We start from the raw sequence: 288,358 nt of genomic DNA, 5'->3' as shown, positions 1-288,358 counted from the left end.
GATTACAACCAACCTCCCTCCCTCCCGTACCCACTACACATCCACTGAGGATTACAACCAACCTCCCTCCCATACCCACTGCACATCCACTGAGGAGGATTACAACCAACCTCCCTCCGTACCCACTACACATCTACTGAGGAGGATTACAACCAACCTCCCTCCCGTACCCACTACACATCCACTGAGGAGGATTACAACCAACCTCCCTCCCGTACCCACTACACATCCACTGAGGAGGATTACAACCAACCTCCCTCCCGTACCCACTACACATCCACTGAGGAGGATTACAACCAACCTCCCTCCCGTACCCACTACACATCCACTGAGGAGGATTACAACCAACCTCCCTCCCGTACCCACTACACATCCACTGAGGAGGATTACAACCAACGTCCCTCCCTCCCGTACCCACTACACATCCACTGAGGAGGATTACAACCACCTCCCCCCTCCCGTACCCACTACACATCCACTGAGGAGGATTACAACCAAATTCCCTCCCTCCCGTACCCACTACTCATCCACTAAGGAGGATTACAACCAACCTCCCTCCCGTACCCACTACACATCCACTGAGGAGGATTATAACCAACCTCCCTCCCGTACCCACTACACATCTACTGAGGAGGATTATAACCAACCTCCCTCCCGTACCCACTACACATCTACTGAGGAGGATTACAACCAACCTCCCTCCCGTACCCACTACACATCCACTGAGGAGGATTACAACCATCCTCCCTCCCTCCCGTACCCACTACACATCCACTGAGGAGGATTACAACCAACCTCCCTCCCGTACCCACTACACATCCACTGAGGAGGATTACAACCAACCTCCCTCCCGTACCCACTACACATCCACTGAGGAGGATTACAACCAACCTCCCTCCCGTACCCACTACACATCCACTGAGGAGGATTACAACCAACCTCCCTCCCGTACCCACTACACATCCACTGAGGAGGATTACAACCAACCTCCCTCCGTACCCACTACACATCCACTGAGGAGGATTACAACCAACCTCCCTCCGTACCCACTACACATCCACTGAGGAGGATTACAACCAACCTCCCTCCGTACCCACTACACATTCACTGAGGAGGATTACAACCAACCTCCCTCCCGTACCCACTACACATCCACTGAGGAGGATTACAACCAACCTTCCTCCCGTACACACACACAGAGGAGAGGATGTTTGGGCGGGGGCGGAGGGGGCAGAAAGCTCTCTCCATCCATGGGTTGGATGCTGATTGGCACCTTGCAAATGTTTAATATCCCCTCTTTTCACAGTTCACATTCACACACCCCCTCCTTCACCAACTCGCTGATTTCTTGATTTATATTCCCGTTTTAATTGCCCCCCCTCCCTCATTGATCTCTCGTCCCCCCTCTCCCCCTCTCTCTCTTTCTTTCTGGGAGCTAATGGGAGAGAGATTTCAGTGGCAGTGTTATTGAAATGTGCAGAACACTGCCTGTGGATGATGTAACCAGGCTCTGGAGAACAGATAGACAGAGGGACAGAAGTAATAGGAGAGAACAACAGAGAGAGATTTGAGAGATCAGACCCAGATGTCCAGGTCTGATCTGGCTCTAGTAGTGGCTGACTGGCTGGCTTGCTGGATAGCTGGCTGGCTGGATAACTGACTGACTGGCTCGCTTTCTGGATGGCTGGCTGGATGACTGACTGGTTCGCTGGCTGGATGACTGACTAGCTGGCTGACTGGCTGGCTGACTGGATGACTGGCTGGATGACTGGCTGGCTGGCTGGATGACTGGCTGGATGACTGGCTGGATGACTGGCTGGATGACTGGCTGGATGACTGGCTGGATGACTGGCTGGGGCTTGGATCTGGCTGCACTGACTGGTGGTGTTTTTTCTCTGTTTTTAATACAAGATGAGGTCATTGACAGTATGACAGTAGGCCGGTGCAGCATGCAGTATGTTTAAAGACATGCGGTATGTTTAAAGACATGCGGTATGTTTAAAGACATTCGGTATGTTTAAAGACATTCGGTATGTTTAAAGACATTCGGTATGTTTAAAGACATGCGGTATGTTTAAAGACATGCGGTATGTTTAAAGACATTCGGTATGTTTAAAGACATTCGGTATGTTTAAAGACATGCGATATGTTTAAAGACATTCGGTATGTTTAAAGACATTCGGTATGTTTAAAGACATTCGGTATGTTTAAAGACATGCGGTATGTTTAAAGACATTCGGTATGTTTAAAGACATGCAGTGAATACAATACAAATTAATTTGCATAAGATGACCATATGATAGTCTTGTACCGTGTGGTGGAGATGACAGATTGTGACAAACAGTAATGTGTATTAGTAGAGCAACTGCAGGGGTATAGATGTTCTCCATTGTGCGGCCTCATTACTCACAGTAGGGATGTTTCTCTCTGTTTTCGCTGTGTCTGTTTGTGTGTGTCTGTTTATGTGTGTCTGTTTGTGTGTGTGTGTGTGTGTGTGTGTGTGTGTGTGTGTGTGTGTGTGTGTGTGTGTGTGTGTGTGTGTGTGTGTGTGTGTGTGTGTGTTTCTGTCTCTGTGTGTATGTGTGTGTGAGAGACGGGTAAAACCCCTATCACCTCAGTCATCATTAGGAGCATCATTAGGAGCAGCATTCCACAACCCCAGAAGTCATTACACAACAGGTCAGCTGCGTGTAGTGGGCGTGTCGCAGGGTTCTCCTCCACCTCACCTTTACGCCCCTACCCCTACCTCTACCCACCCCGCCTGGCCCTCAGTGCCTCAGTCCTACAGCCTCAGAGTCAGGCTCTGTGTCCCAAATGGCACCCTATTCCCTATGTTGCCCTATGTAGGGCCCTATGTAGGGAACAATTTTTTAATATTTTTTTTAATTTAACCAGGTAGGCCAGTTGAGAACAAGTTCTCATTTACAACTGCGACCTGACCAAGATAAAGCAAAGCAGTTCGACACAAACAACAACACAGAGTTACACATGGAAAAAACAAACATACAGTCAATAACAAAATAGAAAAAAAGTCTATATACAGTGTGTGCAAATGAGGTAAGATAAGGGAGGTAAGGCAATAAATAGGCCATAGTGGCGAAATAATTACAATTTAGCAATTAAACACTGGAGTGACAGATGTGCAGAAGATGAATGTGCAAGTAGAGATACTGGGGTGCAAAGGAGAAAAAAGATATATAACAGTATGGGGATGAGGTAGTTGGATGGGGTATTTACAGATGGGGTATGTACAGGTGCAGTGATCTGTGAGCTGCTCTGACAGCTGGTGCTTAAAGTTAGTGAGGGAGATATGAGTCTCCAGCTTCAGTGATTTTCGCAATTCATTCCAGTCATTTGCGAGCAGAGAACTGGAAGGAAAGGCGACCAAAGGAGGAATTGGCTTTGGGGGTGACCAGTGAAATATACCTGCTGGAGCGCGTGCTACGGGTGGGTGCTGCTATGGTGACCAGTGAGCTGAGATAAGGCGGGGCTTTACCTAGCAAAGACTTGTAGATGACCTGGAGCCAGTGGGTTTGGCGACGAATATGAAGCGAGTGCCAGCCAACGAGAGCATATAGGTCATTGTGGTGGGTAGTATATGGGGCTTTGGTGACAAAACGGATGGCACTGTGATAGACTGCATCCAATTTGCTGAGTAGATTGTTGGAGGCTATTTTGTAAATGACATTGCCGAAGTCAAGGATTGGTAGGATAGTCAGTTTTACGAGGGCATGTTTGGCAGCATGTGTGAAGGATGCTTTGTTGCGAAATAGGAAGCCGATTCTAGATTTAATTTTGGATTGGAGATGCTTAATGTGAGTCTGGAAGGAGAGTTTACAGTCTAACCAGACACATAGGTATTTGTAGATGTCCACATATTCTAAGTCAGAACCGTCCAGAGTAGTGATGCTGGACGGGCAGGCAGGTGCGGGCAGGCAGGTGCGGGCAGTGATTGGTTGAAGAGCATGCATTTAGTTTTACTTGCATTTAAGAGCAGTTGGAGGCCACGGAAGGAGAGTTGTATGGCATTGAAGCTCGTCTGGAGGGTTAGTTAACACAGTGTCCAAAGAAGAGCCAGAAGTATTCAGAATGGTATCGTCTGCGTAGAGGTGGATCAGAGAATCACCAGCAGCAAGAGCGACATCATTGATGTATCCAGAGAGTTTGCCCGAGAATTGAACCCTGTGGCACCCCCATAGAGACTGCCAGAGGTCCGGACAATAGGCCCTCCGATTTGACACACTGAACTCTGTCTGAGAAGTAGTTGGTGAATCAGGCGAGGCAGTCATTTGAGAAACCAAGGCTGTTGAGTCTGCCGATAAGAATGTGGTGATTGACAGAGTCGAAGGCCTTGGCCAGGTCTATGAATACGGCTGCACAGTATTGTTTTTTATCGATGGAGGTTATGATATTGTTTAGGACCTTGAGCGTGGCTGAGGTGCACCCATGACCAGCTCGGAAACCAGATTGCATAGCGGAGAAGGTACAGTGGGATTCGAAATGGTCGGTGATCTGTTTAACTTGGCTTTCGAAGACTTTAGAAAGGCAGGGTAGGATAGATATAGGTTTGTAGCAGTTTGGGTCTAGAGTGTCTCCCCCTTTGAAGAGGGGGATGACCGCGGCAGCTTTCCAATCTTTGAGGATCTCAGACGATACGGAACAGAGGTTGAACAGGCTAGTAATAGGGATTGCAACAATTTCGGCTGATCATTTTAGAAAGAGAGGGTCCAGATTGTCTAGTCCTGCTGATTTGTAGGGGTCCAGATTTCGCAGCTCTTTCAGAACATCAGCTACCTGGATTTGGGTGAAGGAGAAATGGGGGAGGCTTCGGCAAGTTGCTGTGGTGGGGTGCAGGGCTGTTGACCAGGGTAGGGGTGGCCAGGTGGAAAGCATGGCCAGCTTATTGAAATTCTCAATTATCGTGGATTTATCGGTGGTGACAGTGTTTCCTAGCCTCAGTGCAGTGTGCAGCTGGGAGGAGGTGCTCTTATTCTCCATGGACTTTACAGTGTCCCTGAACTTTTTGGAATTTGTGCTGCAGGATGCAAATTTCTGTTAGAAAAAGCTAGCCTTTGCTTTCCTAACTGCCTGTGTATATTGGTTTCTAACTTCCCTGAAAAGTTGCATATCGCGGGGGCTATTCGATGCTAATGCAGTACGCCACAGGATGTTTTTGTGCTGGTCGGGGGTAGTCAGGTCTGGAGTGAACCATGGGCTATATCTGTTCCTGGTTCTACATTTTTTGCATGGAGCATGCTTATTTAAGATTGTGAGGAAAGCACTTTTAAAGAATAACCAGGCATCTTCTACTGACGGAATGAGGTCAATATCCTTCCAGGATACCCGGGCCAGGTCGATTAGAAAGGCCTGCTCGCTGAAGTGTTTTAGGGAGCGTTTGACAGTGATGAGGGGTGGTCGTTTGACCGCAGACCCATTATGGACGCAAGCAATGAGGCTGTGATCACTGAGATCCTGGTTGAAGACAGCAGAGGTGTATTTGGAGGGCAGGTTGGTTAGGATGATATCTATGAGGGTGCCTGTGTTTACGGATTTGGGGTTGTACCTGGTAGGTTCATTGATAATTTGTGTGAAATTGAGGGCATCAAGCTTAGATTGTAGGATGGCTGGGGTGTTAAGCATGTCCCAGTTTAGGTCACCTAACAGCACGAGCTCTGAAGATAGATGGGGGGCAACAATTCACATATGGTGTCCAGGGCATAGCTGGGGGCAGAAGTTGGTCTATAGCAAGCGGCAACGGTGAGAGACTTGTTTCTGGAAAAGTGGATTTTTAAAAGTAGAAGCTCAAATGGTTTGGACACAGACCTGGATAGTAAGACAGAACTCTGCAGGCTATCGCTGCAGTAGATTGCAACTCCGCCCTCTTTTGCAGTTCTATCTTGTCAGAAAATGTAAAAATGTAAAAGGCTTTTACGGTTACTGAAGTCAACAAATGAGAGCGCCTGGGGAATGGGAGTGGAGCTAGGCACTGCAGGGCCTGGATTAACCACTACATAACCAGAGGAGCAGAGGAGGAGTAGGATAAGGGTACGGCTAAAGGCTATAAGAACAGGTCGTCTAGTACGTTCGGAACAGAGAGTAAAAGGAGCAGGTTTCTGGGCATGGTAGAATAGATTCAAGGCATAATGTACTATACAGACAAAAGTATGGTAGGATGTGAGTACAGTGGAGGTAAACCTAGGCATTGAGTGACGATGAGAGAGGTATTGTCTCTGGAGACATCAATTAAACCAGGTGATGTCATCGCATATGTAGGAGGTGGAACAACATGGTTGGTTAAGGCATATTGAGCAGGGCTGGAGGCTCTACAGTGAAATAAGACAATAATCACTAACCAAAACAGCAATGGACAAGGCATATTGGCATTAGGAAGAGGCAAGCGTAGCCGAGTGATCATTGGGTCCAGTGAGGAGCTGGGCGGGCTGGAGACACGGCAATTCAGACAGCTAACGGGCCGGAGCTAGCAGGCTAGCAGAAGGGCTTTAGAGGGATGTCGTGACGGAAGAAGTCTGTTGCCCCCTCGTGCGGTTACGTCGGCAGACCAGTCGTGATGGATCAGCATGGCTCCGTGTAGTAAAAGGGTCCAGGCCAATTGGCAAAATAGTCATAGTAGCCCAAAAAAATTGGCTGATGGACCACTTCAGCTAACAGTCCGATATGCTCTAGACAGCTAACGGGCCGCGGTTAGCAGGCTAGCAGATTGGCATTCAGGGGACGCCGCGACGGAGGAGCCTGTTGAAAAAAACCCTCGGGCGGATTACGTCGGTAGTCCAGTCATGATGGATCGGCGGGGCTTCATATCGGCAATAAAAGGGGTCCAGGCCAATTGACAAAATAGGTATTGTGGCCCAAGGAGTGTTACCCTATTCCCTATGTAGGGAATAGCATAACATTTGGTATGTAATTAGGGCCCACACAGTGTGTAATGAGTCTGCCCAGCAGAGCAGCACCCCAGCAGTCTCATGCAGCAGCAAGGTACTCACCATGTCTGGCAATGTGGTAATAGCCCCCCAATCCAGCCTAGCCCCCCCCCAACACACACACACACACACTCACTCACTCACTCACTCACTCACTCACTCACTCACTCACTCACTCGCTCGCTCGCTCACTCACTCACTCACTCACTCACTCACTCACTCACTCACTCACACACTCACTCACACACACATACACACTCACACAGTCACACACCACCACCATGCACACACTAACAAAACATATTATTATGTTTTTCAGTGTTAAACAGTATACAGTTCGTCATTGGGTGGTGTTTATAGCAGTACTATACAGCCCTACAGTAAATGACCTCTCACTCACTCACTCACTCACTCACACCCCACTCTACACACATAAATCACCCTATAATGAAATGTAAAGACAAACTTTGTAGGGTGAAGAAACACTCTTCAGGCAAATAACATTACAGTTTTTTACAATCACTTTGGCACTATTTTCAGAACCTTGTGGTCATTTTTCAAAACTCTAGACACAAAACTCAAAACAGTCATCACTTGTAACACAGGCTGTCCAATGTTCAAAACATTGCATTGTGCATTCATATCTTTAAAGAAACTTTGCACTTGCAGAATCATTGGTTCAAATAACTAATTTATCATGAAATACCATAGGAACATTCATTTAGATCACCCACACACAAGATACCGATAGTTTCACGGTGTGGTTGTTCGTACAATCATTAAATATTGTAGTTCAAAATGTGATACATGTTTCATTATGGTACTACACGTAAATACATCACTGTAAAAGGACTAGTAGAGAGAATACTACAGACACAGTGGAATCATTGAACAAAATATTAAATTTATTGATGTAATACAATTAAATCACAACATAGGTTTCTTTGAATCAACGCAAAAATAATTAGCTACATTTTTTTTTTTTTAAATACAGTAAAACGTCAACTGCAGTGTTCCTCACCTGGCTTACTGTAAAAAGCAAAACAAAGGATTGATTACTGTACTTCTATATTTCCCTCAACCCTGTCTTGTGGATTTGGCCACAGGTTCTCATCCACATCACAATGGATGTTTTCATTAGCCAAACATCTTGGGAAGAATCTTCGGGCATGGCGAATCCAGGCCTGACACTGGTCTGCCGTGATGTCATTGCATCCATGGCCTGGAGAAGGGCGGCTTGTTCATGAGGGCGCCTATCATATACCTTCCACCTCCATGTGTAGACAAATTCCTCAATCGGGCTAAGGAAAGGAGAGTATGGGGGTAAGTACAGGGTGGTAAATTGTGGTTGGGCCTGAAACAATGCTTGCACCATTTGAACATGGTGGAAACTGACATTATCCCACACAATGACATAGGTCATGCCATCAGCTCTACAGACGTGATTTTGCTCATCAAGGAAGGTTACATTCGAACAGCAAATCATGTGGCTACCTGCAACTCAATATATAGAGTATATAGAGTAGAGAGCTTTAGATGTTGTTCGACCAAACATTACAACAGGCAAGATGAGTAATCTAAGCAACTTTGACTGTGGTATGATTGTTGATGCCACACATGGTGATTCCAGCATCTCAGAAACAGCTGCCCTCCTGGGATTTTTACGCACTACAGTCTCTAGAGTTTACAGAGAATGGTGCGATAAACAAAACACATTCAGTGAGCGGCATTTCTGTGGGCAAAAACACCTTGTTAATCCGAGAGGTCAGGGGAGAATGTCCACACTCATTCAAGCTAACAGAAAGGCCACAAATGCTCAAATAAATCAAATCAAATCAAATGTATTTATATAGCCCTTCTTACATCAGCTGATATCTCAAAGGGCTGTACAGAAACCCAGCCTAAAACCCCAAACAGCAAGCAATGCAGGTGTAGAAGCACGGTGGCTAGGAAAAACTCCCTAGAAAGGCCAAAACCTAGGAAGAAACCTAGAGAGGAACCAGGCTATGAGGGGTGGCCAGTCCTCTTCTGGCTGTGCCGGGTGGAGATTATAACAGTACATGGCCTAGATGTTCAAATGTTCATAAATGACCAGTATGGTCAAATAATAATAATCATAGTAGTTGTCGAGGGTGCAACAGTCAGTAACACAAGAGTAAGTGTCAGTTGGCTTTTTCATAGCCGATCTTTGAGAGTATCTCTACCGCTCCTGCTGTCTCTAGAGAGTTGAAAACAGCAGGTCTGGAACAGGTAGCACGTCCGGTGAATAGGTCAGGGTTCCAGCAGGTCTGGGACAGCAGGTCTGGGACAGGTAGCACGTCCGGTGAACAGGTCAGGTTTCCATAGCTGCAGGCAGAACAGCTGTTTAAAACAGCTGTTTAAAACAGTGGTGTGCAGAATGGCATCTCTTAACTTACAACACCATGAATAATTCAGGCTGTTGTGGAGGCAAAAGGGGGTCCTACCCAGTACTAGATAGGTGTACCTAATAAAGTGGCGTGAGTGTACAGTAATGTCAAATCTGAAAACATGGTCTGGAAAAGTGGTACATGGGACCATAGAAACAGTGTCTGATAAAGAATGATGATGAAATATTACATCCATAGATAATGTAGTCCAATTGGTTCATGATCCACAGTAATTGGTGTCAATGGATCTCGTTATCCTGAAACTTTCATGATCTAAACATGGAATATTGTTTGTCAGTTTCCATAAAACTATGCATTAAGAGTAATGCAACAGTTACTTATCATTTTGATCAGTTGTATCAGTTGATAGTTAGATCATTGTAATGAAATGAATAGACAGTCATCTCAGATATAATGTGTGAATTGCATTTTGAAATGGTAATACTTTGATGTTAAGTCATTTTGAACAGGTGATTTTAGTTCAATGAACAAATGATCTTAGTTTTTTGTGTATTGTATCCAACCAATTGGAAAAAGTGCTAAGAGTTTTGAAAAATGTGCATTTTGATCATCGTTTGTGAGTTTTGTGTCTAGAGTTTTGAAAAATGACATCAGGGTTCTGAAATGAGTGCCAAAGTGATTGTAAAAAATGGTATTACGTTTTTCAGTGTTAAACAGTATACAATTCGTCATTGGGTGGTATTTATAGCAGTACTATACAGCCCTACAGTAAATGACCTCTCACTTACACCCCACTCTACACACATAAATCACCCTATAATGAAATGTAAAGACGAACTTTGTAGTGTGGAGAAACACTCTTCAGGAAAATAACATTAACTCAAAAACATAGTGTACATGAATGGTGATGGCATTTATTTGCTTTGTAGGGTTTGTGATGATATATGAATTGGCCGTTTTGTTTGTGGAGAAAATGGAGTTGAATTAATTGATGTGTGGACAGCATAACTTAGTGTCATGGGGCCAATTGGGCCCCGTTATAGTTGACTGAGGACGTCCCACAGCAGTTCACTTATTAGCAGGAGAGTGGATCTCCATCACCACCACCCTGAGAGACAAAACACAGCAGAGAGAGAGAGAGAGAGAGAGAGAGAGTAGAGAGAGAGAGAGAGAGAGAGTAGAGAGAGAGAGAGAGAGAGAGAGAGAGAGATAGAGAGAGAGAGGACAGTGACACTGCAGACCCTTTTCAACCCTCTTCAAACTGCAATATAGGCGAGCGGCTCCTGTCTCTCGCTCTGTCTGTCCCTCTCTCTCTCCCTGGAAGGGATTGGTAATGCTAAGGAGAGTTCCAAGTGTGACACATCCACGCACCCCCCAGCTTCCAACCCCACCCCTTCCATCCCACTGGTCCCTTTGAGGGCTGGTTTGTTTTTGGCCAGCCATCTGTGCTGTGTGGTTTCAGCCATGATGGTGGCGGACCGTCTCATGCTTATTACCACATGCACTCTCAGATGAGTCATAGGGAGAGAGCGGAGAGAGAGAGAGAGAGAGAGAGAGAGAGAGAGAGAGAGAGAGAGAGAGAGCTCTCCCACACTATTTTTGGCCCCTTCTCATCGGCCCCAGAAGAGAGACCCCTCTCTCTGATCTTCTGGACCTCCTCAATAGATGCAACAAGGACTTTGGAGAGAGAGAGAGAGAGAGAGAGAGAGAGAGAGAGAGAGAGAGAGAGAGAGAGAGAGAGAGAGAGTAGGAAGGCTGTAGTCTGGACTTCATTCTGTCCTCCTCCTCCTGCGTAGTGCGAACAGCTGCCTGTTTGGGTTTGTGGGCCTGGTGTGTCTCTGTCTACTCTCAGAGCCTGTCGTCTCTCTCTCTCCATCCTTCCATCCATCCCTCACTCCACCAGCCCCTCTTGTCCCTTCCCTTCTCTCCCCTCCATCCCTCCCTCTCTCCCTCCCCCTATCCCTCTCAGCCGTGGGCCCTAGCAGCATCTTGTGAGTTATGACAAAGGTTATTATGCTCCCCTTCAGATTATTTTAGCACATACTGCCGGAGTAGATCTGCGTGTTTTCCTAAACCATGGGTCATTTAGCCAGCCGGTGTTTGAACAGCTGTAATGAACACTCAGCATTAATAACTTCTCTGGGCCGAGAGAGAGAGACAGAGAGAGAGAGAGACACAGACACAGACACAGAGAGAGAGAGAGAGAAACAGAGACAGAGAGAGAGAGAGAAACAGAGAGCGAGAGAGAGAGAGAGAGAGAGAGAAAGAGAGAGAAAGAGAGAGAGAGAGAGAGAGAGAGAGAGAAAGAGAGAGAGAGAGAGAGAGAGAGAGAGAAAGAGAGAGAGAGACAGCTGTTTTATGGAGAGAGAAGTGAAAGACTTGTTTTCTTAGATATTTGCTTTGCTGACGTGGGGCCTGCTCTTTGTTTTAGTTTTTTTCGATGATGACTTTAAGAGGTTGTCTTTGACATCATAATTTAGCTCTCTGCGTGACAGATTGAGTGCAGGCAGAGATGCTAGCTGCAGATGTAGGATATTAATTTGAGCCAATTTGCTACAGCAGGAAAATAATCCTACAGCAACAGGAAATCTGGATTATAATGAATTAACATTTTTGTAGGGGTTGATACATTTTTCTTTAGGACAAATCAAGTCTGAAATTTCAAAGTGGAAATTACAAACTTTAGAAGCCTTTTTAAAACTCAAATACACTACAAGTTTGCATTCCCTGCGGTGCAGGAACATTCTCAGTAACAAAAGAGGGATCAAATTAAGATCCTACATCTGTAGCTACCTTCCAGGAAGCAATTCAGATTGATGGAATACTTTTGTCTCTAGGTTTTTCAGACGGTCTGTGTATTGTTTCATGCCCTGTTCATATCCATTTCTTGTAAAGGAAAATATCCACAGACATCCAGCCCTCGAAGTCAGCTGACTGGGCGTTCTCCGTCCAAGCCTGTTTATTGGTGGGACAATAGAAAAACAACCCTGGGAGAGAATGTCTCTTCGCCTGTCCGCCTGTCACTCCAATTCTGATTGTCCACCATTGACAGAAATAAACACATTTGTTTCATTTCGTACAGTAATACGTCTGCTTAGATAGAGAGAGAGCAGCACAGACTCCATAGTCTATAGACTAACCACCCAGCCACCACGGCTGGACCCAAATTAGACTTTACACCACTTTGTAATGAGTAGCTACGGCCCAATTTTACCCTTGACATGCTTTAAATGTGGACCCAATTGCCCTGGCATGGTATTGCCGGTGTAGGTAGCCTCTGTGTACTCCGTCAGAGCAGCCATCTATCATTACCAGTGTAATAAGTAGGCCGGCTTATTGCTGAGTTACAATTGAGAACAAAAGGAATGCTTCCACACAGAGTGATAATCACAAGGGGAGGCCAGGAGAAGGAAGGAACTGCTGATTTCTTTTTCCATGTTTAGTAATAGCCTAGCCTGGAGGTTTAAGGGCATCAGTGAGCTGATTACTGTTTAATTTGCCGGTGACGTCGTCTACTCAGAGACCACGACTTGTACCTTAGGAGAAAATAGCTGCTCTTATATAGGTTTTAGGCACGATGCTATCACCGTGTCAGGAATCTATACATGCTGGTTGTTTTGTCTTCTGTCTGTTCTGCTTTTGTTAAGAAACTCAGTCAGGAGTCGACCCCCTCGACAGCTCTGGTTTGAAGTGGTAAAGTCATTTAAAATAATGTATGGGCAGCGTAGAGAGGACAGATCATATCTCTTTTTTTATACATTTCTCCAGGCCCACTGACATTAAGGATGTGTCCCAAATGGCAGCCTATTCCCTATAGGCTCCGGTCAAAAATGTGTGCACTATATAGGGAATAGGGTGCAATTTGGGACGCAACCAAAGGCTATGGTAGAGCACAGCGCAGCACCCAGTGTCTCAGGGCTGCCGAACAAACACATGCAAAGCTACTTTATACACTCCCTCTCTGTCCCAGCCTGTGTGTGTTGTCAGCAGCAGAGATTCAGGCAATCGAAGCAAAGCCTACCTAATGATATCTAAACAAGCTGAAGGCCAGGCTGTGACATGCCATGATTGCCGTCTGCTATGCGTTGTGGTCGGCTCTGTGTCACCCCACACTTCTCTCTCTCGCTCCTCTCTTTCTCTCTCCCTCTCTCTGCTTTCTCCCTCTCTCGCTCTCTTTATCTACCTCTCTCATTCCCCCTATCGCTCTGCTTTCTCTTTCTCTCTGCTCTCTCACTCTATCTCTCTCTTTCTCTCATTCCCCCCTCTCTGCTTTCTCTCTCTCCTTCTCTTTGCTCTCTCTATCGCTCTCTCTCATTCTCTTTCGCTCTATCTCTTTATCTCTACCCCTCTTTCTTTCAGTCTGTCTGTCTGTCTCAACAGGAGTAAGTGGCCCCGAACACCCGGACGACATATCCATCTTTCATCACCTCCATCCTGGGTCACTCTTATCTGTTATTAAATCAGCTCTCTGTCCTCCATATTGGATCTGTTTCAGCACCGCGGGCTGCCAGTGGCCATCTTCTCCCCTCATTATGTCTCATTACTGCATCTCTCAACGACCACTTGGCTCCAGCTCTCACCTCCTCCATGTTTTTGCTGCCATGGGCAGAAATCCATGTGTGTCTGACCGAAAGAGAGAGAGAGAGAGAGAGAGAAAGAGAGAGAGAGAGAGAGTGGTGGTGGTGGTAGTGGGAGATATCGTATTACACCCTACTTCATCATGCAATGGTATCTCACATTTTGACATGTCGGTCGCCCACCTCCTGAGATGTGTACTGTCACTCAAAAGAAGCTCAGTCGGTCAGTCTGTCAGTCGGTCTGTCAGTCGGTTAGTCGGTCAGTCGGTCAGTTGGTCAGTTGGTCAGTTAGTCAGTTGGTCAGTCGGTCAATCTGCCAGTCGGTCAGTTGCTCAGTTGATCAGTCAGTCAGTCAGTCAGTTGGTCGGTCGGTCGATCGGTTGATCGGTCAGTCGGTCAGTCAGTCAGTCGCTCAGTCAGTCAGTTGGTCAGTCAGTCAGTCGGTAGGTCGATCGGTTGATCGGTCAGTCGCTCAGTTGATCGGTCAGTCAGTTGGTCAGTCAGTCGGTCGGTAGGTCGATCGGTTGATCGGTCAGTCGGTCAGTTGGTCAGTCAGTCAGTCAGTTGATCAGTCAGTCAGTCAGTTGGTCGGTAGGTCGATCGGTTGATCGGTCAGTCGGTCAGTTAGTCAGTCAGTCAGTCGCTCAGTTGATCGGTCAGTCAGTTGGTCAGTCAGTCGGTCGGTAGGTCGATCGGTTGATCGGTCAGTCGGTCAGTTGGTCAGTCAGTCAGCCGGTCAGTTGGTGTATTAGAAACCGCTTACTGTTCCATTCCGTTCTGTTCTGTTGTGTGGGTGTGGTCCGTTCTCTGTTGGTTGTGTGGCCATGAGGAGTACAGTAAAGACATTATCCTGCTCTTATTCAACAGCGGGGCCTCGAAAAAAGGCAACAGGCATTTGAAGATGAGGTTTGCGGCTAGTTTCCATCCACAAAGCTGTCTCTGATTAGACAGACCAGTGATCTAATTTGAGGGGGGGGGGGGGGGGGCGTCCCCAGCCTCCCCAGCCTCCCAAAGGCCCTCTGGGGCGGCCTCGTGTGCTTGACTTTCTCTCCCAAACAGCATGAAATGTATCCTGATGGTACAAGACATACGCCGCGGAGAACAAAGTCCCTGTCGTTGTTGGATGTGGAGATGAATGGGATAAGCCTGAAACTCCATTCTAATAACTTCAGAAGGGTAGCCTGATCCAGAGCAGCACACACACACACACACACACACACACACACACACACACACACACACACACACACACACACCACACACACACACACACACACACACACACACACACACACACACACACACACACACACACACACACACACACACACACACACACACTCACAAACACACACACTTTGTAGAGAATGTGATCCATCAGCTCAGTGTGTAATCACGGTGCAGGGTCTTGTGTGGCTCTTTAACCCCACTGATGTATTTCTACACTGTGCGTCAGGTCCATGTCTGTTCAGGCTCTGGGCCTGATCATGCAGCCCACGGAATGTTGATGAAAAATGACAGGCCATTATTACACGCTGTCCTGGGTCCCCCTCCTCCCCTCGTCCCCCCCATCCCTGCGTCGTCAGTCGCCACTGACAGGAGAGGAGATGCTTTTGACTGTAGCAGGTCTGTATCAAATAAGTAACTCCAATTAAAATAGTCCTCCAGACTGGTGGGCTGGTGGTCTATATAAAGCCTGTGGGGGGCCACAGTGGAGGTTAAGAATGCATCATGAGGACTGCGATGCAGTTTGGCCTTTCTTGTTTTTACTCACCAGAATCATGTGTAGTGGGCCTCATGCGTACGAGCCCACCCTGTCCCACCCTGTCCCACCCTGTAAGATTTCATGGACTCAGGATTCTGTCCAAAAGGTTGTTGTAGCGATAATGTTCAGTAGGGCCCCGGAACAAAGCAGTGGGGTGTGTAAAAGAAGCCTGGGGTCGGTCCTGTGGGAGAGGAGGAGGAGAGGGGGAGGAGAGGAGGACAGGAGGACAGGAGGAGAGGAGGAGGCAGCTGCAGACAGGGGGAGTGAAGAGGGGTTAGGTTTCCCCCCTGAAAACGGCGATTAGGGCCCGTATTCACAAAGTCTATCAGATCACAATGAATAAGATTACATAAACAGGGAAGACCTGATCTTAGATCAGCACTCCTCCTCTGAGACACTTTCTGAGTATGGGACCAGGAGTCAGTCCTATGGCCATGCAGGCTTCACATAGTAGTACTGCAGTATCAGGGCCAGAGCATTGGGGTCTGGTGACCAGCACATTCAAATTTCCCCCTCTTTCTCTCTCAGGACTACCTGGCTTCCTGTTGTGGACAGTAGACACACACTGAGACACACACACACATACACATACACACACACACCAGTCATATCACTCAAGAGGATACCTCCCCCTCTGTTGAGAGTGCTATCTCGTGTCTCGGCTGACCCGTATCTAGTGTGGACAGGACAGGTCCTCAGGCCCCAGCAGCGTGGAGGGCCGACTGGGCCCAGGACGTCTGAGGTGTGATGGGGCTGACAGGGCGCTTGACCCTGCAGTGTGGTGGTTCTCTAGTGTCTGCAGTCACAGATCACTGCCTGGCCCCTGGGGAGGGAGGCTCATTCTTTACATGCCTGTCTCATCGCACTACTGCTGCCGATTCAGCCTCCAGGGGTTCAGCCACACACACACACACACACACACACAAAGAGGCACACATTATAGCCTAGAGTAGAGTTTCAGGGATGTTGTCAGTCGGCATTGTTTGTCCTGGATGGATACTAATGGTTAAACTGTAGTTAGACATTGCATTACAACGGTAGAACAAGGCTATATATGATGCAACATTTCAAATGACTAATCATTTTAGTGGTGGCAACATATTGGTTTGTTTATATTCCTTTTCAGAGGTGTAAATCTCAATTAGAATGTCTGAGGTTGTTACCCAGTGAGTAATGTTTAAAATAATGGCCTCAAAAACACGCTAAAAGTTAGTCGTAATAAAGAATAGAACAGGAAGCGGAGAGGAACTACACAAGGCCTCACACAGTAACAGCATCTCTCCATCCAGCCTTTACAGTATATATCCACTGTACATTATTCCATTTACAGCGTCATCATTTCCAATCCTCCAAAATGAGCGCAGCAGACTTTAAAAATATACATTTAATAATAGTATAGGCTGAAAGAAGTCCTTGGCATGGTATCTGGAAGCGTTTAGAAGTAGTTGTTCTTTCTTTAACTAACGCTACAAAAAGAGAGAAAGAGTGCTCGTGTCGACCGCAGAAGATCTCACAATAAGCGTGTTGTCTTTCCTAGTCGTGAAACGCTGCCGTAACCACGCTAGTTTCATGTACTGTATCGACCCTCCTCCTCCCCTCTTATCCTCATTGGTCTTTAGTGCTCCTTAGCCACTGGCTATAAGCACATGGAATATCAACTCAACAAAGCATTATTTAAACATGCAGAACAACGGCATGACCAAGTGAAATAGGATTTATGTAGCATTTACACAAGAGCTTTAGCTTACAGCTGGCAGACACGGTGTTGATCTACCATATGCTTTAGGCAACTTTGGTCTCTCCTCAGGCTCGTGATCTTTGTGTCACTGATGATTTCACAGCACGTTAGCAGTCACAGAGCATGGCTATACTTTGCATAATGCTTCATAAATTGTAAATGCCCCATAATAAAAACAGGGTAGTAGTATTATGTTCTGTGGTAGGCGGCTACATAGCCCCAACTCCATAATGTAGCTGGCGCTTCAGTTCAATCCTCCTCCCATCCTCTCTTCTACCTCTCCCTTTTCCTTCTCTCCCTCTCTCCGTCAGCCACTGGCCACCAGGGCTCAATCGCGCTCTGTGAGTCGCCTGCCAAACCCCAAATTGTGTTGCTCTTGACCACAGTCCAGTTGGAAAATGTGGCGGCTTGACATCCACTTGCACACAGGTCAGGATCATGATGTGAGTCCAGGATGAGTGGTGGCCTCTCTCTCGCTCTCTCGCCCTCTCTCTCTCTCGCTTTACCCCTCTTTCTCTCTCTTTCCCTCTCTCTTTCTATCTCTTTCTTTCTTTCTCTCTCTCTCTCTTTCTCCCTCTATCTGCCCCCTTTATCTCTCTCTCTTTATCTCTCTCATCTCTCTCCCCCTCTCTCTGTTGCAATGTAAACCACTGCAAGTGTATTTCTCTGGGTAGTTTCCTGAGACTCTGTGTGTGGGACAGTCTGCCTGTGTCAGATGATGAGGCATAAAGTGAATCTGTCTGGCTCCGCTGTAAATAACATAGACAGGGGATGGAAGTTGCTAACTAAACAAGGAGGCTTTTCACTCAAAATGGTAGATTGTGAAATGGAAAAGTCTAGTTGAAAACAATATTGGTGACATTTGGCTTGGCGTTTAGAAAAAGCATGTTCAGTTGCAGTAGTCTAATCTCTTTCTTGAACCTTTAGACATAAGTTGCAGATCTGAAAAGGTGAAATACTGCTGATAACGGTGAAGTTTGGCACGCTCTGATGCCTCAAGCATCCCCAGGCAGAAACAGAGGCTGCTCTTTCTCACACAACCACACACACACACACACACACACACACAGAGAGAGAGAGATAACAGAATCAATAGGAAATTACCTGGAATGTGTACCTTTGTCTGCACCAGTAAAACCTTCAGTCACAATGAAGGATTATGTGTGATATCTGATGCCGCGACACTAACGTCACACAACTGGATGCTATAATACTATAATTATGATTCATTTGACATCACCTCAACTCCCCTCCTGAAGGGACCTCTGGCTGGAAACCAAGTTATCGTTTTACATTGTCTAATGATACATTAGGAATCTGAGGACACTGTGCGGTGGTACGGGGACTTATTGGAAATGACCATCTAGGCCATGTGGAGCTCATGAAAAACAATGTTCATTTTCCCTTCATGAAGGACAAGCTATTCCAGTTGCTAGATCTATGGTATATATATTTTTCTTTTCTAAATGACTAGCTTTAGGGATTTCCGCCAAACTAGCATATTTAGCTAGTTGGAATTCCTATGCATCCAAACTGCAATGGCGACACAAAATTTGAAAAGAATGGGTGGACGGCTGCCTGTAACCGATGGTATCTTTGGTTCCGAGTCAGCAAAGCCTAAAAAGCCATTGAAGTGGCTCGGTGGAAGCAAAGACAAAGTGGCGGTAGAGAAAGTGGTGGGGAGGGGCATGTCGTGACCTGGAGGTCATTGGCAGTACATAATCTGAACTGAGAACAACTGATAGCCTGTCAATAATGATGAGGGGCTAATGTTGGAGGAGAAAAGAGAGAGAGGGAGGAAAGAAAGAAAGAAAGAGAAACCCACAGAGAGCTTCCTTATGTTTTGTGACATCTGTTAATTAAGCAGGAGGAAAAAGAGAGAGAGAGAGAGAGAGAGAGAGAGAGAGAGAGAGAGAGAGAGAGAGAGAGAGAGAGAGAGAGAGAGAGAGAGAGCAGATGGACCACAGTGACTGGACTAATACAGACGTTCTCTCCAGGGTCAGATATGTACTCTTAATTAGCCGGTGGAATGCGACCCATGAGAGCGGAACAGATACCGTACGTTACCATTTGGCTGGAATTTCCGTCCTCCGTGCTGGGGCATGCGCCGCTTTAACCTGATTAGGTATGGCACTTATCTGAAGATTAAAGGGAACTGTTGGGGGAGCGGTGACGCCCCCTCTCACTACCCCCCACCTATGGTCATTACTGGGAACGCCATGTCACATTACTGGGAAGTCTGGGTCCCTAACTGACTTACCGTAAGACACAACACCCTCCCACGTTGTCCTCGTTTTCGGGATCATGATTGTCGGGAATAAACAACCAAATAATTTCAACCAGGCTGGGAGACCTCATCCTATAAAACATGATTTTAATAGAAGGAAACTTATAACATGAGATAAACACGTTTTACAAGGTTTTGTGAGGGCTGTGGTGTGGTGGACTCATAGAAGGACTATAGCCATGGAGAGGAGAGGAGAGGAGAGGAGAGGAGAGGAGAGGAGAGGAGAGGAGAGGAGAGGAGAGGAGAGGAGAGGAGAGGAGAGGAGAGGAGAGAGGAAAGAAAAGGAGTGGAGGATAACAGAGAAGAAGAGGAGATGAGAGGAGGTGAAGAGAGGTGTGGAGAGGAGAGGAGATGGATAGAGGGGTGGAGAGGAGATGGAGAGGGAGAACAGCTTGCTGGCCTGGTGGGCAGCAGGGCAGAGACATGATGCCATAGTACCCTCATGGACCGAGCCCAAAAGCTGGTGGCAATATCATATGATAGCATGACATACGATGCATGATGGATGGATGAGATCACTTTGGGTGGTATGTTGGTCTGTTGGAACAAGCAAGCTCAATCCACTGGATGGACTATACTAGACTCCTGGGCCTCATGGTAATTGGAGCAGGGCCCACCATTGGCGATGGACCGGGAAAGTTTTTTGATTAGCGGCTGGGGTCCATTTTTTCATTTGAACTCGCTTTCAAGATATTTGGTTTAAATAATTATAAAATATTTTGGTTGAACACTGAATGACAAATGCATACACACAGAGACATATCACATGTTCATATAGTAGCTACATACTAACACAGAAAAAGCAATACATTACAGAACGTGAAGACATATTTAGATTGATCAGTCTGGTCAAGCGGGCGGTTTTTGTCTGGCTGTGGCACTGCCTTAAGAAGCAAGCATCAAAACAATATATGGATTTTCTTTTTTTCCCAATGCAAACAAAATCAATCACTCAGTGTCACATGAGAGGCAAACCACCCTGAATGTGGAACACATTGGATTACACGCCTCTCTTATCACAACTCACACACAGAGCCTTGAAGTCTTAAAGCAAAAAACAGAACTCGAATCATGAATATTCCTCTCTGTCCTTTCTGACAGAACGCCACTGCAAGCTGTCTCCCTTCTCCGTCCGCCCGACCGGCCACACATATTTCAGGATGGAAATGATGTCAGATTCACAGTATTACTGCCATATGCAGCAGGAGAACTATCGCGTTTTCAATCCAAGACCTACCTCTGTTGTAGCCTAAGGCACATCTGTGCACCTTCTGTGGTGGGCCGCTCAGTCTCTGTTTGTGTGTGTGTGTGTGTGTGTGTGTGTGTGTGTGTGTGCTGTCTGTCTGTCTGTCTGTCTGTCTGTCTGTCTGTCTGTCTGTCTGTCTGTCTGTCTGTCTGTCTGTCTGTCTGTCTGTCTGTCTGTCTGTCTGTGCCCCCCTCATATTTGTCCTGTGTTGTTGCTGTTTTTGTTGTTTGTCTCTTACTGTCTATGTACAGTGGGGGGAAAAAAGTATTTGATCCCCTGCTGATTTTGTACGTTTGCCCACTGATAAAGAAAGGATCAGCCTATAATTTTAATAGTAGGTTTATTTGAACAGTGAGAGACAGAATAACAACAAAAATATCCAGGAAAACGCATGTCAAAAATGTTATAAATTGATTTGCATTTTAATGAGGGAAATAAGTATTTGACCCCCTCTCAATCAGAAAGATTTCTGGCTCCCAGGTGTCTTTTATACAGGTAACGAGCTGAGATTAGGCGCACACTCTTAAAGGGAGTGCTCCTAACCGCAGCTTGTTACCTGTAAAAAAGACACCTGTCCACAGAAGCAATCAATCAATCAGATTCCAAACTCTCCACCATGGCCAAGACCAAAGAGCTCTCCAAGGATGTCAGGGACAAGATTGTAGACCTACACAAGGCTGGAATGGGCTACAAGACCATCGCCAAGCAGCTTGGTGAAAAGGTGACAACATTTGGTGCGATTATTCGCAAATGGAAGAAACACAAAAGAACTGTCAATGTCCCTCGGCCTGGGGCTCCATGCAAGATCTCACCTCGTGGAGTTGCAATGATCATGAGAACGGTGAGGAATCAGCCCAGAACTACGCGGGAGGATCTTGTCAATGATTTCAAGGCAGCTGGGACCATAGTCACCAAGAAAACAATTGGTAACACACTACGCCGTGAAGGACTGAAATCCTGCAGTGCCCGCAAGGTCCCCCTGGTCAAGAATACATATACATGCCTGTCTGAAGTTTGCCAATGAACATCTGAATGATTCAGAGGACAACTGGTGAAAGTGTTGTGGTCAGATGAGACCAAAATGGAGCTCTTTGGCATCAACTCAACTCGCCGTGTTTGGAGGAGGAGGAATGCTGCCTATGACCCCAAGAACACCATCTCCACCGTCAAACATGGAGGTGGAAACATTATGCTTTGGGGGTGTTTTTCTGCTAAGGGGACAGGACAACTTCACCGCATCAAAGGGACGATGGACGGGGCCATGTACTGTCAAATCTTGGGTGAGATCCTCCTTCCCTCAGCAGGGCATTGAAAATGGGTCGTGGATGGGTATTCCAGCATGACAATGACCCAAAACACACGGCCAAGGCAACAAAGGAGTGGCTCAAGAAGAAGCACATTAAGGTCCTGGAGTGGCCTAGCCAGTCTCCAGACCTTAATCCCATAGAAAATCTGTGGAGGGAGCTGAAGGTTTGAGTTGCCAAACGTCAGCCTCGAAACCTTAATGACTTGGAGAAGATCTGCAAAGAGGAGTGGGACAAAATCCCTCCTGAGATGTGTGCAAACCTGGTGGCCAACTACAAGAAACGTCTGACCTCTGTGATTGCCAACAAGGGTTTTGCCACCAAGTACTAAATCATGTTTTGCAGAGGGGTTAAATACTTATTTCCCCCATTAAAATGCAAATCATTTTATAACATTTTTGACATGCGTTTTTCTGTTTTTTTGTTGTTGTTATTCTGTCTCTCACTGTTCAAATAAACCTGCCATTAAAATTATAGACTGATCATTTCTTTGTAAGTGGGCAAACGTACAAAATCAGCAGGGGATCAAATACTTTTTTCCCCCTACTGTATGTATGTAAGTATGTGTGTGTGTGTGTGTGTGTCTGTCTGTCTGTCTGTCTGTCTGTCTGTCTGTCTGTCTGTCTGTCTGTCTGTCTGTCTGTCTGTCTGTCTGTCTGTCTGTCTGTCTGTCTGTCTGTCTGTCTGTCTGTCTGTCTGTCTGTCTGTCTGTCTGTCTGTCTGTCTGTCTGTCTGTGGCCCCCTCATATTTGTCCTGTGTTGTTGCTGTTTTTGTTGTTTGTCTCTTACAGTCTATGTACAGTGGGGGGAAAAAAGTATTTGATCCCCTGCTGATTTTGTACATTTGCCCACTGATAAAGAAAGGATCAGCCTATAATTTTAATAGTAGGTTTATTTGAACAGTGAGAGACAGAATAACAACAAAAATATCCAGAAAAACGCATGTCAAAAATGTTATAAATTGATTTGCATTTTAATGAGGGAAATAAGTATTTGACCCCCTCTCAATCAGAAAGATTTCTGGCTCCCAGGTGTCTTTTATACAGGTAACGAGCTGAGATTAGGCGCACACTCTTAAAGGGAGTGCTCCTAACCGCAGCTTGTTACCTGTAAAAAAAGACACCTGTCCACAGAAGCAATCAATCAATCAGATTCCAAACTCTCCACCATGGCCAAGACCAAAGAGCTCTCCAAGGATGTCAGGGACAAGATTGTAGACCTACACAAGGCTGGAATGGGCTACAAGACCATCGCCAAGCAGCTTGGTGAGAAGGTGACAACATTTGGTGCGATTATTCGCAAATGGAAGAAACACAAAAGAACTGTCAATGTCCCTCGGCCTGGGGCTCCATGCAAGATCTCACCTCATGGAGTTGCAATGATCATGAGAACGGTGAGGAATCAGCCCAGAACTACGCGGGAGGATCTTGTCAATGATTTCAAGGCAGCTGGGACCATAGTCACCAAGAAAACAATTGGTAACACACTACGCCGTGAAGGACTGAAATCCTGCAGTGCCCGCAAGGTCCCCCTGGTCAAGAATACATATACATGCCTGTCTGAAGTTTGCCAATGAACATCTGAATGATTCAGAGGACAACTGGTGAAAGTGTTGTGGTCAGATGAGACCAAAATGGAGCTCTTTGGCATCAACTCAACTCGCCGTGTTTGGAGGAGGAGGAATGCTGCCTATGACCCCAAGAACACCATCTCCACCGTCAAACATGGAGGTGGAAACATTATGCTTTGGGGGTGTTTTTCTGCTAAGGGGACAGGACAACTTCACCGCATCAAAGGGACGATGGACGGGGCCATGTACTGTCAAATCTTGGGTGAGATCCTCCTTCCCTCAGCAGGGCATTGAAAATGGGTCGTGGATGGGTATTCCAGCATGACAATGACCCAAAACACACGGCCAAGGCAACAAAGGAGTGGCTCAAGAAGAAGCACATTAAGGTCCTGGAGTGGCCTAGCCAGTCTCCAGACCTTAATCCCATAGAAAATCTGTGGAGGGAGCTGAAGGTTCGTGTTGCCAAACGTCAGCCTCGAAACCTTAATGACTTGGAGAAGATCTGCAAAGAGGAGTGGGACAAAATCCCTCCTGAGATGTGTGCAAACCTGGTGGCCAACTACAAGAAACGTCTGACCTCTGTGATTGCCAACAAGGGTTTTGCCACCAAGTACTAAATCATGTTTTGCAGAGGGGTTAAATACTTATTTCCCCCATTAAAATGCAAATCATTTTATAACATTTTTGACATGCGTTTTTCAGTTTTTTTGTTGTTGTTATTCTGTCTCTCACTGTTCAAATAAACCTGCCATTAAAATTAGACTGATCATTTCTTTGTAAGTGGGCAAACGTACAAAATCAGCAGGGGATCAAATACTTTTTTCCCCCACTGTATGTATGTATGTATGTATGTATGTATGTATGTATGTATGTATGTATGTATGTATGTATGTATGTATGTATGTATGTATGTATGTATGTATGTATGTATGTATGTATGTATGTATGTATGTATGTATGTATGTATGTGTGTGTGTGTGTGTGTGTGTGTGTGTGCAGAGGCGTCATGCCCATAGGGGGCACAGGGTCACGTGCCCTCCTCAGATTTGTCCTGTTGTTGTTGTTTCTCTGCAGGCTAATACTACTAGCCAGCTAGCAATTTTATGAAGTTGGCTTTAGCTAGTCCAGATAGGTTCCCCTATCTTCCAACCTCATAACTAGCTACCAAGAAGCTAGCTGCCTTTAGCAAAGCTAGTATTTACACACTAGCGGTGCTAGAAATTAGCTTGAAATCTTTTTGGAATAGTCCACAGAAGCCAGAACTTAAATTCAATTAAATTTCAACTTACTCTGCTGATTGTCCGTGGTGCTGGTCTTTATAGGGGGGTGGGGAAATTAAGAAAAAACATCTTAGAACAGAAATAAAAACAGACTTTCCAAACGTGGGTCTGTTGTAGACCCACTTCCTCTATGCTTACCTCATGTCAAAATAAAAGTCCTGCACGTGCGCCATACCTAATGGAGAAAAAAAGCAAGAACTTATACTTTTTTTTGACATGAGGTAAGCAGAGAGAAACTGACCTCGCTGAGGAATTGCAACAGACCTACGTTTAGAATTTCTGTTTAATTATATGTTCCATTAGGTGTTTATTTCCCAAGCCTACAGACAATCGACAGAGTTAGTTGAAATGTTATTTTATTTAACTTCTGGCGTCCGGTGGACTATTCAGTTTTTTTGCAAGCTAATACTCGCGTTGCTAAAAGCGGCTACCAAGAAGTAATTTCAGTCTTAGAAAAGCAAGCAATTACTAAATGCACTGAATAAGACTCACATTCATTTCAATCTTTTACCGAGATTTTAGCAGAGATGCAGAGAAGAATATTTAGTTTCTTTAAAAACACCACCAGTTAGGAGCTCAAGAGGTATGCTTAGATGTGCAGAAAAATATACATATTTTTTACATATAATTAAAGTGGAATTGACAGTGTTTTATTAACTATTTTGAAACAAACAGACAATCATATCAGTCAAAAAAATAGAATTCCCAGTCTATGCTTCAAAACCAACTTTATGAGAGGTTTTAAAAATAGGTTCTATTTCACTCAGAATTCCATGACGTACAGTAAGGCATTGTTGGCAGAATAGATAGATGCAGTTCAATGCATGATTCATATAATTCACCAATACATTTCTTGGTAGTCCCAAAAATATTGCTATCAGGTTGTAACACAGCTGGCCTGGTACGTTGTTTGCTGCCTCCACCCATTTGGGATGCACTGTTTCAGTTTCAATGACTCAATATTTTGAACAAAAACGGACGACTGTAACTAAGGCTGGGAATGTCAATACAATCAAACTAGCAATGGCAATGAACACAAGTCAGCCATAACGTGGCTAATAGGCTAGCTCACTTATATCCAACACAAGGCCCATGGGCCGAATAGGACACACAAGCAAGTATAAATGAGTCAACAGTTGAGTCATCTACTTTATGAAGTTACAGCCTGATGCGGCATCAGTGAATTCAACTTAAATTATGCTGCTGACACATGCCACAGTCCTAGCTAGGCTACTAAAATGTTGCAGTCTGGCTTCGGTTTTTAAAGCTTGACAATCACTAAAAAACATAACCTGCAACAAAGCACCATGCAAAGGACAAACATGTAGGCCTATTACAGCAACATTAGAGCTGTAGCCTAGGTGGCTACTCAACTACAATACATTTTGAGTGCACCATACAGCAATGCTGCATTCAATCGCACCGTTGATCCATGCAGTGCTAAATGTTTGCACATCTGCAAGCATATCAAATATTATTTATCTCTTCTTTTGTTTTAATATGTTAAAATGCTATATACAGCATCCTAAGTGGACATTATGTCTGGCCCGTGAATTCGTTGTGTTTTTTCAGTATGGCTCGTGCGCTTGATTGAGTTTGACACCCTTGGGCTAGCGTATCTATGTATATACCTACCTATTTATTTAGCAAGCTAAAAAAACGGAGCCTAACGTTTGTTAGCTAGTTAGTTGCTGGGAGGATGTCATGGAGGAAGTGAGTGAGTTACCGACTTTTCCCCCTCATAATTTTTCAGTGGCTACAGGTAGATATGCAGGTGTCATTTGGTTAGCTAGCAAGAAATGTGAATCGCTTTGCTAGCTAGCTAGCGATGCTGAACTTGAATGACTGTTATTCACAGTTAGCATATCTCTTAGTTGTCAACCAAATGTATTTGGCATTTATCAAATTGGCTGGGAGGCAGGCAAGTTCCCATTCAGTTGTCAAAACATGGGTTGGTACAAGCATGCATTAGCAGGCAAGCTGCAGAAGGACGAGCAGGCTACGATTGCCCATCGTTTATCAGTGCAATTTTGATGGCCAACTAGGTGAAAAGGTTTGAGAGGGTTTATCTAAAGTTACCTCGTTAGATTTTAGCTCATCTCGCTCTGGCTACCATTAGCTAGTTGGTGTGCATAGGCAACTGAGGGAAGAGAGAGTCTACCTTTTCATGGTTGTAGGACTGTGAAGTTCCCAAATGTAAGAGGACTTATTTGCAGAAATCCATTCAAGTGTATTTTGTGGTTTTTGGTAAATGTGTTCTAATGATCTAAAATTATATTATTCCTGGGGGTGTATATTAACAGATTATAATCAGATTTAATGTTACTAAAACAATGTCAGTTCCATTTTAAGCAGAATGATTATGGCTCTAGATTGCAGGGGAAAAAACTGTTTCAGGTGTTTAAGAAAAATTCAAAATTCTCCAATTTACGGTCGAGGGGCCTAGCCCCCCTCTGGACTACCCCCCAGCCATCCTCACATAATTTATTCCCCCTCAGATTTTGGTGTGTGTGTATATGTGTCCATGCACTGGTGTGGCACCCTGTGACACATACCACCCCCACCAGAACAGAACACTCTTTTCCTGTTCATAATGAATGAACTCAAGACCACTTCAGGCCACAATCAGTATCTGGATAACATGTGTGAAATGCTTGATAATGTATGTGATATCAACAGAGAGGCATATTTTCTGGGTGATTTAAATATTGACTGGCTTTCATCAAGCTGCCCACTCAAGAAAAAGCTTGAAACTGTAACCAGTGCCTGCAACTTTGTTCAACCTTGTTACAAACAGCACAGGAATGAAATCATCAACATGTATTGATCACATCTTTACTAAATTCCGTAAAGTTAGTGTGGAAGAGGTGAACAAATTATTGTTGTCTATCAACGATGACAAGCCACCGGGGTCTGACAACTTGGATGGAAAATTACTGAGGATAATAGCGGACGATATTGCCACTCCTACTTGCCACATCTTCAATTTAAGCCTACTAGAAAGTGTGTGCCCTCAGGCTTGGAGGGAAGCAAAAGTAATTCTGCTACCTAAGAATAGTAAAGCCCCCTTTACTGGCTCAAATAGCCAACCAATCAGCCTGTTACCAACCCTTAGTAAACTTTTGGAAGAAATGGTGTTTGACCAGATACAATGCTATTTTACAGTAAACAAATTGACAACAAACTTTCAGCATGCTTATAGAGAAGGACATTCAACAAGCACAGCACTTACACAAATGACTGATGATTGGCTGAGAGAAATTGATGATAAAAAGATTGTGGGGGCTGTTTTGTTAGACTTCAGTGCGGCCTTTGACATTCTCAATCATAGTCTGCTGCTGCAAAACTTGTGTTATGGTTTTACACCCCCTGCTAAATTGTGGATAAAGAGTTACCTGTCTAACAGAACACAGAGGGTGTTCTTTAATGGAAGCCTCTCCAACATAATCCAAGTAGAATCAGGAATTCCCCAAGGCAGCTGTCTAGGCCCATTTACTTTTTTCAATCTTTACTAATGAATTGCCACTGGCTTTGAGGAAAGCCTATGTATGCAGATGACTCAACACTATATATGTCAGCTACTACAGCGACTGAAATGACTGCAACATTTAACAAAGAGTTGAAGTTAGTTTTAGAGTGGGTGGCAAGGAATAAGTTAGTCCTAAATATTTTGAAAATTAAAAGCATTGCATTTGGGACAAATCATTCACTAAACCCTAAACCTCAACTAAATCTTGTAATAAATAATGTGGAAATTGAGCAAGTTGAGGTGACTAAACTGCTTGTAGTTACCCGGGATTATAAACTGTCATAGTCAGAACATGTTGATACAGTAGCTAACAGTAACTAAGATGGGGAGAAGTATGTCTATGATAAGGTGCTGCTCTACCTTCTTGACAGCACTGTCAACAAGGCAGGTCCTACAGGCTCTAGTTTTGACGCACCTGGACTACTGTTCAGTCGTGTGGTCAGGTGCCACAAAAAGGGACTTAGGAAAATTGCAATTGGTTCAGAACAGGGAAGCACGGCTGGCCCTTGGATGTACACAGAGAGGTAATATTAATAATATGCATGTCAATCTCTCTTGGCTCAAAGTGGAGGAGAGATTGACTTCATCACTGCTTGTATTTATGAGGTATTGACATGTTGAATGCACCGAGCTGTCTGTTTGAACTACTGGTGCGCAGCTCGGACACCCATGCCGAGACATGCCACAAGAGGTCTCTTCACAGTCCCCGAGTCCAGAACAGACTATGGAAGGCGCACAGTACTAAATCGAGCCATGTCTACATGGAACTCTATTCCACATCAAGTAACTCATGCAAGCAGTAAAATTAGATTTAAAAAACAGATAAAAAAACACCTTATGGAACAGCGGGGACTGTGAAGAAACACAAACATAGGCGCATACACACACACACACACGATAGCATACGCACTATACACACACGTACACATGGATTTTGTGCTGTATATACAGTGCCTTGCGAAAGTATTCACCCCCTTGGCAATTTTCCTATTTTGTTGCCTTACAACCTGGAATTAAAATAGATTTTTGGGGGGTTTGTATCATTTGATTTACACAACATGCCTACCACTTAGAAGATGCAAAATATATATTTTTATTGTGAAACAAACAAGAAATAAGACAAAAAAATCTGAAAACTTGAGTGTGCATAATTATTCACCCCCCAAAGTCAATACTTTGTAGAGCCGCCTTTTGCAGCAATTACAGCTGCAAGTCTCTTGGGATATGTCTCTGTAAACTTGGCACATCTAGCCACTGGGATTTTTGCCCATTCTTCAAGGCAAAACTGCTCCAGCTCCTTCAAGTTGGATGGGTTCCTGCTGGTGTATAGCAATCTTGAAGTCATACCACAGGTTCTCAATTGGATTGAGGTCTGGGCTTTAACTAGGCCATTCCAAGACATTTCAATGTTTCCTCTTAAACCACTCGAGTGTTGCTTTACCTGTATGCTTAGGGTCATTGTCCTGCTGGAAGGTGAACCTCCGTCCCAGTCTCAAATCTCTAGAAGACTGAAACAGGTTTCCCTGAAGAATTTCCCTGTATTTAGCGCACCCATCATTCCTTCAATGCTGACCAGTTTCCCAGTCCCAAACGATTAAAAATATCCCCACAGCATGATGCTGCCACCACCATGCTTCTCTGGGGTGATGGTGTTCTCGGGGTGATGAGAGGTGTTGGTTTGTGCCAGACATAGTGTTTTCCTTGATGGCCAAAAAGCTCAATTTTAGACTCATCTGATCAGAGTACCTTCTTCCATATGTTTGTGGAGTCTCTCACATGCCTTTTGGCGAACACCAAATGTGTTTGCTTATTCTTTTCTTTAAGCAATGGCTTTTTTTCTGGCCACTCTTCCGTAAAGCCCAGCTCAGTGGAGTGTATGGCTTAAAGTGTTCCTACGGACACTTGCTTGGTGGTGCCCCTTGCTTAGTGGTGTTGCAGACTCTGGGGTCTTTCAGAACAGGTGTATATATACTGAGATCATGGGACAGATCATGTGACACTTAGATTGCACACAGGTGGACTTTACTAATTATGTGACTTCTGGAGGTAATTGGTTGCACCAGATCTTATTTAGGGGCTTCATAGCAAAGGCGGTGAATACATATGCACGCACCACTTTTCTTTTCTTTTCTTTTTCTTTTTTTTAAGAAGTAGATTTTTTCATCTCACTTCACCAATTTGGACTATTTTGTGTATGTCCATTACATGAAATCCAAATAAAAATAAATTTAAATTACAGGTTGTAATGCAACAAAATAGGAAAAACGGCAAGTGTCACGTCCTGACCATAGTAAGAGGTTATTTTCTATGGTAGAATAGGTCAGGGCGTGACAGGGGGTGTTTTGTGTTTTTCTATGTTTTGTATTTCTATGTTTAAGTTCTAGTTTTTCTATTTCTATGTTTTTTTGGGGGGGGTTGATCTCCAATTGGAGGCAGCTGGTCCTCGTTGTCTCTAATTGGAGACACTTTGGTCTGCTCCTTTCGACAGCCGTGACACCAAGGGGGTGAAAACTTTTGCAAGGCACTGTATGTGGTAGTGGTGGCAGCAGCTAATGGGGATCCATAATAAATACAAATACATTCACCCACTGTGTCGCTCACAGTCATACGTGCAGTAAGCCAGACCTTCAGCGCCACTTCTAACCAGCTAAAGTGCTGCTGACGGCTGCTGGGCCTAATGACCTGGATGGGTCATGTCATATGTTACAGTAAACAGCAATGAAGTCGTTCCCCCTGTAGTACTCTATGTGGCCCACACACACAGACGCTCCTCTCCAGCTCTCCAGACACACACGCACGCGGGCATGGACACACACGCACGTCACGCACACACGCATATACACACACAAGTCACACACGCACACACACACACACGTCTCTCGGAGGTAGTCTGTATTTTCTCTGGGCTTACAGGAAAAGGCCACATGGAGTTGTAGTCCTATAGAGCCATGCTGCCTCCAGGCCTACAGGACCCCAGAATAATGTGATGAACACCCAAGGCTCTCTGTATTGTTCATAAACACACATGGGAACGTTTCATAGGCGGCTATATCACAGACATCTCAGTGTGCAGCCAGTGAGGACCCATAGAAGAGGAACTACTTTGAAGTCTATTGGACCAATGGCCATTTTGTATGAGAAGAGCAGCAGAGATCCCACCCTAATGCATCATGTGTACTCTCTGTCTGTAACAGTGATGTATAGAGACTAGTAGACTATAGTAGACTAGTACAATGAAGGAAGTGAATGTTTTATTTGACCTAGGAAAGAAGCTGTGCAAGTTGCCTCCTCCAACCAGAGATATGTGCAGGAGATTAGAACTGACAGTGTCGCTCCTTGCATCTCTAGAGTATGTCATTGACACTACAACACCAGTTGGATATGCTTTCTCTTTCTCTGTGTCTCCTAGGAAACAAGTGTGAATAGCTGAAGCATGGGTATGAACTACATCACTGGTTGAAATGCCAAAGTTCTTCAGATTTAGTCAGAGAAAGCTTAGTGGTTGAGTTATGGTACCGCAGCAGATGTGTGCTGCGTGCATGTGTGTGTGTGTGTTTAAACAGTACCAGTCAAAAGTACCAGTCAAAAAACAGTACTCATTCCAGGTTTTTTTTGGTTACTACATGATTACATATGTGTTATTTCATAGTTTTGATGTCTTCACTATTATTCTACAATGTAGAAAAAAGTAAAAAATAAAGAAAAACCATACATTTTGACTGGTACTGTATGTCTGTCTGTGTGTGTTTATGTGCACTGCCACCCAGCGCACTGTTTGTCAATCCGTCGTCAGAAGCTCAGAGCAGCTGAACTTGTTCAACAGTCTTGCATCGTCTTCATTCTCATGCCCATATGTACATACAATCCATCTCACTCTCTCTCTCTCCTTCCCCTCGCTCTCTCTCTCGCTCTGTCTCTCTCTATTGATCTCTCTATCTCTCTCTCTCTCTCTCTCTCTCTCTCTCTCTCTCTCTCTATCTATCTATCTATATAAATATATATAGATCTCTCTCTCCCTTGCTCTATCCCCTCTCTCTCTCCTTCCCATCTCTCTCTCTTGCTCTCTCTCTCTCTCTCTGTCTCTCTCTTTTGCTTTCACTGTCTCTCTCTCTCTCTCACACCTTCCTCTATCCACTTTCCCTCGCAGCAGTAATCACTAATGAATGTCATGGTGGTCCCTGAAGTGAGGCTGTCCGACCATGTGGAGATACTGCTAGGTGTTATCTGCTGGGTAGAATGGGATGGCTGTTGGTGGCGGCTGTATGTGTGTGATGGTGGATCACGTCAGTGTAAGTGAATTTAAACACAGCTGTCCACTATCTACATGGATACACAGACAGTGGCTGGTCCCCAAGGCCAGGGACAGAGACTATCACCAGGCAGCACTGTTTTTTCCAAGGGAACTCGCTCTCAGTGAAACTATGCAGCTATAGTGATCACTGCCATTTGTATCATAATATTATTGCCAAATTGAGTGAACAATAACATTTTCCTATTCTACTCTTTTATATTATATGGTTTTATATTACATTGTTCCATATTCCATTGTTTCAAATTATATTGTTTTATATTATACTGTTTCATATTCTATTGTTTCATATTCTATTGTTTTATATTATATCGTTTCCTATGCTATTGTTTTATATTCTTTTGTTTTATGTTCTATTGTTTTATATTATATCGTTTCCTATGCTATTGTTTTATATTCTATTGTTTTATGTTCTATTGTTTTATATTCTATTGTTTCCTATGCTATTGTTTTATATTCTTTTGTTGTATGTTCTATTGTTTTATATTATATTGTTTCATATTCTATTGTTTTATATTCTATTGTTTCATATCCTATTGTTTTATATTCTATTGTTTCCTATGCTATTGTTTTATATTCTTTTGTTGTATGTTCTATTGTTTTATATTCTATTGTTTCATATCCTATTGTTTTATATTATATTGTTTCATATTCTATTGTTTCATGTTCTATTATTTTCTATTCAATTGTTTCATAATATATTGTTTCATGTTCTATTGTTTCATATTCTATTGTTTCCTGTTCCATTATTTTCTATTCTATTGTTTCATAATATATTGTTTCATGTTCTATTGTTTTCTATTCTATTGTTTCATGTTCTATTATTTTCTATTCTATTGATTAATAATATATTGTTTCATGTTCTATTGTTTTCTATTCTATTGTTTCCTGTTCTATTATTTTGTATTCTATTGTTTCATAATATATTGTTTCATGTTCTATTGTTTTCTATTCTATTGTTTCATAATATATTGTTTCATGTTCTATTGTTTTATATTATATTGTTTCATATTCTATTGTTTCATGTTCTATTATTTTCTATTCTATTGTTTCATAATATATTGTTTCATGTTCTATTGTTTTCTATTCTATTGTTTCCTGTTCTATTATTTTCTATTCTATTGTTTCATAATATATTGTTTCATGTTCTATTGTTTTCTATTCTATTGTTTCATAATATATTGTTTCATGTTCTATTGTTTTATATTATATTGTTTCATATTCTATTGTTTCATGTTCTATTATTTTCTATTCTATTGTTTCATAATATATTGTTTCATGTTCTATTGTTTTCTATTCTATTGTTTCCTGTTCTATTATTTTCTATTCAATTGTTTCATAATATATTGTTTCATATTATATTGTTTTATATTATATTGTTTCCTATTCTATTATTTTCTATTCTATTGTTTCACATTCTATTGTTTCATATTCTATTCTATTATAGATTTTGTTTTATAATTTATGTTCAACTTTGTCTTTCTGTGACACATTGACTTCCCTTTCCTTATTGCTTTCAGGTTTGTACAATACAGTACCGCCACTCTGATTATAATACTTGTTGACATCACCTTTCCTCTTCCAATAGTTTATTATTTTTAGGTGGGTGTTTGTGATGTTTCACTTCCCTGTCTGAACGAGGCAACGATGCCAATATTGAAAGCAGCAGGTTTCTCTTATCAACTACACCAACAGGACTGTGTGTGTGTGTGTGTGTGTGTGTGTGTGTGTGTGTGTGTGTGTGTGTGTGTGTGTGTGTGTGTGTGTGTGTGTGTGTGTGTGTGTGTGTGTGTGTGTGTGTGTGTGTGTGTGTGTGTGTGTGCCATTCACTAGTATGTGGGTGGTATAGGGCTCATATCTTTTCTCTGGGTGGTCATATTTGGAGATCATGAAGTCCAAAAAAGGAAAGTGCATTTGCTGGGCGATGTGAGTATTTTCATCTGTATCTAAACTCTTGCCTGCAGTATAAATCTTCTTAATTCCTATTAACAATTTAATGAATCTTTCTCAGAATTTCTGTTTCTTAGAATGTCTATTTTGCTTTCGTAGAAAAAGGAAGTGGAGGAATTTTTGCAGGGTAATTTATTGTTTAGTGTTGGGAACACCATCATGTCAAGAAAACAGCAGAGAAAGTAGAGAGGTCCTGAAAGAACCGAGTTACGTAGGGCAGCCAGGTCCCCCGCCTGGGTGAGGGTGGGGGGTGGGGAGGGTTAGACGGGGTGAGGGGTGGGAGGTATGAATGCTCTAGCTTCTTGACCTCTTAGCATTAGAAGTGTTGTAAGGTCAAACCCCAGTGATGACAAGCTGAGCTGGTATTTAAAGTGGTCTCGCAGCAGCCCCTCCATTCCTCCCATCCCGGGTGTCTGTGTCGTATTATGTGTGACTTATGTGTGTGTGTGTTTGGGGGAGTCCTGCTCCTTGTGCGGAGTCGGTGGGCAGGGGTTTCCCAGTGGGGTTCTGGAGCCAGTAGGGCTTTCTTTCTCCATTGTTTAGAGGGCTGAGGAGCCGAAGGGGGCCGGAGGGTCGGTGGGCCAGCCAGTATTGATGCTGAAGGTATTGGTGGGCACAGCAGGGTCCACAGTGTGGAGGCTTATACCCCTGGAGGAACTGAGGTGACAGGGGGGTGGGTGAGGTGAAAGTAATTACAGATGATATAAGGACCAAGAGAGGAAATTGATTAAAGAAAATGGGTGACCAGGAAGTAGACAGGGGTCTTTGTTTTCTCTTCAGTTAAATCAAATGTCTTGGTGGTCCCTCTCTCTCTCTACTTCTCTCTCCTCTCTCTCTCTCTCTCTCTCTCTCTCTCTCTACTTCTCTCCTCTCTCTCTCTACTTCTCTCCTCTCTCTCTCTCTCTCTCTCTCTCTTTCTCTCTCTCTTTCTCAGCCCTGATCCATGGGGGTGAAACTCTGTCATCATATCCCAGCAGGACATTGGGGAACAGGGAGTATGGCTGAGGTAGAGGTACTGGGTTTGGTTGGGTGAGGTGAGGTGGTGTGGGGTGGAGGTTGGCGAATGGTGCGTGGTTTCTTGGAAGGTGGTCAGGTTTGGAGAGGTGATGTGACGATGATTGATTGCTGGACTAAAAGCTCTCCTGAGAGGCAGAGTGTGATAATGTGAGTTTATGCTACTGTACACTACAGATGTAGGATCTTAATTTGAGCCAGTTTGCTACAGTAGGAAAATAATCCTGCAGCAACAGGAAATGTGAACTATTATGTGGATTATAACTAATATAATTAACATTTTAAAGTGGAAATTACAAACTTTAAAAGCCTTTTTAAACCTCGAATACACTACCAGTTTGCATCAAATGACGATCCTACATCTGTAGAGAGACATGTTGAAAGGAGACCAGCAGGCTCCAACATACAGGAATGGTGCTAGAGTGAATATATAGAGTAGTATCAGTGCATACACAGTGCATATGATGGGGAAAAACTGTACACAATGTATTCTTGGTCGTTTTATTGTAAGGCATTTGCATTTCAAGCATTTAAAACATGTTTACTTTGAATGCTGCATTCAGTCTCCAGAATTTCTCTCTCAAAGGGATGTCCACCCAAAATATACATTAAAACTTTCCTGTAAAGCCAGTAAAACCGTACACGAGTTTCTAATATGTGTGAATTTATACGCATGTGGAAAAAATATGTATCCGCCTGCCAACTAGTCCCGCATCCCTCAACAAAACATTTAAAATCATGTCCCTCCCTCCCTCTCTCTGCCTCGTAAAACTATTCATATTGTATGCTCGCTTGCGTCTGCCAAGCAAGAAACGGAACGAAAGAAGAGAGGGGGGAAGAGAAAAGGGAACAACAGGTTGTCAGTGTGGCTCACAACAAAATAGCATTTCCCCCCTCCAGCATAGCCTCCACAGATGTTTCATTCAGCCTGATGGCAGCCAGGCAGGCCACTCTAACAAGTGCTCCAGCCCCTGACGGAATTCAGCCCCATTGTGCCGCTTAAGGAGGGCAGCCCGGCCCGCTGTTTACTGCTAGTCCCCCCTCCTCTCCCTCCTACCCCCTCCCTCTGCCCCTCTGCGTGTTAGCAGGGGAAACAATTGGGGAGGGCCCTGCCTTAGAGCAGGGCGGTGCGGCGGGTCACAGAATGGGCTGTGAATCTATGTGCCTCTGAATCCTCCAGGTGGGTGGTCCGGCCGGCTCTCTCCCCCTCCCTCCTCCTCCCCTCCTCCTATGCTCCCCTCCCCAACACCTCCGAGGAGAGCGATTAGCTCATCCACTCGGCCCAGGCCAGCCCCACCAGCTACAGAGCTCCAGATCCCCAGCCACACAGCCTGGGCTTGTGATGTGACGATAAGTGGCCCGGGGACCTGGCCATGGTGGGGTCTCTATTCAGGCCTAGATTAGCAGGCCCCAGTCGGCCCCCGTGCAGGCCGGGCCCCAATAGTCTGCTGGAGGGCCGCCGGTGGCTCTCTAAACCAGGCTGGAGACTGGGTGGCAGTTAACACTAATCCGGACTGCTGCTTACCTCTGGCATGGGGAAATAAACAGTCATAAATTAACCTTCACCCCTCTGCTTCTGACACACATGCAGGGACATACACACACGTACATACACACACGCACAGACACGTGTGCACAGGCACGCATGCACGCACACACACACATACACACACATTAATGCACGCATATGTGCGCGCACACACACACACACACTAAAACTCACACATTCTCTGTCCCATGAGAATAGAATAGCCATTCCTACTGTAGTAGAGGCCTAGAGAGAAAAGTGGAAACAGAAAAGTATTTCTCCAGTATAGAATTTCTAATTATTGTGAAATTAGAAAATAAATGTATGCATTATTCTTTATCTAGATGTATTAATCGTATTTCAGTGTTGAGTGTTCTTCGCTTATATTTGTCAAAATGGAGCTAAAAAAAGAGCTTACACAATAAGCACAAACCTCACTCCACAAAGACCTCCCAAACACCGCTACAATTTAACAATACCACATATGGTTTATTTCCATTCAACTGTTTTTCTGCCAGTTGTTTTTACATAGAAATCTGCTAAACAGACCTTGACTCTCTGGGTTTGGAATTTCCCCTCAGTCTGAGATATACTTTTAGATACAATATAGCAACTGAGTCATTTCAATGGACAATATAGAGACCCTTAGTTTGCAATTTCTCAACTAGAACACACAAGGGACATGGGATATTCAACAACAATTTGCAGTACTTTGAATAATAATTGAACTTCACCAACATAAAGAGCGTACCTGTAATGTATAATTCATTTTTGTCAAACTTATAGGAAAGACTATTCATCTTATCCAGTACCAAGCTGGCTGGTTTCCTTAGTGAATGATGACACCTAGTGAGAGGAAAGTAGTACTGCACTGTCCATGACTAGCACAAATGTTGGCAGTTTAGAGTTGGTGTCCTACAGGAAGTAAACTGTCAATGCTCAGCCTCTAATAACATTCCTAGTTTCATCTAATATGCAACATCATTACAAGGTTAGTCCAAAAAGTAATCAATCAACTACTGTTGTTTAGCTTGTAGCTCTACTGCTGACAGTGTAATGATGTCACACATAGCCCTGAGAGCATTCGGTTCAGAGGACCACTAGGGTGGTGTGTTTATTGTGTAGCACTTTGCTCTAAACACCAGGGATACAATGGAGTGGCTGTCACTCTCAATGTCCACGTGCCACATCTGGATGACTGAGGGCTAAATCATATTAGCTCAAAACTGTAGGCTACACAGTTCTCTATGCTCAGTATAGATCCATAGATAGATCCACGGATGATGCAATCGCCATCGTACTGCACACTGCCCTATCCCATCTGGACAAGAGGAGGTGAAAAGCTTCAAGTTCCTTGGCGTATACATCACTGACAATCTGAAATATCCAACCCACACAGACAGTGTGGTGAAGAAGGTGCAACAGAGCCTCTTCAACCTCAGGAGGCTGAAGTAATTTGGCTTGCCCCATAGACCCTCACAAATCTTTACAGATGCACCATTGAAAGCATCCTGTCGGGCTGTATCACCGCCTGGTACGGCAACTGCACCGTCACAACCTCAGGGCTCTCCAGAGGGTATTTGGTATTTTGTTAGGATCCCCAGTAGCTGTTGCAAAAGCAGCAGCTACTCTTCCTGGGGTCCACACAAAACATGAAACATGACGTAATACAGAACATTAATAGACAAGAACAGAACTACATAAAACATTTTTATAAAGGCACACGTAGCTTACATATCAACACATACACACAAACTATCTAGGTCATATAAGGGAGAGGCGTTGTCCTGTGAGGTGTTGCTTTATCTGTTTTTTTAAACCAGGTTTGCTGTTTATTTGAGCAATGTGAGATGGAACAGAGTTTGCTGTCTTGAATTTGGGGACTGTGAAAAGACCCCTGGTGGCATGTCTGGTGGGGTAAGTGTGTGTGTCAAAGCTGTGTGTAAGTTGACTATGCAAACAATTTGGGATTTTCAACACAATGTTTCTTATAAAAAGAAGAAGTGATGCAGTCAGTCTCTCCTCAACTCTTAGCCAAGAGTGACTGGCATGAATAGTATTTATATCAGCTCTCTTATTACAATGAAGAGCAAGACGTGCGGCTATGTTCTAGGCCAGCTGCAACTTAACTAGGTCTTTCCTTGCAGCACTCGACCCCACGACTGGACAATAATCAAGATAACACAAAACTAGAGCCTGCAGAACTTGCTTTTTGGAGTGTGGTGCCAAAAAAGCAGAGCATCTCTTTATTACGGACAGATCTCTCCTCATCTTTACCACCATTGAATCTATATGTTTTGACCATGACAGTTTACAATCTAAGGTAACGCCAAGTAAATTGGTCTCCTCAACTTGTTCAACAGCCACACTATTCATTACCAGATTCAGCTGAGGTGTAGAACTTAGGGAATGATTTGTACCAAATACAATGCTCTTAGTTTTAGAGATGTTCAGGACCAGTTTATTACTGGCCACCCATTCCAAAACAGACTGCAACTGTTTGTTAAGGGTTTCAGTGACTTCATTAGCAGTGTTTACTGATGCGTATATGGTTGAATCATTAGCATACATGGACACACATGCTTTGTTTAATGCCAGTGGCAGGTCATTGGTAAAAATAGAAAAGAGTAGAGGGCCTAAAGAGCTACCCTGCGGTACACCACACTTTACATGTTTGACGTTAGAGAAGCTTCCATTAAAGAAAACCATTTGAGTTCTATTAGATAGATAGCTCTGAATCCACTATATGGAAAAACTATAACACATACGTTTTTTCAACAACAGGTTATGGTCAATAATATCAAAGGCTGCACTGAAATTTAACAGTACAGCTCCCATAATATTCTTATTATCAATTTCTTTCAACCAATCAACAGTCATTTGTGTCAGCGCAGTACATGTTGAGTGCCCTTCTCTATAAGCATGCTGAAAGTCTATTGTTAATTTGTTTACAGAGAAATAGCATTGTATTTGGTCAAACACAATTTTTTCAAAAAGTTTGCTAAGCGTTGGCAGCAGGCTTATAGGTCTGCTGTTAGAACCAGAAAGGACACTCTTGGGTAGCGGAATTGCTTTGGCTTCCCTCCAGGCCTGAGGACAAACACTTTCCTCCAGGCTCAGATTAAAGATATGACAAATAGGAGTGGCTATAGAGTCAGCTACCATCCTCAGTAGCTTTCCAACTAATTTGTCAATGCCAGGAGATTTGTCATTATTGATTTTACCACCTTTCCCATACTAACTTTCCAAAATGCAATGCTTTTCTTTCATGAATTGTTTTTTTATGCAAGAATACAATGGCTCATTGTTCGTTGTTGGCATTTCCTGCCTAAGTTTGCCCACTTTGACAATTAAGTAATCATTAAAGTAATTGGCAACATCAAATGGTTTCGTGATCAATAAGCCATCTGATTCGATGAAAGATGGAGTTAAATTTGTCTTTCTGCCCATAATTTTATTTAAAGTACCCCAAAGTTTTTTTCCATCATTCTTTATATGTTTATTTATTTAACGAGTCCGACTGTAGGGATATACCGCTTTCCCGGGAACAGGCCCAAATCCCAGTCATTTGCGTGAAGAAAAGACGGAGAAAATGGGGGGGGGGGGGGGGGGGGGGGGGGGCTGCCTTCTGAGAATTCGTAGGTGAGCGGGTAAACTCCCACTATCATAAGTTCTATTGGCCAACGTGCAATCATTGGAAAATAAAATCGATGACCTACGATTAAGATTATCCTACCAACGGGACATTAAAAACTGTAATATCTTAAGTTTCACCGAGTCGTGGTTGAACGACGACACGGATAATATAGAGCTGGCGGGATTTTCCATGCACCAGCAGAACAGAGAAGCTACGTCTGGTAAGACGAGGGGTGGTGGTGTGGGTCTATTTGTCAATAACAGCTGGTGCGCGATGTCTAATATTAAAGAGATATCGAGGTATTGCTCGCCTGAGGTAGAGTACTGAGGTAGAGTTGTGATAAGCTTTAGACCACACTCTCTACCAAGAGAGTTCTCAAGTATGTTATTCATAGCCATCTATTTACCACCACAGACCGATGCTGGCACTAAGACTGCACTCAACCAACTCTATAAGGCCATAAGCAAACAAGAAAATGCTCATCCAGAAGCGGCGCTCCTAGTGGCCGGGGATTTTAATGCAGGCAAACTTAAATCAGTTTTACCTCATTTCTACCAGCATGTCACATGTGTAACCAGAGGAAAAAAACTCTCGACCACCTTTATTCCACACACAGAGATGCATACAAAGCTCTAGCCCGTCCTCCATTTGGCAAATCTGATCATAATTATATCCTCCTGATTCCTGCTTACAAGCTAAAACTAAAGCACGAAGTACAATGGCATTGAGGAGTATACCACCTCAGTCATCGGCTTCATCAATAAGTGCATTGACGACGTCGTCCCCACAGTGACCGTACGTACATATCCCAACCAGAAGCCATGGATTACAGGCAACATCCACATTGAGCCAAAGGCTAGAGCTGCCGCATTCAAGGAGCGGGACACTAATCTGGACTCCTTATAAGATATCCCGCTATGCTCTCAGACGAACCATCAAACAAACAAAGCGTCAATACAGGATTAAGATTGAATCCTTCTGCACCGGCTCTGACGCTCATCGGATCTGTCAGGGCTTGAAAACTATTACAGACTACAAAGGGAAACCGAGAAGTGAGCTGCCCAGTGACACAAGCCTACCAGATGAGCTAAATACCTTTTATGCTCGCTTCGAGGCAAGCAACACTGAACCATGCACGAGAGCAACAGCTGTTCTGGACGACTGTGTGATAATGCTCTCGGTAGCCGATGTGAGCAAGACCTTTAAACAGATCAACATTCACAAAGCCGTGGGGCCAGATGGATTACCAGGACGTGTACTCAAAGCATGCGCGGACCAACTGGCAACTGTCTTCATTGACATTTTCAACCTCTTTTAAGCAGACCACCATAGTCCCTGTGCCCAAGGAAGCAAAGGTAACCTGCCTAAATGATTACCGCCCCGTAGCACTCATGTCGGTAGCCATGAAGTGCTTTGAAAGGCTGGTCATGGCTAACATCAACAGCATCCTCCCGGGTACCCTAGACCCACTCCAATTCGCATACCGCCCCAATAGATCCACATATGACGCAATCTCAATCGCACTCCACACTGCCCTTCCCACCTGGACAAAAGGAATGTTAGAATGCTGTTCATGGACTACAGCTTAGCGTTCAACACCATAGTGCCCACGAAGCTCATCACTAAGCTAAGGACCCTGGGACTAAACACCTCCCTCTGCAACTGGATCCTGGACTTCTTGACGGGCTGCCCCCAGGTGGTAAGGGTAGGCAACAACACGTCTGCCACACTGATCCTCAACACTGGGGCCCCTCAGGGGTGTGTACTTAGTCCTCTACTGTACTCCCTGTTCACCCACAACTGCGTTGCCAAACACAACTCCAACACCATCATTAAGTTTGCTGATGACACAACAGGTCAGAGACCTGGCAGTGTGGTGCCAGGACAACAACCTCTCCCTCAATGTGAGCAAGACAAAGGAGCTGATCGTGGACTACAGGAAAAGGCGGGCCGAACAGGCCCCCATTAACATTGACGGGGCTGTAGTGGAGCGGGTCAAGAGTTTCAAGTTCCTTGGTATCCACAGCATTAACAAACTATCATGATCCAAACACACCAAGACAGTGGTGAAGAGGGCATGACAACACCTTTTCCCCCTCAGGAGACTGAAAAGATTTGCCATGGGTCCCCAGATCCTCAACATTTCTACACCTGCTCCATCGAGAGCATCCTGACCGGTTGCATCACTGCCTGGTATGGCAACTGCTTGGCATCTGACCGTAAGGCGCTATAGAGGGTAATGCGTACGGCCCAGTACATCACTGGGGCCAAGCTTCCTGCCATCCAGGACCTATATACTAGGCTGTGTCAGAGGAAAGCCCCAAAAATTGTCAGAGACTCCAGTCACCCAAGTCATAGACTGTTTTCTCTGCTACCGCACGGCAAGCGGTACCGGGGCACCAATTCTAGGACCAAAAGGCTCCTTAACAGCTTCTATCCCCAAATCATAAGGCTGCTGAACAGTTAATGAAATGGCCACCGGACTATTTACATTGACAGAAAAGATTTGGCATGGGTCCCCAGATCCTCAAAATTTCTACACCTGCTCCATCGAGAGCATCCTGACCGGTTGCATCACTGCCTGGTATGGCAACTGCTTGGCATCTGACCGTAAGGCGCTATAGAGGGTCAAATACTTATTTCCCTCATTAAAATGCAAATCAATTTATAACATTTTTGACATGCGTTTTTCTGGATTTTTTGTTGTTGTTATTCTGTCTCTCACTGTTCAAATAAACCTACCATTAAAATTATAGACTGATAATTTCTTTGTCAGTGGGCAAACGTACAAAATCAGCAGGGGATCAAATACTTTTTTGCCTCACTGTAAGAGTCACAGCAAAATCTTTTGTATGATCTCTTTACACTATTTTAGGCCCAGCTTTCAGAACTTTGACTTTCCTGGATATAGCCACTATATTGTTTATCCTGCATCCAATGGGTATGGATACAGCTTTAGAACCAAGTTCTACAGTATTAGTAAAAATGTGATCGATACATTATCTTGTTTCTGTAGTGTTTGTAAACACCCTGGTAGGTTGATTAATAACCTGAACCAGATTTCAGGCACTGGTAACAGTGAGAAGCTTCCTCTTGAGCGGACAGCTTGATGAAAACCTGTCAATATTCAGGTCTCCAAAAAAGTATACCTCTCTGTTTACATCACATACACTATCAAGCATTTCACACATATTATTTAGATACTGACTGTTAGCACTTGGTGGCCTAAAGCAAAACCCCAAAAGAAAAGGCTTTAGATGTGCCAGGTGAACCTGCAACCACAACACTTCAATAACACTTGACATAAGATTTTCTCTAAGCATTGCAGGGATATGGCTCTGAATAGATACAGCAACACCCCCCCCCCCCCCCCCCATAATCATTTCTGTCTCTTCTATAGATGTTATATCCTTGTATTGCAACTGCTGTATCATCAAATGAATTATCTAAGTGAGTCTCAGAAATGGCTCATATATGAATGTTATCTGATGTTAGCAAGTTATTGATTTCATTAACCTTATTTCTAAGGCCACATATATTTTAATATGGGTTATTTTCAGCACTTTCCTGTGTAGCTTATTAGAGATAGACATAATATGGAAAAGAGCAATCAAAGCAAGATACATTCAGCAGTCTATTAATCAATTGGTGTGTGTGTCTGTGTTGTGGGGTTGAAACTACGAACCCATAGGCTTGGCTCTCTCATCCCTTCCAGACTTCTGGTAGGGAGGGTGGACAATGAGCCTGTCATAGCAGATGTAAGCAATGTCCCCACGCGCTCTGGCAGCTTTCATGACTGGGAAAAGTTATTTCCTCTTCTGCGCACAGCTTCAGGATAGTCCTCGTTGAGAAAGATATACGTTCCGCTCAAGTTCTTGGCACTTTCCAGAACAGCTACCTTGTCCTTGAACCTCAGGAAACTATCGGCCTGGGCCTGTCACCGGGGCTGGTCGTGGGTTTTCCAGTCCTGTGGGCGCACTCCACTTCAATCTTCCGGTGGTCCATCTTCAATTTCTCAGAAATCATTTCGCTCACTTTGTCCTCAGACTCCGTCCAGGTCTCATGTGGAGATTCTGCAATTGCGTCCACAACCATGTTATTCCGCATTGATTGTCCCTTGAGATTTATCCGTCAATGTTATCATGGATTCAAGGATTTACACACAGAACTGCTGTCCTCGCTCAATGAATTACAGATTGCTGTCATCTTGCCCTTCTCCTGTTTCAACTCATCAAGCTGACCCTGGGAGAACTGCAAGCTGTTCTTCAGGTCCTGGACCTCTCTGGTCAGGTCGTCCATTCTTTTATTAGTTGAATAAGGCTAGTGCGGTCATCCCAATGTATCACCAGAGGCACACTGCCTGCCCTCCAGGACCCGGTGTCACAGGAAGGCCAAGAAGATCATCAGTGACCTCAGCCACCCGAGCCACTGACTGTTAACCCCGCTAGCATCCAGAAGGCGAGGTTAGTATAGGTGCATCAAAGCTGGAACGGAGAGACTGAAAACAGCTTTTATCTCAAGGCCATCAGACTGTTAAATAGCCATCACTAGCCGGCCTCCAGTACCCTTCCCTGAACTTAGTCACTGTTACTAGCCGGCTACCACCCGGTAACTCAATCCTGCACCTCAGAGGCTGCTGCCCTATGTACATAGACATGGTCACACTGGTCACTTCAATAATGTTTGCATACTGTTTTACCCATTTCATATGTATATACTGTATTCTAGTCAAGGCCATCCTATTTAACTATTGCTTTACATATTGTATTCTTCAGATTTACTAAATATTCTATCCACATACTGTCCAAAATGTCTATACATCCCATATACACTATATATACAAAAGTATGTGGACACCCCTTCAAGTTACTGGATTCGGCTATTTCAGCCAAACTCGTTGCTGACAGGTGTATAAAATCAAGCACACAGCCATGCAATCTCCATAGACACAAATTGGCAGTAAAATGGCCTTACTGAAGAGCTCAGTGACTTTCACCGTCATAGGATGCCACCTTTCCAACAAGTCAGTTAGTCAGATTTCTGCCCTGCTAGAGCTGCCCCGGTCAACTGTAAGTACTGTTATTGTAAGTGCTGTTAAGTGGAAACGTCTAGGAGCAACAATGGCTCAACCGCGAAGTGGTAGCCCACACAAGCTCACAGAACGGGACCGCGTAGCGCGTACAAATCATCTGTCCTCGTTTGCAACACTCTTTACCGAGTTCCAAACTGCCTCTGGAAGCAACATCAGCACAAGAACTGTTCGTCTGGAGCTTCATGAAATGGATTTCCATGGCCGAGCAGCCACACACAAGCCTAAGATCACCATGCGCAATGCCAAGCGCTGGCTGGAGTGGTGTAAAACTCGCCGCCATTGGACTCTGGAGAAGTGGAAACACGTTCTCTAGAGTTATAAAAATATATACGCTTCACCATCTGGCAGTCCGACGGACAAATCTGTATTTGGCGGATGCCAGGAGAACGCTACCTGCCACAATGCATAGTGCCAACTGTAAAGTTTGGTGGAGGAGGAATAATGGTCTGGGGCTGTTTTTAATGTTTTGGGCTAGGCCTCTTAGTTCCAGTGAAGGGAAATCTTAACTCTACAGCATACAATGACATTCTAAACCATGCTGTGCTTCCAACTTTGTGGCAACAGTTTGGAGAAGGCCCTTTCCTGTTTCACCATGACAATGCCCCTGTGCACGAAGCAAGGTCCATACATAAATGGTTTGTCAAGATTGGCGTGGAAGAATTTGACTGGCCTGCACAGAGCCCTGACCTTAACCACATCAAACACCTTTGGGATGAATTGGAATGCCTACTGCGAGCTAGGCCTAAACGTCCAACATCAGTGCCGACCTCACTAATGCTCTTGTGGTTGAATGGAGGCAGGTCCCCTGCCGCAATGTTCCAACATCTAGCAGCAGGTAGCCTAGGGGTTAGAGCATTGGGCCAGTAACCGAAAGGTTGCTGAATTGAATCCCTGAGCTGACAAGGTAAAACATCTGTTGTTCTGCCCCTGTTCCCTGGGTGCTGAAGACATGGATGTCGATTAAGGCAGCCCCCCGCACCTCTCTGATTCAGAGGGGTTGGGTTAAATACAGTAGACACGTTTCAGTTGAAGGCATTCAGTTGTACAACTCACTAGGTTCCCCCTTTCCTTCCCAGAAGAGTGGAGGCTGTTATAGCAGCAAAGGGGGGGGGGACCATGTCATTCCATGATTTTGGAATGAGATGTTCGGCTAGCAGGTGTCCACATACTTTTGGTCATATACTCTGGACTCTGACATTGCTCATCCTAATTTTTCTATATTTCTTAATTCCATTCATTTAGTTTTCGATTTGTGTGTATTGTTGTTTATTTTGAGATATTCTGCACTGTTGGAGCTAAGAACACAAACGTTTCGCTACACTCGCAATAACATCTGCTAAATATATGTATGTGACCAATTAAATTTGATTTGGTCTGATTTGAGTAGGCCTATGATGGTTTAAGGATACTCACTTTGTCTCATTCTGAATTTTGATACAGTATGTGCCACGACATTGAAGACACTAGTTGCACTGCAGCCAGAGATGCCTTCAAAATAGATTTTCCTATATGATAAATACATTATGATTCATATTTCTAAACATCTTAGCATCAATGGGCAAAATAGTTAAAATAACTTTTTTTCGATAAGTAACATATTTCCCTTTTATTAATTTGATGGCATGGTGAACCCATTGACACACTTTTTTTTATTAAGCCATTGTATCTTACAGAAGTAAAATTATACATCAGCTTGAGTTTACATTGAAGGCCTCACAAATTCAATTAAACATTTCTGATCATACACTTCAATTTCTTTTTAGGAATGTCTAACAGATGTTCTGCTTTGCCATCACCTCAAATAACCTACTCCCACTTTTTAGTCTCGTAGGATAACTACGTCATAGCGACGCATGGCTGGACGTCGCTAAACTTTACGCATGGGAGCGCCATTTTTCTCCCGGCGTTCTGTCCCCGTTGAGAACACGTTGTTTGAAACACCGTAGTACAACGACACTTTAAAACCAAAAGTATAATACCTGGAGGACAGAAACAACCGAAGAGTGTTTCTGGGTGAGTTGGATTGATATATAAATGATAATAATGACAAACTTGTCAAATAACATTTGAATGGGCTGCTTGTCCAGCTGGCTAGCTAACAGAGCTAGCACCAACGTCAGCACTGTTCGTTAGCCAATTAGCTGGCTAACGTTAGCTTGCTAGCTAGTGTATCATAGCCGCCTCTGTTAATTTCACATGACAGCTGTTCGTTCATTTGATATTTTATAACTGCCAATTAAATTACCACGTGTTTAATTATAGGTCACTGATACTAGTAAGCTGGCTAACTAGTTTGTATAGTCAACAGTGTCGCCTTCCAGCTGATTTGGATGAAGTGACCGTTAGGGTAACGTAGCTAGCTAGGGTAAACTACGTGTTAGTTGGCAAACTTGCTAATGTAGCTATCTAAACTGTCAATGGCATCAACACTGCTCAGCTAGTCTTCGTCTCTTTGCTGATAGCTATCATTGTTTCATATTTCAGTGTTACTCGTTATCTAGTTGTACCTACTACGTTATAACGTTATCCATCTTGCTTTCTTGTCTCGAAGTGGGAGATGGATACGAGATAGAAATAGCTAGATACATTCTTCTCTCTTGCCTCCCCCAGATTTGGGGCACACACTTATTAATGTGTTGTGAAATCTGTTGTGAATGTATTGTAATGTTTTTAAAATTGTATAACTGCTTTAATTTTGCTGGACCCCAGGAAGAGTAGCTACTGCCTTGGCAGCAGCTAATGAAAATCCATAATAAATACAAATAGTAATTTACAGGCCATTTCTGTATTCATTCATCCAAACTGTTATCAATCTGACTCACTGTCTCTGCAGATGCTACAGGCCTAACCCTTGTCTGATCTAAACTCCCATATCTCTGTGTCGCAGTACTCTGGGGAGGGATTCTGCTCCGCCAATAATTGACAAGAGGCAGGCAGAATGTCAGAGAAAAACACCAGAATCGCTATTGTGAACCATGACAAATGCAAGCCAAAGAAATGCCGGCAAGAGTGCAAGAAGAGTTGCCCTGTGGTTCGGATGGGTACGACTTGTGTTGCATCCTTTCCTACTGTGCTGAACCTCGTACTTGATAATCTAGGCCTATTATAAAATTCTCTGACACATACATGATAACTAATTCCTACGGGTCTTGAGGCAGTAGCCTAAACGATAATGCCTCAAGTTATGAACAGTTAAAATGGTCCATGTTGACTTTTTTCAAGACTCAATTGTAATTCATCTTTGTAATCTTTTTGTCTTGCAGGTAAACTGTGCATAGAAGTCACAGCTCAGAGCAAAATTGTGTGGATTTCCGAATCGCTCTGTATCGGATGTGGCATCTGTATCAAGGTAAAATTGTAACAAAATGACTGACCCTCTGTTGATAGAAGATGTGGACGAGTAGTTTTTTCTTTATGCATTTTCCTTCAGTCATGATTACATGGCACTTATCACTGACTTCTTTTTTTTATTCCAGAAATGTCCATTTGGGGCCTTGTCTATTGTCAACTTGCCAAGCAACCTCGAGAAAGAGACAACTCACAGATACTGTGCCAACTCCTTCAAGTTGCATAGGTGGGTTACTTTTCAAGGTAAAGAGAGCTGTGTTTGTCTCATAGACCTGTAGGCCTAATCTCAATGAATGTTTGTTTCTCTCTTGAATCCATGGACTGTACTTATGCAATATTCCATTCCAGACTACCCATTCCCAGACCTGGAGAGGTTCTGGGACTTGTGGGCACCAACGGAATCGGGAAATCCACAGCTCTGAAAATTCTGGCTGGAAAACAGAAGCCTAACTTGGGGAAGTACGATGTAAGTGTGTAACTATTAGTTTTATGACACAGCCCTGTAGAGAATGTAGCCAGATGTCTAATACGTTATTATCTGGCTTTAAAATGTTTAGAGGGTCACTTAAGTCCCTCTGCATAATTATAATGTCAGCAGAATGACTTTACAATGTCAGCTAAATGACTGAAATGCAACTAGTTACTAAAACACTGTGCTGTGTTACCATCACTCTTATCTCTTATAGTTTCAAAAGCTCAATTCTCTCCCGTTCCTCCACCAGGCTCCACCAGACTGGCAGGAGATCCTGACCTACTTCCGTGGCTCTGAGCTCCAGAACTACTTTACCAAGATTCTGGAGGATGACCTGAAAGCCATTGTCAAGCCCCAGTACGTCGACCAGATCCCCAAGACTGTCAAGGTCAGTCGAGCCTGTGGGTGTGGGTTCAGACCTGTAGAAATGAATGAGGGGATAGAATTGGTGCGTTCCAGATACACATATCTGTACAGAATTGTTGTCTGACGGGCTAACAGTAGTGCTGTGTTCTGCCACTAGGGGACTGTGGGCTCCATTCTGAGCAGGAAAGATGACTCCAAGACTGAGACCATCGTCTGTGAGCAGCTTGGTAAGTTTAGATTGGTTTCTCACCTTGTCTTTTCTCTTGTCTATAATTTGTGTATATGTAATCCTAACTCTTTCCATTTATGTTTTAAAAAATGTTCCTTTTGACTAGAGGTCGACCGATTATGATTTATTATTTTTTCAGCGCCAATACCGATTATTGGAGGACCAAAAAAGGCCGATCCCGATTAATTGGCTGCTCTTTTTTTTATATGTATGTATGTATGTATGTATGTATGTATGTATGTATGTATGTATGTGTATATGTATGTGTATATGTATGTGTGTATGTATGTATGTATATATATGTATGTGTGTGTGTATATGTATATGTATGTATATATGTATGTGTATATATATGTATATGTGTATATATATATATAAATCTGTAATAATGAAATTACAACAATACTCAATGAACACTATTTTAACTTAATATAATACATTTAAAAAATCAATTTAGTCTCAAATAAATAATGAAACCTGTTCAATTTGGTTTAAATAATGCAAAAACAAAGTGTTGGAGAAGAAAGTGAAAGTGCAATATGTGCCATGTAAAAAAAGCTAACGTTTAAGTTCCTTTTAACATGAGTCTTCAATATTCCCAGGTAAGAAGTTTTAGGTTGTTGTTACTATAGGACTATTTCTCTCTATACCATTTGTATTTAATATACCTTTGACTATTGGATGTTCTAATAGGTACTTTAATATTGCCAGCCTAATCTCGGGAGTTGATAGGTTTGAAGTCATAAACAGCGCAATGCTTGAAGCACAGCGACGAGCTGCTGGCAAATGCAGGAAAGTGCAGTTTGAATGAATGCTTACGAGCCTGCTGCTGCTTACCCCCGCTCATTCAGACTGCTCTATCAAATCATAGACTTAATTATAATATAATAACACACAGAAATACGAGCCTTAGGTCATTAATATGGTCAAATCAGGAAACTATCATTTCAAAAACAAAACGTTTATTCTTTCAGTGAAATACGGAACCATTCCGTATTTTATCTAACGGGTGGCATCCCTAAGTCTAAATATTGCTGTTACATTACACAACCTTCAATGTTATGTCATAATTATGTACAATTCTGGCAAATTAATTACGGTCTTTGTTAGGAAGAAATGGTCTTCACACAGTTCGCAACGAGCCAGGTGGCCCAAACTGCTGCAGATACCCTGACTCTGCTTTCACAGAATGCAAGAGAAGTGACACAATTTCCCTAGTTAAAATAAATGTATGTTAGCAGGCAATGTTAACAAAATATGCAGGTTTAAAAATATATACTTGTATATTGATTTTAAGAAAGGCATTGATGTTTATTGTTAGGTACACATTGGTGCAACGACAGTGCTTTTTTTTGCGAATGCGCTTGTTAAATCACCCGTTTGGCGAAGTAGGCTGTAATTTATCATTGAATCAACAGGCACCGCATTGATTATATGCAACGCAGGACAAGCTAGATAAACTAGTAATATCATCAACCATGTGTAGTTAACTAGTGATTATGTTAAGATTGATTGTTTTTTTATAAGATAAGTTTAATGCTAGCTAGCACCTTACCCTGGCTCCTTGCTGCTCTCGCGTAACAGGTAGTCTGCCTGCCACACAGTCTCCTCGTGGAGTGCAATGTAATCGGCCATAATCGGTGCCCAAAAATGCCAATTGCCGATTGTTATGAAAACTTGTAATTGGCCCTAATTAATCGGCCATCCCGATTAATAGGTCGACCTCTACTTTTGACCCACTTCTACAGTCAAGTTGTCAGTAAAATATACAATTTGGCCAGCAGATTATTTGATCTCTCTCCTGTCTCAGATCTGACTCATCTCAGGGAGAGGAATGTGGAGGACCTATCAGGAGGAGAGCTGCAGCGCTTTGCCATCGCTGTGGTCTGCATCCAGAGAGCAGACATGTAAGTCAACAGCACCAGCTTCAGCAGAAGCCGTCCAAGACTGAGTATGTTGTGGTTCTTAACGCGGCTCTTTGTGGTTCCTTCCAGCTTCATGTTTGACGAGCCATCCAGTTACCTGGATGTGAAGCAGCGTCTAAGAGCTGCTGTCACCATCCGCTCCCTCATCTCCCCAGACAGGTCTGTTACATTACATGATGCTCTCACTAGAGGGCTGGGTCCTGTTCAGAGCCTGTAGCAAAGCGTTTTGCAACGGAAAAAGTAAAACCATAGTTTCTCATTGGACAAATTCAGGTAGTACTGCCCTGGCAGTTTTTTTCTGCTTTATTCCTAGTAAACACCAACCTGGTAGTTCCTCCCTATTTCACTTGGTTTACTTTTGGTTTTATGCCTACTTGAACATTATCCACTATTCTTCCATCAGCTTTTTCTTGTCTTGTAGACTCTTGACTCTTACTTGGTCCACTCTCCCAGATACATCATAGTGGTGGAACACGACCTGAGTGTGCTGGACTACCTGTCTGACTTCATCTGCTGTCTGTACGGAGTGCCCAGCGCCTATGGAGTGGTCACTATGCCCTTTGGAGTTAGAGAAGGTAGGACCCTAAACACTTCATACTATACCATAAACACTACGCTGTCCGTACGGAGTGTCCAGCTCTTACGGAGCGGTCACTATGCCCTTTGGAGTCAGGGAAGGCCAAACTACCTCTACCACCCTCTTACTTCATTCACAATGACGCCGTGGCTGTTGGTATGTGTACTTTATTATTATTATTATTATTATTTGCATTGATATCAATGGATAAAGTATATCCTCAGTACATGGCAGGCTACACTCTAGTCTGTGAAGACAAATGAAGATCTGTCTCAACTTGATCTCTGCTACAGTAAACCCCCAATCTGACCCCACTAGGGACTAACTCTAATGGGTCTGCTGCAGAGCCAACTGGTACAGACATTTCAAAGCCTTAAGGCCCTAGCCTAGCGCAGCAGCCCATAGACCACCACTCTGTCACTTACCCTCAATGGTAACACAGCTTTTCACAATCTGTCCGTGGAGCATATCACCACAACCAATGGATATTTTCCCAATGCACAGCTGTCCTGTTCACTTGACTACTTCACCTCTAACCCCAGGCCTCCTCCGTTCCTTTCTCCAGGCATCAACATCTTCCTGGATGGCTATGTGCCCACGGAGAATCTGCGCTTCAGGGAGATATCGCTGGTGTTCAAGGTAATGTGATACAATTAAGCCTGAGGATATGTGGCATATGGCCAATATACCACGGCAAAGGACTGTTCTTATGCACACCGCAACGCAGTGCCACAAACCCCAGAGGTGCCGTATTGCTATTATAAACTGGTTACCAACGTAGTTAGAATAGTAAAAAGTACTTTTTTTTGTCTTACCCGTGGCAGGTGATCTTTCAGCCAATCAGCATTCAGGGCTCGAAACATCCAGTTCATAATAATGTCTAAAAACTAAAATAATGTAATAATACAACACTAGGTGGCGGAGACGGCCAACGAGGAGGAGATCAAGAGGATGTGCCACTACCAGTACCCCCACATGAAGAAGAACATGGGAGACTTTGCCCTGGAGATCCTGGAGGGAGAGTTCACCGACTCTGAGATCATGGTCATGCTGGGAGAGAACGGTGAGGAGGCGGGGGAGGAATGTGTCTCTTTATCAACCAAGTTCCATATAATGAGTCTTATTTCTAAATCCTCGCTCTTTCAGGGACGGGCAAAACCACGTTCATCAGAATGCTGGCTGGCCGTCTGAAACCAGATGAAGGGGGTAAATAACATTTTGACAACTTTTAGTTTCTCTTCACGTTGTCTAATTGCTGGAACCATGTACTCTAATATACAGTGTACAAAACATTAGGAACACCTGCTCTTTCCATGAGCTAGAATCCAGGTGAAATCTATGATCCCTTATTGATGTCACTTGTTAAATCCACTTCAATCAGTGTAGATGAAGGGGAGGAGACAGGTTAATTGAGGATGTTTAAGCCTTGAGACAATTGAGACATGGATTTTGTATGTGTGCCTTTCAGAGGGTGAATGGGCAAGACAAAAGATTGAAGTGGGACTGTGTTGATGGCTAAAGGGGGTGGTGCAACACAATATTAGGTAGGTGTTCTTATTGTTTTGTATACTCAGTCCATTTTCCCTAAACATGTTCTATTACTTCCAAAGGGGAAGTGCCTATCCTGAACGTCAGCTACAAACCCCAAAAGATCAGCCCCAAATTCAAAGTAGGTACCAACCAGTCACTGCCTTGACAACTACACACCTCTAACACAGACACCTGCGCCTCATCTCGTGACTAACTTCCTCTGTCTCTGTAGGGTAGCGTGCCCCTCATCTCCTGACTAACTTCCTCATGTCCTCTGTCTCTGTAAGGTAGCGTGCCCCTCAGCCCCTGACTAACTTCCTCTGTCTCTGTAGGGTAGTGTGCCCCTGACTAACTTCATGTCCTCTGTCTCTGTAGGGTAGCGTGCCCCTGACTAACTTCATGTCCTCTGTCTCTGTAAGGTAGCGTGCCCCTCAGCCCCTGACTAACTTCCTCTGTCTCTGTAGGGTAGCGTGCCCCTGACTAACTTCATGTCCTCTGTCTCTGTAGGGTAGTGTGCCCCTGACTAACTTCATGTCCTCTGTCTCTGTAGGGTAGTGTGCCCCTGACTAACTTCATGTCCTCTGTCTCTGTAGGGTAGTGTGCCCCTGACTAACTTCATGTCCTCTGTCTCTGTAAGGTAGCGTGCCCCTCAGCCCCTGACTAACTTCCTCTGTCTCTGTAGGGTAGCGTGCCCCTGACTAACTTCATGTCCTCTGTCTCTGTAGGGTAGTGTGCCCCTGACTAACTTCATGTCCTCTGTCTCTGTAGGGTAGTGTGCCCCTAACTAACTTCATGTCCTCTGTCTCTGTAAGGTAGCGTGCCCCTCAGCCCCTGACTAACTTCCTCTGTCTCTGTAGGGTAGTGTGCCCCTGACTAACTTCATGTCCTCTGTCTCTGTAGGGTAGCGTGCCCCTGACTAACTTCATGTCCTCTGTCTCTGTAGGGTAGTGTGCCCCTGACTAACTTCATGTCCTCTGTCTCTGTAGGGTAGTGTGCCCCTGACTAACTTCATGTCCTCTGTCTCTGTAGGGTAGCGTGCCCCTGACTAACTTCATGTCCTCTGTCTCTGTAGGGTAGCGTGCCCCTGACTAACTTCATGTCCTCTGTCTCTGTAAGGTAGCGTGCCCCTCAGCCCCTGACTAACTTCCTCTGTCTCTGTAGGGTAGCGTGCCCCTGACTAACTTCATGTCCTCTGTCTCTGTAGGGTAGTGTGCCCCTGACTAACTTCATGTCCTCTGTCTCTGTAGGGTAGTGTGCCCCTGACTAACTTCATGTCCTCTGTCTCTGTAGGGTAGTGTGCCCCTGACTAACTTCATGTCCTCTGTCTCTGTAAGGTAGCGTGCCCCTCAGCCCCTGACTAACTTCCTCTGTCTCTGTAGGGTAGCGTGCCCCTGACTAACTTCATGTCCTCTGTCTCTGTAGGGTAGTGTGCCCCTGACTAACTTCATGTCCTCTGTCTCTGTAGGGTAGTGTGCCCCTAACTAACTTCATGTCCTCTGTCTCTGTAAGGTAGCGTGCCCCTCAGCCCCTGACTAACTTCCTCTGTCTCTGTAGGGTAGTGTGCCCCTGACTAACTTCATGTCCTCTGTCTCTGTAGGGTAGCGTGCGGGCTCTGCTCCATGAGAAGATCCGAGACGCCTACACTCACCCCCAGTTTGTGACTGACGTCATGAAGCCTATGCAGATTGAGAGCATCATCGACCAGGACGTAAGTTGTGCTTTCTGGGTTGTGTTCAGTTCACATTGAATGTTTTGAAACGGGGTGGTACTACTACCTGAACTTGTCCATTTAACCTCTCTGGGCCAGTGGGACATTTGCGTCCCACCTAGTCAACAGCCAGTGGAATCGCGTGGCGCGAAATACAAATACCTCAAATGCTATAACTTCAATTTCTCAAACATATGACTATTTTACACCATTTTAAAGACAAGACTCTCATTAATCTAACCACATTGTCCGATTTCAAAAAGGCTTTACAGCGAAAGCAAAACATTAGATTATGTCAGGAGAGTACCCTGCCAAAAATAATCACACAGCCATTTTCAAAGCAAACATATGTCACAAAAACCAAAACCACAGCTAAATGCAGCATTAACCTTTGATCTTCATCAGATGACACTCCTAGGACATTATGTTATACAATACATGCATGTTTTGTTCAATCAAGTTCATATTTATATCAAAAACCAGCTTTTTACATTAGCATGTGATGTTCAGAACTAGCATACCCACCGCAAACTTCCGGGGAATTTACTTAATTACTCATGATTAACGTTCACAAAATACATAATTATTTTAAGAATTATAGATACAGAACTCCTTTATGCAATCGCGGTGTCAGATTTTAAAATAGCTTTTTGGCGAAAGCACATTTTGCAATATTCTGAGTACATAGCCCGGCCATCACGGCTAGCTAATTTGACACCCACCAAGTTTGGCCCTCACCAAACTCAGATTTACTATAAGAAAAATTGGATTACCTTTGCTGTCCTTCGTCAGAATGCACTCCCAGGACTTCTACTTCAACAACAAATGTTGTTTTGGTTCCAAATAATCCATAGTTATATTCAAATACCTCCGTTTTGTTCGTGCGTTCAGGTCAGTATCCGAAGGGTGACGTGCGAGTGCATTTCGTGACAAAAAAATGTCAAAATATTCCATTACTGTACTTCGAAGCATGTCAAACGCTGTTTAAAATCTATTTTTATGCTATTTTTCTCGTAAAATAGCGATAATATTCCAACCGGGCGACGTTGTATTCATTCAAAGGCTGAAAGAAAAAAATTGAGAATTCTCATGAACGCGCATCTCCAGTGTCACTGTTCCCAGCCTGACCACTCAGAAACAGAGCTCCTGTACTTCGCCCAGAGACACTTTCTGGCGCCTTCTGAGAGCCAATGGAAGCCTTAGAAAATGTCACATTACAGCAGAGATGCTGTATTTTCGATAGAGATGCCACAGGAGAACAAATTGTCAGACAGGTCACTTCCTGTATGGAACCTTCTCAGGTTTTGGCCTGCCATATGAGTTCTGTTATACTCACAGACACCATTCAAACAGTTTTAGAAACTTTAGAGTGTTTTCTATCCAAATCTACTAATTATATGCATATTCTCGTTTCTGGGCAAGAGTAGTAACCAGTTTAAATCGGGTACGTTTTTTATCCGGCCGTGCAAATACTGCCCCCTAGCCCCAACAGGTAAGAACAGAATAAAAACATTTCTGATGCACAACACTTTGCTATACGGTGCCCCAATGGACCATACACACTGGACCAGAAAATGAAAACAATCATTTCTTATTGGACATGTCTAGGTACTCCCTCCCTGTTTTGGTTCGTTTTCCTCCGTTTGGTGTCTAATGAACACCCCCCTGCTTGTCTCTGTAGGTCCAGAACCTGTCTGGAGGAGAGTTGCAGAGGGTGGCCATGGCCCTGTGTCTGGGGAAACCAGCTGATGTCTACCTGATAGACGAGCCCTCTGCCTACCTGGACTCTGAGCAGCGTCTCGTGTGCGCCAAGGTCATCAAAAGGTAACCACACACACTCTGATCCTAGATCTGTGGTTAGGGTGGGGTGAACTTCTACCTCAGCAAAGAGATCCACCTTGTGCTTTACATGGCTCACAGTAGTACCATTCACAAACCCTGGTCTGTTAATCTGTTGTTTGACAGGAAATACACAAACCCTAATGGCCTTAAATAGATGCCATTGATTTTGATACATTCATTATTTGTCTGTAGATTCATCCTCCACGCCAAGAAGACCGCATTCGTGGTGGAGCACGACTTCATCATGGCCACCTACCTGGCTGACCGCGTCATCGTGTTCGACGGTATTCCCTCGCGAAGCACCGCTGCCAACACGTACGTTAACCCTCCCCATCCATTTCACACGGTCTCATCCACTGATTTACCCAGCAGCATGACGTCTGCTGTTCTTATCTGTGGTGGCTTTTAATATCTGCTGTTCTTCAAGCTATTGTTTTCTTCCTCTCACTTTATGGAACTCTTAGCTCCTTCAAACTGCTTATTGGGTGATTTTCTAAGCAAACTGTCAAATCCTGACTGAAATTCATGTTCGTCTGACAAAGTGGTATTTTCGTGACAAGACAGACTGAAATCATGCTAAGATATGGGTTGTTAGGAACCCATGTTTAGCTCTTAAGCAACTATGTAACACGGCCCGTCATCTTTTGACCTCTCAGGCCACAGACCTTACTCGCTGGGATGAACAAGTTCCTATCACAGCTGGAGATCACGTTCAGGAGAGACCCCAACAACTTCCGACCAAGGATCAACAAGATGAATTCCATAAAGGTACAGGGAAATACTGAGTGTTTAAAACCAACATTTTTATTTACATCCCTTTTGTGCTTTTAGTAAACATGTTGACTTTCAGTCATTTCATTCCGCATCACTCCATTTGATTTCATTTGCTCTCTAACCTGTTGTACATCTAGGATTGTGTCTCCTCTGTAACCCAATCTATATGTTTGTATATCTAGGATTGTGAACAGAAAAAGAGTGGGAACTACTTCTTCCTGGACGACTAAAGGACCAAACCCTCCCTCCATCAGAGAGACCTCCATATCCATCCTCCTCAAGCCCTGACACCTGTATGGCTGTTCCAATACCCACACTAGCATTCCATGCTACATTGCTCCGTTCTAAGTGATGTTAGTGTGGGTATTTGGAACGTAGCCCTACCCTACTGGCCCCCCCTTGGGCCGAAGGCTTAGAGACCCAAGCTGGGTGGACCACCAGAGTCATACGTATGCGCGCACACACAGGGCGAGTTTGTTTTGCATTGCCTGGTGCCCTGGGGTTTACATATTAGACCATTGGTCCTAAAGTGAAATCTTCAACCACCCATGTGCACAAGGCTATGCAAAACGAACTTGCCCACACACACCTACCTTTGGGAGCCAAAGGAGTGTTTTATCAAAGAGTCATCCAATTCATGTAATTTTAAAATAGTATCTTATGAATAAACACCATTTCCTGAATATGGTGGTGTTTTTTGAAAGTGAAATTGTGGGTTTTGCCCACAAGAGGGCAGCAGACTACGGCGGTTCGTTGGTTCTCCATCAGAAAATGGACATTGAAGTAATACATAATCTATTTACTGGAATTAAAGGCATTGTACCTTCATTCTGCGGTTCAACAATTAAAAGTGTCTCTATACAGTTCTTGTCAATGTGTTATAGTTAATGACTATTGTTATTCCACAATTAAATTTGCCCTCCAGACCAAGAATCAAGCTTATGGCATTTAACAAAGCAATTCTTACGTTGCCATACAGCTTTATAGGAAAAATCCACCCAAAACCACAATTCCTTTTGTTTACAGTGTTAAATAACACTGTTAGAATATTTTTTTGTGAACAAGTATTTATTTTGTCGTTGCAAGGTTGGTAGCAGCATGTGGAAATCTGTTGCAGCTCAAGTCAACTACAAAACATGCAATGCTCTATGGGCTGGCTGGCGAGCTAGGTAGCAAGTTAGTCAACGTAGCTACATACAATAATACCAAAGTTTATATTAGCATGTGAAGTAGCTAGCTAGCTGTAAAATCGCCTAAACCAACTATCAATGTAGGAGTCTTAAAATCTCAACAGTGGCTCGCAGCGTGGCATTCGCAACGACACCCTGGACTAAAGAGGCAGACAAAATAAATTACACATTTCTCGGTGTAGGAATATCACAACCTCCCACGTTATGACATCGGCAGTTTTGGAGAGTAATGGATTACATGTAAGGGACTACAAAAAACCGACCTGTAATCGGTTACATTACCAGCAAAAATATTGTAATTAGATACTTTTGAAAAACTAGATGTTTACTTCGAGGATTACTTTTAAATTCCGAAATCATTTTTGCGAAAAATCTTTGACACTTCTGTTTTCTCAGTGACATTCAAATCAGCATCGAAAAAAAGGTTGAGTAAATTTGTTTCATGACACACCAAATGTGTTTGCTGGATTGTGGGAAAAGAGTAGGAATAGGCTTTTGTAGGCTACAGTCCAAGCTGTCTTCCAATTGTGCGACTGCTGTCGGCAATAATTTGAATAAACGTTTGGAGGTAAGGATGAGCGCAGTGGTGTAGTCTACCGCGATAAGGATATCACTTATTATTGATAGCTACGTAGCACATTGATGCTGATCACGCTGCTACTCTCATTTAGCGATTTGCGCCTTACGGGTTGTGGATGGCTGTTCAATAATCTAAATATTTTAACCCAATAAGGTTGAATTCAATAAATGTAAGCTGCCTATCAATCATTGTTTTTGAAACCAGTGGACAGCCAATGAAAAATGTGCTCTTGCAACAACTGCATAGTGCGGGTCCCAGCCTCTGGAATAAAAGTGGGGCTTTTATTGCTCAATGTAATTCATGTTGATAATTCAAAAAATATCCATAGTCCTAATGGACACATGCTTGAATTTGTACACCTTTGATAGGCTTAAAGGGGCAATCTGTAGTGGCTACATCAATTTTTGGATTTGTAAATTAGAATTATATAGCCATTGATTTTTTTTTTAAGAATATCATTTATAAATACCTCATGAGCTTAGAACCCAAAATATTAGCTTGTTTTATTCCAATGTTTATGAACATTGTAAATGTAAACAAACACTGTATATAGCCTCATAACATGGTTAAAACCATTTTTTATATCATGGATGGTCAGTCCTTGCATCCATAGCTCTGTCTATTAATCTGAGAGTGGTTACATTTCTCCAGGCCCATCCCTCAGCCTTTTACCAAAACAGAGGCTGAGTGTCCATTTTATTGTTTCGTCTGTGGATTTGCCCTTTAAACAGCTGCATATTATGAAGATATCAAAGTGTCACCAACAAAAAGGTAAACAATAGGCCTATAGCAAATGCAGCATATGGCATTAATTTTTCACATGTAAATAGCACTTTTCAGTAGTGCTCAAAGCACGCAATTCCATGAGCTCAACAACTCGAATCAATGAGCCAAATCAGTCCTCCTTGACAACAAAATCATAAACAGAGTAGGGTTGGCTAATAAATCCGTAGCTCAGTTAAAACAATTTGTCTAATCTAGACTTCCATATTTCCAAGTCCTATTCTTGAAGATCAAGGGGTATAACATTTATTGGAATGACTGGAATTCTGATAGACTTTGGTTTTTAATGTAAAGATATCATTTAATCATATATGTAGTAGAAAGTGATGGGTTAGAAGAAGTCTACATAACCAACCCATTAAGTAACATTTTACATCCATATATGGCCAGCTATGTAAACGTTAACATTGAACGACATCAACTGCAGGATAAATCAATTGGTAACATACATTTTTGTCGTCTTCTAATGCTTCTTAAAGGGAAAGTAAACTGCAAGTAACAGAATGTAATCAGATTATGTTACTGAGTTTGGGTAATCCAAAATTACGTTACTGATTACGATTTGATTACAACTAGTAACTAACGGATTACATTTAGAAAGTAACCTACCCAACCCTGGACATGTATGATATACGTTTTCATGATCAGAAAGTTGTATTTCTATTAACTTCCAGCATAGCTAGAACATCGCTCAGAGATGCACAAAAACAATATAACAATCAAAATGGGTGAATCTTTCATTTTAAAGGTGCAAATGACAGAATATCCAAACTAGAATTCTATATTGTACTGTTTAAAAGTCAACCATGCAATTAACCACTAGATGGGGATAAAGAGCCACTAACTCTAAGAAATAGAGTTTTGCGTTGATGTTCATTATGTTCATTATGTTCAACGTTAATAATGATGGCTGTCACAGCAGAGTGAGGACTAGGGGATTCCTCCCTTTGAATAGGAGAAAAACATTTGGAAACTCTGAGCTTGGTACGTGACAAGGTGACACTGGCTACGTCTGAATTGTTTGGCTTTTTTTCTCAATTCTTTTCTATTTCTTTTGTTCTCTCAGCATGGTTGGGAAGGGCCCGTCAGTCAACATTTCACTGTTAGCCTACACCTGTTGTTTACAAAGCATGTGACAAATACAATTTGATTTGATTTGAAATGGAAATATTGGTGAGATTGTGGAGAGATCAGTTGATTGGCCCTCCGGCCCCTGGTATAAAGTAATACGCTATGCAGGGAATAGGGTGGGATTTCAGATGCAGGCACTGTCATTTTCCAGAAGGTGACCCCCTCCATGTCACTGTCCTATGGGGACTAACCAACCGATCTCTCAGCCATCCTCTCCAGCCTACTCAGAGGACTCATAAAGTATAGTATATAGTAGACGAGAGGTTATTGGAGATCTGTAGACAGCAGACCTGGGTTCAAATATTATTTGAAATCTTTCAAATACTTAACTGTTGATTTGGCCTGCCTGTGGTTCTAGATGGACTGGGTTTACAGCTGTGCGACTATTCTACTGGTTCCATTGCGCCAGGCAAGCTCAATAACGCTCAAATAAAGAATTTGAAGTTATTTCAAATAGTATTTGAACCCAGGTCTGACTGTCACTGTGCTGTCCTGAGAGGGTTGCTGTGGTAATTGGCCATGATCGATGGGACGGGTCTCCCCCTTAGGCCTAGGCTGCACACTGAAGGAGGTGGGAGAGAGAGAGGGGGGGTGGAGATACTAGAGGAGAGAGATGGGGAGAAGATATATGAGGGGGGAGATACTAGAGGAGAGAGAAGGTGGGAGAGAGGGGAAACATACTAGAGGAGAGAGGGGGAAGATAGAGGAGGGAAGATATTAGAGGGAGAGAGAGGGGGAGGGGGAAGATAGAGGAGGGAAGATATTAGAGGGAGAGAGAGAGAGGGGAAGATAGAGGAGGGAATATATTAGAGGAAGAGAGAAAGGGGAAGATAGAGGAGGGAAGATATTAGAGGGAGAGAGAGGGGGAGGGGGAAGATAGAGGAGGGAAGATATTAGAGGGAGAGAGAGGGGGGAAGATAGAGGAGGGGAGATATTAGAGGGAGAGAGAGGGGAAGATAGAGGGAAGATATTAGAGAGAGAGAGAGAGAGGGGAAGATAGAGGAGGGAAGATATTAGAGGGAGAGAGAGGGGGAGGGGGAAGATGGAGGAAGAGTGAGAGAGAGGGGAAGATATTAGAGAGAGAAAGGGGGGAAGATAGAGGAGGGAAGATGTTAGAGGGAGAGAGAGGGGAAGATAGAGGGAAGATATTAGAGAGAGAGAGAGAGAGGGGAAGATAGAGGAGGGAAGATATTAGAGGGGGGGAGGGGGAAGATAGATGAGGGAAAATAGAGGGAGAGAGAGAGGGGAAGATAGAGGAGGGAAGATATTAGAGGGAGAGAGAGGGGGAGGGGGAAGATGGAGGAAGAGTGAGAGAGGGGAAGATATTAGAGAGAGAAAGGGGGGAAGATACTAGAGAGAGTGGGAGATAGGGGGAGATACTACAGGAGGGAGAGAGGGGGTGAATAACTAGACTATTGGAGGGGGTAGCGAGGGTGGAAAGAGTGGTGGTCTGTCTGCCCTGGAGGGAGTAAAATGATGCAACAACCCGTAATCAAGAACGATTGGATTGGAGCAGTTAACTGAGCTTGTAACCCCACTACCGCCTCCCTCCTAAAGTCCCTCCACCTGCCTCCCTCGGGTGCAGGGCAGTGAGGACACAGCTACATGCAGCCCAGGGGGGCTAAGGTATGGCGCTACAGAGATCAATCCACCACTGGTCTGGAGGTGGGTGGCATGACATCATCATTCAGTCTGGGTAGGTGGGTGCAGCTCGCTTCTCTCTCTCTCCCCTAAAGGTCAACAAAGCAAGGGAGGGATGTCCCCAAGCTTCTGCTTCTTTAACAAGTGTTCAATTCAACAGCCCTGCTACACCCACACATACTGACATTTTAACAGGCATTTCATGACGGATGAAACGTTATAATGTTCATTGAACCATTTGGTTGTATGCCTCTTAATTGCGTGCCGCGTCTCAAAGTTCTGGAGATCAGCGGCCCTTTTATTTGTTTGTCTTACCAGACCTGCTTTGAGATGGTGCTGTTATCACCTGATATTCTGTTCGACTGGACAGGGTGTCCTTACTCCAAGACCGTCATGTTGTAACAATAATACATTTTTCCTTCATTGAGCTAAATCTGTATCACGATCCATTTTAATGAGTAACTTATATCTAATGAGGACCACAGCTGCCCCGCTCCTTGTGATACTCTGTACTCTTTGACGGTCGACCCCAAACGTACCCTAATGATCTAATTCCAACCACTGCCGGAGTGATTCTTACGTTTATTTATCTTAATCAGTCATCACCGCTTTGTTTGGGAACTGTGATCTATTTTTGCCCGCTGCTGTTACAGTACGTTCTGGTGTTTGGAGGCCAATCCAGGAAAAGAGGTGACGTCATGATGCTATCGCTTACAATGCTCTCCCTCAACTCCCAGATGTACTCACGTGTGTGTGTGTGTGTGTGTGTGTGTGTGTGTGTGTGTGTGTGTGTGTGTGTGGTGTGTGGGCGTGTCTCGTGAGAGATGACCTCATCACTGCACTCCATTAAAACAACATCTAAGTAATCTAGCAGTTTTAGCTCGGGTTTTTGCCTCATTGTGACCCCGACTACAACAGCAGATCCATATTTAGTATGACATACACTACTGTACTATATCAGTGTTGTGTTCTGTGTTTATATCAGAGATAGAATGGTGCTGGATGTACAGTATGAGATGATTTGCTTTAGGGTGTTCTGTCATCACCAGGCTATAATTACGTCATCCATTTTCTCCACTTCCTCTATTAAAGATCCATTAACTGGTTGAGGAGAACCTTGCGCGGTACATCTTGTCACCCCTGACATCACCTCACAAGAATATTGTGTTGAACCCTCCGTAAATGAAATCCATTATCTCATTCCCCTTAATGGAGTTTCTGAATGAGCGTTGTGTGCTACCGCGTTGTGTCCTCTTCGAAGGCCTTGAAGGATGTTCTGTGGTCTTCTAATCACATCCGTAACACCAAACCTGGATGTGTCATGAGATGTATGCCTGAAAGTGAAGGTCTATCTGAGAATTCACCGGCATGTGTCTAATAAAATACAACAACATCTCACAGTTAGGAGAGGTCCAGTGTGTCACCAACCCTTCCCTGTTGTAGCCTACTAACCCATGGCTTCAGGGTGGATCCTTCCCTTCTCTGTTGTAGCCCACTAACCCATGGCTTCAGGGTGGATCCTTCCCTTCTCTGTTGTAGCCTACTAACCCATGGCTTCAGGGTGGATCCTTCCCTTCCCTGTTGTAGCCCACTAACCCATGGCTTCAGGGTGGATCCTTCCCTTCTCTGTTGTAGCCCACTAACCCATGGCTTCAGGGTGGATCCTTCCCTTCTCTGTTGTAGCCTACCAACCCATGGCTACAGGGTGGATCCTTGACTGACAGCTGTGAGCTGCTGTCTGATGCTGACTATTCCATTCATCCACCAAGTGACCGTGGCAGCTGACGCTTCTCCCCAAAAGTGTCCCCCCCCCCCACCCACCCACCAAACCCTGGGGACAGGGGCAGCCTAGACCACCCTCCATGGTGCCCTGCCTTGGGGACCTCTTCTGGGGGGTAGTTGGGTGGGGGTGGGGGGCAGGCGACCAGCCCCAACTGCGATTTTTAGACACGGCCGACAGTCTGCCATCTCAGTTTACATACGGCGGGTTCACAAATAGCACATTGTCCTCAGAGACAAACGGCAATCACCAGCAGACCTGTGATCAGATCAGAGGGGTGAGGAGAGAGGAGTGGCGTGTGTGTGTCCTTACACACTGGGGTTTGAGTCATACTGGAGAAGTGACATAGTAGGGTACTACTGATGCATTCTGTTGTTGCATACCGTGTGTGTGCACGTGTTAGTGCATGGGTGTGTGTGTCTGCCTTGTTATTTTGCAATTTAGAGAGTCATGATGACAATAGCCAATGATAGACACACAGCAATATGCTTGTTGTGGTCACTGACATGAGTGAGTGACACCTGAATGTTACAGTGCGCTACTGAGGAAGGCTTAGGGCATTGTGCTGTGCAGTGACTGGATGGAGAGAGTAATCCCTCAGCCCGTAGAGAGACAGTTTTAATATTATCACTCCCAACATTATTTCTAGAAGGACTAGTGGAAAGCCGCGTCAAGAGAGGCGCCCGTTTGAAATGCGAGCTGGCTGATACACTGCCTGCCAGAATGCCTGTCGTTACCGAAAAACCTACCAGGCCTGCCAAAGTCCTCCGGTGGGGGGGGGGGGGGGGGGGGACACAGCAATGTCCCCACTCGCACCGCCCGCCCGGTCTCTCTCACTCTCATCTAAACACGTCTGTCATCGTTCGTCGTAGAGCATTCCGATGCCCGTGCCAATTCATGGACGTCTATGGAACGCTGTGCTGCAATCCAACCTTCCAGTTATGCTCTTCCTCATGCCGTCTAGCCTAGAGACAGGCTGAGTTCCAATGCTTTTAAATGGGCCAATGGCACGCTGTCCTCATGACCTCTGATCTCAAACAACTAAGTGAAATCAAAGTGGCTGGCCATGCGCCCACAACATTAAGCGTATGATATTAAATGCCCACAGTCACTAACCATTGGTTCCACCTCTTATTGGTTCCCACCTATCGCGTCTAATTTTAGTCATTTTATATCAGTGGTCACCAAGGAGTGGACGGACAGGTTTAAGATGAAAACAGGTGTACCAGGATCATAAGTCTCACTATACCAGTGATGTCAATGACTCACACTACTAACCGTTGGTTCCCACCTTTGGTTACCCACCTATCGTCTTATTTTAGATCAGTGGTCACTAAGGAGTGGACAGAAAGGTTTAAGATTGAGTCGGGTGTAGAAGGTTATCTTAGGTCTGGGTCAGATATACACTGAACCCTTTTTATTTTGGTTAGGGTTGGTCTCGTGAAGAGCTGATCCTGGATCTGTGCTTAGAATGCAACGCCTTCCATTATTCAGTACACAGGCAGTGTGTGTTTGTGTGTGTGTGTGTGTGTGTGTGTGTGTGTGTGTGTGTGGGTGTGTGTGTGTGTGTGTGCGTGCATGCCTGTGTTTGTGTGGTAAAGAGAGAAGGGAAGGTGACGACCTCTCCAATAGATCTTTTCTCTTCTCCGTCACTCCGAGGTATCCAGCTGTGTGATGACCTAACAATAGGACCTGTCATAAAACATCTCAGGGAAGAAAAAGACACACACACACACACACACACACACACACATCACTAGAAAGAATGGTGGTGAGACAGCGTATGGAAGATAAGCGGGTTGACTCTATTTCCCAGTTCTTCCCATAGTCCTGCTTTCATGAACTCTCTAATGACTTTTACGATGATATTACAGTTCAGATGCATTTTCCTTTTCTTGTGTCAACAGCTATCTGAAGAACAATATGATAAGGTATCCATTGACTACATCAGTAGACAAATTAGTTTAATCAAAATTTGGATGAGTCAAACATTCCATGAAAGGCCAGTGTCATACCGACCGTGATCCGCCATAATCTAGGAGTCATTCTATTCCACACCGATCTCAACAAACCATTTCTGTATGGACCTTGCTTTGTGCACAGGGGCATTGTCATGCTGAAACAGGGCCTTCTTCAAACTGTTGCCACAAAGTTGGAAGCACAGAATTGTCTAGAATGTCATTGTATGCTGTAGCGTTAAGATTTCCCTTCACTGGAACTAAGGGGCCTAGCCCGAACCATGAAAAACAGCCCCATACCATTATTCCTCCTCCACCAAACTTTACAGTTGGCACTATGCATTGGGGCAGGTAGCGTTCTCCTGGCATCTGCCAAACCCAGATTCGTCCGTCGGCCTGCCAGATGGTGAAGCGTGATTCATCACTCCAGAGAACACGTTTCCACTGCTCCAGAGTCCAATGGCGGCGAGCTTACCACTCCAGCTGACTCATTGCGTGTGGGGATCTTGTGTGTGGCTGCTCGGCCTTGGAAACCCATTTCATGAAGCTCCTGATGAAACGTTATTGTGCTGAAGTTGCTTCCAGAGGCTGTTTGGAACTCAGTAGTGAGTGTTGCAACTGAGGACAGATGATTTTTATGTGCTACGTGCTTCAGCACTCGGTGGTCTCATTCTGTGAGCTTGTGTGGCCTACCACTTCGTGCTGAGTCTGTGTTGCTCCTAGATGTTTCCACTTCACAATAACAGCACTTAAAGGTTGACCGGGGCAGCTCTAGCAGTGCAGAAATTTGACAAACTGACTTGCTGGACGGGTGGCATCCTATGGCGGTGCCACGTTGACAGTCACTGAGCTCTTCAGTAAGGCCATTCTACTGCCAATGTTTGTCTATGGAGAGTGCATGGCTGTGTGCTTGATTTTATACATCTGTCAGCAACGGGTTTGGCTGAAATAGACAAATCCACTAATTTGAAGGGGTGTCCACATACTTTTGTGTATATAGTGTATATCAGCAAATGCACACATTATTTTGCAATCAAGTAATCAAAATCATTTGTAAAGGTTCTGATTCAAATAGGTTTGATAAATTGATTACAATTATGCTATGCTTACACTGATAGTCTGTCTGGCACAGAACTGTGCATTGTTTTATCTCAGTGTCTATCAGATATGATGGTGCCATAATGCAAATATTTGCCTAAGGGTGGCTGCCAGCTTTGCAAACAAATTCATTTACAGTATTTGGACAGTGAGTTGCAGCCTGTAAAAGTACAGCCAGAACAAGAGAGAGCAAACAGACACTGTTGCTGCTCTAAAACAGCAAAGTAATCAAATTCGCTGACAATTTTATTCTAATTCAGGGCTCCTCCGAGAGTCCTTGTCTTTCCTCCTCAACTACTCCCAACACGCTCGCGCATCGCACTGTTTTCCCAGATTTCACTTCACATTCACGTGCAGCTTGCTCTCGCCTCGCTCAGACATTCTGTCGCCAGCCCCGTGACGTAACCTGCGCTAGTAACTTCCACTTTCAGCGGTTTTCCTCCGCCGCTAGGAGAATCTAGTTCCACCGGCTTGTCTCTTTTTGCTCCCGGCGGCTATTCCCTCCAACTTGCCAAATAGCCACGTCAAACTTGACCGGTAAAAATTCTACACAATTTAACATCATTCATCTCAAAAGGAAGATCTATTTAGCCTATTTCTCATAAATGATGTCAATGCTAATTTTATGATAATTACTTTTGCATAACAGGTTCACTGTCATCATATCATAGGTCTCTTATATTCTATTCTATTCTGTTCAGTTCTATTCCAGTATGTTATATTCTATTGTAGTCTATCATGTCATATTCTAGTGTATTCTATTCTTTTTTGCTTCATTTTCTTACAGGCTTCTAGATGGAGGCTAGGCTATGGTGAGCTATCCCACAATTGTAAACGTTCAGTAATTATTATTAGCCTATTTATCAATTCAGTCAATACATATAAAATGGGTTCATGTCTGCAGTCTAGTATCATCTCTCTCACACAAATCTGAGAGAGGAAATTAAACTTAATGTTCCTGTCGTCCAGCCTGCCTGCTGCCTGCCTGATACCCTAACGTCTATTTTCATGCATTAGCATGCAGTATTAATGAGATGGTTTGGTGAATCGTTGCAGCTTCGTTCTCTCTGACAGTGCAACTATCAAAATGAGGGTTGATACAAACTAAGCCGTCTTTCCCAACATTTAACACAGGCCCATTGTTGTTAAGTTGTAACACAGCTGTCATTCTCCACTTTACTTTAAAACACTGTCATTAGGCCTAGGCCCAAAAGCAAGGTGTTCATTTGAGATGGTAGCCTATATGAGGACATGACAGAACATGCTCTTTGTGTTGACACTTGCCTTAGACACTTTAGTTCTCCCGACTACATAAATAGTGCTTATCGCGCCACAATCAAAGAAGGGGAACTAAGAACAAGCTTAGCACAGATCAGTTCAAGAGTTCAGATCAGTTCCATCAGATAACCACACCAGTGTTATCGCTCTCTCTCACTCATATTTGCCTAGAGATTACTGATCCAGTTCTGAGACAGAAGGTGTATTTTTAACTTGCGGTGATAATAGGTTTATATTAGGTCTACAGTAAATTGGCATAACCTGGTTATTGAATATATACTGAACAAAAATATAAACGCACCATGTAAAGTGCTGATCCCATGTTTCATGAGCTGAAATAAAAGATCCCAGAAATGTTCCATAAACACAAAAAGCTGATTTCGCTCAAATGTTGTGCACAAATTTGTTTACATCCCTGTTCGGGAGCATTTCTCATTTGCCAAGATAATTCATCCACCTGGCAGGTGTGGCATATGAATAAGTTGATTAAACAGCATGATCATTACACAGGTGCAGCTTGTGCTGGGGAAAATAAAAGGCCACTAAAATGTGCAGTTTTGTCACACAACACAATGCCACAGATGTCTCAAGTTTTGAGGGAGTGTGAAATTGGCATGCTGACTGCAGGAATGTCCACCAGAGCTGTTGGCAGAAAATTAAATGTTAATTTCTCTACCATAAGTCACCTCCAACGTCGTTTTAGAGAATTTGGCAGTACGTCCAACCGGCCTCACAACCTCAGACCACGTGTAACCACGCCAGCCCAGGACCTCCACATCCGGCTTCATCACCTGAGGGATCGTCTGACACCATATATATTTCTGTCTATAATAAAGCCCCTTTGTGGGGAAAAACTAATTCTGATTGCCCTGGCCTGGCTCCCAAGTGGGTGGGCCTATGCCCTCCCAGGCCCACCCATGGCTGCGCCCTGCCCAGTCATGTAAAGCCCATAGATTAGGGCCTAATTCATTTATTTCAATTGACTGATATCCTTATATGAACTGTAACTCAGTAAAATCTTTGAAATTGTTGCATGTTGTGTTTAAATTTTTGTTTAGTATAATATAATAATGTATATGTATACATGCTTGACTGTAAGTAACTTTGAATAAAAGCGTCTGCTAAATGGCATATACTATTATATAGTATTACAGCAGAATAACCTACGTTTTTATGTCGGTTATATGCATTAATTTATCATTTATTCCATGCATTCCTTCGACAAGAAATGATCACAATCTGTATTTACAGTGTGTGAATGTGTGGCCATTTTGTTGAATTAGCAATACATCAATGGCAATAAATGTATCTTTAGAAAAAATACAACTGTTCATCAAAAACAGCTGTGCCAATCAATCTGCAAGAATGTTCTGCTATCTAATCACAATGAATCAAACCCTCAAAAATGTTCACAGCTTCGTAAAATAAATATGATAACTGTACTTCTTTTCTCATTCATGCAATTTGCACATAAAAGATGCAGCACATCTTATATAGGATTCAGATGAGTATATAGTCCTCTACAGGCAATCAATTTGGCGCTCCACTTGAGTCTCCACTGCCAAAATAGCAAAAGAGCTAGCCCTCTTTTAAAAAACTCCACGAAAGAATACATTGTTTTATAGTTACATAATCCATTCCACAGTGCATGAAAATGTTAGATGTATAAAAGTAGGTCTTGTTATTCACGGACCGCCCCAAACTGTGTCCCGCGGCATGATACTGGCGCTCCGCGGAGGGTGCGCCGGCCCTGCGACTCCCTGACGCCAACGCGAGTAGACCGAAGACAGGCAGCTGTATAGTATGGACGCGTTGAGAGCGAGCTTGATAGCTGTTTATAAGGTACTGTAAACTTTATTTTTCACCCGTCAAAAAATAAACAACCTTGGGGGAAGGTGTATGTTCGGTTGACTAGATCTATTGCTTGTAAGAAAATAGTATTTGCAACTTTTTAAAAGGGATAGAGACAGTGAAAGTGTATTTTGAGGCTTCAAACTTTTCTGTCTATCATATTTGGCAACAGAGATTGATGGGCAATTAACGTTAGTAGAATGTGGGATTCATTTCATATTTGTAACATTGTATTTTCGTGTATTCTACAGTTGGAACACGTACTTTTGAACAATATTAATAGTGTGCACAATGTGTGTATTTCAATGTGTCAGTCTGCTTTGATGGTTAACCTTTGTGATGCATTGTGTTGGTAGGATGTTTGATATCAGTCTGTCCATCTGTATTTGTTGTGATTAAATCTAATAAACTACTGATGCAGGCCTCTTGTACTCAGAAATAGTATCAACATTAGATTTGTGACACACATGTTTACTTTCCATCTGTAAATGTCATGCAGATTATTTGATTTATCTTCATGCATCATGCATGTAGCAGCAAAACCAAGATTTGCGATATTTAATTGGATATTAACAGTGATCTTCATCTCAACGTCAGTGTCCATTTGGAGGGAAGCTGTGTCTCATTGCTAAATGACTTGCTTTAAATAATCAACATAGGCTATCTATCTTTTCCATCGTGTGTTTTGCGCGCGCGTGCACATGCATGTGTGCGTGTGCGCGCGTGCATTATGTGCACGTGTTTGTGTGTGTGTGTGTGTGTGTGTGTGTGTGTGTGTGTGTGTGTGTTCGTTCCATGGCTCATGGATGCAGAGCGAGCCTGTGTGTCTGTGAGACCCTGAGCAGCAGGGCCAGATCTCCTGACATCATTGAAGATGACATATCAGATTACTCAAAGGACTGGAATTTGTCCTTGTCCATGATTTAGTACAATTGTTGAATCCTGCTGCATTCTTGTCAAATTCAGGTTTGTGTTTTATTATAAATGAACAATTTGTTTCTGTTTTGTTTTTTTGCGGGGCACACTGTAGACTGACAGTTTGGCTTTATTCAAACTTTTAAATATATATAAGGATTGTGATGCAATGCCTGTGTTACATAGTTCTAAAGATGTGATGTTTCTGGAATGGTCTGATAACAGATAGATGTTGGGTTCGCTAAAGACAGGATAATAGAAGGAGTGAAAGGGACATGTCTACTGGATCTCTAAATCCTAGTGTTGATAGTGATATTGATAATTCATATGCAATATTATCTCAGAGAATTAGGTATTTTTCTGTGTAGTTAACACTGTAGAAATGAGTCCAGTCTTAACTTAGACATTTAACCTAGATCTTACAGAGGGAATGGCACATTTCTCAGTTCCTCTTCTGTTCATCTATAGGTGGACATCTCCTGTATTCAGTCTGGTACAGCACATGGTGGACTTGGAGAGACATTTCCCCCTTATAGGAATAAACAAGTTAACCACATTCCAGTCTCCAGCCATAACATAATTCTCAGTTCAGACAGAGGCCTCAGAATAGCCCCTCTCTATATGTCCGACCCATCCCATCCCAGACCCCTCATGATGGCCTGAGGTGTCCTCCCGACCATCCCAACCACCACAAACAACACTTACCCCAAATGCCTTGGATGGTTGGGATAGCTGATTGAAAGCCCATGTGTTGGTTACAGTGGGTGAGTTATGTCTGTGGCTAACGTGAGGTGTGGTGGATGTGTGCGTGTATGATAACTGACCCTAGATTTGTGTAGACCTCCTGGGTCAATGCTGTGTCTAGTCACCAAGGGCAACACCTCTCCGTCTTCCTGTCTGTCTGTCTGGTTATTTCTGTCTACTGTAGAGACTGGGGAGGTATGGTTGTTTGGGTGTTGTGGTGTCGTGGTGTTGTGGGTAGGCCTAGTTCGTGAGGGCTTGCTTGCCGAAACACGTTCTCTCGGCTGCTTTTTGGAGATCATTCATCGATACTCATTGAATTTTGATATCCAGTTTTGGCACTTGATGATTGTTATCTGTGTATTAATGAACACATAATACATGGAATAGATACACCTCCTCCATGGCGATGGCTCAGGCCACACAGAGTGAGAGGGAGACAGCACAACGAGGCCATACAGTCACTATTTGTGTTGGGCTGCTGAGCTGACAGTTAGAGGGAACACTCTTGTGTGAAGTGGAAGGTTTACGCCGAGAGGCTAGACAGTGTGTGTATTAACGAGAATTTGCATCCCCCTTCGCTCTCCTCCCACGTTCCTCTCTCTCGCTCTCCTCACTCTTTCCCCCTCTCTCTTTCCCTCTCTCTCTCCCTCTTTCCTCTCTCGGTCTCTCTGTTCACTCTTTTTCTTTCTCTCAGACACACTTGCACATGCACGTACACACGAGCGTACACACGAGCGTACACACGAGCGCACGCACGCATGCACACACACCCTCCTCTCCCATCCCTCTCTCCTCTATTCATTATCTCTCTCCATCTCTTTATCCCTCTCTCCTCTCCTCTTTACCTCTCTTCATCCCTCTCTCCTCTCCTCTTTATCTCTCTGCATCTCTTTATTCCTCTCTCCATCCACTCCTCCCTTCATAGCCAGCGACTCAATTGAGTGGGGGCTAATGGAAGCCCCGTCCAGGCCCTGCTGATAAATAATGTAACTTCTTTATAATGCCCTGTCTCTGGGGAGAGAGCAGAGAGCATCATTACTGGCTCCTCATCCTACAGCCCCGGCCCCTAAATTGATTAACAGCACTGACTGAAGCAGCTAGCACAAAATGATCAATGGGGTTGGTAGGGATTGGTGGCTAGCAGCTAGCCGCGTCCCACCTACGTAACAGCCACTTGCAGCCTGTGGCGCGATTTTCAAAACCTTAAAAATCCTATTACTTCAATTTCTCAAACATATGACTATTTTACAGCTATTTAAAGACAAGACTCGTTAATCTAACCACACTGTCCGATTTCAAAAAGGCTTTACAACGAAAGCAAAACATTAGATTATGTCAGCAGAGTACCAAGCCAGAAATAATCAGACACCCATTTTTCAAGCCAGCATATAATGTCACCAAAACCCAGAAGACAGCTAAATGCAGCACTCACCTTTGATGATCTTCATCAGATGACAACCCTAGGACATTATGTTATACAATACATGCATGTTTTGTTCAATCAAGTTCATATTTATATCAAAAACCAGCTTTTTACATTAGCATGTGACGTTCAGAACTAGCATACCCCCCGCAAACTTCCGGGGAATTCGCTAACATTTTACTAAATTACTCACGATAGACGTTCACAAAAAGCATAACAATTATTTAAAGAATTATAGATACAGACCTCCTCTATGCACTCGATATGTCCGATTTTAAAATAGCTTTTTGGTGAAAGCACATTTTGCAATATTCTAAGTACATAGCCCAGGCATCACGGGCTCGCTATTTAGACACCCGGCAAGTTTAGCACTCACCATAATCATATTTACTATTATAAAAGTTTGATTACCTTTTGTTGTCTTCGTCAGAATGCACACCCAGGACTGCTACTTCAATAACAAATGTTGGTTTGGTCCAAAATAATCCATCGTTATATCCGAATAGCGGCGTTTTGTTCGTGCGTTCCAGACACTATCCGAAATGGTAAAGAAGTGTCGTGCGCATGGCGTAATTCGTGACAATAAAATTCTAAATATTCCATTACCGTACTTCGAAGCATGTCAACCGCTGTTTAAAATCAATTTTTACGCCATTTTTCTCGTAGAAAAGCGATAATATTCCGACAGGGAATCTCCTTTTCGGCAAACAGAGGAAAAAATCTCAAAGGCGGGGGCGGTCGGGTCACGCGCATAAGCCCAGAGTCCCTTGATCGGCCACTTGAGAAAGGCGATAATGTGTTTCAGCCTGGGGCTGGAATGACGACATTCTGTTTTTTCCCGGGCTCTGAGCGCCTATGGACGACGTGGGAAGTGTCACGTTAGAGCAGAGATCCTTAGTAAAAGATAGAGATGGAAAAGAAGTTCAAGAAATGGTCAGACAGGCCACTTCCTGTAAAGGAATCTCTCAGGTTTTGACCTGCCATTTGAGTTCTGTTATACTCACAGACACCATTCAAACAGTTTTAGAAACTTTAGGGTGTTTTCTATCCATATGTAATAAGTATATGCATATTCTAGTTACTGGGTAGGAGTGGTAACCAGATTAAATCGGGTATGTTTTTTATCCAGCCGTGTCAATACTGCCCCCTAGCCCTAACAGGCTAGCGCAGGCTTGGAACGGCAGAGGTCAGGCTACCAGGCCTTGTCAATGACATGTGATCATGGGCTAACCTATTAGATCCCTCTGACTCCCATTAATTCTGCCTGGCTATGCTAACTACTCACCAACGGGTTAGCGTTAGCGGCAGTTAGCGCACTAACCCAATACAGGCTGAATGAATGGCAGGCAAGGAAGGGAGATTAGATAGATAGCTCTGCCTGGGCACTTTTATGGAGCTCTTGTGTAAACGGCGGCGTGTGTTTCAGCTTAAATGGGCAGAGGGCGGATAAGAGTGGGACCTGTCCGCTACAGATATTTGTGTGATGCTTCATTGGGCCCTACTTGTGTAAGGGAGAGGCGTAACTCTGCATCCCAAATGGCATCCTATTCTCTATATATTACACAACCTATAGGGCCCATAGCACTATGTGCACTGTGTAGGGAATAGGGTGCCATTTGGGACACACCTTAAGTATGTGTTGGGTAAGAGAGGTTAGAGAAGGGGACGGCAGGGCTGGAAGATGTTTGGGAGGTTAATGTGATTTAGGGAAGAAAGAGAAGTGTAGGTCAGGCTTACCTTTAGGAGGGGGATCGGATATCAGATTATCACAGATCTACGGCATCGCAATGACTTGTAGTAACCATTTATCAGATAATCTGGGATCTGGCTTGGTAGTTATTGTGTCTGATGACTAATAAGGTGATACTGAAACCTTACCCATCACATTACTTTTGGTTTCTCATTTACATTTTTACCACTCCTGCTCTCAGAACATTCTGTATAAAGCTAATGTAAGTTTATCAGAGTAGCCCAAACCCTCCCCCATTCTATACAGTCCAGAGTAGGGCACAACACCGGCCCCATTCTATACAGTCCAGAGTAGGGCACAACACCGGCCCCATTCTATACAGTCCAGAGTAGGGCACAACACCGGCCCCATTCTATACAGTCCAGAGTAGGGCACAACACCGGCCCCATTCTATACAGTCCAGAGTAGGGCACAACACCGGCCCCATTCTATTTTGACTGGTCCACAGACAACCCCATATGTGCATTGTCTGTTTCAAGCGTGAATACAATCCCATTTGACCTTTTTCATACAGTAACGCTGGTCAAACTCTGATCATATTTCGGTCATACATTATAGATCCTCCTCATGTTGGAGATTAGTAGATTCTAATGATGGCAATTGACAGAAGAAACGTCCTGTTTTTTTGGGACTGAAATAGCTAAATAAAACGTACCGTTTTTAACTGTGAGCGAAAGTCACACCTATTCCCTTCAGATCCTCAGGTTTGGAAATACCCAAGTAAGGTCTGGACTGGAGAAATCCAGAAGATCTAATCCAAGTGTATGATGTTGTTGACAGTAGGTGATTGTGTAGAGAGGCCTGTCTGTCCAGATGTTCCTGTTACAGTCTATCACTCTCTACTTTCCTGGAATCCTCCATCTGAATTGGATTACGAGTAGTTTTTTTGCATCTGGTCTGGAGCATGTGGTGTGATGGGGCTGTCGACTGACTGACTGACTGTCTGAGTGACTGACTGACTGTCTGACTATCTGACTGTCTGACTGACTGTCTGAGTGACTGACTGTCTGACTGAGTGACTGACTGTCTGACTGAGTGACTGACTGACTGAGTGACTGACTGACTGACTGTCTGAGTGACTGACTGACTGACTGTCTGACTATCTGACTGACTGTCTGACTATCTGACTGACTATCTGACCAACTGTCTGACTAACTGACTGTCTGAGTGACTGTCTGAGTGACTGTCTGTTTGACTGTCTGACTGTCTGACTGACCCATCAAAGCAGAGTTGTGTTTGAGATTGACAGACAAGAGCTGTCTTTGGTCTTGAGTTGTGTATCATTGCTTTTTAATTTTCTCTCCTTCTCCATTCATGGAAGGGAATCTCATCCCAGAATGTCGGGAAAACCTGTAAGAGAGAGAATGGTTTATTTCAAATTCAATAAGGCGACATAGTGTCAATGGCAGCTAATGCTGAATTATTTGACACAATTTACAAAAGTCATAAATACACAATAAAATCTAAAACTTAAAAATACATATTTCGTCCCACCTACGTAACAGCCAGTGGAATCCTGTGGCGCGTTATTCAAATACCTTAGAAATGCTATTACTTCAATTTCTCAAACATATGACTATTTTACACCATTTTAAAGACAAGACTCTCATTAATCTAACCACACTGTCCGATTTCAATGTTATACAATACATGCATGTTTTGTTCAATCAAGTTCATATTTATATCAAAAACCAGCTTTTTACATTAGCATGTGACGTTCAGAACTAGCATACCCCCGCAAACTTCCGGTGAATTTACTAAACATTTACTAAATTACTCACGATAAACGTTCACAAAAAGCATAACAATTATTTTAAGAATTATAGATACAGAACTCCTCTATGCACTCGATATGTCCGATTTTAAAATAGCTTTTCGGTGAAAGCACATTTTGCAATATTCTAAGTAGATAGCCCGGCATCACAGGGCTAGCTATTTAGACACCCAGCAAGTTTAGCACTCACCAAAGTCAGATTTACTATAAGGAAAATGTTATTACCTTTCGTGTTCTTCGTCAGAATGCACTCCCAGGACTTCTACTTTAATAACAAATGTTGGTTTGGTCCCAAATAATCCATAGTTATATCCAAACAGCGGCGTTTTGTTCGTGCGTTCAAGACACTATCCGAAAGGGTAAAGAAGGGTGACGAGCACGACGCATTTCGTGACAAAAAAATTCTAAATATTCCATTACCGTACTTCGAAGCATGTCAACCGCTGTTTAAAATCAATTTTTATGCCATTTTTCTCGTAAAAAAGCGATAATATTCCGACCGGGAATCTGCGTTTAGGTAAAAAGACGAAAGAAAATAAAGCATGGGGTCGACTCGTGCACGCGCCTAAGCCCATTGTCCTCTGATCGGCCACTTGCCAAAAGCGCAAATGTGTTTCAGCCTCGGGCTGCCTCGATATCATTCAGCTTTTTCCCGGGCTCTGAGAGCCTATGGGAGCCGTAGGAAGTGTCACGTTACAGCAAAGATCCTCAGTCTTCAATAAACAGAGACAAGAAGAACAAGAACTTGTCAGAGAGGGCACTTCCTGTAAGGAATCTTCTCAGGTTTTTGCCTGCCATATGAGTTCTGTTATACTCACAGACACCATTCAAACAGTTTTAGAAACTTTAGGGTATTTTCTATCCAAAGCCAATAATTATATGCATATTCTAGTTACTGGGCAGGAGTAGTAACCAGATTAAATCGGGTACGTTTTTTATCCGGCCGTGTCAATACTGCCCCCTACCCCCAACAGGTTAACAAACTATAGTTTTGGCAAGTCGGTTAGGACATCTACTTTGTGCATGACACAAGTCATTTTTCCAACAATTGTTTAGAGATTATTTCACATATAATTCACTGTATCACAATTCCAGTGGGTCAGAAGTTTACATACACTAAGTTGACTGTGCCTTTAAACAGCTTGGAAAATTCCAGAAAATGATGTCATGGTTTTAGAAGCTTCTGATAGGCTTATTTACATCATTTGAGTCAATTGGAAGTGTACCTGTGGATGTATTTCAAGGCCTACCTTCAAACTCAGTGCGTCTTTGCTTGACATCATGGGAAAATCAAAAGAAATCAGCCAAGACCTCAGAAAAGAATTTGTAGACCTCCACTAGTCTGGTTCATCCTTGGGAGAAATTTCCAAATGCCTGAAGGTACCACATTCATCTGTACAAACAATAGTATGCAAGTATAAACACCATGGGACCATGCAGCCGTCATACCGCTCAGGAAGGAGACGCGTTCTGTCTCCTAGAGATGAGCGTACTTTGGTGCGAAAAGTGCAAATCAATCCCAGAACAACAGCAAAGGACCTTGTGAAGATGCTGGAGGAAACAGGTACAAAAGTATCTATATCCACAGTAAAACGAGTTCTATATCGACATAACCTGAAATGGCGTTCAGCAAGGAAGAAGCCACTCCTCCAAAACCGCCATAAAAAAAGCCAGACTACGGTTTGCAACAGCACATGGGAAGAAAGATCGTACTTTTTGGAGAAATGTCCTCTGGTCTGATGAAACAAAAATAGAACGTTTTGCCATAATGACCATCGTTATGTTTGGAGGAAAAAGGGGGATGCTTGCAAGCCAAAGAACACCATCCCAACCGTGAAGCACGGGGGTGGCAGCATCATGTTGTGCGGGTGCTTTGCTGCAGGTGGGACTGGTGCACTTCACAAAATAGATGGCATCATAAGGCAGGAAAATTATGTGGATATATTGAAGCAACATCTCAAGACATCAGTCAGGAAGTTAAAGCTTGGTCGCAAATGGGTCTTCCAAATGGACAATGACCCCAAGCATACTTCCAAAGTTGTGACAAAATGGCTTAACCTCTATGGGCTAGGTGGGACGCTAGCGTGCCACCTGTGGTGCACTCCATCAACAGCAGGTGCATTTCAAGAGCGACAAATTTGAATCCAAATAAATGTCAAAATTCAAATTTTTCAAACATACAACTATTTTACACCCTTTGAAAGATAAACATCTCCTTAATCTAACCACGTTTTACGATTTCAAAAAGGTTTTACGGCGAAAGCATAAATTTAGAGTATGTTAGGACAGTACATTTACAAGAGTTGTGTGTAATGTTTTGTCAAGTCAAAGACAGGGTCACCAAAACCATAAAACCAGCTAAAATGATGCACTAACCTTTTACAATCTCCATCAGATGACACTCCTAGGACATTATGTTAGACAATGCATGCATTTTTAGTTCTATCAAGTTCATATTTATATCCAAAAACAGCGTTTTACTATGGCATTGATGTTGAGGAAATCGTTTCCCTCCAATAACCGGCAGTCAAGTCAGCGTCACAAATTAAATAATTAAAATTAGAAAACATTGGTAAAATATTATATTGTCATTTAAAGAATTATAGATTTACATCTCTTGAACGCAATCAACTTGCCAGATTTAAAAATAACCTTACTGGGAAATCACACTTTGCAATAATCTGAGCACTGCGCCCAGAAAAATACGCGTTGCGATACAGACTAGACGTCATGTTGGGGAGATCTAAAATCGAAAATACTATGTAAATAATCCATTACCTTTGATTCTCTTCATCAGATGTCACTTCCAGGTATCACAGGTCCATAACGAATGTAGTTTTGTTCAAAAAAGCTCATCATTTATGTCCAAAAATCTCCGTCTTGTTAGCACATGATCTAAGCCAGCCGGACTTCTCGTCATGAACGAGGGGAAAAAATATATTTCCGTTCGTTCAAACATGTCAAACGTTGTATAGCATAAATCATTAGGGCCTTTTTTAACCAGAACATGAATAATATTCAAGGTGGACGAATGCATACTCTTTTATAACGTATTGGAACGAGGGTACCCAACATGAACTCGCGCGCCAGGTGTCTAATGGGACATCATCGTTCCATGGCTCTTGTTCGGTCAGATCTCCCTCCAGAAGACTCAAAACACTTTGTAAAGGCTGGTGACATCTAGTGGAAGCAATAGGAAGTGCCAAAATATTCCTCAGCCCCTGTGTTTTTCAATGGGATAGGTTTAAAGTCAATACAACACATCAGGTATCCACTTCCTGTCAGAAAATGTCTCAGGGTTTTGCCTGCCAAATGAGTTCTGTTATACTCACAGACACCATTCAAACAGTTTTAGAAACTTTAGAGTGTTTTCTATCCATATATAATAAGTATATGCATATTCTAGTTACTGGGTAGGATTAGTAACCAGATTAAATCGGGTACATTTTTTTTATCCAGACGTGCAAATGCTGCCCCCTAGCCCTAACAGGTTAAGGACAACAAAATTAAGGTATTGAAGTGGCCATCACAAAGCCCTGACCTCAATCCTATAGAATATTTGTGGGCAGAACTGAAAAAGCGTGTGTGAGCAAGGAGGCCTACAAACCTGACTCAGTTACACCAGCTCTGTCAGGAGGAATGGGCCAAAATTCACCCAACTTATTGTGGGAAGCTTGTGGAAGGCTACCTGAAACGTTTGACCCAAGTTAAAAAATGTAAAGGCAATGCTACCGAATACTAATTGTGTATGTAAACTTCTGACCCACTGGGAATGTGATGAAAGAAATAAAAGCTGAAGTAAATCATTCTCTCTACTATTATTCTGACATTTCACATTCTTAAAATAAAAGTGGTGATCCTAACTGACCTAAGACAGGGAATTTTTACTAGGATTAAATGTCAGGAATTGTGAAAAACTGAGTTTAAATGTATTTGGCTAAGGTGTATGTAAACTTCTGACTTCAACTTTACTTCCTCCCACATGGCTGAAACACAATGCTGCTCCAATGTGGTGTCATGGCCCTGGTCAGCAGCAGGCCAGACATAGGATGTCTGCCCTCAAACCCAGGTTTCCCTTGATGTAGCTTTTCTCTCTCTCTCTCTCTCTCTCTCTCTCTCTCTCTCTCTCTCTCTCTCTCTCTCTCTCTCTCTCTCTCTCTCTCTCTCCACTCTCACTCACACACACTCTCCCCTCCCCTTACACCGCGTTTTAAATTAGCAAATGTGTTTTGGCGGCTAGGCTATAGGAGGAGCTTTCAGCTTCCCTGTCAGCGTGGTTAGCAATAGCAGGCCTCCAATGGCACCCCGCCAGACACACACACACACACACACACACCCAGCTATTGTAAACAGCACCTGTTCTCACAGAACCATCACTGCCTGTTTGTCTGTAGTAGTAGTACTAGCAGTAGTACTAGTAGTAGTAGTAGTAGACATTTACATTTAAGTCATTTAGCAGACGCTTTTATCCAGAGCGACTTACAAATTGGTGTATTCACCTTATAATATCCAGTGGAACAACCACTTTACAATAGTGCATCTAAATCTTTAAGGGGGGGTTAGAAGGATTACTTTATCCTATCCCAGGTATTCCTTAAAGAGGTGGGGTTTCAGGTGACTCCGGAAGGTGGTGATTGACTCCGCTGTCCTGGCGTCGTGAGGGAGCTTGTTCCACCATTGGGGTGCCAGAGCAGCGAACAGTTTTGACTGGGCTGAGCGGGAACTGTGCTTCCTCAGAGGTAGGGAGGCGAGCAGGCCAGAGGTGGATGAACGCAGTGCCCTTGTTTGGGTGTAGGGCCTGATCAGAGCCTGAAGGTACGGAGGTGCCGTTCCCCTCACAGCTCCATAGGCAAGCACCATGGTCTTGTAGCGGATGCGAGCTTCGACTGGAAGCCAGTGGAGAGAGCGGAGGAGCGGGGTGACGTGAGAGAACTTGGGAAGGTTGAACACCAGACGGGCTGCAGCGTTCTGGATGAGTTGTAGGGGTTTAATGGCACAGGCAGGGAGCCCAGCCAACAACGAGTTGCAGTAATCCAGACGGGAGATGACAAGTGCCTGGATTAGGACCTGCGCCGCTTCCTGTGTGAGGCAGGGTCGTACTCTGCGAATGTTGTAGAGCATGAACCTACAGGATCGGGTCACCGCCTTGATGTTAGTGGAGAACGACAGGGTGTTGTCCAGGGTCATGCCGAGGCTCTTAGCACTCTGGGAGGAGGACACAAGGGAGTTGTCAACCGTGATGGCGAGATCATGGAACGGGCAGTCCTTCCCTGGGAGGAAGAGCAGCTCCGTCTTGCCGAGGTTCAGCTTGAGGTGGTGATCCGTCATCCACACTGATATGTCTGCCAGACATGCAGAGATGCGATTCGCCACCTGGTTGTCAGAAGGGGGAAAGGAGAAGATTAATTGTGTGTCATCTGCATAGCAATGATATGAGAGACCATGTGAGGATATGACAGAGCCAAGTGACTTGGTGTATAGCGAGAATAGGAGAGGGCCTAGAACAGAGCCCTGGGGGACACCAGTGGTGAGAGCACGTGGTGCGGAGACAGATTCTCGCCACGCCACCTGGTAGGAGCGACCTGTCAGGTAGGACGCAATCCAAGCGTGGGCCGCGCCGGAGATGCCCAGCTCGGAGAGGGTGGAGAGGAGGATCTGATGGTTCACAGTATCAAAGGCAGCAGATAGGTCTAGAAGGATGAGAGCAGAGGAGAGAGAGTTAGCTTTAGCAGTGCGGAGAGCCTCCGTGACACAGAGAAGAGCAGTCTCAGTTGAATGCCCAGTCTTGAAACCTGACTGATTAGGATCAAGAAGGTCATTCTGAGAGAGATAGCAAGAGAGCTGGCCAAGGACGGCACGTTCAAGAGTTTTGGAGAGAAAGGAAAGAAGGGATACTGGTCTGTAGTTGTTGACATCGGAGGGATCGAGTGTAGGTTTTTTCAGAAGGGGTGCAACTCTCGCTCTCTTGAAGACGGAAGGGACGTAGCCAGCGGTCAAGGATGAGTTGATGAGCGAGGTGAGGTAGGGGAGAAGGTCTCCAGAAATGGTCTGGAGAAGAGAGGAGGGGATAGGGTCAAGTGGGCAGGTTGTTGGGCGGCCGGCCGTCACAAGACGCGAGATTTCATCTGGAGAGAGAGGGGAGAAAGAGGTCAAAGCACAGGGTAGGGCAGTGTGAGCAGGACCAGCGGTGTGGTTTGACTTAGCAAACGAGGATCGGATGTCGTCAACCTTCTTTTCAAAATGGTTGACGAAGTCATCCGCAGAGAGGGAGGAGGGGGGGGGGGGAGGGGGAGGAGGATTCAGGAGGGAGGAGAAGGTAGCAAAGAGCTTCCTAGGGTTAGAGGCAGATGCTTGGAGTTTAGAGTGGTAGAAAGTGGCTTTAGCAGCAGAGACAGAAGAGGAAAATGTAGAGAGGAGGGAGTGAAAGGATGCCAGGTCCGCAGGGAGGCGAGTTTTCCTCCATTTCCGCTCGGCTGCCCGGAGCCCTGTTCTGTGAGCTCGCAGTGAGTCGTCGAGCCACGGAGCAGGAGGGAAGGACCGAGCCGGCCTGGAGGATAGGGGACAGAGGAAATCAAAGGATGCAGAGAGGGAGGAGAGGAGGGTTGAGGAGGCAGAATCAGGAGATAGGTGGAGAAGGTTTGAGCAGAGGGAAGAGATGATAGGATGGAAGAGGAGAGAGTAGCGGGAGAGAGAGAGCGAAGGTTGGGACGGCGCAATACCATCCGAGTAGGGGCAGAGTGAGAAGTGTTGGATGAGAGCGAGAGGGAAAAGGATACAAGGTAGTGGTCGGAGACTTGGAGGGGAGTTGCAATGAGATTAGTGGAAGAACAGCATCTAGTAAAGATGAGGTCAAGCGTATTGCCTGCCTTGTGAGTAGGGGGGGAAGGTGAGAGGGTGAGGTCAAAAGAGGAGAGGAGTGGAAAGAAGGAGGCAGAGAGGAATGAGTCAAAGGTAGACGAGGGGAGGTTAAAGTCACCCAGAACTGTGAGAGGTGAGCCATCCTCAGGAAAGGAACTTATCAAGGCGTCAAGCTCATTGATGAACTCTCCAAGGGAACCTGGAGGGCGATAAATGATAAGGATGTTAAGCTTGAAAGGGCTGGTAACTGTGACAGCATGGAATTCAAATGAGGAGATAGACAGATGGGTCAGGGGAGAAAGAGATAATGTCCACTTGGGAGAGATGAGGATTCCAGTGCCACCACCCCGCTGGCTCGATGCTCTAGGGGTATGCGAGAACACGTAGGCAGACGAGGAGAGAGCAGTAGGAGTAGCAGTGTTATCTGTGGTAATCCATGTTTCCGTCAGCGCCAGGAAGTCTAGGGACTGGAGGGTAGCATAGGCTGAGATGAACTCAGCCTTGTTGGCCGCAGACCGGCAGTTCCAGAGGCTGCCGGAGACCTGGAACTCCACGTGGGTCGTGCACGCTGGGACCACCAGGTTAGAGTGGCAGCGGCCACGCGGTGTGGAGCGTTTGTGGGGCCTGTGCAGAGGGGAGAGAACAGGGATAGACAGACACATAGTAGACAAGCTACAGAAGAGGCTACGCTAATGCAAAGGAGATTGGAATGACAAGTGGACTACACGTCTCGAATGTTCAGAAAGTTAAGCTTACGTTGCAAAAATCTTATTGACTAAAAATGACAAAATGATACAGTACTGCTGGCTGGTGGAGTAGGCTAGCTAGCAGTGGCTGCGTTGTTGACTTTGAATGTGTAGCTGGCAAGGTAACCTCGATAGTTTCAGTACTACACCTTGTCATGAAACAAAGCAACTTTGTAGCTAGCTAGCTAACATAACACTAATCAAGACGTTCTTTGTAATGTATTTAGTTTCTACAATGCTGCTCGTCGGTAATAGTTGGCTGGGTTAGGAAAAATGGTGTCGCGGGGGACGGAAATAGCTGGCTAGCTAACCTCGATGGCTGGCTAGCTGACCTCGGTAATTACTAAACTACACAATTATCAAGCAATGACAAAGACAACTAAGTAGCTAGCTAGCTAACACTGCACTAGTCAAATCGTTCCGTTGTAAAGTATTAGTATCTACAGCGCTGCTAGTTGGTAACGGTTGGCTAGCTAGCAGTGGGTTAATGATGACTAGGTGTGTTGACTAAGTCTTGCGCCGCGGCTGGCTAGCTCACCTCGATAATTACTCAAACTACACAATTATCTTAGATACAGAGACAGCAAAGACAACTATGTAGCTGGCTAACTAACACTAACACCACACTAATCAAGTCGTTACGTTGTAATGTAATCGTTTCTACAGTGCTGCTAGTCGGTAGAAGTTGGCTAGCTAGCAGTGATGGCTAGCTAGCTAGCAGCTAGCAGTGTTGACTACGTTAGGAGGACTACGTTAGGAGGACGAAGATAGCTAGCCTCGATATTTACTCTAATTACTCTAAACTACACAATTATCTTTGATACAAAGACGGCTATGTAGCTAGCTAAGAAGAATTGCTCAGATCAAACAAATCAAGCCGTTGTAATGTAGTGAAGTGTAATATTACCTGTGGAGCGAAGCGTAGTGCGACTGCTCGCTCCAAACCGTCAGTAGTAATAGTAGCAGTAGTAGTAGCAGTAGTAATAGTAGCAGTAGTAGTAGTAGTAGTAGTAGTAATAGCAGTAGAAGTAGTAGTAGTAGTAGCAGCAGTAATGGTAGTAGTAGTAGTAGTATTAGTAGCAGTAGTAATAGTAGTAGTAGCAGTAGTAGTAGTAGTAGTAGCAGTTGTAAGAATAGTAATAGTATCAGTAGTAATAGTAGTAGTAGTAGCAGTAGCCGTAGTAGTAGTAGTAGTAGTAGTAGTAGTAGCAGTAATAGTAGTAGTAGTAATAGTAGCAGTAGTAGTAGTAGTAATAGTGGTAATAGTAGTAGTAATAGTAGCAGCAGCAGTAGTAATAATAGTAGTAGCAGTAGTAATAGTAGCAATAGCAGTAGTAGTAGTAGTAGTAATAGCAGTAGAAGTAGTAGTAGTTGTAGCAGCAGTAATGGTGGTAGTAGTAGTAGTAGTAGTATTAGTAGCAGTAGTAATAATAGTAGTAGTAGTAGTAGTAGTAGTAGCAGTTGTAAGAATAGTAATAGTATCAGTAGTAATAGTAGTAGTAGCAGTAGTAGTAGTAGTAGTAGCAGTTGTAAGAATAGTAATAGTATCAGTAGTAATAGTAGTAGTAGTAGCAGTAGCCGTAGTAGTAGTAGTAGTAGTAGTAGTAGCAGTAATAGTAGTAGTAGTAATAGTAGCAGTAGTAGTAGTAGTAATAGTGGTAATAGTAGTAGTAATAGTAGCAGCAGCAGTAGTAATAATAGTAGTAGCAGTAGTAATAGTAGCAGTAGTAGTAATAGCAGTAGAAGTAGTAGTAGTAGTAGCAGCAGTAATGGTGGTAGTAGTAGTAGTATTAGTAGCAGTAGTAGTAGTAGTAGTAGTAGCAGTTGTAAGAATAGTAGTAGTAGTAGTAGCAGTAGCCGTAGTAGTAGTAGTAGTAGCAGTAATAGTAGTAGTAGTAGCAGTAGTAGTAGTAGTAATAGTGGTAATAGTAGTAGTAATAGTAGCAGCAGCAGTAGTAATAATAGTAGCAGCAGCAGCAGTAGTATTATTAGTAGTAGCAGTAGTAATAGTAGTAGCAGTGGTAATAGTATTATTAATAGTAGCAGTAGTAGTTGTAGTAGTAGCAGCAGTAGTAGTAGAAGTAGCAACAGTAGTGGTAGTAGCAGTAGTATTAATAGTAGCAGTAATAGTATTAGTAGTAGCAGCAGCAGTAATCGTAGTAGTAGCAGTAGTAGTAGTAGTAGTAGTATTAGTAGCAGTAGGAATAGTAGTAGTAGTAGTAGTAGCAGCAGTAGTAATAGTAGTAGTAGTAGCAGTAATAATAGTAGTAGTAGTAGTAGTAGTAATAGCAGTAAAAGTAGTAGTAGCAGTAATCGTAGTAGTAGTGTTAGTAGCAGTAGTAATAGTAGCAGCAGTAATAGTAACAGTAGTAATGTAGTAATAGTATCAGTAGTAATAGTAGTAGTAATAGCTGCCGTAGTATTAGTAGTAGTAGTAGTAGTAGCAGCAGTAATAGTTGTAGTAGTAGTAGTAGTAATAATAGTAGCAGCAGCAGTAGTCATAGTAGCAGAAGTAATAGTAGTAGTAGCAGTAATAGTAGTAGTAGTAGCAGCAGTAGTGGTAATAGTAGTAGTAGTAGTAATAGTAGCAGCAGCAACAGTAGTAATAATAGTAGTAATAATAGTAGCAGCAGCAGTAGTAGTATTAGTAGTAGTAGCAGTAGTAATAGTAGTAGTAATAGTAGCAGCAGCAGCAATAGTAATAATAGTAGTAGTAATAGTAGCAGCAGCAGTAGTAGTAGTAGCATTAGTAATAGTAGTAGTAATAGCAGTAGCAGTGGTAATAGTATTAGCATTAATAGTAGCAGTAGTAGTAGTAGTAGTAGTAGTAGTAGCAGCAGCAGCAGTGGTAGTAGTAGTAGTGGTAATAGTAATAGTAGCAGCAGTAGTAGTAGTAATAGTAGTAGCATTATAAGTATTAGTAGTAGCAGTAGCAGTAGCAGTGGTAATAGTAGTAGTAGTAGGAATAGTAGCAGCACCTGACTCAGTGGGTATAAAAAATATGATACTTGTGTGTGTGCGTACTTGTGTATGTGTGTATTTTTGTCGTGGTGGATAGATACAGTATATAACGTTTACAATGAAATGGATGCACAATAAAGCAGAGATTTATGTGGGTACCTGAAAAGTGGGTAGGCTATACTATCCTCAACCAAAATGCTACTTGCTTCCATCACTGCTGATATCTTCAAAAGGAATATGAACTATTGTGTCCCTAGTCTCTTATTTCCCCTCCAGAAGGAGATAGTGGGCTTGTTTCTCCTGGTGAATTGGTGTCGGGGGACCTCAGTGAATGGGGCACATTTGTCCTGAATTTCACCATGCATTTCCTCTTTTATTGGCCTGGATGTCGCTAGCTGATTCCTGCACTTAAAGCTGTTTGTTGCTGAGTGTTTTATAGAAAATTCTTTTGATAATATAAAAACCCAGTGTAGTCAATAAAGTTCTGTTTCCTTTCAAGTGCGGCCAAATCCTACCTCAACAATTCTGCTTTGTTGGTCTAATTTAATTTATGTTTAATGTGTATTTTCTTATTCAACTGAATCATTTGGATAATGAATGTTATTGGATAATGCAGATAATTCTATGTAACTGCCCCGATTGATATGGTAGAGTTCTATGATCTAATGTCCTTTCTAGCATACTTCCAAGAATGCATGCCCAAAACATGACTTCATTCTACTTAGTTTGCTAATGTTGATATTGAAACAGAGGTCTCTCTGAGTGACATTTGAGAGTGGTTATGTGACGGTAACAGGGCCGTGTGTACAGGAAGTTATCTGGAGAATGGCTGCTGACTGTAGTGGGACGGTGTTCATTGTAACCCCACTGCTGTCAATTCCCAGAAGTCATTACACAGTGACATCATTGGACCTCTCTCCTCGCACGGCCAATGTCGTTCTGCCAATAGAGAGAATCACTCCGTTTCCTTTGGAGGGTCGCTAGCTGCTTTCCAGGCAAGATTAGTGGGAACTGATATCTCTTCCTTCAACTGTCCACTTGAAGGGAATCTGTTGAACTCTGTCTGTGTTAGAAGTGTTACGGATTTTGTTAGCATTGGTTTAATCTCCTTCATCTTCCTCCTAGGTGTCCTGTTCAGAAGTTCTGTCTTGAAGCTTTGAAGACCGAGGACTACCCAGCCATCTCAGTGGCACCTAAAAAAATACAACAGCAGCTTTTAACCTCCAACTTTTTCCCTCACCAAGTGGACTATCTCTCCATTGTAAAACCCTAACCCCGCACACTCACGTGTAGCGTCCCGACAACGCCACGGTCGCAAGAGGTGACAGACACGAACGACACCATGAACGTCACCTCCCTGTTCTCCTTCACCAGCCCGGCCGTCAAGCGCCTCCTCGGCTGGAAACAAGGAGACGAAGAGGAAAAATGGGCGGAGAAAGCCGTGGACGCGCTGGTGAAGAAACTGAAGAAGAAGAAGGGAGCAATGGAGGAGTTGGAGAGGGCTCTGAGCTGCCCGGGTCAGCCCAGTAACTGTGTCACCATCCCTCGCTCCCTGGATGGAAGACTCCAGGTGTCCCACAGGAAGGGCTTACCCCATGTTATCTACTGTAGGGTGTGGAGGTGGCCTGACCTGCAGTCTCATCATGAGCTCAAGGCTCTGGAGTGCTGTGAGTACCCGTTTGGCTCCAAGCAGAAGGATGTCTGCATCAACCCGTACCACTACAAGAGAGTGGATAGTCCAGGTGAGTGGGGTGAGGGTGGGGGGGTATTATAGCGTTAGAGGGTTTATGTTGTGCTGAAAAGTCAATGTAAAATGATCATCAAGGATGATATGCTTTTTGATTAAGTTTTGTGTAAATATATCAAATGTTTCTCCACTAGATCTTTCCAGCCTAATTCCCCATTTACTTCATGTTTGATTTATGACACCTTTCGAAATGTGTTTTGATAGTTCCGACATTTCCTATGATCCTTCACATCACTCTTGAACATGAAACATTAATGGTGAACCATACACATAACCCATAACATACCCACCCCACCAGCCTGTTCCTCCCCTATCATCAGACGTATGTTATCTCGTCTCTGCTCTTGGCTTTCCCCTTCCCATGGTCTCTGCAGATGTTCTCTCCTTTTTTCTCCCTTTCCCCCTTTCATATCCTCCCCGTGTCAGCCAGGTGTTCTAATCTGTCTGAACTGAGATTCAGGAGAAACAAAACACCACCACAGACTATAGATATGCCTCAGAAATCTCAGCTGTGTGTGCTTGCGTGCGTGTACTGTATTTATGCATGTGTATGCGTGTGCCTATACGCATGCACGTGTGTGTGTACGTGTGTATGTGTGGGTATGTGAAACCGAAAGATATTTGTTTCCCTAATGGACAGGGGACATCAAATGTCCTCTTTTGTCTGTCTGCTAAGCAGAAGGTGAGGCCCAGCTGACTAGACAGAAACAGCTGTCCACAGGGTGCTACAGGACGGGGGGCGGGTGTGTGTGTGTGTGTGTGTGTGTGTGTGTGTGTGTGTGTGTGTGTGTGTGTGTGTGTGTGTGTGTGTGTGTGTGTGTGTGTGTGTGTGTGTGTGTGTGTGTGTGTGTGTGTGTGTGTGTGTGTGTGTGTGTGTGTGTAGCAGGAAATTCCAGCCGGGGAGAATGAGGGCTTTGTTTTTGGCATGCTCTGTGCGGCTGGTCGGGCCGGGGAACACACACACACACACACACACACACACACACACACACGTGGTGTTTCTCTGAGGAAGAAGGGGACAGGAAGCCACACACAATGGGAGGGAGGAGCGGATGCCCGCCTCACACACTTGTTTTAACAACTGGGCTGCAGCACCTGTCCATCCACACCTCCCCCATCTCACACACACACACACACACACACACACACACACACACACACACAGACAGACACAGAGACACACAGACAGACACAGAGACACACACACAGAGACACACAGACAGAACTAGTCCCAAAGCAGTAACACCAGGATAGAACAGATAACATGAAACGCCCTGACACTAGTTTTATATAGAACAATAGCCAGGGTTCAGACTTGACCTTGGGATTTGGTTATGCAATAATATTCAATGGGAGATTTTTTTAACGTTCAAACTAAATTTGTCAACAGCTGTAATTAGAATTTAAAACACAACTTTTGACCAGTGATCTTTCTCATTGTAGCATTTTATTGGGAAAGGGGGATACATAGTTGCACAACTGAATGCATTCAACCAAAATGTGTCTTCCGCATTTAACCCAACCAGAGAGGTGTGGGGGGCTGCCTTAATTGACATAATTGGCGCCTGGGGAGCAGTTGTTGTTGGGGTTTAACTAACTGCCTTACTCAAGGGCAGAACGGCAGGTTTTTTCACCTTGCCAGCTTGGAGCTTTGAACCGGCGACTTTTCAGATTACTAGCCCAACGCTCTTAACCGCTGGGCTACCTGCCTCCATTGACAAAACTCTTAGTTTCTCTATTATTTAATGATATATTTATTACCTATTGGTGGATATTGGTGGAACAGATCTCTAGTGGTTTATATCTGATCTCATACCTCTGAATGGTCCTCACATCCCCATCCAGCCACTATCATATTTTTCTCCATGTGATAGATTCTTCATAAATGGACTCACTCACCTCAGAGATGTTTTCTCTGAACAGGATGTCTGGTACAGAGGCCAAATACTGCTGGCTAAACCAACACGCTGCAAGCTGCAATTCCAAAAATGCAGGGGCATCTGCAAATGTGCACAGCGAATAGAGAGAGAGGGAGGAGGGAAAGAGAGAGAGAGAGAGAGAGAGAGAGAGAGAGAGACAGAGAGGCATTTTATGATGCTGTAATTAAAGAACTCTGTCCATCCTGGCTCTGTGTGTGTGTGTGTGTGTGTGTGTGTGTGTGTGTGTGTGTGTGTGTGTGCGCACGCTAACTGGACTCATGGGGCTTAGGGACACAAAGAGAGGGCTAACCCCCCTACCCTCGCTACCCACAATACCCTTGCTAGCAGGGTCAGCCTTTGCATCATAGCAGGTATTCAACTAAAAAGGCTCTGTACATCTCAATGAAACTAAATGGGGAATAATAATAATAGGTCTGCTGAGAGTTGTAAAGGCTAGAATATTTAATGATTGGAATATTGATTATAGAGCAGAGTGTATTTGGATGTGCCTTTCATTTGAAACGGAAACTGGCCTCACCTATTATGAATGTGTTATATAGTGTCTTATCTATGCAATGGTGCAACAGACCCGGCAGCCATTTTGTGCCGAATCGGGCCATAACTTACCATTCAAAGCAGTATAGAGATACAGAAACTGCTCCTGTAACTAACCTTGGGTTGTGTTCATTAGAGTACACAACAGAAAACATTTAACAGCAGAAAATAAAAATCTTATTGGGCAAGTCCATGGTTGTCCCTCCATGTTTTTGTCTGTTTTCTTCGGTTTCATGCCAACTGAACATGACCCTGATGTCCTTTCTCCTTCCCCTCTCTCAGTGCTGCCCCCGGTGTTGGTCCCGCGGAATAGCGAGTTCAATGCCAAACACAGCATGCTACCACGCTTCCGCAACCCTCTGCACCAGAACGAGCCCCACATGCCCCAGAACGCCACCTTCCCAGAGTCCTTCTCCCAGGCGAACACCCAGATGAACTTCCCCCAGACACAGACACACTCCCCTGGGGGGAACAGCTACCCCGGCTCCCCTGGTAGTGGCAGCAGTGCAACCTTCCCCCACTCCCCCACCAGCTCTGACCCAGGCAGCCCATTTCAGATGCCAGGTGAGCCGCCAGGTCAGATGCCAGGTACAATTCACTAATAACTTTTATAACGGTTAGTGTGGTAACAATGTATTGAATTATGGCATCACCCTCTTGGGTATCTACACTGTGTACAAAATATTACGAACACCTTCCTAATATTTGAGTTGCACCCCCTTTTGCCCTCAGAACAGCCTCAATTGGTCGGGGCAAGGACTCTACAAGGTGTCAAAAGCGTTCCACAGGGATGCTGGCCCAGGTTGACTCCAATGCTTCCCACAGTTGTGTCAAGTTGGCTGGATGTCCTTTGGGTGGTGGGTCATTCTTGATACACACGGGAAACTGTTGAGCTTGAAAAACCCAGCAGCGTTGCAATTCTTGACACACTCAAACCCGGTTCGACCTGGAACCTACTACCATACCCCATTCAAAGGCACTTCAATATTTTGTCTTGTCCATTCACCCTCTTGATTGGCACACATACACAATCCATTTCTCAATTGTCTCAAGGCTGAAACATCCCTTATTAACTTGTCTCCTCCCCTTCATCTACACTGGTTGAAGTGGATTTAACAAGTGACATCAATAAGGGATCATAGCTTTCACCTGGATTCACCTGGTCAGTCTATGTCATGGAAAGAGCAGGTGTTCATAATGTTTTGGACACTCAGTGTATATGTGTGCGCTAGGCAAATGGCTGATCCAATATAAACAATGGAATAGGCTAAGTAGCAATAGACTTACTGTAGGTGATGACAGTAAGTAAAGGACGTAGGACAGAAATATTCAGGTAGCTGTACTGTGTAGGTCAGCGTTTCCCAAACTCGGTCCTCGGGACTCCCAATGAGTGCACGTTTTAGTTTTTGCCCTAACACTACACAGCTGATTCAAATGATCAAAGCCTGTTGGTTATTTGAAATCAGCTGTGTAGTGTTAGGGCAAAACCCTAAACGTGCACCCCTTGGGGTCCCGAGAACTTTGGGAAACCCTGGTGTAGGTGAAGGTGTTTTTGTCAGCATGTTGGACTAAACCAAAGGCTCTAAAACAGATAAAGCTGGTAAGTCAATGTTCAGTATAGAGTGACAGCTGGAAGACTTCTTTCTCTGGTTTAAACCCCCTCTCACCCCTCTTCCTGCCCTCCTCCAGAGACCCCCCCTCCAGCCTACTTGCCCCCAGAGGAGCGGATGACTCAGGACTGCCCCCAGCCCATGGACACCAACCTGATGGTCCCAGCGTTGCCCCTGGAGATCAGCAACAGGCCAGGTAATCAGCTGTGACATCACCCACTTAGCTGTCAGCACGCCACCAGCTCGTACTACAGGTGCAAGGGGTTTTCTGGGTACAAATACGCAACCCTGACACTCTGCTTTTTATTTGTCGTGGTGAATCAAACGCAGTTTTAATAGGCTATGGAGTTGAAAATAACACTTGAAAAGTAGTCGTGGTTGTTGGGGTTTGTGGTAGTGTTCATTAAAGTTCTCATGCATGTTGGAAAGCTAGTAAGAAAAACGGATGTAGGTGTTTTATCCCTCTGTTAAAATACGGGGTGATTCATGTGATGACCTTCAAAATTGCACATCATGAGTTGGAAAAGATTAGCTAGAAAACAATTTCCTTCATATATTCAATTAAAAGAGAATATACGATCATTAATGCAGGGTAAATGGGAAAATAACATGAATGCGTATCCATGTTCAGAAAAGTAGACTATCTCACACCATTTTGAGGCATTAGGTTTCAGATTTTAGTATGATGAACACAAAAGCGTCAGTCTATACATGCAACCCAGAGGAAAGATCAGAGAGTCTGCCAATTAAATCTGGTCTCAGAGCAGTTTTTATGAGGCCTTTAAAAGCTTCTGGCTGACATCATCTCTGCCGGTGGTAATTAACTGAAAGCTCGTTAAGAACTTGTTAAGATTTGGCCTCACTAATTACATCCAACTTTTATATCTGAAAAACCCTTGTTGAAAACCCTTATTTGCTACCACCTACCTCAACTGTGGTTCAGTCAATCGTTAGTTGCTGTGGAGATCTGGCATTCCTACACATCACACATTTGAACAGCCAGTGCATACGCAAAAGCCATGTACGCCACCAGTCATGCAGGTTATTTACATGGCAAAAGATAATGTGTCAAAGGGGTTTGATTTTTGAAGTCGAAGCAATTTTGAAGTGTCTACAGTACAAATTCTGTGGATATTTTCAGCAGCCAAGGTATTGGGCAGAATTGTACAAACTGTTTACGCTAGCTAAAACCAGTATTGCAATCTCCTTACCAATCTCCCTATATAATTGTTATGCATCCAGTCACGGTAGTATCCCCACCCACACAGATGGATATTGCAGTGGGTGTGGAGAAATACTCCCTGGAAGTGGTGATTGGGGAATTTTCTGTCCTTTCCCAAGCTGCATCCTGTGTAGTGTTCTAGAGGTCCGGGCCGTTTCCATTGTGGGCCGGGCCGATGGATCTAGGAAAAGCATAGACCAAATACACCTGATGGCCGCTACTCTCAGCAGAGGAAGTTAGGGAGGAGTATGCTGCTTGGATAAACTCTCCCTCCCTCCCTTAGAGAGAGGGGGCCAGCTGGCATAACGCTCACCCAAGATACCGGGCAGAGAGAGACGGCACCAGGCGGGCACCGGCTTGGTCTATTGACTGACTGCTTGACTCAATAAATACTGATCCCAGACCGGACTAGACTGCCCACAGTCAGTGGACAGTATTTGATCAAGACTGGCCCTGTCCAGACTGACCACAGTCAGTGGACAGTATTTGATCAAGACTGGCCCTGTCCAGACTGACCACAGTCAGTGGACAGTATTTGATCAAGACTGGCCCTGTCCAGACTGACCACAGTCAGTGGACAGTATTTGATCAAGACTGGCCCTGTCCAGACTGACCACAGTCAGTGGACAGTATTTGATCAAGACTGGCCCTGTCCAGACTGACCACAGTCAGTCTACTGGGGTTGGATGGATTTGTCAGCATTGATTTTCTGTTTCCGTTTTATGCAAACGTGACCTATAGCTCTCTGTGTGTACTCAGACCTAACTTCACATACCACACATTTTATACACCTTTCCCACATTTTGTCATCAACATACAAATCACCATTTTTTTCTCTAATCCTAGTAAAGGAAGAAGGAGATGAAAGATTAACATCTGCTATATCAGACTGCAGCTCAAAGTCAGACTAGACAGACAGACTTTAACTTTATCAGAACAGAAGGCTTGATGCTCATGAGCCACTCCAGTCACTCTGCACGTCCGTGCGTGCTTAAATGTCTCTGTGTGTGTGTGTGTGTGTGTGTGTGTGTGTGTGTGTGTGTGTCTGATCATACACACATCTCACCCTTTCTGTGTGTGTTTGACATCCTGTACAGATGTTCAGCCGGTGGCCTACGAGGAGGACAAACACTGATGCTTCATAGTGTACGACAAGCTGAACAACCTCCCTCTCTCCTCTCCTCTCATCCCTGTCTCCTCCCTTTCTCCTAGATGTTCAGCCGGTGGCCTACGAGGAACCTAAACACTGGTGCTCTATAGTGTACTACGAGTTGAACAACCGGGTGGGCGAGGCGTTCCAGGCCAACTCTACCAGCGTCCTGGTCGACGGCTTCACCGACCCGTCCAACAACCGCAACCGTTTCTGCCTGGGCCTCCTCTCCAACGTCAACCGCAACTCAACCATAGAGAACACCCGGCGACACATTGGCAAAGGTAAAAATGGCCATGGATGGGAACACTCTTATATTGCCTTATATTATCCCAAATATAAGGCCATGGACACACTGTCCACAGGACTGGTTCAATTGTTAGTGTCAGTGTTTATTTTGTTATTGTTTTTATTTCACCTTTATTTAACCAGGTAGGCCAGTTGAGAACAAGTTCTCATTTACAGCTGCGACCTGGCCAAGATAAAGCAAAGCAGTGCGACAAAAACAACAACACAGTTACCCATAGGATAAACAAAAGTACAGTCAATAACACAGAAAAATCTATATACAGTGTGTGCAAATGGAGTAAGGAGGTAAGGCAATAAATAGGCCATAGTGACGAAGCAATTACAATTTAGAAAATTAACACTGGAGTGATAGATGTGCAGATGATGATGTGCAAGTAGAAATACTGGTGTGCAAAAGAGCAAAAAAGTAAATAAAAACAATATGGGGATGAGGTAGGTAGTTGAGTGGGCTATTTACAGATGGGCTATGTACAGCTGCAGCGATCGGTAAACTGCTCAGATACAGTGTGTTATGGGCTGTGGCTAAATAGGAGTGGTGCTGTCCAATCAGCATTTTAATGGATCAATTAAGAATCCAAGCAAGTTGCCAAAGGCAAGAATATTCTATTCCATTCTAATCTACTGTACTCTACTCCATTCTAGTCCCATGTAACCCTCTCTTCCCCTCTCCCCAGGAGACCACCTGTACTACTGTACTCTACTCTACTCCATTCTAGTCCCATGTAACCCTCTCTTCCCCTCTCCCCAGGAGACCACCTGTACTACTGTACTCTACTGAACTCCATTCTAGTCCCATGTAACCCTCTCTTCCCCTCTCCCCAGGAGTCCACCTGTACTATGTGGGTGGTGAAGTGTATGCTGAATGTCTGAGTGACAGCAGCATCTTCGTCCAGAGTCGGAACTGTAACTACCACCACGGCTTCCACCCCACCACCGTCTGTAAGATCCCCAGCGGCTGCAGCCTCAAGATCTTTAACAACCAGGAGTTTGCTGAGCTGCTGGCCCAGTCCGTCAACCACGGGTTTGAGGCTGTCTACGAGCTGACCAAGATGTGCACCATCCGCATGAGCTTCGTCAAGGTAACCGTCATAGACATACATCCCATAATATAGAGAATATAATGTTAAATGGTTCAGAATGAATGATGGGGTCATGAGATGAAGATGAGAAAATTCAAAGAATAAAGGAAATGCGATTGAGAAAGAGCCATGATGATAATACCTGTCCCTAAAGAGAATATCTCTCTTCCTCTTGCTCTCCCAGGGCTGGGGTGCAGAGTACCACCGCCAGGATGTGACTAGCACCCCCTGCTGGATTGAGATCCACCTGCACGGTCCTCTGCAGTGGCTGGACAAGGTGCTCACCCAGATGGGCTCCCCCCACAACCCCATCTCCTCCGTGTCCTAGACGAAACTGTCCCCAGGCCCCAGGGCTGTCCAAACCCAGCATTTAGGTTCCAGTGGAGGGGTGGGGTGGGTGGGTTTCAGGGTGGGGGTCAATTCTAATTGAAATCAGTCAATTCAGGAAGTAAACTGGAATTTTAAGAGAATCTAAATTAAAATTGGAAATTCAGTTTATTTACTGTATTGATTGAATTGAAATGGAATTGACCCCAACCCTGGTGGGTTTGTACTTGAAGGATTATGTCTGAAATTGGGCACATTGCAGACTGGGATGTGTGTGTGTGTCGGGGGGCGGGGGGGGGGGGGCGAGATAGAAGCATCTGGAAGATACTTGATCTTTGTGACCAACTGTAATAATTATCAATCAGACTCAAATCATTATAAACTAATCATCAATTCAGCATTACGCAAAGTATCCTCCTCATATGGGGCCCATATTCAGAAAGAGTCTGAACGAGGATCACTTTGGCCTTTTAGATCATAATGAATAAATGTATATGGACTGGTGGGACCTGAACATAGATCAGCACTCTAATACGGGAATATGGATCCCTGATCTTGTTCCGGCAGTTTTTCTTCTTTCTTTTCCCTTCCCCAGTTCTTTGGGTTAACATTGGAAACCCATACAGACAGTTTCATGTGTTGCTACAACGATAATAAATGTGTACAGAATTGGAAGGATTGGAAGACAACCAATATGGATGAAAAAAATGTAGAAATATTATGTTTCTTATGAACATATTTAGAACGTATGAAGATACTGAGGTCAGTAAATACAAATGTCTCCCCCAGAACCCTAAAAATGTTGTTATTTTTTTTTAGGTTTTGGCAAATAAAAAGAGTTGAAGAAAAAGACCCATACATAAAATCCCTTTAGATTATTTACAAACCCTGTCTAGATGAGAAATCAGGAGAGGGCATCAGTGGGAGTGGGGCGGGAGAGTGAGGTAGGCATTGTGGGATTGTGCTCACAGGACATAAGATTTAAAAAAATGTACATAAATAAATATTGCTCTTCTTGTGTTACACCCGTGTTACAACTGAATTAAACAATTTTAATCGTGTTTTAGGCATACTCAACATTAGAGCAAAGTGCTGTGCAGTCGGTTTTGCAAAGCGTAGTTTGGTTTAGTGTAGCAAATCACGTTTGGCTTGTTTAGCTAGTGACTGAAGAATGACACTAAACAGAGACAGAGACGGGCACAAGCGTATGATAGTTCAGTTTGACCCTAGCTGTGCATGGTACAGCAAAAAAAGAGTCACATAGAGCCCCACAGTGGAGGTGTCATAATACCCATAAAACCTAGAGGTCAAACAGGGAAATGGTTCCAATCATTTTTCCCATAGGGGATTTTAGAAACACTTCAAATGAGGGCTGTGTTTTGTGTAGGCTTACCTTGGCGTGACGTTTTTGATAACCATGTAAATCTCTCTTGGAGAAGGTGACTTTTATCAGTATATTACGCTATTTACATCATGCAAAACTACAAATCCCTTCAAGCTCCTGCACGTCATCGCTAGCTCACACCTTTGTTAACGGGTATTGTGTCAATTTAGAACTTGCTCAAGACAGTTAACAGAATTGTTAATTTAAAGAAATTTAACCAATTTATTCGTTACTGCATTTAGCTAACATTTGATCGTTAATCCAGAGATTCTTACCTTTGCCTCAATTCGGCAGTCTCGTCCAGATCATCATGGCATTTATAGGTCTTTATGATAGCCACATTAGCAGCTAAATAGCGTTTCATTTTTGGGGGCGAATATATTACTAAAAGTCACCTTGTCCTAGAGAGATTTACACGGTTATCAAAACGTCACGCCAGGGTAAGCCTTCATGAAATACAGCCCTCATTTGAAGTGTTTCTAAAATCCCTTATGGGACAAATTAATGGTGGGAGAACGATTGGAACCATCTCGCAGTTGGACCGCTAGGGTTTATGGATATTATAACACATTCTGTGGTAATCTATTCAGGATATCTCTTCTGTTACATTCTCTGATGGCATCGACTCAGCAAAACTTACAAAAAGACAGTTAATAAAACAATGGAATCCTTCAGAACTTGTTGACTGAAAAAAAAATGTATTAGTTTCACTGGTGAGTAAGTTACTGGTGGTCCTAATACATGATTTCATCATTTTATAAAAATGCAGACTGTTTTTGTCTTTTCAATTATTTTAGGCTTAGAAAACCCCATCCGCTAAGTTGTATTGATTTTTGTATTTTTTTGAATATGTTATCTTGTTGTTTCATTTTATCTGCACTTTTACGGATTGTTGCCTCTTTTCTTTGTTTTTTTGTTTCGTTTTTTCTTTGTGCTGTTTTTGCTGAGTAGTACTCCCAGAAAGCAGTTTTATTCCATGAATATCAAGTCTCTACTGGAAGAATCAATAAATAAAGTTGTTTCATTACCTGTGGCCTTATATTGTTTTCATTTTTAAGAATAAAAGAACGTTAATGTCCACGGATGTCAACACGTGTAATGTTGGTATCATAAGCTACATAACAGTTTCAAGTTAACGTTCAAGAAAGTTCCGTATAAATATTGCATAAGAGCCAATTTATGCTTGATCTGAAATGTGATCGGAGGCGCGGTATGGTGGCGTGGCGCAATCGCGGAGTCTCTAGAGGCACGCAGAGGCCAAATTGAACTGCCTCTCAAATTTTGTAACAAATGCGGAGGGCTCTGTATAGCTCCGCATCGACATGATGATTGGTAGGTGGGGGGCGAGAGGTCCCGTATACACACAAACTCACTTCCTTGACAACTTCCTTCACAACTGCTCTGCGCTGCTTGGTGAAGCCCAAGAATGCCCTGACTATGAATGCCCTGATTTCTGCAGAGGCTGTATCACCATAAATGCTGCATGGCCAATGCAGACGTCCTAATGGCCATGTAGTGCCTTTAAGCAAACAGACAAATAAACCATGATGATATTTAACCTCAAATAACATAAATCACAAAATCATTCATATTTAGTCAAGAATGCATATTTTGCAAGTATGATTCTTCCTTGGAAGGGTGAGTTCTCATGAGGAGAATGAGTGTGGATAGAGGAGTGGTTTGACCAGATATAGAACAGTGGAGGCTGATGGGAGGAGCTATAGGAGGACAGGCTCAAATTGTACTGGCTGGAACGAAATGAATGGAACGGAATCAAACACATCAAACAGCTCCTCCCACCAGCCTCCTGTGATATAGACTGAGGTCCTGGTATTGGAAGCACACCTGTTGCAAGGCCCTTAGGTGTAAAAACCTTCGGATCACCCTTGGGGAGTTGGGACATGAAAACAACACATTTTCAATTGACACATGCAATTGACACAATTGACACAGCCATAAGACTCCTGAACAGGTAATCAAATGGCTACTTGGACTATTTTCATTGTGTGACCCCCCCCCCCCCCCCCCCCCCCCCTCTTTTTACTCTGCTGCTACGCTCTGTTTATCATATATGCATAGTCACTAACTATACATTCATGTACATACTACCTCAAAAAACCTCAACGACACCATTCTGTATACTTCTAGCCCTTCTTTGGACACTGTGTTAACTAACCTCCAGACGAGCTTCAATGCCATACAACTCTCCTTCCGTGGCCTCCAACTGCTCTTAAATGCAAGTAAAACTAAATGCATGCTCTTCAACCGATCGCTGCCTGCACCCGCCCGTCTAGCATCACTACTCTGGACGGTATGTGGACAACTACAAATACCTAGGTGTCTGGTTAGACTGTAAACTCTCCTTCCAGACTCACATTAAGCATCTCCAAGCAAAAATTAAATCTAGAATCGGCTTCCTATTTCGCAACAAAGCATCCTTCACTCATGCTGCCAAACATACCCTTGTAAAACTGACCATCCTACCGATCCTCGACTTCGGCGATGTCATTTACAAAATAGCCTCCAATAACCTACTCAATAAATTGGATGCAGTCTATCACAGTGCCATCCGTTTTGTCACCAAAGCCCCATATACTACCCACCACTGTGACCTGTACGCTCTCGTTGGCTGGCCCTCGCTTCACACTCGTCGCCAAACCCACTGGCTCCAGGTCATCTACAAGACCCTGCTAGGTAAAGTCCCCCCTTATCTCAGCTCGCTGGTCACCATAGCAGCACCCACCTGAAGCACGCGCTCCAGCAGGTATAGCTCTCTGGTCACCTCCAAAGCCAATTCCTCCTTCGGCCGCCTCTCCTTCCAGTTCTCTGCTGCCAATGACTGGAACGAACTACAAAAGTCTCTGAAACTGGAAACACTTATCTCCCTCACTAGCTTTAAGCACCAGCTGTCAGAGCAGCTCACAGATCACTGCACCTGTACATAGCCCATCTATAATTTAGCCCAAACAACGACCTCTTCACCCTACTGTATTTATTTATTTATTTTGCTCCTTTGCACCCCATTATTTCTATTTCTACTTGCACTTTCTTCCACTGCAAATCTACCATTCCAGTGTTTTACTTGCTATATTGTATTTACTTCGCCATCATGGACTTTTTTTGCCTTTACCTCCCTTATCTCACCTCATTTGCTCACATTGTATATAGACTTATTTTTCTACTGTATTATTGACTGTATGTTTGTTTTACTCCATGTGTAACTCTGTGTTGTTGTATCGAACTGCTTTGCTTTATCTTTATCTTGTATCGAACTGCTTTGCTTTGCCTACCTGGTTAAATAAAGGTGAAATAAAAAATATAAATAAATAATTGGGCCGACCAACCAGTGCTCCCGCACATTGGCTAACCGGGCTATCTGTATTGGTCTACACCTGTTGTATTCGGCGCACGTGACAAATAAACTTTGATTTGATTTGATTTTAGTACATGTGTTCCTGTGTGAAATAGGACATGAACTGTATAAGCACCCACATTACAACTCAAGACACTAACATGAAATTGTATGGCCACAATGGCTGAAAATGGAAAAATCTTGCAAAATACATGCAAAATTGTGTAAGAGTTATGATTCCTTTGAATTTCAATTTGAGTGAATTGTGAAGACAAGAGCTCAACCACGACTAACTGCTACCACCGCGTGGCCTTGAGTAGTACTACTTTTCTAGAAAGGGGTGGTGTTCAAAGTCACAGGAAGTAGGAAGTGAACGAAACAACAACAAAAAACAATACCCACTGGGTTTCACTAGATAGCACAGCCACGAAGTGAAAATATTTATGAAAATAAAAATGTGCTTTTTGGTCTGACTTTAAGGTTATGTCTAGGCATAAGGTTAGCAGTGTGGTTAAGGTTAGGGTCAATGTTAGGTTTAATATCACATTTTAAGAAGATAAATTGTAGAAATGGGCGGAGTTTCCGACTGTGGTAGCTAGTGACGACCAAAACACTGGTAGCTCAACGAGTGGTTGTTTGGGTGTATCAAATGACAGGATTATCCTTATTTTCTTTATTCCAAAAATTAATACTCAGTTATGAAAGTGTTTGGAGCAATAGTAGAGGACAACAGCAAAGACGAACGAAGCAGGTTTATGTACAAATAGCTAGCTATCAAAGTGAGTTCTCCATTGTATGTACACGTTTTGTAACTGATCAGCTATATGGCTGCTTGTCAGTCAGTTACCGGTGTATGTACTGTATGTATGCATATGTCCATTCGTTTCTACTGGCAGAATTTGCTCCTGAATGTCACAACCTCAAATAGCCCAAAGTGAGTGTCATAGAATAATCAGCATCAGCTTTGTTTTGGTTCTGTCTTGTTGAATGAACTGAAATGTGTCACAAACCTCTATTGAATGCCTGTTATCTAACGTTACATCATTATCAGACTCTCTCCCCTAGAGAAGGGACCAGTGCCAGACAATCATGGGACCCCCAGTACTCTTTCCGCTTCTCCACGGCTTGTCCTCCCCCTTACGAACTGTCACCCCAACATGGGGCCGATGCCTCCTCCGCCGGCTACCCCCACCATCCTGCACTCGTACCCCTTGTACCCCATCATTCCCTGGGCTTAACTCTCAACACATCGGCGGTATGTGTGTGGAATCCACCCTCAGCCACATCAAGGAGCTAAGTCCACCAGAGCAGAGACTGTTGAATAAGCTGTATGAAGGACTGATCTCAGGTCAGCGGGCCAGTCTGGCTGAGTCCATTACCCTGGTGGAGACCCAGCACCCCAGGAAGAAAGAGCTGGCCCAGGTCCTGCTGCAGAGAGTACTGGCCTACAGGAAGGAGCAGGAGAAACAGAACGGAGGGAAACCCCTGGCCTTCAGAGTGGGATAGTATGTGGATTTGTTATGTTCAACATTGTGGGTCTATGCCGAGTACACAGAACGCACACAGACCAAATAACATGTGAACATTTGAACTAGTAGCTTGCAGAGTCCTTAGAGTTGGACCGCTTGAATTGGTGGCTGCAATGTGGGCTTTTTATTGAAGATTTTTGTCCTCCTACACTTGAGGTAGCTAAGTCTAAAATACCATATGGAGAAGAGTGTGGGCTTGGTGTACGTGCATGTTTGATCTCTGTGAGGTGACTTCTGTCTGGCCCACCCGGAGCTGGGAAGTCCACCTTCATTGAGGTGGTGGGGAAGATGCTCACAGGACTGGAACACTGGGAGGAGTCACCCGGACAGCCAATGAGGCCATAGTACTGTGTGAGGGGGGCGGCTACGACATCGTTCTGGTAGAAACTGTAGGTGAGGAACTCAACGGTTGAGTTGACTGTTTTAAAAGCCTCAGAAGGGACAAATCTTCACCTGGGATAGGCCACCTGCACAGTTTTTATTGAACCAGATTTAATCTCATTGTGATTCATGCTTTGCATCTTCCACATTACATGGTTTATAAAGTCTAAATGGCATGAAGGATAAAATGATGAAATGACAGAACATAGCTCATAGTTTCTTAATAAAATTCCTAAGGTAGCTAGCGTTTCATAAATACTTGGTTTCATTGTGTGTTGTGTCCTCAGGCGTAGGCCAGTCAGAGTTTGCGGTGGCTGACATGGTGGACATGTTTGTGTTGCTGATCCCACCAGCAGGGGGCGATGAACTACAGGTCAGACAGGCTGCACCTGCATCACCATCACACTCCCCTGTTACAATGCCATTAAAGAGCCTGTGGAAATCTTATGACATTGAATATCTTCTGATATTTACAGACATTTTTGATCATTTAAATGAATAATATATCCATTGATTCTTGATGAATATAAGTGTCTTGTGAGCTTAGTTCAACTGGCTTTAAAGTATATCCCTGATTCCTCACTCCTTTCATATTTGGAAAAGAAACAAAATGGTTTCTTTCCACCCTGTTGTCTTCACATATCCTGTCTCAGGATGCACTTAAGTATTCAAACAGGATCACAGAATGTCACACTGTCCATCAATCAGCTTAGACGTATAGACATAAGATTTACATCCAATTTCCCCTCTGGAGATCAATAAAGTTGATTCAAAGCACATCGTGTTGGTCACATACACATATTTAGCAGATGTCATTTCTATCAAAGTGTGGACACACCTACTCATTACATTTTTAAATGTTTTTTTTCCTTTATTTTTTACTATTTTCTACATTGTAGAATAATAGTGAAGACATCAAAACAAATGAAATAACACATGTAATCATGTAGTAACCAACAAAGTGTTAAACAAATCTAAATATATTTGAGATCTTCAAAGTAGCCACCCTTTGCCTTGATGACAGCTTTGCACACTAGGCATTCTCTCAACGAGCTTCACCTGGAATGCTTTTCTAACAGTCTTGAAGTAGTTCCCACATATGCTGAGCACTTGCTGGCTGCTTTTACTTCACTTTGCGGTCCAAGTCATCCCAAACCATCTCAATTGGGTTGTGGTCAGGTGATTGTGGAGGCCAGGTCATCTGATGCACTCTCCTTCTTGGTCAAATAGCCCTTACACAGATAGGAGGTGTGTTTGGGTCATTGTCCTGTTGCACAAACCAGGTGGAATGGCATATCGCTGCAGAATGCTGTGGTAGCCATGCTGGTTAAGTGTGCCTTGAATGCTAAATAAATCACTCACAGCGTCACCAGCAAAGCTTCATCACACCACCTCTGTGCTTCAAGGTGGGAACTATACATGTGGAAATCATCCCTTCTCATACTCTGCGTCTTACAAAGACATGGCGTTTGGAACCAAAAATCGCAAATTTGAATTCATCAGACCAAAGACAGATTTCCACTGGTCTAATGTCCATTGCTCGTGTTACTGTCTTTTAAGCAAGTCCCTTCTTATTGGTGTCCTTTAGTAGTGGTTTCTTTGCAGAAATTCAACCATGAAGTTGATGTTGAGATGTCTGTTACTTGAACTCTGTGAAGCATTTATTTGGGATGAAATTTATGAACTTATCTTCTGCAGCAGAGGTAATTCTGGGTCTTCCTTTCCTGTGGCGGTCCTCCATGAGAGCCAGTTTCATCATAGAGCTTGATGGTTTTTGTGACTGAACTTGGAGAAACGTTCAAAGTTCTTGAAATTTTCCGGATTGACTGACCTTCATGTCTTAAAGTAATGATGGACTGTGAGTTTCTCTTTGCTTATTTGAGCTGTTCTTGCCATAATATGGACTTGGTCTTTACCAAATAGGGCTATCTTCTGCATACCACCCCTACCTTGTCACAACACAACTGATTGGCTCAAACGCATTAAGAAGGAAAGAAATTCCACAAATTCACTTTTAACAAGGCACACCTGTTAATTGAAATGCATTCCAGGTGACTACCTTATGAAGATTGTTGAGAGAATGCCAAGAGTGTGAAAAGCTGTCATCAATGCAAAGGGTGGCTACTTTTAAGAATCTCATGTACAAAAGTTTGAGTTGAGTTTATTTTATTTTTACAGGGACAGTGCACATTAATCAACGTTTCAGTAAAAGTGCCGGTTTTAGCCAGCCGGCTAATTTTCAACCGCAGTCCCTGGGCAGGTTATTAAAAACAATTACAATATAGACAATCATTGAACAGTGAGCACATGCAGAGTAACATAGGACAAGCAAGACATAGCATACAGACAGAGCAACATAGGACAAGCAAGATGTAGCATACAGACAGAGCAACATAGAACAAAAAGCAACAAGACAAAATCCATAAAAACAACAAAGTGTTTCCACACCTCACAAGCTACAGACAACAGACAACATGGAAAGCGGCAATACACAGCTAGGGATTATGTTCACAAGTCTGATTGACCTTTAGCCATGTCTTCATGCATTTTGTGAAAGTGTGATATGTGGTGCAGTTATGTGTGTCTGATGGCAGTGTATTCCAGACATGGGAAGCTCTCACAGAGAAAGCAGATTTACTAAAGGTGCTTTTCCTTAAGGGAACTATACAGTCACCTCTCATGGCAGACCTTGTGGATCTGCTGCCATATGTTTGGGTTTTCTGTTTTACAAAAATACTGAGTGGAGGGGGAGCCAGGCCATTTAGGATCTTGAATACAAGACATGCGTCGGTGTATTGCACAAGATTTTCCCAACTCAGGAGCTCATGCTTTCTGAGGATGTAACAGTGATGATGGCAATTGGGCTTTCTGAATAGGTTTTAATGTTGTATAGCAAGCTTGGGTCCAACTAGTCAAGCAGTATGTTAAGTGGGGGAGTATCATCGATTTGAAATACAGTTTTGCTACCTCTGTGGTCAAACAATTTCGTATAAATCGGAAATTAGATAGGTTGAATTTGGTTATTTGAATTACCTTTTTCACATGCTTAGTTAGGGGTCACTTAGAAATGTCCTTGTTTTTGAAAGAAAATCTTTTTTTTTTTGTCCATTTAAAATAACATCAAATTGATCCGAAATACAGTGTAGACATTGTTAATGTTGTAAATGACTATTGTAGCTGGAAACTGCAGATTTTTTATGGAATATCTACATAGGCGTATAGAGGCCCATTATCAGCAATCATCACTCCTGTGTTCCAATGGCACGTTGTGTTAGCTAATCCAAGTTGATCATTTTAAAAGGCTAATTGATCATTAGAAAACCCGTTTGCAATTATGTTAGCACAGCTGAAAACTGTTGTCCTGAGAAATGAAGGCTATTCCATGCGAGAAATTGCCAAGAAACTGAAGATCTCGTACAAAGCTGTGTACTACTCCCTTTACAGAACAGCGCAAACTGGCCCTAACCAGAATAGAAAGAGGAGTGGGAGGCCCCGGTGCACAACTGAGCAAGAGGACAAGTACATTAGTGTCTAGTTTGAGAAACAGACGCCTCACAAGTCCTCAACTGGCAGCTTCATTAAATAGTACACAACAAAACACCGGTCTCAACGTCAACAGTGAAGAGGTGACTCCGGGATGCTGGCCTTCTAGGCAGAGTTACTCTGTTCAGTGTCTGTGTTCTTTTGCCAATCTTAATCTTTTATTTTTATTGGCCAGTCTGAGATATGGCTTTTTCTTTGCAACTCTGCCTAGAAGGCCATCATCCCGGTGTCGCCTCTTCACTGTTGATGTTGAGGCTGGTGTTTTGCAGGTACTATTTAATGAAGCTGCTAGTTGAGGACTTGTGAGGCGTATGAAATGGGTAAAACGGTATGCAAACATTATTAAAGTGACCAGTGTTCCATGACTATGTACATAGGGCAAGCAGCCTCTAAGGTGCAGGGTTGAGTAACCGGGTGGTAGCCGTCTAGGGACATTTTCTGAAGTTCAGGGCACCGTACTGAATCTGTGTGTGTCTTCTCCATTGCCAGGGCGTTAAGCGAGGCATCCTAGAGAAGGCTGACCTGGTGGTGGTCTCTAAACCTGTTAGTTCCAGCCAGGAGAATCCAGGCAGAGTATACCAGCGCTCTGAAACTGCTCAGGAAGAAATCAAAGTCCTGGAACCCTAAGGTGGGTTGTATTGGGTTGAATGTATTTTGTCTGAGTGGTAGTGCGAAGGGGTTAACTTATATATATAAAAGTGCTTCAAATAGCTGCTCAGGAAGAAGTCCAAGACCTGGAACGGGGTTAGTGTTGGGTTATGTGGGTTTGTGCTCATGCTTTCATACGCATAGAATTAAGAAATACGAACAGATAATGAGAAATGAGAAATAAATGCATACCTACAAAAATACATGTGACAGAAAAATAGCAAAACATGAAAAAATGCATATTTCCTCAAACTCCAGGTAACTGGGGGTTGGAATCTGATATTCTTCTTCATATCCTCTATTGGAGAGCTGTGTTACATCTCCCCTGAAAATCCTTTTTTACCGCCCTTAACTCTCCACACGCACACATCACCAGAGCCGACAGGCCGTCCCACTGCACAGCGAGGTCAGCTGACCCGGGGGAGGGGGATAATGTGATGTCATCATCAGGGCACTCTAGTCTGTCGCAGTGTTCCCGGGGTGGGGAGGGGGTGCTCTCTGCATGTCTCCCCGCCCTGGGCCGAGCGTTGTCTCTTTGTCTCAGACCGACTGCGTGCGGCCCGATGCAGCATCTGCCCACCTGGCACCCTGCCAAAGTCCCCTACCGCCACCCACCCACCCTTCTCCCTCCATCCCCCTCTTCCTCCCCACTCTGAATAGAGAGCTGCTGTGTAATGTATTTTCCTGATTAGCAGCCCACCCACTCAGATGAAAGACTCCCAGACCTGTCTCGCTCTCTGTCTCGCTCTCTTCTTTCTCCAATTTTCTCTCTCTCTCTCTCTCTCTTCACTCTCTCCGTTTTTCTGTCTCTATTTTTCTCCACCTCTCTCTCTCTTCATCTCCATCTATCTCATCTCTCTCTGTTTTGCTGTCTCCATTTTTCTGTCTCTCTCGCTCTCTGGCCCTGTTCCTCTTTCCACTAGTACCAGAGGCAGCAACACTGACTTCAGGACAGGAGATATCCACCGCAGGGATTTTAATGGGTCTCCACATGATTCCTCCTCTGCCATATCTCAATATTAGGTTCAGGAAGGCTCCCTTCTAGCAGATGAATCATTTTGACTGTAGCTTTGTAAGACATTTCTACAGTATTTCCCTATGTCAGAAACACATTTCACACTTGAATTGTGAATAGCCCAATTTAGAAATGACTAGATAGAATACAGCTTGATAGTGTACTGTACCATTGAGATATGACTTCACACAGTTCCCTTTTTGTAGTGCCGTCACTCTCATTCAAGCACTGGTCAATACTGAGTTGTTTAGTCCTTAAATCACTGGTGTTGTCTGAACAGGCCTGAGGTGAATATGGGAATCCAGAGACCCCACTGGGTGTGTGATATCTGTGGTGTGTCACTGTGCCTGCATGGGCATATGGGGGGATTGATGACCAACTACATGGCAGTCCACACGTGTGTGTTCACATACAGTACCAGTCAAAAGTTTGGACACACCTACTCATTCCAGTGATTTTCTTTATTTGTACTATTTTCTACATTGTAGAATAATAGTGAAGACATCAAAACTATGAAATAACACACATTGAATCATGTAGTAACCAAAAAAGTGTTAAACAAATCAAATATATTTCAGATTTGAGATTCTTCAAAGTAGCCACCCTTTCCCTTGATGACAGCTTTGCAAATGCTTGGCATTCTCTCAACCAGCTTCATGAGGTAGTCACCTGGAATGCATTTCAATTAACAGGTGTGCCATGTTAAAAGTTAATTTGTGGAATTTCTTTCCTTAATGCATTTGAGCCCATCAGTTGTGTTGTGACAAGGTAGGGGGGTATACGGAAGATAGCCCTATTTGGTAAAGTCCAAGTCCATATTATGGCAAGAACAGCTCAGATAAGGAAAGAGAAATGACAGTCCATCATTACTTCAGGACATGAAGGTCAGTCAATCCGGAAAATGTCTAGAACTTTGAAAGTTTCTTCAAGTGCAGTCGCAAAAACCATCAAGGGCTATGATGAAACTGGCTCTCGTGAGGACGGTCACAGGAAAGGAAGTCCCAGAGTTACCTCTGCTGCAGAGGATAAGTTCATTAAAGTTAACTGCACCTCAGATTGCAGCCCAAATAAATGCTTCACAGAGTTCAAGTAACAGACATCTCACATCAACTGTTCAGAGGAGACTGTGTGAATCAGGCCTTCATGGTCGAATTGCTGCAAAGAAACCACTACTAAAGGTCACCAATAATAATAAGAGACTTGCTTGGGCCAAGAAACACTAGCAATGGACATTAGACCGGTGGGAAACACAAGCAATGGACATTAGACTGGTGGAAATCTGTCCTTTGGTCTGATGAGACCAAATTTGAGATGTTTGGTTCCAACCACTGCGTCTTTGTGAGACGTAGAGTAGTTGAATGGATGATCTCCACATGTGTGGTTCCCACCGTGAAGCATGGAGGAGGAGGTGTGATGGTGTGGGGGTGCTTTGCTGGTAACACTGTGATTTATTTAGAATTCAAGGTACACTTAACCAGCATGGCTACCACAGCATTCTGCAGCAATACGCCATCCCATCTGGTTTGCGCTTAGTGGGAATATCATTTGTTTTTCAAAAGGACAATGATCCAACACACATCCAGGCTGTGTAAGAGCTTTTTGACCAAGAAGGAGAGTGATGGAGTGCTGCATCAGATGACCTGGCCTCCACAATCACCTGACCTCAACCCAATTGAGATGGTTTGGGATGAGTTGGACCGCAGAGTGAAGGAAAAGCAGCCAACAAGTGATCAGCATATGTGGGAACTACTTCAAGACTGTTAGAAAAGCGTTCCAGGTGAAGGTCGTTGAGAGAATGCCAAGAGTACAAAGATGTCATAAACACAAAGGGTGGCTACTTTGAAGAATCTAAAATATATTTTGATTTATTTAACACTTTTTTGGTTACTACATGATTCCATATCTGTTATTTCATAGTTTTGATGTCTTCACTATTATTCTATTATGTAGAAAATAGTAAAAATAAAGTTAAACCCTTGAATGAGTAGGTGTGTCCAAACTTTTGACTAGTACTGTATGTGAGGGTATATGTATGTCTGTATGCACTGTGTGTGTGTGTGTGTGTGTGTGTGTGTGTGTATGTGTGTGTGTGTGTGGGGGGGGGGGGGGGGGGGGGCTTGTATTACTATCCTTGTGGGTACTGAAAACCCCCAAAGTCCACACAATGCCATTTCCCACATCCCCACTTGGACAAAGGCTATTTTAAGCTTAGGGGTTAAGGTTAGGGAAATTTTGCATTTTCCATTTAAATACATTTTAGGTCCCCACAAGGATAGTAGAACATGCTGTGTGTATGTGTGCTCACTGGTCCTTAACCATATAGTGTGTGTGTGTGTGTGTGTGGTTCTCCCCACCAGGTAGTGCGTGTGTCATCCCAGACAGGCGAGGGTGTACCAGAGCTGTGGGGTAAGATGGAGGCGTTCCGCTCAGCCACCCTGTCCAGCGGGGACTTCCAGGACAGACATAGGGCCCAGCACAAGGTGTGGATGTGGAGCCTGATCCAGGAGAATGTCCTGAGGCACTTCCAGGAACAACCTACCGTCAGGGGGGAGCTACCCCAGCTAGAGGACAGGGTCACCTGGGGAGCTATATCACCGGGCCTGGCGGCTGATCTGTTACTGAAGGCCTTCACCTCTTCTTCATCATCCTCCTCCTCACAGTGACCTAGCTGAAGTGGAGATCTAATATCAACAGCATTATCCATATACTGTAATATTGATTACTCTTCTCGCCTTGTCTCTCAGATCACTGCTCTGTAAGGATGATTGATTGGTGATGAGAAGGGAAGGAATTCTAGGTCTTGGTCCCCCTCCCAATCCCACACACAACACACTGCCTTCAAATTGAAACACTGACCTACTTACTCATACAAGAGACTTGACATTGCAGTTTATCGGTTTATACTTGAAGACTATCAATGGATGCAGTTTGATAGATTTTATCATAATCAATGAGTTGAATAAATTATGAAATTAATTAGATAGTTGTGGGCGTTTTCTGTTGCTGAAATGTATGTGTGGTGACGTAGCTGCTGAACCAGGGCTAGGAAGCTTTGTGTGGTGACGTAGCTGCTGAACCAGGGCTAGGAAGCTTTGTGTGGGGACGTAGCTACTGAACCAGGGCTAGGAAGCTTTGTGTGGGGACGTAGCTGCTGAACCAGGGCTAGGAAGCTTTGTGTGGGGACGTAGCTGCTGAACCAGGGCTAGGAAGCTTTGTGTGGGGACGTAGCTGCTGAACCAGGGCTAGGAAGCTTTGTGTGGGGACGTAGCTGCTGAACCAGGGCTAGGAAGCTTTGTGTGGGGACGTAGCTGCTGAACCAGGGCTAGGAAGCTTTGTGTGGGGACGTAGCTGCTGAACCATGGCTAGGAAGCTTTGTGTGGGGACGTAGCTGCTGAACCAGGGCTAGGAAGCTTTGTGTGGGGACGTAGCTGCTGAACCATGGCTAGGAAGCTTTGTGTGGGGACGTAGCTACTGAACCAAGGAAGCTTCTGAACACGACAACTTTTAATACAAGCGTCATATCATTCCCGTTGTCCTGGTAAAGTTTTACATTTAATCCAGACAATATTAAAACATTTTTGCAATGATGCCTTTTGACCACCAGATGTCCCCCTAACTTCACAACCTCATCTAAACTATTATCATAATGACTGGCCTGAGAGCCAGCCTCCACCGCTTCTCCCCTCAGGATGTGCTGGGTGACAGGTCACAGAGAGGCTGCAAGACACCAGATCCTTCTTCCCTGGAGCTCTGAGGACACCACCTTCACATCCATCCTCCATGCCAGTCAGAGCCTGGCTTCTAGCAGATACTAGGCTACCTACCTACCGCTGGGCAGAGGAATGATCAAAGAGACAATAGTATTATCATAAAGCGTCTGTTACACCAGCCCAGGGCGCATTAGGCATCAACCTCTGTGTAAATAATACTTTTTTTTAAACCTGTGGGAATTGCCCTCATTGTACAGCGCCAGTGTAAAGGACAGTCTGTACATAGCGGGGAGAAAACTGCTTCTATGCTGCAGTCCATAGCCACAAACCTATGTTTGTTGTTAGGAAAGAATGCCTAGATTCTTATTCAAATCCGTCCCAGTCCCCCCTGATTATTCCATCCACTTCAATCTTTCCTTGATCGTTTACATCTGTCTGTTCGTTTGCTCCTGTCTGCGCCTGGAGGAAGACTGCCCCCTGAATGCAGATGGATTCATTAGGCTTGAGTAACACCCTTCTCCTTCATCACGCTGTCTGTCTCTCACACACACACACACTATACCGCTCTAGGGAACAGACAGTCCTAGCTTCATCTCTGGACACACACACACACACACACACAGCGTACACTAGGCTTCAGTGTAAACACCCTGATGCGGTTTCTCAGTGGAAAGATTAACTCAAATGCTGTCGTATCATGTTCAGCCATTTTAGCCCAAACACAGACCAGTCCACATGTGTTTACCATTTAGAGACATTTCTTTAATGTAAGCACAGGACATGGACACGGTCTTTGATGGGGTCGGAGGGGGATTTTCCATTTCTCAAGACTTCGATTGATGTTTTTTTCTGTCCGTCAGAGCGGCGGTCCATCCCCACATTTTCATCCAACACACAAGCGCCTCTTTATTTGAAATTGTGTTTAATTGCAGTCCAAACCCAGCTCCACTAGACAACTGCAAATGATGACTAATTACATAACAATGTAATCATTATGAATGGTTATTAGTAGTATAGAGCGTTGTCGTAGCGACATGACAGTCACATTCCGATGTGTGTTGTTTCTATGAATGAAGACAACCAAGTCTTATTGTTAGAAATGGTAGTGTAGGAATTGTTGTGGTGACAGACCTATGCAGTCTGTTGTTGGTGTTGCTGGTGTACAGAACCATGTCTTAGAATGATGAATGGTTAGTATAAAGCATTGTCGTGGTAACTTGTCGTGTGTAGCACCAGACAGAGGCCTAGGGCTCTATTCAATCCGTATCGCGGAAATTCAGCACTAAAGCCCAATTTGAAATTGAAAGGTAATGTTCCCAAGTTGGCGGAGACGGTAAACGCTCCGTATGTCGGCTCAATCGCAAATTACCTTTCCATTTCTATCTGGAAATCTGCAATGCTTCAGTGATAAGGTTTGAAAATAACCCCTAGGTGGTGGTGGTTTTGTTGTGGGTTCTGCTGGTGTTGTATTTGGGCATGTTGTCTACTCTGATCAGAGAGAGTGGGATGCGTGACACTGAATGAAATGTCACCTGGGCCCTCCCACCACGCTAACGCTGGGCTCTTTCTCTCTCTCTGTGTGTGTGTGTGTGTGTGTATATATATATATATATAGTGTGGCCGCTGGTCATGGTCTGCCGATCCACAAAGCCTCTCCCACCCTGCTGTGTTGGCTCTCTTTGTCTCCCCACAGTCCCCCCTGCTCTCTCACACACACACACACACACACACACACACACACACACACACACACACACACACACACACACACACACACACACACACACACACACACACACACACACACACACACACACACACACACACACACACACACACACACACACACACACACACACACACACACACACACACACACACACACACCATCCCCACCTCCCTCTTTCATACACACAAACCCTCCACACACACATACCTCCCTCACACACACTGCCCTCCTCCTTCCATGACACACACACACTCCTCCCGCCCGGGTCGCTCCGACTCGGCTGGCTGCTCTGCCGTCTCTCTCACATGACAGATGAGTGTGTGTGAAGCATTTCATTCAGGCTCACAGCTCAGTTTCAAGACTGCTGGAAAACGATCCAAGGACCCACAGTCACTAGTAGGGACGGAGTGGACTGGAGAGAGTAGAGAGGATTGAGGGTGTGTGTGTGTGTGTGTGTGTGTGTGTGTGTGTGTGTGTGTGTGTGTGTGTGTGTGTGTGTGTGTGTGTGTGTGTGTGTGTGTGTGTGTGTGTGTGTGTGTGTGTGTGTGTGTGTGTGTGTGTGTGTGTTTTTTGTTGTTTGTGTGCTCACCCTCTAAGCAACCGCCTCATTACACCATAGCATCTCTCTCTGCTCTAGCAGTAGAACCCTAGTGGCTGGGGGACATGTTATATTATAAGGAGTGTAGGATGGAGCGTAGGGTTAATCTATCTATGGGGTGTCTTCATATGGACGATGAGGCACTGATTGGCTAGTTTTTATGGTGTCTCACTACCAGTTTCAGTGGGGTCTAGTCATTCTACAGAACCTAGTAGGCAGATCATGGTGGTAGAATGGGGTCTAGTCATTCTACTGAACCTAGTAGGCAGATCATGGTGGTAGAATGGGGTCTAGTCATTCTACTGAACCGAGTAGGCAGATCATGGTGGTAGAATGGGGTCTAGTCATTCTACTGAACCTAGTAGGCAGATCATGGTGGTAGAATGGGGTCTAGTCATTCTACAGAACCTAGTAGGCAGATCATGGTGGTAGAATGGGGTCTAGTCATTCTACTGAACCTAGTAGGCAGATCATGGTGGTAGAGTGGAGTCTAGTCATTCTACTGAACTTAGTAGGCAGATCATGGTGGTAGAGTGGGGTCTAGTCATTCTACTGAACCTAGTAGGCAGATCATTGTGGTAGAATGGGGTCTAGTCATTCTACAGAACCTAGTAGGCAGATCATGGTGGTAGAATGGGGTCTAGTCATTCTACAGAACCTAGTAGGCAGATCATTGTGGTAGAGTGGGGTCTAGTCATTCTACAGAACCTAGTAGGTAGATCATGGTGGTAGAGTAGGGTCTAATCATTCTACAGAACCTAGTAGGCAGATCATTGTGGTAGAGTGGGGTCTAGTCATTCTACAGAACCTAGTAGGCAGATCATGGCGGTAGAGTGGGGTCTAGTCATTCTACAGAACCTAGTAGGCAGATCATGGTGGTAGAATGGGGTCTAGTCATTCTACTGAACTTAGTAGGCAGATCATGGTGGTAGAGTGGGGTCTAGTCATTCTACTGAACCTAGTAGGCAGATCATGGTGGTAGAGTGGAGTCTAGTCATTCTACTGAACGTAGTAGGCAGATCATGGTGGTAGAGTGGGGTCTAGTCATTCTACAGAACCTAGTAGGCAGATCATGGTGGTAAATAGTATGACGGGGCCTCTCAGGTGGTCAGCTAGTGTGAGTCTCCCCCTTTATTAAAGCACCTGAGGAAAACTCCTTCTCATCCACACACTAATGTTCTCTTCCTCTCTTTCACACACAGACCTGTGTTTGCTGTGTGTAATTTGCTCGCCCGCCTGCCTGCTGCCTATGGGCCTGTGGACGATGATCTACATATGGAGAGGGAGAGAGAGAAGGAGCCTTCCTTGGCGCCCAGTAATTGGACTTTAGAAGCCGATTGGGGGAACTTGGTTGACCTCTGGTAATGGATTTGAGTGAATAATTATTTGTAGTTATGGTTGGAAGATGATATCGGAGGGAGCGGGAGAGAAGGATGAATCCCACTGTGTAAGTCACCACTGCTGTAAAAGAGAGGGATGGAGAGAGAGACGTTGCTGCCAGCACTCAATTAATGAAATCCAGCTGCTTAGGCTCCCCGCGCGCACTGCCTGATCAAAAAAACACCCTGGCTAGTCTGGTCAGGAAAAAGGGTCCTCTCACGCTGCCCCTTTCCAGCCAAAATTCCAAACTACTGACCCATCACCCACCTCGATTGCGTTGTTAAAATCTTAAAATCCACTCCAGACTCCAGGTAAAATACATGATAGGGAGGGTCCATTATTTTTTAAAAGCCGGTGGTGCTTAGCGTTTGCGCGTGCGGGTTAGCTTATCTTAGCATAGCCAGCAGCCGCCATGATAATATAACCTAATGAAAGCGATTCTCAAGATGGCAGCCAGTGCCAGTCTGCGCCACCTCAGGACACAGAAGACAATCACTCTTAATCCACAGTCTAATTGGCCTGGCTGTGCCTCCTCTGGGCCTAAGTGAATTCAGCTGTTCGTTTACTGCGGGCCAATAATCGGTCTCTGCTACTCTGACAATGTCTGGAATAACACCTGAGCGACTGAGATGTCTTGTTTAAACAAAAGGAGGTCCGACGAGACCCGGCAGACACAGTGCATCTTTCAGAAGGTGGATGGACGTCTTGGACCCAGTCTCCTCCCTCTGGTGTGTATCTGTTAGCACTCAGTGTTCTCTGGCAGAGACAGAGACATCAAACCAGGCAGAGAGGTCCTGGCTTGGCAACTCTCCGCCTCCCCTCTGCCTCTCCCCCTCCCCTGTGCCTCTCCCCTTTCTTCTCTCTCCCCCCCTCTGCCTCTCCCCTCCCATCTCTTCTCTCTCTGCCTCAGCTCTCTGCCTTGAGAGACTGTGTCCTAGATCAGTGATATGTAGGGTGAAAATTAAGCTACTAGCTCTCCCTTATTATCTCTGGCTGTAGTCTCTCACTAGCCCTCATCCCCCTCTCCTCTCTATACCCCTCTCTCTATCTCTACCCATCCCTCACTCCCCCTCTCTCTTCCTATCTCTCACTCCTGGCCCTTCTCTCTCCTCTCAATTCAATTCAAGGGGCTTTATTGGCATGGGAAACATATGTTAACATTTCCAAGCAAGTGAGTTAGATCATAAACAAAAGTGAATATCCCCTGTTCTCTGTCTCTCTCCACCCGTCCATCTCTCCTGGTCCTGCTGCCCTCTTGCCAGTCTCTATTATCAGTGTCTTTCCAGTGGTCTCTTTCAGGCTGGGCAACCAGTGGTCTCTCCAGGCTGGGCAACCAGTGGTCTCTTTCAGGCTGGGCAACCAGTGGTCTCTCCAGGCTGGGCAACCAGTGGTCTCTCCAGGCTGGGCAACCAGTGGTCTCTCCATGCTGGGCAACCAGTGGTCTTTCCATGCTGGGCAACCAGTGGTCTCTCCATGCTGGGCAACCAGTGATCTCTCCAGGCTGGGCAACCAGTGGTCTCTCCAGGCTGGGCAACCAGTGGTCTCTCCATGCTGGGCAACCAGTGGTCTCTCCATGCTGGGCAACCAGTGGTCTCTCCATGCTGGGCAACCAGTGGTCTCTCCAGGCTGGGCAACCAGTGGTCTCTCCAGGCTGGGCAACCAGTGGTCTCTCCATGCTGGGCAACCAGTGGTCTCTCCATGCTGGGCAACCAGTGGTCTCTCCAGGCTGGGCAACCAGTGGTCTCTCCAGGCTGGGCAACCAGTGGTCTCTCCAGGCTGGGCAACCAGTGGTCTCTCCATGCTGGGCAACCAGTGGTCTTTCCATGCTGGGCAACCAGTGGTCTCTCCATGCTGGGCAACCAGTGGTCTCTCCAGGCTGGGCAACCAGTGGTCTCTCCATGCTGGGCAACCAGTGGTCTCTCCATGCTGGGCAACCAGTGGTCTCTCCAGGCTGGGCAACCAGTGGTCTCTCCAGGCTGGGCTCCAGACAGACCATGTTTTGACAGGCAGTGCTGGACTACACTCCTTCAGTCCTCCCTGGCTGCATACAGAGGTCAGCCTGTCACACCTGTCCACAGCTACACACACACACACTCTCTCTCTGCTGTGTAGGGAAAACTACCAGACAGCTCCCTGCACACCACAATCCCAGACTCCGCTAAATTGATTCATGTAGAGAAGCAGAAGAAGAACGGTACAATCTTGTATTTTATTCCACTGTACTTTGAGCCCAGTGTCTTTTATGATGGAGGAATTAATGCTACAGCACTTAAAGCCTTGGCAACCAGTGAAAAGTGTTCTAGACCGCATCCCAAATGGCACCCTATTCCCTACATAGTGTACTACTTTTGACCAGGGGCTCTGGATCAAAAGCAGTGCACTATATAGGGAATATGGTGCCATTTGGGACGCAATCTAGTTTTTACTTTCTAGAGCGGAGGAGGTTTATATTGGATAGTTGCTATTAACTACCGATAGACTGCACTCTGCCTTGCCCTCTCCTTGGCCATATGTTAATGACCACTCAGTGCTGCTGCCCTGGGGTAACCCTGCCCGCTGCTGGACTGGGTCAGCCAAGCACCAGACCCTCCAAACGACTAGGCTACCACTCAAACCTGGTTAAAATAACTGCACACGCTTGTTTGCCTGGATTTTTGATTAACATAATCTGAAAATTGGGCTATATGAAATGATAAAAAAATATTTGTATTCCTAAAAATGCACCTTTTAATATGCGATATGAAGGGGTGTGTTTTGAATTGGTTCACTAATGGCCGGTAATGGATACAGCCCGTTCTCCACCCTGCCCTAAGCCTACCAGGGTCGTATTCATCAGGGTATACCGTATCAAAACGTTTTACAACAGAAAATAGAAACTAGTGCTTCCTATTGGACATGGTTCAACTGGTCCATCCCTGTTTCAGTCCATATTTGTTCCGTTTGATGCCTAATGAACACGACACTGTTCTGCCCACTACGGTAACAAGATGGCAGCTGAGCTCTGCTCCCTGGTAGTTGATCACTGGCCGTTTTACTGCCCTGGCATGTTCCTGGCTCCTCTCTCTGCTCCGGGGGCAAAGCGGACACGGCCCACAGTAAAAGGCCTGTGAGGCGGGCAGGAAGCTGTGGCCGTGGCTGGCGAAGCTGGCTTCATCACGTTACGTTGACATGTCAGGGAGCCGTGCCAGGGCAGTGGGCACCGCCGTGACTCATTGTTCCCGCCACTTCCCGCTCTCCCCGGACAAGTTGCGTGGGAGCAGGTAGAGTGGGCGACGGGGCGAGTTAGCGCCTGGTGGCAGATGGGCAGGGTAACCGGTGCCAGCCACACTGGACCACTGGTCTGGCAACTGGACACAGACTGACTGGACAGCCGGACGTGGCGTTTTTCTGGCACGAGGATATGGGCCAGGTGTCTCCCTCCAGCAGCAAGCTGTGTGTGTGTCAGAGAGAAGGAGAGGAATGTGCTAGTATGCATCATTTAACATGACCACCTAAATGAATCCATGCTAGCAGTGTGTGTGTTTATGAGAGAGGGAGAGAGATTGCCCCATTTTATACTGAAAACCGAAGCCAACTTTACTGTACAGGCAGGACATTAATCTTAGGGAAACAAAATAAATCAAAATTGGTTTAGAAAAGAGCTGTCAGTCTAATTGTTGTGATAACCATTCCTGGGGTACTCTCAGGGCGTCTGTTGAAAGTCAGTGCCATGGAATGCATGCTCATCAACATCCAAACATGCTATGGCCCTGAGAACTGACTGAGAGAGAGCTCTTGTGTGGTGGAGGAAGGTCTCCCGAAAGGATGGCCTTTTCAGATCGTACATGCCCTACTTTCATGTTCATGTCGATTTCATGTTGGACTGCAGTGAGAAACGAATGAGATTTGAGTTTTGAAGTCCAGCCATTCCTGCTATTGACCTCTTTTATGTTTCCAATAGAAGTGATTATCGTTGTTTCTCACAATTAGCCTAAATCACACCCAAAAGCAGAATGCAGGCTTCTTACTGAAATGAAAGAGCATGGCTGGCATTTGCAGATTACAGAAATCCCTCTAAAAATCCGTATTTATCTGTTATACAACAGGGGAGATATTGAGAATGGAAAGAGCCCAGTTTGAAAAAATGACTTTGCCCTTCAGCTTGTGTGTCCCTCCACCAATGAGGGTTAAATGACTCTCTGGGCACCTTGGCAACCATCGCTGTGCTGCTCCTGAGTCCCTACCTACATCTGGACTGGCTGAACTCAAGACTGTAGAGCTCTCTGCCTATCTGTCTGTTTTGGTAAAGAAACGGATGTGTTATCTGACATTGGTACATGATATTTTCAGAACAAATGCTGGTATAATCATGTTCTGTTACTGTAGTCATGGTGATATGTGACGTGTGTGTGAGTGTAATTGAGAATCTTATTAACCAAGATATGTAAACCTTTGAGGCAAAGACAGTACAGTATGAAGATAGGCAGTAACTGCTTCTCCAATAGAAATCCCAGATATGAAGTTGTTTTTGATGAAAATGAACACGTCAGTTTGTCACTTTCACAAGGTTGGAGTAATAACATGCTTGACTAGAGCAGGGGTAATAACTGACCAATGCAGGGTTGACGCTTCAGGCTTTCCCAAACTCGCTCCTGGTGCCCCCCATGGGGGCACGTTTTGGTTTTTGCCCTAAAACTACACAGCTGATTCAAATGATCAAAGCTTGATGATGAGTTGGTTATTTGAATCAGCTGTGTAGTTCTAGGGCAAAAACCAAAACGTGCCCCCATGGGGGGCACCAGGACCGAGTTTGGGAAACCCTGGACTAGGGGAGGGTTGAGGAGGAGGAGGGTTGATACTTGACTAGGGGAGACTGAGGAGGTATGAGGAAGTTCCTAATATGTATTCCGTACAGTAAGCTTGTATTCAGGTTGACGTTTCCAACTGGGCACAGACGTCAATTCAACGTCTATTTCACATTGGTTCAACATAATTCCATTGAAATGACGTGGAAACAACGTTGATTCACCCAGTGTTATTGTCCTGAGTCTTGCCTGTAGGCAGAACTTAGATAGCCAAAACTGGGTTTATTGTAAAAATACATGAAAAGTGCTTTTTTGTCTTAATGTAAGGTTAGGGTTTGGCATTAGGGTTAGCAGTGTGGTTAAGGTTCGAGTTTGGCATTAGGGTCAGCAGTGTGGTTAAGGTTAGGTTTATATTGTGGCTGTGCCAGCTAGTGACCACTTTGCATAACTGCCTCCAGAAAAACGCTAACTTGCCTTGTAAGCTACTGTATAATGATCTGGATGGTGGACATGAAATACTAATTGATGATATCTCCACACTCCACAGCAGTCTTATATGATATACAAGTAATTTATTCCAAGATGGGAATACAAGATGTCCAACTTGCCCAAAAACGTGTTTTGTTGTGTAGTAGTAGCCACGTACAACGACTAGACCAGACATCTGGATGGATGCGATCCAAGTTAATTTCTTTGAACCGCTCTCCTCTTAAATGAGAATTGATGGTAAGATTCCCAATGTCTTGATTGGAAGACAAATGAGTATGGGGCGGTCCCGTAATTGATTGAAGACCGCAATTTGATTAGGCTAATTGAAATGCATTGTAGAAATCGTTAGATGCTCAAGTACATGGAATCATTTAAAACACTACTAACCAGGCAGTGATCAGGTCTCACCACAAATAGGAAGGATTCTATTAAAGATGGTGGTTTCTGTTTCTAAACATGTCTGTTCAACACAGTAGTGGTACGTGGGTAAAATCACTGGGGAAGCCAATCCAGAAGACAAAGCCACATTACAACCTGTGTGTTGTGGTAATTGTGTTGTTTGCTTCAACTTCAACATCATCTAATCACCTCTACTTAGTCTAATACAATGACAACTAAAAGATACCAAAAACTATTTAGTCCAATCAACGTAAGCTAAATATAATGTGGTTGTTCGTGGTTCTGATTTGTGCGTGTTGGTGCAAGTAGAAAAACAACATTCTGTCAATGACGTATGCTCTCAATGCGATTTGACAGGAGAGACGACAAATCCAAACGGGTTTCCCATGACACTTTTTTTTTGGTGTGCCAAGACCATTCACAGTTGAGCTCACTCAGTTTAGCTCAATGCTGATTGGCTATTATTTGATGGTTTTTTTTAATCAAGGGAGGCCAAATGCTCGCTGGCTTCCCATGCATTCAACGCTATGGGCGGCACGATGTCATACTCTTCTGGACCAGACAGCATCAGATAGATGGGCGCTGTTTCGCTTGCTCGAATGCTTTCTCCGGTTAGATACATTCAGCCTCTTGCGAATCAAAGGACAATTATGAAACATTATTTTGCGTTTGTTACTTAGAAATGTTTTGGGAAAGACTGGCTTCCCTTGGCATCCATGAATACACCCCGCTGGTTCAATGTCACATTGGATATTGTGGTGGATTTGAAAACAAGAATGATACCCTTATGTTTCTCTGTGTGGTTTCCTCAGTAAACAACCACTGTACCTGGTTTTACTGTATTTCCAAACCAAGAATAAAGTACAACTGTCTCCAGATCAGTTTTTCACCTGCCCAGCCGGAGCAGATCGTTGTGGGTGAGACTGGGGTCAGTGTTACACTTCATTACTTCACCAGGGGAATGAGGAGCAGGATTAGCTCGTCTCTGACCTTGGATCTTAAAAAGAAGCCAGACGCACAAAAACCTGCCAGCCTCAGATCTCTACGGACCTGAATCATTGAAATCATTGCTGGTCTTGTAATAGACAGAAATGGTGAGGAATATAAATATAAAGCAGTAATAGATCTAAAGATAGAATAGAGTAGAATGGCATAATTAGAAGAGATACATTTTAGATTGCATTTGATGGCAACTGATTGATGCTGGCAAGATGCTGGAAATTACTACATTTTAAAAGACTGTCCACATACTATCATGTTCTAAATGTCAACAAAAGCAAAACAGAAGATGATGCCAGTATCACTGAGCGTGATGTCCAATAGGAACATGAAAAGACCTATTCATGCCATTGTGTTATGACCGAAGAGCTCATATCCATAGAAACCAAGTAACCTATGGCTGGTCAGTGTCCCGTAGTGCCATGGTAACAGTCTAGCCCTGACAACAGTCGTGAGATTTACTGGGTCTCCATTTCAGATGACTCTTCCTAGCTAAGTGGTATGACCCCCCCCCCCCCATCTGTTTCACCAAGTTACAGTATATCCCTCCCCCTTATATACAGTACAGTAAACATGCCTTCCTTGTCCAATCAAAATCACCCAGCTTATGTTTGGGGTTGTGTAGTGAGGCAATGTGTGTGTGGCTATACGATCCATCCCCCCTATAATGTTTTCCGGGGCGGCCCCGAGTCTGGATACGCCAGAGCCCGGTGGCTTCTTGGTAATTCCTCTTCCTCGGTGGCGATGGTACCCCCTGTGGAGCTTCCTGAATCAGATTGTCGCGGACCCCCCCTGCCGAGCGATGTCTCACCCCTGCGATTAGGAGCTCACACCGCATGGGGTGGTTGGCTAGTGATGGTGACGTCTGGCCCTGGTTGGTGGGATTAGCTGCAGAAGGACAAGCAAGTAAATGCATGTCCTCTCTGTTGCCTATTCTGGACGGGCAAATGAGTGATACGCCACAGGAGACTGCAGGGCTCCCACATGGAACCCTATTCTCTATTAAAGTGCACTACTTTAGACCAGGATCCATAGAGCTCTGGTCAAAAGTAGTGCACTTGATACCTAGCCCAGACTATAGATCATCCCCCTATCCCTTTTTTATTTGGCTAGATCCCAGCTCTTGCTTGGATAAGATGTGTTTTTCTCACCTGAGGTGGAAGCTGTCCAGTCGGAATACAACGTGATTATCAACGAATGGATAAGGTTGAAGCACATTGGATTTCATTGAACTCGATCTGAAATGACATTAACTTTATAAAATAAGTTTGGTAACTAGTCATTTCTGAAAAGTTGCATTAGTGCTGGTATACCCCATGCTAAATCAATTCCAGAGTTAGTTTCCCCCTTATGTTTCTCTGCAATAACAATCCTCTCTTCTCCTAGTACCACAGCCTCTCTGTTGCAGGCCTTCTCTTTGTCTCTCTGGTTATGTACAAAATGGCAACCCTATCTCCTTTATAGTGCACACTACTTTTGACCAAAGCCCTATGGACCCTGGTCAAAAGTAGTGCACTATATAGGGAATAGGGTGCCATTTTGGACACAGCCTCTGTTTGCCCCCCTCGGTTTGTTTTCTCTATGGAGGGGAGAGAGGATCTGTCTTTACTTAGCTCTGCCTCAGCTCCTTCTCCTTCACATGCTAAGACCTCAAACCCACCATGGACAGACAGGGTGAAGAGAGGGAGCCTGGGAAGTATTGATGCTTCAGGGCAGACATGGAGAGTAGAGGGAGGAGAGAAAGGGGGAATAAGAGGGAGGTGGAGAGAGATGGAGAGAGGGAGAGAAAAGGAGGGTAGGGGAGGAGTGAGAGAAGAGGGTAGGGGAGAAGTGAGTGGTAGAAATAAAGGGGAAGAAGAGAGAGAAAGGAGTGGAGGGAGAGAAAGGGGTACAGTGAGAAAGAAAGGGTAGATAGAGAGAATCACCGTACTACAGAGAAAGAGGAAAAGAGGGAGAAGTGGAAAGACAGAGATAGGCAGGCCGCTGGGTGGCAGCTCCCTCCTGCCGACACAGACTTCTGTCTAAGCAGCTTTCCTCTCAGGGCGGGGTCAGCCCAGGTCACAGTGGGATTACACTTTTGGCAAACAAGAGGGAGCTCCTCTCGCTCTCCGTCTCTTTCCGGCTCTTTCTCTCTCCCTCTGCCTGCAAAGCTGCGCCGCTGCGACTCCCCCGTGACTCGAACCAGCTGTAATAAAGCCAAGGCAGCCTGAACCTACAAACAAAAAGCTAACACGCTATCGATCGGTGCCGGCCAACTTCCGCAAGGTGGTGTCGAAAGGTCTTCGCTGTGCAGACAGCTTGAGCCCAGGGGTGGAGGGATATTATTAGAAATATATATACACCTTTTGTGTGAGGAGAAATTCTCAATTTTGGACAATAGCATTATATAGTAACTAAGGTGCTTTAGGCATGAGCTAAATATGAATGGAAGTCAATATTTAAACGTCTATATACCCTCAAATCAATACATGTCCTGCCGTGCGCGCACACACGCATGTCTCCACTAGTGTGTATGTAAGTTGTGTCTCTATCTTCACTTCCTAATCAACACTTCCACTCATAGGGAGGTCAGCTGAGCAGGCCCCTAGTGACCCTGGCACTGCTTTGAACTTAATTAAGCAGCTTTAAACACACTGGAGAGAAGACTCATTAATACCACGCTATGGCAAACGGCCAGACCAGATCGAGACGCCAACATTTGAATTACATAGAGAAGAGAGAGGAGTTTCAGACTTGAACACGGGTGAACTCTGTAAAGGTTAAGATCCAGGGCAGTGAGATGACCATTTGATCAAGTGTCGCTGGAGCTCCATACTTTACTCTGAGCAACACTGAAATCCTGCGGATGAGGTAGTGTATATACAGATCATTGGCTCAGATAACATTACTGCATAATACACACTGACTTTCAACTGAAATAGTGCATATCATATAAACAGCCATATGAAACTGTCAATACTTAAGGGGTGAGAGAGGGGGGGATCTCTCACCCCTTCAAAGTATTGGCTGTTTATATGATATGCACTATTTCAGTTTGAATCGACATGTCTAAGTGTTTATTTCTCTTTTGTTTATTATCTACTTCATGTAAACATATGTTTCCCATGCCAATAAAGCCATTGAATTGAGGGGGGAGAGAGAGAAGGGGGATAGACAGAGGGAGAGGGGAAAGAGAGAAGGAGGATAGACAGAGGGAGAGGGGAGAGAGAGGGGAGAGAGAGAAGGAGGATAGACAGAGGGAGAGAGAGGGGAGAGAGAGGGGAGAGAGAGAAGGGGGATAGACAGAGGGAGAGGGGAGAGAGAGGAGGATAGACAGAGGGAGAGGGGAAAGAGAGAAGGAGGATAGACAGAGGGAGAGGGGAGAGAGAGGGGAGAGAGAGAAGGGGGATAGACAGAGGGAGAGGGGAGAGAGAGGAGGATAGACAGAGGGAGAGGGGAAAGAGAGAAGGGGGATAGACAGAGGGAGAGGGGAGAGAGAGGGGAGAGAGAGAAGGGGGATAGACAGAGGGAGAGGGGAGAGAGAGAAGGAGGATAGACAGAGGGAGAGGGGAGAGAGAGGGGAAAGAGAGAAGGGGGATAGACAGAGGGAGAGGGGAGAGAGAGGGGAAAGAGAGAAGGGGGATAGACAGAGGGAGAGGGGAGAGAGAGAAGGAGGATAGACAGAGGGAGAGGGGAAAGAGAGAAGGGGGATAGACAGAGGGAGAGGGGAGAGAGAGGGGAAAGAGAGAAGGGGGATAGACAGAGGGAGAGGGGAGAGAGAGGAGGATAGACAGAGGGAGAGGGGAAAGAGAGAAGGGGGATAGACAGAGGGAGAGGGGAGAGAGAGGGGAAAGAGAGAAGGGGGATAGACAGAGGGAGAGGGGAGAGAGAGAAGGAGGATAGACAGAGGGAGAGGGGAAAGAGAGAAGGGGGATAGACAGAGGGAGAGGGGAGAGAGAGGGGAAAGAGAGAAGGGGGATAGACAGAGGGAGAGAGTGTGTGTTTGGGATACTGACTGTTGGCCTGTTAAAGGAGAACTTTAGACCAAGGTGTTCTATAGCTCGGGGCCTAACGGTGATAAATGAGTCCCTTAATTTCTGCAAACACTTTATCTCTGCTTCATCTGTTTTCATTAGGCTGGCCCCAACCTCTGGCTGGGTGAGAACGTGCTGCTGCTGTCTGCTGCCTCCATTACAGCACTGTGGACACGCCCCAAATTGCACCCTATTCCCTATGTAGCACACTACTTTTGACCAGGGCCGCAGGGCAGGTTGGTTGTTTGGCAACAAAACCAAGGCGTGCGCAACTATGGGGCAAAACAGACGGGGTTGGCTTAGATTGTTGACAACATGTAAACTATACTTAGTCTGTTTATTGAAATCATAAATACATTTTCACAATGAGCACTTGTCTCTCAAATACATTGTTACTGTTGGTGGTTAGCTAGCTAGCTAATTTTAGCCATATTAGCATAGACGTGACATGAGTCAAAACACCTGAAAAACATGGTATCAAGAACAGCTGAAATGAGCCACTTGCGATTCACTACATGGCAGCTTCTTGTTACTGTAGCTAGCTATCTGGCCATCCAGAATCATAACAACTCACGGCCTTCTGCCCCATTGAAGCGCGTGCATCGTTTTCGTCGTCGTCAGTTAACCCTGTTGGGCCCTGGTCAAAAGTAGTTCACTTTATAGGGAACAGGGGTCAAAAGTAGTGCACTATATGGGGAATAGTGTGCCATTTCAGACACAGCCTATGAAACGTATAGAGAGCTGCGTCGCATCAGAAAGAGTCCTCCGCCGTCTCTCATAAGGCCTGAGTGTTGGCCGGTTAGATTGCTTTGAGGTATTCCATAATTAGATTTTTGGGATGATCGATTGCTGCTCTTTTCTTTACCGGTGTAAACGTCTCCACCCGTGTAGCAGCTATACCTGGAGAGAGGCAGTTTCAACTATATACAATCAAAACAACATGACATTGAAAATCACATTATAGAATCGAATGAAAAACCAGACCTGAGGTGGAATATCTGTTGTAAGCTTTACTTTCAAATCCCGTTACATTTAGATCTGGCAACTTTTGAACATAAAATAATGCCAAAACAAAGAAAAAACGAATACAAAAACCAAAAAAGTACAAATGATCTATTTACCAGTTATTGTCACAAACAACCCTGTACAGCCTTAACAATGACCTAATCAAAAAGCTTTATACAGCACATACCAATTTTTACTGAGTGCCAAAAAGATGAACGAAAACACACAAAAAAGAAGATAGTTGAGTCTTGTCGAGTCATAAAATAGAGAGAGAGATGTCATGCATACTCCGAAGTGCTCAGAAAGGTAGTCACCCGACATATAAAAAAAAATTATATATAAAAAAAAAAATCACCTTCTGCTGCTTCTTTACAATTAGGCAAGAAATAATAAGCAAACGATAAGTGCTTAAAAATACTGGGTTTGGAAAGGACAGAGAAGCGATCCCTGTCGGCCTTTTCTTCTCCTTAGACACACCAACCAGACCAAGGGGCCGTTTTATTAGAAGAAAGAACTGCAGCCATTCTCGATTACATAATGATTATGCGGTAGCTATATATATATATAAAAAAAGGCATACAGTCAGTCGTAAAAAGACGGGCACATTCTTTTTTTGTTCCTCTTATTTTTTGTTTTTAGATTTGGACCCTGAAAATCAGTTTGACTCATTCTCAGTGATCTCAGGCGGTTCCCTTCCACCAAGTGGCACTAGAGTATTACATATTAGAGGATAGATAAGGAGCTGGAGCTGACCTAGGAGTGTGTGTGGCAGGGGTGGGGGCTCCTTGTACTCCTATAATGTAGCAGCGACCAGCGGACAGCATGCTGAACATTGCTATGTTGTCAAAGGGAACTAAAAGAAAACCAACCACGGGGGAGAGATTTAACTGTTACACCCCTCCGTTACCAGGAAGTGACGGATTTAATCCTAGCATCACAACCTCGTTTTTAAGTTTCATTTGGTCTTAACAATGCATTGTTCTCTCAATTTTTTTGTCGTCATTACAAAGAAATAAAAAATATATATAAAAAAATTAAAATCACAAGAAAATGTAAAGTACAAGAAACAAGCAAAACAATTAAGGTAAAAAAAAAAAATCCCTTTACAAATAAGAAACCATTTTGGCTTAAAGACCACTTGGGAATGCGAGCACGGTCAATTAAATGGGTAATGCTTTTGAATAAAAAAAAACGAAATGCCTTTATTATGCTGCCTGGTCTCATGTACACTCTCCATCTGTACAGATAAATACATTTTTCATGTTCAAAAAGTGCAGCACTGTGCAAAATTAGCTTTGACAATTTAGCCTGGGCCCTTTGGGTCTCCCAGCGTAATATAGTTCAACCTCCACTGTCTAATTCATGCAATTTGTGTTCATCTGCGCTCTGCAATTTTACAGAGGTAAAAACCCTCCGCACTAAACCAGAAAATGTCTACACAACAAAAATCAGGAAATCACGGTTTTGATTCAGATCGTTCACAGCAAACATCTTAAAAAGGTAATAAGTCTGTTTCCGGTGATATCCTATCGGACCGACAGCTCAAACGTTTGCACTAAAACAATATGAACTAGCTAAGTGCTTTTGGTTTAGAAATGGGACTAAGCTAAATGCAATTACAACTGAGAGATGGAGCGAAGGGGGAATAGAAAGCAGTACCATGTCTTCTCACTGAGATAGAAGCTACACCACCAAAACCAAACCAATGGCTGCTTCCTCGTCGACAACATTGGACCTATCGGAGCCTTCCTCAAAATGGCTTCATAATAGCGATGCACGTTAGTAGAAAACGCTCATCGTCCTACGTTTAAAAGGCTCAGTAAAAAAGAGAAAGAGAGAGGGAGAAAAACGAATGAACAACCTAAAAAGACACAGAAGGCCACCGACCTACAAAAACCAACCCCTTGCTTTCTGTCATATAGGCAACGGTACCCAACAGTCCCTGCCTGCAACTACACCGCACATCTGTATCACGTTCGCATCACGGACATCAACAAAGGAAAATACATTCATTCAAGTCATTTTGGAACAGTTTCTTTCAGTTTTTTCTTTTACACAAAATTACAAAAGAGCTCCAAAAAGCACCACTGAATCGGCCTGTGGTGACCGGAGCTGTTGGGGGGTTTTAACACCCCGTTAGCTGGTCACCTCCACAAAACAGTTATCTCTTACAGCTTATCTAACGTAACGGTGCGCCAGTCCATACATAGTTCTACACATGATGCTGGACCGAACAACACCTGGGTCCTATTCATTAGGGCGCAACGTAGCATAACGACAAGTTCTGGTGATTCAGTCCTTTTTCTTCCGTTTGGTGCCTAATGAATAGGACCCTGGTCTCAGGGGTTACAGGTGTCCTCATGGAACCTTTGATGTGGGCTGGTGGGGTAAAACTAATCTGGTCCCAGATGTGTTTGTGGTATCTTGCCAATTCCTACGGTCATTGTCACGTCAGCACAAATAGACCTGGGACTAGGCTACGGTTACACAAGGGCTAAGTTGGGGAAAGCAAAGGCTATAGCATGAGGCTATAATGTGTGTTACATTGATTTGAAAACCGTTTGAATTGGCAAAGGGCCTTGAGTAGAGAATGTCACTTGTTCTGCCCACCCCACCGCACAACGTCAAACAATGTACAAGATGTCACCTGTGTGTATGGGTTGCCAAGACGACCGCCACCCGAGACAGGTGAGTTCAGTCGGCGTTTGATGCATATGGTTTCACCATTACACAAAACCAAACAGATAAAGTCAAAGCTTAGTTGTGGGGGAGATTGAAGGCTACAAAACTATGTACAGTACACATTAGTTAAATAATTCATTAAGTGCGTGGTTTGAGGCGTTGCTTTGGAAACGAGACTTTTGAGAAAAAGTTCAGTTTCATTGGTTCTTGTTCGCGGCGCATCACAATTGAACAACCTGGGGATTGGTTCATCATACCCTATTAAATGACGTGCATCAAAGCTAGCGGAAACAAAGAGGCAGGCATGCTATTCTGATGCGTAGTAGCCAGAAGACTAAAATGCACTAAAAATGTCAGAGCACTTGTTTTGTTTCTTCTTCAACTTTTCTAACAAATACAAAAAGAAAACAAGGATCCGTTTTACAGGTAATGCAGTTGGGTCCTGGTCATTCAAAAGTCCAGAAAACAAACATTAGAAAATAAAAAGTAGAGAGAGAGAGTAATATTTCAATCGATATAACAGATAAGAAAAGCAGCTTTTGATATAAATGCATTTTATAGCACATACAGCCTTCTCTCTGATAAATTCTATTTTTTTATTGTCTACAATAACTACTTGTCTGTCTCTGTCCAGCTTATTCAGCTGGCTTGATTGGAAAGTTTTCCCCATCGCAGTGGATAACGATTATTCAGACCACTGTCCAGGGAGAGAGGGATGGGGAGAAAGGGGAAAGAGAGGGAGGGGGAAGAGATAGGGATGAGAAGGAGGAGAGGAGAACAGTCACACAGTCTTGGCTCTCTCCGTTAGTCCCAGTCCTAGGTAAGCCAGGAAGGAGTGTTTGAGTGAGGTGGGCGAGGGAGGAGAGGAAGAGGAGGCGGTGGAGGAGAGGAAAAGGGGGGAGGAGGAGGGCGGCCTCTGGAGTCTGGAGAGGGGCGAGTGGAATGTGGAGCGGTGGCGGTGGGTGAACAGGGTTGTGAGGGGGATCAGGTGCGCCCGCTCGCAGTTTCCCAACTGCTCGTAGACGTGGCGTGGGGAGGGGAAGAAGAGGGAGGGGCCTCCGCCATTGGTTGTGGTTGCTGTCAGGTAACGCTGGGCTGGGGGCGGGAGTTCCTGTTGACGGTGGTGTTGTTTCCCTGTGATGAGTGACAGGGCGACAGACTGCAGGGCCTGGGAGGCAGAGAGAATCATGAGGGGGCTGCTGCTGCCGCTCCCCCCGCTACTCCCATCCCCACCTCCACCTACCCCCAGGAGGAAGGGCTCCCCGCCCCGCAGAGACCCCACCAGAGAGCCTCCTAGCTGGGCCTGGAACTCCTCCTCCCCGGCCTCCTCCCCTTCCCCTCCACCCTGGTGCTTCTTGAGGTGGCGGCTGAAGATGAAGGGGTGGGTGGTGGTGAAGGGGCACTCCGTGCAGCCGAAGGTCTGGCGCGGGGCGTGCTTCAGCTTCTTGTGCAGGTTCAGGTTGTCCTTGCGCTTGCAGCTGTAGCCGCAGCGGTCGCAGTGGAAGGGCCGCTCGCCCGTGTGCACGCGCACGTGCTCGATCAGCTTGTTGGCCGTCTTGGACAGGTAGCCGCACTGCTCGCACTTGTAGTGGTTGCCGAGGCGATGCTCGCGGACGTGCCTCTCCAGCGCGGGCTGGTCGCGCCACACCGACTGGCAGATGCGACACTTGTACTCCATCTTGTAATGGGTCTTCAGGTGGCACTCCATGGCCGCCGGTCGATTGGTGGAATAAATGCAGACGGGGCACCTGGGAAACAGGAAGGAGGAAGTGGAAGGGGGCAGGACATGGGAAATACACACACAATAGCGAGGGGAGGTTTAACAAAGAGAAGACTTAAATACACGATGACCAAAACACACACCTTAAGACTTCAACACAGGGGAGGATGAAGAGGTGGAAAGGTGAAGGAGGAAAGGTGTGTGTGATGTGTCCTGAATATTTTACCCTAGAAGAATGATTGGTATGTGTGTGTGTGTGTGTGTGTGTGTGTGTATTATTGAAATTTGAAAGCGTGTAGGGTGGGTTGGGGTTGAAAGTGTGTTTGGAGTGGGTTGGTGGTAGGTGGGTGGGGCATGTAGAACTGGGCACAGACAGGTTGTGGAAAGAGAACAGGATTGGACGAAATTAGGAATGTAAGGATAACTGAAATAAATGGAAATGTGGCACTTACATTTAAATAGCACCATTCATCTGCTCTGGGCCCCAAAGCGCTTCACAAACCCTGCAGAACAGAATCACCTCAGAATACAACCAGCCACGTGGTGAAGACCCTACACACGCCTTCTCTCTCCCATACACTCCTGGACATACACTCCTGAATGAACACTTCTGAGTACACTAAGGATGCACTGGTAAAGGGAGGTCCTTCTCTGTCCTAGACACGCCTCAGTACACACTCCGAGTGCACAGTCTTTAGTACACTCTCCTCTTTGGTACACACTACAGCCTCGGCTACAACTTCTCGTCTGTCTTTTGCCCAGCTTATTCAGCTGGCTTGATTTGAAAGTGTTGTCCATTGCAGTGGATGACCATCACTCCGTCACCCCCACCGTCCACTGCTGAGCACACACTACTTAGTACACTATCCTGTCTGGACACACTACTCTAGAGTCTAGACTAGAGATACCCTCTTGAACTGGACGGAGGGGGCAGCTGTGTTTGGGCTACCTGCTTTTAATTCTGACCTCTCAAACCTTAACCGCACAGCTAATGTGGACTGTCTGTCTGGTTTTAAAGTCAGGATAGAGGATGGATTTTTAACAGACATTAAAACACTCAACTACTATAATGACTGAACTAATTGCACCCTTGAACATTTGAAATGTGAAATAATAAATTCCCATGTACCTAAAATTGACTAATACTGTTAGCAGTGTTGATGGTGTGTGTGTGTGTGTTCCTGTATTGACCAACGAACGTGGAGAGAATGGGTGGCGGCGTATTGAGACCTTAATCGTGCCTCTACTCCTTGTAACAAGACGAGACACTAACAGATACCTCAGTAAACTACTGCCCTGACTCTCTCACTCCAAACACCAAACCAACTAGTGATCTAACTCTACCGATGGCTAGACAACGGACAGTATCTGGTGAATAGTGGTGACAGCGTAGGCCGATCAGTTAATGGCGAGATGAGTTCAATGGCGTCTGATTGATATCGATGGCTCTACACGTGCATTGACTGACTGCGTTTCATGGCAAACAACTTCCACAAATAGATACAAACAAAAAAAAGAAACACATAAAAATGACAGTGACTTGTGTGTTAACTAACAATCTGTTTCTACGGCGATTCAATATTTTCCTAGATGTCTGTTCAGATTTCCTGTTAAGTGATTGCATGTGAATGCATGTATTACTTTCATTCCAGATGGTTTCAAATGCAATCTGGGAAAATAGAACATCTATGTGGTATAAAATATGCATCTGTGTGTGCAGGCTTTAAAAGCACAGCGCTAGGCTAGGCTAATGTCATTAGCATGTTGTTGCGTGTGTGTTGGAGGAGCTTCATGGGTAGGCTAATGTCATTAGCATGTTGTTGCGTGTGTGTTGGAGGAGCTTCATGGGTAGGCTAATGTCATTAGCATGTTGTTGCGTGTGTGTTGGAGGAGCTTCATGGCTAGGCTAATGTCATTAGCATGTTGTTGCGTGTGTGTTGGAGGAGCTTCATGGGTAGGCTAATGTCATTAGCATGTTGTTGCGTGTGTGTTGGAGGAGCTTCATGGCTAGGCTAATGTCATTAGCATGTTGTTGCGTGTGTGTTGGAGGAGAGTCATGGCTAGGCTAATGTCATTAGCATGTTGTTGCGTGTGTGTTGGAGGAGCCTCATGTACTGGCAGCGTTGGTTTAACATGAACAGATTGGCTGAACGGCTATGTATGGTTTACTGTTTGTGTGTGTGTGTGTGTACATCACACAGTACAACAGAGGCTCCTATAGGGGTATAGGAGTATTGGGTCAGAGGGGGACAGTGTTTGCTATCTAGGGCTGTGAGTCTAATAGGGGTTTATATATACTGTGTGAAGGTCTTAATAGCTTCAGTGAGCTAGATGTCCTATGCACGTAAATGTGTATGTTGGACAGTGTCTGTGTGTTTTACATTTACAGTTCAGACTGCGTGTGTATTATGTTTATGCATGTGGTCTTACACGCATGTTTTCGACTTAATGTGCATACTTAACGTGTATACTATAGTCAGCCGGTCAGTGGGTTACCGTCTGGCTGTGCGTCTGTACATGTGTGAGGGAGGAGTCGGGGTAGGGTAGGGTGGGAGGGTGGTGGAGTAGGAACCTCTGTCTGTACTTGCTTTCCTTACTTGAGCCCTCCGGTGGGGACGGTGTGGCACTTCTTGTGCTCCAGCAGCTGCTCGGGCGTTTTCAGGAACTTGTGGCACACGTCGCACTCGAACATGCGCGTGATCAGGTGGATCTGGAGGTGGCGCTCGTACATGGTCCGCGTCTTGCACACAAAGTTGCAGAAGACGCACTCGAAGCCTGGGGGGGGGGGGGGGGGGAGTTAGCATGACTGCAGTGCTCCTCGTCCTCTTAATAAACATCACTCCCGTGATATCCTTGTGTGTGGCTCAAATGATTGCTCGTATTTTACCTCACATATTCTGGACACATCACACACACACACCTTTACATCACTGCATAATTTACGTGCAAAATGTCTGTGCTTTTGCATGCTAGCTGTTCGAGGAGACTTTCAGTCATTGCTCTAACGCTAGTTAGCAATAGCGTGCAAAACTACATCTAACTTCCTGCATACTGGACGCAGAGACGTAAACATGGTATCCATGAGTTCATCTGACTCTGGGGAAGTAGATAAAGGGGTGGGCTCACACTATCTCTTTAAAGGCCCAGTGCAGTCAAAATTCTGTTTTCTGTGTTTAATATTATATTGTACCGCTGATGAAACTAACACTGTAAAAGTGTGAAAAAATGTGATCAGTGTTATTTCCTGATAGCTGCTGGTTGAAAATACAACCTACACAGGACCTTCTAATCAGCAGGTTTGCATGAGCGGGAGTTTCAGATTTCCATGGTGACATCACCAGGCGGTAAATGAGTTAATAGACCAATAACAAAGAGAGTTCCAAACCACTCTGCCAATAACAGCTAGTTTTCAGTTTTCCCCTCTCCACTCAGACCCCTCCCAGACAGTCCTAGCAAAAATCTTGCTTGAGAAGTAGTTTTTTGCTATTTTTTTATGGAATCTATTACAGTAAGGTACTTATTGTTACCCAGAAATGATTTGATATTGAGAAAAAAACAGCTGCATTGGGCCTTTAAGGATATAGAATTGTAAGTAGATTAAATTAACTGTAGTTCTACATAATGTTCCAGCCTATACATCCCAGAACTCCTTGCCTTTCTCAGACTTCTCTTCAGTTCCTGATCCCGAGTGGCTGCTGGAGCTGGATTGGCTGCCTGCAGAGGAGGGAGGGGCCAGCAGGTTCTTGAGCTCCTCATTGGCATGGGTAAGTTCTCCACCCTCTGAGCTGTTTAGCGAATCGCTGAGGGCCGACAGGGAGGAGGAGGTGCTCTTAGTCTCACTGAGAGGGCTCCGCGAGTTCAGACCTAGGAAGAAGAGGGGTCAAGGGTCAATCATCATCAGCATTGTTGTCATCGTGACAATCATCATCATCGAATTCAGAAAATGTACCATTGTAATTACATTTCACTTCCTGAATGATTAAGTAATATACCCCAATTCTGTCACTACCAGCACTGCCACCGTCAGTCATCATAACTGCTTTCTCAACATTAGACAGGGTACCTCAACCCAATAAAAGGAGGAAAAGCACTAAACTACAGTCAAAACCACACACACACACACACACACACACACACACACACACACACACACACACACACACACACACACACACACACACACACACACACACACACACACACACACACACACACACACACACACACACATGTTGAATACAAAATGAAAATCACACACACTGCAGGCAGGCAGGCTCAGCTTCAGGGCCATGTCCTCTGACTGGAGCCCTGCTGCCAGTCCAATCAACAGCCAGTATGCTTTTATTGATCTCTCTCTTTTCTCTCTCCCTCTCTCTCTCTCTGTTTGACCGCACTTCTCTGGGATAGAGAGAGAGAGAGAGAGAGAGAGAGGGAGAGAGAGAGAGAGAAGAGGGGAGGAGGGTCACGGCTAAGGGAGCTAAGATGGCGGGTGCAACTCAGGGCACAGCTCAACAAAGGGCATTCAGTCAGGGAGAAGGAGAGGGAGGTGGGGAGGTGAAGGAGTATAGGGCTGCTGGCTGCCATGGATTGTGAAATGGCCGACGCCAGCTACCTCACACACATTTGTATGTGTGCGCACACACGACACAGGCACATACACAGAAATCACACTGTGGCATTCACACAGACGCATTCAAAGACACATATTGTACATAGCCTACACACTTTCATCCTTGAGAATGAGAGAATGCAGGTATAGAAACGCAGAAAGCAGAGCGTGAAATACCATTGTATCCATCTCTCTCAACGCCGAAGACCTCTAGAGGTAGATTAAAGACAAAACGAGACTCACCACTCCACTATATAAGGGAGCTATAGAGTGCATTATGCTCTGAACATTCAAAGTACTTGTCCCTTGTGGGAAACCACATCATTTATCATCCCGGTTGGCATATTCCTTGTTAGCTCTTTTTCCAAGGTCCAAGATGCTATTGAAGCATGTATATAGTCAAACGCACTTCACTTTTTATGAGGGTGGACAACGTTGTAAACTAGTGTTACACTCCCCTACGGATTGGACAGTGAAGCGAAAACTTTAAAGGTGGCTCTATACTCCACCATTTTGGATTTGAGTTCAAGCGTTTTATATGATGAGACAGTACAGCACATCACCTTTTATTTGAGGGTATTTCCATACATGTTTCACCGTTCAGAAATGAAAGCAACTCATGTATCTAGTCCCCCCATTTGAAGCGGTCATAAGTATTCGGACAAATTCACTTATGTGTATTAAAGTAGTTAAAAGTGTAGTAATTGGTCCCATATTCCTAGCATGCAATGACTACATCAAGCATGTGACTCTACTAACCTGTTGGATGTATTTGCAGGTTGTTTTGGTTGTGTTTCAAATTGTTTTGCCCAATAGAAATGAATGGTAAATAATGTATTGTGTCATTAGAGTCAGATTTATTGTAAATAAGAAAATAATATGTTTCTGAACACTTCTACATTAATGTGGATGCTACAATTACGGATAATCATGAATGAATAATGAATAATAATGAGTGACAAAAGTTACAGATGCATAAATATCTGCTAATGGGCCAGAATATGGGACATTGAATGTATCTCCGTCCCGTTCCTACTGTACCGCCACACACAGTATCTCCGTCCCGTTCCTACTGTACCGCCACACACAGTATCTCCGTCCCGTTCCTACTGTACCGCCACACACAGTATCTCCGTCCCGTTCCTACTGTACCGCCACACACAGTATCTCTGTCCCGTTCCTACTGTACCGCCACACACAGTATCTCTGTCCCGTTCCTACTGTACCGCCACACACAGTATCTCTGTCCCGTTCCTACTGTACCACCACACAGTATCTCCGTCCCGTTCCTACTGTACCGCCACACACAGTATCTCCGTCCCGTTCCTACTGTACCGCCACACACAGTATCTCTGTCCCGTTCCTACTGTACCACCACACACAGTATCTCTGTCCCGTTCCTACTGTACCACCACACAGTATCTGTCCCGTTCCTACTGTACCACCACACACAGTATCTCTGTCCCGTTCCTACTGTACCACCACACAGTATCTGTCCCGTTCCTACTGTACCACCACACACAGTATCTCTGTCCCGTTCCTACTGTACCACCACACACAGTATCTCTGTCCCGTTCCTACTGTACCACCACACAGTATCTCTGTCCCGTTCCTACTGTACCACCACACACAGTATCTCTGTCCCGTTCCTACTGTACCACCACACAGTATCTCTGTCCCGTTCCTACTGTACCACCACACAGTATCTGTCCCGTTCCTACTGTACCACCACACACAGTATCTCTGTCCCGTTCCTACTGTACCACCACACACGTATCTCGTCCCGTTCCTACTGTACCACCACACACAGTATCTCTGTCCCGTTCCTACTGTACCACCACACACAGTATCTCTGTCCCGTTCCTACTGTACCACCACACAGTATCTCTGTCCCGTTCCTACTGTACCACCACACACAGTATCTCTGTCCCGTTCCTACTGTACCACCACACACAGTATCTCTGTCCCGTTCCTACTGTACCACCCACACAGTATCTCTGTCCCGTTCCTACTGTACCACCACACACAGTATCTCTGTCCCGTTCCTACTGTACCACCACACACAGTATCTCTGTCCCGTTCCTACTGTACCACCACACACAGTATCTCTGTCCTGTTCCTACTGTACCGCCACACACAGTATCTCTGTCCCGTTCCTACTGTACCGCCACACACAGTATCTCTGTCCCGTTCCTACTGTACCACCACACACAGTATCTCTGTCCCGTTCCTACTGTACCACCACACACAGTATCTCTGTCCTGTTCCTACTGTACCACCACACAGTATCTCTGTCCCGTTCCTACTGTACCACCACACACAGTATCTCTGTCCTGTTCCTACTGTACCACCACACACAGTATCTCTGTCCCGTTCCTACTGTACCACCACACACAGTATCTCTGTCCTGTTCCTAGCCGTAGCAGCAGCCAGGCTCCCTGCTGTGGGGCCACCAGTCTGACCCCTTGCCCATGTGGCTGACACACATCTTAGCGGGGGCCAGCTTCAGGCGTAACACCTGCTGAGTTCAGCCGTTTCCATGTCTGTCTGGAGCCTGGCTGGGGGAGATGTGGTGTCCAAACACTATCAGCTGACAAATAACACCCAGCAGTCTTTTCTACAGCCCCAATGTGGTGTGGTTTCAGCAGCCATGTTTGCTAGTGGGTTGAGGCTAGCCTAAATGCCAAGCTTCGATATGGACTCACCACTCTGTGTCTGTGTGAGAGAGGGTAAGAATGTGTGTGTGTGTGTGTGTGTGTGTGTGTGTGTGTGTGTGTGTGTGTGTGTGTGTGTGTGAACCCTGGCCTGCCTCTGAAGGACCAGAGGGCCTATTGATTTTTTCCCCTCAGGCACGATAAGGGGCAGCCATCGTAGATAAACAAGGTCGCTCCCCGGCCTCCGTGAGGACCCCTCAGCTGTCTGCAACACTACCGGACAATCCCACACACACTGCCACGGAAGGGCAAGACTGGCAACCGCGTCGGACGATAAACCGGACAAACCCGCTACGGACCGAAAAAAATATATTGATGGGTTTTGGACCAGTGGCTTTAAAAAGTCCAGGGAAGGTCGAGGGAGGGAAAAGAATCTACCTGTTTTGTTATTCAAAGCGGAAGTTGTTTCTGTTTGGAGAGTTTACAGAGTTCGTCTCCTCTCTCTCCCGGGAAGGGACTGGTTTTATGAAGCTTTACTTTACTGTCACTTCAGTTCAGTGTGTTGAGACTGAACATGTTGGTTCCCTCTACTATAAATGGCTGTAAACTAAACTAGCTGTATCTACTCTGAGCAGTAGCACCTCAATCTGCAACACTCCCCCAACAGCTCCCTACCAACAACATGTTTACAGCTGATCTGAGAATCATTCTGAAAGGTTGGTACCGTCTCTTCAGAAAGCTTTAATACATTGTTTGGATTGTTTGGCTACGATCCGAGGTGCAGACTTTTCCAGTCCCCCTCATTAAAAGTTATAGACTGGGTGTAAGAAATGGTATAGACCCCCTCTTTCTAGCCTATCCCTTACGCCAAAACAACGCTTTAAAACACATGAGCCCGAGCGAGCAGATGGATACACGCTTCAGGAAGGGAATCAATATACTTTGGAACAAATCGACGGCAGCAAAACCAAGCTCAGCTGGGAAAGAGATGCCATCAAGTTGGTTGTACAAGCTGACTTCGTCCTATTGCTGCCCCCAGGGACAAGAGGTGGACCAAAGCCATCTCTCTATACAATACATGCCTGAGCAGACGACAGATGATCTACCTGTGTGTCCGTGACTGACGTGGGACTTCATGTCACTCTCCTCCACACAGACGTAGTCACAGGCGCTGCAGCACAGAGAGAACATCCACTGCTCCTTGTCCACGTGGAGAGACATGTGGCTGACGAACTGGGCGTTCAGCCCCGTCTGGAAACCACACGCATGGCAGCTGGATGGACAGGAAGAGGGAGGGATGGGTTAAACACTGATCTCAGAACAGGTCACAGCTAGAGGGGAAAGGAGAGAGGTATTGAACATAGACCAAATGCTGATCTCAGACCAGGTTATAGAGGCGAGAAGACATCATTAATTCCTAATCAAACCCTAAAGGCTGACCTCAGACCAGGTTATAGAGGGGAGAGGACATCATTAATTCCCAATCAAACCCCAAAGCCTGACCTCAGACCAGTAAAGAAATAGGTCAGTCATGTACAGTCCATTGTTTACATTACTGATACTGACCCCAATTTATGGGATCAGTAAATTGCATGTGTCAGTGTTTATACAGCTAGATCTTCTGTACACACAGTAACCACAGAAACTAGGCTGTTTGACGGGAGACGTTAGATCTTCTGTACACACAGTAACCACAGAAACTAGGCTGTTTGACGGGGAGACGTTAGATCTTCTGTACACACAGTAACCACAGAAACTAGGCTGTTTGACGGGAGACGTTAGATCTTCTGTACACACAGTAACCACAGAAACTAGGCTGTTTGACGGGAGACGTTAGATCTTCTGTACACACAGTAACCACAGAAACTAGGCTGTTTGACGGGAGACGTTAGATCTTTGACGCCTGCTATGGATGAACTATAGGGACAGACCTTTATTATGGGTCTGTGTACATTAGTACAGGGAAAGTTCTTGTGACTACTGCTCTGAGAACATGTGCGTCGACCAGACTCTAGTAGAAATCCAAAATGGTGCATCTGGCCCGTTCAATGTTTCTTTGGACTATTTCATTCATTCAGCGTAGCAGCACCTGTAGTAATAGGGGAAGGTCTTCCCGTCTCGTCCCTCAGCGGTGGTGACGGCGCTGACCATCTGCTCTGCGTCGGTGCTGACCAGCTTGACAGAGTGGATGGTCAGGTGCTGGTTGAGGTTGGCTCTGCACTTGGCTGCATAAGGACACAGGTGACACGTATACTTCCGCTCCTCTGGAAGGACAGACGGACACAATGTCAGAGAGAGAGGTGGGTCTACAGACACACACGGGGACACACACGTTCGTACACACACTTACGCGTAACACACACACCATATACAAAACGCATGCAGGCACACAACATGCGTACACATCACGTATACACAAATACAATGAGTACGTCCCCCTGCATGAGAATGTCTGCTTAGTGGACTACACAAACAAAACACACACGCAAATCCTATTACGTCAGCTACTAACTAACGCACACACACATTTTGCCCGAGGACATGAAGCCAGGGAACCTTTGTGGCCCGGGTAAACCAAAAACAACCATCATGATGACATATGCCCCCGTTTCTGCTCTCTGTGGTGTGCCCAAGCTGTTCTCAGCCAAACAACCCACTCACGGGGGAGTGTGTGTGTGTGTGTGTCTGAGTGTGTGCTCGCGTGCGTGTTTTGTATTAGTGTGTGTGGACCATGCGCTTTCATGCATAAGAATATGTAGGTTTTTACATAAATGTGGGTGCATTAAAAAGACTAATTTAAATAAAATGTAAATTGAGAACGCATTATCTTTACCAGCAATGACCCTTATACTTGTGGTAATGCCAGGGGAGTGGAGATCTCTGATCTGAACCACTGAGAGTCAGGACCTCTGTTTGGATCTCTCATCCAAAGGATCGCTTAGACGGTAGTGTGTGCTGTGTTCACATGTATTTACATGTATTTATACACTGAGTGTACAAAACATTAAGGACACCTGCTGTTTCCATGACAGACTGACCAGGTCAATCCAGGTGAAAGCTATGATCCCTTATTGATGTCACTTGTTAAATCCACTTCAAATCAGTGTAGATGAAGGGGAGGAGACAGGTTAATAAGGGATGTTTCAGCCTTGAGACAATTGAGACATGGATTGTGTATGTGTGCCATTCAGAGGGTGAATGGGCAAGACAAAATATTGAAGTGCCTTTGAATGGGGTATGGTAGTAGGTGCCAGGCGCACTGGTTTTCGTCAAGAACTGCAACGCTGCTGGGTTTTTCACACTCAACAGTTTCTCGTCTGTATAAAGAATGGTCCACCACCAAAGGACATCCAGCCAACTTGACACAACTGTGAGAAGCTTTGGAGTCAACATGGGCCAGCACCCCTGTGGAACTCTTTCAACACCTTGTAGAGTCCATACCCTGATGAATTGTAGCTATTCTGAGGGAAATAGGGGGGGTGGAACTCAATATTAAGAAGGTGTCCTTAATGTTCTGTACACTCAGTGTATGTATTTATGTGTATTAATATGCATTCATATGTATGTATATGTATTAATGTATATGTATGTATATGTATTAATATGCATAAAAGCATGTACAGACACAGTAGTATGTGGTTTTGCATCAGATATGGTATGGCCCCAATGCTGTTACACTCTGTATGTACATCTACTGTAACTGTGTGTGTGTGTATGAACCCATCCACTTGGTGTGTGTGTGTAATATATATATATATATAATATAAATATATTTATATATTTACATATACATGTAAATAAATAAATATATATATATATATAATATAAATATATAACATTTTTATATACACACACACATATATTTATGCATGTGTGTGCGCATCCGCGATTGCATCCGTCCGTGTTTGTGTGTCCATTGTGTCCAGTGTGTGTACTGGGATGCAGAGCAGCCTTCTGGCTTGGTAATTAGGCGGGCAGTTTTCCCACTGAGACTAATCATGGTGGTAATTTCTTTAAAGGAGAGAGTAATCCAGTCTAGTAAACCTTATTGACTTTTTACAGGGTATTACACACACAGTCACACACACGCCAAGGAAACGTTGACAAGACATGTCACAACACACAGGGAACTGTACGTAGAGATGGAAAGGGAGTGTAGTGTGTGTGTGTCAGTGGACTCACCTGTGTGTAGAGACAGGTGTCTGGAGAGGGTCTGCTGTCTGCCAAACACCTTGCCACAGACAGGACAGGGGTAGAGCTGCTGACTGCTCAGTATCCCCTGGGACATCCCGTTCCCCCCCGACTCTCCAGTGTCCTTCTCTGGGTCTGAAAACACACAGACAGTTTACCATATTTTACTCACAACTTTCTCATAACCTCCCCACAACATTTGCACTGGGAGGCAACCTGAAAGTCCATATTGTAGGAAAGCATTCAGCAACTGAAATGGAATGGAGTCCAGCTTTGTTTCATATTACTCCAACTTCACTCCAACCCTCAGCCTTGTTTCATGTTACTCCAACCCTCAGCCTTGTTTCATGTTACTCCAACCCTCAGCCTTGTTTCATGTTACTCCAACCCTCAGCCTTGTTCCATGTTACTCCAACCCTCAACCTTGTTCCATATTACTCCTCAGCCTTGTTCCATATTACTCATCAGCCTTGTTTCATGTTACTCCAACCCTCAACCTTGTTCCAAATTACTCCTCAGCCTTGTTTCATGTTACTCCAACCCTCAACCTTGTTCCAAATTACTCCAACCCTCAACCTTGTTCCAAGTTACTCCAACCCTCAACCTTGTTTCATGTTACTCCAACCCTCAACCTTGTTCCAAGTTATTCCAACCCTCAACCTTGTTCCAAGTTACTCCAACCCTCAACCTTGTTCCAAGTTACTCCAACCCTCAACCTTGTTCCATGTTACTCCAACCCTCAACCTTGTTTCATGTTACTCCAACCCTCAACCTTGTTTCATGTTACTCCAACCCTCAGCCTTGTTTCATGTTACTCCAACCCTCAGCCTTGTTCCATGTTACTCCAACCCTCAACCTTGTTCCATATTACTCCAACCCTCAACCTTGTTCCATATTACTCCAACCCGCAACCTTGTTCCATATTACTCCAACCCTCAACCTTGTTCCATATTACTCCAACCCCCAACCTTGTTCCATATTACTCCAACCCCCAGCCTTGTTCCATATTACTCCAACCCCCAGCCTTGTTCCATATTACTCCATTCCCCAGCCTTGTTCCATATTACTCCAACCCTCAGCCTTGTTCCATACTACTCCAACCCTCAGCCTTGTTCCATACTACTCCAACCCTCAGCCTTGTTCCATACTACTCCAACCCTCAGCCTTGTTCCATACTACTCCAACCCTCAGCCTTGTTCCATACTACTCCAACCCTCAGCCTTGTTCCATATTACTCCAACCCCCAGCCTTGTTCCATATTACTCCAACCCCCAGCCTTGTTCCATATTACTCCAACCCCCAGCCTTGTTCCATATTACTCCAACCCCCAGCCTTGTTCCATATTACTCCAACCCCCAGCCTTGTTCCATACTACTCCAACCCTCAGCCTTGTTCCATACTACTCCAACCCTCAGCCTTGTTCCATATTACTCATCAGCCTTGTTCCAAATTACTCCAACCCTCAACCTTGTTCCAAATTACTCCAACCCTCAACCTTGTTCCATATTACTCCAACCTTCAACCTTGTTCCATATTACTCCAACCCGCAACCTTGTTCCATACTACTCCAACCCTCAGCCTTGTTCCATACTACTCCAACCCTCAGCCTTGTTCCATATTACTCCAACCCTCAGCCTTGTTCCATATTACTCCAACCCTCAGCCTTGTTCCATATTACTCCAACCCTCAGCCTTGTTCCAAATCACTCCAACCCTCAGCCTTGTTCCAAATGACTCCAACCCTCAACCTTGTTCCAAATGACTCCAACCCTCAACCTTGTTCCAAATGACTCCAACCCTCAACCTTGTTCCAAATGACTCCAACCCTCAACCTTGTTCCAAATGACTCCAACCCTCAACCTTGTTCCAAATGACTCCAACCCTCAACCTTGTTCCAAATGACTCCAACCCTCAACCTTGTTCCAAATGACTCCAACCCTCAACCTTGTTCCAAATGACTCCAACCCTCAACCTTGTTCCAAATTACTCCAACCCTCAACCTTGCTCCAAATTACTCCAACCCACCATCTTTCTCATACCAACACTATAGCCTCCTCAAGTTCTCATCACCTCCATGATAATCAGACTATACCACACTGTGCCCCTTGATATTCTCTCTGTGTGTGTCCTCCATCACCCATCAGTCCTAAGCCCTCTCTAGTGTGTGGTTGTCCATGCTAATCAGACTATATACACTACCACCCAGGGACACAGCAGGGATGGAGAGAGAGAGAGAGCGAGAAAGCATAATAGAGAGAGAGAGAGAGAGAGAGAGAAGAGGAGAGAGCGAGAAGAGGAGCGAGAGAGAAGAGGAGCGAGAAAAGAGGAGAGAGTGAGAAAGCATGAGAGAGAGAGAGAGAGAGAGAGAGAGGAGAGGAGAGAGAGAGGGACGGAGGTGTGGGGAAAGCGTGAGAGAGGATGCAGGGATGGAGAGTGAGAGATCATAATAGAGAGAGGAAGAGAAAGTGAGAGAAAAGGGAGAACATGACAAGAAGAGATATAGAATTAACCTTCTGATGAAGGCACAGCTCTCAATTAGGATTCCATGCCACTCCTCCTCTCTCTTTATCCCCCTCTCCTCCATCGGGTAAATAAAGAAGTGGACAGGGAGGGCTTCCGTCATTGACACAATGCAGCTAGTCTCAAATGGACGCCTGGCACCACACTACCTAGGATCATATTGTTCTCAGTGACAGGGTAAGGGGAGAGTGGACTGACTATACCGTACTTCACACAGGATGGCCTTTCACATAGGGACATTTAATAGGGAGCACAGGAAATCACCCCTTTAAGTCCACTATTTACCTGGTGTTAGCTTATAAATCATAGTAAAATGGTACAGAAATGCCTGTACCCACAGTAACCAAGGCAGGCGGGGCTTAGCAAAGGGTCAAAGGTGTTGCATTCTTTTGAAGTAGAGAATCAAAAAAAGAACCATTGTTATTGTCATCTAACATTAATCTACTGTTAAACCACAGAAAAAATATCTTCTAGACTGTTTTCGTTTTCAGTCTGACTGCAGGTACAGGCCTCTTGACGTTAATGGTGCGGAAGACAAAAAAAAGAAGGCTAGTGATTGGAGTCACCCTCCGCAACTAAATTCATTTGTTTTAACGAAGGTTGTCATAAGAGATGCAAGCTGGTGGGGGGGGGGGGGGGGGGGCTAGGAGGCTCCATTCTCTGGTATTTTGGGGGAGATTTAATGGTGGGGGCATTAAAGAACAGATGTACTGGCCTTGGAGAAAGACAGAGGGGGAGATGGAGAAGTCTGAAGGACGTCTAGCTAAAGTTGTATGCTGACAGGTCTGGACTTCTCTCTCTCGCTCTCTGAAAAAAGAGAAGGGAGGAGTACGACGAAAGGAGAGAGACCAGAGGGAGGGATGCTAAAAGACAATTCCATCTTTATCTGTCTGGACATGTGCTGGTTGGAAGAGAGCAGAGAGCCTACTGTGTCTGTAACTAGCTGAAGTGAAGTGTGGGAATGTCTCAGTGAATGAGCACTACACACCATCATAAAACCCCTCACGTCAACGCACACCCTCATCCACACAAAACCAAACACAAGCCTGTGCCCTGATGGTATTCTACAATATTTCAGTCAAGTGGCTGTACAGTAATAACACAACTAGTAATAGATTCCTTAGTTGTAATCCTTCTGTAGGGACTGAGTCACTCCTCATAAGGGCCCCTGGACCTGCCGTTCCCTGTGACTCACAACCTGACATACCAGTGGGAGTGTGTGGGTGGGTGGGTGTGTATATATGTGTCCCCTGCATGTGAGTTGGCAGAGTAGAGGGGAGGGTGTGTTTGTATGACTTCTTAATACACATCAGTATGACCCACATGAGAACTTGACCCCTTGAATCCGTGGCTGCAGAGTAGTGATGCTCTGAGCTCTATCAAAGATCCACCAAACCCCTTGTCTGTTAAGTCTCACTGACAGGCTTCACCATGGTGATGCCCCCCCCTGCATGCCGGTCTTGGATTGGCTTCTCCCTTACACTTCCTCCTACCACCTCCGTTTGTGTGGCTTAGTACTGAATGGGCACAGAGATCCTTAAGGGGCTTGTATCTCATCTCATCTCCTCAGACCACATAATCACATTAGCTGTCCTGAGGGGGTGAGAGGCTGGGCGAGGCAGGGTCGGGTGGGGGTCATCCAGGGTGACTGGAGCCCATGGACAGGGTGTAGGGGCCATCCTGGGGCCACGGTGGCCCAGCAACCCCAGCCAGAGCTCTGATAATCGGGCAATTAGAGGACCGGCGTGGGCCTTGAAGTGGTTAATGGTTTAATTAGTGTTATTAGAGCTGGAGAACGAGGGAGAGAGGAGGAGGGAGGGAGGGACAGACGCACGGCCTCCGAAAGGCTGGCTGGAGCTTGACCGGGGCAGGGGGAGAGGAAGGACAGCCGCCACCATCACGACACACACACACTTGCTGTAAACAGCCACAATTACCGCCACACAGAGATGGTCACATTTTCATCAATGTGGAAATGTATGGGCAAAGTGGTACTACGCACCAGTCATCATGAAATCCAACCATGCAACTGTTTGAATTGTCATAAAGTGGTGTTTCAGTAATACAGGGGATTCTCAGAGTAACTGTCTGGATAATGAGTGGTGCTGGGGTGATACTGGGAAACTGGGTTAATGGGAGCACTGGGGAGGGTCACTACCCTTAGCACAGAACAGCTGTGTGACTGACTGCACCCCTAGGAGAGAGAGAGGGATAGAGATGGACAAAGATGGAGAGATGAGAGCGAGATATGGAGAGAGGGGATAGAGGGAGCAGGAAAAGAGAAAAGTGCAATCCGAAAGCAGAGAAAAGATGGTTGAAGGAGACAAGAGAAAGAACTGGGCATCGGGAAGAGACAGAGAGAGAGGGAGAGAGAGAGAAGGTGAGAGCAATAAAAGAGAGAGAAAGAGTGAAGACACGAGTCTGCACGTTGCACCCAGGGAAGGGAGACAGTCAGTTGGGCGAATTAACTATCAGGACACCCTTGACACGTAGAAGCCAATCAGATTTTAATTAACTGGTGGATGGTGATGGAGGGAGAGACGGGTGAGGCTGGCACAGGCTAATTACCCTCTGTATCTCTGCCTGCCTGCCGCAGGCACCACAGGGACAGCCACAGAGCATCCCCATTCCAGGGCCAGGGGAGGGGAGAGAAGGGCTGTCCAGGGCAGGGAGCTCTAAGGCTGGGTAGATGTGTGAGTGAGACGGGAGGTGGAGGCTCTGGAGGTGGAGGCTCTGGAGGTGGAGGAAGAGGGGTGGAGGAAGAGAGGGTTGGCCAGAGTTGAGGCCTCGTGGCTGGGTAGATGTGTGAGAGAGCAAGGAAAGGCCTGGGGAGGTGGAGATGTGGCTGAGGAGGGTGGGAGGTTACTGTAATCAGCTGTGAGGGCCAACATTCTGGCTGCATGTCTACATTATGAGTGTCTGTCTGGAGTGTGTGTGTGTGTGTGTGTGTGTGTGTGTGTGTGGTGTGTGTGTGTGTGTGTGTCTCACCGTGGAGGGCTGTCCTAGCAGAGGAGCTGGCCTCTGCAGGGGAGGAGGACTTGGAGCGCTGGCTGAAGGGGGATTGTCTGAAACGCTCGTCCAGGAAGGGGCTAGGAGTGAACACACAACCACACACAGACACAGTCAGAGCAGTATCATGCTATAACAGCTCAATAACTAACAAACAAGCTTACGCTAAAATATGATAGCAATATGCAATCAATATGCAATCAATATGATATCAATATGCTATTTTTTTTTTAAATAAAGTTGCAGAGCTCCAGGCCTCTCAATGCTAAACCATAAGCAATATACCAAAAAAGACTAACTGTAGAAATAGCAGCTAAGCGGAAAAGAAGCCACTATGTTCATCATGTGGAATGGTTGCTGGTTTGAATACCCGAGCCAACAAGGTGAAAAGTCTGTCAATGTGCCCTTGAGCAAGGCACTTAACCCTCATTTGCTCCAAGGGCGCCATACTCCTATGGCTGACACTGTAAAACAACACCTTTCACTGCACCTCTCCAGTGTATGTGACAAAACAACATATTTCTGTTGTTGTCTCACCTGCTTATGCCCACCATGTTGCTGTCTTTGTGGTCGTTGGCTCTGCTGACTTTCTCTGCAACACAAAAAAAGCTCCCAACATCAAAGAGGGTCATTAACAACAATGAGAAATCATTAACAAGCCCTTTGTGGTTATGATGGAACCACCAATCGGTTATTCAGGGCATATTGATTACTCAACGTGACCGAGTGGTCAGTATTGGTCTGATACTGCTTTGAAAAGGTGCAATCTGGGATCTGGGAATCTGTTCAATGGTCAGTCCTTGCATCTAGAGTGCCGTCTGTGAATTTGAGAAGGGTAACATTTCCCTAACCATTTTGCTGAAAGACCAATCCCAGATTGTAGCGTATAGTAACAAACCCAGGGAAGTTGCATGGTTGTCCTGTTGCCTTGGCAGATACTGTTTTAAGTGGTCAAAGTCAGAGATCATATTAAATTGCTAGAGGGGCTATGCCATAAACCCTCACAGTTCCAGAATGGTATAGAAATGGCAGCCATTGTGACCAGGGAGAAATCCAAACCAGTCTAATTGGAATGAATGGTAGTAGAGGCATAGGTGATGCATTTCCTGATTTCACTTATACAGAAAAATAAAAGTAAGGCATGTGATTTTCTTTTTAAACCTAAAATATTGTCATATAATTATAAAGTTTGTACAGGTTTTAGACTGTATAAATAGCCTATGAAATATATGTAAACGGACCATAAATGTCTCAATATTTGTTTTCTTGGAAAGCTGTGAGTGTTTATAATATGTTTATAATACAATATCAGTACTTGCTGCATTTACAACTTGTCTCAATCCTATCAACTGATTTCAGCCAGTGGATGTGGATTGACTGCATTGTTAGTATGGAATGTTGGCATATTGGTTCGAAAAATTAGAAAAATGATTGGAATCATTCCAGTTAAACTGGCTAACAAACATACTGTGCAGACAATCTTCAAAATGATTGTTTTACACAATATCTTATCACAGCACACTGGTTGACCAACTCCATGACCAAAATGGCTGACCTTTTATGCTGTCATAAGAACGTTCATGTCCATTCTAGTATTCAAATTCCTAATTCTATGGTCAGAGTAATAAAACCCAGGGAAGGTGTTTGGTTGTCCCTCGGCTTCAGCAGCCTACTAGTGATGACCTCATCATAGCAGCCACTTGCTCCCTGGGTGGCACTGCTCTAGTCGCTGCCCCCCCAACCCCTCCTCGCCCCCCACTCCCTAACCCCTCCTCCCTAACACCGCGCTCCGTCAAATTGTTCGCCAAGGACAGAGGTCTCTCCGCGTTGCCATGGTGATGCCACACGGGAGAAATGTAAGGGGGGGGATAGTTGAGAGAGGGGCGGAGGGGGGCTAGTGTGTGCAGCCAAGTGTGCTTGAGCTGGCATGTTTGAAAAGTAGTCGAGGAAGAGAGAGAGGAGGGATAGAGAGAAGGAGAAGAGGAGGGAGGGACATGGGGGAAGACAGGCACTTTGTAGACACTGCTCCCCATGGGGGCTTGTGTGTGTCTGCGTGCGTATCTGTGTGTGTGTGTGTGTGTGTGTGTGTGTGTGTGTGTGTGTGTGTGTACTTGCGTGCTCGTCGGTGTGTGCATCTCTCTCGCTGGAGAGAGATTTTTTGCCACAATTTCCGAGGTGCTACTGTATAAGGCATTTAGGCGTAGCAATCAGAACTGGGGGGCATGGCCTGGGTCTCCTGTACCCCCCCCAACCCCATCTTGGGGGACGCAGGCTCCACTTCAGTGCTCTGCCATCAGGCAATACAAACAGCTGTCTGCCGCCTCAATGTCATGGTTACAGCCAAGCAGAGAAGAAGTGTGTATAAAACCTACAGAGCACATTACAGGTAATATATAGTGTCCCCTAACCGCAGAGCCTCCAGAGATCAGAAGAGAAACATGTAGGTTCTATGGCTAAGTATCACACCACATTTCAAGGTTGACACTGAGGTGCCCGAGAGAGGTGTGTGTGATTGTAGTCAAGGAGGTGTGAGAGAGTATGTGTGTGTGTACACGTGTGTGTATGTTTGAGAGATTGTGTGTGTCGTATGTGTGTGTGTGTGTGTTGTGTATCATAGAGAACATTGCGCACCTGAGAGTTGGAAGAGGAGCTCGGAGGCCATTTTCACCGATATGTCCTGGGAGAAGAGGTCTTGCTTCTGGGGGCGGGACAACGCCTCAGGGAGGCTGGCCATTGGCTCGCTCTTCTCACACGGCCCTAAAGTGCTGAAGGCCAGCAGGTGAGAAGGGGGCGGGGCCGGGCCGCTGGCCGGGTCCACCTCCATAGGCTCCGCCTTCACCGTCACCTTCTGGTAGTGGGCGGCGTCCTTGTTGCTTTCTGGGGTAGGGGATTGGATGAGAGGGACAGTGAGTGACAGGGTTGAATCTATGCATTCCTGTGACAACTCCTATCTACACCAAACATTAGGAACACCTCCTTAATATTGAGTTGCATCCCCCTTTTCCCTCAGAACAGCCTCAATTCGTTGGGGCATGGACTCCACAAGGTGTCCAAAGCGTTCCACAGGGATGTTGACTCCAATGCTTCCCACAGTTGTGTTAAGTTGGCTGGATGTCCTTTGGGTGGGGGACCATTCCTGAGACACACGGGAATAAGGGATCGTGGCTTTAACCTGGATTCACCTGGTCAGTCTGTCATGGAAAGAGCAGGTGGCAATGTGTATATATATATATTAGTGAGGGAAGTCATTTGGCTTATAGTTTGAGAAAAGCCAGTTCTGTTTTATCCAAAAGGTTATAATATATTTATACTGCATACAACTCCTCAAAGCTGACGAGTAAGTGGATTTGATTCCAGGTAATGTCCTAATCTCTGCATTTCACAGATGATGTGTCTCATTCTCAAAATATAGATAGCTAAGTTCATTTATCATACAACCCCTACAGACTTCATATTACCTCATGGATGTTCAAGGAGAAATAACCTTAAAAAAAACCTTGTTAATAAAGCCTTGAACGTACCCTGAGGACATTCTGTACATTTAAAATCAGACACAGACAAGATCTCTCATTCCATCCATACTTCAATCTCCATCCATCAGGTGCTCTCTAAACTCCGGACTGTCCTCACTCAACCTCTTCCAAATAATACGAGTCTGAATCCAAATGAAAATGTTTGGAATTCCAAAAATGTTTAATAAAGCCTGGACCATAACATCCATTCAACCCCTAAAGCGCGCCGTTCCTGAGTGGATATTGTCTAGTTATGTGATTATGTAGGGCTAGAGGGCATCACCAGGTCACACACTGGCTCAGGGAGCTAGGCAACCTGTACAGGTTCACTGTGTGTGTGTGTGTGGCTCAGCGAAGTACACAAAACAGAAAATATACTAGCACCATTAAATATGAAACAGAACAACAGTGACCTCATTCCAGCCCTATGGGCATTTTGAGGAGGGGGGGGGGGGGGGGGGTGTTATGATGTTGTGAACTCAAACGCCTCCTTGAAAACCTTTCAAACCTTTTGCTTCAGCTGTCGTCAAAAGAAGGAACACTTCTGATTCAACAGCAGTTGTTGTCTTGTCATGTCAAGTTTTCGTAAATCAGGACATCTCTTAGGAGATTTTAAAAATCGGGGTTGAAATAAAACAACAACGTTGGTTAGAGAATCCCTAACGGAGGGAAAACCTTCCCGTAACCTCCCCCCAACCTCCCCATCGCTCCGGTTATCAGACAGTGTTCAAGAGGTTAGCCAAATAGCAGACACTAAAAATAGTCCCGGTGGCCGGCAGTACACGGCATCAGGATCTCCGAGGTAACAGATTTTGACTGTCTCGTCCAGGTTGTGTGTGTAAGCGAGTGTGTAAGTGTGTGTGTGTGTGTGTGTGTGTGTGTGTGTGTGGTGAGGAGCAGCAGGGAGCTCCAGCCATGCTGACACGGCTGCTCATGGTGATTATGGATATATGAAATTGGGCCAGTAGCGAGGGGGGAAGAGGTGGGAGGGGGAGGTCAGGAGTACAGGAGAGAGATGGGAGAGAGATAGATGGAAGGGGGAGAGAGAGAGAGCGAGAGAGGGGGGAAGGAGGGAGGGAGGGGTGAGAGGGTAGGCTGAGGTCAGCAGTGTAGGAGAAAGAGAGCGAGAGAGGGGGGAAAGGAGGCAGGGAAGGGTGAGGAGAGAGCGAGGCAGCAGTAACCCAGTGATGACCCTGCCCTCTCTGTGACCTCTCCTGGATGGCTGAGCCTGGGAGGGGCGAGTCTAGTCACCGTTGTCTGAACCCGGCCTACAGTGTGTGTATGTGGCAAGGTGCGCGCGCCTGAGTGTTGCATTTACATTCGGAGTTGAAAGTGTGTGTGAGTGTGCCAGTGTGCGTCAAATCACATTTTATTTGCCACATGCTTCGTAAACAACAGGTGTGGACCAACAGTGAAATGCTTTCCCAGGTGCATGCTAGCGCACCAGTGTGTGTGTGTGTGTGTACAGTGCGTACAGTGTGTGTGCGCGGTCGGCCCAGTGTGCCTGTGTGTTTACATGATGTATGGGTGCGCGTCCACCTGAGTGCGTTCTCTTTTCTGGACCCAGGTTTCGGGGGCGGTGGTAGCCTAGCCTAGCCGACCCCCCCCCCCCGTCTGGAGACACAACTGACAACCATCGGCTGACTAATCCCTTAATCAGGTGCCCAGAGCCTGGCAAGAGCAGAGCGGTCGTGGAGGGGGGGGGGGGAGCGCTGCGAGGCCGGGGTCAACCAAGGGACAGGCAGTCTCACGCACGCTCCTGCATGGGGTTCACCACCCCTGCCATCAGGGGCTGAGTGGACTGCTGAGCGCCACACACACACACACACACACACACACACACACACACACACACACACACACACACACACACACACACACACACACCACACACACACACACACACACACACACACACACACACACACACACACACACACACACACGAAGCGAGAGAGAGAGCTGGGATAAGCACACTTGCGTCACAGCTGAGATTCATTGAGTGGTCAGACAGTCACACACAATCATTTTGCTCACACACACACGCTCAGAAAGTAGATAAACAAACCCTCGCAGTGAAAACGCATCAAAGTAGGGGGTCTGAGTGGTCTTTTTTTTGTGTCAAATTGCATAGCCTTCACTTACCTATCTAGCACAATAAAACACACACACTACACACGGCACTGTATGTCCAGGGTTATGACATTATGTTCTGGTGCCATAAAAAGCTGAATCCTGTTCCTAACATGCTGACCAGACCGGACACGTCGCATGAGCGAGCGTTGCAAAATAAATTTAGGAATATATGTTATTCAATTATTGCACCCACACTGCTCGCGCCGTCAACAAGCGTCTGCGTTGCCAAGGGCTAAAATAGAAGTCCTTTCTATTTCTGATGCAGATCGCTCTGCAAGTCCTGCCTCTCCCATCTCCTCATTGGTTTATAGAAGCAGGTACCCACGTGCCATCTCCTCATTGGTTATACCCACGTGGGTGATTGAAAGAAACTGTTTTGCCGGTTGTCGTGGTAATACTATGAAAGTGTAGATGCCAATCACCATATAAATTCAACGATGAAAAAGCCTGGAAGGAGGAGAGATGACTAGAAACGATTCGGTTGACCGTTTTATGTGTGGATTAATTGTCAGAGCAGAGGACCTTGTGCATTTCAGGGAAAATAACAACTCAATGTTTATATCCCAGGACAAATTAGCTAGCAACAGCAAGCTAGCTAAATAGGACAAATTAGCTAGCAAGTGCAAGCTAGCTAAATAGGACAAATTAGCTAGCAAGTGCAAGCTAGCTAAATTGCCATACATGTTTAATGCTTTTCGACCTGTCCCCAAATTAATGGCATTGGTTCAGAGTTTGTTTTGATATTTTAACCTGCGTGTCGTGAACGCTTTTGGTGTTGGGGGGGACAAAATAAATGTATGCACGATAGCGCACGTGCGCAGCCGGTTTGGGTTCCGTGTATGTGTGTGTATCGTCCCCTCAAGTGTAGAAGCAGTGGAACACTACAGCAGTTCACCTCTAACAGCAAGCAGAGGGGTTGTGACCTGATAACTCCCACTACCACTGTACTGTAGTGTAGAATCTCTCACTTGCACAGCTATGACTGATCATATACGGTGTTGTACGGTACCATATGGTACCACTCTCAATGTACACAGGTAAGCTATGTACTGTCTAATGCAGGGCTCTCCAACCCTGTTCCTGTTGAGATATCCTCCTGTAGGTTTTCACTCCAACCCTGTTCCTGGAGAGATATCCTCCTGTAGGTTTTCACTCTAACCCTGTTCCTGGAGAGATATCCTCCTGTAGGTTTTCACTCTAACCCTGTTCCTGGAGAGATAGCCTCCTGTAGGTTTTCACTCTAACCCTGTTCCTGGAGAGATATCCTCCTGTAGGTTTTCACTCTAACCCTGTTCCTGGAGAGATATCCTCCTGTAGGTTTTCACTCCAACCCTGTTCCTGGAGAGATATCCTCCTGTAGGTTTTCACTCCAACCCCAGTTGTAACTAACCTGATTGAGTTTATCAACCAGATACTTATTAGAAGCAGGTGCGCTAGATTAGGGTTGGCAGGACTGTAGCTCTCCAGGAACAGGGTTGGAGTGAAAACCTCCAGGAACAGGTTTGGAGTGAAAACCTACAGGACAGTAGCTCTCCAGGAACAGGGTTGGAGTGAAAACCTACAGGACTGTATCTCTCCAGGAACAGGGTTGGAGTGAAAACCTACAGGACTGTATCTCTCCAGGAACAGGGTTAAGGGTGAAAACCTACAGGACGGTAGCTCTCCAGGAACAGGGTTGGAGTGAAAACCTACAGGACGGTAGCTCTCCAGGAACAGGGTTAGAGTGAAAACCTACAGGAGGGTACCTCTCCAGGAACAGGGTTAGAGTGAAAACCTACAGGACTGTATCTCTCCAGGAACAGGGTTGGAGTGAAAACCTACAGGACTGTATCTCTCCAGGAACAGGGTTGGAGTGAAAACCTACAGGACGGTAGCTCTCCAGGAACAGGGTTAGAGTGAAAACCTACAGGACGGTAGCTCTCCAGGAACAGGGTTGGAGTGAAAACCTACAGGACTGTATCTCTCCAGGAACAGGGTTGGAGTGAAAACCTACAGGAGGGTATCTCTCCAGGAACAGGGTTGGAGTGAAAACCTACAGGACTGTATCTCTCCAGGAACAGGGTTGGAGTGAAAACCTACAGGACTGTATCTCTCCAGGAACAGGGTTGGAGTGAAAACCTACAGGACTGTATCTCTCCAGGAACAGGGTTGGAGTGAAAACCTACAGGACTGTATCTCTCCAGGAACAGGGTTGGAGTGAAAACCTACAGGAGGATATCTCTCCAGGAACAGGGTTGGAGTGAAAACCTACAGGAGGATATCTCTCCAGGAACAGGGTTGGAGTGAAAACCTACAGGACTGTATCTCTCCAGGAACAGGGTTGGAGTGAAAACCTACAGGAGGGTATCTCTCCAGGAACAGGGTTGGAGTGAAAACCTACAGGAGGATATCTCTCCAGGAACAGGGTTGGAGTGAAAACCTACAGGACTGTATCTCTCCAGGAACAGGGTTGGAGTGAAAACCTACAGGACGGTAGCTCTCCAGGAACAGGGTTGGAGTGAAAACCTACAGGAGGATATCTCCACCCTGAACAGGGTTGGAAAACCTTGGTCTAACGTATAGAGATCACCTTTACTTGACAATGCCTTCTTTGTCATATACCTTATCCGCTCAATGTATGACACAGGTAGGCTATACATAGTCCAATGTATATTATGTTGACATTGTGTGGATTGTGTTTAGGCTACATGCTAATATATTCTGTATCTTTAGAGACAGCCATATGCTATCTAGTATACTGTATTCTTCTCTCTATATCAGGTTATATTAACAATCTGTACATATCACATTTTATCGGACAAATACATGTCTGCTTTTACTTGACAATGCATTATTCATTTTTGAGACAGAGTGAAAATGACTGCGCTGCTGTTTCGCTGTTCACCTTTGACCTTCGGTCTCTGCTCCAATCAGAACGTACAACCAGTCTGACTGTGTGCATGTACATAGGTGAGGAGAGGACTAGCAGTAAAGCCCTACATTTAACAGCCAGACAGCCACGCCATTACCGATTCAACACATGTAAAGCTATCTTATCATACTGCGAGGTATACCTTTGATGCATCGACAGAGGGGGAATACAGAGATGAGCTGGGAGAGACACATGGATGCAGTGAGGGAGGATGAGAGGAAAGGATGAAAAATAAGGAGGAGAGTGCCAGGGAGAGGAACACCCTGAGGGTGAGAGAGAAGGAAGAAAGATGAGTGAGCGAGAGAAGGAGGCGGATAAGAGGAGGAGTCATAAGATGACATCCTCTCTCCTCATCCCCTCGCTCTCCCTCTCTGGTCGACCTGCTCAGAAAGGGGTGAAGAGTTCAGCTGCTTCAAAAGGATGCAGTGGTGGAAGACAACATGTCAGCTGGGGAGCGAAACAGCAGCAGACAGAGACTGATCTTAGACCAGTTACCTCTCATTCAGCCTGGAGCGGGAGGGGTGATACTGCTGCTACATCTGTTCCCAGATCGGCTGGTACTGTAGCGTTCAATAATTCAGTACAATGATGATGCAACACTTACACTGAGACTAATGGAGAGTGGTGTGTTTGTTACAGAGTGGGGGGGTGGGGGGGGTTCAAAGACCCAATAGTCCCCTAAGGGGATGAGGGCCTAAAGATATCAGTGCCACTGTAAGACTAGATCTACCAGGGAGGGAGGAAATGAAGGAGAAAGGGATGGAGAGGGCACAGAGAGGGCACGGCCAGGGCACTGAGGCAGAGTGGAACAGGCTCTAGCATCAGGAAACAGCAGCACAGTGATGATGAAATGAAACGGCAGGGTCATGTCCTCCCACCCACCACTTGGGCTACATTAACATGTATTCCTGCACTTCATAAATCCAATCAATTATTGTTATGCAGTACGTGTGGACAATTGATTGTCAGTGTACGGTTTAAACTATACTGAACAAAAGTATAAACGGAACATGCAACAATTTCAACGATTTTTACTGAGTTACAGTTCATTTAAGGAAATCAGTCCACTGAAATAAATTCATTAGGTCCTAATCTATGGATTTCACATGACTGGGCAGGGGCACAGCCATGGGTCGGCCTGGAAAGGCATAGACCCACCCACTTGGGAGCCAGGCTCACTGACTGGGGAGCCAGGCAAAGCCAATCAGAATTAGTTTTTCCCCACAAAAGGGTTTTATTACAGACAGAAATACTTCTCAGTTGCACCAGCTGTCCGGGTGGCTGGTCGGTAATGATCATAATGTTTAATCAGCTTCTTGATATGCCACCTGTCAGGTGGATGGATGGATTTATTTATATATTATTTATATATATATAAAATATATTTTTTTAAATATATATATATATATATATTATTATTATTATAATATTGCCTTATGGCAAGGTGCTCCATCATGCTGGAAAAGGCATTGTTCGTCACCAAACTGTTCCTGGATGGTTGGGATGGTTGCTCCCGGAGGATGTGTTGGTACCATTCTTTATTCATGGCTGTGTTCTTAGGCAAAATTGTGAGTGAGCCCACTCCCTTGGCTGAGAAGCAATCCCCCACATGAATGGTCTCAGGATGCTTTACTGTTGGCATGACACAGGACTGATGGTAGCGCTCACCTTGTCTTCTCCGGACAAACTTTTTTCCGGATGCCCCAAACAATCGGAAAGGGGATTCATCAGAGGAAATGACTTTACCCCAGTCCTCAGCAGTCCAATCCCTGTACCTTTTGCAGAATATCAGTCTGTCCCTGATGTTTTTCCTGGAGAGAAGAGGCTTCTTTGCTGCCCTTCTTGACACCAGGCCATCCTCCAAAAGTCTTTGCCTCACTGTGCGTGCAGATGCACTCACACCTGCCCGCTGCTCTTCCTAAGCAAGCTCTGTACTAGTGGTGCCCCGATCCCGCAGCTGAATCAACTTTAGGAGACGGTCCTGGCACTTGCTGGACTTTCTTGGGCGCCCTGAAGCCTTCTTCACAACAATTGAACCACATTCCTTCAAGTTCTTGATGATACGATAAATGGTTGATTTAGGTGCAATCTTACTGGCCTATCCTTGCCTATGAAGCCCTTTATGTGAAAAGCAATGATGACGGCACGTGTTTCCTTGCAGGTAACCATGGTTGACAGAGGAAGAACAATGATTCCAAGCACCACCCTCCTTTTGAAGCTTCCAGTCTGTTATTCAAACTCAATCAGCATGACAGCGTGATCTCCAGCCTTGTCCTCATCAACACTCACACCTGTGTTAACGAGAGAATCACTGACATGATGTCAGCTGGTCCTTTTGTGGCAGAGCTGAAATGCAGTGGAAATGTTTTTGGGGGGATTCAGTTCATTTGCATGGCAAAGAGGGACTTTGCAATTAATTGCATTTCATCTGATCACTCTTCATAACATTCTGGAGTATATGCAAATTGCCATCATACAAACTGAGGCAGCAGAGTTTGAAAATTAATATTTGTGTCATTCTCAAAACTTTTGGCCACGACTGTACTTTGTGCATGACACAAGTCATTTTTCCAACAATTGTTTACAGACAGATTATTTCACTTATAATTCACTGTATCACAATTCCAGTGGGTCAGAAGTTTACATACACTAAGTTGACTGTGCCTTTAAACAGCTTGGAAAATTCCAGAAAATTATATCATGGCTTTAGAAGCTTCTGATAGGCTAATTGACATCATTTGAGTCAATTGGAGGTGTACCTGCGGATGTATTTCAAGGCCTACCTTCAAACTTAGTGCCTCTTTGCTTGACATCATGGGAAAATCAAAAGAAACCAGCCAAGACCTCAGAAAAAAGACCTCCACAAGTCTGGTTCATCCTTGGGAGCAATTTCCAAACGCCTGAAGGTACCACGTTCATCTGTACAAACAATAGTACGCAAGTATAAACACCATGGGATCACGCAGCCGTTATACCGCTCAGGAAGGAGACGCGTTGTCTCCTAGAGATGAACGTACTTTGGTGCGAAAAGTGCAAATCAATCCCAGAACAACAGCAAAGGACCTTGTGAGGATGCTGGAGGAAACAGGTACAAAAGCATCTATATCCACAGTAAAACGAGTCCTATATCGACATAACCTGAAAGGATGCTCAGCAAGGAAGAAGCCACTGCTCCAAAACCGCCATAAAAAAGCCAGACTACAGTTTGCAACTGCACATGGGGACAAAGATCGTACTTTTTGGAGAAATGTCCTCTGGTCTGATGAAACAAAAATAGAACTGTTTGGCCATAATGACCATCGTTATGTTTGGAGAAAAAGGGGGAGGCTTGCAAGCCAAAGAACACCATCCCAACCGTGAAGCACGGGGGTGGCAGCATCATGTTGTGCGGGTGCTTTGCTGCAGGAGGGACTGGTGCACTTCACAAAATAGAAGACATCATGAGGCAGGAAAATGATGTGGCTATATTGAAGCAACATCTCAAGACATCAGTCAGGAAGTTAAAGCTTTGTCACAAATGGGTCTTCCAAATGGACAATGACCCCAAGCATACTTCCAAAGAAGTGGCAAAATGGCTTATGGACAACAAAGTCAAGGAATTGGAGTGGCCATCACAAAGCCCTGACCTCAATCCTATAGAAAATGTGTGGGCAGAACTGAAAAAGTGTGTGCGAACAAGCAGGCCTACAAACCTGACTCAGTTACACCAGCTCTGTCAGGAGGAATGGGCCAAAATTCACCCAACTTATTGTGGGAAGCTTGTGGAAGGCTACCTGACACGTTTGACCCAAGTTAAACAACTTAAAGGCAATGCTACTAAATACTAGTTGAGTGTATGTAAACTTCTGACCCACTGGGAATGTGATGAAAGAAATAAAAGCTGAAATTAATCAATTCTCTCTTCTATTATTCTGACATTTCAAATTCTTAAAATAAAGTGGCAATCCTAACTGACCTAAGACTTAATTTTTACAAGGATTAAATGTCAGGAATTGTGAAAAACTGAGTATAAATATATTTGGCTAAGGTGTATGTAAACTTCTGACTTCAACTGTGTGTGTGTGTGTATGTATGTATGTATATATATATACACACACACACACACACACACACACACACACACACACACACACACACACACACACACACACACACACACACACATCAAAGCTATGGAATCATGTAGTAACCAAAAAAGTGTTAAACAAATCAAAATATATTTTATTTTATATTTTTATATTGAGATTCTTCAAAGCTGCCACACTTTGCCTTGATGACATCTTTGCAGACTCTTGGCATTCTCTCAACCAACTTAACCTGGAATGCCTTTCCCAGTGAAAGTTACGCCCCTGCTTTTTGCTATTCTGTTTTGTATTTGTGTGTGAGAGTGTATCCTCTCGTCCAATCTCTTTGACAAGCCGTCATCAGGTTCTACTACAGCCCACATCACTTTAACCACACGACCCCAACTGGGACGCCATGTCAGGTACACTCGTCTTAATTAGCAAGGTAATGACCTTGGGTGCTGAGGGCGAGGAAAGACGAAACAGAGGGGAGTATATTGGGACAGAAATAGGCTCACTGCTAGGAGAAGGGTGTGATTTCACACCCATGGTGGGGGGTAGGGGGAGATGGAACCAGGGACAGTGGGTGGCAGGGACATCATCACCCACACTTTCCCAGCCTGCCTGCCTGGGACAAAGGGTATCACTCAAGGCACTGTACCCCCCCATAAACCCCTCCTCCCAGTCCCCTGATGTCCTTCTGTACCCTCTATACCAGTACCCATCTGCTAACAGGCACTAGCAGGCGTTAGCCAGCAGCGCGGGGGACTGTTTAGCCCTACTGTAATTAGCCCCTAGACGCTAACCGTGCTAACAGCATGTTTTAAAAACAGATGTGGGGGGTGGCGAGAGGGCGCTATCGCCACCACCGTCACTTGATAAGAAGAGAGAGAGAAAGAGCGAAAGAGAGAGAGAAACAGAAGTGACCTAGTTAAAGCAGTGACGCAACACATTACAGTACATAATGGCCAGTTTTGATGCCAGTCCTCCTTGCTCTCCTGATGGTTGCCTTGGTCAACTGAAAATGAGCTAGTGTGGTCATTTAGTTACACCTAGCCTATTCCATATTAGTGGGTTTAAGGCGGAGCCTCTCTGGTAACAATCCATTTAACCAATCTATTGTAAGATCTTTGTAAGGTTTTTTTCCAATCTGTGCTCAATCGCAAACATGTGACTTTCAGCCAACAGCGTGCCTCCCTGCGCCGGAGTTGACCTCGGCAAGGGGTCAGAGGTGACGGAGTAGACGCCCTTGGAACCTCGTGGCCGTGTGACGCAGATGACTCATACGGAGTTGACCTTCCCCCTGGCCTCTCCCCCCCTCCTCCGCCCCCTTTCCTCTCTCTAACCTCAAAGCCGTCTGACTGAGGGGCCAGACTCACTGTCACAGCCATCACACCAGACAACCTTCTCTCCAAGTCCCTCAGACGACCCCGCTGCTGTTGTCATGACAATGGACGACGGCACTACCCTCTCTACTTAGCTCCGGGGGGGGGGGGAGCACAATGAAAGATATTTGAAGTATTAAACCTAGAATCATACATTTTTCTCGGCGCATGCTGCTAAATTACAAAGGCTAACTGGCCAGTGTTAACTACACTGACAGGCTAACGGCTTGGGAGGATGTGGTGGTGTGGTGAGCATGTCAGCCCAGAGGTGGGGAATGATGAGGTGAGGAAACAGAACAAAGGACAAGCAGCAGTAGTGGAGGAATCACTCAGAGACTTCCCACCTCCTCTCTCTTCAACTCTCTCTCTCACCATCTCTGTCGCTCACACACACAGACACACGTAATGTATAGTGTGTGTGTGTGTGTGTGTGTGGTGTAATGTAGTGTATAGTGTAGCAGCGCTCACCGGCAGTGTCTATGACTCACTGTAGACACAGGGCGACCCAGAGAGAACAAGAGAACAGAACAATGGCAGCTGGTGTGTGAGGGTACAGGATGAGATGAGAGATCACTGTACTGTTATCAACTGCTGTGTTACACTACACACCCCGCAGCAAACACACACACAGTACTGTTCCCTCGGAGCATGGAATCACATGAAATCAAGAGATCACACACACACACACACACACACACACACACACACGATAACACCCACCCACCACCAACACCTACAGCACACACAACCTGCAAGCGACACACAGACACACACTTGAACCACTTAGACACTTGATTAGTGGAGAGACACACTCAGCTCTCACACTGTGGACAAACACATGCCCAACACACACACTTGATCTGTGCCACACACTTGACCATACTTTCATCTGAAAATAAAATAAGCAGATTGGTGATAACACACTGTAATTACGTAGCAGCGAATAACATGAAGCATGCTGAATCTAGCACACGGTTCAGGACAGGGTGTTCTGTTCAGTCCTTCCATCCTTTCACCATCTCTGTCTCATATAGTCGAGGGTGAGAGGGGCCTCTCGTATGACATAACCTGTACTACAGCAGAAATAACAGAGAACATGCTAAAACTAGAAGACGGTTTAGGACAGGGTGTTCTTTCTTCCCTCCGTCATCTCTGTTTTCATAGAGAGGGGCGAGGGGGAGAGGGGGCCAGGTTTGAGGTTCACTGTAGCGCACCGTTGGAGATGGACCCAGCAGCCATCGATTGGTTTGTTTCGGACGGGGGACCGCAGGATGGGAAAAGGATATTGACTGAACAACATGAAAAATAATTGACCCTTCTGCCATTCTTCCACCCAAAAAAAACTTGAGAGGAGGCAGGAGGGAAGGAGAGAGAACAGAAACCGGGGGAGAGAGAGAAAGAAAGAAAAACAGAAGGAAGTGGAGAGGAATACGCAGGAGGGAGAGAAAGAGAACAGAGGTGTTGAGAGAGGACTTTGACCTGGATATTACCATGGGAGGACACAAAGGCTTTGGTGCCAAAATAGAGAGCTTTGAGTCTCAGTGTAAGAGATAAACATTTCACAGTACAATGGTTTTCACCTGTACTGTGCCTCACCTTTGACAACTGTTCCATTTTACTTCTCTATATACAATGCTTTTACCCATGTCATTACATGGCAGGGACCTGGGTCACCTTTGACCTCTCTACTGATTCATTCCTATTGGCTGATTTAAGGCACTGTAACTGTACCATGTTGACCCAGTCAAGAGCAGAATAGATTGAGGACTGCCTTTCACTGCAATCTCCAGATCAACATGGGTGAATTCTTTATTAGCTACACAAATGTGAGAGATCACTGAGTAGAGTTTTAAGACTTGCACGCCTTGTCAGTACATAGGTCAAGTTAAGGTTTGTGGAGCTCATTTGAATTCAATCCAATCTCTACTTGCACTATCCTATATTGAGAAACATCAATTCGTTCTAATTCTTTTTTATGATCAAATTGGCTGTGAATGTGTGCAGTGTGCTGTCAAAAAACATCACTTCTAACCCTGAACACACACACACAAATGACCCCCCCCCCAACCCACACACAGCCCATTACCTTACCTGATAGCTTCATCAGCAGCTCCGACGCCACCTTGAAGTTGATGTCCTGGCTGAGGAGACTGTTCTTGTTCCCCATGGGGCTTCCCTCCCGTCCCTTCAGGGTCCCCCTGTGGGCCCCACTGTCTGCTGTGACCTCTGCTGGCCCTGTGGCCCCCAGCGCCGCGCCCTGCTCCTGGTAGAAGGAGGAGTAGCTGGGCTGGCTCCGGGGGCTCCTCCGCAACTCTTCCTCCTCTTCCTCTGCCCGGGGTTCCTGTTTCAGATGGAAGGACTGTGGAGACTTCAGGGCTTCCTTCTGGTTGGCTGCTATACAGAGAGAGAACGGAGGGGAGAGGGTTAGAGAGAGAGAGGGTTAGCGAGAGAGAGGGTTAGAGAGAAAGGGTTGCAGATTGCATTGTACTTATTTTTTGTGCAATCTTATTCCATTGTTATTAATTTCTTTACAACTATTCTTAATTTTATTGGCACCGGTATTATAATAATTATTATATGGTTTTTTTCAATGTACTTTACTCAAACCAGTGAATATCAGTTATTATAAGTGAGATCATTAACTATCAGCTCTTGGAATATCCAGGGCCTATACTCTTCACATTTTGGTTCTAAAACAAATTATCCAGAATGGATTAAAAACATCAAGGGACAGGACATCATATAATCCTACTGGAAACATGGTGTCGTGGAGACATAGATACTCAGTGTCCCTCAGGCTATAGAGAAAGTTTACTACCATCAATCAAACATAAAAATGTTCAACGGGGCCGAGACTCAGGTGGAATCATCATTTGGCATGAGCAGAATTTAGCACTCAATGAAATGGAAAAAAAGGTACCAGTCGCATTTGGCTAAAACTTAACAAAGGTACAATCTACTGTGACAATGATGTCTACATATGTGCAGCTTATGCTCCTCCTTCAGATTCACCATATTATGATGATCAGTTGTTTGACGATCTCCGCAAAGAAATCATTACAGTTCAGGCAGAGGGTAAAGTGCTTCTTTAAGGAGATTTCAATGCAAGAACAGGTTCTGAGCCTGACTACACTGATGCGGGAGGTAACCACCACATATTTGGACACCCCTCCTTGTACAGTAGCCCTATTATAAATAATAGAAACAGTCCTGACCAAATACTGAACAAAAATGGGAAGGAGTTAGTGCATCTCTGTCGAGCCTTAGGCCTGTACATGTTTAATGGTAGAGTCAGAGGGGACTCTTTAGGTCAGTTTACTTACTGCTCAGCTCTTGGGACAAGTGTAGTCGATTATGCCATCACTGACATTGACCCCTCCTCCATTAGTGCATTCACTGTCAGACCACAGACACCATTGTCAGATCACAGTCAGATCAACGTGTTTCTGAAGAAATTAACCGGCAAAACTCATTAAAAAAAAACTGCCCAATAAACTCTACAACATAAACCAATCGTACAGATGGGCTCCAAACAGTGCAGAGAGATTAATTGAAACGTTGAACTCAAATGAAATAATGAACTCTATACAGTTTTTCAATAACTCACAATACCAAAACAAAGATGGTGTCAACTCGGCTACTCAAAACATCAACTGCATATTCCAAAAAGCAGCATCGAAAGCAAATTTGAGAAAACCAAAGAAATGCAATATCAGAAACAAAAAACAAAATGTTTCTGACAAATGGTTTAATAATGAATGTAAAACAATTAGAAAACACCTAAGACAAATGTCAAACGAAAAACATAAGCAGCAAAACAACCCAGAGCTACGATATGAATACTTTGAAACAGTATAAACAAACACTGAAATGCAAGAAATTGAATTATACCGACAAGACACCTGATGAAATTGAAAACGTAATTGACCAAAATCAGTTCTGGGACATGTGGAACAATTGAAGCACAACAAAGTCACAAGAATTATCCATACAAGATGTAGAAATTTGGAAAACTTATTTTGATAATCTATACAAAAACATCCCACAAAAAAACTTACAACAGAACCAATTAAAATTTTTCTTTAATTTCTACATCCTTGAAACAGTCATTAAAAACAACCAAAATCCATTAGATTACCCAATAACCCAACAAGAACTAAATGAAAAGCTCAAATCTATTAAATCAAAGAAGGCTTGTGGTCTAGACAACATCAGAAATGAAATGCTGAAAAACAGCAGACCTGTGTTGCAAAATGCTGTGCTTAAATTGTTCAACATGGTTTTAACTTCTGGCTGCTTCCCTGATGTCTGGAACCAGGGGCTCATCTCCCCTATCCACAAAAGTGGAGACAAATCACACCCCAATAATTATAGGGGAATTTGCATAAACAGTAACTTGGGAAAGGTTTTCTGTAGCATTTTGAATTCAAGAATTCAAACCTTTCTTCAAGAAAAAAATGTAATAAGTAAATGTCAAATTGGCTTTCTCCCTAACCATCGCACTACTGACCATATATACACCTTACACACACTAATTAATAAACACGTCCACCAAAAAAAAAGAGGGCAAAATCTTTGCTTGCTTTATTGACTTTAAAAAAGCATTTGATTTTATTTGGCACGAAGGGCTATTCTACAAAATTCTCCAAAGTGGGCTTGGTGGTAAGGTGTATAACTTAATAAAATGTATGTACACAGAAAACAAGTGTGCAATAAAAATCAAAAAACCAAAGAACAGAATTCTTTTCACAACGTCGAGGTGTGAGACAAGGCTGCAGTTTGAGTCCAAATCTTTTCAACATTTATGTCAATGAATTAGCAGACATGTTGGACCATTCTCCAGCGCCAGGACTAACACCATTTGACACAGAGGTGAAATACCTGCTATATGCTGATGACTTGGTACTTCTATCACCAACTAAAGAAGGTCTTCAACAGAACATTAATATTCTAGAGCAATATTGCCATAATTGGGCCCTGGCAGGAAATTTCCAAAAAACAAAAATCATGATCCCCCCCCCCCACACCATAATTGAACACACTAAAAAATTACACCTACCTTGGTCTGACCATATCTGCATCGGGAAACTTTAATATGGCAGTGAATGCACTCAAAAGAAAAAGCACGCAGATAAATAAAAATGAAATTATTCAAAATCAACATCCCAATTAGAATTTGGACCAAAATATTTCACCATGTAATCCTGCAAATAGCTCTTTACGGAAGTGAGGTTTGGGGGCCACTCAATAAACTGGACTTTAAAATGTGGGACAAACATCCAATTGAAGCCCTTCATGCAGAATTCTGTCGGAAAGTCCTACAAGTTCAGAGAAATACACCAACTAATGCATGTAGGGCAGAATTGGGCCGCTTTCCAGTAATAATGAAAATACAGAAAAGATCATTCAAATTTTGGCTACATCTAAATTCAAGTCCAAATTCAAGGCTGCAATTTAAAGCACTTCAAACCCAAGAGCTGAGCCCAGAAACGAGCCCTCTCAGTCAGCTGGTGTTGGACGTAGCCAACCAAGCTGACACCAGCACTGCTTCAAAATAAAGAATTCAAATAAACAAAATCATGAACCAATCAAAGGACTCATATTTCCAACATTGGAAAAACGAAACAAAATCCCAAAGCCGACTAAATTGCTATCTGACCCTAAACAGAGAATATGAATTGTCTGATTATCTCTACTCTGTCAGAGATACGAAGCAGAGACAGATCCTTACCAAGTACAGGCTGAGTGACCACCGATTGGCAATAGAAACCGGCAGACATAAAAAGACATGGCTACCCAAAGTGGAGCGTGTATGTGGTCACTGTACGACAGGGGAGGTAGACACAGAGATGCACTTTCTCCTTTACTGTGATAAATATTCCTCACAAAGAGATTCATTATTCACAGAAATGACTACATTTATTCCAAATTTGAATTTATTAAACCCAGAGGAAAAAGTAAAAATACTTGCCTGCCATACATAGCCTGAGGGACACTGAATAATAACATCTGCATAGTAAACAGTTACTTATTATTACTATTATTGTTATTACTATTATTAGTGTTGTTTATCATTCCAAATAGTAGTGGTATGGGTGGTAATGGTAATGATAGCAGTTTAGTGATGGTGGTAGTAGTAGTAGTGGTATGGGTGGTAATGGTAATGATAGCAGTTTAGTGATGGTGGTAGTAGTAGTAGTGGTATGGGTGGTAATGGTATTGATAGCAGTTTAGTGATGGTGGTAGTAGTAGTAGTGGTATGGGTGGTAATGGTAATGATAGCAGTTTAGTGATGGTGGTAGTAGTAGTAGTGGTATGGGTGGTAATGGTAATGATAACAGTTTATTTGTTATTGTTTATAATTTTATTACAATGTATATTGTATACATTGTTGCTTTGGCAATATTGACACAATGTTTTTCATGCCAATAAAGCAGCTTGAATTTGAAAGAGAGGGAGAGAGAGAGGGAGAGAGAGGGAGAGAGAGAGGGAGAGAGAGAGAGGGAGAGAGAGAGAGGGAGAGAGTTGGAGGACAGTGAGAAGGTTGGAGAGGAGGAAAAGGTGAGAAGGAGAGAGGGGTCACATGGACAAATGAAAGAGGAGCGAGAGGAAGAAGTGGGAGGGAAAAGGGAGAGAGGGTCGAGCCAGATTGGTGAGAGAGGTGAGGGTCAAGAGGAATGAGAGGGATGACGAGGACAGAGAGAGGGTAGACAGAGAGAGGGTTGAGGAGGGTTGTGTGTGAGAGATCCTCAACTATTTGTGGAATGATACAGTGTGGACTGTGGCAGAAGAGCAGGGTTCAACTGAGGTTTTCTCCATGTGGCAGTTGATCACATAAACCCAACAATAACATAACGCTGGTCACATGGCACAACACGTGTCTGCATTCTACTGTCTTCTGTGTTCTTAGTTTGTACCTCAAACCACACACACACAAAGTCACACAGGAACATAGTCACACACACCACACACACACTGACCATTAACATGTGTGAGAGAGAGAGCCGATCAGATTGAGGATGAGAGTAGGTTTTGTAAGCGGTTTGTTATTTAGAGAGAGAACTGAAAGTCCCTGGTCTGGACCATCAGTGAACAGTGAATCCTAGGATCCTGGAGCACAGTGGGCCAGCACAGATGGTAGGACCTAATGACTGACTCCCTCTCTCTCTCTCACTCTGTCCAGGTCCGCAGGGCATCTCTAACCAAATCCACTCCTCCTCTTCTCTTTCTCTCCATCTTTATTTCTCACACACACACACCAAAAAGCCATTGAGTTAAGTTAGGCTTGCTAATACACAGATAATAATGAAACTAAATATTATCTGCAGAGGTGTGCGTGTGCATATATATATATATATATATATATATATATATATATATATATATATATATATATATATACACGTGTGTGTGTGTGTGTGTGTGTGTGTGTGTGTGTGTGTATAGGGAAACTGGGTCACATCTAATCCCGCCTTAGATTAATAATTAATAATTAGACATGGAGCAACTTCTGATCGCTGCCAAGAAAACACAGGGTCCAATGGTGCCTCAATGCTTTGTGGTGATGGTTCTCTTACTCTCCATCTCTCACTGCTCTCTCTACACACACACACACACACAGGTCTGTTATCACTCTTGGGTCGACGGCTGTCCAGTTTCCTCCGGCCCCACTATAGATCCGCTCCCCTGCTCACCCCCCCTCACCTGCTCCTCACTCACCCCATCTCACCCTCTCCTCACCCCCTCCCGTCACACCTAACATCTCCGGCCGCCACTGGCCTGCCGCGGGGCCACCCCCCCCCGCCCGTGTCATAAATCTGCGGCAGCTCCGGCCATCTGATTAATGATGATGCATGCCGGAGGGACAGAGGGGGACAGAGCTCTCAGGTAAGGGAGGACAGGAGCCACACTGGCAGAACCTCCCTGTGGGTGGACCTGCTAGACCTAAACCGCCCATGCTGTGCCACTGGACTGTGCTGGTGGAGTCTGGTAGTAGGGGAGGGGGGGCGTGAGGCCTAGTGGGAGGAGTGCGAATGCGGGACAGTGACTTTCACGTCAAGGGGTTAGGGGTCGCGGCAGCACCACCAGCTGGAAATGTCACACTGTCGGATGTCAGCGGGCAGGCTAAGTATAACCTGGTCAGCACCTGGAAGGACGTCCTCTAATTAGGAGTGTGTTCAGGCCGTGTTGGATCAGACAGGGACAGCACGCTTCACTGTGGCCCTTGCGAGGCCTACACACACACACCAACTCTATTACAGACGACTTGCGCGCGCACACGCACCCCTCCGACCGTACTCCACCGGAACAAAAACAACCCTCAAGACGCAGTGGACGCGGTGCTTACACACGCGGTGCTCACTCCACTACAATGACCTTTCTGTTGGGCCCTATAAATAGCATCGTATTTCAACTCTCCCAATCTGAGTTACGGAGATCACTCAATTATTTAGTACCCTAATGTGACGTTTTTTTATTTCTCCAGTCCGGAACTCAAGTATCACAAAAAACACACAAGTGTACCATATCTATTCCACTTAGCAGATGCCTTTTCCCTGCAGGAATCTAACCCATGATGCTGACATTGCTAGAGCCACTCTCTTACCAACTGAGCCACACAGGACTGCTGCTGCTACGACTGCTGCTGCTGCTACTACTGATGCTGCTACTACTGATGCTGCTACTACTACTACTGCTGCTACTATGACTGCTGCTGCTACGACTACTACTGCTATGACTACTACTACTGCTATGACTACTACTACTGCTACTACTACTGCTACTACTACTACTACTACTGCTACTACTACTACTACTGCTACTACTACTACTACTGCTACTACTACTACTACTACTACTGCTACTACTGCTACTACTGCTACTACTGCTACTACTACGACTACGACTACGACTGCTGCTGCTACTACTGCTGCTGCTGCTACTACTACTACTACTGCTATGACTACTACTACTACTATGACTACTACTGCTGCTACTACTGCTGCTACTACTACTATGACTACTACTACTACTACGACTACTACTGCTGCTACTATGACTACTACTGCTGCTACTATGACTACTACTGCTGCTGCTGCTACTACTGCTGCTGCTACTACTACTACTATGACTACGACTGCTGCTACTGCTACTGCTACTACTACTGCTGCTGCTGCTTTGACTATGACTGCTGCTGCTATTACTGACGCTGCTACTACTACTGCTACTATGACTGCTGCTGCTATTACTGATGCTGCTACTACTGATGCTGGTACTATGACTACGACTGCTGCTGCTACGACTGATGCTGCTACTATGACTACGACTGCTGCTGCTACTGCTACAATGACTACGATTGATGCTGCTACTACTGATGCTGCTACTATGACTATGACTGCTGCTGCTACTGCTACAATGACTACGATTGATGCTGCTACTACTGATGCTGCTACTATGACTATGACTGCTGCTGCTACGACTGATGCTGCTACTATGACTACTACTGCTGCTACTACTACAACTGATGCTGCTACTACTGATGCTGGTACTATGACTATGACTGCTGCTGTTACTACTGATGCCGCTACTATGACTACGACTGCTGCTGCTACGACTGATGCTGCTACTATGACTACGACTGCTGCTGCTACGACTGATGCTGCTACTATGACTACGACTGATGCTGGTACTACTGATGCTAGTACTATGACTACGACTGCTGCTGTTACTACTGATGCCGCTACTATGACTACGACTGATGCTGGTACTACGACTGATGCTGGTACTATGACTACGACTGCTGCTGCTACGACTGATGCTGCTGCTACTATGACTACGACTGATGCTGGTACTACTGATGCTAGTACTATGACTACGACTGCTGCTGCTACTACGACTGATGCTGCTACTACTGATGCTGGTACTATGACTATGACTGCTGCTGCTACTACGACTGATGCTGCTACTATGACTACAACTGCTGCTGATGCTACGACTGCTGATGCTGCTACTACCACCACTACTGATGCTGCTACTACCACGACGATGACTACTGCTGCTAATACTACTGCTGACACTGCTACTACGACTACTGCTGCTGCTACTACAACTACTACTACTGCTACTACGACTGCTGCTACTACTACTACTACAAGTGCTGCTACTACGACTGCTGCTACTACTACTACTACGAGTGCTACTACTGCTACTGCTACTACTACAAGTGCTGCTACTACTACGACTGCTGCTACTACGACTACTGCTGCTACTACGACTACTACGACTACTGCTGCTACTACGACTGCTACTACTACTGCTGCAACTACGACTACTTCTGCTATTATGACTGCTGCTGCTACTACAATGATGACGACTACTACTACGACTACTGCTACATCCATGACTACTACAACAACTGCTACTACTAGTACAGCTACTACAACAACGACTGCTACTACTACTACCACTACATCCACGACTACTACTACATCCACGACTGTTACTACTGCTACTGTATCCATGACTACTAATGCTGCTATTACTGCTGTTGTTACTACATCCACGACTATTACTACTACATCCACGACTACTACTACTGCTACTGTATCCATGACTACTACTGCTGCTATTACTGCTGCTACTACATCCACGACTATTACTACTACATCCACGACTATTACTACTGCTACTGTATCCATGACTACTAATGCTGCTATTACTGCTGCTGTTACTACATCCACGACTATTACTACTACATCCACGACTACTGCTACTACTGTATCCATGACTACTACTGCTGCTATTACTACATCCACGCCTATTACTACTACATCCACGACAACTACTGCTACTACTGTATCCGTGACTACTAACGCTGCTATTACTGCTGCTATTACTACATCCATGACTATTACTACTACATCCATGACTACTATGCTGCTAATGTATCCATGACTACTACTGCTGCTATTACTACATCCACGACTATTACTACTACATCCACGACTACTACTGCTACTACTGTATCCATGACTACTACTGCTGCTATTACTACATCCACGACTATTACTACTACATCCACGACTACTACTGCTACTACTGTATCCATGACTACTACTGCTGCTATTACTACATCCACGACTATTACTACTACATCCACGACTACTACTGCTGCTACTGTATCCACGACTACTACTGCTGCTGTTACTACATCCACGACTACTACTGCTACTACTGTATCCATGACTATTACTGCTGCTACTACTACTACTGTATCCATGACTACTACTGCTGCTATTACTACATCCATGACTATTACTACTACTACTGTATCCACGACGACTACTGCTGCTGTTACTACATCCACGACTATTACTACTGCTACTGTATCCACGACTACTACTGCTGCTGTTACTACATCCACGACTATTACTACTACATCCACGACTACTACTGCTACTACTGTATCCATGACTATTACTGCTGCTACTACTACTACTGTATCCATGACTACTACTGCTGCTATTACTACATCCACGACTATTACTACTACTACTGTATCCACGACTACTACTGCTGCTGTTACTACATCCACGACTATTACTACTACATCCACGACTACTACTGCTACTACTGTATCCATGACTATTACTGCTGCTACTACTACTACTACTGTATCCATGACTACTACTGCTGCTATTACTACATTCACGACTATTACTACTACATCCACGACAACTACTACTGTATCCATGACTATTACTGCTGCTACTACTACTACTACTACTACTGTATCCATGACTACTACTGCTGCTATTACTACATCCACGACTACTACTGCTGCTACTGTATCCATGACTACTACTGCTGCTATTACTACTACATCCACGACAACTACTACTGTATCCACGACAACTACTGCTACTACTGTATCCACGACTACTACTACTACTACTGTATCCACAACTACTACTGCTGCTGTTACTACATCCACGACTATTACTACTACTGTATCCACGACTACTACTGCTACTACTGTATCCATGACTATTACTGCTGCTACTACTACTACTACTACTACTACTGTATCCATGACTACTACTGCTGCTATTACTACATCCACGACTATTACTACTACATCCACGACAACTACTGCTACTACTGTATCCACGACTACTACTACTACTACTGTATCCACGACTACTACTGCTGCTGTTACTACATCCACGACTATTACTACTACTGTATCCACGACTACTACTGCTACTACTGTATCCACGACTACTACTACTACTACTACTGCTGCTGTTACATCCACGACTACTACTGCTGCTATTACTACATCCACGACTATTACTACTACATCCACGACTACTGCTGCTGCTATGTATCCATGACTACTACTGCTGCTATTACTACTACATCCACGACAACTACTACTGTATCCACGACAACTACTGCTACTACTGTATCCACGACTACTACTACTACTACTGCTGCAGCTACATCCACGACTACTACTGCTGCTATTACTACATCCACGACTACTACTGCTACTACTGTATCCCTGACTACTACTGCTGCTATTACTACATCCACGACTATTACTGCTGCTACTACTACTACTACTGTATCCATGACTACTACTGCTGCTATTACTACATCCACGACTATTACTACTACATCCACGACAACTACAGCTACTACTGTATCCATGACTACTACTGCTGCTGCTACTACTACTGCTGCTATATCCACGACTACTACTGCTGCTATTACTACATCCACGACTACTACTGCTACTACTGTATCCCTGACTACTACTGCTGCTATTACTACATCCACGACTATTAATACTACATCCACGACTACTACTGCTACTACTGTATCCACGACTACTACTGCTGCTGTTACTACATCCACAACTATTACTACTACTACATCCACGACTACTACTACTGTATCCACGACTACGACTGCTGCTGTTACTACATCCACGACTATTACTACTACATCCACGACAACGACTGCTGCTACTACTACTGCTGCTGTTACTACATCCACGACTACATCCACGACTACTACTGCTGCTATTACTTCTACATCCACGACTACTACTGCTACTACTGTATCCATGACTATTACTGCTGCTATTACTACATCCACGACTACTACTGTATCCACGACTACTACTGCTGCTGTTACTACATCCACGACTATTACTACTACATCCACGACTACTACTGCTGCTACTGTATCCATGACTACTACTGCTGCTATTACTACTACATCCACGACTACTACTACTGTATCCATGACTACTAATGCTGCTATTACTGCTGCTATTACTACATCCACGACTACTACTGCTGCTACTGTATCCATGACTACTACTGCTGCTATTACTACTACATCCACGACTACTACTACTGTATCCATGACTACTACTGTATCCACGACTACTACTGCTGCTGTTACTACATCCACGACTATTACTACTACATCCACGACTACTACTGCTGCTACTGTATCCATGACTACTACTGCTGCTATTACTACTACATCCACGACTACTACTACTGTATCCATGACTACTAATGCTGCTATTACTGCTGCTATTACTACATCCACGACTACTACTGCTGCTACTGTATCCATGACTACTACTGCTGCTATTACTACTACATCCACGACTACTACTACTGTATCCATGACTACTAATGCTGCTATTACTGCTGCTATTACTACATCCACGACTACTACTGCTGCTACTGTATCCATGACTACTACTGCTGCTATTACTACTACATCCACGACTACTACTACTGTATCCATGACTACTAATGCTGCTATTACTGCTGCTATTACTACATCCACGACTATTACTACTACATCCACGACTACTACTGCTGCTACTGTATCCATGACTACTACTGCTGCTATTACTACTACATCCACGACTACTACTACTGTATCCATGACTACTAATGCTGCTATTACTGCTGCTATTACTACATCCACGACTATTACTACTACATCCACGACTACTACTGCTGCTACTGTATCCATGACTACTACTGCTGCTATTACTACATCCACAACTATTACTACTACATCCACGACTACTACTGCTGCTACTGTATCCATGACTACTACTGCTGCTATTACTACATCCACAACTATTACTACTACTACATCCACGACTACTGCTGCTACTGCTGCTACTACTACTACTACTACTACTACTACTACTACTACTACTACTACTACTACTGCTGCCACCACCAATCACCATAGTTTAAGCTGTTATTCATGGTGGTGTGCTGTGCCTAGGTTTATTTCACCCAAAGAAAATGACAGAAGTCAAATTACAGTACTTTCCCTGTCCACAGGCTTTAGCCCTCTGTAGCACGTCAACTTCCCCCGAATGCTGTCGGTGTTGTGGTCAGAGTTGAGGAAATAACCAACAGCCATCTCTGGGTGACCGGGTGATGTGATGAGTAGCTTTCTGCCTGGCCTGGTCTGAGTGAATGAAGATGTATCCCATCTCTGCCGCCAGTGTAGCAGGCGGGGGCACCTCGTCAGTGGCAGCCTCCTGTGTGTAGTAGAGGTTCCTTCCTGGCCTGAGTGAAAGAAGATGTATCCCATCTCTGCCGCCAATGTAGCAGGTCTGTGGCAGCCCCGTGTCGTTAGAAGCAGTTTTACTGTCTCTGGCTGAGATGTGACTATCCATCTCTGCCTGCCTTCAATGTAGCGGTTCAGTGGCAGCTTCCCCATCGTGTGTAGTAGTAGTACACTAGGGTTCATCCCGTCTCTTGTCTGTCTGTGGCCCAGGGGTGATGGTGCTATCAGCCTGTCTCTGTTATCACCCCCTGTTGACATGCCATCAGCCACCCAGCAGGACACTGCTCTCCCTCTCTATTTTTTACTCTCTTTTTCACGCTCCACCTCGGACTCCGGCTTTCTTGTTCTTTTGTCCCTTTTTCTACTCCTCCTGCTGTTTCTTTTTCGCTCTCCCTTGCCTCTACCTTTCCCTCTCCTCCCTCTGCCTTCCCCTCTCCTCCCTCTGCCTTCCCCTCTCCTCCCTCTGCCTTCCCCTCTCCTCCCTCTGCCTTCCCCTCTCCTCCCTCTGCCTTCCCCTCTCCTCCCTCTGCCTTCCCCTCTCCTCCCTCTGCCTTCCCCTCTCCTCCCTCTGCCTTCCCCTCTCCTCCCTCTGCCTTCCCCTCTCCTCCCTCTACCTTCCCCTCTCCTCCCTCTGCCTTCCCCTCTCCTCCCTCTGCCTTCCCCTCTCCTCCCTCTGCCTTCCCCTCTCCTCCCTCTGCCTTCCCCTCTCCTCCCTCTGCCTTCCCCTCTCCTCCCTCTGCCTTCCCCTCTCCTCCCTCTGCCTTCCCCTCTCCTCCCTCTGCCTTCCCCTCTCCTCCCTCTGCCTTCCCCTCTCCTCCCTCTGCCTTCCCCTCTCCTCCCTCTGCCTTCCCCTCTCCTCCCTCTGCCTTCCCCTCTCCTCCCTCTGCCTTCCCCTCTCCTCCCTCTGCCTTCCCCTCTCCTCCCTCTACCTTCCCCTCTCCTCCCTCTGCCTTCCCCTCTCCTCCCTCTGCCTTCCCCTCTACCTTCCCCTCTCCTCCCTCTGCCTTCCCCTCTCCTCCCTCTGCCTTCCCCTCTCCTCCCTCTGCCTTCCCCTCTCCTCCCTCTGCCTTCCCCTCTCCTCCCTCTGCCTTCCCCTCTCCTCCCTCTGCCTTCCCCTCTCCTCCCTCTGCCTTCCCCTCTCCTCCCTCTGCCTTCCCCTCTACCTTCCCCTCTACCTTCCTCTACCTTCCCCTCTCCTCCCTCTACCTTCCCCTCTCCTCCCTCTACATTTCCCTCTCCCCCCCTCTACCAATCCCTCCTACCTTCTCCTCTCTTTACTATTGTCTCTCTCCTCTCCAGCTACACTTCCTTCCTCTCGCCTCATCCGTCTCTCTGCCAGACGCTTGTCCAATGCGCCTCACCTCTCGCTCCATGGCCGGGCCTGCCGTCAAATAACTTCATTAGCTTTCCACCTCTGTCACGCTGGCCTGCTCCCCCACTAACAACTGGCTCCTGTTTTCTTCAGAAGAGGAAAAAGAGGTGGCTGCTGGGCTAGTGTCCACACACACACACACACACACACACACACACACACACACACACACACACACACACACACACACACACACACACACACACACACACACACACACACACACACCACACACACACACACACACACACACACACACACACACACACACACACACACAGAGACACACGGAGTGGAAGGCAGAAACAATAGCTGACAGTGTGTATACTGAGCTGGACAAAGTAGTGTAGATACTGAGGGCTGACAGAGAGGATGGACCAGAGGTCACATATGAGAAGTGTTGACTGACTGGCTGGCTGACTCTGTTCATGTCTAGTGGTCGAGAGGAAAATACATTATTGAGAAGAGGTTGTAACATGTTGTGTCTGCCCACCCCGACAGGTGTTGTCAGATGAATCTTAAACAATATTTGAATCAGAGAATAGGTGACTGGATATCTTACAGTATATTATGTAGACATATTGGTTGTGTATAAAACGTGTGAACCCACAAGCACACTCACACAGAGACAAACACACTACACGGCATCCAACGCTTTCGCTCTTTTTCTCTCTCTTTCTCTCGCGCTCTCTCTCTCTCCTCTGAGATTAATAAGACACCCTCAGCACCAATGATACTTCCTCCCACAAGCCCCTGCTTCAGCGGCGTGCCAATTATTCACACCCGGCCCGGGGTCACGCTCGCTGTCACCTCCAAACAGGGTCGTAGCGGGGACCGCCATTATTACCTGTCTGAGGGGTCCTGCGAGTAGCGTCCTAAGCGGGCACCATCCACGCATTTCAAAGTACCTCCGCGGACTTTCATCTTTCAAATCAGAATGAGGAGGATCACACTGGGTAGGCTGTCGGTTGTGTCAGAGTTGCCGTGCGGGGGAGAAATCAAAGGGGATTGGACGTAACACCCAGAGGAGAATCAGGGCAGCCTAAAAAATGATGAGGTCAGAGGTCAGAGAGAGTTCACTGGCTTCTTTATGCCTGGGGAACTCAGTCAGATCCTACTCGCTCTCTTTTTCTCTCTCCTTTGCCGTCTGTCACTTTATTTAGCTATTTTGTTATCAGTTCAAGTCAATTCAAGGGGCTTTATTGGCATGAGAAACATATGTTAACATTGCCAAAGCAAGTGAAGATAATATACAGTGGGGGGGGGGGGGAGAGTATTTGATCCCCTGCTGATATTGTACGTTTGCCCACTTACAAAGAAATGATCAGTCTATAATTTTAATGGTAGGTTTATTTGAACAGTGAGAGACAGAATAACAACAAAAAAATCCTGAAAAACGCATGTCAAAAATGTTATAAAATTATTAGCATTTTAATGAGGGTCAAATACTTATTTCCCTTATTAAAATGCAAATCAATTTATAACATTTTTGACATGCGTTTTCCTGGATTTTTTGTTGTTATTCTGTCTCTCACTGTTCAAATAAACCTACCATTAAAATTATAGACTGATCATTTCTTTGTCAGTGGGCAAACGTACAAAATCAGCAGGGGGTCAAATACTTTTTTCCCCCCACTGTACAAAAGTGAAATAAAGAAAAATGAACAGTAAACATTACACTCAGACGTTCCAAAATAATAAAATACATTCAAATGTCATATGTCTATATACAGTGTTGTAACGATGTGCAAATAGTAGAAGTAAAGGGAATGTAAATAAACATAGATATAGGTTGTATTTACAATGGTGCGTGTTCTTCACTGGTTGCCCTTTTCTTGTGGCAACAGGTCACACATCTTGTTGCTGTGATGGCACACTGTGGTATTTCACCCAATAGATATGAGAGTTTATCAAAATTTGATTTGTTTTCAAATTCTTTGTGGATCTGTGTAATCAGAGGGAAATGTGTGTCTCTAAGATGGTCATTTACATTTAAGTCATTTAGCAGACACTCTTATCCAGAGCGACTTACAGTAGTGAATGCATACATTTCATACATTTTTTTTCTTCCATTCTCCGTATTGGTCCCCCGTGGGAATCGAACCCACAACTCTGGCGTTGCAAACACCATGCTCTACCAACTGAGCCACACGGGACATTTGGCAGGAGGTTGGCAGGTGGTTAGTGTTACGGATACAGATATCCTGTGTGTGTATTTGTTTTCTCTCCTTCTGCCCTAGTCACAGGTGTCACTCATCAGTCACCACTGAAGACACACCTGCTCCTTTTCCCTTACCCAATCACATCCCCTTACCCTCGGTTTAAAAGTATCCCAATCAATTCTCTCTGCAGAGCTCTCTTTTGTTTTTGCACCTACATGTCACTTTGTCTGTTATCCTGTGAGTATTGTATTGTTATGGTGTACGACTGTTTTGTTGGTGGGAAAAGGGGATAACCAGCCAAGTCGCCCATGGGCCTACATTACCCGTAGGAAAACAGTGTCTAAATACCCTAGTTAGAACTGGGCGGACCACCCACTGTATTTCTGGTTAGTTAGCTAGCTGTTCTTAAAGCAGGCTTGACTAGCTTAGGGGTTTGTTTGGATATTTATCATTTCTTTCCTTGGGTCCAGCGCAGCCCCTTTTTCCCACACCCCATTACCATGTGTTTAAAATAAACCTGAAGTGTTTGACGGTAGATTTAGGTTGTTTGTGGTTTTTTAGTTCTCACTGTTACTTTTTCACTGGGGTGATTTGCATGAGATATGTTATGGGTCTCGTTTCCATCCTCCCTAGACTGCAGGGCCAAAGGGGTTCGTAACAGTCAGGAAGTGCAGCTCAGTTTCCACCTCAGATTGTGGGCAGTGGGCACTTCTCTTGAGAGCCAGGTCTGCCTTTCTCAATAGCGAGGCTATGATCTCTCCCTCTGTCTTTTTATCCACCCTCCTTCCCTCTTTCCATCCTCCACCCCTGTCCCTTACAGCCCTTCTCTCCATCCTACACCTCTCTCTCTCACAGCCCTTCTCTCCATCCTACACCTCTCTCTCACAGCCCTTCTCTCCATCCTACACCTCTCTCTCTCACAGCCCTTCTCTCCATCCTACACCTCTCTCTCTCACTGCCCTTCTCTCCATCCTACCCTCTCTCTCACTCCCCTTCTCTCCATCCTCCACCTCTCTCTCACTCCCCTTCTCAACATCCTCCACCTCTCTCTCTCACTCCCCTTCTCTCCATCCTACACCTCTCTCTCTCACTCCCCTTCTCTCCATCCTACACCTCTCTCTCTCACTCCCCTTCTCTCCATCCTACACCTCTCTCTCTCACTCCCCTTCTCTCCATCCTACACCTCTCTCTCTCACTCCCCTTCTCTCCATCCTACACCTCTCTCTCACTCCCCTTCTCTCCATCCTCCACCTCTCTCTCACTCCCCTTCTCTCCATCCTACACCTCTCTCTCTCACTGCCCTTCTCTCCATCCTACACCTCTCTCTCACTCCCCTTCTCTCCATCCTCCACCTCTCTCTCACTCCCCTTCTCTCCATCCTCCACCTCTCTCTCACTCCCCTTCTCTCCATCCTACACCTCTCTCTCTCACTCCCCTTCTCTCCATCCTACACCTCTCTCTCACAGCCCTTCTCTCCATCCTACACCTCTCTCTCTCACTGCCCTTCTCTCCATCCTACACCTCTCTCTCTCACTGCCCTTCTCTCCATCCTACACCTCTCTCTCTCACAGCCCTTCTCTCCATCCTACACCTCTCTCTCACTGCCCTTCTCTCCATCCTACACCTCTCTCTCTTACAGCCCTTCTCTCCATCCTACACCTCTCTCTCACAGCCCTTCTCTCCATCCTACACCTCTCTCTCACTCCCCTTCTCTCCATCCTACACCTCTCTCTCTCACTGCCCTTCTCTCCATCCTACACCTCTCTCTCACTCCCCTTCTCTCCATCCTACACCTCTCTCTCTCACTGCCCTTCTCTCCACCCTACACCTCTCTCTCTCACTCCCCTTCTCTCCACCCTACACCTCTCTCTCACTCCCTTTCTCTCCATCCTACACCTCTCTCTCACTGCCCTTCTCTCCATCCTACACCTCTCTCTCACTGCCCATCTCTCCATCCTACACCTCTCTCTCACTCCCCTTCTCTCCATCCTACACCTCTCTCACTGCCCTTCTCTCCATCCTACACCTCTCTCTCACTGCCCTTCTCTCCATCCTACACCTCTCTCTCTCACTCCCCTTCTCTCCATCCTCCACCTCTCTCTCACTCCCCTTCTCTCCATCCTACACCTCTCTCTCTCACAGCCCTTCTCTCCATCCTACACCTCTCTCTCACTGCCCTTCTCTCCATCCTACACCTCTCTCTCACAGCCCTTCTCTCCATCCTACACCTCTCTCTCTCACAGCCCTTCTCTCCATCCTACACCTCTCTCTCACTGCCCTTCTCTCCATCCTACACCTCTCTCTCTCACTGCCCTTCTCTCCATCCTACACCTCTCTCTCACAGCCCTTCTCTCCATCCTACACCTCTCTCTCACAGCCCTTCTCTCCATCCTACACCTCTCTCTCACTGCCCTTCTCTCCATCCTACACCTCTCTCTCTCACTCCCCTTCTCTCCATCCTACACCTCTCTCTCTCACAGCCCTTCTCTCCATCCTACACCTCTCTCTCTCACTCCCCTTCTCTCCATCCTACACCTCTCTCTCACTGCCCTTCTCTCCATCCTACACCTCTCTCTCACAGCCCTTCTCTCCATCCTACACCTCTCTCTCACAGCCCTTCTCTCCATCCTACACCTCTCTCTCACTGCCCTTCTCTCCATCCTACACCTCTCTCTCACAGCCCTTCTCTCCATCCTACACCTCTCTCTCACTGCCCTTCTCTCCATCCTACACCTCTCTCTCTTACAGCCCTTCTCTCCATCCTACACCTCTCTGTCTTACAGCCCTTCTCTCCATCCTACACCTCTCTCTCACAGCCCTTCTCTCCATCCTACACCTCTCTCTCTCACAGCCCTTCTCTCCATCCTACACCTCTCTCTCTTACAGCCCTTCTCTCCATCCTACACCTCTCTCTCACAGCCCTTCTCTCCATCCTACACCTCTCTCTCACTGCCCTTCTCTCCATCCTACACCTCTCTCTCTCAGCCCTTCTCTCCATCCTACACCTCTCTCTCTCACAGCCCTTCTCTCCATCCTACACCTCTCTCTCTTACAGCCCTTCTCTCCATCCTACACCTCTCTGTCTTACAGCCCTTCTCTCCATCCTACACCTCTCTCTCACAGCCCTTCTCTCCATCCTACACCTCTCTCTCTCACAGCCCTTCTCTCCATCCTACACCTCTCTCTCTTACAGCCCTTCTCTCCATCCTACACCTCTCTCTCACAGCCCTTCTCTCCATCCTACACCTCTCTCTCACTGCCCTTCTCTCCATCCTACACCTCTCTCTCTCAGCCCTTCTCTCCATCCTACACCTCTCTCTCTCACAGCCCTTCTCTCCATCCTACACCTCTCTCTCTCACAGCCCTTCTCTCCATCCTACACCTCTCTCTCTCACAGCCCTTCTCTCCATCCTACACCTCTCTCACTGCCCTTCTCTCCATCCTACACCTCTCTCTCACTCCCCTTCTCTCCATCCTACACCTCTCTCTCTCACTCCCCTTCTCTCCATCCTACACCTCTCTCTCACAGCCCTTCTCTCCATCCTACAACTGCCCTTCTCTCCATCCTACACCTCTCTCTCTTACAGCCCTTCTCTCCATCCTACACCTCTCTCTCTTACAGCCCTTCTCTCCATCCTACACCTCTCTCTCACAGCCCTTCTCTCCATCCTACACCTCTCTCTCACTCCCCTTCTCTCCATCCTACACCTCTCTCTCACAGCCCTTCTCTCCATCCTACACCTCTCTCTCACAGCCCTTCTCTCCATCCTACACCTCTCTCTCTTACAGCCCTTCTCTCCATCCTACACCTCTCTCTCTTACAGCCCTTCTCTCCATCCTACACCTCTCTCTCTCACTGCCCTTCTCTCCATCCTACACCTCTCTCTCACTGCCCTTCTCTCCATCCTACACCTCTCTCTCTTACAGCCCTTCTCTCCATCCTACACCTCTCTCTCTCACTGCCCTTCTCTCCATCCTACACCTCTCTCTCACTGCCCTTCTCTCCATCCTACACCTCTCTCTCACTGCCCTTCTCTCCATCCTACACCTCTCTCTCACTGCCCTTCTCTCCATCCTACACCTCTCTCTCACTGCCCTTCTCTCCATCCTACACCTCTCTCTCTCACTGCCCTTCTCTCCATCCTACACCTCTCTCTCACTGCCCTTCTCTCCATCCTACACCTCTCTCTCACTGCCCTTCTCTCCATCCTACACCTCTCTCTCACTGCCCTTCTCTCCATCCTACACCTCTCTCTCTTACAGCCCTTCTCTCCATCCTACACCTCTCTCTCTTACAGCCCTTCTCTCCATCCTACACCTCTCTCTCTCACTGCCCTTCTCTCCATCCTACACCTCTCTCTCACTGCCCTTCTCTCCATCCTACACCTCTCTCTCTTACAGCCCTTCTCTCCATCCTACACCTCTCTCTCTCACTGCCCTTCTCTCCATCCTACATCTCTCTCTTACAGCCCTTCTCTCCATCCTACACTTCTCTCTCACTGCCCTTCTCTCCATCCTACACCTCTCTCTCTCACTGCCCTTCTCTCCATCCTACACCTCTCTCTCACTCCCCATCCTACACCTCTCTCTCACTGCCCTTCTCTCCATCCTACACCTCTCTCTCACTGCCCTTCTCTCCATCCTACACCTCTCTCTCTCACAGCCCTTCTCTCCATCCTACACCTCTCTCACAGCCCTTCTCTCCATCCTACACCTCTCTCTCACAGCCCTTCTCTCCATCCTACACCTCTCTCTCACAGCCCTTCTCTCCATCCTACACCTCTCTCTCTCACTGCCCTTCTCTCCATCCTACCCTCTCTCTCACTCCCCTTCTCTCCATCCTCCACCTCTCTCTCACTCCCCTTCTCAACATCCTCCACCTCTCTCTCTCACTCCCCTTCTCAACATCCTCCACCTCTCTCTCTCACTCCCCTTCTCTCCATCCTACACCTCTCTCTCTCACTCCCCTTCTCTCCATCCTACACCTCTCTCTCTCACTGCCCTTCTCTCCATCCTACACCTCTCTCTCACTCCCCTTCTCTCCATCCTCCACCTCTCTCTCACTCCCCTTCTCTCCATCCTCCACCTCTCTCTCACTCCCCTTCTCTCCATCCTCCACCTCTCTCTCACTCCCCTTCTCTCCATCCTCCACCTCTCTCTCACTCCCCTTCTCTCCATCCTACACCTCTCTCACTCCCCTTCTCTCCATCCTACACCTCTCTCACTGCCCTTCTCTCCATCCTACACCTCTCTCTCTCTCACTGCCCTTCTCTCCATCCTACACCTCTCTCTCACTCCCCTTCTCTCCATCCTCCACCTCTCTCTCACTCCCCTTCTCTCCATCCTACACCTCTCTCTCTCACTCCCCTTCTCTCCATCCTACACCTCTCTCTCTCACTCCCCTTCTCTCCATCCTACACCTCTCTCTCACAGCCCTTCTCTCCATCCTACACCTCTCTCTCACAGCCCTTCTCTCCATCCTACACCTCTCTCTCTCACTGCCCTTCTCTCCATCCTACACCTCTCTCTCACAGCCCTTCTCTCCATCCTACACCTCTCTCTCACAGCCCTTCTCTCCATCCTACACCTCTCTCTCTCACTGCCCTTCTCTCCATCCTACACCTCTCTCTCTCACTGCCCTTCTCTCCATCCTACACCTCTCTCTCTCACTGCCCTTCTCTCCATCCTACACCTCTCTCTCACTCCCCTTCTCTCCATCCTACACCTCTCTCTCTCACTGCCCTTCTCTCCATCCTACACCTCTCTCTCACTGCCCTTCTCTCCATCCTACACCTCTCTCTCTCACTGCCCTTCTCTCCATCCTAGCACCTCTCTCTCTCACTCCCCTTCTCTCCATCCCCTTCTCTCCATCCTACACCTCTCTGTCTTACAGCCCTTCTCTCCATCCTACACCTCTCTCTCACAGCCCTTCTCTCCATCCTACACCTCTCTCTCTCACAGCCCTTCTCTCCATCCTACACCTCTCTCTCTTACAGCCCTTCTCTCCATCCTACACCTCTCTCTCACAGCCCTTCTCTCCATCCTACACCTCTCTCTCACTCCCCTTCTCTCCATCCTACACCTCTCTCTCTCACTGCCCTTCTCTCCATCCTACACCTCTCTCTCACTCCCCTTCTCTCCATCCTACACCTCTCTCTCACTCCCCTTCTCTCCATCCTACACCTCTCTCTCACTGCCCTTCTCTCCATCCTACACCTCTCTCACTGCCCTTCTCTCCATCCTACACCTCGCTCTCACTCCCCTTCTCTCCATCCTACACCTCTCTCACACTCCCCTTCTCTCCATCCTACACCTCTCTCACTGCCCTTCTCTCCATCCTACACCTCTCTCTCACTGCCCTTCTCTCCATCCTACACCTCTCTCTCTCACAGCCCTTCTCTCCATCCTACACCTCTCTCTCACTCCCCTTCTCTCCATCCTCCACCTCTCTCTCACTCCCTTTCTCAACATCCTCCACCTCTCTCTCTCACTCCCCTTCTCTCCATCCTACACCTCTCTCTCTCACTCCCTTCTCTCCATCCTACACCTCTCTCTCTCACAGCCCTTCTCTCCATCCTACACCTCTCTCTCACTCCCCTTCTCTCCATCCTCCACCTCTCTCTCACTCCCCTTCTCTCCATCCTCCACCTCTCTCTCACTCCCCTTCTCTCCATCCTACACCTCTCTCTCTCACTCCCCTTCTCTCCATCCTACACCTCTCTCTCACTCCCCTTCTCTCCATCCTACAGCTCTCTCTCACTGCCCTTCTCTCCATCCTACACCTCTCTCTCTCACAGCCCTTCTCTCCATCCTACACCTCTCTCTCTCACAGCCCTTCTCTCCATCCTACACCTCTCTCTCACTGCCCTTCTCTCCATCCTACACCTCTCTCTCTCACTGCCCTTCTCTCCATCCTACACCTCTCTCTCACAGCCCTTCTCTCCATCCTACACCTCTCTCTCACTGCCCTTCTCTCCATCCTACACCTCTCTCTCTCACTCCCCTTCTCTCCATCCTACACCTCTCTCTCACTGCCCTTCTCTCCATCCTACACCTCTCTCTCTCAGCCCTTCTCTCCATCCTACACCTCTCTCTCTCACAGCCCTTCTCTCCATCCTACACCTCTCTCTCTCACGCCCTTCTCTCCATCCTACACCTCCTCTCTCACAGCCCTTCTCTCCATCCTACACCTCTCTCTCACTGCCCTTCTCTCCATCCTACACCTCTCTCTCACTCCCCTTCTCTCCATCCTACACCTCTCTCTCTCACTGCCCTTCTCTCCATCCTACACCTCTCTCTCTTACAGCCCTTCTCTCCATCCTACACCTCTCTCTCTTACAGCCCTTCTCTCCATCCTACACCTCTCTCTCACTGCCCTTCTCTCCATCCTACACCTCTCTCTCACTGCCCTTCTCTCCATCCTACACCTCTCTCTCACTGCCCTTCTCTCCATCCTACACCTCTCTCTCTTACAGCCCTTCTCTCCATCCTACACCTCTCTCTCACAGCCCTTCTCTCCATCCTACACCTCTCTCTCTCACAGCCCTTCTCTCCATCCTACACCTCTCTCTCTTACAGCCCTTCTCTCCATCCTACACCTCTCTCTCTTACAGCCCTTCTCTCCATCCTACACCTCTCTCTCTCACTGCCCTTCTCTCCATCCTACACCTCTCTCTCACTGCCCTTCTCTCCATCCTACACCTCTCTCTCTTACAGCCCTTCTCTCCATCCTACACCTCTCTCTCTCACTGCCCTTCTCTCCATCCTACACCTCTCTCTCACTGCCCTTCTCTCCATCCTACACCTCTCTCTCACTGCCCTTCTCTCCATCCTACACCTCTCTCTCACTGCCCTTCTCTCCATCCTACACCTCTCTCTCACTGCCCTTCTCTCCATCCTACACCTCTCTCTCTCTTACAGCCCTTCTCTCCATCCTACACCTCTCTCTCACTGCCCTTCTCTCCATCCTACACCTCTCTCTCTCACTGCCCTTCTCTCCATCCTACACCTCTCTCTCACTCCCCATCCTACACCTCTCTCTCACTGCCCTTCTCTCCATCCTACACCTCTCTCTCACTGCCCTTCTCTCCATCCTACACCTCTCTCTCTCACAGCCCTTCTCTCCATCCTACCCCTCTCTCTCTCTTACAGCCCTTCTCTCCATCCTCCAACCCCTCTCACAGCCTCTCTCTCCATCCCCCACCCCCCCTCTCTCTCTCTTTTACAGCCCTTGTGGGATTGAGACAGGCACTGTGACAGCAGTGGTAAATCAGGAGATGAGCTACCGCATGTACACACTCAATCGCTCTTGGCAGGGAGGTCAAAAGAAATAGTCCGGAGGTTCCCCTGAGAAGAAGCTTTACCTCTCTCCCCCCTCCCTTTCTCCTCCTCTCTACCCTCCCTGTCTGCTATACGGCCCAGCTAAGAGTGCAAAAGATCTGAGTAAAGCTTTGGGCCCAACCCCCCCCCCCTTCTCTTTTTTACCAACCGCGCTCCAGAGATGATCATGAAAGCCCTCGGTAATCAAAAGGACCAGTATTCTATTAAAACATCATCGTTATCTCTAACATCACTCAAGTCCACTACTATCCGCTCCTTAAAAACAAAAAAAGTGTGTCCTTCCATCTTTCAAATTCCCTCCGGTACTGCATGAATGACGCCGCCCTTGAACTAAGATGTCCGCCGCCCGTCCGCCACTCTACACTGGGCTGACATTGTGAGAGAAGAAGCCATCTTGGCTCCATCTCCTCTGGGACTTTCCTGGCTTGATTGCGAAGTCTGGGAGTGAAGTGCGACTGGCACCCGGGGGGCACCGGCGCGGAGCAGAACTGGAGGGGGAGGGGTTAACTAAGCCTGCCCAGTCCCTCCGCGACGCACATCGCACGGCGCATCCTAGCCAGGGTCACGGAGCAGAAGTTAAGGGCGCTAATCATTTCAAATTATGAATTCTTCTTAATTTATGAATTATGCATACATTTTTAATTAATCTAATGTTCCGAGGGTTTTCTACCCCCCCTCCTCCCCATCCCTTGTCCCTCTCCTCCTTCCGCATCCCTCGTTCAGGAGATCTCAATCTAATTAGATGGCATTAGGAGTTAGAGTGGCAGCCTCAACCCCGACCTTGGCACCCAACCTCGGGCACACCTTTCCCCATCAATCTTCAGCCATTGTCTCAAAGTAACTGATCCTTTGCCATCGTCACAACACGGTGGAATGCATCTCAACAAACCTGATATGATACCTAGCGTTATTCTGGCTAACGATAGCGTGTTTGTTGTTGATGAGGTTATTGGAGAGGCAAAGCGGAGTGTTGGGGTTATTGGATTGATGAGTTGACGTTCATTGACATTCATGACGAAACCCTAAGAAATATGCTAAGACGGTAAAAAGTCCTGAAATGGCCATCAAAAGTTGCCCACTAGTCTAACGCCTACATAAACCTTTTGTGAAATCTCTTCAGTGATGAATAGGTGTTGGACTGGGTGGCCGATAGTGAGTGTTGTTATTGATGGGTGTTGCTGTCATGGTTACCTGAGAGCTTCATGAGCAGGTCGGTGGCTGTCTTGGTGGTGATGTCCGGGCTGAAGAGGGACGCCGCCGTTGGACCTCCACCAGGACTGGACCGCACCCCCACCCCGACTCCCCCCATAGAGAGGTCCAGGGAGTTGCCACTGCTACCAGGTCGCTCCCGCTCCCTGTCCCTGCAGAGGGTGAAGGGCGACAGCACCGACAGCTCCCTCTCCTGGGGCTCTTCTTTTATATAGACGTGGTGGTTGGAGACTCCAGGGGAGCTCTGGTTCCCTGCGTCTGACTGGAGAGGGGACTCCCCGGGGTTGTAATCGCCCATGAGTGACCCCTCGCCCTCCGTGTCCGTGGTGGCCTCTTCCTTGACCTTGACCCCGTCGGAGGCGGACCCGGAGCGGGGGAAGTGCTGGTGGCAGCGCATGTGGAGCTTGAGGCTGAAGTGGCGCGAGGAGGTGAAAGGGCAAAGTTCGCACTGGAACGTCTCGCCCCGGTCCTGATGCTGGTGGACCTGGGATACAGGGATAGGATGAGTGGTGGGGGTACCGCCGCATTGTCACGGTAACAACAGTCAAAGCAATGATGCTCATTTGAGGACAAGACACTGAAAATTTGCCTAAGGTACAATAGAGAAATGCGTCGGCGTGTTGTCCATTCAACGTGTGTCAATGTCTCGGGCTAATTGTATCTGTCCCTATGCAAATAAATCATTGAAATAAAATGAGTAAAAGAGATTAAATAAGAGCGTAAAACAGTAAGGATTCCCTCAACACCTGGAGCTTCTCGCTCTTGTTAAAATCCCCTCTAGCTTTGGTCTACTAACTACAGTATAATTTGAGGCACGTTACCCGCTACACTAGAGGTGACTTTGACTAGAGCGTGCACCTCCCTTCCTTTGAGCAATTAGTAGCATTAGCACCACTTCCACGATTACGACCTCAGAGGATGGATAAAACGACGAGGTTACAGGTCAAAGGTCAAAGGAGGCATCACAGGCTCCCATCATCTCACCTTCATGTGGGACTTGAGATTGTCTTTGCGGGCGCAGCGGAAGGGGCACAGGGGACACTGGTGACTCTTCAGGCCGGTGTGGATCACCATGTGTCTCTTCCAGTAGCTCTTCCTCTTGATGACCAGGCCACACACCGGACACTGGAACGGCTTCCCTCCGTCCTCCCCCGGGGAACCTGGGAGAGTAGAGGAAAAAGAGGGGATGAGACGTTTATTTATTTCACCTTTATTTAACCAGGGAGTTCCAGTGAGGTCAGAATAATTATTTACCAAGGGATACCTGGCTGAGAAGGGCAGCTCAGTAAAAATACAAGTAATTTAGAGCATACAGTCCCCTGAACAAATACTTAAGCAATGCGTCATTCCTTCCTCGTTTGCTTGATGTCAGTACACCTATCCGATCTATAAGTGTCTGGTAAGGTATACGTAAGGTTTCCACTTCATAGCTTTCCCCAATCCAGCCCATGTCAGATCTGTGATTACCTCAAGGGAAAAAAGGAAGCTAGGAAGGTGAAGGATACATTTCTGAAGTATTGGAACAAGTCCATTTCTCGAGCTGGGAATTGCTTGGGACTTGACCACACGATATTATCACGATACTAAGGTGCCGATACAATATGCATTACGATTCTCACCATTCTATATGTATTGCGATTCCATATACTGCAGTTTTATTGCGATTTGATGTTCCAAACATATTGCTCACCATATGTCTGCTGCAGAGAGACAAGAGAGAGCAATGAGAACACGAGTCTTGATGAGTCATGGAAATAAAAGTGCTGAAAACATCTTGGCTCCCTATTTTAAAAAGAAGATGGAGAACAAGCTATAGGATCAGAAATCCATTAGTTATGGCGCAGGTACAGCCGACTAGCGCTAGCTAATGCTACCTGGATTTTATTAACAAATCTATACAATATCGTCCCAAAATAATATTGCGATATGCAACTATCGACCCCCCCTCCCCACCCCCCAATCACTAGTCCATTCCTTCCTTTCCAGAGAGGAGTTACGGACTACGGAGCCTCACTAAGGTTACTGACGTTGTCACAATTCCCACACCTCTACTAGGTGAGACACGACCTCTAGACACCTCAAGCTGAGAACGTTCAACAAAGCCTGCTGTGCGTCTGCGAACAAAATAAGTCAAACTCAAGGATGTTTTATTATCTCGATTATTGTTGTTGGCTTCATTTCCGGCCTCTATTACGCAGTTTAATTGGGCTTATTAGGACGCGGCATGATTGCATTACAAATTCACCACGGACCTGTCATCGATGGCTTCATAAGTATTCTCCTCCTGTTCCTTGGAAAACATCTGGTAATCAGTGTTTGGTGAAATTACCGCGCTCAGCCATTCATTGACCCCGGGTGTAAAACCTCGAGACTGCCTATTTGCAACAATAAACTGCCATCTGCGGCCCAACCGACTGGAGCGAGGGAGAGAAGAGAGGGGGAGGAGAGAGAGAGAGAGAGAGGGGGAAGGGGGGAGGAGAGGGAGAGAGAGAGGGGGAGGGGGGGAGGAGAGAGAGAGAGAGAGAAAGGGGGAGGGGGAGGACTAGAGAGAGAGAGAGAGAGAAAGAGAGAGAGAGAGAGAAAGGGGGAGGGGGAGGACTAGAGAGAGAGAGAGAGAGAGAGAGAGAGAGAGAGAGAGAGGGGGGGGGGGGAGAGAGAGGAGAGAAGATAACTGTGGACTTCTTGCTCATTGGAGGATGTAGGGGAAGAGGTGGAGGAGATAGAAAAAAGATGGAACAGCGTTTAACTGGTCAGTACATCAGATAGGGGATTCTCTCTCTCTCTCTCTCTCTCTCCAGGGCAATCAAGATCAATTATCAAGAAATGTCTAAAATATGTAGAATTACACGGATTTATGTAACACTAAATATAGGCCAAATGTGTAACAATTTCATACCAGACCAGCCAACTGCAATAAAACAAAACAAAACAATCAATAACCAAGGGCATGTTTTTTCTGTCTGGCCACCAGACAAGTACCTGCATTTGTACAGCATTCCACCGCGACCTTGACGGCTGCAGGTTACCACCGACAACCCTTTTTAACATGCAGATCACAGAATATTACATTGACTGCCTCTCTCCCTCTCATCCATCTCAAGTCAATTTGATCCAGCCATTTTAGATTTGGCTTAAGGGTTACGACACAATCCTTCAAAAGTGGCCATCCATCTACCCTGGAACACACTCCACTGTTCTCCCTAAAGGCTGCTCATTTTCAGAGAGGAGAGAGAGTTGTGTGTGTGTGTGTGTGTGTGTGTGTGTGTGTGTGTGTGTGTGTGTGTGTTGTATTTATTAAGGAGCCCCGTTAGCTACTCTTCTTGGGGTCCAGCAACATTAAGGCAGTTATATACAATTATAAATATTACATGACATTACATTTCACAACCCATTAAGTGTGTCCTCAGGCCACTACTCTACTACCACATATCTACAACACAAAACCCATGTATACATGTGTGCAGAGTGCATGAGTCAGCATGTGTATGTATGTGTCTGTGACTGTGTGTGTCTGTGACTGTGTGTGTCTGTGACTGTGTGTGTCTGTGTGTGTGACTGTGTGTGTGTGTGTCTCTTCACAGTCCCTGCGGTTCTATAAGGTTTTTTTGTATCGATTTTTTAAATCTGATTCTACAGCTTGTGTTAGTTACCTGATGTGGAATAGAGTTCCATGTAGTCATGGCTCTGTGTAGTACTGTGCGCCACCCATAGTCTATTCTGGACCTGCCCAGTGTAAACTGATGGGATTGTGTTTGGCTGGGAGTCTGCTGAATGCTGATCTGAGGACAGAGGAGAAGGCCCTGACTGCAGACTCCTCTGGCTCCAACCTCCACCAGTCTGTACAGAGGTGACTGGTAAAGGGAGGTTGTTGGAGCCAGAAGCGTCTGCAGAACAGACACGGATATGGACACTCGGTTCCTACTGTGCTGAGAGCACACACCGCAGATCCGAGTGCAAATGGTTTGGGTTGGACATCCTGCCAGGCCCACAGACCTTTTCCCAGACTCAGGCCAGAGGGGGAGGGGGATTCGCTCTCTCTCTCTATCAAAAGTGGGGCGAGCAAGCAAAAAAATTCAAATACATGAATAAAGTAAATACAAACCTCACCATGAGATTTTAGCCGTTTTATAATGAGAGTCATAGGGACCAGGGTTTGAGTCCCAGTCAGGGTACCCTACAAATTATACAACGGGTGGGTCTAATCCTGAATTCTGATTGGTTAAAAGCACATTCCAGCCAGTGTCTATTCCACAAGTTACCACCAACTAAATCTATGACGTTAAAACGCCTATTTAGTCTGTTTCATCTGACTGCGCTATCCACTGTCTCAGCCCAGGCAGGGACGTTATTAACTTCATCTCCTCTACAAAAAGCATCTAGACATTATCTCACATTTCTTTTAGACTAACATTTAGTTTTCAACAGAAAAGATTTGTATAAACCTTACTGTCTCTCCGACATTTGCAACATTGTTTCAACATTCCGATTCGATCTCCAACTGTTCCATAGTAATGAACGTGTAGGGGTCGGGACGAGAGAGAGAGGCAGGCAGCGTTTCTCAGCCAGTCTAAATAATTTATCAGCTGGCATCATTTTTATGGATATATACAAAAAAAAGGTAAATTGATAAAAGGTAAAACGAAACTAAGTGTAGCTAGTTTTCTAGTCTCTCCAGCTTCAGGATGAAGTGATTGTGTTAGCTGTGTTGTTGCCTAGCTCCTCTGAACAACACTGTCCTGACGAGAGAGCACATTTCTATGCCAGGTGAAATCGCGCATTATTAGCTCATTGTTATGGATGTATCCAAATAAATGTCACTAGAATACAGCTTAAACAAATGCAGCCACTGTTGTTATTCTTTCTGCACCGTTGGACGTGACTGTAAAGTTAGCCGTAGTTGGCTAGCTAGCAACAAGGGATAAGAACGTTTCCAGCCAGTATGGCAATGGAACATTTAGAACGAATGACTGGGTCGCGTCTCTGACCACCGAACCAGTAGAACGAACGACTGGGTCGCGTCTCTGACCACCGAACCAGTAGAACGAACGACCAACCGGCTTGGGTAGCAACCCTAGATTTGTTTCGGGACTATATCTTGTGGAAGGATGAAATAGTATGAATAAATTCATCAAAATAACGTTTTTAATGAAAATATGTCAATCATTATTTGAATATGTTGGTAACCGGTAACGCGTTGTATAAAAGTGATAATGCCCTCGAAGCCGGTGTTTGGAGGACATATTGGCACGGTTTGCCGGCCCGAGACAATATATCCTCCCAACACCGGCTTCGAGGGCATCATCACTTAATTCACTGCATTGGTTCCCGTGTTAAATAGCACCATTGAAAGCAGTGAAGGCATAGTTCTGCCATTGTTCATGATTGATGTGCTAGTTGAAATATATATCATTATACTAAAGTAATCAGACCTATTCTTACTATATTAAACTGCTTCAGCTTCTATTCAGCTTGAAATCTTCATTTAATACGTTCCATTACTATAACAAAATACATTTTTTGGACAGCTGAAGCAAGCACACATTTTCTTCAGGAAATGTACCTATTCTAGATGAGTCATTTATCTTAGCTTAGAAGAGTTCACTGCAAGCTGACTACTGGCTAGCTTGCGAAATCAACTTATTAAAGTATCTACAAAAGTTTTATAGTGGCATAATCCAAAAGAAAGGCTACTACGTTTTTTATTTTACTGTTCGCATGATTCGATTCACAGCGATTGAACCGAATCCCTACCACTACAATTGTGAAGCGAATCATTCAATTTGTGAAAAATAGTTTAAAATAATAATTTCTTATGAATAAAAAAAAAACGTATTGTTAAAAAAAAATACGAATGTATGTGAAGTGGGGCATTCGTAATACAGTAAATCAAATGTGTACGTCCTTAAAGTGTAATATAAATTCAACATATTAGAACATTTTCTTAGAGACCAGCTTTAATTCCATATAATAAGCAAAAGCTTGGAGAATATCTGTAAACGATAGTTTCAAAACAAGTTGAAAAGCTGAAGAGGATTTAATATCCGAGGACAGTTCAGGATGTGCAAAGTGAAATAAACTAGTACTGACAAACACCCTTGAAAAATGCAAGGTGAAATAACTGATTGAAATGCATTAAAAAAATCTGCTGTTGTTGTTCTGTTCAACCTGGGGTTGGGAAGGCCTTCCACAACGGTTCATTGTTGTAGAAAACCTTGCTAGAGAAACAACACCTTCTGGAATTGATGGATAGCGGCACTATGTTTGTCGCAAGGTTTATACAAAAGGTTCAATGTTTCGAACCTTGTCACGACGACAAAACGTAGCTGACATAATATCTTGATAAACTCACCGTTACATTTACCAAACTGCAACAAAAAAAACTGAATGTAGCTTGCTACTGTATATCCAAAAACTCACCATAAGGCTTATTGACAACAAATGCCACCTCAGGAAGAAATTGTGTAGGGTCAGGGTGGATTAGCCTACCTGCTTGGCTGCTGGGTTTGGCCCTTCCCTTAGGGGTGGAGGGCAGCAGCAGGTCCATGGTGCTCTGGGGCCCTGTGGGGGTCCCTGCCTTCTGGTTCCTGTCCAGCAGGGGCTTGATGTCCTCCTGGATGGCCCCTCCTCCTGTTGGGGCCTCCATTTTATCAGCAAGGAGGTTCCCTGCCGCCCGGGCTGCCACCTCCTTGAGGAGCGCAGCCGAGGAAGTCATAGAGACCAGGGAGAGGAAGGAGGAGCCGGGGGAGGGTTGGTGGTCTGATGATGAGGAGGTGGTCTGGGAGCGCTCGCTCACCTTCTTGGACAGGGCTGCTAGCGTGGAGCTGGCCGACTGAGGGCTGAAGGGGGAGGTGAAGGCATCGAAGCGTACCGAGTCGTCCGTTCCTCCCCGGCTCCCTCCTCCCAGGGTGGGTACTGTAGAGCAGGAGGATGATGAAGAGGAAGTAGACGAGGCCACTACGGTGGCATTCTTGTCCTGTAAAACCGCGTTGGCTGCCGCTTTCAGCTTCTGGATGGCCGAGTCCGGTGATAGGCTGGACCCGCCGCTGGAGGCGGAGCAACCCACCGGGGGCCACTTCCCGTCGCCGGCCACTCCCACCCACACGAAGCCAGCGCCGTTGCTCGGGGTGACCACCGAGGCGAAGGGGTCGCAGGGCTCCTGCTTGATGGCGGTGGTCGACATGGCAACAGAGGCGGGCGAGGCCGAGGCGGAGCCTCCACTGTTGTTGTTGTTGTTATTGGCCGCCAGTTTTCGGGCGAGGGCACTTAGCTGCTGAGCATGATGGGAGGAGGGGGAGAGGGTCAGGGCTGGAGCTAAGCCTATAGGGGGCGACTCTCCTCCCCCTCCTCTCACTCTCCCCAGAAGTTCCCCATCCAGCTTCAATGACCCAGCCTCTAGGAGGCGCCGCAGGTTACTACTCAGGGGTTTTCCCAGGGCCTCGGAGGCAGCCTCTCCATAGAGCGAGGATACCACGGAGGAAAGGGTATCCTGGGCAGAGAACACCCCTCCGTCCACCCCCAGGCTCAGGAGCTCAAGGGAGGCCCGGTGGTGGTGGTGGTGGCTGTGGACAGGCGTAGGGCAGCCCCCCAGGGAGCTCTCGGTCGAGGTGTCGGGGTGTTCCGGAGGTCGGTCTGGGGAGGGGGTGGGAGAGGAGCCCCCGTGGAGGAACAGCTCATGGTCGTCATGGATGTCGCCGCTGTACGACGACTCGGAGCGCGTGTCGGAGGCGTTCCCATACCAGCCACCGCCGCCAACGCCGCCGTCGTCCTCCACGGGACAGCAGCCCCCGTTGGGCCCACCCTCCTCGACGCTGTCCACATCTACAGGAGAGAAGAAGAGACGTTTGGTGAGAGGAAAAGAGAGGAGGAAGGGATCATCATGATCAGAGCTGAGGACAAACCAGGGTCATGTTCATTGGATCATAAACGGAGGGAAACGGGGAGGTGCTACCTGAACATATCCAATATGAAAACACTTGTTTTAGCTTTTTCTGTTGCACAATGTTTTACTAACAGTGTTCCCTAATGAACATTACCCAGGAACGGACTGGATTTTGTCATTAAAGATAAACTCCAGGATCTTAAGCACAAGAAATCTGTAACAGTAGGATTTTTTTATTTTTTTTTTACAAAATTGCAGGATGTAACATATCATACCAAACGGATGATGTAATGCACAATTTGATGATGGAGTACACAAAAAAAAACGGGGACCACTTTAGGCTCTTGAGAATCAATTTCAAAACTACTGGCAAAAATTATACAAAAGTTTGAGAGCGCATCCTTAAATGACAATCTAGGAGGCATTGACTTTAACAGCCTTGATTTGAGAGTTGACGTTGTAAATCAACAAGTCAGTAGTCACCTGTCCCCTGGATTACAAAGTGAGCCAGACTACTACACTATACACTCATTCTGACGCCTCCTTATCACAAGTGAGCACTCTCAATTCTATTTACCTGCTAAGTACAAAGGGAACAGCCTATTCAAAATACCAAATAGACTTCGGCGCTCTCAGCAAGGGGTAACTCACTGCCTTGGCAATGACTGAAGAAAATCATAATAAAAATCATAATAACACCGAAAATCCAAGGAGCTTTAATGCAACAAAATCCACCAGCTTTCCCAAGCCCTTCTCTCAGCACTGAGAATCACCAGCAACGGTGGATAAAATAACTTGAATGATTTTTCAATCCTTTATGATCAACATATGTTTTTTTCCCAGGGTCAATTTTTTTTCTCCTCCCAAGGAGTTTAGTAACAGGGTTACCATGACAACAGGACCTTCCGTGAGGCTAGACAGCAAAGATTAGGGTAATGGAGGTTACAGAGCCTGTTTAATATTCATGAGGATGCAGATACCACCAGGGAGCCAATAAGGATAGGGTTAAGGTCACCCAGGGTCATTAATATACACTTGGTGTATCAATATTCATAAGCAAAACATTACATCTTGCCAGACAAGGGCGAACAAAAGAAAGTGAGTATTCCTGAAACATATTAACCCCTTTCCATATACTGTACTGGGAGGAGGGGAGGGACAGTAGAGGCTTCAACAAAAAAATAAACCCATTGAGCATCAACTGAAGAAAAAACAGTGAGAATAACAAAAAAAGGTCAGAGAAGCCATGACACTCGTACACTGAGACACAATCTCTCCTCTCCGCACGCACACACGCACACACGCGCACGCACGCACACACACACGTCATTTGAGCTCTCTTCTCTCTCCCTCTTGCTCACACACATCAAGGCTAGTCTTCACCTTGGCGACCCCGTCTAAGAACACTGGTGGGTTGCTTCTCTGTTTACAGGCAGAGGGGAAAGCGGTTGCCTCGGCAACCCCACCCGCAGGGGTCATTAGAGTCAGCTCACATCTGGTCTGGTCGTCACCGACTATGGGCCAGAGAGGTGACCGCAACCGTGGCCCGACCGCTCTGACCAAGCGTACATGTACAGCTACAAATCTACCCACCACGCAGGGACGCTAGTACACACTCCATCTCACACACACAGGAATCAGGACACACACACACCCTGGCAGAGGCCAGGGCAGGGAAAAGAAGACACTGAACACTTACAGGAGTCAGGACACTACACCTTACAACCAGAGACCTGACCTCTCTTTTTCTACACAGTTTATGTTGTGTGTGTGCCACCCTTTGCGTGTGTTTCTATGCACTGTGTGTCTTCCTTCACATTTCCTAAGACGACATTAAGCGAGGAAAGAAAGAGAAAGAGAAAAAGAGAAAGAGAGAAAGAGAGAGAATGAGAGAGAATGAGAGAGAATGTCAGCGGGTCTAAGACCTACTGTTTTTCCATGGCCGCCGTTCACTCCCACTGAAAGCTTTTAGTCACCTGAGCCGGGCCAGAGGGGAGAAGTATGCGAGGCATGACCCGCGTCCATGTGACATGCTACAGAAAGAAAGCAGCCAGGCCCTAATGGCTGTAATGTCGTTAGTGGGAAATGGCTAGATTGCTGACCTGAGGTCTCAGGAGCACACAGTGGAGGGTTGAGGAGGGGGGGGGGGGGTGAATTTGAACTATCCCCCCCTCTATCGCTCTCTCTATTGACCTCTCCTTCTCCCTCTCTCCCTTCATCTCTCTTGCCCTTTGCTGCCCTCCCCTCTCTTTCCCTAACTCTCCCCCTGCCTTTCTCGCTCTCCTTTCTGGGTTTAGTGTTGAGGTCTCGAGACTCCTCCACGCAACACTACACCTCAAGACGCTAGGCTAGCCGTAATGCTACAATGCTCCCTCTGCCGCACCCCGCCGCCACGGCTGTGTATGACACAGGCAGGACCACCGTGTGTGTGTGTGTGTGTGTGTGTGAGAGACACAGGCAGGGCCACCACGTGGGCGGGCTGACATTTCACAAGGTCATATCTCTGGCCCAGGCTCCGGGGGGGGGGGCTTTGTCTAGGGCTCAGCGTGCACACACACACACACACACACACACACACACACACACACACACACACACACACACAGTACTAGTCCACTACTACACATTACTGTACAGCCGAGGATATGGTTAAAAACAACCTAAACCCCTCCTCTACAGTACAGTGGTGGTGGTGATACAGTCTCTACAGTACAGTGGTGGTGGTGGTGATCCAGTCTCTACAGTACAGTGGTGGTGGTGATCCAGTCTCTACAGTACAGTGGTGGTGGTGGTGATCCAGTCTCTACAGTACAGTGGTGGTGGTGGTGATCCAGTCTCTACAGTACAGTGGTGGTGGTGGTGATCCAGTCTCTACAGTACAGTGGTGGTGGTGGTGATCCAGTCTCTACAGTACAGTGGTGGTGGTGGTGATCCAGTCTCTACAGTACAGTGGTGGTGGTGGTGATCCAGTCTCTACAGTACAGTGGTGGTGATGATCCAGTCTCTACAGGACAGTGGTGGTGGTGGTGATCCAGTCTCTACAGTACAGTGGTGGTGGTGATCCAGTCTCTACAGTACAGTGGTGGTGGTGGTGATCCAGTCTCTACAGTACAGTGGTGGTGGTGATCCAGTCTCTACAGTACAGTGGTGGTGGTGATGATCCAGTCTCTACAGTACAGTGGTGGTGATCCAGTCTCTACAGTACAGTGGTGGTGATCCAGTCTCTACAGTACAGTGGTGGTGATGGTGATCCAGTCTCTACAGTACAGTGGTGGTGGTGGTGATCCAGTCTCTACAGTACAGTGGTGGTGGTGGTGATCCAGTCTCTACAGTACAGTGGTGGTGGTGATCCAGTCTCTACAGTACAGTGGTGGTGGTGATCCAGTCTCTACAGTACAGTGGTGGTGGTGGTGATCCAGTCTCTACAGTACAGTGGTGGTGGTGGTGATCCAGTCTCTACAGTACAGTGGTGGTGGTGGTGATCCAGTCTCTACAGTACAGTGGTGGTGGTGATCCAGTCTCTACAGTACAGTGGTGGTGGTGGTGATCCAGTCTCTACAGTACAGTGGTGGTGGTGGTGATCCAGTCTCTACAGTACAGTGGTGGTGGTGGTGATCCAGTCTCTACAGTACAGTGGTGGTGGTGGTGATCCAGTCTCTACAGTACAGTGGTGGTGGTGGTGATCCAGTCTCTACAGTACAGTGGTGGTGATCCAGTCTCTACAGTACAGTGGTGGTGGTGGTGATCCAGTCTCTACAGTACAGTGGTGGTGGTGATCCAGGCTCTACAGTACAGTGGTGGTGGTGATCCAGGCTCTACAGTACAGTGGTGGTGGTGGTGATCCAGTCTCTACAGTACAGTGGTGGTGGTGGTGATCCAGTCTCTACAGTACAGTGGTGGTGGTGGTGATCCAGTCTCTACAGTACAGTGGTGGTGGTGGTGATCCAGTCTCTACAGTACAGTGGTGGTGGTGGTGATCCAGTCTCTACAGTACAGTGGTGGTGGTGGTGATCCAGTCTCTACAGTACAGTGGTGGTGGTGGTGATCCAGTCTCTACAGTACAGTGGTGGTGGTGGTGATCCAGTCTCTACAGTACAGTGGTGGTGGTGGTGATCCAGTCTCTACAGTACAGTGGTGGTGGTGGTGATCCAGTCTCTACAGTACAGTGGTGGTGGTGGTGATACAGTCTCTACAGTACAGTGGTGGTGGTGATGATACAGTCTCTACAGTACAGTGGTGGTGGTGGTGATCCAGTCTCTACAGTACAGTGGTGGTGGTGGTGATCCAGTCTCTACAGTACAGTGGTGGTGGTGATGATCCAGTCTCTACAGGACAGTGGTGGTGGTGATGATACAGTCTCTACAGTACAGTGGTGGTGGTGGTGATCCAGTCTCTACAGTACAGTGGTGGTGGTGATCCAGTCTCTACAGTACAGTGGTGGTGGTGGTGATCCAGTCTCTACAGTACAGTGGTGGTGGTGGTGATCCAGTCTCTACAGTACAGTGGTGGTGGTGGTGATCCAGTCTCTACAGTACAGTGGTGGTGGTGATGATCCAGTCTCTACAGGACAGTGGTGGTGGTGATGATACAGTCTCTACAGTACAGTGGTGGTGGTGGTGATCCAGTCTCTACAGTACAGTGGTGGTGGTGATCCAGTCTCTACAGTACAGTGGTGGTGGTGGTGATCCAGTCTCTACAGTACAGTGGTGGTGGTGGTGATCCAGTCTCTACAGTACAGTGGTGGTGGTGGTGATCCAGTCTCTACAGTACAGTGGTGGTGGTGGTGATCCAGTCTCTACAGTACAGTGGTGGTGGTGATGATACAGTCTCTACAGTACAGTGGTGGTGGTGGTGATCCAGTCTCTACAGTACAGTGGTGGTGGTGGTGATCCAGTCTCTACAGTACAGTGGTGGTGGTGGTGATCCAGTCTCTACAGTACAGTGGTGGTGGTGGTGATCCAGTCTCTACAGTACAGTGGTGGTGGTGGTGATCCAGTCTCTACAGTACAGTGGTGGTGGTGGTGATCCAGTCTCTACAGTACAGTGGTGGTGGTGGTGATCCAGTCTCTACAGTACAGTGGTGGTGGTGGTGATCCAGTCTCTACAGTACAGTGGTGGTGGTGGTGATCCAGTCTCTACAGTACAGTGGTGGTGGTGGTGATCCAGTCTCTACAGTACAGTGGTGGTGGTGGTGATCCAGTCTCTACAGTACAGTGGTGGTGGTGGTGATACAGTCTCTACAGTACAGTGGTGGTGGTGATGATACAGTCTCTACAGTACAGTGGTGGTGGTGGTGATCCAGTCTCTACAGTACAGTGGTGGTGGTGGTGATCCAGTCTCTACAGTACAGTGGTGGTGGTGATGATCCAGTCTCTACAGGACAGTGGTGGTGGTGATCCAGTCTCTACAGTACAGTGGTGGTGGTGGTGATCCAGTCTCTACAGTACAGTGGTGGTGGTGGTGATCCAGTCTCTACAGTACAGTGGTGGTGGTGATGATACAGTCTCTACAGTACAGTGGTGGTGGTGGTGATACAGTCTCTACAGTACAGTGGTGGTGGTGGTGATCCAGTCTCTACAGTACAGTGGTGGTGGTGATGATACAGTCTCTACAGTACAGTGGTGGTGGTGGTGATCCAGTCTCTACAGTACAGTGGTGGTGGTGATGATATAGTCTCTACAGTACAGTGGTGGTGGTGGTGATCCAGTCTCTACAGTACAGTGGTGGTGGTGATGATCCAGTCTCTACAGTACAGTGGTGGTGGTGATGATCCAGTCTCTACAGTACAGTGGTGGTGGTGATGATACAGTCTCTACAGTACAGTGGTGGTGGTGGTGGTACAGTCTCTACAGTACAGTGGTGGTGGTGGTGATCCAGTCTCTACAGTACAGTGGTGGTGGTGATGATCCAGTCTCTACAGGACAGTGGTGGTGGTGATGATACAGTCTCTACAGTACAGTGGTGGTGGTGGTGATCCAGTCTCTACAGTACAGTGGTGGTGGTGATCCAGTCTCTACAGTACAGTGGTGGTGGTGGTGATCCAGTCTCTACAGTACAGTGGTGGTGGTGGTGATCCAGTCTCTACAGTACAGTGGTGGTGGTGGTGATCCAGTCTCTACAGTACAGTGGTGGTGGTGGTGATCCAGTCTCTACAGTACAGTGGTGGTGGTGATGATACAGTCTCTACAGTACAGTGGTGGTGGTGGTGATCCAGTCTCTACAGTACAGTGGTGGTGGTGGTGATCCAGTCTCTACAGTACAGTGGTGGTGGTGGTGGTGGTACAGTCTCTACAGTACAGTGGTGGTGATCCAGTCTCTACAGTACAGTGGTGGTGGTGATGATCCAGTCTCTACAGTACAGTGGTGGTGGTGATCCAGTCTCTACAGTACAGTGGTGGTGGTGGTGGTACAGTCTCTACAGTACAGTGGTGGTGGTGATCCAGTCTCTACAGTACAGTGGTGGTGGTGGTGATCCAGTCTCTACAGTACAGTGGTGGTGGTGATGATCCAGTCTCTACAGTACAGTGGTGGTGGTGATCCAGTCTCTACAGTACAGTGGTGGTGGTGGTGGTACAGTCTCTACAGTACAGTGGTGGTGGTGATCCAGTCTCTACAGTACAGTGGTGGTGGTGGTGATCCAGTCTCTACAGTACAGTGGTGGTGGTGATGATACAGTCTCTACAGTACAGTGGTGGTGGTGGTGATCCAGTCTCTACAGTACAGTGGTGGTGGTGGTGATACAGTCTCTACAGTACAGTGGTGGTGGTGATCCAGTCTCTACAGTACAGTGATGGTGGTGATCCAGTCTCTACAGTACAGTGGTGGTGATCCAGTCTCTACAGTACAGTGGTGGTGGTGATCCAGTCTCTACAGTACAGTGGTGGTGGTGATCCAGTCTCTACAGTACAGTGGTGGTGGTGGTGATCCAGTCTCTACAGTACAGTGGTGGTGGTGATCCAGTCTCTACAGTACAGTGGTGGTGGTGGTGATCCAGTCTCTACAGTACAGTGGTGGTGGTGGTGATCCAGTCTCTACAGTACAGTGGTGGTGGTGGTGATCCAGTCTCTACAGTACAGTGGTGGTGGTGGTGATCCAGTCTCTACAGTACAGTGGTGGTGGTGGTGATCCAGTCTCTACAGTACAGTGGTGGTGGTGGTGATCCAGTCTCTACAGTACAGTGGTGGTGGTGATGATACAGTCTCTACAGTACAGTGGTGGTGGTGATGATCCAGTCTCTACAGTACAGTGGTGGTGGTGGTGATCCAGTCTCTACAGTACAGTGGTGGTGGTGGTGATCCAGTCTCTACAGTACAGTGGTGGTGGTGGTGATCCAGTCTCTACAGTACAGTGGTGGTGGTGGTGATCCAGTCTCTACAGTACAGTGGTGGTGGTGGTGATCCAGTCTCTACAGTACAGTGGTGGTGGTGGTGATCCAGTCTCTACAGTACAGTGGTGGTGATGATCCAGTCTCTACAGGACAGTGGTGGTGGTGGTGATCCAGTCTCTACAGTACAGTGGTGGTGGTGATCCAGTCTCTACAGTACAGTGGTGGTGGTGGTGATCCAGTCTCTACAGTACAGTGGTGGTGGTGATCCAGTCTCTACAGTACAGTGGTGGTGGTGATGATCCAGTCTCTACAGTACAGTGGTGGTGATCCAGTCTCTACAGTACAGTGGTGGTGATCCAGTCTCTACAGTACAGTGGTGGTGGTGGTGATCCAGTCTCTACAGTACAGTGGTGGTGGTGGTGATCCAGTCTCTACAGTACAGTGGTGGTGGTGGTGATCCAGTCTCTACAGTACAGTGGTGGTGGTGATCCAGTCTCTACAGTACAGTGGTGGTGGTGGTGATCCAGTCTCTACAGTACAGTGGTGGTGGTGGTGATCCAGTCTCTACAGTACAGTGGTGGTGGTGGTGATCCAGTCTCTACAGTACAGTGGTGGTGGTGATCCAGTCTCTACAGTACAGTGGTGGTGGTGGTGATCCAGTCTCTACAGTACAGTGGTGGTGGTGGTGATCCAGTCTCTACAGTACAGTGGTGGTGGTGGTGATCCAGTCTCTACAGTACAGTGGTGGTGGTGGTGATCCAGTCTCTACAGTACAGTGGTGGTGGTGGTGATCCAGTCTCTACAGTACAGTGGTGGTGGTGGTGATCCAGTCTCTACAGTACAGTGGTGGTGGTGGTGATCCAGTCTCTACAGTACAGTGGTGGTGATCCAGTCTCTACAGTACAGTGGTGGTGGTGGTGATCCAGTCTCTACAGTACAGTGGTGGTGGTGATCCAGGCTCTACAGTACAGTGGTGGTGGTGGTGATCCAGTCTCTACAGTACAGTGGTGGTGGTGGTGATCCAGTCTCTACAGTACAGTGGTGGTGGTGGTGATCCAGTCTCTACAGTACAGTGGTGGTGGTGGTGATCCAGTCTCTACAGTACAGTGGTGGTGGTGGTGATCCAGTCTCTACAGTACAGTGGTGGTGGTGGTGATCCAGTCTCTACAGTACAGTGGTGGTGGTGGTGATCCAGTCTCTACAGTACAGTGGTGGTGGTGGTGATACAGTCTCTACAGTACAGTGGTGGTGGTGGTGATACAGTCTCTACAGTACAGTGGTGGTGGTGATGATACAGTCTCTACAGTACAGTGGTGGTGGTGATGATCCAGTCTCTACAGTACAGTGGTGGTGGTGGTGATCCAGTCTCTACAGTACAGTGGTGGTGGTGGTGATCCAGTCTCTACAGTACAGTGGTGGTGGTGATGATCCAGTCTCTACAGGACAGTGGTGGTGGTGATGATACAGTCTCTACAGTACAGTGGTGGTGGTGGTGATCCAGTCTCTACAGTACAGTGGTGGTGGTGATCCAGTCTCTACAGTACAGTGGTGGTGGTGGTGATCCAGTCTCTACAGTACAGTGGTGGTGGTGGTGATCCAGTCTCTACAGTACAGTGGTGGTGGTGGTGATCCAGTCTCTACAGTACAGTGGTGGTGGTGATGATCCAGTCTCTACAGGACAGTGGTGGTGGTGATGATACAGTCTCTACAGTACAGTGGTGGTGGTGGTGATCCAGTCTCTACAGTACAGTGGTGGTGGTGATCCAGTCTCTACAGTACAGTGGTGGTGGTGGTGATCCAGTCTCTACAGTACAGTGGTGGTGGTGGTGATCCAGTCTCTACAGTACAGTGGTGGTGGTGGTGATCCAGTCTCTACAGTACAGTGGTGGTGGTGGTGATCCAGTCTCTACAGTACAGTGGTGGTGGTGATGATACAGTCTCTACAGTACAGTGGTGGTGGTGGTGATCCAGTCTCTACAGTACAGTGGTGGTGGTGGTGATCCAGTCTCTACAGTACAGTGGTGGTGGTGGTGATCCAGTCTCTACAGTACAGTGGTGGTGGTGGTGATCCAGTCTCTACAGTACAGTGGTGGTGGTGGTGATCCAGTCTCTACAGTACAGTGGTGGTGGTGGTGATCCAGTCTCTACAGTACAGTGGTGGTGGTGGTGATCCAGTCTCTACAGTACAGTGGTGGTGGTGGTGATCCAGTCTCTACAGTACAGTGGTGGTGGTGGTGATCCAGTCTCTACAGTACAGTGGTGGTGGTGGTGATCCAGTCTCTACAGTACAGTGGTGGTGGTGGTGATCCAGTCTCTACAGTACAGTGGTGGTGGTGGTGATACAGTCTCTACAGTACAGTGGTGGTGGTGATGATACAGTCTCTACAGTACAGTGGTGGTGGTGGTGATCCAGTCTCTACAGTACAGTGGTGGTGGTGGTGATCCAGTCTCTACAGTACAGTGGTGGTGGTGATGATCCAGTCTCTACAGGACAGTGGTGGTGGTGATCCAGTCTCTACAGTACAGTGGTGGTGGTGGTGATCCAGTCTCTACAGTACAGTGGTGGTGGTGGTGATCCAGTCTCTACAGTACAGTGGTGGTGGTGATGATACAGTCTCTACAGTACAGTGGTGGTGGTGGTGATACAGTCTCTACAGTACAGTGGTGGTGGTGGTGATCCAGTCTCTACAGTACAGTGGTGGTGGTGATGATACAGTCTCTACAGTACAATGGTGGTGGTGGTGATCCAGTCTCTACAGTACAGTGGTGGTGGTGATGATATAGTCTCTACAGTACAGTGGTGGTGGTGGTGATCCAGTCTCTACAGTACAGTGGTGGTGGTGATGATCCAGTCTCTACAGTACAGTGGTGGTGGTGATGATCCAGTCTCTACAGTACAGTGGTGGTGGTGATGATACAGTCTCTACAGTACAGTGGTGGTGGTGGTGGTACAGTCTCTACAGTACAGTGGTGGTGGTGATGATATAGTCTCTACAGTACAGTGGTGGTGGTAGTGATCCAGTCTCTACAGTACAGTGGTGGTGGTGGTGATCCAGTCTCTACAGTACAGTGGTGGTGGTGGTGATCCAGTCTCTACAGTACAGTGGTGGTGGTGATGATACAGTCTCTACAGTACAGTGGTGGTGGTGATGATACAGTCTCTACAGTACAGTGGTGGTGGTGGTGATCCAGTCTCTACAGTACAGTGGTGGTGGTGATGATCCAGTCTCTACAGTACAGTGGTGGTGGTGATCCAGTCTCTACAGTACAGTGGTGGTGGTGGTGATCCAGTCTCTACAGTACAGTGGTGGTGATCCAGTCTCTACAGTACAGTGGTGGTGGTGATGATATAGTCTCTACAGTACAGTGGTGGTGGTGATCCAGTCTCTACAGTACAGTGGTGGTGGTGGTGGTGGTACAGTCTCTACAGTACAGTGGTGGTGGTGGTGATCCAGTCTCTACAGTACAGTGGTGGTGGTGATGATCCAGTCTCTACAGTACAGTGGTGGTGGTGATCCAGTCTCTACAGTACAGTGGTGGTGGTGGTGGTACAGTCTCTACAGTACAGTGGTGGTGGTGATCCAGTCTCTACAGTACAGTGGTGGTGGTGGTGATCCAGTCTCTACAGTACAGTGGTGGTGGTGATGATCCAGTCTCTACAGTACAGTGGTGGTGGTGATCCAGTCTCTACAGTACAGTGGTGGTGGTGGTGGTACAGTCTCTACAGTACAGTGGTGGTGGTGATCCAGTCTCTACAGTACAGTGGTGGTGGTGATGATACAGTCTCTACAGTACAGTGGTGGTGGTGATGATACAGTCTCTACAGTACAGTGGTGGTGGTGGTGATCCAGTCTCTACAGTACAGTGGTGGTGGTGATGATCCAGTCTCTACAGTACAGTGGTGGTGGTGATCCAGTCTCTACAGTACAGTGGTGGTGGTGGTGATCCAGTCTCTACAGTACAGTGGTGGTGATCCAGTCTCTACAGTACAGTGGTGGTGGTGATGATATAGTCTCTACAGTACAGTGGTGGTGGTGATCCAGTCTCTACAGTACAGTGGTGGTGGTGGTGGTGGTACAGTCTCTACAGTACAGTGGTGGTGGTGGTGATCCAGTCTCTACAGTACAGTGGTGGTGGTGATGATCCAGTCTCTACAGTACAGTGGTGGTGGTGATCCAGTCTCTACAGTACAGTGGTGGTGGTGGTGGTACAGTCTCTACAGTACAGTGGTGGTGGTGATCCAGTCTCTACAGTACAGTGGTGGTGGTGGTGATCCAGTCTCTACAGTACAGTGGTGGTGGTGATGATCCAGTCTCTACAGTACAGTGGTGGTGGTGATCCAGTCTCTACAGTACAGTGGTGGTGGTGGTGGTACAGTCTCTACAGTACAGTGGTGGTGGTGATCCAGTCTCTACAGTACAGTGGTGGTGGTGGTGATCCAGTCTCTACAGTACAGTGGTGGTGGTGATGATACAGTCTCTACAGTACAGTGGTGGTGGTGGTGATCCAGTCTCTACAGTACAGTGGTGGTGGTGGTGATACAGTCTCTACAGTACAGTGGTGGTGGTGATCCAGTCTCTACAGTACAGTGATGGTGGTGATCCAGTCTCTACAGTACAGTGGTGGTGATCCAGTCTCTACAGTACAGTGGTGGTGGTGATCCAGTCTCTACAGTACAGTGGTGGTGGTGATCCAGTCTCTACAGTACAGTGGTGGTGGTGATCCAGTCTCTACAGTACAGTGGTGGTGGTGATCCAGTCTCTACAGTACAGTGGTGGTGGTGATCCAGTCTCTACAGTACAGTGGTGGTGGTGATCCAGTCTATACAGTACAGTGGTGGTGGTGATCCAGTCTCTACAGTACGGTGGTGGTGATCCAGTCTCTACAGTACAGTGGTGGTGATCCAGTCTCTACAGTACAGTGGTGGTGATCCAGTCTCTACAGTACAGTGGTGGTGATCCAGTCTCTACAGTACAGTGGTGGTGGTGGTGGTGGTGATACAGTCTCTACAGTACAGTGGTGGTGGTGATCCAGTCTCTACAATACAGTGGTGGTGGTGATCCAGTCTCTACAATACAGTGGTGGTGGTGATCCAGTCTCTACAATACAGTGGTGGTGGTGATCCAGTCTCTACAATACAGTGGTGGTGGTGATCCAGTCTCTACAGTACAGTGGTGGTGGTGATCCAGTCTCTACAGTACAGTGGTGGTGGTGATCCAGTCTCTACAGTACAGTGGTGGTGGTGATCCAGTCTCTACAGTACAGTGGTGGTGGTGATCCAGTCTCTACAGTACAGTGGTGGTGATCCAGTCTTTACAGTACAGTGGTGGTGGTGATCCAGTCTTTACAGTACAGTGGTGGTGATCCAGTCTCTACAGTACAGTGGTGGTGATCCAGTCTTTACAGTACAGTGGTGGTGATCCAGTCTCTACAGTACAGTGGTGGTGATCCAGTCTCTACAGTACAGTGGTGGTGATCCAGTCTCTTCAGTACAGTGGTGGTGATCCAGTCTCTTCAGTACAGTGGTGGTGATCCAGTCTCTACAGTGCAGTGGTGGTGATCCAGTCTCTACAGTGCAGTGGTGGTGATCCAGTCTCTACAGTACAGTGGTGGTGATCCAGTCTCTACAGTACAGTGGTGGTGTTGGTGGTACAGTCTCTACAGTACAGTGGTGGTGATCCAGTCTCTACAGTACAGTGGTGGTGATCCAGTCTCTACAGTACAGTGGTGGTGATCCAGTCTCTACAGTACAGTGGTGGTGATCCAGTCTCTACAGTACAGTGGTGGTACAGTCTCTACAGTACAGTGGTGGTGGTGGTGGTGGTACAGTCTCTACAGTACAGTGGTGATCCAGTCTCTACAGTACAGTGGTGGTGGTGATCCAGTCTCTACAATACAGTGGTGGTGGTGATCCAGTCTCTACAATACAGTGGTGGTGGTGATCCAGTCTCTACAATACAGTGGTGGTGGTGATCCAGTCTCTACAGTACAGTGGTGGTGGTGATCCAGTCTCTACAGTACAGTGGTGGTGGTGATCCAGTCTCTACAGTACAGTGGTGGTGGTGATCCAGTCTCTACAGTACAGTGGTGGTGGTGATCCAGTCTCTACAGTACAGTGGTGGTGATCCAGTCTTTACAGTACAGTGGTGGTGGTGATCCAGTCTTTACAGTACAGTGGTGGTGATCCAGTCTCTACAGTACAGTGGTGGTGATCCAGTCTCTACAGTACAGTGGTGGTGGTGGTGGTACAGTCTCTACAGTACAGTGGTGGTGATCCAGTCTCTACAGTACAGTGGTGGTGATCCAGTCTCTACAGTACAGTGGTGGTGATCCAGTCTCTACAGTACAGTGGTGGTGGTACAGTCTCTACAGTACAGTGGTGGTACAGTCTCTACAGTACAGTGGTGGTGGTACAGTCTCTACAGTACAGTGGTGATCCAGTCTCTACAGTACAGTGGTGATCCAGTCTCTACAGTACAGTGGTGATCCAGTCTCTACAGTACAGTGGTGGTGGTGATCCAGTCTCTACAATACAGTGGTGGTGGTGGTGATCCAGTCTCTACAGTACAGTGGTGGTGATCCAGTCTCTACAGTACAGTGGTGGTGATCCAGTCTCTACAGTACAGTGGTGGTGATCCAGTCTCTACAGTACAGTGGTGGTGATCCAGTCTCTACAGTACAGTGGTGGTGATCCAGTCTCTACAGTACAGTGGTGGTGGTGGTGGTGGTGATACAGTCTCTACAGTACAGTGGTGGTGGTGATCCAGTCTCTACAATACAGTGGTGGTGGTGATCCAGTCTCTACAATACAGTGGTGGTGGTGATCCAGTCTCTACAATACAGTGGTGGTGGTGATCCAGTCTCTACAATACAGTGGTGGTGGTGATCCAGTCTCTACAATACAGTGGTGGTGGTGATCCAGTCTCTACAGTACAGTGGTGGTGGTGATCCAGTCTCTACAGTACAGTGGTGGTGGTGATCCAGTCTCTACAGTACAGTGGTGGTGGTGATCCAGTCTCTACAGTACAGTGGTGGTGGTGATCCAGTCTCTACAGTACAGTGGTGGTGGTACAGTCTCTACAGTACAGTGGTGGTACAGTCTCTACAGTACAGTGGTGGTGGTGGTGATACAGTCTCTACAGTACAGTGGTGATCCAGTCTCTACAGTACAGTGGTGGTGGTGATCCAGTCTCTACAATACAGTGGTGGTGGTGATCCAGTCTCTACAATACAGTGGTGGTGGTGATCCAGTCTCTACAATACAGTGGTGGTGGTGATCCAGTCTCTACAATACAGTGGTGGTGGTGATCCAGTCTCTACAATACAGTGGTGGTGGTGATCCAGTCTCTACAGTACAGTGGTGGTGGTGATCCAGTCTCTACAGTACAGTGGTGGTGGTGATCCAGTCTCTACAGTACAGTGGTGGTGGTGATCCAGTCTCTACAGTACAGTGGTGGTGATCCAGTCTCTACATTACAGTGGTGGTGATACAGTCTCTACAGTACAGTGGTGGTGATCCAGTCTCTACAGTACAGTGGTGGTGATCCAGTCTCTACAGTACAGTGTTGGTGATCCAGTCTCTACAGTACAGTGGTGGTGATACAGTCTCTACAGTACAGTGGTGGTGGGGGGGTGGCGATATAATCTCTACAGTACAGTGGTGGTGGGGGACAGTCTCTACAATACAGTGGTGGTGGGGGACAGTCTCTACAATACAGTGGTGGTGGTGGGGGGGTGGTGATACAGTCTCTACAGTACAGTGGTGGTGGGGGGTGGCGATACAGTCTCTACAGTACAGTGGTGGTGGTGACGATACAGTCTCTACAGTACAGTGGTGGTGCGGGGTGGCGATACAGTCTCTACAGTACAGTGGTGGTGGTGGTGGTGGGGTGGCGATTCAGTCTCTACAGTACAGCGGTGGTGGGGGACAGTCTACATTACGGCGGTGGGGGGGGGTGGCGATGCAGTCTCTACAGTACAGCGGTGGTGGGGGACAGTCTCTACAGTACAGCGGTGGTGGGGGACAGTCTCTACACTACAGCGGTGGTGGTGGACAGTCTCTACACTACAGCGGTGGTGGTGGACAGTCTCTACAGTACTGTAGTTGTGGGTGGGGGACAGTCTCTACAGTACAGCGGTGGTGGGGGACAGTCTCTACAGTACTGTAGTTGTGGGTGGGGGACAGTCTCTACAGTACAGCGGTGGTGGGGGGCAGTCTCTACAGTACTGTAGTTGTGGGTGGGGGACAGTCTCTACAGTACAGCGGTGGTGGGGGGCAGTCTCTACAGTACTGTAGTTGTGGGTGGGGGACAGTCTCTACACTACAGCGGTGGTGGTGGACAGTCTCTACAGTACTGTAGTTGTGGGTGGGGGACAGTCTCTACAGTACAGCGGTGGTGGGGGGCAGTCTCTACAGTACTGTAGTTGTGGGTGGGGGACAGTCTCTACAGTACAGCGGTGGTGGGGGGCAGTCTCTACAGTACTGTAGTTGTGGGTGGGGGACAGTCTCTACAGTACAGCGGTGGTGGGGGGCAGTCTCTACAGTACTGTAGTTGTGGGTGGGGGACAGTCTCTACAGTACTGTAGTTGTGGGTGGGGGACAGTCTCTACAGTACTGTAGTTGTGGGTGGGGGACAGTCTCTACAGTACAGCGGTGGTGGGGGGCAGTCTCTACAGTACTGTAGTTGTGGGTGGGGGACAGTCTCTACAGTACCGTGGTAGTAGTGGGGGCAGTCTCCAGTACAGTGGTAATGTGGGGTGTACCCAATTGTCATACTTGAGTAAAAGTAAACTTAACAGAAAATGACTCTAGTAAAAGTCACCCAGTAAAATTCTACTTCAGTAAAAGTCTAAAAGTATTTGGTTTAAAATATAAAGTATCAAAAGTAAACATTATTACTAAAATATACTTAAATATCCAAAGTAAAAATATAAATCACTTAAAATTCCTTATCTTAAGCAAACCAGGCGGCACCATTTTCTTGTTTTTTAATTTTATTTACGGACAGCCAGAGGCACACTCCAACATTTGACATAATTTACAAAACGAAGCTTGTGTGTTTAGTGAGTCCGCCAGATCAGAGGCAGTAGGGATGACCAGGAATGTTCTGTTGATAAGTGTGCGAATTGGAGCAATTTCCTGTTGTGCTAAGCATTCAAAATATAACGAGTACTTTTGGGTGTCAAGGAAAATGTATGGAGAGTAAAAACAACATTTTCTTTAGGAATGTAGTGAAGCAAAAGTCGTCAAAAATATAAATAGTAAAGTACAGATACCTAAAAAACTACTTAAAAAGTACTTTAAAGTACTTTAAACCACTGTACAGTACAGTGGTGGTGGGGCACAGTCTCGACAGTACAGTGGTGGTGGGGGGGCACAGTCTCTACAGTACAGTGGTGGTGGGGGGGCACAGTCTCTACAGTACAGTGGTGGTGGGGGGGCACAGTCTTGACAGTACAGTGGTGGTGGGGGGGGGGGAACAGTCTCGACAGTACAGTGGTGGTGGGGGGAACAGTCTCTACAGTACAGTGGTGGTGGGGGGAACAGTCTCTACAGTACAGTGGTGGTGGGGGGGGGGGGAACAGTCTCGACAGTACAGTGCTGGTGGGGGGGGGGGGAACAGTCTCGACAGTACAGTGCTGGTGGGGGGGACAGTCTCTACAGTACAGTGGTGGTGGGGGGGGCACAGTCTCTACAGTACAGTGGTGGTGGGGGGGCACAGTCTCTACAGTACAGTGGTGGTGGGGGGGCACAGTCTCTACAGTACAGTGGTGGTGGGGGGGACAGTCTCTACAGTACAGTGGTGGTGGGGGGGGGGGGGGAACAGTCTCGACAGTACAGTGGTGGTGGGGGGGACAGTCTCGACAGTACAGTGGTGGTGGGGGGGCACAGTCTCTACAGTACAGTGGTGGTGGGGGGGCACAGTCTCTACAGTACAGTGGTGGTGGGGGGGCACAGTCTCTACAGTACAGTGGTGGTGGGGGGCACAGTCTCTACAGTACAGTGGTGGTGGGGGGGCACAGTCTCTACAGTACAGTGGTGGTGGGGGGGACAGTCTCTACAGTACAGTGGTGGTGGGGGGAACAGTCTCTACAGTACAGTGGTGGTGGGGGGAACAGTCTCTACAGTACAGTGGTGGTGGGGGGGCATCTCTACAGTACAGTGGTGGTGGGGAGGGGGGGCATCTCTACAGTACAGTGGTGGTGGGGAGGGGGGGCATCTCTACAGTACAGTGAGCCAGGGAGAGAGAAACAGGAAACGCCCCCATCCACAGGGCTTTAGTGGAACAGGTCGACAGCTTCTTGTTCCTTTGGAGTTATTATGGTCCAGATGCAAAAACACAGTGGTGAAGAGGGCACGACAACGCCTGCTTCCCCTCATGGTCCAGATGCAAAAACACAAGAGGCTTAAAAGATTTGGCATGGGCCCACAGATCCTCAAAAAGTTCTACAGCTGCACCATTGAGAGCATCTTGACTGGCTGCATCACCGCTTGGTATGGCAACTGCTTGGCATCCGGCCGCAAGGCTCTACAGAGGGTAGTGTGTACAGCCATGTACATCACTGGGGCTGAGCTCCCTGCCATCCAGGACCTCTATACCAGGCGGTGTCAGAGGAAGGCTCTAAAAAGTTGTATAAAGCCAAGTTATCGTTACTCATTGTGTATTTATTCCTCGTGTTATTATCGCTTTTTTTTCTCTCTGCATTGTTGGGAAGGGCCCGTAAGTACACATTTCACTGTTAGTCTACACCTGTTGTTTACAAAGCATGTGAAATAACATTTGATTTGACACACACACACACACACACACCCCTACAGTCCAACGACTTGGGGAAGCTAAACGCGTAAAATGCCCGACTGAATGAGACTGATGGGGCTGCTATGAGGCAGCGAGGAGAAGCAGAGAGAGACAGAGAAAGAAGCAGATAGAGAGAGAGAGAGCGAGACAGCGAGAGAGAGCGAGACAGCGAGAGAGAGCGAGACAGCGAGAGAGAGAGAGACAGCGAGACAGCAGCGAGAAAGAGCAAAGCAGCGAGAGAAAGCAGGGCAACGAGAGAGAGAGCGAAGCAGCGAGAAAGAGCAAAGCAGCGAGAGAAAGCAGGGCAACGAGAGAGAGAGCGAAGCAGCGAGAAAGAGCGAAGCAGCGAGAGAGAGCGAAGCAGCGAGAGAGAGCGAGGCAACGAGAGAGAGAGAGCGAGAGAGAGCGAGGCAGAGCAAGAGAGAGCGAAGCAGCGAGAGAGAGCGAAGCAGCGAGAGAGAGCGAAGCAGCGAGAGAAAGCAGGGCAACGAGAGAGAGAGAGCGAGAGAGAGCGAGGCAGAGCGAGAGAGAGCGAAGCAGCGAGAGAGAGCAGGGCAACGAGAGAGAGAGAGCGAGAGAGAGCGAGGCAGAGCGAGAGAGAGCGAAGCAGCGAGAGAGAGCGAAGCAGCGAGAGAGAGCGAAGCAGCGAGAGAGAGCGAAGCAGCGAGAGAGAGCGAAGCAGAGGCAGAGAGAGTGAGAGAGGCAGCGAGCGTGAGAGAGCGAGGCAGAGAGCGAGCGAGCGAGAGTGAGCGAGAGCAAGGCAGAGCGAGAGAGTGAAAGCGAGCGAGAGGCAGAGCGAGAGAGAGAGGCATAGCGAGAGCGAGGCAGAGCGAGAGAGAGAGCGAGGCAGAGCGAGAGAGAGAGCGAGGCAGAGTGAGAGGCAGAGCGAGAGAGCGAGAGGCAGAGCGAGAGCGAGGCAGAGCGAGTGAGAGCGAGGCAGAGCGAGTGAGAGCGAGGCAGAGCAAGTGAGAGAGCGAGGCAGAGAGCGAGCGAGAGCCAGTGAAAGCGAGCGAGAATGAAAGCGAGCGAGAGGCAGAGTGAGCGAGAGCGAGAGAGCGAGAGAGAGAGCGAGGCAGAGCGAGAGAGAGAGCGAGGCAGAGCGAGGCAGAGTGAAAGGCAGAGCGAGAGAGAGGCAGAGCGAGTGAGAGCGAGGCAGAGCGAGTGAGAGCGAGGCAGAGCGAGTGAGAGAGCGAGGCAGAGCGAGTGAGAGAGCGAGGCAGAGAGCGAGCGAGAGCCAGTGAAAGCGAGCGAGAATGAAAGCGAGCGAGAGGCAGAGCAAGCGAGAGCGAGAGAGCGAGTGAGAGAGCGAGGCAGAGAGCGAGCGAGAGCCAGTGAAAGCGAGCGAGAATGAAAGCGAGCGAGAGGCAGAGCGAGAGAGAGCGCGAGGCAGAGCGAGAGAGAGCGCGAGGCAGAGCGAGAGAGAGCGCGAGGCAGAGCGAGAGAGCGCGCGCGAGGCAGAGCGAGAGAGCGCGCGCGAGGCAGAGCGAGAGAGCGCGCGCGAGGCAGAGCGAGAGAGCGCGCGCGAGGCAGAGAGAGAGAGAGCGCGCGCGAGGCAGAGAGAGAGAGCGCGCGCGAGGCAGAGAGAGAGAGCGCGCGCGAGGCAGAGAGAGAGAGCGCTCTGCCTCTCGCTTTCGCTCTGCCTCTCGCTTTCGCTCTGCCTCGCTCTGCCTCTCGCTTTCGCTCTGCCTCTCGCTTTCGCTCTGCCTCTCGCTTTCGCTCTGCCTCTCGCTTTCGCTCTGCCTCTCGCTTTCGCTCTGCCTCGCTCTGCCTCTCGCTTTCGCTCTGCCTCGCTCTGCCTCTCGCTTTCGCTCTCTCTCGCTCTGCCTCTCGCTTTCGCTCACTCTCTCGCTCGCTCTCTGCCTCGCTCTCTCTCTCGCTCGCTCTCTGCCGCGCTCTCTCTCTCGCTCGCTCTCTGCCGCGCTCTCTCGCTCTCTCTCTCGCTCTCTCTCTCGCTCGCTCTCTGCCGCGCTCTCTCGCTCTCTGCCTCGCTCTCTCTCTCGCTCGCTCTCTGCCTCGCGCTCTCTCTCTCTCGCTGCCTCGCGCTCTCTCTCTCGCTGCCTCGCGCTCTCTCTCTCGCTGCCTCGCGCTCTCTCTCTCGCGCTCTCTCTCTCGCTGCCTCGCGCTCTCTCTCTCGCTGCCTCGCGCTCTCTCTCTCGCTGCCTCGCGCTCTCTCTCGCTGCCTCGCGCTCTCTCTCGCTCTGCCTCGCGCTCTCTCTCGCTCTGCCTCGCGCTCTCTCTCGCTCTGCCTCGCGCTCTCTCTCGCTCTGCCTCGCGCTCTCTCTCGCTCTGCCTCGCGCTCTCTCTCCTCTCTCGCTCTGCCTCGCGCTCTCTCTCGCTCTGCCTCGCGCTCTCTCTCGCTCTGCCTCGCGCTCTCTCTCGCTCTGCCTCGCGCTCTCTCTCGCTCTGCCTCGCGCTCTCGCTATGCGAGGCAGAGAGAGAGAGAGCGCGAGGCAGAGAGAGAGAGAGCGCGAGGCAGAGAGAGAGAGAGCGCGAGGCAGAGAGAGAGAGAGCGCGAGGCAGCGAGAGAGAGAGCGCGAGGCAGCGAGAGAGAGAGCGCGAGGCAGCGAGAGAGAGCGCGAGGCAGCGAGAGAGAGTGCGCGAGGCAGCGAGAGAGAGCGCGAGGCAGAGAGAGAGAGAGAGAGAGCGAGGCAGAGCGAGGCAGAGAGCGAGCGAGAGAGTGAGAGAGAGCGAAAGCGAGAGGCAGAGCGAGAGAGAGCGAAAGCGAGAGGCAGAGCGAGGCAGAGCGAAAGCGAGAGGCAGAGCGAGGCAGAGCGAGGCAGAGCGAAAGCGAGAGGCAGAGCGAGGCAGAGCGAAAGCGAGAGGCAGAGCGAGGCAGAGCGAAAGCGAGAGGCAGAGCGAGGCAGAGCGAAAGCGAGCGCGCGAGGCAGAGCGAAAGCGAGCGCGCGAGGCAGAGCGAAAGCGAGCGCGCGAGAGAAAGAGCGCGAGGCAGAGCGCGAGGCAGAGCGAGAGAAAGAGCGCGAGGCAGAAAGAGAGAAAGAGCGCGAGGCAGAAAGAGAGAAAGAGCGCGAGGCAGAAAGAGAGAAAGAGCGCGAGAGAAAGAGAGAAAGAGCGCGAGGCAGAAAGAGAGAAAGAGCGCGAGAGAAAGAGAGAAAGAGAAAGAGAGAAAGAGAGAAAGAGAAAGAGAGAAAGAGAGAAAGAGAAAGAGAGAAAGAGCGCGAGGCAGAGAGAGAGCGCGAGGCAGAGAGAGAGCGCGAGGCAGAGAGAGAGCGCGAGGCAGAGAGAGAGCGCGAGGCAGAGAGAGAGCGCGAGGCAGAGAGAGAGCGCGAGGCAGAGAGAGAGCGCGAGGCAGAGAGAGAGCGTGTGGCAGAGAGAGAGCGCGAGGCAGAGAGAGAGAGCGAAGCAGCGAGAGAGAGCGAAGCAGCGAGAGAAAGAAAGAAGCAGAGGCAGAGAGAGATTGAGAGAGAGCGAGGCAGCGAGAGAGAGAGCGAACCAGAGCGAGGCAGAGCGAGAGAGCGAGCGCGAGAGAGTGAAAGCGAGCGCGAGGCAGAGCGAGAGCGAACCAGAGTGAGGCAGAGCGAGAGGCAGAGCGAGAGCGAACCAGAGTGAGGCAGAGCGAGAGAGCGAGCGCGAGAGAGTGAAAGCGAGGCAGAGCGAGAGAGAGAGCGCGAGAGAGTGAAAGCGAGGCAGAGTGATAGAGAGCGAGGCAGAGTGATAGAGAGCGAGAGCGAAGCAGAGTGATAGAGAGCGAGAGCGAGGCAGAGTGATAGAGAGCGAGAGCGAGGCAGAGTGATAGAGAGCGAGAGCGAAGCAGAGTGATAGAGAGCGAGAGCGAGGCAGAGTGATAGAGAGCGAGAGCGAGGCAGAGTGATAGAGAGCGAGAGCGAGGCAGAGTGATAGAGAGCGAGAGCGAGGCAGAGTGATAGAGAGCGAGAGCGAGGCAGAGTGATAGAGAGCGAGAGCGAGGCAGAGTGATAGAGAGCGAGAGCGAGGCAGAGTGATAGAGAGCGAGAGCGAGGCAGAGTGATAGAGAGCGAGAGCGAAGCAGCGAGCGAGAGCGAAGCAGCGAGCGAGAGCGAAGCAGCGAGAGAGAGCGAAGCAGCGAGAGAGAGCGAAGCAGCGAGAGAGAGCGAAGCAGCGAGAGAGAGCGAGGCAGCGAGAGAGAGCGAGGCAGAGCGCGAGAAAGCGAAACAGAGCGAGGCAGAACGAGAGCGAGGCAGAGCGAGGCAGAGAGCGAGCGAGTGAAAGCGAGCAAGAGAGCGAGAGAGGCTGAGCGAGAGAGAGGCAGAGCGAGAGAGGCAGAGCGAGAGAGGCAGAGCGAGAGAGGCAGAGCGAGAGAGGCAGAGCGAGAGAGGCAGAGCGAGAGAGGCAGAACGAGGCAGAACGAGAGAGAGCGAGGCAGAACGAGAGAGAGCGAGAGAGAGCGAGGCAGAGCGAGCGAGGCAGCGAGAGAGAGAGTGTTGCAGCGAGAGAGGCAGATAGTGATAGAGAGTGAGAGAGCGAGAGCGAGGCAGAGTGATAGAGAGCGAGAGCGAGGCAGAGTGATAGAGAGCGAGAGCGAGGCAGAGTGATAGAGAGCGAGAGCGAGGCAGAGTGATAGAGAGCGAGAGCGAAGCAGCGAGCGAGAGAAAGAAGCAGAGGCAGGGAGAGAGTGAGAGAGCGCGAGGCAGCGAGAGAGAGCGAGAGCGAGGCAGAGTGATAGAGAGCGAGAGCGAGGCAGAGTGATAGAGAGCGAGAGCGAAGCAGCGAGCGAGAGCGAAGCAGCGAGCGAGAGCGAAGCAGCGAGAGAGAGCGAAGCAGCGAGAGAGAGAAAGAAGCAGAGGCAGGGAGAGAGTGAGAGAGCGCGAGGCAGCGAGAGAGAGCGAGGCAGAGCGCGAGAAAGCGAAACAGAGCGAGGCAGAGCGAGGCAGAGAGTGAGCGAGAGAGTGAAAGCGAGCGAGAGAGAGCGAGAGGCAGAGCGAGAGAGAGGCAGAGCGAGAGAGAGGCAGAGCGAGAGAGAGGCAGAGCGAGAGAGAGAGGCAGAGCGAGGCAGAGAGAGAGAGGCAGAGCGAGGCAGAACGAGAGAGGCAGAGCGAGAGAGGCAGAACGAGGCAGAACGAGAGAGAGCGAGGCAGAACGAGAGAGAGCGAGGCAGAACGAGAGAGAGCGAGGCAGAGCGAGCGAGGCAGCGAGAGAGAGAGTGGCAGCGAGAGAGAGAGAGAGAGAGGCAGCGAGAGAGAGAGAGAGAGAGAGAGAGAGAGGCAGCGAGAGAGAGAGAGAGAGAGAGAGAGGCAGCGAGAGAGAGAGAGAGAGCAGCGAGAGAGAGAGAGAGAGAGAGGCAGCGAGAGAGAGAGAGAGAGAGGCAGCGAGAGAGAGAGAGAGAGAGGCAGCGAGAGAGAGAGAGAGAGAGGCAGCGAGAGAGAGAGAGAGAGGCAGCGAGAGAGCGAGCGAGAGGCAGCGAGAGAGAGAGAGAGAGGCAGCGAGAGAGAGAGAGCGAGGCAGCGAGAGCGAGAGAGAGAGAGGGGCAGCGAGAGAGAGAGCAGCGAGGGGCAGCGAGAGAGGCAGCGAGAGAGAGAGAGGCAGCGAGAGAGAGAGAGGAGGCAGCGAGAGAGAGAGAGAGGCAGCGAGAGAGAGAGAGAGGCAGCGAGAGAGAGAGAGAGGCAGCGAGAGAGAGAGAGAGGCAGCGAGAGAGAGAGAGAGGCAGCGAGAGAGAGAGAGGCAGCGAGAGAGAGAGGCAGCGAGAGAGAGAGGCAGCGAGAGAGAGAGAGAGAGAGAGAGAGAGAGGGGCAGCGAGAGAGAGAGAGAGAGAGAGGAGGGCAGCGAGAGAGAGAGAGAGAGAGGGGCAGCGAGAGAGAGAGAGAGAGAGCAGCGAGAGAGAGAGAGAGAGAGGCAGCGAGAGAGAGAGAGAGAGGGCAGCGAGAGAGAGAGAGAGAGGGGCAGCGAGCGAGAGCAGAGAGGGGCAGCGAGCGAGAGAGAGAGGGGCAGCGAGCGAGCGAGAGAGAGGGGCAGCGAGCGAGCGAGAGAGAGGGGCAGCGAGCGAGCGAGAGGAGGCAGCGAGCGAGCAGAGAGAGGAGGGGCAGCGAGCGAGCGAGGAGAGGGGCAGCGAGAGAGAGAGAGGGGCAGCGAGAGAGAGAGAGGCAGCGAGCGAGCGAGGAGAGCGAGCGAGAGGCAGCGAGAGAGAGGGGCAGCGAGCGAGAGGCAGCGAGAGAGAGAGCGCGAGGCAGCGAGAGAGAGAGGCACAGCGAGAGAGAGAGAGAGGGGAGCAGCGAGAGAGAGAGAGAGAGGCAGCGAGAGAGAGAGCGAGGGGCAGCGAGAGAGAGAGAGGGGCAGCGAGAGAGGGCAGCGAGAGAGAGAGAGGAGAGGCAGCGAGAGCGAGAGAGAGGGGCAGCGAGAGAGAGAGAGGGGCAGCGAGAGAGAGAGAGAGGCAGCGAGCAGCGAGAGAGAGGCAGCGAGAGAGAGAGCGAGAGCAGCGAGCGAGAGAGAGAGGCAGCGAGAGAGAGAGAGAGGCAGCGAGAGAGAGAGAGTCAGCGAGAGAGAGAGGCAGCAAGAGAGAGAGAGGCAGCGAGAGAGAGAGGGGCAGCGAGAGAGAGAGGGGCAGCGAGAGAGAGAGAGAGAGGGGCAGCGAGAGAGAGAGAGAGAGAGAGAGAGGGGCAGCGAGAGAGAGAGAGAGAGAGAGGGGCAGCGAGAGAGAGAGAGGCAGCGAGAGAGAGAGAGAGAGAGAGGGCAGCGAGAGAGAGAGAGAGAGGGGCAGCGAGCGAGAGAGAGAGGGGCAGCGAGCGAGAGAGAGAGGGGCAGCGAGCGAGCGAGCGAGAGGGGCAGCGAGCGAGCGAGAGAGAGGGGCAGCGAGCGAGCGAGAGGGGCAGCGAGCGAGCGAGAGAGAGGGGCAGCGAGCGAGCGAGGGAGGGGCAGCGAGCGAGCGAGCGGGGCAGCGAGCGAGCGGGGCAGCGAGCGAGCGGGGCAGCGAGCGAGCGGGGCAGCGAGCGAGAGAGAGAGAGGCAGCGAGAGAGAGAGAGAGGGGCAGCGAGAGAGAGAGAGAGAGGGGCAGCGAGAGAGGCAGCGAGAGAGAGAGGGCAGCGAGAGAGAGAGAGAGGCAGCGAGAGAGAGAGAGAGGCAGCGAGAGAGAGAGAGAGGCAGCGAGAGAGAGAGAGGCAGCGAGAGAGAGAGAGGGCAGCGAGAGAGAGAGAGAGGCAGCGAGAGAGAGAGAGAGAGGCAGCGAGAGAGAGAGAGAGAGAGAGAGAGAGAGAGAGAGAGAGAGAGAGAGAGGAGAGAGGCAGCGAGAGAGAGAGAGAGAGAGAGAGGCAGCGAGAGAGAGAGAGAGAGAGGCAGCGAGAGAGAGAGAGAGAGAGGCAGCGAGAGAGAGAGAGAGAGAGGCAGCGAGAGAGAGAGAGAGAGGCAGCGAGAGAGAGAGAGAGAGGGCAGCGAGAGAGAGGCAGCGAGAGAGGCAGCGAGAGAGAGAGAGAGAGAGAGGCAGCGAGAGAGAGAGCAGCGAGAGAGAGGCAGCGAGAGAGAGGCAGCGAGAGAGAGAGAGGCAGCGAGAGAGAGAGAGAGGCAGCGAGAGAGAGAGAGGGGCAGCGAGAGAGAGAGAGAGGCAGCGAGAGAGAGAGAGAGAGAGGCAGCGAGAGAGAGGCAGCGAGAGAGAGAGAGAGAGGCAGCGAGAGAGAGGCAGCGAGAGAGAGAGAGAGGGGCAGCGAGAGAGAGAGAGAGGGGCAGCGAGAGAGAGAGAGAGGGGCAGCGAGAGAGAGAGAGGGGCAGGAGCGAGAGAGGCAGCGAGAGAGAGAGAGAGGCAGCGAGAGAGAGAGAGGGCAGCGAGAGAGAGAGAGGCAGCGAGAGAGAGGCAGCGAGAGAGAGAGAGAGAGGGAGAGAGAGAGGGAGAGAGAGAGAGAGAGAGAGAGAGAGAGGCAGCGAGAGAGAGAGAGAGAGAGAGAGAGAGGCAGCGAGAGAGAGAGAGAGAGAGAGAGAGGCAGCGAGAGAGAGAGAGAGAGAGAGAGGCAGCGAGAGAGAGAGAGAGAGAGAGAGAGGCAGCGAGAGAGAGAGAGAGAGAGAGAGAGAGAGAGAGGCAGCGAGAGAGAGAGAGAGAGAGAGGCAGCGAGAGAGAGGCAGCGAGAGAGAGAGAGAGAGGCAGCGAGAGAGAGAGAGAGAGAGGCAGCGAGAGTGGCAGCGAGAGAGAGAGAGAGAGAGAGAGGCAGAGAGAGAGAGAGAGAGAGGCAGCGAGAGAGAGAGAGAGGCAGCGAGAGAGAGAGAGGCAGCGAGAGAGAGAGAGAGAGAGAGAGAGAGAGAGAGAGAGAGAGAGGCAGGCAGGGAGAGAGAGAGGCAGGCAGGGAGAGAGAGAGGCAGGCAGGGAGAGAGAGAGGCAGGCAGCGAGAGAGAGAGGCAGGCAGCGAGAGAGAGAGGCAGGCAGCGAGAGAGAGAGGCAGGCAGCGAGAGAGAGAGAGTCAGCGAGAGAGAGAGGCAGCGAGAGAGAGAGAGGCAGCGAGAGAGAGAGAGGCAGCGAGAGAGAGAGAGGCAGCGAGAGAGAGAGAGGCAGCGAGAGAGAGAGAGGCAGCGAGAGAGAGAGAGGCAGAGAGAGAAAGCAAGAGAAAGAGGCAGAGAGAGAGAGGAAGGCAGAGTAAGTCAGAAGCAGAGAGCATCTGTCTGTTTGCCGTGCTCAGTGTGAAAGAGAACCATTTAGCGGTGTAATGGCGGGGATGACTTGCATGTTGAGACAAACAGCTGCAGGGTACTCAGCAGTCCGGGTCTGTTAGCACTCACTACACACACACACACACACAACTGGGTGATTCAGTGCTCTCTCTCTCTGTGTGTGTGTGTGTGTGTGTGTGTGTGTGTGTGTGTGTGTGTGTGTGTGTGTGTGTGCATTCTTCCCAGGACAGAGATGTATAGCGACATATCAGAGGGAGAGAGTGAACAGACTGCTGCGACGGTCTGCGCTACTGGGTTAGCTAACAAAACACTGCTTCCTGGTTCAAGTTGAAAGCTGATGATGTAACTGCCAACTAAGAGGAACATTGCTTCATGTGATTGTGTAGTGGGTTTATTTACCAGGAAGTGGTCAAGCTATCTATTTTGAGAGGTTTGGAGGAAGAAGAATATACAAGTTAAAGAGAGGGACAAGAGAGACCCTCATGACAGCTGAAGTACATCACAGCTTATTCCTCATCTTACTGTATACAAGACAACCCCATGTCAACTCTCTCCGTGTTTGAACATGATGGCGGGTTATATTTTGGCTAACGTGGTTGTTCCGGACTGTCTGGGGAGCGGTGTTACTGTGCTGGGGCCGTGCAGTCACTGCAGCCAGACAGACAGTGGAGTCAACCAGATTTCAGACAGCCTCATCAGACACAATGATCCCTGTGCCGGAGGGGGATGCTGGGGGAGGAGGGGTGGGGGGGTGGGGGGTTGTTCCGTAGGTCACCAGACCACATGACTTGCATGAGGTTTCACCTAGCCACCAACAGACACACTGCAACTATTCTGTGACTTAGCCAGGCATACAAGATGGCCCCACTGACCCCCAGGCCCGGGCTGGGGAGGAAGGAGGAAGGCCATTAGCCGATTAAGTCTGGAGTAGAAGCATCAATACTGCCACTATGATGCCAAGAAGCTTTGAGAGGCCCGGAGAGAGAGGCAGAGAGAGAGAGAGATTCAGAGAGAGACACGGAGAGAGAGAGAGAGAGAGAGAGAGAAGCAGAGAGAGACATAAGTAAAAGATGAAGAGGGTGGGTTCAAGACCACGGTCAAGTCCACCACTCAGACTGGCTATTTAAATCCAGCACAGCTACGGAACTCACCACACAGCCAGCACAGCTTGAGCCACATCTGGGTTATCCCAGCATGCTCTCCTGTGACGAGGAGGCTGCTGATGGCCTGGGTTAGAGGTTGTACACTGTACGAGGAGGGAAGAGTGGAGAGGTGTAAACGAGGGAGGAGGGGTGAGTGTAGTGAGGAGGCGGGGTGTAGAAGGAGCCATGGCGGTAATTAAGTGTCCATGCTGAGCCCCGGCGGGGGTTGCCATGTCCGCGGGCTATGCTAATGAGCGTGCCCTGCAGTCAGGGCTTCTGCCTTATTAGCGTGCGGCGTCGGACAATATGGTGGGAGAGACCCTAGCAGCTAGCCCTGTCCACCAGCAGGCTCACGTCGCTGTAAACGACTAGCAGTCAGCCCCCCCTCCCGGAGAGGAAGGTAATTCTGGGACTTTCTCTCCATCTTCCTCTTCTCTTCAGTCTCGCCCTCACTCTCAGTTTGTCCTGTTGGAAAAAGACTGTGTGTGTGTGTGTGTGTGTGTGTGTGTGAGATAAAAACACAGACTCTCTAAATATAACCAGCTGGTTGTGCCTGAACCGGCGGTCGTAAATTCAAACCCCCGTCGCAGGACTTTATACGGGACATCAATATGTTAAGTGCACAATTTCCCCCCTTTTCTTTTGGGGAAAAGGCTGAAATAATTGACAGAGTGCATCTATCACGATACATCCCTCGTTACAATGTCACTGACGGACTATTCAGCTGTTTGTCATAAATCCTCCCAAATGGCACCCTATTCCCTGTATAGCGCACTGCCTTTATAGTGCACTACATTTGACCAGAGCCCAAGGGGACTGTGAGTGAGAGACTGGTCTGAGATCAGTGATGGAAAGAGATGAAGACAGAGATATTCAGCTCTCAGTGCGGCTCACTGATCCAGGCTCAGAGGGATGGCGATGCGTGGGCAAACTCAAGAGGGTTCATGCCCTTTGGAGTTCTGGGAGCACCACCAGGCATTTACCAGTTTAAAAATACAGCACTTAACTAGAACTGTGCTTTTAACAGCCTGAGTTAGAGAGAAGCCCATACTCTAAATCATCTACACCTATAGTAGGCCTATGTCCACACACAACTCTGTATATAACACACTCTTAAACAACAAACACACCCATCACCTTTTATCCCATGTCAGAGCCAAAATGGCTACTCCAGTTTCCAGTCTCTGACATAGATAACATGGGGGAAGTGGAAACGGGAAAACCCATCAGTCATGGTGGCTCAGGAGTTAGCCTAGACCAGGGTTTCCACAAACTGATCTAGAGCACACTCTCAGCATGGACCGGGATCCAGGGTAGCTGTTAGCCTAAGCTATATACAGCAACTAGATTCAGCCACGGGCCTATTGCTGTCGAAAAATAATTACAATCATTTGTACACCGCTAATTGACCACAACTCATCCCAAAAAGAGATTATATTTAAAAAATAACAATAATTTCATACCTTTATTAGATACAATCATATATATATTTTTCTATTTGTGGGAATACTTGGGAACAGATTTACTAAATTAAACAATTTTTTGCGGAATTCCTGATGATTTTACAGTCTTTATTTATTTTTGTAATATTTATTTTTTACTTTGAGGGGACCCCCAAAAATCTTTTGCGGGCTGGGTTTGTCCCGTGGGCCTCATGTTGCCAACACCTGCTACACAGTAATGTCTGTGGTTCGGTTCTGTCCTTCGTGTTGAAATGTAGCGCAGCATATAACCATCTGTGTACTGTTGGCCTTGGCCCCGGCAGTTTGTGGGTACTTCGGGCCTCGTGCCAGAGGTGAAAGAGGAAGGAGAAGTGTTCTTGGAAGAGAATGAGTCGACTCGAGGCCCCCAGACCTCTGACATTCCTCAGCGCCCTTTGCACCCACGTTTATTTTTCCCGTCCATTTTTAGAATTTAGATTTTTTTTGTTTGTTACAGAAACAACACATGCCCATAGTCTTAGATGTGGCATCAAAGCGCCTCAGAGCACAAAAAAAAAAACGCCAGGGAGAGAAACACACTTTCACTACAGAAATAGGCTACTCAGTTCTCACCGAGTGCCTGTAATTGCAATTAACAGGGTATTTCTTAATTTACCATTCAGCCCAGGGCCTAAAATGAACACCCGCCACCTACTAAATGCGGGTAGATTTTGGCACTGGTGGGTAAGATGTCTATTTCACCAGCCACGTTGGCGGGTGGTCAGGGATCCACAGTGCGGGCATTTCACTCACATTTGTGAATAAAAATAGTCATGTATAATCACATTTATAGTAAAATGAATGCCGCAGTAACTGTTTCAAAGTATTTCTGCAGTTTTGTTTCATAGCTGGTAAATGAATATCACACAAAGTCAAAGAACTACACTATGTAGCTTATTCCCGCGGGGGGGTATTTTGGCTGGTAAAAAAAATGTGGCTGGTGGACCAAAAAGTACATTTTATACCCTGATTCAGCCTAAACATTACCATGGTGAACCATAAAAAGTAGCAGTAGTACAACAGTGAAAGTTATAAGACAAGGATACATTATGACGCTTAATACCACATTTGCATTATTTTCATAATATTGAAAGGAGGTCACAAGGACAGTTGATAGGATAAAGTTGTCATAGAAACTACAACCAGTGGATAGCATTGAAAAGAGGTCAGGGCTGGATTTCCCAAAAGCATCGTAGCTCTAAGAAACTAAATGGACAAAATATGATCTGAGTGCTACGATGCTTTTGGGAAACCCAGCCCAGGTGGGCTACATAGACTAGGCTATACTTTTACTGCCACTTGCATATTTGGTAGATAGCCCATTTTGATATAGGCCAGTCCTAGGTTACTTCTCTCAGGTGAAAACAACAGTTTCAGTGTACTTCAGTCCAAAGTTGCCTCAGATTTGGCAACCGCCACAAAGCAAGGCCTATTTGTCAGAGGTTGACGGACAACTAGCTTTTAGATGTAAATCAATGGGAATAATTGTGTCTCGTTACAGCTGTCACCGTGCTAAGAATAATGTCCATAATACACTGACATTCCCTTGGTATCCTCACTATGTCACCAATCATAGGTAGGTACTAGCATGAATGTAGGCTATGTAGGTTATTGGAGCACAGTTAGAGCTGCGGCGGTCATGACAGTTTCTCAGATGGTTATTGTCACGCAAATGACTGTCGGTCTCACGGTAATTGACCGTTAATTACCATAAACACATTTAGTATCTCCAGGCCTCCAGCATACAAGCCGCTGATGAGCGCCTTGGGAACATCAACTTTTAAAAAGGTCTAATAAATCAATTTAATGTACACCATCACAATAAATCTATTATTTATTTAAGGCAGGTTTAAAGAAACATGATGATATGAAGAAAATGTATTTCAGTAGAGCAGAATATGAGTTATCTGGCTAGGCACCATGCCATAGGCTAGTTCAGTTAGCAGGCAATATACGCTTACTATAAAATCATATCATCTAAAATAATAAAGAAGAATATCATTTAACTTAGCTGAATAAAATAGAAAGAATATTTTTCCCATTCTGGGGCGAGTGCACATATGAAGTGGCTATGTTGAGCACAAAGAGATCATTTAAAACAGGTCCTATACACTAGATTTAGAGTTATTTGTCAACTTTAGTTGTGATTTGAAAAAATATATTTTAAAAACCGTGCGCTCTGTTCCTTGCCTCAGGCTGCACATGCTGTTCTCTCATGAAGTGATCCTATTTCACCCATCAGACTATTCTTAATTTAATCTGGTCTTTACTAATATGTAAAATGTGTTTTGATTTAGAATGGCCCGTTATCAAATGGGCAGGAACAGGGGCAGTCGATACGCACTCGAATAGCGAATGGGAGCCACTTCCCGCAGTTCGTTTTTCCAATCATGCCGGGTAGGCTACTCCGGTTTCATAGCACAGCTGAGAAATACATATAGTAGCAGCTGGGATCCTCCTCTTTTTAGTGGCAGCTATCAAAACTCTGCCTTCACACGGGACCACATATAGAAACGTCTGGCCTTAGAAAAACACTTATTTATTTGTATTTCTTCATTTAGATTTTTTTCTGGATTATGTGTGTATTTTTTAAATTATAATTCTTAGTTTTATTATTATTATAGCTAGGTATTACTGCACTATTGGAGCTAGAAACACAAGCATTTCGCTGCACATGCGATAACATCTGCAGATCTGTGTACGTGACCAATAAACTTTGGATTTGATTATTTCACGCCACGCATCAACTACTGTTTGAGAAGCAAGCAGCCTCTCTCTGCGCGACAGGTCATATATAGGCATATGCATAAACTAGCAGGCCATTAGGACCTGATTAAGGGACAATAGAGCCCTGAGTATCAGACCATTAGGACAATAGAGCCCTAAGTGCCAGGCCATTAGGACCTGATTGAGGGACAATAGAGCCCTGAGTATCAGACCATTAGGACAATAGAGCCCTAAGTACCAGGCCATTAGGACCTGATTGAGGGACAATAGAGCCCTGAGTACCAGGCCATTAGGACCTGATTGAGGGACAATAGAGCCCTGAGTACCAGGCCATTAGGACCTGATGGAGGGACAATAGAGCCCTGAGTACCAGGCCATTAGGACCTGAGGGAGGGACAATAGAGCCCTGAGTACCAGGCCATTAGGACCTGATGGAGGGACAATAGAGCCCTGAGTACCAGACCATTAGGACCTGATGGAGGGCCAATAGAGCTCTGAGTTGGAGGCAAGGCACGACTCCAACACCATCATTAAGTTTGCCGATGACACAACAGTGGTATGCCTGATCCCTGACAATGATGAGACAACCTATAGGGAAGAGGTCAGCGACCTGCCGTGTGGTGCCAGGACAACAACCTCTCCCTCAACGTGATCAAGACAAAGCAGATGATTGTGGACTACAGGAAAAGGAGGACCGAGCACGGGGCTGTAGTGGAGCAGTTTGGGAGCTTCAAGTTCCTTGGTGTCCACATCACCAAAAACCAAGACAGTCGTGAAGAGGACAGGACAAAACCTATTCCCCCTCAGGAGACTGAAAAGATTTGGCATGGGTCCTCAGATCCGCAAAAGGTTCTACAGCTGCACCATCGAGAGCATCCTGACTGGTTGCATCACTGCCTGGTATGGCAACTGCTCGGCCTCTGACCACAAGGCACTACAAAGGATAGTGCGTACGGCCCAGTACATCACTGCGGCCAAGCTTCCTGCCATCCAGGACCTCTATACCAGGCGGTGTCAGAGGAAGGCCCTAAAAAACTAGTCATAGACTGTTCTCTCTGCTAGTGCAAGGCAAGCGGTACCAGAGCACCAAGTCTAGGTCCAAGAGGCTTCTAAACAGCTTCTACCCCCAAGCCATAAGACTCCTGAACATCTAATTAAATGGCTACCCAGACTATTTTCATTGCACCCCCTCCCCCTACCCCTCCCCCTTTTCCACTGCTGCTACTCTCTGCTTATTATCTATGCATAGTCACTTTAATAACTCTACCTACATGTACATATTACCTCCATTACCTCAACACCGGTGACCCCGCACATTGACTCTGTACCGGTACCCCCTGTATATAGCCTCGCTATATATTGTTATTTTACTGCTGCTCTTTAATTATTTGTTACTTTTATTTCTTTTTTTTGTTGGTATTCTTCTTAAACTGCATTGTGGGTTAAAGGCTTGTAAGTAAGCATTTCACTGTAAGGTCTACACCTGTTGTAGTCGGCGCATGTGACAAATACAATTTGATTTTGATTTGATTAGCAACCTGATGATCGTTAGTGAGTTGGGTACTACCAACGCATGACCAGAGTGCATAAGAGGAGATTACCGTGACTCAACGGTCACGTGGAATGTGACTGCGGTTATGAATCATGACTGCCGGTGTGGCGTTAATACGGTCACCGTAACAGCCCTAAGTACAGTTCACTCACTGTTCCAAAAACACAGTACCGGTAAACCCTACATTTAGGCTACAGTACGATATTACTGTAGAGTTCCTATGTACAGTATGTGAACACTTCATTACACTCAAATGTAGGACTATAAATAATTACTAAAGGGGAACCTTGCCAGCATCCATCCCATAAATTTGGTATCATGACTTTGAGGGTAATTTGCCAAGACGTTCCTGTAGTAGATATGTGTGCCACGACACACCACTGTTCCAGAACAGAACAGATACAGCCCTGTGAATGGTAAAACAGGAGGACTGACGTCAAGAACTAAGAGGTGGCTGTCACTAGTTACCACAGACACAAAGTCAAAGTTGGCTTTATCATTTCATGAAAACAAGCACGCGCTTTTTGGTATTAATTTAAGGTTAAGGCTAGGCGTAAGATTAGCAGTGTGGTTAAGGTTAGGTTTAAAATCATATTTTAAGAAGATACATTGTAGAAATAGGCAGGGTTTAGCCATAATTATGATTTTGTGGCTGTAGTAACTAGTGACGACCCTAAGAGGTGGGCTTACTCTAAGTAGCACAATGACGCTAACATAGCTAGCACCACTAGTACGTCACATTCTGGCACACACACTGAGGGGCAGGCTGCCCACTTAGACACAGAGAGGAGTGAGAGAGCAGAGCGCAGTGTGTGTATGGGCCATACGGTATGAGACGGGGGGGCACGGTCCTCCAGCCAGCCAGTGTAAATCACACTGAGCCCACTGGCACAAGAACACGGTCGACCGGTCCCACTACAGCCAGTCACCCCGAGAGAGAGAGAGAGAGAGAGAGAGAGAGAGAGAGAGAGAGAGAGAGAGAGAGAGAGAGAGAGAGAGAGAGAGAGAGAGAGAGAGAGAGAGAGAGAGAGAGAGAGAGAGAGAGAGAGAGATGGTGGGTGGTTGTGAGAAAGTGTGTGAGAAAGACAAACTGTGTGTTACTGACTGTGGGTGTAAGAGACAGTGTGAGAGAGAGGCACTGTGTGTGTGTAAGAGAGAGACTATGTACGTCTGTGTGTATGAGAGAGCTGGGGAGAGTGAGTGAGCATGGAGTGAAGAGCTGAGCGATAGAGAGCTGAGGGGGGGGCGAATGAATCGAAAAAATATGGCTTTTTCTATGGTGGTATTGGGTTGACATCAGTTTGGCAGAGGCGCCTGAGGCAGTGCCTGCTTGGATTCTAGCCTGTCACTCAGGACAGGGACAGTAATCAGGATTGGTCCCGGTCCCTTCTTCCTCTTCCCTAGGAATAGTGGTGGAGGGGGGAGCCAGAGCCAGTTTGCGTCTATTAGAAAAAGGGAGAGAAAAAAAAAGATGGAAGAATCGCAGTGGCACAGCAGGAGAGGCTAACCTTCATTTGCATGCAGGTCCAGGGGAGGAAGAGGTGGGGGGGAGCTGTTTCTGTTTCCAATCTCCATGTTAAAACGCCTGGCCAGGGCAGCCAGTGGGAATGAAGAGGCATTGTTCGCCCTCCGCTGCTCCCCGTCACACCTAGGCTACATCCGAAAATGGCACCCTATTCCCTATATAGTGCACTACTTTTGGCCAGGGCCCGTAGGCTATGTAGGGAATTGGATGCCATTTGGAACAGACCAATACCCATCTCGCATTTTCTCGCTTTCAAGGTATAAAAGACATGTCCTGCGTGGCAGATAATGTCGATCTCAAATCCTGACCTGAAATCTATACAGACCAGACATTGATGTACGTCTGTTGTTTGTCTTGTGTGCACTGCATCCATATCCATCCAGCCTTTTCTGGTTCCATCCACATCCGTCATAACCAGGTTGTGACCTGAAAGCTGCAGCATTCAAAGCCTTGTCGTTGTCTTTCACCCGGGAGAGAGGCCGTTCTCTGCGGCATAACGATCGCTATGACAACCATCACTTAAGCCCTCCGGGTACAGTGGGTTGGAGCGGTCTTGTTTCTGAAGACCTCATCACTGACTGGGAGGGTCATCAAGGCCAATCCACTGGCTCTCACAAGAGATGCTACACGAGAACAACAAAATGTACTTCCGCCAAAAAAGGACGAGGCGGTTTCTGGCCAAAGGACCAGAAGGAGAGGGAAAAGAAGAGGGAGGGATTGCTGGGATGCTTCCTTTGGCCCAGAGTTGACGAACACAAAGTCTGGCTGTGCGTGCCAAATTAGGTTTTTAAGCATTTTTTTTTTTCAGGGAGGATTTGTCGCTAATCTAGAAAACCTTCTGGTAAGAAGTGTCAATACATCTGGTGCTGACCACTCCCCGTAGAGTGCAGGGATTAATGACCTAGGCTGTGTCCCAAATGGCACCCTATTCCCTATATAGTGCACTACCTGCGACTAGGACCCATGTAGGGAATAGGGTGGCATATGGTGATGCAGCCCTAGCAATCTGAACCAACAACTGACTGACTTGTCCATTGAGAACACACCGGGAACTCAGGAACGGAAAGAGGCAATACTGACAGATCAGTCCAACTAAACCCTGTTCATTATCAACTCACCAAAAGGTTTTTAGAAGCTATCCTGATTTCCAGATTTTTGGGGGGAATTTGTCTCCATTTTGTTGATGACGAGATATCTGGCTAATTAGAATGTCTTAGCTGTCATGATGAATGATACTCGTCTAGTACTAGACGGCCAATAATGCACTCATCTCGTTACTGCGATGAGGACGAATCAGACGGCAAAATGCCCTTGTTTAGACAACAATGGGATAACGCTAGAGAACCTGAGCTTCTCTACCTCAAGGTCACAGCGGTTCACTCAGAAGACGTGGTGAAGTCATCTGCATTGTGCCAAATGGAAGGGCATTCTCCGCACGTGGCAGCCACAGAACCATCAGCGCCAGGTACTCACCTGCATTTCAGCGTCGTAAATAACCTCCACTCGCCCCGCCCGCCACTGACAATGGCTTTCACAGAGATGACCTCACGTCAATGAATTTAACTTATCTGGTCTGGAGTGGTGCTTTGTTGTAACACAGCCAAACGCTCTCTGGATGCGGATGTGATATATTGTTTCCCTTGAGAGCCTTACATACCGTGTGGTTCCACTACTCTGCATCTGCCTGGCCTGACTGCCTCGGTCCCTCTGTCCTGCCCCGTTCGTTCCTGGCACTTTGAATCTCCCCGCGGCAATGAAACGGCCCCAAAACCCCCCACAAAGCAGCCAGACGCAGCTGTTAGCCTGGCTAGTTAAACGCATTAGTGTGGCAGTCTCGCTCTTCGCTGCTCAACCTAACTGTACAGTACAGTGTTGTGGAAAGAGGTACTGACTAGGCTTGGGCAGTATACCGTACATGCCGTACACCGGGGTATTTGGAAAAAGCCACGGGATAGTTTTTCAATACCGTCAAAACGGTGTCTTTGAAGTTTAAAAATAAATGTGAATATTTGTAGCTACTTTTTAAGTTTATACATGCGGTCAAATACGTTAGGAGTGCAATACGTTAGGAGAAAAAGCAGATTGTGCTCTTCATTTCACCGGTCACATTATTTTACATTATGAAGCTTACCATAGTTCCCCAGAACAGTTCAGCCTGTCATGCGTTTGTAAATAGCACAACGGGAGAAAGTTGGAGCTGGTGAGTCCATAGCGTTTAATATCTATCGGCGAGTCTCTGGCCGTGTCTACACTTGACACTTACATGCGACTTCTGCTATCAGAATACGAAGATGGCATTGAAAAGACGTGCCTAGATGCACAAAAGTGGCTTTGTGGTGTGTTTGTGTTCAGAACTGTCTGACCACTTCAGGAGGTGTTCAGGAAGTTCATCTTGTATGCAATTCACTACTAAATGTTTGCCATCAGGTAACTTATGACGGCTTTCTGCCATGTTTGAGAAGTCAAAGATTTCTTGGCAAGTTCTGTTCAGCTGCTATTTTTTCCCTGTGCTTCCTAGTACCGTTTTTTTCTCCCCCCCTCTGCTTTGTGTACACATGCTGTTCTTCCTTCAAATAACTTTATGAGCTGGATTTTCCTGTCTTTGCAATTAGTTTGTCCGTTTTTCGCTTGTTAGCATTCAGCTAAAAGCGTCTATGTGACTTTGCTATTACTTGTGCTAATGTCACGTTCGTCGTAAGAAGGAGACCAAGGTGCAGCGTGGTAAGCGTACATCTTACTTTTAATAGATGAACACCAAACAAAACAAAGAAAAATACAAAACGAAGGTAAAGTTCTGCAGGCTTCTCACAGTAGCTATACAAAAACAAGATCCCACAAAAACCCAGTGGGAAAAGTCTGCCTAAATATGATCCCCAATCAGAGACAACGAAAGACAGTTGCCTCTGATTGGGAACCATATCAGGCCAACATAGAAATACATCATCTAGAATGCCCACCCAAATCACACTCCGACCTAAACAAATAGAGAAATAAAAAGGCTCTCTACAGTCAGGGCGTAACAGCTAATTCTGGTAATAGATGTGCAACGGGCATTTTTGCGTTTTTTTAGCGTCCCCTTGTGTGCTATGCCGTGATACCGTAAATCCCAGGATGGCAGAAGAACAGTATGATGGTATGAAAATCTGGATACTGCCTAAGCCTAGTACTGACTTCCAGACCAGAGAGGACAGAGTTTGCCTGGCTGCTGCTGCCAAAGGCTAACAAGAGCCTGGCAAGTGTGGGGGCCTCCTGGCCTCGCTTCCACCCACACAGGAAGTGAGGTCATGACATTAGCACTCCGCCGTGCTAGAGTGCTCTCCGCCAGGGCGACAAGATCAGCGTGTTGGACGAGAGCCATTTTAAGCCCCCCTAACAACAACATACATCAAGACAGTAGAGCTACATAAAAGTACCATGTATTTCAAACCTGGCAACATAGAGAGTGGAGTGCAGTTATTTGGCTATACAGGGCAACCAAGACTGGCCCCTTGGCAAGGGCCATCAAACGCAGTGACCGAATCAGTATCCACTATCTAAACTAAAAAGGCCTCACCACCAAAGGAAAGAAAAATCTATGCCAACCTAAGCAAAAACCCTCCTCTGATTTCACGCACCAGTTAGACGCGTACCACATGCTCCGAAATATCCCCACGCCTACAGCTATGGCTTTCTTCTCAGAGACAATTGAGGAGACCTCTCTAATTCTCTGCGATGTCATTTCCATCTCTCTTTTAAGAGTGAAATGAGCCTCGATAATAAATCACATCCCTGTTTAGAAGCAGAGGCAGCAGTCTGGCACAACTGGCCGACTAGAGCTTCCTGCTCCCCAGACCTCCCTCCTCTCTCTCGTTCTCTATATCTCTACATCCCTCACGCCTGTTAAAGGCCTGTCCTGCAGGGCCCTAGATGCACTTTGTGTGGTACAACAGAGAAAACCGCCCAGAGCTCTTAGCAGCTTCCCCACCTCCACCACCAGTACTCTCCCTCTCTCTTCCCCTCTGTCTTTCCCAGCTGCACCAGCGAGCTGTTCGCAGTTCCTTATGAACTGCGGCCAACTGAGAGCCTGTGCTACTCCTGTGAGATTGGTATTACTCAGTGCCGGGGCTACGTCCTAGCCAAAGGGCTGCTCTCCGAAGCTGTACATCTCCCTGTTGTGGCTTGTCAACATGGAGAAAATCGTTACCAAGGCTAAGGCACTTCCATTCCACACGGAGGAGTAGGAAGGGGGGGGGGGGTTGATTGAGACCAGGTAGGAACTGTGTGGAACAGATTGCTGGTAACTTTTGTGATATATTTTTAGGCCTCCTAGTGGACATGGTGGACCTTTCATTTGTTCTCTGTTAAATTAGGTCAATGTAAAATACAGAGGGCACGCTGAAGATGTCGTTCGAGAGAGACCAGATCAAGTGTCATGGACGACAATCAGGTGGCGAAGTCATCCCTGGATCTTTGTCAAGAAACCGCTCTAATTAAGCCTAACTGAATAAGTATTATGGGGGAAGGCAATGGACATCCCTAAATAATTACTTTAGGAGATTTGCATATTATGCTTCCCTGAGTCCCTTTTGTTGGGCATGAAGAAATCCTAGCTTAAATTACCTGCTTAGTACCTCTAGTGAGTTTGACACTTGATGAAAAGTGTGTCCAAAACAGAGTTAATTACTCACAAGTAGCCCCCTGAAGTTATTGTGAAGCGAGTTGCTTATCAGACATGTTTCTGTAATTACTCAGGGCATTGGAAATTAAATGAAGTGTCACCTCATTGACAACCTTGATTCAAAAGAGCATTCTGAATGAATTGGAGGGATTCTCAGTGAATGCTAGGCTTGGGCGATATACCATTTATACCGTACACTGGGGTATTTTGAAATACCGCCGAATGATTTTCAAAACCTCAAAAACAATTAAGAATATCTATTTTTTTTCAATGTTTGAGGGTTGGGGGATGCATGCTACGCCACTTTTTTTATGGTAAGTTAAATATGCACTGAACAAAGATATTAACGCGTAAATTGTTGGTCCCATGCTTCATGAGATGAAATAGAAAATGACAGAAATGTTCCAAATGAACAAAAAGCTGATTTTTCTCAAATGTTGTACACAAATTTGTTTACATTCCTGTTATTGAGAATTTCTCCTTTCCCAAGATAATCCAACCACCTGACATATCAAGAAGCTGGTTAAACATGGTCATTACACAGGTGCACCTTGTGCTGGGGACAATCAAATCCAACTTTAAAATGTGCAGTTTTGTCATACAACACAATGCCACACGTTTTGTGGGAGCGTGCAATTGGCATGCTGACTGCAGGAATGTCCACCAGAGCTGTTGCCAGAGAATTGAATGTTAATTTGCTCTACCATAAGTTGCCTATATATTTTGACTCGGTAATGGTTGGTACAGAAACAGTATGACAGTATGAAAATCTGCATACCGCCCAACCTTAGTGGATGCCCATTGGAATCCTGACAATACCTGCAGGCCTTGGTATTGCCAGCCAGCCACCTGTTTGACGCAGAAAGCAACAACACATTTTAAATGTGTATTGATCAAACCCCAGAAGCTTCTCTGGAACCAGGCCCATTATAAAGTTAACTTACCCCACCAACTTTCATTTAAGATCAACCGCTGTAGCGGCCTCCCAATTACTATCCATTCAATACTCCATCAAGTCACGGAGAGACTGAATGGGGCCAGTTTTAGGCCTACCCACTGAATCGGAATGGTGTTGAACGCGGTGGGTCTCAAACTCCCCTCCATGTAAGCGTATGCTGAAGGAGGCATCCCACCACCTTCCTCCTGCCCTTTAATTCATTTCTAAGTGAAAGCCTGTGTATCATTATTCGCTTCAGCTCCAGTCAGCAGACACCGCGGTCCATGAGAGCCCGCGCCCCGTCAAGTTGAGGGGTGGTGGGGGGTGGAAAGTGGCGGAGGGGGATTCTTGGCAGAAATTCCCCACAAATTTGATGCCAAGAGCAAAATGGAAACCTCCCCTCATTTTCCTTTCCCCTTAATCCAATGTTTTCAAGCCCCGGCCCCGCCAAGGTCATTATAATCATAGAAAGTGGAAGGGCGCCAGTGACCCGCCATTACAGTAAGGTACAGAACCACCCAGCCATTGGCTGGTGGTGAGGAGGAAAGGAGAAGAGCACTCGGTCGGTCGTGTAGAGGCAGGGGCTAAAATCCCTCCATTTCAAATGCAGATAACCTGAGGAACCAGCAGAGGAGGAGACAGGGAGAGAAGAAAATGTCTCCCTCTCTCGCTCTCCCAGTGCCCCTGACCTTTTGCCATTCCTGATCGGGTCTCTCTCTCTCTCGTTTATTTTTAGCTTACAATTCGTATCCATATCTTGAGTTTAAGCCTACTTCGACATTTATTCAGCAGATAGGCCCTATAGCCTAAAGCTAATTCAGAATGGTTGCAAAATGATCAAGAGTAGAGAGAGGTTTTAGAAGTAATATTTGGTGACATAACATAAGTATGACCAATGACCTAGAAACCTCTGGGCCTGAAAGAATGCTGCTTGCGTTGACAATATTTCAAAAGCGACCTCCAGCATAATCTACAAGTAAATAAAAGGGTACTACTTTTACATGTAAAAATCTCTATGCTTTATCCAAGTGATAATTTTACCGTCAATATTTACAGTAAGTAATCGGCCAATAGATTTCAACATACATAATCATGCGCGTACCAAAATCATAAAGAGTGGCCGTTTTCATTGTGGCGCCAAAGGTCATGTTTACTTGTCTGAGTGAGGGCGCTGTACTGTACTGTGACCTCCATGGCCAGCTTGTGAGTATGTGTGTGTACGTGTGTGTACCCTCTCTCACACGCCATGTATGCTAATATACACAGCATGACGCTTGGCCTGCACAGAGCAGAGTACACAACCCCAAATATCTAGACCTGCATGTGTCTGGGTTAAGATAAAGCACCTTCAGTAGTTTAAAGGATATGTGTATTCGTGCTCTTTTCACCACAGGGCCTCAGTACAGATGCAGACATCTGAACTTTAATATTGTGCTTGTTCCTGGCACGTGACCAATCGGTGTAGGTGTTGTTAGCTGAACAATGAAAACAAACAGACAGTCGGCCAATGAGGTGAAGTGGCACTGACTTAATAAATAAAGGTTGTCCTGTATCAGTTTTGTGACTGAATGGGGGGAGAAGTAAAATATTGGCCACAACTTCTTAAAGAGAAAAGGCTTTCTCTTCGTTATTATATGAAATCCTGTAATTGATGCATACAATAGGCTATTACATGATGTAACATGTCTATAACATTACTTAAACCAGGGGTGTCAAACTCATTCCATGGGGGGCCTAGTGTCTGCTGGTTTTTGGTTTTTCCTTTCAGTGAAGACCTAGACAACCAGGTGAGGGAAGTTCCTTACTAATCAGTGACCCTAATTCATTAATCAAGTACAAGGGAGGAGCGAAAACCCACAGACACTCAGCCCTCCGTGGAATGAGTTTTACATGTGACCTAACCCATATAACTAAATAGTTGGAGCCCCAGGGTACTGTGTGGTACGTCAGTCAGAGGAGGCTGGCGGGAGGAGCTATAGGAGGACGGGTTCATTGTAATGCCTGGAATGGAATCAAACATAAGAAAACCACGTTTGACCATTCTATTTATTCCATCGCAGCCATTACAATGAGCCCGTCCCCCTATAGCTCCTCCCGCCAGCCTCCACTGATGTCATTATAGGCTACAGAGCATGACCTGCTCCGTCCACTCCAGCGGCGTTTGTAGGTAGGTACCTTCGCCGTCAGTAACATGTGAGTGAGAGCTTGCTGTCCAAATATCACTCTCTCACTACTGCTCTCTCACCCAGCCAACCCGACGCAATTTCCCAAGTTCAACTCTGGGTCAAACACCTGAGCGCTGTATCAGTGGATGAGGAGAGAACGGTCTTATTTTGGGGATGTTTTGTGGCTCTGGGACTGGGTATATGGACGTTTGTAGTAGCCTAAATACTCACACGTGGAAGGATTGGACACGAATAGCTCACAATATGGCACTACAAACGCTAATTTGATATTTACTCCACCGTTTCCAAATTTTGTATACTTTATACAACAAAGTATACAAATCCCCTTTTGATCACAGCTAGTAATAGCACTGAACAGTTGCATTGTTTGACATTTAATAAAGACTACACTGTGTCATTATGGTACATTCATTAAGTCATCATTGATTTATGAGATTAATTACATTTGCATACCAATATAACTCATTAAGCCATGTTCTTACGCAGGTCTTCAGGACATTGCACTACAGCAGGGGAAATTGCCACACGAAGCCAATTCCTCTGTGATCATTTTATCCACACATTCTACCTAGAAGTCATCCTCTAGCGGCCGAAGTGTGTCATTGCAGCTTTTCATTATTGGACTGATAAAAGCACAATCTAAACATCCAAGCTACACAGGGTCAAATGAACAATATATATACCAAAATCGCACATTCTGATGTACATTCGGAGTAACGACATAACGAGAAATGGGGAAAGTGCCATTTCGCGTCTCTTAGCCCGCGTTATTGATCGTAGTCTGTCTGCAATGAATGGCTGCAAAGGGAAGGGAAAAAAACTGAACTTCAGGTGACCGACCATGGCTTTGACATAGCCTGCATTCAGACATGAACCTCGCTGAACTGGGCGGAAGAAAATACCTCCGCTTCAAACAAAAATTATCTCCGGACTTTCAAGAACTCGACGTAAAAACAGAGCGAGCGCCTACCGAGGGAACCAATACACCCGTTTTGAGTGGTGAGAGAGAAAGTTAGACGTTTATATTAACAGAAATGTGAAGTTAGCTACCGAGCGTTGCTAGATAGCGCTATTACCAGGAACACTGAGGCATGGTTAGCCCCGAGTCTGGCTTGTCTGATCCGACTGACCCTTCATTTTATTGCGGCCAGATTCTCAGATCCTCCCCTTTCTCCCCCGAAAGAGACTCGCTCGCACCGACAGATAAACGAAAACGCTCAGACATTATACCATATACAACCGATACACAAGCTATCTGACCGCAACCTTTAGGGGAAAGGGGACCTTTATCGATTATACTCGATTAAAGCCACGTACAGCTCATGCACTCGCTGGCTAGCTAACGTTCCTCATCGCCAACAACATGGCTGCCTTGCTCAGACCTAAAAAAAGGAGAAATAACCTACGCCGTGTCTTTGTCTGTTTCACCTCTTTAACCCTAAACTACTGCGCAAAACACACGAAGACCCATTAAAATTGCACAAAACCAGCAAACGACTTACGTGAAGGCAGGCGTTTGGGTTGCTCCTGCTTCCTCCTTGGCATTTTCCCCCTTTTTGTCACATTCTCCTCCTTGTTTTAGGGATAAGAAGAAAAAAGGTTTTTTCCCATTGAGATTGTAGGCGAGAGTGATGGCAGGGACTGTATACCTGGCTTGTCCTCGCGGTTTAAAGTGTATTGTTGGGTATAGGACCACAGGAGGAGGGTTCTGTGCTGTTGTTGTTGCCGTGTCTTGACTATGGCTGCTCTCTGTAAGTGTGTCTCCGAGCCCCTAACTAACACTAATGCAGGGATCAAAGGGCAGCAACAGCAGAGCAGACACACACACACTAGCTCGCACACACGCTCTAGAGGAGCTCGCCCGCGATAGCAGCGTAGAAACGGACAAGGTGCCCCCAAGCTTACAGGGTGTATTGCTGACTGCAAAACCCCTACATATTTTTAAAAGATTTATTTGATAACTTCTATAAATAATAAATAAGGCAAAGATACTGAAATACAGTATCAGTACAGTATTTTTCATATTGAGTGTATTCGTTTTTTTATTTATATTACACATACATTATAAATATGTTTTCAAAATGTGAAATGTACATTTATTGATTTGATGAAATTATGGATTGAATAGTAATTCAGAAGCCCAATGGAAATCCCCAGTTTCCCCAAATAAATAATTATGATTAATTTGCATGAAACATACATTTGAAATGAACCCTTTCATTTTCACACTTGCTAACCTCCATATTCATTAGGCAACAGATGCACACATTTAATTTCTTGCTATGGTTTTTATTTTTTTCAATGCCATATGTCACATGAACTGTAAATAACTGCTGTTATAACTTCCCCTGGTCTCAACAATAGTGTAACTCTCCTCTGTGGAAAAATGTTTGTTGCTAAAGTAAAAAACAACACTTTATTGCATTTCCACGTTGTGTTTTGTGTCACATTGTACATGTAACAGCAATGGCGTTTACCTAAGAGTTGAGTTGACCCCCAACGTATCCCTCTGTAAATCATGTCATCTAAATTACTACATGATTTACCCTTCATTTGTTGCATTTCCACGTTGGGTCATATCATATACATTTAATAACGTTAAAAATCTCAATCTCCATTCCTCTCCCTCGCGGTGGTGGCGTTGGGTTGAGTTTTTCACAGCGCAGCCTGTCCCGTCTCTCTTCCTGCTGCTGGACTCCTGCAGGCTGTGTTCACTTGGCCCGGCACATTCTTTCACACCTCTCGGTGTGTGAGGAGAGCTGTGTCTTCATCCCTCCATCCCTTGCCACCTCCTCCCTCTGAGAGAATAGTCCTAAATGCCACCCTATTCCCTATAGAGTGCACTACTTTTGACCAGAGCCAATAGGGCTTATATGGCTCTGGTCAAAAAGTAGTGCACTCTATAGGAAGCAGGGGGCCATTTGAGATGCAGATTATGAGAGGCGCAGGAGGCTCGTTACCGTGGCAATTAGCAGAAGCCCAAATTAGCCCTCCTGGCTGGACTGCCTGTATCATGTCCACAGGTGACACGGCCACTTTGCATTTTTCTAATTAGGAAAGAGCATAACATGATTAAAATGTCTATTATCTATCATAAAGGTCCAGAGAGAAGCTGGACAAGTCCTAGTCAAGTAACAGTAATCAGTAGACATATGTAGAGAACACATGCGAGTCACATGACCACATTAGAACTACAAGAAAGAGGCCTAAGGAATGAGTATATTCTATTGTGAATTTTATTTTGTAAAAATCTTTTTTATTGTCAAATACACCGGATAAGTGCAAATACACCGGATAAGTGCAGTGAAATGTATTGTTTTACAGGGTCAGCCTTAGTAGTACGGTCACGCATGAAGCAAATTAGGGTTAAGTGCCTTGCTCAAGGGCACATCGGCAGATTTTTCACCTTGTCACCTCGGGTATTCAAACCAGCAACCTTTCCGTTACTAGCTCAAACGCTCTAACTGCTGGGCTACCTGCCGCCCTATCTGCCATGCAGTGTATGTATAGGCCGAACGTCACATATGGAAACGTGTGTTATTGTATAAAAGGTTCTGTTGAGGAAATCCAAGGTTAGTGAAAATTCACAGTACATTGTGCATGTGCATGGCAGTAGGTTGAACTCTGGTGTACCTCCAGCCTCTCCACTCCTGTGTTGTGTTGAAAGGGACTAAACCATAGGGTGTCTGACACCAGTACAGGCGCAGGCATGTATGAATATCTGTGTGTGTGTGTGTGTGTGTGTGGACAGCTGGGGTGTGTGCTTCACCTGCACCAGCAACTGAGCACTCATAACAGGGGACCAGGTGTTGACTGCCCACCCCTCTCTCCACCCACGACCAGCATGGTCACAGCATAGTTGGAAACGAGGGGTTAAATGTTCACTGTTGCTTCCATCCTATTCATTCTCTATATTTACATACTGTACAGTCAGTCTGAAGCCAGATCGTTTCTTTTCCTGCTGTTGAGAAAATACTGCATGTAATTACATATTAAAACATCAAAACATACTTTATATCTACACCATAAAACATGAAATATACTTTAGTAGCCTTTAGCCTATATCTTATTGAGCAATCTGTTAGACATCTGTGAAAGTTGTGATTACAAAGTTTACAGATGATACTCCTGATGAACAAGTGAAACTAAGCCTTCATTGACAATGACATATTCATCCAGATCATTTGACGCAATAAACTATGTCAACTCATGGAGAGAGAAAGAGAGATACAGAGAGGAAGAGAGAGAGTGTGGCGGGCCGCAGTCATGTTTTTGTTCTCTGAGTAGAGGTTTGTCACCATGGCGAGGTCACAGTCTGTTCTCTGACCCCAACAATGCCAGGCCGCTGAGGTAATGCTGGCAACAAGACAATCAGCTGATAGTAGCCATGGCAACGCCAGCATGACCTCACTCAGGGTTGCACCTAAAGGTCAAAGCTCTGACATCGTGCTCTATCAACGGTTCCGCAATCTATGTCAAATGTCTAAGTTAGAAAAACAACAGAGTAGGGAAAGTGAATCAATCAAAAGTGGCTTTTAAAATTCATTAGTGTAAGTGTTATTCATAATCACTTTTCTAATTACTTGGGAATCTATTGATGGGCACAAAACACATTTGCCATGTCTAGGCCGCAGTCAGTACTGCCCATGAATTTACATACATACATAAATATGAAATAGTGCCTAAACTCAATACAACTCGAACAGGGAGGCCTCATCACACCTGTCACAGCTAATATCCTTCCTCCGATTCAATAATATATCATAATATATAATATAAGTAGCACAGTTTGTAGGAAATAAAATCCCCTTAGCTAATTATATTTCCTTTAGCTTTACTGATAACTGCCGTTGTTCTGCTGCTTTTAAAAACAGCTAATTTTGTCAGTTGGCATTAATACGACTTATTAAAATGCTTCCCTGCAGCGGCGTGGCAGTTAGCGAAATGGAAATTTCAGGTGCTTCAGCGGAGGATGGGGGAGGTGGATAAAGAGGAGTTTCTGTCTCAGGGTGCATAAGCCTGGCTTCTCCACTTTCTGCTATCTCTCCATCTCTCTATTCGAACTGTCCCATGTGGCCTGGTCTAGGCTAGCTATAGCGCTAGGCTAACACTAGCTGGATGTAGCCTAGCCTTGGGGTAAACCGCAACATCTGTCCCCTGTCCAGCCGCGACTGTCGCAGGCTGATAAATCCTCACAAGGTAGCTGGTGCCAGGGTTTTCCGGAATATGCCACCTGTCCCCCCGACACACACTCCTTACACCAGGCAGGTCACCTGTGATTACAAGTCAGTATTCGACGTCCATGGAAACCGGCCACTAGGGGCAACAGTGAGCACTGTTACCTTCACATAGGTTTTGGTTTTGCTAGGGCTTTGCGGACAGGGATGGAGGATGGGCGTAAGCATCCAAAGGAAGGCATGTTCAAATCCATCAATAGAAAGTTGTTTTTTATATTTTTGTTTTAAGCCTAACCTTAACCCTTACCTTAACCATTTGGAGTTAATGCCTAAACTTACATTTGTTTGAATTCTGACGTGAGACTGTGAGAGCTGGTAGCTCACACACCCCTCCCCTCCTGCTCACCCCAACTACTACTCCATACACCTCAACTACTCCATACACCCCAATTACTCCATACACCTCAACTACTCCATACACCCCAACTACTCCATACACCCCAACTACTCATACACCCCAATTACTCCATACACCCAACTACTCCATACAACATACACCCCAACTACTCCATACACCCCAACTACTCCATACACCCCAACTGCTCCATACACCCAAACTACTCCATACACCCCAAATGCTCCATACACCCCAACTACCCCATACACCTCAACTACTCATACACCCCAACTACCCCATACACCCCAACCACTCCATACACCCCAACTGCTCCATACACCGCTCCCCTCCTGCTCACCCCAACTACTCCATACACCTCAAATACTCCATTTACCCCCCCCCCCACACACACACACACGTTTGTTTTACTATACTTGTAGTAACCAAACAATTGATTCCCATTCAAAATCCTACTTTCCCTAACCTTAACCCCAAAAACCTAAACCTAACCCCTAACCCTAATTGTACCCTAACTGTAATTGTAACCCTAAACCTAACACCTCAATCTAAAAGAAATCCCCACTTTTTCCTTGTTTTACTATCCTTGTGAGGACTTCTGGTCCCCACAAGGATAGTAAAACCAAACCACACACACACACACACACACACACCCCTTGTCCTTCATACACACTCAGACACACACACATGCTGCCCTCCCCTCTTGCTCCCTCCTGTCCCCCCCCCCTTCCCTTCACCTGGCCTGACGCTGGACACACACACACACATACACACACCCTTCGCTAGCTGGCCTGACAGTTTGACAGAAGCAGGTGGACTCGCTCCCTCTCTTGCCCTCTGGCCTTCCGAGCTCTCACCCCCGGTGGGGACGTTTGGGCGTAGAGAGGGGCCGTTGTCGCCTCGCCTTGTCCTCCCCTGACCAAATATCACAGGACAGGAGAGAGGACATGACTTAGAACACATCCCAAATGGCAACTAATTTCTTTACACAATGAACTACATTTGACCAGAACACTATGGGCCCTGGTCAAAAGTAGTGCTCTATATAGGGAATAGGGTGCCATTTGGGACAGAGCCTTACATAACACCCCACCCACCGTGCTTTGGTTCAGTCTAATACTGTAGCTTCGCTCACTCCTCCAAAACACACACACAGGCACACTTTCTCTCTCTCTCTGCGACTGTGTGACAGAGGCAGGTGGCCTATTTCCTGCCCTATGACCTTCAACACTTCCCCTGTAGTAGGGAGACAGTCACCATACTGCAGACACACACACACACACACACACACACACACACACACACACACACACACACACACACACACACACACACACACACACACACACACACACACACACAGAGAGGAGGAGTCTAGGTTGCCCCTGGTGAACTGGGGGAGAGGTCTTGCTAAGGCCCCAAGGGGGGTGGGGGGGGGCAAGTGTGGGTCCTTCAACTCAGAGAGTTATTTTAGCCTCTGGGGCAGTCCTGTCTAGTTGAAGGGTCATCCCTAGAAGGTTACTTAACATGTATACTGTACTGTACTGTATGGCCTACTACGGTAACACCCGTGGGATGATTTTCATTTAGGTTCAATTCATTGTGTGTGTATACCTTTGTATGATATACTGTATCTCTGTATAACGTTACACTGATAATGTTGAATGCAGTGTGTGTGTGTCATACAACGTGCTACACTGGTGTATTACTGTATGCCGTTGTTTGAGTGTATGATACGTGTCCCGTTGTGTGTGTGTGTGTGTGTGTGTGTGTGTGTGTGTGTGTGTGTGTGTGTGTGTGTGTGTGTACCTACTGTATGTCAGGGGAAGAGAGCCCCCTGATTACTGCCAGTTCATTGTGTAAATGGAGCGTGCTGAACATGTTCTGATAACTCTAATGTGTTCCCAGTCCCAGCTTGATTTTATTGCCATGCTCCTAATAGGATATTGCCGCTATCGCAATTTGGATTAACTTCCGTGCCGCTGCTGTTGAACTGACTGACTGAGTGTGTGTGTGTGTGTGTGTGTGTGTGTGTGTGTGTGTGTGTGTGTGTGTGTGTGTGTGTGTGTGTGTGTGTGTGTGTGTGTGTGTGTGTGTGTGTGTGTGTGTGTGTGTGTGTGTGTGTGTGTGTGTGTGTGTGTGTGTGTGGGTGTGTGTGTGTGTGGTTGCGCCAATTCATTCCTTATCCAGAACATCCCTCTAATTATGACCCCCACTATTTATTTTCACAAATACAAAATATTGCCCGCATTTCAAGTTTTTTTCTTCTTCTGAATAAAGATATATTTAGGAAAAACGTGTGACCTGTGTGAAACTGGAGACCTGTGAATTAGAAACGTTAAAATAATTTACGTGTAACCAGCGACTGTAAATTAAATAGAAATAGTAATGCATGAAAGAAAATGAATGCTAATTAGCTGGATCGTGGTGCGAACGGTCTCTAACTCATATTTACATTTGACTAATTGTATTTTCATGTTGACCTTCCACTGGCAAAGATAAATAACACACACACGGGTAACAAAACACTGGTAGTGCAGGTGAGATGTGCCACCGACATGTTTTTGTCTGTGAGGAGCTGTGAGGAGCGTGATCACTCTCACTCACAGGGAGTCTGCTATTGTTCTCTCTGTGGTTCCTTTGTCTCAGCCCACCTACACTCCTCCCAGGCTCCTCCCCACTCCCCAGCCAGTCGTCCAATGGCGTTGTCTTCAGGTGTTGACCTTATCGGGTGGAGGTCAAAGCCAGGTCAGGGATCTGTTGCTAGGCTACCATCAGATAACTGGCGGGGGTTGGCACTTGGCAGCCGCTTGCTGCCTGGGTAGCTGCTCTCTCTGTCATTCACTGCTTGTCATGTAATCTCATTCATTTGCAGACAATTGCCTGGACGTCAGAAAGGTTATCTGCTCCATGCTGTTGTAATGAAAACACATTCAAATATTAAAAGCGGCCGAGCTAGAGCCCCATTACCAGCCAGCTCTACTTGGCATTGGCACACATCCGTTATTATACGATCATGGCAATTGTCATGTGGTAACGTGAACCGTTTAAATAGGTAGTGTTGGTGACTGCCTTTGTCAAAATGACAGTATGGGGGCTGGCTGTCAGGACTAGGTAAATTACACTGTAAAAGGCAAATGGTGCGTCCAAAATGGCCCCCTTTTCCCTATATGGTGCACTACCTTTGACCAAAAGCAGTGCACTATATAATGAATAGGGTGCCATTTCAGAGGCAGACAAAGTGAAGGATTATGGGAAAGTGGTGTTGTGAAATGGACGAGGAGGAATCGGCGTCTTTTGATTAGCTTTGTTTGATTAAACCCAAACTGCAACATAAATGAGATATTCATCTGGTATATTGCATTCAAAAGGAAGACCTGAGGCATAGTGTGTGTGTGTGTGTGCGTTTGTTTGTGTGCATTATATGCTCATGCAAGTACTGTGTGTGTGTGTGTGTGTGTGTGTGTGTGTGTGTGTGTGTGTGTGTGTGTGTGTGTGTGTGTGTGTGTGTGTGTGTGTGTGTGTGTGTGTGTGTGTGTGTGCGTGCATTGTACGAGTGTGGTTGCGTGCTCATACAGTACAGGCAGTGGTGGTAAAATCACTGAATTATCATACTTGAGTAAAAGTAAAGATATCTTAATAGAAAATGACTCAAGTAAAAGTGAAAGTCACCCAGTAAAATACAACTTGAGTAAAAGTCTAAAAGTATTTGGTTTTAAATATACTTAAGTATCAAAAGTAAATGTAATTGCTCAAATGTACTTAAGTATCAAAAGTAAAAGTATAAACCATTTAAAATTGCTTTTATTAAGCAAAATAGCTGGCACAATTGTTTATTTTTTTAACACTGACTGAAGTGAATTTAACAAGTGACATCAATAAGGGATCAAAGCTTTCACCTGGATTTACCTGGTCAGTCTATGTCATGAAAAGAGCAGGTGTTCGTAAAGTTTTTAACACTCAGTGTATGTGTGTGTGTGTGCTTGGCAAATGACCGATCCATTCATGACTCATTCTGAGAAACAAGTGGTTGTGTGCTCACCCCCCTACCTTTAAATAGAGTGAACAAAAACCAAGTGTGGCAAAGCATTCTATTTAGAGAGAGTGCTGTTGCATCTTCACACAAACACCATATTCTCTCCCACTCAGCAGCTCCAGCCACCTGGCCATTTATCTATGTGAAGACTAGAAGAATTCTTAACTCTCATTCTGATGAACGACATCATAAATCCTGTCTCATTTTCAAATCCATTCTCACACGGCGGTCCTGAGCAGAAGACAAGCTGACACTGTGTCGTATGTCTCTTCTCCCAGGTTCCTCTCTGGGTGGCACGGACTCTGTCGGTGTCACGCCGGCTGAGCCGGGCGGAGGTTAACCGCCGGGTCGGTAGGATTGGGTCATCAGAGGGGTTTGTGTGAAACGCCACCTCAGTGATGGCCGACATAAAGGGATAAGGCCGCGTTCATTTGTCTGCCAGTCCATCGAGATAGGACGCTAGAATCCCCCCCCCCCCCCCCCCATTACGGTGAAGCATTGGCACTCGGGGTGGGGTTCTAGAGTCCTAGCTCTTCTGTGAGATTGGCACGTTCTGAAAAGAACGTCTCGGTGTCTTGGGCACTTGCCAGCTGACAGCTGAGATTTATCGGGGCATGCTGGACCGCCGCGAGGACTTCTCTTGTAACATGGTACTCCTGTGAAAGGGATAAAGAAATGAGTGTTAAACATTTCCCCCCACACCGTCGAGATATTTCCCTACAGTCTCTCTTCTTTTTTTGGTCGATATGGCGACTTGAGAATCAAACCGGAACCGCCACAGTACCACATAGTCAGTGCTCCTGTTTTAATTCCGTGCATATTCATGAGGGTGAGTGGAGAATGTTGCTGTACTCTGTCTGTTGAGTCACAGGTCCTCTGTGGCAGGAAGCACTCCTGGTCAAATGGCAACCGAGAGAGAGAGAGAGAGGGGAGAGAGAAAGAGTAAGAAAAAGAGAGTGGGAGAGAGATAAGATGGAGAAAGAGGGGGAGAGAGAGAGAAAGAGGAGAGCGAGAGGGAGATTGAAAGAGAGGAGGATGAAAGAGAAAGAGAGGAGGATGAGAGAGAGGTGAGGAGAAAGAGAGAAAGAGAGAGCTAGAGAAAGAAAGAAAGAATGAACGAGAAAGAAAGAAAGAAAGAAAGAAAGAAAGAAAGAAAGAAAGAAAGAAAGAAAGAAAGAAAGAAAGAAAGAAAGAGAGGAGGGGGCGAGACAGAGAGAACAAGTGCGAGAGAGAGAAAAAGAAAGAGAGAGAGAGCAAAAGAGAGAGAGATGTGTGGGATTTGAAAGGAACAGCTCCTGGCTGCCTGTCTAAGATATTTATTCCTTTCTAAAGCAATGAGGTGTTTGGAGAAAAAGGCCAGCCAGTGTTCTAAATGCTATACTGTTGGTGCAGGGAGCTATTAACTCAGGTTCCTCTACAGTGAGGGAAAAAAGTATTTGATCCCCTGCTGATTTTGTACGTTTGCCCACTGACAAAGAAATGATCAGTCTATAATTTTAATGGCAGGTTTATTTGAACAGTGAGAGACAGAATAACAACAACAAAAAATCCAGGAAAACGCATGCCAAAAATGTTATAAATTGATTTGCATTTTAATAAGGGAAATAAGTATTTGACCCCCTCTCAATCAGAAAGATTTCTGGCTCCCAGGTGTCTTTTATACAGGTAACGAGCTGAGATTAGGAGCACACTCTTAATTAAAGGGAGTGCTCCTAATCTCAGTTTGTTACCTGTACAAAAGACACCTGTCCACAGAAGCAATCAATCAATCAGATTTCAAACTCTCCACCATGGCCAAGACCAGAGCTCTCCAAGGATGTCAGGGACAAGATTGTAGACCTACACAAGGCTGGAATGGGCTACAAGACCATCGCCAAGCAGCTTGGTGAGAAGGTGACAACAGTTGGTGCGATTATTCGCAAATGGAAGAAACACAAAAGAACTGTCAATCTCCCTCGGCATGGGGCTCCATGCAAGATCTCACCTTATGGAGTTGCAATGATCATGAGAACGGTGAGGAATCAGCCCAGAACTACACGGGAGGATCTTGTCAATGATCTCAAGGCAGCTGGGATCATAGTCACCAAGAAAACATCTGGTAACACACTACGACGTGAAGGACTGAAATCCTGCAAACATACAAAATCAGCAGGGGATGAAATACTTTTTTCCCTCACTGTATCTGACTACACTGTGTTGATCCCATGAACTATACAGTCAACCAACCACAAATACATACTGATATGTACAGAGCCTCTTTTGATCCTGAAATGCCACTCTTAGGTAAATTCATAATCAGTAACAAGCGTGTTTGCATCGCATGTCGTCACCACATCGAGAGGAAAACAAAACACAGTGTACAACCTCCCAAATAATTTGTTCTCTATCAATATTGAAATTCCTGCTCCCTATTGTCCATTCATTCACAGAGCATTGGGCGACTCCACCATCTTCATATCACTTGCCAACATCTCGAGGTAACTCAGCCAGGGTGATGAACAGAGAGATAGGCAATGAAACACAAGGTGTGACAGTATGGCGATATGTTACGGGATGCAGCTAGGCAGAGGGGCTCATAATGAAAGCAGGACGAGAAGGCTTTGTTCCAAATGTCACGATGCATATTTATGGCCTGCCGATGGAGTGGCTCCTTGTATAAGCACCATCAATCCATTCACCATCCCTCTGTCTAGCGATGGTCTGACAAAAGCACAACCACTCTCTGTTTTCAACACTTCGGTTGCATGGCTGGCGACTAGCGTCATGCGGGTAGCTTACATTCTAGTCAAATGGGCAACCTGATCATGTGATGATAGGGAGTTTTTCCTAGCCACTGTGCTTCTACATCTGCATTGCTTGCTCTTTGTGGTTTTAGGCTGGGTTTCTGTGTACTTTGGGACATCTGCTGATGTAAATAGGGTTTTATAAATGAATTTGATTGATTGATTGATTGATTGATTGATTGATTGATTGATTGATTGATTGATACTGTAAATCTCATACTGTCGTTTTCTATATGAGATCTTAAATTTACTGTGGATTATTACATAATTGTTGCTTGATTGTTACCTTATTTTTTTTAAATGTAAAATAGGGGAACCCTTGGTGTCCTTGGAAGCATAGTATTATTACTAAATGATAAGGCAGCGCCAGCTTTCTTTATCACAGTGATTGACTTTGTGTTGTAGTAACACTTGATTTGGTACAGAACTACAGCACCAGCTTTCATTTACTACCCACCACTTCAGAAGATGCCACAAATGGAGAGATCAACGTCATAGCCAGAGTAAAATAAGAAACATGGGAGGGCGTCAGACTGAATCAGACACTCGGAGTAAAGCTCCAGCAAGCACTCTCCCACTAAGAGGGGGATCCCAAGGGATCCAGCCCCGTGTTGGCTGGCCCGCTCCTGGGCTGCTATGCGGTGGAGGGTGGGGGAAGACTGACTGACTGTCTGGCTGTCTGTGGTCCCACTGTTCCTGAGGGAGAGAACATGCCTCCAGGGCTAGGCTGATTTGAGCCGGTCCAAGCACTAACCCCTGGGGGATACCAACCAGGCAGGCTGTGTTCTGTTAGCCTCTCTTTCAGGCAGCCGGTTGGCTGTCGGCGGTTGGAGCTTGGTGGCTGCGGAAAAAGAGAAGGGGCTTTCATCTCTCTCTCTCTCTCTCTCTCAGAATGTCTCGGTGGATTTCCTCCCAAATTACAGGGAGTGACTACACTCCACCTCCCCCGCCTCGCACCTTGCCCGGCTCACCGGAGGGCCTTGGGGGCCAGCGCACCGCTGTCAACCGTCAACGCTCACCGCTGACTCATTAAGAGGAAGTCAGTCGGATGTGTCATTGGACTGGAAATAATAAGGAGGAATAAACTACAAAAGCATTGAAGTATGCATATTATGCACATTGTGTTTCTGCAGGTAATCTAGTATTGTATATCTCGCAGGGGCTTGTAAATGCATTCTAGAAATACTTTCATCTTTTATCCACCTGTTTACACTTGGCACTGTATTTCTATATCAATAGTGCTACATCTGAACTGACGCAGTGACCTGTCCACCACAGTAGCCTTGGTGGATGACAGTTATTGTTATATCTCCTAGTATGGAGAGACAGGCAAACCTTGGATGAAATCATAAGAGCACCACCAGTGAATGGAACTGGCCTTCATAACATCACACCATCCCAGCACCAGACTAAAGACATCCAGGTATCTGGGAAGATAGTGAAGGTGGCAGCTGTGGTTTCCATGGTCCTTTTCTGATCAAGGGGGACCGTTGCCCATCACTTCCAAGCGATTACCTCTATACAGTAAGGGATTAGTATTGGGATAGAACAAGACCACGCCAGCAGGCAATCTGTTTTTCAGTTGAAAACTCCCTTGAGGTTTTCCATTATCCCCCTTCATATCCAGCCTGACCTGGAGAGAAAACCTGGCCTCGGAGGGTCAACTCAGTCTAGACGCTCTGCACCCAACCCCCCTCCTTTCCCCCGCTCTCCATCCATCCTGCCTGCGGACACTAGAGGGATGGAAGGATGGAGGGCCGCCCCCCACCTCTTCCCACCTCCTCTCACCTTCAACCTCTCCCTACCTCCCCTCTCTCTCTCCATCCCTCCAACCCCTAAGTAACAACAGCATCTCTCACCACCATAATCTTTCCATTTCGCAGCCCTTTCTCTTGGGGTTAGGGGTCTCTAGGTTGAGAGGGAGGGATTTGTCTGAGAATCGACTGTTGCTCTCGCTGGCTGTCCATTTGAGCCGACCTCTGTTGTTATAGATACTAGGCTGGTCAGACAGAGCAAAGAGTAGCCCCATCTGGCCACAGCACATAGTTATTATATTAGAGGTTGCCATTTTCAACTTTCAATATCCCCCCCGTAATGGTCAGTGTGATCGGTTAAGCTTCTGATACACAATGTGGAGGGAGCTTGGGTCACGGCAAGTCACTGTAATGAATGTGAATCTGTCTTGGCTTCTTCATTTCAACAGGTAGCATTCCCTTCTGTATGAATTCTGCACAGAGTTGGAATGAAAACATAGCTAAAATATATATAAAGCTTGGATGGCTTTTCTGATGATACCTCTCTGACATGTCATTCTAAGGGTATGATTTGCCACACAAAGGCAGAGGGCGTACACGGGCAGGTTGGGTTCACACCGGAGGTGATATTAGAAAATTCCCCACCGAGATACAATGATGATGGAGAAGAAGACCTAACCCATGTGTTTCTACATGACCGTTGACCATGTATTTCAATTCAGTATGACTTAACAAGCTGAATTCATGGCTCCAAGCCATTCTAGTTAAGAATGTGTGCCAATACAATGAGAGGGAGACAACAGTACATTTACGTTTTAGCAGACGCTCTTATCCAAAACAACTTACAGGAATGAATGCATACATTTACATACTGGTCCCCCATGGGAATCAAACCCACAACCCTGGCGTTGCAAGTGCCATGCTCTACCAACTGAGCCACACGGCAGCCATAACATAACATCCATAACTATAAATTCAATTCAAATTGAAGGTGCTCTCTACTGTACATCTCTATAATGAATGTAGAATTTGTCCAAAGACATAGGACGTTATTGTCTTTGGTGCCTACCAAAGGGATATCAGATGTATTTTTCCCTGGCAAAATCCTATTTACACACTAGCCCCCGATTCCCAAAGACGGCAACAGGGGGAAGAAAAAAAACAGCTAATTGAATATTCATTAACCTGTGCCTAGGTGTATACAAGACTTTTTACTACTCTTGTTTATGATTTAAGGACTTGTAGCACTGACCTTAGTTTAACACAGCAGCAGATACCAAATTAACCTCTAGCCTCCGCAGGGCTAGCCAAGCCCCGCTAACAAGAAACCTGTCTAGACCAAGCTACATGTACTTTATGATTCCTCCTCTCACTGCTTCATTCTTCTCTCTTCCTCCCTCCCTCCAAACACACACAGCCCATGCTCTCTCCTCTGCCTCTCTCCCAATACACACACACACATACACACAGCCCATGCTCTCTCCTCTGCCTCTCTCCCAATACACACACTCACACGCACACACACACACACATAAACACAGCCCATGCTCTCTCCTCTGCCTCTCTCCCAACACACACGCACACACACACACACACACACACACACACACACACACACACACACACACACACACACACACACACACACACACACACACACACACACAGCCCATGCTCTCTCCTCTGCCTCTCTCCCAATGCATACACACACACACACACACACACACACACACACACACACACACACACACACACACACACACACACACACACACACACACACACACACACACACACACACACACACACACACACACACAGCCCATGCTCTCTCCTCTGCCTCTCTCCCAATGCATACACACACACACACACACACACACACACACACACACACACACACACACACACACACACACACACACACACACACACACACACACAGCCCATGCTCTCTCCTCTGCCTCTCTCCCAATACACACACACACACACACACACACACACACACACACACACACACACACACACACACACACACACACACACACACACACACACACACACACACACACACACAGCCCATGCTCTCTCCTCTGCCTCTCTCCCAATGCATACACACACACACACACACACACACACACACACACACACACACACACACAGAGCCCAACGCTCTCTCTCCTGCTCCTCCTTTCCCCACCATATACCCCCATCCTTCTTCTTCTTCTCCCGAACTCATTTCTCATATACCTCTAAACCGGTGTGGTTTTTGGGTCACGACTCACACCCCAGCATCTCAGGGTTATCAGATGACATACTTTATCTTGGTGAGTGATAATGTACCTTTTACAGGAAAAAAATCACAGGTATCTGAAAACATTATCAACAGAATGGGAATCCTCCACTTCCAATAGAGCAATTCTGAGTGTATTACACCATCCTATGATGAGCATTATTCTATTGGTGATGGTGAGATAAAATGGATGTGCATAAATCAAATAGTGGTTAGTGGTTGCAGCTAATATGCTCATGCATTTTTAATGAAGTGGCTATAAGTGGCAATGAAAGCATAATGCCCTGCATGTCAGACGGTCATTATCACGGGGCATAGTACTACAACGTAATGCAATGCAAATACAGGTATTTAGACTATATATAATGTATCTACATAATAGTGCTGTCTCCATGAAGTGGTTCAAAAGACAGTAAAAAAAACTTTAAGCCTGTATTTCAAAATAATTTATTGCTGATATGCAGATTAGACTGTTTAATGCATGCAAATTAATAAAAGCTTTTACATTTTCTCACTCATACACATAATAAAATATCCACCTATTCATATAATTGTTTTATGAGAGTTTTCCAAAAATATTTTAAATATGATACATTCAAGAATAGTGAGAAATCCAAAACGCGGTTTTGAAGATAGATGTTTGTCCTTTATTGCATACCGTAACACCAGAGCCCAGTAAAAGCAGCTGATTGGCTGCTGTTCTCACAGCCGAAACACAGCAGGAATTGTTCTAGTTACGAACGTGAAGTACAGGTGGGTAGCTAGATTGCTAACATAGCTAAGTAACGATTCGATACGTAATTCTATTTCCAGTACCGTGAAATATTATGCTACTAGCATACGCATTTTTGTCCATGAAGACTGATTCAATGTAGCTTTTCAGCAGGTTAACTAATAGCTAGGCCTGTTAGCCACATTACCCTTAGCTAGCGCAGTCATTTCTGTGTTTTGCTGATAAGCTAACTAGCTAGCTACCTGTTCATTAACAAGCTAGTTAGCCTCCTACATTGCAAGTTTGCATTTTTCATAATGTGCATCCTGTTACAGCTAGCCAGCATCTTCTCCATGTTAGTAAGATACAGATATGATGCAACGTTGCCTATGCATTTTGAATCATACAAAATGATAAAGAGTTACTGTTCCTCTATGTCCCCCTTCCAGGCAGAATCATGAGTCTCAGAAAGCAGACCCCCAGTGACTTTCTGAAGCAGATCATTGGCAGACCAGTTGTGGTCAAGCTCAACTCTGGAGTGGATTACAGAGGTAACACTGCACCTTGTATAAGTCATCACCTAGTTGGCCAGTATGTGATATTTCTAGACTGCCTGTTAACCAACAACTGAATTTTATGTTACATGCTGTGTCGACTTTTCCGTGAAATGCTTGTTTACGAGCCCTTCCCAACAATGCAGAATAAAAAATAAATAATACAAGAATAACACTATATGCAGGGAGTACCAGATCAAAGTGCAGAGGTATGAGGTATTTGAAGTAGATAAGTACATGAAGGTGGTAAAGTGACTAGGCATCAGGATGGATAATAAGAGTAAAGTAAATAAGAGTAGCAGCAAATGTAAAAGTTTTGTTTGTGTTACAGTACTATTGGTGCTATCTTTACTCCACACACAACTTGACTTCTATGCCTGATCTGATGTTTAAAGATGCATTGCCCATAGACTGTGCCTGTCTGTGCCATTGATATTAGTTTGTGCCTTTCTATAGGTGTCCTAGCCTGTCTGGATGGCTATATGAACATCGCAGTGGAGCAGACAGAGGAGTATGTCAACGGGCAGCTGAAGAACAAGTATGGTGACGCCTTCCTGAGAGGAAACAACGGTAAGAGCTCCGGAACCAGACGCTTGTTTTTTCTAACTACTTGGTGGCACTTGTGTAGAAGTCAACATAATATTGAATAGCTATGGAAAATGGTGTATTGCTCCTTCCCATTTATTTTAGTAATTACTTATTTTTGATGATTGCTGGTTTCATGTGCTGGTCGGAACTATGAAGGTGAAATTTCCGACTTGCTAACTGGTTCAACGCGGCATGTGTATAACTTCAACCAGTTAACATGTCGGAAATGTCAGTTTCCTAGTTCCGACGAGCACGTGAACACGGCAGATATGACTCGTAATTAACTGAGACTTGCCGATTTATGACGTTGCCACAGACAGCAGGATCTACCGTAGATATTGCAAGATGAGCACGATACAAGACCTTGCACTTGCAAAAAATCTGAGTATCTTCATGGGTGCTGACAACAGCAGAGAAGTTTAGCCTCGCGCTTCACCCTCTTAGTTGTTACAGAAGTCAGCGCGATATCTCGCATAATACCGTTTGGTTTTGTTTCTACATGCCATTTTAAGTTTTCACCTTTCTTGTCTGTACTAATTATTTTCTGTTTCCTTCCTTAGTGTTATACATCAGCACTCAGAAGAGGAAGATGTGATGCAGAGGATTTGTCCCTTTTTTTTATTATTATCCCTGACGTTGTTCCAGTTGATTTGATTTATGAGAACATTGTTTTTCGTATTGTTTAATGTCTCTGAGCTGAAGAGTGTTTTTAGTTTTTTGTAAAAAGGAGAACAATCCAATAAATGTTTTTGGAAGTTTAATTTTGTTCCTAGAGTGTTTTTCCCCACCTAAATTTAGAGCAAAAGCTTGCACTTCTTTTGTCTGATGACCCTAACATAATTGTATGTTGTGTAAAATGATGCACATATATTGAACTATCAGTATATAGTACTATATAGTATATTGAAGGAATATAGACTTTCCTTCCTTGGTTCCTTACTGACCTGTGGAGGCTGGTTGAACATGAGCAGTGATTCTTCTAGATAATATTCTCCAGTCAGTCCTATATGATGGCGACGCTTAAAGCCATACTGATGGGGAGTTTTATTTCAGCTTCAATCTAGTAATTCACTGTGCCGGTTTCCAATAACATGGAGACCATATAAAGCACTGGGCATACAATACGGCAAGGCATTCATTCACTAACTTACGTCTCATTCTCCTTCAATGTTATGAGACCGACTATACAGGCTACACTGACCTGAAGGGCTGCATTCATCACTATCAGTCTATCCGCTATATGATAAGTCTTAATCATGATTGGTTTAATGTGTGGGTGGAGTCTGAGCATGGCCAACTGGTTTCTGGCGTTTTCTCAATTGCCAATCAAAACCAGCCATTATGGCGAAACAAAACAGTGATTCCTGTCTACAAATGGTCCCACCTGCAGGCTCTGTCAGATTCTATTAACATGTAAACAGATCTGTCATAGTAGCTGCCCGTTTGCCTCTGGTAGTGGATAGATGGTTAATGGGAGGTGTGATTACTGAATGTGATGCAGCCTGTTTGGTGTTATGTCTAGTGTGGCAGGTGATTGGATTTCTCACTACCCGCACACAAAGTATCTCTTTTTCAGCACACACACACAGGTTTCTTTACTCCTCAAACACATGAACCCCTCATAACTACAAGATGGATAGATGCTTTTGTTCTCAATAAGTTGTCTCTTTATCCTCCCCTCAGCTGATTCCTGCTGCCTACCTCCTGAAACACCATGCATAACGTATGCAAAGATGTGGATGTTTAACCCACTTAGGTCATCTGTACTAGTAATTTAGCCAATGGGTTCAAACCAAACCTGACGTCGGTTCATTATGCTGGGAAGAACGTAATGAATATATGATTCATTAGGATTCAACTGCTTGTGCTGGTTTGGGGGGGAGGGAGACTTTGCAGGGCCTTGTTTTCCACCCTGTACATGCGCACTCTGGCCTCTGCTAGGAGACAAAAGGCTGCCAAGGTCAGGTCTGACTTCAGGATGAAGGACGCGTTATTGATCAAACTCCCTCCGCCGAGCCGCGGGTGAGAGGGGAGAGACGGGGGCTCGCTGCAGAGCACACAGACACACTGACAGACACACACACGCTCTCTTTCATGCACACACACATTGACACAGACACACGCGTAGAATCGTTATGGCAGCTAGCGAGGTTAGCGCAGGCAAATATTTACCTAGTGGAATCATAATGGAGCTGCTGGCTGTGCGGCCTCGCAGGAAGCCCAATTAATCCTATTCACAGTAATGACCTGGTGGCAGACCTAACGCTATTGTACTGCTATTGGCCCGGACTGTTCAGACACACACTCCCGAGTATGCTGCCCTAACGCAGTGTGTGTATGTGTCTAGCAGTGTGTGTGTATGTGTCTAGCAGTGTGTATGTGTCTAGCAGTGTGTGTGTGTGTCTAGCAATGTGTGTATGTGTCTAGCAGTGTGTGTATATGTGTCTAGCAGTGTGTGTGTGTATGTGTCTAGCAGTGTGTGTATATGTGTCTAGCAGTGTGTGTGTGTATGTGTCTAGCAGTGTGTGTGTGTATGTGTCTAGCAGTGTGTGTGTGTCTAGCAGTGTGTGTGTGTGTCTAGCAGTGTGTGTGTATGTGTCTAGCAGTGTGTGTGTATGTGTCTAGCAGTGTGTGTGTATGTCTAGCAGTGTGTGTGTGTATGTGTCTAGCAGTGTATGTCTAGCAGTGTGTGTGTGTGTATGTGTCTAGCAGTGTGTGAATGTGTCTAGCAGTGTGGGTGTATGTCTAGCAGTGTGTGTGTATGTGTCTAGCAGTATGTGTGTGTGTCTAGCAGTATGTGTGTGTGTCTAGCAGTGTGGGTGTATGTGTCAGCAGTGTGTGTGTGTATGTCTAGCGGTGTGTGTGTATGTCTAGCGGTGTGTGTGTATGTGTCAGCAGTGTGTGTGTGTGTGTCTAGCAGTGTGTGTATATGTGTCTACCAGTGTGTGTGTATGTGTCTAGCAGTGTGTGTGTGTGTGTGTGTGTCTAGCAGTGTGTGTGTGTGTGTGTGTGTGTGTGTGTGTGTGTCTAGCAGTGTGTGTGTATGTGTCAGCAGTGTGTGTGTGTCTAGCAGTGTGTGTATATGTGTCTAGCAGTGTGTGTGTATGTGTCTAGCAGTGTGTGTGTGTGTGTGTGTGTGTGTGTGTGTGTGTGTGTCTAGCAGTGTGTGTGTGTGTGTGTCTAGCAGTGTGTGTGTATGTGTCTAGCAGTGTGTGTGTATGTGTCTAGCAGTGTGTGTATGTGTCTAGCAGTGTGTGTGTATGTGTCTAGCAGTGTGTGTGTATGTGTCTAGCAGTGTGTGTGTGTATGTGTGTCTAGCAGTGTGTGTGTGTGTGTCTAGCAGTGTGTGTATGTGTCTAGCAGTGTGTGTGTATGTGTCTAGCAGTGTGTGTGTATGTGTCTAGCAGTGTGTGTGTATGTGTCTAGCAGTGTGTGTGTATGTGTCTAGCAGTGTGTGTGTATGTGTCTAGCAGTGTGTGTGTGTATGTGTCTAGCAGTGTGTGTGTATGTGTCTAGCAGTGTGTGTCTAGCAGTGTGTGTATGTGTCTAGCAGTGTGTGTATGTGTCTAGCAGTGTGTGTGTGTGTATGTGTCTAGCAGTGTGTGTGTGTGTATGTGTCTAGCAGTGTGTGTGTGTATGTGTCTAGCAGTGTGTGTGTATGTGTCTAGCAGTGTCTGTGTATGTGTCTAGCAGTGTGAGTGTGTATGTGTCTAGCAGTGTGTGTGTATGTGTCTAGCAGTGTGTGTCTAGCAGTGTGTGTATGTGTCTAGCAGTGTGTGTATGTGTCTAGCAGTGTGTGTATGTGTCTAGCAGTGTGTGTGTGTGTATGTGTCTAGCAGTGTGTGTGTGTGTATGTGTCTAGCAGTGTGTGTGTGTATGTGTCTAGCAGTGTGTGTGTATGTGTCTAGCAGTGTCTGTGTATGTGTCTAGCAGTGTGAGTGTGTATGTGTCTAGCAGTGTGTGTGTATGTGTCTAGCAGTGTGTGTGTATGTGTCTAGCAGTGTGTGTGTGTGTGTGTGGGTCTAGCAGTGTGTGTGTGTGTGTGTGGGTCTAGCAGTGTGGTGTGTGTGGCTAGCAGTGTGTGTGTGTATGTGTCTAGCAGTGTGTGTGTATGTGTCTAGCAGTGTGAGTGTGTATGTGTCTAGCAGTGTGAGTGTGTATGTGTCTAGCAGTGTGTGTATATGTGTCTAGCAGTGTGTGTGTATGTGTCTAGCAGTGTGTGTGTGTGTGTATGTGTCTAGCAGTGTGTGTGTGTGTATGTGTCTAGCAGTGTGTGTGTGTGTATGTGTCTAGCAGTGTGTCTGTGTGTGTATGTGTCTAGCAGTGTGTGTGTGTGTGTGTGGGTCTAGCAGTGTATGTGTGTGTGTCTAGCAGTGTGTGTGTGTATGTGTCTAGCAGTGTGTGTGTATGTGTCTAGCAGTGTGTGTGTATGTGTCTAGCAGTGTGAGTGTGTATGTGTCTAGCAGTGTGTGTGTATGTGTCTAGCAGTGTGTGTGTGTCTAGCAGTGTATGTGTCTAGCAGTGTGTGTGTATGTGTCTAGCAGTGTGTGTGTGTATGTGTCTAGCAGTGTGTGTGTATGTGTCTAGCAGTGTGAGTGTGTATGTGTCTAGCAGTGTGAGTGTGTATGTGTCTAGCAGTGTGTGTGTGTATGTGTCTAGCAGTGTGTGTGTATGTGTCTAGCAGTGTGTGTGTGTGTATGTGTCTAGCAGTGTGTGTGTGTATGTGTCTAGCAGTGTGTGTGTGTATGTGTCTAGCAGTGTGTGTGTGTATGTGTCTAGCAGTGTGTGTGTATGTGTCTAGCAGTGTGAGTATATGTGTCTAGCAGTGTGTGTGTGTGTGTCTAGCAGTGTGTGTATGTGTCTAGCAGTGTGTGTGTATGTGTCTAGCAGTGTGTATCTGGGAGGTATATATGTATATGTATTGGTTTCAGGCAGTCTACTTTTGCAACTGCACATTTCCCTTTGTAAGAATTCCCACGGGGGACCAGTACGAAAAACAAACAAAATGTATGCATTCACTAGTGTAAGTCGCTCTGGATAAGAGTGTCTGCTAAATGACTAAAATGTAAAATGTAAATAAAGAGTTGAATGATAACATGTCAGTCCTCTCTCAGTGTGGGTCTGCATTGGGGTTTTGTATCAAACACACCTATTCTCTCCACCTTGCCTATCAACTAAGTGTGCTGCAGCGGTGAACACACACTCTCTCTCTCTCTCTCTCTCTCTCTCTCTCTCTCTCTCTCTCTCTGTCACACTCTCGCTCTCTGTCACTCTCTCGCTCTCTATCACTCTCTCTATCACACACTCTCTCTGTCACTCTCTCTCTCTCTGTCACTCTCTCTCTGTCACTCTCTATCACACACTCTCTCTGTCACTCTCTCTCTCTCTCTGTCACACTCTCTCTCTGTCACTCTCTCTCTGTCACACTCTCTCTCTCTGTCACTCTCTCTTTCTCTGTCACACTCTCTCTCTCTGTCACTCTCTCTCTGTCACTCTCTCTCTGTCACTCTCTCTCTCTCTGTCACTCTCTCTGTCACTCTCTCTGTCACTCTCTCTCTCTCTCTCTCTGTCACACACTCTCTCTCTGTCACTCTATCACACTAACCTTGTTACTGAGGAGCGATTAGAGGAGTCCAAGTCTTACAGCACCACCAGCTGCCAAAGCCTATAACTACATGAGAGAGAGAGAGAGAGAGAGAGAGAGACAGGGCGATAGCATGACCCTGACTAATCACACTGCAGCACTGTCTATCGTCAGGATCAAATAGACCAGGACAACCATAGAAACCCATAAGGATAACCTGGCATCGCTTTGTTCAGGTTATGCTGCCTGGATACCTGTCCTCAAATTGGGCAAGGAGGTGTTAGTGACTTTTCACATTTCATGTGTTGTCATGTTTTTGTTTGCAACATTTGTGGATGTCTGAATTGGAGGCCTGTTTTGTTCTGTTGATGTAAGTCGTAAAAATGACAATGTATGATCTAAATACTGCACACAACACCATCAACGTGAGAATGTGTGTGTGTGTGTGTGTGTGTGTGTGTGTGTGTGTGTGTGTGTGTGTGTGTGTGTGTGTGTGTGTGTGTGTGTGTGTGTGTGTGTGTGTGGGGGGGGGGGGGGGGGGGGGGACAACCCTAAGGCATGGGAAAGGCATCTGGCTTTGTCCTGTTTGAACTTGACCTGTCTTTAACCACTATACCCCCCTCCTCTGTCTTAACCCCTAACTGCCTGCCTGTCATGTGTAAATGATGACCACCTCCCACACGGGGCCTCTCTCGTCTCCCATTCCACTCCAGGGTCAGGGGTCAGAGGTTAAAGGTTACACTGGAACAAACATCTCAGATCCAGTTTCCAAGTTCAGGGAAAATGCAGTCCTTATACAGGCTGTGTTAGTGTTAGTCAACCAAACTTGCTGATGGCCATGCTCTTCCCAACATGCTGTTTCTTTATAAAATCAAATAGTTCACGGAAATGTTTGACACATTAAGGTGGTTTAGAATGCAATAGTGCGTTAGCAATTCACATGGATTTTTTTCACAACACAATGTTAAACCTTAATATTTATTACATGAGAAAGTCCACTCCAAAAGCAGACACCAAACTCAAGTACTTCAGAGCACCAAGCTGAAGTTCCAGTAGTGTTTTGATTCTGATTGAGTCGGAGGCCGAGACCCTGGACCCGTCACCCCAAACCTCTTAATTTAGCCCGGCAGCTAGCATAGCCATACACACAGTCAACCTTGGTCAGGAATGTGACCTCTGACCTTCTTATCTGAGAGGAGCTATTCCGAGCCCAGGGCAGGGGTGCTGTGATTTATCTTGGCCCCAAATGGCAACAGTGTGAAGCTGGTCTGAGCAGGGTGAGGAGGGTGAGGAGAGAAGGTACCCTTCGGGAGAAGGCCATGGGGCATATACCCACAATGCACTACACTGACATACATGCTCCCACTGTTGTTCACCCTAAAGGGCCTATAGTGCACAGACCACTGTTAGTCCATATATGGTAGTAATCAAATTGTGTTGTGCTATGAGCCAAACGGTAAACAAAGCCTATGTCTTGAATTATGACCCACCATCTGGGAAACACTGCACTACATATGTAGCCCACTGCCCTGCTGGTGAGAGTCAGACACCATGTGTAGGGTTAGGGCTGGAGTCAGACACCGTGTGTAGGGTTAGAGTCAGACACCATGTGTAAGGTTAGGGTTAGAGTCAGACACCATGTGTAGGGTTAGAGTCAGACACCATGTGTAGGGTTAGGGTTAGAGTCAGACACCATGTGTAGGGTTAGGGTTAGAGTCAGACACTATGTGTTGGGTTAGAGTCAGACACCATGTGTAGGGTTAGAGTCAGACACCATGTGTAGGGTTAGAGTCAGACACCATGTGTAGGGTTAGGGAGGTCGCACGGGGGAGGCAGCCCATGTGTAGGGTTAGAGCGCCCGTGTAGGGAGGTCAGACACCATGTGTAGGGTGGGTTAGAGTCAGACACCAGTGTGGGTAGGCGCCCGTGTGAGGGAGGTCAGACACCATGTGTAGGGTTAGAGTCAGACACCATGTGTAGGGTTAGAGTCAGACACCATGTGTAGGGTTAGAGTCAGACACCATGTGTAGGGTTAGGGTCAGACACCATGTGTAGGGTTAGGGTTAGACACCATGTGTAGGGTTAGGTCAGACACCATGTGTAGGGTTAGGGTTAGTCAGACACCATGTGTAGGGTTAGAGTCAGACACCATGTGTAGGGTTAGAGTCAGACACCATGTGTAGGGTTAGAGTCAGACACCATGTGTAGGGTTAGAGTCAGACACCATGTGTAGGGTTAGAGTCAGACACCGTGTGTAGGGTTAGGGTTAGAGTCAGACACTGTGTGTAGGGTTAGGGTTAGAGTCAGACACCATGTGTAGGGTTAGGGTTAGAGTCAGACACCATGTGTAGGGTTAGAGTCAGACACCATGTGTAGGGTTAGAGTCAGACACCATGTGTAGGGTTAGAGTCAGACACCATGTGTAGGGTTAGAGTCAGACACCATGTGTAGGGTTAGGGTTAGAGTCAGACACCATGTGTAGGGTTAGAGTCAGACACCGTGTGTAGGGTTAGAGTCAGACACCATGTGTAGGGTTAGAGTCAGACACCATGTGTAGGGTTAGAGTCAGACACCATGTGTAGGGTTAGGGAGTCAGACACCATGTGTAGGGTTAGAGTCAGACACCATGTGTAGAGTTAGAGTCAGACACCATGTGTAGGGTTAGAGTCAGACACAATGTGTAGGGTTAGAGTCAGACACAGTGTGTAGGGTTAGGGTTAGACACCATGTGTAGGGTTAGGGTTAGTCAGACACCATGTGTAGGGTTAGAGTCAGACACCATGTGTAGGGTTAGGGTTAGAGTCAGACACCATGTGTAGGGTTAGAGTCAGACACCATGTGTAGGGTTAGAGTCAGCCCGGGGGGGCGACACCATGTGTAGGGTTAGAGTCAGACACCATGTGTAGGGTTAGGGTTAGAGTCAGACACCATGTGTAGGGTTAGGGTTAGAGTCAGACACCATGTGTTGGGTTAGAGTCAGACACCATGTGTAGGGTTAGAGTCAGACACCATGTGTAGGGTTAGAGTCAGACACCATGTGTAGGGTTAGGGTTAGAGTCAGACACCATGTGTTGGGTTAGAGTCAGACACCATGTGTAGGGTTAGAGTCAGACACCATGTGTAGGGTTAGAGTCAGACACCATGTGTAGGGTTAGGGTTAGAGTCAGACACCATGTGTAGGGTTAGAGTCAGACACCGTGTGTAGGGTTAGAGTCAGACACCATGTGTAGGGTTAGAGTCAGACACCATGTGTAGGGTTAGAGTCAGACACCATGTGTAGGGTTAGAGTCAGACACCATGTGTAGGGTTAGGGTTAGACACCATGTGTAGGGTTAGTCAGACACCATGTGTAGGGTTAGGGTTAGTCAGACACCATGTGTAGGGTTAGAGTCAGACACCATGTGTAGGGTTAGAGTCAGACACTATGTGTAGGGTTAGAGTCAGACACCATGTGTAGGGTTAGAGTCAGACACCATGTGTAGAGTTAGAGTCAGACACCATGTGTAGGGTTAGAGTCAGACACCATGTGTAGGGTTAGAGTCAGACACAGTGTGTAGGGTTAGGGTTAGACACCATGTGTAGGGTTAGGGTTAGTCAGACACCATGTGTAGGGTTAGAGTCAGACACCATGTGTAGGGTTAGGGTTAGAGTCAGACACCATGTGTAGGGTTAGAGTCAGACACCATGTGTAGGGTTAGGGTTAGAGTCAGACACCATGTGTAGGGTTAGAGTCAGACACCATGTGTAGGGTTAGAGTCAGACACCATGTGTAGGGTTAGAGTCAGACACCATGTGTAGGGTTAGAGTCAGACACCATGTGTAGGGTTAGAGTCAGACACCATGTGTAGGGTTAGAGTCAGACACCATGTGTAGGGTTAGAGTCGGACACCATGTGTAGGGTTAGAGTCAGACACCATGTGTAGGGTTAGAGTCGGACACCATGTGTAGGGTTAGAGTCAGACACCATGTGTAGGGTTAGAGTCAGACACCATGTGTAGGGTTAGTTTCAGACACCATGTGTTGGGTTAGAGTCAGACACCATGTGTAGGCTACTATGTGTGTGTGTGAACCCCTCATATGTGTGCTTAGACGTCATTAGTCTGTCCTAACGAGCCTGAGTTAACGAGCTGCACCATGCCCTGCCCACGGAACTGGGACACGTGGTGGTGGGGGGTCGGTTAAGGCGTCGCACCGCTGCACCTGGCCGGCCCACTTCCTACTGCTCCGAGCACCACCCTGCGCAGCACCATTTAACGTCCCCCCAAACCCTCTAAAGTGGCATTCACACCTGCGCTGCTAATACATTTAAAGGGAAGGTCTTAACAGTACATCTGAGTAACAGTGGCATCTGTACTGTTTGTAGTTATATCAGTGGAGGCTGCTGAGGGGAGGACGGCTCATAAGAATGGCTGGAATGGAGCAAATGGAATGGCGTCAAACCATGTGTTTGATGTATTTGATACCATTCCATCATTAACACGACCCCGTCCTCCCCAATTAAGGTGCACCAACCTCCAGTGATTTCCATCATATCCTCTTTGCATTGATCATGCTAGTGTCATATTACAACGATGTCTATCCTGTCTTGTCCTGTCTTGTCCTGTCCTGTCCTGTCCTGCACTGTCCTGTTGCCCACCAGTCTCCCTAGCGGGGGCATTCTGAGATTTCCATGAAACCCAAACCAACCCCACTTAACAGTACATCTGAGTAACAGTGTCGTGGTAGCCTTGTCAAACAGTACGTAGGTTATGTCTTCCTCTCCTTTCTCCTCTTTCCATTCGGAATACAACGGTACAATACATCCTGTTCTGTCCACCACCAGTCTCTCCCGGTTGCATTTGGAGATTTGCAATTTGCATGAAACACAAACTAACCCTGCTCTCAGGCAATTAGCCTCCATTACAACACGCTTCCGAGTGCCAATTTGTCCGCCGCCGAAGGTAATGCAGGTGTCGCTGGCAAGCGCCCAACATGGTAATGGAATTGTTTGACGGACGCAAGAGTCTTTCGTTGTTCTTTCCCTACTCGAAGTAAATGGCTGTAGTGTGTGTAGTGTGTGTAATGTGTGTGTGTGAGTGTTTGTAGTGTGTTTAGTGTGTGTTTAGTGTGTGTAGTGTGTGTAGGGTGTGTAATGTGTGTGTGAGTGTATGTAGTGTGTTTAGTGTGTGTGTAGTGAAGCGTGTGTGTGAGTGTGTCGGCTGTGTGGTGTCACTGGGGTGAGCCGTCGAGGAAGAGGGGTTCAGGGGACATTGGCTGTGCGATCAGGAATCATTGGATGACCCTTGACCTCTACTGGAGGGAGAGGCAAGATGGAAGGTTAAAACTCACTCTCAGTATCTGAGCATTCTTTCTTTTACTTTCTCCATCAAAGCGTTCTTTTCAGGGTCTAATTTTGGAACCCAGCATAGTCTTAGATGGTTGTGAAATGACTCCTCTTCAGCGATCTGACCGCTCTCATGTTGAATAGTGGGAGTTTAATGGAACTGTACAGGACATGGAAGGTTTCATTTCATTTCCATGAGCAATTTAGATAAACACCCTCCTCCTCATTTGAATAGAGGATAAATGACTTTATATTTGACATGTTTCTGTTTGATAAACAGTATAATGTCCCATCGAGTTACTTACAAATGTGATTGTTTAGAAACGTTATGATGCAATGCCTTAGAGAGCCTGTGTGTGCGTGTGTGTGAGCGTGAGAGAGAGAGGGAGAGAAAGAGAGAGAGGGAGAGAGAGAGAGAGAGAGAGAGAGAGAGCGAGAGCGAGAGAGAGAGCGAGAGAGAGGGAGAGCGAGAGCGAGGGAGAGAGAGAGAGAGGGAGAGTGTATGTCTGGGTGGGCGGACAGGCAGGTTAGAGTGTGTGTGTGTGTGTGTTGCGTGTGTGTGTGCCAGTTTGTGACACTGAGAGAAGCTCATCGGCCTGACTCAGTGTACTCTGCGCAGCTCAGAGAGAAGCTGTGATATTGCTCAAGGGTAAACCCAGACAGAAGAGTTATGACTTCAGCCCATCTCCGGCCATCAGGGAGGTCAAGCATGCCACAAACACACACACACACACACACACACACACACACACACACACACACACACACACTCACACACACACACACACACACACACACACACACACACGTTTTGCTCTCTGGACTCGTGCCAGTCCCAGAGCCAGGGCACTGTCATAAACACAATTAAAGGCTCTCAGACTTGGGCCAACGCTGGGTCCCTCATCCCTCCACTCTCTCCCTGTGTCACTGCCTATTACAGGTACAGCAAGGCAGGATGTGTGTGTGTGTGTGTGTGTGTGTGTGTGTGTGTGTGTGTGTGTGTGTGTGTGTGTGTGTGTGTGTGTGTGTGTGTGTGTGGGCGTGTGTGCGCACCAGGCAGTGAGGCAGAGGCACCTATCGGATAAAGATATGATTCCAATAAACCAAAACAAGAGGTTATTAAATTCAATGTGACTCCCACCCAGGTTTGGGCACTTATGTTGTTTTTACTGGTGTGTCACTTTGAGAGCTTTAACGAGCGTCAGAGGAGCGGAGAAGGGGTTGCTGGGTCCTTCTATCACCTAGGCCCCGTTCCAAATGGCACCCTGGTCCCTACATAGTGCACAACTTTTGACCAAACCCCTTGGGCCCTGGTCAAAAGCCCTGGTCAGAAGTAGTGCACTATAAAGGGAATAGGGTGCCATTTGGGATGCGGGCGAGTCAGACTGGAGGACAAGGGCCTGCCAGGGACGGACCAATAGGGACGGGAGACACCAGTTTTACAGGAAACACACAGACACAGGTAACACCCCCAGCCCAGGACGCTTGATAGACTTTTATAAACTGTCTGCCACTCTAGAAGTGAAGGGCCTGAGACGTTTAGGTATCATACATTAAAAGCTATTATATCGCTGCTGTGAAATCTATGCTGACGTCACCTTAACTACACACCTTTATTGAAGCGACTACTGCGAGGCTATATCAGCTGAAAACATTAATGTAAGAGGCCTCACTCTATAGCTAGCTTGTAAGTTTGACATCAAGTTAAAACTGTCAAGTGAGGTTATGTACATCCACACGTCCCATTACTTGGCTGATTCAAAGTCCTTCACCTCTTGATTGCTCTTGTGTTGTTGACTGGCCACTCTGTTCAAAACTAAGGCCCTTCTGTCATCTTGTGGTGAATGTTGGTACTAACACCAGTTACTATTAGCGTCACTGGCGTGCATGCTGAGCTACACGAACCCTCTTGTTCCATTTTAATTGACCTGGATCTGTTCCTTTCCTCTGCTGTAAAGAAAGAGGCGCCTGGAGACTGAGAATCCTGTCAGCTCGGCCCGCGGCAATTCCCACAGCCCAAAACTGGACCCCTTACTTACAAGATCCACTGTTGGAAGCAGTGGAATGAATCATTTACAAGACCTGGGTGCTACAATGCTTCACAATGAATAATTAACAAAAATATGCATTTCAGATAGATAATAGAGTTAGGAATTTGTATATATTATAATGTAACTGTACTGTAAATTCCTTAAAGATAACACTTTTGCATATATTTGCGCTGGCTTGTACACGGGTTGTGTAAAGACTCATTTTTGAACAAAGAAACTGTAAAATATAAATGTTAATATTTCACACTGCATATTTCACAGTAGTTAAACATAGAGAATGAGCGATATCTTTTTGTGAGGACTAGAAACTAGAACAAATGGGAGACGTGCTCATTTGAGCACGACACAAAAAGGAAAGGCAACTACCATCAGAGATATATATATATATATATTAATGTTGTCGGTCTAGGCCTTGGGATTTGCATGTGAACGAGTTCTGTTCCCATTGTTATTAATGCAACGCAATCAATATTCTAAATCATTTAACAGGGACCTTTCAATCATAACATCTTGGTTTATAGATTCAAAAATGAATTAGCCATTTTCAAAACACAGCCAGACATCAAAACATTGTATTTAATAAATCATACAGCCGATTTTAGTCTAACAGAAAAACAGTGTATTTATATCTAAGTAGATCATTCATAAAAATCGACAAACATATTTCCTCAATACTTTGACTATGGGTTTAATACTGAGAGAGCGTATCATTACAGACCTGAACATCCTCACCTGTACATACCTACAACAACAGACAACTCTTCCACACTATCCACATCTGCATACGATTTAAAATGAAGTCATGTATTGGGCATATTCTAAATGATATGCTAATGTTGACATCAGAACATTCCACTTTGTTCTTCTGGTCCTTCCTCTAGTCTATAACTTGTCCATGTATAGCTATGAATCACATGTTATAATGAACAGTGGTGGAAAAAGTACTCAGTTGTCATACTTGAGTAAAAGTAAAGATACCTTAATAGAAAATAACTCAAGTAAAAGTGAAAGTCACCCAGTAAAATATTACTTGAGTAAAAGTCTAAAAGCATTTGGTTTTTAATATATTTAATTGCTAAAATGTACTTAAGTATCAAAAGTAAAAGTAAAAGTATAAACCATTTCAAATTCCTTATATTAAGCAAACCAGACGGCACAATTTAATTTTTATATTTATTGACGGATAGCCTGGAGGCACACTCCGACACTCAGACATAATTTACAAACGAAGCATTTGTGTTTAATGAGTCCGCCAGATCAGAGCCAGTAGAGATCACTATGGATGTTCTCTTGATAAGTGTGTGAATTGGACAATTTTCCTGTCAAAATGTAATGGGTAGATGTATGGAGGGAAAATGGAATGTAGTGAAGTAAAAGTAAAAGTTGGCAAAAATATAAATAGTAAAGTAAAGTACAGATACCTCAAAACTACTTAATTAGTACTTTACACCACAGTATGAATCACAAGTTCCTGTAATGAATCACAACTTGTCCATGTATAGAAACAGTATGAATCACAAGTTCCTGTAATGAATCACAACTTGTCCATGTATAGAAACAGTATGAATCACAAGTTCCTATAATGAATCACAACTTGTCCATGTATAGAAACAGTATGAATCACAAGTTCCTATAATGAATCACAACTTGTCCATGTATAGAAACAATATGAATCACAAGTTCCTGTAATGAATCACAACTTGTCCATGTATAGAAACAATATGAATCACAAGTTCCTATAATGAATCACAACTTGTCCATGTATAGAAACAATATGAATCACAAGTTCCTGTAATGAATCACAACTTGTTCATGTATAGAAACTGTATGAATCACAAATTCCTATAATGAATCACAACTTGTCCATGTATAGAAACAGTATGAATCACAAGTTCCTATAATGAATCACAACTTGTCCACGTATAGAAACAGTATGAATCACAAGTTCCTATAATGAATCACAACTTGTCCACGTATAGAAACAGTATGAATCACAACTTGTCCATGTATGGTTATGAATCACACCTTCCTATATTGTAATAAATCACAACATCTACCTGCACACTGTAGTTATTAATCACAAGCGACCAGCCTGTTGCTAGTACACATGGTCACTCCACAAATGGTTCACAAACGTCACATTAAAACCCCTGGTGATAATTGTACAGCCTCCTGCACCTCTGGGAGGGTGATGGAATATGTTGTGAAAAAAAACACCCCATTTTCAAAACTCAACCCCCATGATGACTGAGTCAGAGGGAATCATATTTTAGGTGGCGAGGAGGTGGCAGGGGGAGGAGGAGGAGGGATAGAGGTGTGAGAGAGAAAGTGTGTGTATTTGTGTCCTAATTAAGCGTGGCTGGCTTCTTGGACCGGGGGGAGGCAGAACCAAAACCTCACAGCCGTTAAATCAGGACAATGCTTTTTGTGTCACTGGAGTTAGCGTAACCTTCCATTCCTCCCTCTCTTCTCCCCCCTCCTCCCCCTCTCCTCACCCCTTCCTCCCAGTCTCTCACAGCTGCCATATAGTTTTAGGCTCCTAAAATAAATGATGCCTCCCTGGGTGCATGGCCAAGGCCAGGCGAGTTGGCAGGGCCTGCCCAGCCCAGTCGTGGAGTTGTGTCTTATTCAGTCACTTATATGCCCTCTAGTGGTGCTGTGTGGTACTGGTCTCTCCACCAAGCGACACACCAGCAGATGCTTTATTCTGCTGAGGTTTACAGTGTGTGGACAGGCCAGTGCATGAGAAAGAAATACCTGGCTTCACAACTTGTTGTCTCTCAGCGTCATCCTTAATAATCATTGGGATCATTATCATCATAGTCATATTTACCCATTATCATCACATTATCATCACATTATCGTCACATACACAAACCCATTATCACATTATCATCACATTATTGTCACATACACATACCCATTACCATTGCATTATCATCACATTATCATCACATACAGAAACCTATTATCATCCCATTATCATCACATACACATACCCATTACCATCACATTATCATCACATTATCATCACATGCACAAACCCATTATCATCACAATATCATCACATTATCATCACATTATCATCATATACACAAACCCATTATCATCACATTATCATCACATACACATAGCCATTATTATCACATTTCTGAGTATATCTGCAGTTAGAACGTTGACAATCCCTGTCAGAAAAGACTGTGAGTTTGGTTGACTGTAATGTACACACTGTACCCTTCCAGTAAGTTCCACCCAGACATAAAAAACAGTGTTAACCTTCCCCTCTGCCCTCCTCCTCCTACCCTCCTCCTGCCCTCATCCTCCTGCTCTCCTCCTCTTGCCCTCCTCTCGTCTACTAGGCCTGGCTGTTTGGCTCCTGTCCAGGGCCCAGTAAACACACTGTGAGTCCATGCTGCCTGGGAGGCCTCTCTCTCTCTGTCTAAACATGGCTGGCCACTCTGAAACTGAGACAGGTCACGGGGGGGGAAGAGGGGTGAGGAATATCCCCCCTTAACCCCAACTCCTACACACCCCTACCCATCCATCCTCAGGCCCAGGATGGGGTGAGTGTGGTGGTTGAAGCCCCAGGAGAGACCTGTGCTGGGGTTGGAAAGTCCCACCAGAGTGGCCTGGAGCTGGGGACACCCCACACGACAGCCCCAGGCATGGCCCTGGGCACAGGGCCTCCTAAGGAGAACACAGCCGCCAGAGGGGCCACCTGGGTGGGTTGTAGGAAACGGGGGGGGACTGCTCTGGTTCAGTGTTCTAACAACAGTGCATATGAGGGTAGACTCACAGATGGACACACTTGAAGACGCTCTCACACAGACATACACATGTAAACAGGCAATGCACACATAGTCGAAAGTGCCTAAACATACCTTTGAACACACACATGCAGTACATACACATATGAAAAAGTCTGTCCACATGCAAGTACACAGAAACACACTACACACACACTCAAGAACAAGTTCTCTCCAGAGCGCTTTCCACTGTTTCAGGGCTGCCTGTAGCAGATCAGGTGGCTGGGAGGCAAAGTGGTTCAGTAGTATTCATCTGACATACTCTAGGAGGCCCTATACATCTTTTATCCATTTCATTAGTTTCCCTGTCTCTTCCTTAACTGGTCCAGCCGCCTCCGACAGAATTCATCAAATATATGCATTGCATCTCTTAGTTCTATTCGGACGTAATACACCTAAAACATATTGAACGGAAGAAATATTGTTTTCAAAGACAAGAGGCGGTTATTGCAGTTCAGAGGATTCTAGGTTATTTAAATCGCGTGTCTGGGGATATTTTATTGACTGAAGTGGAAAATATCATAAATAATTGGAGATTTTAGTTTGATGTATTTAGAAATAAATACATGTAGTTGGTTGTCTGGTATTAAAAGCTTCAGGGCTCTTTCTTTGTTGTCAAATCGGATACTTTAAATGAAGGCCTAGACCTACAACTAACATAATAATATAAATAGATATTTAAAATGATCATTGATACTGTATACATTTTTCCTGCTGTTCTGTGTTATACAGAACTTCTCAAAGAGGATGGGAGAGAAGTCAGTGATTATTGGTGGCGTGTGCCACTTGTAGCAGTTCTCTACGTATCCACTAGGGGTCAGGCATACACAGTACATTCAGCATCTAACACGCTCTAACACCTGGTGCAGGGAGAGAGAGTGAGGTCTACAAACCCAAAGTTTAACCAATTGGATCCGGTGCTATGAGGACATTGTATCAGCAAAATCGTCCCATCTAATGTCTTTGGCCTATCAAACCAATGGGCTATATTTAAGCAATAAGGCACGAGGGTGTGTGGTATATGGCAAATATACCAGTGGTGGAAAAAGTACCCAATTTTCTTACTTGAGTAAAAGTAAAGATACATTAAAAGAAAATGACTCAAGTAGAAGTAAAAGTCACCTAGTAAAATACTACTTGAGTAAAAGTCTAAAAGTATTTGGTTTTAATTGTACTTAAGTATCAAAAGTAAAAGTATAAATAATTTAAAATCGTATATTAAGCAAACCAGACGACACGATTTTCTTGTTTTTTAAATTTACGGATAGCCAGGGGCACAGTTCAACACTCAGACATAATTTACAAATGAAGCATGTGTGTTTAGTGAGTCTGTCAGATCAGAGGCAGTAGGGATGACCAGGGATGTTCTCTTGATAAGTGCTTAGCATTCAAAATGTAACAAGTACTTTTGGGTGTCAGGGAAAATGTAAGGTGTAAAAGGTACATTATTTTCTTTAGGAATGTGGTGGAGTAAAAGTAAAAGTTGTCAAAAATATAAATAGTAAAACAAAGTACAGATACCCCCAAAAATGACTGTGTTTACTTAAAAGTATTTTTAATTAAGTACTTTACAATTAAGTACTTTACACCACTGCAATATACCACGGCTAAGGGCTGTTCTTAAGCACAACGCTACGCGGAGTACCTGGATACAGCCCTTAGCTGTGCTATATTGGCCATATACCACAAACACCGGAGGTGCCTTATTGTAGATATGGTAAAGACAGTCTGAATAACTAGTCAAAATGAGAAATTGAATAAAGTGACTACAGTAAACCTATCATATGAGTCAGTCACCACGTTTACATGCACACCAATAGCCCGTTATTATTCGGTATACTCAAGTATTCTGTTTTTGAGATGATGCATATAAACATCATATCCCATTTACAATAACCCGAAAAAAGGGGAATCTAGGTTATGAGAAACCCGGATAAGATGCCTGGGATATGCTGATCTTAGACGGGATACAGTGGCATGTAAACATCTTATCCCGTTTACTGTTGTTTTTCACGATCTGCGCAGGCTCAGTTTCGCATGTCATTGGTGTTGTGTGATGATGATGTTTTCATCTGATTGTCAAACGAAACACTTGAAAAAGTAGCCTACCTGCGCAGATCGGTACACCATTAAAATTCCATGATAAATATTTTTGCTAATACTCTGCACCGGAAGACCCTATAGCCTTCTGGCTACTGCCACCCCTAAATTTCTGCTTATAATTGACTTGGTAGGCCATGTTATAATTTCCCACATTTGGTAGGCCATGTTATAATTTCCCACATTTGGTAGGCCATGTTATAATTTCCCACATTTGGTAGGCCATCGACTTCGGCGATGTCATTTACAAAATAGCCTCCAACACTCTACTCAACAAGCTGGATGCAGTCTATCACAGTGCCATCCGTTTTGTCACCAAAGCCCCATATACTACCCACCACTGCGACCTGTACGCTCTCGTTGGCTGGCCTTCGCTTCATAATCTTCGCCAAACACATTGGCTCCAGGTCATCTACAAGACCCTGCTAGGTAAAGTCCCCCCTTATCTCCGCTCACTGGTCACCATAGCTGCACCCACCTGTAGCACGCGCTCCAGCAGGTATATCTCTCTGGTCACCCCTAAAGCCAACTCCTCCTTTGGTCGTCTCTCCTTCCAGTTCTCTGCTGCCAATGACTGGAACGAACTACAAAAATCTCTGAAACTGGAAACACTTATCTCCCTCACTAGCTTTAAGCACCAGCTATCAGAGCAGCTCCCAGATCACTGCACCTGTACATAGCCCATCTATAATTTAGCCCAAACTACTACCTCTTCCCCTACTGTATTTATTTATTTTATTTATTATTTTGCTCCTTTGCACCATATTATTTATATTTTAACTTTGAACTTTCTTCAAATTACAAATCTACCATTCCAGTGTTTTACTTGCTATATTGTATTTACTTTGCCACCATGGCCTTTTTTGCCTTTACCTCCCTTATCTCACATCATTTGCTCACATTGTATATAGTCTTATTTTCTCTACTGTATCATTGATTGTATGTTGTTTTACTCCATGTGTAACTCTGTGTTTTTGTATGTTGTCGAACTGCTTTGCATTATCTTGGCCAGGTCACAATTGTAAATGAGAACTTGTTCTCAACTTGCCTACCTGGTTAAATAAAGGTGAAATAAAAAAAATAAAAAAAATAAAATGTTATAATTTCCCACATTTGGTAGGCCATGTTATAATTTCCTACATTTGGTAGGCCATGTTAGAATTTCCCACATTTGGTAGGCCATGTTATAATTTCCCACATTTGGTAGGCCATGTTATAATTTCCCACATTTGGTAGGCCATGTTATAATTTCCCACATTTGGTAGGCCATGTTATAATTTCCCGCATTTGGTAGGCCATGTTATAATTTCCCACATTTGGTAGGCCATGTTATAATTTCCCACATTTGGTAGGCCATGTTATAATTTCCCACATTTTGTAGACCATGTTATAATTTCCCACATTTGGTAGACCATGTTATAATTTCCCACATTTGGTAGGCCATGTTATAATTTCCCACATTTGGTAGGCCATGTTATAATTTCCCACATTTGGTAGGCCATTTGCTTGTCAACTAGTTAGATAGATGCAGCTTCTCTTCTGTCATAACTTGTTGCCCCAGAAGACTAAATAAAGTAGTGCTCACCAGAATAATGTCTTACATTAATAGAATGAATGCATTAGTAATCTACTATTTAACACCAGTAAAGTTGTCTGTTTCAGGGAGAAAACGCAATAACTCAAAAACAGTGGAAAGATTGGTCCTGTGCTAAATGTCCAAATGTCCTCAATTTGACTGATTTTAAGGAAATGAAAAGCTGAGAAAACGATCAAACACGTTTCTGATAAGACTTCAGTTGGTCTTGGGTGCATATTTCCTGTGGTTGAAATACTGTCTGCTTGCATTACAGTGTCAAAGATAACACATTACAAGTGCATTCGCATTTTCTCAAGATGTTGAAAGAAAGAAATCATATTTCTCCACTCCTGTTCTTGAGACAAAATGTACATTTGTTGCTTTGTTTTACTGCTAGAAATGCATAATTCTGCAGGAGTTAATACTATACTACCACATGTGAGAGGTTATTGGTCCACATCAGTCTCCATATTTCAGTTACTCTTCCATTTAACCCACATGAACCTAAATGAGGAATATTCTGTTTATTCATGGAGCGGGTTATCAAAGGTGCATGTAAACAGCTTATCCCTAAATAAGACCTTAAGCGGGATATGAGCTACTATCCAGAATACATGTGCACATGTAAACGTAGTCAATTACATCTAAATACCAACTATCTTTAAACTATATCACAGTCCATTGGTAACCCACGCATAATATCACTTGAGTGATTCAATGCATAAAAGTCAACTACAATGAGCTAAGCCCTTAGGTAGGCTCCTCTCTCGGAGGAACACTCAGACGACGATACAGAAACGGCCTCTGGCTTCATAAGACACAGCAGCTGCGTATTACAGCGCACACACCCTCGGCTTTTCTCAACATCGCGACGGTTAAAACTACACAGACTATACATCGAGATCGATCTCGCTCAAATGCGCCGCCCGTGCATCACCTTACAACCTTATTGAAGGCCGTTCTTCAACCTTTTAGATACAGTAGAAGTGAGCGAACGGTTTCAGGTGCTGCCGAATGCACCTGGAAGAACACAGAGGCACGTGTCAACAGGAAATCGAAAGAGAGAAAGAGAGAGGGATAATAAGAGCCAAGTAAGGGAAGAATCAAGAGAAGGAAGGAGGGGAAAAGGATGAGAAAGAGAGAACGAGAGAGAAAGGAGGATAGAGAAGTGCAGTAAACAGTAGACCCTCTCGTAAAACTGGAAGAGGACTAAGAGGATCTCTGGCATTTCTCCAGCGGGGAATATTCTCTCTCTATCCACCTCAGTCTTTCTAAATGAAGAGAAGGAGACACTTTATTACACTGTATGTAAGGAAGTGTGCGCAATGACTGTTCCATTTCTATGTTCTGCTCTGCTTGCAGTGTAGGGACAAGTGTACTTACTCCTTGCAATCTCATGTGTGCTTTCTGTATTAATAAACAATATATACTGTGCACTGAAAAAAACACAGACACTCTAGGAATCTGCAGTCTAAACAAATATTGATTTCACAAATAGAGGATTTACCTTTGGAAAAGTTTCAAGAATGGGCCTCTGTTCACTTCCACAGGGTGTTAAACACTGTGTGTGATGCTCACACACCAACACACCTGCACGGTGTTCACACCACTTGCCATTTTGATTTACACTATTACAATGCCCAAACTCTACTACATGTGAGTGTGAGTGTGTGTGAGTGTGTTTGTGTTTGTGTGTCATTAGGGTTGGAACAGAGTGCTAATGCATGCCACATAGGGAGTGACCTCAACACAGCACTGTCTTTAACAGCCTGTCAGGAACCAAGACATTGTTCTCTCAGAACATTTAAAACCAGGGACAGGATCCCTCCAGGTAGTAACAACACACACACACACACACACACACACACGCACGCACACACACACACTTCAACTTGTCATATACACCGAAGCGGCTAATAGGTGTTGGTGTTTTTGCTTAATGGAACCTGAACTAAAGAGAGTTTCTCTGCTAAGGTATATGGGGCCCTCTGGGCAAGAACACATTAACCTATTTGGACGATGTGAATTCTAGATGGCGTTATTAGCCAGGAAGGAGTTAGCTCTCTCTGTCTGCAGCTCTCCCTGGGAGTCAGTAGAATGGGGAAACGAGCCCCTGTTCTTTTGTTTCACTCAGTTAGATGTCTCACACTGGAGTGGACTAGGAGAGAAGGAAGAAAGAGCGGGAGGGAGGGAGGGAGGGAAGGAGGGAGGGAGGGAGAAAGATAAAGAGGGAGGGAGGGAGGGAGGGCGGGAGGGAGGAAGCAAGGAAGGAAGGGAAAGAAAGAAAGAAAGAAAGAAAGAAAGAAAGAAAGAAAGAAAGAAAGAAAGAAAGAAAGAAAGAAAGAAAGAAAGAGAGAAAGAAAGAAAGAAAGAGAGGGACGTAGGAAGGCCTGAGACCTGACATTCCATCTCCCAGGTGTAAATGAGCCCATATGAGTGTTAACTATAAGAGTTAACAAGGTGTTTCATCGCTGGGTTATTGACTACAGAGAGAATCCCATCAGCTACTGTATATGTGGGAGGGAGTGGTAACAATACAGTCATATGGGTTGGTGTGAGAAAGAGTGCAGTACGTTTTGTCACATTCAGTCGAGGGACTGACTTAACTGTTGATCATGTGGACCAGTGGAGGCTGCTGAGGGGAGGACGGCTCATAATAATGGATGGAATGGAGTCAATGGAATGGTTTTAAAAACATGGTTTCCATACGTTTGATACCATTCCATTCCACTCCATTCCAGCCATTATTATGAGCCGTCCTCCCCTCAGCAGCCTCCACTGATGTGCACATGTACTCTAAGAAGCACTGCGAGAAAGACTCCGCATGATAGCTGTAGACTTGACTTGAAGCTACAGTAATTTCTACATTGAGGAGAGCAGAGCCGTTTATCTTGTACCATCCTCCAATCTAGCCCAATTAGCCAATTAAGGCTAATTACATCTAGCTTTGGCACATGGCGTGAGCGTTTTATAATTCCCCATTCATAATCATATCTGTCTCTCCACATGGTGCTCATGATCAGCCAGTTAGCAGAGGCCCTAACTGGGTCCAACATCCAGACCACCCCCAATGCAAGCTAACCTGTTCCCCCCAGGTAGACCCTCCTATAGCTGGGTTAAAGGTTGAGCTGACCCTCCTCCTGGCTGTCCCTCCAGACCTGGGCATTATCTGTCCATTATATCTTCTTCCATCTCCCCCCACCGCACAGCCTCAACTGTTCCCAATATGACAAACATCTATGGGGTGTTAACGGGGTAACAAAGCCTACTGAACCTTAATGTCCTGTCTCTCCCGGACACAAACGTCACTCTCCAGCCTACCTATCCACACGCATTGTACTTACGGCATTATCCTTTTTCCTTTTATCCTCCCGCTTCTTTCTACAGGACGAGTGAATTCTTTGACTTCTTACATTATTAAAACTTCAGAAATTATTTATCGAATATTTATTTATTATTTAGATTTATACAAGGAGGTCGTCCACGGGGACCAGGTCTAATTTTCAGCCTCCTATTTTGTAAACAGACAGCTAGGGAAGTGACAGTTCCTCTGATTTAAAGAGACAGCCCCTGCTTATGGAGAGTGATGCGTACCTTGAATTTAAATGGAACGGGATACATTTTTAATATTTTTCGTGCGGCATTTGCCCGGACTCTTTCTCTCTCTCTTCTGGATTCTCTCCATCTCTCTTCTCCTCTGTCAAATGGACAATGGAAGAGACGTGTGAGTTTTGAAGTAGAAAAAAAGGAATGAAACGACTAAGAGAAAAACCCATCCGTGTTTCCAACACTTCAGAACCGGAGTAAAACATGCACAGGCTTAGAAATAGTTTATTCAGCATGCTTTTACTGAGGGGCATCGGTACCTTTCAAACTCTCAGTGATCAGATCGTTTGAGAAACGTACAATTTAAGGCACATTTGTCTTACGTGCTTTCAGAATCTATATTATTTTTATATGAGGGCTTTATCACCAAACTAAATGCTTTAGTTGTCACTGTGGCTTTACCTTTTCAGCTTGTTTCCACATGGGGAAACATCTCCTTTCAATACCAGTTTTATTTGTATTGGTGTAGTGCAAAGTTCCTTTCAACAGCTTCTCTTGATTAGTGAGTGGTGTAGATGAGAGCAGGACTGAACCACCTGAATACAAGCTATAACGGTAGCGCCACAGTGACATGGAAACATGTTAGAGAAACACAGAGAAGGGAACGTCATTCCTCTCATTCCCAGAAAGTTGGTGTTCCGCATGTGTAGACAGACAGACAGACAGACAGACAGACAGACAGACAGACAGACAGACAGACAGACAGACAGACAGACAGACAGACAGACAGACAGACAGACAGACAGACAGACAGACAGACAGACAGACAGACAGACAGACAGACAGACAGACAGACAGACAGACAGGCTAGGAGCGATGCCGAGGCCTGAGAAGACAGAGATGATTGTGTGTGCTAGCCTGTTCTGATCTGTCTGTGTGCCCTTAAAGTGAGAACAAAATCACTTTTCAAAGGGAATAATGTACAACAACATCATGCCAACTTTAGATATTTAGATATTTCCTTTGAATTCATTTTAAAGTAGCGTTTTAAAGTTAAGGAAAGAGGAACGGCAGCTCCGTTCGAACTAAAGAGGGGTGAAAAAAAGAACAGATGAGAGAGAGGTTATGCAAATTATGGAAATAAACATCAAAATAGCAGTGAAGAATTGATGAGGACAGAGAGGGTAGTTGTCTTGGTTCTGAGGGAAGCAGAGAATGGCTGAGGACAAGTGAAGTGACGAGAGAGAGAGAGAGAGAGAAAGAGTGCCTTTCAAAGAGAAGTTTATGCCAGCTATCATGGCAGCCGCTGACTTGCAGATACATTTTAATGCACCACTCCGACGATCTTGTGTCACTCTTCTTCCCTCTTCTCCCTCTTTTTTTATTTTCATGAAGGACCCGCTGCTCCTCTCTCTCTCTCTCTCTCTCTCTCTCTCTCTCGTCTCTCTGTCTCTCTGTCTCTCTCTCTCTCTCTCTCTCTCTCTCTCTCTCTCTCTCTCTCTCTCTCTCTCTCTCTGTCTCTCTCTCTCTCTCTCTCTCTCTCTGTGATGACATCCGAACAGACACTTGGTGCATGCCGTTCGTTTCGCCGGGCAGGACTCGGAGCTTTAGTTGTCACTGTGGCAGAAGGAGAAGTAGATGGTTATGAAAGATTAATCATAAAATGTCTCTAATCCACTGGCTGCATTGTCAAGGAGATGTTATAAAGCACACATTGTAAATGGATTCTTTCCTCTGACTAAAGTCATTTCTGTTGAGGGATAGAGGGCTGGGGGGAGAGGGGTGGAGGAGGGATGGGGGAGAGGGGTGGAGGAGGGATGGAGGGATGGGGTTCTCTTTGTGCATGTAGACAAGTACATAGTTGTAAGCAGATGAGGAGGGAGGAAGAGAAAGAGAGGAAGAGAGAGAGAGAGAGAGAGAGTCCTCCTCTCTGGGA

General features: G+C 46.0%; 5 protein-coding genes and 1 pseudogene across 11 annotated transcripts; 5 read left to right on the top strand and 1 right to left on the bottom strand.

Moving 5' to 3' along the window:
- The first annotated feature begins 48,006 nt into the window (after window positions 1–48,006).
- On the top strand, window positions 48,007–59,767 carry LOC106610219 (ATP-binding cassette sub-family E member 1). The gene is made up of 19 exons (XM_014209428.3): window positions 48,007–48,146; window positions 49,021–49,174; window positions 49,397–49,482; window positions 49,610–49,707; window positions 49,830–49,947; window positions 50,204–50,341; window positions 50,477–50,546; window positions 52,359–52,455; window positions 52,543–52,632; window positions 52,927–53,048; window positions 53,616–53,689; window positions 53,966–54,113; window positions 54,197–54,256; window positions 54,661–54,719; window positions 56,178–56,288; window positions 57,970–58,112; window positions 58,323–58,445; window positions 58,787–58,898; window positions 59,087–59,767. Exons 2-19 carry the CDS (start codon window positions 49,072–49,074, stop codon window positions 59,132–59,134), a joined length of 1,800 nt encoding a protein of 599 aa, XP_014064903.1. The 5' UTR covers window positions 48,007–48,146; window positions 49,021–49,071; the 3' UTR covers window positions 59,135–59,767.
- A 12,315-nt stretch (window positions 59,768–72,082) lies between these two features.
- Window positions 72,083–101,694, top strand: LOC106610220 (SMAD family member 1). 3 transcript variants are annotated; one of them, XM_014209431.3, is made up of 7 exons: window positions 72,083–72,185; window positions 90,491–91,107; window positions 93,869–94,150; window positions 95,276–95,392; window positions 97,631–97,852; window positions 98,700–98,956; window positions 99,141–101,694. In XM_014209431.3, the coding sequence occupies exons 2-7, from the start codon at window positions 90,708–90,710 to the stop codon at window positions 99,282–99,284; spliced, it is 1,422 nt and encodes a 473-aa protein (XP_014064906.1). In that variant the 5' UTR covers window positions 72,083–72,185; window positions 90,491–90,707; the 3' UTR covers window positions 99,285–101,694. The 3 variants fall into 3 exon arrangements, with proteins under 3 accessions (XP_014064906.1, XP_014064905.1, XP_014064904.1); XM_014209430.3 differs by having other exon boundaries at window positions 93,869–94,162; XM_014209429.3 differs by having other exon boundaries at window positions 93,869–94,174.
- Window positions 101,695–104,420: 2,726 nt separating this feature from the next.
- On the top strand, window positions 104,421–106,296 carry LOC106610198 (methylmalonic aciduria type A protein, mitochondrial). Its single transcript, XM_045722763.2, has 2 exons — window positions 104,421–104,953; window positions 105,071–106,296. Exon 2 carries the CDS (start codon window positions 105,109–105,111, stop codon window positions 105,523–105,525), a length of 417 nt encoding a protein of 138 aa, XP_045578719.1. The 5' UTR covers window positions 104,421–104,953; window positions 105,071–105,108; the 3' UTR covers window positions 105,526–106,296.
- LOC106610197 (methylmalonic aciduria type A homolog, mitochondrial-like) lies at window positions 105,798–114,114 on the top strand (annotated as a pseudogene). Its single transcript, XR_014393077.1, has 4 exons — window positions 105,798–105,941; window positions 106,217–106,302; window positions 109,962–110,100; window positions 113,493–114,114. The product of XR_014393077.1 is annotated as a methylmalonic aciduria type A homolog, mitochondrial-like (transcript).
- A 16,117-nt stretch (window positions 114,115–130,231) lies between these two features.
- LOC106610206 (zinc finger protein 827) lies at window positions 130,232–245,928 on the bottom strand. 4 transcript variants are annotated; one of them, XM_014209404.3, is made up of 15 exons: window positions 245,630–245,926; window positions 199,825–201,156; window positions 194,323–194,498; window positions 193,321–193,822; window positions 167,725–168,027; window positions 154,257–154,502; window positions 152,163–152,217; window positions 151,605–151,705; window positions 146,089–146,232; window positions 143,996–144,170; window positions 143,013–143,179; window positions 138,298–138,507; window positions 137,241–137,418; window positions 135,096–135,146; window positions 134,388–134,671 (listed from the first exon to the last, which is right to left on the bottom strand). In XM_014209404.3, exons 1-14 carry the CDS (start codon window positions 245,670–245,672, stop codon window positions 135,098–135,100), a joined length of 3,681 nt encoding a protein of 1,226 aa, XP_014064879.2. In that variant the 5' UTR covers window positions 245,673–245,926; the 3' UTR covers window positions 134,388–134,671; window positions 135,096–135,097. The 4 variants fall into 4 exon arrangements, with proteins under 4 accessions (XP_045578715.1, XP_045578716.1, XP_045578714.1 ...); XM_045722759.2 differs by lacking the exon at window positions 135,096–135,146 and having other exon boundaries at window positions 130,232–134,671; window positions 167,725–168,024; window positions 245,630–245,928; XM_045722760.2 differs by lacking the exon at window positions 135,096–135,146 and having other exon boundaries at window positions 130,232–134,671; window positions 193,321–193,813; window positions 245,630–245,928.
- Window positions 245,929–261,247: 15,319 nt separating this feature from the next.
- LOC106610200 (U6 snRNA-associated Sm-like protein LSm6) lies at window positions 261,248–263,197 on the top strand. Its single transcript, XM_014209396.3, has 4 exons — window positions 261,248–261,335; window positions 261,744–261,845; window positions 262,305–262,418; window positions 262,997–263,197. Exons 2-4 carry the CDS (start codon window positions 261,752–261,754, stop codon window positions 263,029–263,031), a joined length of 243 nt encoding a protein of 80 aa, XP_014064871.1. The 5' UTR covers window positions 261,248–261,335; window positions 261,744–261,751; the 3' UTR covers window positions 263,032–263,197.
- The last annotated feature ends 25,161 nt before the right edge of the window (window positions 263,198–288,358 follow it).

Source organism: Salmo salar, chromosome 08, assembly GCF_965601325.2.
Source record: "Salmo salar chromosome 08, fSalSal1, whole genome shotgun sequence".
NCBI lineage: Eukaryota > Metazoa > Chordata > Actinopteri > Salmoniformes > Salmonidae > Salmo > Salmo salar.
Note: the sequence above shows the minus strand (reverse complement) of the source record. Positions and strands in the feature narration are given on the sequence as shown.

What these genes read in the sequence shown, in the direction of transcription:
- LOC106610219 (XM_014209428.3), top strand. Translation starts at nt 49,072, where the DNA reads ATGTCAGAGAAAAACACCAGAATCGCTATTGTGAACCATGACAAATGC. An exon ending in TTGCCCTGTGGTTCGGATGG is followed by an intron (nt 49,175 to 49,396) that starts GTACGACTTGTG and finishes TTTGTCTTGCAG; the next exon opens with GTAAACTGTGCATAGAAGTC. An exon ending in GGTCATGCTGGGAGAGAACG is followed by an intron (nt 54,114 to 54,196) that starts GTGAGGAGGCGG and finishes TCGCTCTTTCAG; the next exon opens with GGACGGGCAAAACCACGTTC.
- LOC106610220 (XM_014209429.3), top strand. Translation starts at nt 90,708, where the DNA reads ATGAACGTCACCTCCCTGTTCTCCTTCACCAGCCCGGCCGTCAAGCGC. An exon ending in GGAGATCAGCAACAGGCCAG is followed by an intron (nt 95,393 to 97,630) that starts GTAATCAGCTGT and finishes CCTTTCTCCTAG; the next exon opens with ATGTTCAGCCGGTGGCCTAC. An exon ending in CCGGCGACACATTGGCAAAG is followed by an intron (nt 97,853 to 98,699) that starts GTAAAAATGGCC and finishes CCCTCTCCCCAG; the next exon opens with GAGTCCACCTGTACTATGTG.
- LOC106610198 (XM_045722763.2), top strand. Translation starts at nt 105,109, where the DNA reads ATGGGACCCCCAGTACTCTTTCCGCTTCTCCACGGCTTGTCCTCCCCC.
- LOC106610206 (XM_045722758.2), bottom strand. Translation starts at nt 245,672, where the DNA reads ATGCCAAGGAGGAAGCAGGAGCAACCCAAACGCCTGCCTTCAC. An exon ending in GCTCCTCTTCCAACTCTCAG is followed by an intron (nt 152,218 to 154,256) that starts GTGCGCAATGTT and finishes TTTGTGTTGCAG; the next exon opens with AGAAAGTCAGCAGAGCCAAC. An exon ending in CGTCAGTCACGGACACACAG is followed by an intron (nt 138,508 to 143,012) that starts GTAGATCATCTG and finishes TCTTCTTCCTAG; the next exon opens with GTCTGAACTCGCGGAGCCCT.
- LOC106610200 (XM_014209396.3), top strand. Translation starts at nt 261,752, where the DNA reads ATGAGTCTCAGAAAGCAGACCCCCAGTGACTTTCTGAAGCAGATCATT. An exon ending in CTCTGGAGTGGATTACAGAG is followed by an intron (nt 261,846 to 262,304) that starts GTAACACTGCAC and finishes GCCTTTCTATAG; the next exon opens with GTGTCCTAGCCTGTCTGGAT. An exon ending in CTTCCTGAGAGGAAACAACG is followed by an intron (nt 262,419 to 262,996) that starts GTAAGAGCTCCG and finishes TTCCTTCCTTAG; the next exon opens with TGTTATACATCAGCACTCAG.